The 288358-nt window shown below is 38.8% G+C and overlaps 3 protein-coding genes, 1 long non-coding RNA gene and 1 other non-coding gene across 9 annotated transcripts; 4 read left to right on the top strand and 1 right to left on the bottom strand.

Annotated features, from left to right (window-relative positions):
* The first annotated feature begins 49150 nt into the window (after positions 1-49150).
* Positions 49151-60346, top strand: uba5 (ubiquitin-like modifier activating enzyme 5). The gene is made up of 12 exons (XM_033999312.3): positions 49151-49483; positions 50213-50258; positions 50344-50433; positions 51038-51147; positions 52342-52428; positions 54249-54333; positions 54714-54818; positions 57732-57859; positions 57985-58120; positions 58713-58791; positions 58885-58991; positions 59229-60346. Exons 1-12 carry the CDS (start codon positions 49311-49313, stop codon positions 59310-59312), a joined length of 1230 nt encoding a protein of 409 aa, XP_033855203.1. The 5' UTR covers positions 49151-49310; the 3' UTR covers positions 59313-60346.
* Positions 60347-60353: 7 nt separating this feature from the next.
* Positions 60354-65313, bottom strand: LOC117399880 (uncharacterized). Its single transcript, XR_009328507.1, has 8 exons — positions 65267-65313; positions 63730-63805; positions 63087-63183; positions 61846-62789; positions 61567-61696; positions 61347-61462; positions 61068-61230; positions 60354-60557 (listed from the first exon to the last, which is right to left on the bottom strand). It is a non-coding gene; the product is annotated as an uncharacterized LOC117399880 (long non-coding RNA).
* A 5382-nt stretch (positions 65314-70695) lies between these two features.
* Positions 70696-70768, top strand: trnaf-gaa (transfer RNA phenylalanine (anticodon GAA)). Its single transcript has one exon. It is a non-coding gene; the product is annotated as a tRNA-Phe (tRNA).
* Positions 70769-75414: 4646 nt separating this feature from the next.
* LOC117399879 (uracil nucleotide/cysteinyl leukotriene receptor-like) lies at positions 75415-89009 on the top strand. Its single transcript, XM_033999315.3, has 2 exons — positions 75415-75478; positions 87013-89009. The coding sequence occupies exon 2, from the start codon at positions 87026-87028 to the stop codon at positions 88028-88030; it is 1005 nt and encodes a 334-aa protein (XP_033855206.2). The 5' UTR covers positions 75415-75478; positions 87013-87025; the 3' UTR covers positions 88031-89009.
* A 52916-nt stretch (positions 89010-141925) lies between these two features.
* LOC117399484 (transmembrane protein 108-like) lies at positions 141926-286954 on the top strand. 5 transcript variants are annotated; one of them, XM_033998705.3, is made up of 7 exons: positions 141927-142153; positions 143291-143402; positions 223179-223264; positions 276573-277685; positions 281213-281367; positions 282975-283024; positions 285692-285822. In XM_033998705.3, the coding sequence occupies exons 3-6, from the start codon at positions 223225-223227 to the stop codon at positions 283017-283019; spliced, it is 1353 nt and encodes a 450-aa protein (XP_033854596.1). In that variant the 5' UTR covers positions 141927-142153; positions 143291-143402; positions 223179-223224; the 3' UTR covers positions 283020-283024; positions 285692-285822. The 5 variants fall into 5 exon arrangements, with proteins under 5 accessions (XP_058878650.1, XP_033854596.1, XP_058878648.1 ...); XM_059022665.1 differs by lacking the exon at positions 282975-283024 and adding an exon at positions 210385-210539 and having other exon boundaries at positions 141933-142153; positions 285692-286954; XM_059022667.1 differs by lacking the exon at positions 282975-283024 and having other exon boundaries at positions 141926-142153; positions 281216-281367; positions 285692-286954.
* The last annotated feature ends 1404 nt before the right edge of the window (positions 286955-288358 follow it).

The raw sequence follows: 288358 nt of genomic DNA, 5'->3' as shown, positions 1-288358 counted from the left end.
TTTTAAGGTGCTTTATTTTAAACTTCACATTAATAATGGAAGGGAAACACAGAAACAAATCATTGTCTGGTTCTTAAATTAAACACAAACTGAAATCTTTTCTGCTCAGTAATTAATTATGTAGTGTATAGACAACTGAAATGTATTTACTTGCGTAACCTTGTACAGTTTTCTGTGATATTTTTTAATTCACATTTTTTAATGTCAAGTGTCTGTGCTTACAATGTCCCAGTGAATTTATTTTGTTAGTTATTTCTTTCCATGTTTCTTTTCTTAATGTTTTTTGGCCCTGAGAAGTGTTAAATAATCTTTCTTCATTTTTTCCATTTCACTAACTACCAGGTCAATTTTGTCTTTGTGAAAATTTGTTTTCTTTTTCTTTTTGGCCGGTGCCATATTTGCATCAAGGTTGAAGTTTGCAGAAGCCATAGCTCAGTCCTATTCTGTTTGCCTACAACTTCTTTCTGTTCACTATACCACTCATTTACTTTTGCCAGAAGGAAGTTCTAAATCTTCAGCATTGTGAATCTATTTATAATGAGATGCAAATTCTGATCTCTCCTGTATAATGAGCAGAAATTGATGCTGTTCGTAAACTTGCGGTGATATTATGATAGTTGTTCACGAAAAAGAGCTGTTTAGTACATTGCATTCAAAAATTCTATGAAGGACGGAGGCTATGAATTCACAGTATTTACGAACACGTAAGTAATATTATTACATAGCCCAAAGGCAGGGATTGTATCAGCATGCTTTTAAAGTGGTACTTTTAAGAACAAATACATAAATCTGTAAAACATAAATGCAAGCATAGGCATTAAATCTGGAATAATTTCCTTACTGCATTACAATGTTATTACTATGATTTATTTTTTTTTTTTAATTTAGTCGTAGCCAATTGTTTGTTGTTTTATTGTTTTCTCCCCAATTTAGTAATGTCCAATTATTTTTTTAGGCTCAGCCCACCGCTACCACCCCTGTGCTGACTCGGGAGTGGCGAAGACCAGCACACTGTAAGGAAAAATTGATGAAACCTGAAAAACAATATTAGTGAAGCCAAAAATATGTTTATTGGTGTAATACAAGAATAGAACTATTTGAAGAAAGCAAAGACAAATGCTCTGGGTCACAGCGGATGGAATCTGTGCAACAGACAATGGCTGCAATCACTTTTTAATTGTAAGGAAATTTGATAATATTAATAATTTGGATGTATGGTACTTTCAATGGAGACATTGAGCACAGAGATTAGGTGGTGTATTTTGGAATGCAGGGACAGCAAATATGACCATTTATGGGCATTTGTGGAAAGGGTCTCTGTTCTGCTGTGCTTGATTGCATGGGGGGATGGGAGAATCTCAAAGAATCTATAGATGCAAAGGAATGTGGGAGAGGCTTGGCGACTGGCCACGTATACAGGTTTAGGTGGGCAGGGTCGCAAATGATGTCATTATAGGGGAGTGTTCTGTCTTATTAAAAAGTGATTGCAGCCATTGTCTGTTGCACAGATTCCATCCGCTGTGACCCACAGCATTTGTCTCTGCTTTTTTCAAATACTTCTATTCTTGTATTACACCAATTTTCTTATATATACATATATATATATATATATATATATATATATATATATATATATATATATATGGCTTCACTAATATTGTTTTTCAGGTTTCATCAGTTTTTCCCTACAACACGTTTTCCTCCGAAGCATGTGCCGTCAGCCGACCACTTTTTTACACACTGCCGACTCACCATGCAGCCACCCAGAGCTACAGCGTCGGTGGACAACGCAGCCCTGGGCAGCTTACAGTCAAGCCCGCAGGCGCCCGGCCAGACTACAGGGGTCGCTGGTGCGCGGTGAGCCAAGGACACCCTGGCCGACCTAACACTCCCTCCCCTCGGGCGGCGCTCGGCCAATTGAGCGCAGCCCCCTGGAAGCTCCCATCCTCGGAGAGCGCCTTTACTGGATGCGCCACTCGGGAGCCCATGATTTTTTTTAAAATGTAACTTTTTTAAATTAAAAGTGAAATGGTTTTCAACTGAAATGGTTCAAACAAGATTATAGAAGAATTTCAAGATGTTTTTATTAAGAGCAGGAAAATATATATATTTTTTAAAAAAATCACTAATTTGTCTTTGTATTCAGTGGAAACAAGATAAACACACACAAAAGGTATTGGATAGAAAATGTTTTATTGTTATCAATTGCATGTCTCATGTTTATTAATGGTATGTTTTTATTTTGTTTAGTTTTTCTTGCAGCGATAATGACAGCATGTGGCCAAATTATTATCAACTGCAACTAAATTTTATTTTTAAGAAAGATACTGTACAATATACAAAAGAATGTATTAGGCAGAATCTATTATCACTCAAAAATATGTAAATACAAAAAAAAAATCTAATTAAATTAGTCATACCATTACAGTGGAAAATAGGGCCACATTACTTCAAAACCAGGCTATAACGAGAGTAAAAGTCGGTAACGTACAGATCTGGCATTGACATTAATTACATATATATTTACAGTATTACAATATGTTGGGAAACTCTGACGAGTTACAACAGAATGGATATGTGCTGTGTCAAAAACATTTCAAGTCAGTCCATTTAAGATGTATGTAATCCAACATCAAAGTAATGAAGATTTAGTTGAAACTCAAGAAATGTTCCCAAATCATTTTAGGTGAAAGATCAAGGTCAAGCTTACCCATGGAGTTTTTGTAACCCTACAATACGAACTCTAGCTTTTAAAGCTCCATCATGTTAGTCAAAATGTTACTTCTGAATCCATAGCTGTGGAAGGAAAGTGGATAACACAAAAGTAAGGGAAAACATAGACACAAAAGGTCAAGGTTGGTTATGTCTTTACTCATGAATTGATTTAAAACAAAAACATTATTCACAAAGAAGCATTGTGTTTTTGTTCATCCCACACATAATTAATCATTTATTTAATACAATAAAACTGGTGGTGGTGTTCTGGGCAATTAAAATTGAACCAATTCCAATAAATGAAATACATTACACAGGCCCCTTAGCTGGCTAATGATTGGGACTTGCCCATCCCAAACATGGTTTTGAATCGCAGGGTTTTAAAGCATGAAGTATAGTAGTCTCTAGCTAAGAGAACACCCCTCAGGAAGCAAGCAAAGTGTGTTCTTAGACAGAGTTGACCATCAGACATTATGAATCAAGAAACAAACAAATTGTCATGACGCATGTGCATCAGCATAGGAAATGAACAGAATAAGAGAAAAGCAATAGGCAAGTGTATGTTAATAAACTATAATAATAAAGTAACAAACAAACTAACATTAATAAAATACCTGTCAAAATAAATTAACACAGCACCCATACACACATTAAAAAATGCAGCAGCAGCTCTAGATTAATTATGAATACCTGTGCAGAAGCAATATTGAAGATATGCACAAAATTATTTAACAGAATGGTGAAGTGTGACAGGGAGCCCTGTTGTTGGTTCCTGCGCAAGTTTGTGCAGCTGAGATGCGTTGCTAGGCAACCGATTGGGCAGTGAGGCTCACCAGCACTGAGCGGATCAGGAGGTCCAGATTGGCTCGGGGGAGTGCCTGGGGATGCTGCGCGGACTTTAAAAAAGCATCTCCACCACAGTTCGAGGCTACTGCAAGGTCATTGCTACACAGAGAAGCGCTGAGCGGAAGCGTGTGTTTGTTTACATCAAGGAGAGGAGTGTCCACTCTGCAGGAACTACTACGGAGGCCTTTAACTGCAAGACAGTGCCTGTGAAGGCGATTGCCCAGCCAGGACCGTCGGAACGGCCTGGAGTCGCTGGGAGGGCAGGACTTCGGGAACAACAGTAGTAGGTCAGTTTAGGGCAGGGGTGCCCAATCCTGGTCCTGGAGGGCCGGTGTCCAATCAAGCACTTATTAGAAGCTTAATTGGTCCAATTAAGCAATTTAGTGTACAGTTGGAACAAAAACCAGGAGGAACACTGGCCCTCCAGGACCAGGATTGGGCACCCCTGGTTTAGGGGATGTTGATCCCTAAACAGTATAGAGAGGGTTACTGTAGAGTAGTAGGTTACTGGAGCAGGCGTTCCTTGTAGTAGGACTAGTGATCGCCATTTTGTGTGACAAACCTTTATTTTTAGCTTTGTTTTGTTTTCGTTTCTTAATTAAATGTGACACTAGGGCTACCATTGCTGGTACCGTAGTGTCAGTGCTCATGTGTTAATTCAGTCTGCGTGCCTGTGTGGCGTGTCAACACCAGTGCTCTGTGTCTGTCTCAGTATTATTCAGTAATGACCCACGCATGTAACACATCACCCTGTTACATGAAGCAATTCACCAGAATTGGAAACACCCAATTACTCCTGATTCAGGTTTTTTTCAAGAGCTCGAACAAATTCCAACTTTGTAGCAAGAGAAACAGTGCCACATTTTGACATTTGTTTACATGCAGTTTTGTAGCGAAAGTGATGAGGTGCACTCGTGGAAATCAGAATAATTTCTGGAAAGATTCAATAAACCAATCAGTGTGCCTCAAGACACTCTCGCGGTGACATGTCAGTTTTGAAAAGACTGATAAACTATTCAAATTTAAGTTTGATGATGATGAGTTATCAGGTGATAAAAAGGTGTTCTTTTAAGTGAAGTTCATGTTCCTTTAGGCAGAGCTCAGTGGAGAATCATTGTTAGAGAATCGTGGTTTCTCAATTTTTTGAGGACTTACTTAGCTATAAAAAAAAATCCAGTTTTTCTTCATTCTGTTTGCAGAACCACAGTAGGACAACACAAATCTCTTACAGTGAAATCTATAAAAGTTGCTTTTACCAGTTACTTGAATGCTATTATTGTTAGTTCATTGATAAATTGCCTTGTTTGTCGTAACATTGTTTACTGGTATGCTACAGTATATTATAAAAGCCATTAGACAGCAATGTTAACTTAAATGTATATATCTCCTTATCATGCCATGGTATCTCGAAGCACTTTACAAAAAGTAAAAAAATAAAACTAAAATAAATGTTAGTAGGGTATGTTGCATTATATGTAATTATGTAACAAATCTGAATAATGTATTTCAATTAATTGTATTTATTTAATTATTTGTTTTTTTATAGGGTAATTGTTTGCACATTTATTTTATTTCACTATTTACATTTTTTTTATGAGTGTTGCACTGTCACTTTAAAATGACACATTGAGTCCATCACATACCAAAGGAGTTTGACAATTACCAGCAGTGTAGTTCGGTGTGACAGGAGTGAAAGGAGTCCCTCTTGTAATTCGCCCTCCTGACTACTGGCAGGGCTGTGCAGGAAGGACCAAGACCGAGGAGAAAGGATGAGTCATTGCTGGGGCGGAAGCCGCAGTGGTAGTGGCCATCTTAACTTGGGGCAGGACCTCATGGTCGAGCCACATTATTGCAATCAGCTGTGCTGCGCTCGACGATTGGCTGAGGTGGGGCAGTGCACTGACTGCACTGATATTTAGGCTGTGGGGTTCTGCCATTTGGTCTCCCTATCCTGGACTGAGACGGTCGTGCTGTGTGAGCTCTGTGAGTTTGTTTGTTTGTTTGTTTGTTTATTTGTTTGTTGTACTTATTCCCAGACTGAGGATTCCCAGGCCGGCTGCCTTTGAGCCCGGACTTCTCCCTGTGATCCTTGGCATCTCCAGGAACTACTTATCCTGCTTGGGAGAGGGATCCCAAGTCACCTGCTGTGCTGTGTGGATTATTGAGATACCATGTGGCAGTGTTTCTGTTCTGTGTGGATTATTTGTTTTCAATGCAAGCATCTGCTTACCATAGCTGGTAACAGAAGCAGTTTTCTTTGTTCGCTGCAATTGTGTGGAAACTCACTGCTCGGGACTTTGTACTTTTGTGTGTGCTGTAAATAAAACCCAACCTGGCTATCATTGCCGATACTGTTTTTTTTTTGTCAACCCCAACTACATGCTTCCTGTCTCCATCGCTTCCGGGTCACGTCACTTCCTCCCATAACCCACCACATTTGGACAATGGGTTTCTAGTATTGTCCTCAGGAACAAGAAGTCAGGGAGCTGTTTGATGTATTTTCAGGAGTTTTGCTTTTCAGAATCACTTGGTTTGTGGAAACAGATGGTCTGCCAACTGCATGCCACTACAATTGTTTTGACACTTTGTTCTTAGCTAAATGAAATGCTTTGTCAAATAAATTAGCTCAGAATTCTCCTGAGGCTAAGCACTGTGTATGCTAAAGAAAACTATGACTAATCTCTTCCATAGCAGAAATGCTGCAGTCTTTACCATTTAGAGGTCCTTCTGCATAAATAAAGTGAATGTGAAAATTAATTAATTTAAATCAAATGGTATCTTTATTTCAAAAGTTTTACATCAGACTAAACTTGTACCAGTCCAGACCAATTTAATTCCTCAGACTCTGTACTGACTGATATTGCATTCCAATTAATTAATGTTTTGCTTAACTTGTGGTTTCTCACTGTTGCAGTTAGTGGGGATATCAATATCTGAAAACTATTCTTACACTTCTGGACATCCTGAAAGATCTGTACGTAGTGTTTTCTAGTTGTAGCTATGTGTGTGGCAATTGCTTTCCAAACTAATTGAATAACACTGTGTAACAATTTTTTTTTTTGGGGGGGGGTTCCTGGGTAGTAAGTGTTATTTCCTAATTGCTTATGCCTCAAAAGTATAGAAAATGGCTATTATTCCCCACAAACCTTGCTTTTGTGACCAGGACAGTGATATTTTGAAATTTACCTATTTCCAATGAGAAAATGGGCGAATTTGTGTCTTTTCGTTCACATAAAGTCAGAAAAAAACAACATATGAATCCAAATTAACATGTATTTATACTAAAGTAATACAAAAATGACTACAAAAGATTTAGAAGTGAGTAGTTTTTCGAGATTTACGATTATACTGTAAATCACTTTCACAAATCAGCTCCCAAATGTAGTCTCCCATCATGTTCTCGTTATACTGTCCTTGGTAGCGGCGTTCAAAGTCCAGTATATCCTGGTGGAAGCGCTCGCCTTGCTCCTCTGAGTACGCTCCCATGTTCTCCTTGAATTTATCAAGGTGAGCATCAAGGATATGGACTTTGAGGGACATCCTACAGCCCATTGTGCCGTAGTTCTTCACCAGAGTCTCAACCAGCTCCACATAGTTTTCGGCCTAGTGATTGCCCAGGAAGCCCCGAACCACTGCGACAAAGCTGTTCCAAGCAACTTTCTCCTTACTAGTGAGCTTCTTGGGGAATTCATTGCACTCCAGGATCTTCTTTATCTGTGGTCCGACGAAGACACCGGCTTTGACCTTTGCCTCAGACAGCTTAGGGAAGAAGTCTTGAAGGTACTTGAAGGCTGCCGACTCCTTATCTAGAGCTCTGACAAATTGTTTCATAAGGCCCAATTTGATGTGCAGTGGTGGCATCAGCACCTTCTGGGGGTTCCAGCCGTACTCATCATACTTCAAGGCGTCCAGCAAGGTCTTGATGCTGTTGTAATCCTCTTTGAGGTGCACCGAGTGAGCCAGGGGAAGAGACGGGTACTTGTTACCATTATGGAGCAGCACGGCTTTGAGGCTCCTGGATGAGCTGTCAATGAAGGACAGTATAACAAGAACATGATGGGAGACTACATTTGGGGGCTGATTCGTGAAAGTGTTTACAGTATAATCGTAAATCTCGAAAAACTACTCACTTCTAAATCTTTTGTAGTCATTTTTGTATTACTTTAGTATAAATACATGTTAATTTGGATTCATATGTTGTTTTTTTCTGACTTTATGTGAACGAAAAGACACAAATTCGCCCATTTTCTCATTGGAAATAGGTAAATTTCAAAATATCACTGTCCTGGTCACAAAAGCAAAGTTTGTGGGGAATAATAGCAATTTTCTATACTTTTGAGGCATAAGCAATTAGGAAATAACACTTACTACCCAGGAAAAAAAATTGTGTTACATAGTGTAATCTACGTAAGTTGCTTTTTTAATATTTATCAAATCATTATTTTATTTTATTCTTTTGATTTCCATAGCTGTATGTCAACTAGTCAAGTATTGGGTCCTATAACATAACATAACAATAACATATCTTGTAGGATGTGACACTGTTCATGACTTCAGCCAGAAGGCAAAATTAGATCATGGGACAACTTGTACTACAATGGGAGTTTTTGTGAACAAAAACAAAGGGGAATGTAACATCAAATCGAATGGTTTATAAACATGAATTAAAAGGCTTTGAGAAACAGATCTTATGTCCAGAAATTCAAATAATGTGTCAGTGAAATGGTTAATATCTACTAGGCTCAACTTGTAACAGAACTTTATCGAGAGAATTGTAGAATACAGCAATGAACCAACTACCGTTTCTACCATTTGTCCTTGTGTAAACATATGTTCCAACAATACAGATGGCCCTCAGTTTTAGAAATGGGAATAATCTGCAGATTTATAGGCAGATTTATAAACAGAAAATCGCCCAACAAGCTATTGCTAACACTGCAATGCTTTGTTGGACTAATCTGAAAATGTATATATACTGTATAAATATTTATACAAAACCATTTCCCCAAAAATAGGTTTTTATTGCTATTTGTAACTTTTTGATAGAGTAATAATTCTCAATAATACATTTCATGGAATGTTACTGTTTATTAAACATATTTTCTTTCCCCTAGTATAGTTGTATTTTTGGGGAGGTTGATTATTTCCAAAATCGGTGACAATTTTTTTATTATCAATGAATATTAATATCTGAAAATGTCATTAATCTACTACTATTTTGTTAATGAGAAAGGATTTAAAATGTGGTTGTAATCATGCCAATAATCTAAACAATTTTGAATGTTTAAAATGTGCAGAGCCTCAATGGCAGGAAATATATACTGGAAGTGTTAACATACTCTTCTAGTCATGGACATCAGACTTGAGTTGGCCTTTTTCCTTTATTTGTTTAACTGATGGTAAGGGTATTGCTCTGGGATCACAAAAAACTGCACTGCTTCCTCCTGGCCATACAGATGAGAAAAGTTAATATATCTGAATTGCTTGAATTGAAAACAAATTGATTGTAAAATAAGTACAGACCAGAATTGGAACATTTTGTGCTTCCTCCAAACAATTACAATCCTCTTATTACACAGCCATTAGTAGTTAGTGCTAAACTGCTAAAAAAAATAAAACACAAAATAATCTTACTGTTTAACTTATCTTTGTGTGCCTTGGCAAAGGTTTCAACTATACTCTGTTCTGTTAAATGAACATTATAGCTATTTACAACCAACAGCATCAAAACATTAAAATAATAATAAAGCATTTACATTTCAACTATGATATCACCAACAGTGCTTAACTTTTGTTTATGTTCCTATTCAGTTTAAAATGTGTTTTCATACCTTTAAAAAGGTTATATTGAAACCATCATCAAAATACTCAAATTAGTGGAAACAATTTAAATACCAGAAAAGATGATGGCCATGTTTTCTAAAGAGACGCAGACCTATTTTCTTTTGATTAAACAAAGCTATAACCATTATTTATGCAGTATAAGACATGTTGAGGTACACATTATAAAATGATCAGGGCTTTTGTCATGTGCACAAAGAAGGTTAAATATTCACTAAGAAATGAAAAAATAACAGAAGTTTTTTTTGTTCTAAACTAACCTGGCCCATTTAATCTGATGTTTAAATCATGTGGTTCATTGTTAAGTCTTCAATTACAGAAAACTGGAGTTTCCACCATAACACATGGCCTCATTTGAGAGCATTGTACTGCCAAGAATCCATTTACCAAGACAGGAGTCAACAGTGCATGTCTGTTGAATATATATATATATATATATATATATATATATATATATATATATATATATCTACTTCAGTTGGCTGTAAACAATGAGCAAGTCAGTGCAGGCCAAGCTTTGAATGGGTACAGGGGAGCTAGATGATTTTGTTAACTGTTGTATCCATTTGCCATATAAATACATGACATGCATTCCTTATGTAATCACCACTTTGTGCCAACCTTATAGTAGTAATAATAATAATAATAATAATAATAATAATAATAATAATAATAATAATAATAAATAAATGCTATTTTTTAAATGACTTCTGCTTTTTTAACAGAAGTCATTTCAATCTGAAACATGCATGTTAATTTACATTACTGGTAACATTTTATGTCAAAAGCATTTACCATCTACATGAAATCCAATAAATTACAAAACATCGCTTTTTCGCCTTTTCCTTTACCCCAAAAATTACCAATCTTCGTATCAGATTCTTCCATTTTAATAAAGTCATTGTGTAGCATTAATTTTTAAATCAGGAAAATGAAAATGACTTGTCCAACTGATGTGACTTGTCCAATGTGAATCCAGAGGGCAAAAGGTTTGTATCCTAGAAAAGCGCTGACGTTGGCTACCTAGCGTACTAGCACAAATATAAGCACATAACTACATCATCAATGTTTTAATGCAAACTGTTAATGGGAGAATTGATTCACCAAAATAAAATCAAAGCTCAGGAAATTTAAGGATAGATGATCAATAATCGATGCTTCAATTAATTGTTACAACTCTAGTGACACATTGAGTCCTTTTAAATGTCAGGTGAAAAGGTTATTCTCATACCTTTGATAGCAGGAAGGAAGGACACAGTAAGAGCATTTTTCACTGAACATAAACTCAAATATAATCTGACATGATTGTATAAAAGAATGGCACTGTTCCCAGAAATTCAACTTCTTGGAAATGTATACTGTTTTTACAGATTTCATCATACTTAAACAAACTATGTGGTCTGCAGGGCAGATGACTCATAATTAAACTTTGCATTGGTTCAGTGTTTCCACCACATAGCATCTAGTGGAAAACAGATGTCTTTGATGGCATAGTTTATTCGAGGCATTAACACTGCTTTCTGAAACTGCGTTCTGTTTCCATTCATATGTATAATATTGATATTGATAATGCTCAAGTGATATCATTCCTGATTTGCTGGCATTGAGTATCAGATGATGCAGGGAAAGTACATTGCATAAATATTGACCTATTCCTTTTAATGATCTGCTATACAATCAAAAAATATCTCTACAGTAAGGGAATGCCATGTTGTTAACTGAGTGATGGCATATGCCAGTTAAACATTAATTAAGAAGCAAATAGCATTGTATGATTGAAATCATTAAAAATGTATCTGGATTTTAACAAATTCTCAAATACGGTGCTTTTAATTTTTTTCATAACCCTGGTTCCCTGAAATAGAAATGTAACCATTACCGTACGGGTATTTACCTTTGAAAGACCTGAAACCTGAATAAGATATATCAAAGTTGCTCGCAGAGCCTGTGACGCATTCGTGGGCCACCCCTGAGAGCAGAAAAGCACTGCTGCCAACGTCATTTTTCCTTCAAGCCTGCTGTTATCATGGACGCAGCGTCCTTGAAGGTTAATGGTTACATTTCTATTTCAGGGAACTAGGGATATGATAATTACTTAACTTTCCCTTTCAAATACGAAATGTAACCATTACCGTATGGGTGTGTACCAAAGCCGTTGCAAGGGCAATATTACAGAACGACTGGAATCCTACAAAGCTAACCCGAGAGGCTGCCTTGTGCATTACCATGCAGAACCCCAGTAACAAGTAGCTAGGGCTAAAAAACTGAGGGAGAAACTCACCTCTGTGCCTGTGTTGTAAGGGTCAACTGAGAAGCCGCCCTTAACACTCGTTTTGAGGGTCCACGACATTAAGTCTGTAGAACCTAGTAAAGGTATGGGGAGTAGCCCACACTGCTGCATTGCAAATGTCCTTGACAGATGCACCCTGGAATAAAGCCCATGCAGTTGCCATGCCCCGGTGGAATGGGCAGTGAGTTTTTCTGGAGGGGGGCAAGTTAGCCAGCTCATGGGCAGTCCTGACTGTGTCTGCTATCCATTTGGACAGCCTCTGCTTAGACTTCGCCCCATAGCAGACACAAAAATAGTCCGGACTGACTCCAAATCTTCTTCCTGTCAACATAGTACAACAGGGCCCAAACTGGGCTGAGCGTATGGAGCTGTCGCTCTCTGTCAGACTGGAAACGAGACAGATGGAAAGTCTCCAATTTCAGACTGGTTGACATGGAATGCCGAGATCATCTTCAGCAAAAAGGCAGGATTGGTCTCTATAAAAATTAAGCAGGCTTTTGCAATTGAGAATGCCTGCATCTCACTCACCCACTTTGCGGCAGTGATAGCAAGCAAGAAAGCCGCTTTGAGCGATAAATATTTCAGCCCAGCAGAATGCATGGGCTCAAATGGAGGCTTCGTGAGTATACTAAGTACCACGTTTAACCTCCAGCAAGGAACAATGTCCTTCATAGGCAGCTGAAGCCACAGAGCCCCTTTTAAAAAATGGCCCCACCAGGAAGTGAGCTTCTTGTGAGACAGAGTCAGTTTTGACATGGCAAGCCGAAATGGCTACCAGATAGACCTTAAACATGGAAGGGGATTGGTAAAATATTTGTGCTTTTTTTTTACACTTGGTGCCCCAAAATATCAAAGTGCTATTTAAAATAAAACTTCAAACAAATGATTCTACAATAGTGATATATCAGTGCTTGTATTTCTTGTCAAACTGGATGTGTTCTTGCAAAGCTCTGCACGATACTCTGGTCAGACAACCATCAATGAACATTATGTATGGGATATGCCTGCCCATTGGGTAGGTATCGCTGAGCTCTCTATACCAGAGCTGCCGATAGGCCCCTTCCTGGGATGATGCACTCTGTCCTGCCCACCAAGGAAATAAAACTGTCATCCTGAGGAAGCCATTTCTCTTTTTCCTTCCTAAGACCTCTGTTTTGAGCTGAGCGTGTCGATAGAAAAGAGCTTCTCGAGTCGAATCGAGTCGATTGTATTTCCCTTTTTTGGTGCACCAGGAAACAGGGGTGTTTGGATGTAAGGGAGATATATAATGATTTTAATGTTCAACCAGCAAGTAAGAGACTAAACTACATCAGAGAAAAGGTGAAACACAACAAAACTCATCCCTATCATTATTCACTTTAAACTATTAACATCACTAATGTTAACACAGCTTGGCTTAGGAATAGTTTAACCTTTAGTATTTCTGTTTTACCTCATTTTAGAAAGACAATAATCCTAACCAGTCATGCAGAAGCAAGAGTGCATGTCTCCTCTAAGAAGAGACTCCAGTTACTGTCTCTTTTGCTCCTCTGTGCTGTGTAAGTGAAGCACCTAGAAATGAAGTAATATATATACAGTGTATATATATATATATATATATATATATATATATATATATATATATATTACTGCAGATTGAATATATATATATATATATATAGTAGCTGTAGAGTTCAAGAGTAATTTGTTGCACGTCACTAACATAATCTATTCAAGGGTTTTCAGAAGCACTATTAACACTAGAACAACAGCGTTTATAGGCATACCTAGAACAACCAAGAGCGGTCAATTTGACCAGCGTATTAAAAACAACATAAATATTGTAATGAAAGCACAAACAATTGAATATAAGTCGTAGTTTTATTCAGGAACGTCATATAAAGCATCTACATAACCGAAACATTGTAAATAAATGAACATTTGAACAGAAATGTGTTTATATACAGACATATTACACAAAGTGCAACCTCAAAAAACTAAATAAATTAAATAAACACATATTTGAAAATAAATGTGTGTATATACAAGTATATAATGTACATACAAAACTGTACAACTGAACCGATGTAAATAAGTATCAAAATATTTTTAAATAAATGGGTTTATATTGCCTACATAGCAAAACGCATATACGCAACCGAAGCTATGAGTTTATACACACTATACTCAAAATGACATGAATAAATAACATTTGAACAGAATGGGCTTCATTTACAATCATTTTCAGTCTAAGTGCTGGCAGAAATAACACAGATCCTGCACTTTTCAAAATATGCAGTGCACTTACCGCAGACTGTGTTTGGGCATTTGGCACAGCTATCAACAGAAACCCTGATTTATCTGGAGCCTGACAATTGAATACCTCTGCAGCAAAGAAGCATTTCCCTGTCTCCTCAGCAATGAAAGCATAATCTAGCTGGCTCAGACCACTGACTGCAGGCAAGAACAGGTTCCAGAGTCCGGAGGCTTTAGCTTTCTCCTGCCCGGTAAGGACCAAATATATCAAAATACTGTACCAATGCAGACATGTCCTATGCCTCACAAACATTTAAGGGCAAATCTGAAGCATAATAATCAGTGGTGCAACTATTTTCATTTTTTGTTTTATTATTTGTTCCACTGCCGTTTAGACCCTAATATTTGCTAAACTGAATACCAAACTTTGTTTGCCTTATAAAAGCAGTCTTTAAACCAGTCTTACCAGAAACTGAGCTTTGTTGACAGGTATAGTGTTTTTTTCATTATACAGCCATAGATTCTGTAGGTTTATAATTTAACTTTCTAATGTAAATAGAGTTTGTTTCCAGACTCTCACAATACAGTACACCAGGCTCCAGACAAACCTTTTGCCTTAGGAGCCAATGGCTCATAGGCCAAAAAGATAGTGGTCACCAAATCCAGTTGTTGGGTACCAATTTAGGAGTTGGTTGCTACCATGTTCAACTGTTTAAAATTAGGGCTGTCAATTAATCACAGTTAATTTCTGCGATTAATGCGTTCATTTTTTGGGAGATTAATTTTTTTAATGCATGGTAATCGTACTCCTCTGTCTTGTCCATCTTAGCATAGCGTAATTAATTTCCTGTGGCACCATTTTAATACACTCGAGTGCATGGCAGGATTGACTGTAGTCATCGTTTGAATATAAAATTAGTCACGAAACAGCATTATGTAGCAAAGCACTCAAACTGAAGGACTTGTGAATGGAAATTTATTTTTAAAAAAAAACTTTGATAGTTCTTTGAGTTCCAATCACAGAAGTGCATCTAGTCTGCTGTACCACCTGCATGCGAAACATGCTTTCTCTTCTCAAAATACACTTTCTAGTAGTTCTTCTGCTACAGACATCAACAATCAACAACAAATGAAACCCATCAGTTTCGACAGATTACTCTTTTAGAAATTCAGGATCTCTGCAAACCCATGAATCAAGCCAAGTATGATACTATAACCAGTGCTGTTAGATAGCTACCAACTGCAGACCTGTTAACACTGAAGCTTTGTTTTATTTCAGTAACCACATTTACTTAAAACAATATTATTTACAATTATGGAGGATATAACCGTCACTCTGTGAATGTTTTATTAGGCAATAAACTGGCTCCATTGTGATTTAGGGTTTGGGTTAAACAATTTAACAGCAAATGCTGGATTGTAAATATATATAAAACTATAAGAGAATCCAGAAATAGGAAAACAGGGTTTTTATGCTGGGTTGTTTTTTGGATAATAATAATAATAATAATAGCATTAGTAATAAAACAAACTTAAATGATATGCAGTAATTGTATTAATTAAATATGTGATTTAAACCAAGATTAACTGAGATTAATTGGATATTAAAACAGTTTGTACTCACTTGTTTTTTGTCCCGTTCTGCTGAATGGTTATTCTATGCAGCTGATGACTGCAATGAACTCAGCAAGTTTATTTTTCTGATATTGTACTTTAGTGTAATATGAAAATAGTATGCTGCAGCTCGTGTGCTCAGTGTAAGCACTGATTTTACAGCATATAACACACTTTGTTCTGTTATTTACGATATTAAATCCATCACTGCAAGCACATTGTCATATATTTTAGATCTTTCTAACCATTAGCACAATCTGAGAGCAAGATTTTGTGAATGGCAGTATTTTTAAGAATCCTTTTTGACTGCACCTGTTTCATCCTGTGTTGCAGAACGCTCATTCTCCAGCAGAAGAGTTAAGAACTATCTTCAGTCATCAGTGGTATTAGTACAGACCCCAACTCCAAGCGCTAATGGCACATTTTAGTTGCATTGGGGACCATTTTAGTCTCAGTCTGGAGCACTGGTACAAGCAAGTTATTGTTGAAATGCTATAAGGTTGCCAAAGCTGATTTTAAAGATGAAAGCAAATAAACGTTTTAAGTGCTTCCAACTTGTTTCATTAGAAAGGAAGTTACATTACTGTTGAAACCCAATGCTTCAGTGCACACATACCCGATTTGGGGATTACTGTTTAAGGCAATGATCCATGATGCGAATGTAAATGCGAACCTTATATTTATTTATTTATTATGATATAGGTACACTGATGTTTGATATACTGTATATACACAATAATTTCGATATATACAGACACATCAATATATATGCAGACAAAAGTATTTGGGCAGTTAAAAAAATGAGAAAAACCACAAAGAAAGTGATTTCTATCATTTCTAATTGTTCTATTGAAAAATATACATTAATGTAGAGATTCAGCTTTATAATAAAACAACAAATTATTACATAACATGCATAAAATGAAAAATAACATGCAAAAACTAATTTCATACATTGACAAAAGTATTTGGGCAATCAACATATTTTGTATGAAACACATTCGTTGCTAATTATTGACAGTTATCATGATTGAAAACCAACACCTGTTGATAATTATATAATAAATAAATACATACTCATCAAATGCTGAAAAATAAATTGGACATTTGTGATTCAAAAAAGCAACAAAATAACCCCACTAATTTCATACAGTATATCAAAAACGAAAGCCGAAAAAATAGGCACAGAAAAATACAATTAATAAAACTCGAAAAACAGAAGCCCGATCTATATATAATTTATGCTTCTGATGACCGGTGATGAGGTGATCTGGAATTCCGTAATGGAAGGCTGCTGAAGCTGCTCCTATTCGAAAAGAAAGACCTGAGTAGTTCTCTGCTGGAAGCCCCGATTTTAACAGGATCTGGCGGAAGTGAAAGTTAAACCAGTGGACGGTGACGATAGTTCCGTTTTCATTTACAAACAAGGGATCTGAACTGAAATGGCAGACTGAAGATTATTGCATATCATGGGGGAAGTAGGAATGGAGTGTAGCCCAGTTGAAAGCCTGTTAGATAAACCATGAATCAAATAAGATACAAACTGAGGATCAGGGTGAATATTGAATATTTACTGTAGTTGAGTGGAATTTTAGCCGTCATTTAGGAACATCTGCTTGGGAGGTTTGCATTTGAGTTGTGGCTGAAGTTTTGGGTCGACGGGGGCAAACTGCTTGGGAGTGAGCTCCTCCACAATGGCTGCAAATGTGAAGAAAATTGCAAAAAGAAAATGAACAAGCTCTGTTGTTAAAATTATTACAGATTTGCTGACCCCTTGAAAAAATAATGAGGCAACCATAGCTTTGGAACGGGAGGAAGCAAAAAAAATGGATGGAGTATTCATTTTACGGTTAGGTACGGACGTAACTGACGCGGAAGAAGAAAAAGCGGTCTGGGAGCATGTTATGGTAGAGTGAGCAGATAAACCACATATGGAACCGGAAATAGCACGTAAACCAGTGAAGAAATGGCAAAATAAATCCTGATCTGGAGCGTCCCAATACAAGCGCTGATTCCACTGTTGAAGACTGACTGCGGCTTTTCCTGAAAAGAAAGGTAAAGGATAATTAAGATGTAATCGTCTAAATCACGACACGTCAGGGTAAACCTCACAAATATTGTCTTTGTAATGAGTAACAAAATAATTCCATAAATCTTAGCCATTTTGCACTTCCATTAGCTACGTACGTCTCAAATGTGCAGTTAAAAAAAAACAACATATTGTAATGACTTCGGGAGAGCTGGTGGCCCCTTTAAGATGATGGTAAACCTAGCCCCCCAAAAAATGGGTATATAGTGTGCCAGCTTGGTTCCCCACAGTCCAGTGTACACGACATTGTCATTCTTATGTGGTCTTGATTAAAAGCGAGCGGGAGTCTTTCAGCAAGAACACTAACTGTGTCATCATGTTATTTGATTTTGCATTGTTGTCTTGTTTTTGTTTCATAATATAATTGCCTTAGTTTATTATCACTGTGACAGGGTGGACGTGTGGTGACGTCAGGCCAGAGTGCAGGAAGGAAAAACTGACACCAGGTACTTGGCACCCTCACTAGATGCTGAAACACCAGCAGCATCTCCCACGCCCCTTCATCTTTTTGTCCTCTGTCTGTTTCTTCTTGTAAAATCTTGTAACCCATCCAAACCCCTTTCCTTTCTCGCCAACCAGCTGTTGTTCTTTTACAGGCTGTACGGCACTGACATGAACCTCCTGGTCTCTTTCACAGGGGCTTTCCACCCCTTTGGGGTCCTCCAGAGTGTGCTGTCCCCCCTCCTGGTCTCTTCCCTCCACCTCCTGTTCCACAGTTTCCCCCCGCAGAACAGCGTTGCGATTCTCTTCCTCCGGGATGTTATCTGGGGAAGTCTCCAGGCTTTGAAGAAGCAGGGTCTCCTCATTGAGCACAGTGGTTCTTATTCTGCTCTTGTAATCCTCCTCTGCAGAAATCAACGCTGCCGCTGGCTGCTGGTTTGGATGGGGCTCTCTTCTGATGGATGGGGGTGCACCTTCCTGTGCTTCCTGTGCATGCAATGGCTGCTGTCTGCACTCCGAACGTGCTGAGGCACTTTCCATTCCTCATGCTTTAGTCCTTATCCCAGCTCTTTGTCAAGGCACTGTGAAGTCACGCCAGCTAACCCTGCGGGAGAAATCTCCTCTTTTCCATGTGTGGGGCTCAGGGATTTCTGGTCGGGATCACCTTTTGGATTATCCTCTGTCTGTTTTTTCTTGGAACAATTTTTCAACCATCCAAACTCCTTTCCCTTCTTGGTGGCCGGCTGTTCTTCTGTTAAAGTCTCCACAGCACTCACTTTCTCCTCCACTGCCAAACCCATCGTTGCTGCTGGCAGGCTGTGTCTGGTCTTGATGTGGGTCTGTTTTGATGGTCGGGGGTGCAGCACCCTCCTGCGTTTCCTTTGCATGAAGAGCCTGCCGTAGCACTGAGGCGCCCTGCGTGCCGCATTTAACTGAGGCAGATATGTCAGTCTCCCGTCCAGGTCTTTGTCAGGGTGCTGTGATGTCACACCAGCTAACCCTATGGGAGACATTGCCTCTTTTCCCAGACTGGGGCTCAGGGATTTCTGGTCAAGCTCGCCTTTCCATTGGTCCAGATCTTTGTCAGGGTGCAGTGATGTCATGTCAGCTAACCCTGCAGGAGAAATCTCTTCTTTTCCCAGGCTGGGGCTCGCCTTTCCATTGGTCCTTCTGAAGCTGTCTGGTGGCTTTTTGGATGATGTCATCAACAAATTTGACAGCCACAGCCCACAGCCGTGGTGAAACTTCATCAGCTCCGTTCATCATTTTTTAACTATTAAAAAATGGGAAAAAATAGCAAAACATTGACTTCAAAGAGAACATGATTCTTACTTTGTTAAACAAGTCATGGCAGTGACATACTATCATCAAATCTACATGGAAGTTTAATAGAACCGCCTACAGCTCTGGCCAAAAGTTTAGCATCACCAAAATTTAAAAATAAACCTACATGAACAGAATTTAGATCTTTTATTTAACATTCCAAACAGAAATAGAAATCGGAAATTATTTATTTTATTTATTTATTCATTCTTTAAAAACTCACTGAGACTGAAGCCTCTGTTACAAGAGTGTCCTGGCAAGATGACCAGAAACAGACAGCAGTGATTTCAGTATCCCTAAAAATAAAGACAAATTCATCATACATTCAATCTGGGATCAGAAGCATTTACATTTTGATCATTCTTGGAACCTCCTTATTAAAATACATTTAATCTTAGTCATTATTCTTCAATAATAATAATAATAATAATAATAATAATAATAATAATAATAATAATAATAATAATAGCTTTTAGGGAAAGCTTGGAAAGGAAACACCAGGACGCACCAATAAGGAATCATTTAGGATTAATAGGGCCACATTATTTTAAACAATATCCAAAATAGCTCTTTTCTGTTTTAAGAATAATCCCACTGCTTGCAATGTGACTTCTCATTGTTTTCTGTCAGTGTTTCCGTATAGTTCTAAAGTAATGACCTCATAAATGAAAAAGAATATCCTTCATCTCCAAGAGTGACACGCTGAATAGCTCAGCCAGTCAGACGTCAGTACAGCAGTGATGTCACTGTGCTGTGATGATGTCATTCTATTCTGACGATGTTACAGCACTGTGAGGATCTTATTTCAATTCAGTTCTAGCATTCCGGTATGGAGACATTTTAATAATCATCTATTTTAGTCTATTCACTTTCCTTTGACTTGTATCTGACGTTTTGCCCATCAAGAATAATCTTTTGAATTCGACTTTTTCAGAACATCCTGGTATAAAAGTATTTCGGAATTGATATGCAGAGAATCGATATACTTAAGAACCTAATTGTTTTCCAAATAATGCCACAGCGTCATTGGATTCCTTTGCAGCCTGTAGAATTCTGATGATGTCACTGCATTATGATGCCATTTAAACCAACCAGCTGCATCCATTTTGTTTGGTTTTTTTTGTTTGTTTTTTCAGATATGGAAATATTCCAAATATCTCAAATATAATTTTGAATAAAAAATAATTTACAGTTAATACAACTAAGGTTGAAAATCAGTGTTTATTTGAACAGGGGTTTAGATTGTTTGTGTGGACAGTCTTTTACTATTTAAGCTACATATTTTCGAAGAAAAAAGCTGGTTTGCTTTATGATTTACAGTCATCTTCACATTTAATTTTTGTATTTTTAAAACGTTTTCCATACAGTGCTGTGGTTTACAATGCAGCAAGATAAATGATTTTTGAAAAAAATCTAAAAATGAAATGCGAAATTTACACAAAACATAAAACAGAATATTTACGGCATGTTGTTGAATACAGTTTAAACTATTAAACATTTACAGCCTTAAATATAACGGCAACATTTTTACTTTCAAGTTTAAATTGGCATTATCCTGGACCTGGAGGAGGGTGTTTTGCGGACCAAATAGGAGGCCTTCACACTTTGGTTGCAACTGGAAGGGAGCCGTGGGGAAGGAGGAGAGAGTGCCCACCAGACGATCAGTCTACAAGCCAGCCCCACCACCCAACGTCTGCCAGTCAACACAGCCTCCATCAGACTGCAACGCTCGCCAGCCAACCCCCCACCCCAATCTACCACCTGTCCACCGACACACTCACCTGCAAGCTACCCTGCCCCTCCCCCCACCCCACAAGGCAGCTTGCCGCTCAGCCTCGCCGCTTGTCCGCCTGCAGACTAGACTGCCAGCTACTGTGCTGGCCTACAGAACAACTTCCCACTGCGACCTACTGCCTGTCCGCTGACAAACTCGACTGCCAGTTACCCTGCCCGCCCACAAGCCAGCCAGTCGCTCAGCCCCGCTGCTTGTCCACCCACAGACCAGACTGCCAGCTACCATGCCGGCCTTCAGGCCAACCCTTCGCCCCGAATAGCCACCCACCAGGTTGGGGAACTAACACAGAACCAGGAGGGCGCCGGAGTGGAATGGGGGAGAGTCCTGCTACGGGAGGGGGTCCTGCGGGACCTGTTCCAGTGCAGCGGGGAAGGGCTTAGCCTAGAACAACAGGAGCAACTGGAGGAGCTGGTCCATGACTATCAGGACTGCTTTGCAGGCCAAGGCCAGGGACTGCACCCGCACCAAACTGGTTCAACACCAGATCGACACAGGGGGCGCCAGGCCCAGCTGCGAGAGAGCCCGCAGTCTGCCTCTGGCCAAGCGAGACGAAACTTGAGTGCTCGGAGAGCCCCTGGTCATCTTGAGTGAGAAAAAGGGTGGCACTCTATGGCTCTGTGTGGACTACCGCTGATTCAGTGAGGTCACCTGCAAGAACGCTTACCTCCTCCTGAGGATCAATGAGGTGCTGGATGAGATCGCAGGTCTCAGCATAGCATCTCACAACAGAGAGCCATTGACCCACCTCAAGCCTAGGCTAGGAAATTGTTTCTATGCTTCATTCTTGGGTTATCTGCTTGCACATGTATGTCACAGAATGACAATTTAGCGTTTCTAGCCCAGTCTCTAATTTTGTATTGTTTGTATTTTAAATAACACTTGTTATTATTATTGGTTTATCACATATTTAACTTTTGTTTTTGTTGTGAGAACACTTTATTATTTACTTGTTATGAAGCACATTTATTCATTTTATGTAAGTTTAAGTTACTCACCTCTTTTTTTTGTTTGTATTGCACAGAGCACTGTGACTGAGGAGAAGCAGGAGTGTGACGTCATCAACCCGCGCCTTATGTAGACATTTCCTGTTAGATTTTGAGAAATGTAGTTTTTTGAGCCAGTGCTAGTGCCAATTAGATATTGGGGGTGTCTGATTGGTTTTGAGCAGGAATAGGAGTGGCCAGCTGGGTTTATAAGCAGCACAGCACGAACTGGGAGACAGACACACTAGGATACAGAAGGAGACGCACCAGGGTACAGAAGGAGACGCACCAGGATACAGAAGGAGACGCACCAGGATACAGAAGAAGACGCACCAGGATACAGAAGGAGACGCACCAGGATACAGAGGGAGACGCACCAGGATACAGAGGGAGACACACCAGGATACAGAGGGAGACGGATGTCGGGATACAGAGGATGAGAATTGGGAGAAGAATTATGGTGCACCTTGGGATTGCTAATTGAAATACTGGATTACTGGAGTACCGGAACTCAAACTGGAACTGGGATTATTGTTTGAGGCTGCATTGGATTGTGGCTGCTACCTAGATAACTGGGTGCATTAAGCAAATCGCTGGGTAATGGAAATTGCGGTATGATTTTATAATTGTCAGCAACCCTAGTTGTTACAGTAGACCCTCGTGCACCCTTTCTTCCTATTTTTTATTGATTCTGATTGGAAGTGCTTCTATTCTTTGTGGGATTTTAGATATGTTTTTAATTCACTTCCTTTATATTTCCATTGTTTTAGTCTATCTGGCAAGGTGTGTGATTGGGAAGAACTAAGTGCTGTTGGAACAGATTATTGCTGCTGTGTTTTCTTTCCTTCTCTTTTCTCCAGGAGAGGGCACATGTTAATGGGGGACTGTCCTGGTTGTGGTACGGAAGACAGGGATTTGGTGGAGCTGGGAAGACGCTGTTTAGCTGCCTCTGGGGACTCGAGTGGAGATTGAGCGAATTGAAACGATAGCTCTTTAGCTATTACCGGAGGGTTTCACTAATTATTTTGTTACTTTGCTCCCTAGTCACTGTAGTGGGGGTTTTTATTTTGTTACTTTACGCCCTAGCCACTGACGTGGGTGTTATGTTTTGGGTTTTTATTTTGTGATTTTTACTTATTGGTTTATTGTGTTGTTTTAATAAACTGTTTTAAATCGTGCAAATTTGTGTCTGCCTCTTGGTGTGGTTAGCGTCTGTGGTGGTTCTCAACTTGTCACATTTTAAAACAAACCTGTGTAAGCTTGTTTAAAATTCAGGTCCTGGTGCCTGACCATCACCAGGTGGCGTAGTTGGCTACTGGTAAACCAAGAGTTTACTATAAATAACATATTAGATTAAGCAGCCTCGTGATTTGACGACTGGTGACGTACTCCCTGGGTCATTTCACCTCTGCAGTGTGTAGAGTTCTGGACCACTTCTGGAGAGTTTTACCCATAGTAAGTCATGCTGGACCTTCAGGATTATCGAATCAGTGAAATAATGAGACACAATTTCAGCAATCAAGCTTATTCACTGGAATGAAGGCTATGCATGGCTCTTTTCTAGTGGCTGTCTTCTGAGTATTTATAATAGCAAGTATACACACAGGCAGAAGTAAAGTAGAACTAGCAACACATTTCAAACAGACTTAGTAATCTGTAATAAAGTAAAATAACAAGAGTGCACGTACTCCGTTACTAGTAGTTATCCGCCATATTCCCTTCTTTCGGGGTTTTTAAGGAATGTTTTTTTTTCATTCCTTTAGGTTAAACAGTACTTAAGACAAACCGTCTTAAAAGATTTGTGAACAAGGCACTGTTTGTTCCAATAAAGACTAAACTAAATATATTTATTCTATACTACATAGTAGCAACAAACTATCATAGACTTCATATATAAGTCAATGTTATATGCTTTTTCTTCTTTTAAACTACGTATAGTATGTTAATCAGTGTTGAAAAGAATAAGGTATACTTTTAAAATCCCCTACTGCACCAAAAAACTGTCTGTCAGCAAAGTCTGAGCTCAAAAGGGTGAGTGGTACTTCAATGAATACATTGTTTACCTGTATATGTAAGGTAGATCTAGTAATTTTTGAAATTGTGGCTGCTACTGTATTTCATTATTCCTAAGATTAAAACAGATTAACACAGTTAAAAACTATTACTTTTAATTATGAATTTACATCATGGCTGTGCCTTTCTTTAACAACATTTTTTTTAGCTTATCCAAACTTTTGTATGGGTGTGTGTGTCTGGGTGCTGTTACAAAATTTTTCCTTCAAATGAACTCGGAGGTCCTTCCTTTTTCCACTCATGTCAGCTGGAAAACATGTGGACAATAGCCAGATAGCAATCTGCAGTATAGGCTTACATAACACCAGCAAGGAGGAACTTTATTAATAATAGCAGAATGTGGAACAGTGTTTAAATGACAAGAACAAAAAACTGAACTGAGATTTGTAGATAACATCATATTAACTTTCAGTTATCCACCCTTCCTGCTTGTGCTGTCATATACTGGATCATCTAAGAACTGCTGAAGTTGTGCTTATTACTGTAAAAATAGGATGTATTATGGCAACCATAAACAGTTTGTTTAGTCTTTCTGCTTTTTGCTATTTTGTAAGAAAGATATATTGTAATAGAAGGAAAGCTGTTTTGATTATCATGGTTAGCAGTATCAGTGATATCATGGGGCAAGTACAGCATGGAAGAGGAGGCCTTGATCTCAATTCATCTCCTCCTAAATGGCACAAAGCAGCCCAACTCAACGGAGGAAGCTGGTAGTCAATGAGATGCAAAAGCAGGAGGGGAGGATGAGGTGCGTAAAGGCAGTTTGCCAGGCCAAGCAGGGAGGATGGACAAGGTGGGAGAGTGTGGAACAATGCAAGATCGGCTGGCTAGATCTATGGGCAATGGAACAAAGCAGGATCAGTTTCCTCATCAGGTCAACATAGTTCTCCCATCACCATCACCTTAATATATGGGTAGGAGAGGATCTGTGGTGTCCTTTGTGTTCATCACCAGCTACATTAAGACACATTTTGACAGGATGTTAGGTGGGTCTTAGCCAAGGATGGTTTACTTGGCATCATGCATGACCAACAGGTTGCCACCAAAGTGATTAATAGTCTGCAGGTGCAGGTGATTAAAGAACAGACAGACAATTGTAGTCCAGGTGCAAAAGTTTGTTTTATTTGTTTTTGTCCAGTGCCTGACGGCGAAACAAACAGTAAACAGTAATGAAGGTAAGTAATACAGCAGCGTGTATTACTTAATTCATAATCCCCGGGTTTGCCCTGCAAATAATAGTCCTGCTTTTATTATACACCCACACAAAATACAAAACACATACACAAGTCCGTTAGTGCGTGAATTAGTGCTAGTGGTGTAAAATATAGTTTATAGTGATACGAGTGTAGTGCTGTTCCGGGTTTGTGCTGACCTCTGGCAACAGCTCCAGAACGTGTTAGCTTTCTAGTGAATACAAACAAACAAATAGACAGAACAAGACAAACACTCACAATTTTCACCAAAAAAAACCACCAGTCCTTCCAGGTCACTTCTTAATAACCAAAAGGGAAGGAACTGATTACAAGTCTCTGTCCCCTTTTTAATGCTGTCATGTATGACCCCTTGGTAAACGAATGCTGCTGCATTTACAGTCAGCGGCTGCAACATTGTTTACCTTCCGGGTCAATATGTTCTTGCAACGGAGTCTCGCCTTCTTCCAGACTGGCCGACTTCCCGACCCGGGAAAGAACTCTGTCCTCGCTGCTTAGCGCCCTCACAGGTCGGGAGGGAGATTTACCACCAAGATTCATTACATTTCTGTCACAATGACACACGAAGAACAACATTCCTCCTTCCAGGGGAGCAACCACCAAGAAAAAGGTATTAAAACCAAAAGTCATCTCGGACAACTGGAAGCTGCTAGAGACTGGAAAATGCTGGCAGATGTTGGACAACAGCTTATTTTCCCACCTGAATACCACCATTAATCTTTGACCTGATATTGTCTTGTGGTCTGGATCAGCATGGGAGGATACTGTGGATGAGGCGTATGAGAGGAAGAAACTTTGGTATGCTCAACTGGCTGCTGAAGTGGAACAGTGAGGATTGAGAGTCCGGGTTTACCCAGTGGAGGTGGGTTGTCAAGGATGTGTGGCACACTCCACAACCCGGTTTCTCAGAGGCATCGGATTCAGTGGTCAAGAGTTGCGACGCATAGTGAAGGACTTATCTGAAGCAGCAGAGAGGAGCAGCAACTAGCACTGGTTGAGATGAAAAGATTCTGGTTGGGGGACCTTAAGCATCATAGAAAGAAAGCCACCTATTCTCATGTAATGGAAATCATTACTTTTAATTATGAATTTACATCATGGCTGTGCCTTTCCTAAACAATTTTTTTTTAGCTTGTCCAAACTTTTGTATGGGTGTGTGTATCTGGGTGGTGTTACTAAATTTTTCCTTGAAATGAACTCGCAGCTCCTTTTTTCCACTCCTGTCAGCTGAAAAACATTTGGATAATACCCAGATAGCAATCTGCAGTACAGGCTTACATAACACCAGCAAGGAGGAACTTCATTATTAATAATAGCAGAATGTGCAACAGTGTTTAAATGACAAGAACAAAAAACTGAACTGAGATTTGTAGATAACACCATATGAAGTGTTTTTATTCTTGAAATGTATTTGTTTATGACTGTAAGTCACCCTGGATAAGGGTGTCTGCTAAGAAATAAATAATAATATTAATAATATTAACCTCCAGTTATCCACCCTTCCTGCTTGTGATGTCATATACTGGATCATCTAAGAACTGCTGAAGTAGTGCTTACTACTGTAAAAAAAAAAAAAAAAAGGATGTATTATGGCAACCATAGACAGTTTGTTTAGTCTTTCTGCCTTTTGCTATTTTGTAAGAATGATACATTGTAATAGACAGTCTAGAACAGGGGTTCTCAAAAGGACTCTTGCTGGTGGCCGCACTCATATTTGTTTTTCCCTAAAAACCTTAATTACTAAATTAGGAACAACAAATACAGTAAATATACACATATACACATCCACTCATTGTAATGTATTAATAAACATAATGTAAAGTTGTCTCTATTCTTACACATAATGTAAAGTTGTCTATTCCCTACTGGACAACAGAAACAAATAAGGTGCTTTGCATGTTCTTGTGTTTTTTGCTGTTTATTTTGCTTTATAGGTACAAGATGGATGTCTGTACAACAATTCTGAACTAACTAAAAAAAACTTTTTCATAATAAAAGTCAAAATAATAATGCAAAAAACATATCTGCAAATGTGTCCAAAATGTGTTTCTCTTTAACAAAAAAAAAATCCAGTAATAATAATAATAGTAATGTATATATATTTTACTTTACAACTTATTTCCTAACTAACTTATTTTCCTTCAAATAATTTGGATCTGCTGGTCCAAATTTAGACTGAATCTTTTTTTCTATATTTGCAGCACAAACGCTCCTGTACACAAACGCTCCCTTTTAAGAACAAAAAATAACACATTATTGTTTAACTTGTTACTGCTAAAAAAATAAAATAAAATAAAAGTGTGGTGATGAAATTAAAGTTCTGGGTTTTAACACATCCATTGATCCATGGTGTTTATCAGACTACTTGCAAAAGTTCAGGAGCTCTCTGAATGGAAAGTCTGCAGGATCACGGGTCTCCTGTGAAACTAGAAGGGAAGCTTCCAAATTTGCATCAATGAGGCGTTTCTGTACTTGTTCTTCAGAAAATGCAGTACACTGAATGCCCTCTCACACAGCACAGTGATAGGAAACAGGGACAAGAAAAGCAAAGCAACTTCAGCTAGGGGCTTGTAGTTGTCCTCAAACAGATACACATTATTCCAGAACTCCTGTACTGTGACACCGGGCTGACTGAATTATGTTTTCATTTTTTAATCGTTGCGCATTTGCAGCATGAGGTACTTCAGATTGCTCAAATCCAAAGACTCAAAGGAAGCTAATCTGTCCTGCAAGGCCATTAGTTTGTTTGCAGCTGAACAACCTGAACCAAAATTGCTAAATGGGTCAGTCACAAAGGTGTACTGTCAGAAAAAGTTTCCCTCACTGAAACAATATTCAAGATCGTCCGAAAGGATACTCAGGTATTCTCATCTTGACAGTTGAGAAACTGACAGCTGAGAAACTGACTAAGCTCGTAAAAACTGAAAAGTCCTATTACCTTTGAAGGTGAGGGCCGATCTCAGTGATTGTCATTCTGAATGTATTGATCACTTCAATGCTGCAATATATTGTTAGCTGAGGTTTCTGAAGCACCAGGTTCAAGGAAGCAAGCTTTGGTAAAAACTATTTCAAAAAGAGCAAACAACCATGTACTTCTGGATCTTGTAGCTTTCGGGACAGTTCCGGAGAAACTGTGTTCAAAACCTCAACAAGCTCTTCCCAGAGCTCAAACAGCCTCTGTACGCTGTTATTAAAACTAAGCCAGTGGACCGGGTTGGAATTCAGCAGCACATTATATGTCTCGCTGCCTGTTTCGCACAGAGTTGCGAATCTCCCTTTATTGATAATGCTGGTGTTGACGGCATTGATGCTCTTTTTCACTACCGATTCAACCTCATCCAAACACTTCATTGAAGCAGCTTTCTTGGAAGCTGTTTAACACCCCAACTCGTGCACTTTGCATAGCCGCTGCCCCATATGCTGTCACGCCAGACAGATTGTCAAAGCTAATGCGGCGCTCCTCATCTCGCCTGAACACATTCAAAAATGTGTTTCCCAGTTGGCCTATCACTGAGGCTCACATGACACAAAACACCTTCAGAAAAACAATGACGATCACAGTCAAAAAAGCGAATGCATACGATTACTTTGGGTTTCTTTGTGATATCAAGGCTCTCATCCAAGCACAGGCTGAAGAAAGAGCTCGCTGCGACTTTTCCTGCTATTTCGTTTTGTAGAAAATTCACCATTAACGTGTCGTTGCTCAGTGGTATATCTCTGAAAAGTGTGTTTTCTGGTTGTATGGTCAGAACAATGTTCTTCACGAGTTCTCCATCGCTGAATGGTTTCCTTGCTTTCACCAAAAGTAGTGATCCGCTTTATTCACAAAATCTCTGAGCCGTCGCTGTTGACTTTCAAGCCCTGTTTTTGCATAATATATCAGCTTGCGCCTCTGAAACAAACTGTGGTATTTTTTTTTCAACTTCCCATGAGTGCTATAGTGACGTTGCATTGCGTGCATTTCTTTCTTGCAAACAGTGCACACTGCAACTTGCCCTGAAACTGAATCAGATGGCTTCAGAAATACAAGAAACTGCGTTTCCCACTTGTCTTGAAATGTTCGTTTTTCTTCCCTCCATGTTCTGCTTTTCTTAGCAGCAGGAGGCTCTTCCAGGACCGTGTGTGTATCACATTCAGGGTTATTTTCAACCACTGTTTTTTTTTTTTTTAAACTTTCTGATATCCATACTTTTAATTTGAACTCTTTCACATTCTGCCATGAAAAATCTCAACCTACCCGGTCCCGAACACCATGCAGTGATCTTGCTGACGATGACGCTGGCCAATAGCCACTTACAGAGCTACAGTTGTGCGAGATGTAAATACTAGTTAGCCAATGAATAATAAGCTGTGTGATTTGAAAGAAAACCATGCCTATGTAGTTAGCTCTGCCTGTACTGTACCGTAATATTTATAGAAGGGAATGAGTGCGCACTCTAGCGTTTATAAGGCAACTTTAATACTTAACATCTTAGCGTTTACACAGCAAATTTAATACTTAACATCTCAGCGATTGTCGTGGCCACAAAAAAATCCGCTGGTAGCCGCTTTTTTTCGCTCTGCAAGCCCGCCGTGCAGCCATATCAGAACTTACAACGTTGGAGGACCAAGCAGTTCTGAATTGCGTACATGCCGGCCTGCAGGCACCCAGCCAGCCACAGGGGTCGCTGGTGTGCAGTGAGCCAAGGACTCTCCAGTCGACTTAACCCCTACCTCGCCCGGGCAGCGCTTGGCCAATTGTCCCCCGCCCCCTGGGAACTCCCATCCACGGTCGCCAGTGGCAAAGCTTGGATTCGAACTGGCGCTCTCCTGCACTCCGGAGTTCCCCTGGCATTTGAAGTGTTCAGAATACTCACAGCAAACAGCATTGATTGGTACTGCAAAATAAGTAAAGGTCTCTGGGTATGGAATGTTGGAAGTTGATTTTTTAACATATGTAGCAGCATTCCGATATTAAAGAGCTGCTTAATATCTATATTAAACCGTGGCAATTCATTTTAGCTAATTTCACTATGTCCATTTAATCAATTACTAACAGCCTGTTTGGAACAAGGCCCTTGACAGAAAGAGTCACAAGTGAGTACTTCTCCTAACGTGGAAGGCCTGGCAGGAAAATGGCTTCTGCTGAGGTGCAAATTACAGCTGAGCAAAAATATTTTAGATTAATATCAAATAGGTTATTAACCGGTGAGTGAGTATTTGGACTGTTCAACATATTGTCAGCTATCTGCCTGTCTAGGAAATTATTATAAACATTTTGTCAAACAAAAAATAAAAAAGTAACTTTTTTTTTGGATGTAAATTCTACAAAGTAACGTATGTGCTGAAACACTTAATGTAATGCAATATTAAAACAACAATTAGTGCCCAATTTGAAGAGAAAATTATCATAATCTGTTCTCGTGTCTTTTCTTTTAGGCTCAACCTGGTACAATATCTATACAGTACACCCTCGCTATAATGAACCTATTGGGGTCCAAGCCTTTTGTTTGTTGTATCGAGGGGTTCGTTATTATGAAAGGACAAACAAAATGAATGATAAACAGTTTAAGTAAGTTAATGAGATGAGATTGTGGATAAAAGTAGAATTACATGTACGTGTTCGTCTCATGTCTGCAGTATTCTGCATTTGCTTTACACTATTCGTTAAAGAATTAAAATGCAAAAATCCCAAAATCAATCTGACATGAATCGTTTGAAAAGTTCATCAGATCCTCAAGTTTTTTGTTGTTGTTGTTGTTGTTGTTGTTGTTGTTGTTGTTGTTGTTTTTTCTTTAATCAATTTTGCTTTGCCGCATGGCTGCTTAACAAGCCAAAAAACAGAGTGCTTTTTGACAACCTATATTCACAACAGAGAAATGCCTGCGTTACTCGCTATTTCAAACGATCAATATAGTTTCCAGCTTTGTTGCAACATAAAATGATTTTCGTTTCGGAGGCATAGTTACACAGTGCGCGCTTCTTATTAAGACAAAAGAGTTGACTTCACTGCGGAGGTGGCATCCCGTGTGTACAGACCGGGATGTTGACAGTGTGTGTTATTATCTTTTTTTTATTTCTTATTTGGGGTCCAGGGTCCTGGTTCGTTATAATAAGGGGCATTATCCCGAGGGTGCACAATATATATATATATATATATATATATATATATATATATATATATATATATATATATACTGTATATATGTGGTTATACAATATACAGTATATACAATATAAAATAAATGTGGTTCTTTCTATTATTCTAATACTGGTTCTTTATTTATTACCGTTAAAGTCTTTGGTCTTTATACAGGATTATACAGTCCTTTATAGATCACATCAGACTGGCCATTGAAAATCCTGTTATAACCAGTTATAACACAACATGGTACAGTTTGAATAAACACATATCATAAATGGTCCATAGCAATAGCAGCCTGTTGCCAAGAATATTTCTATCAAATGGGAAAGGTGGAGTCTTTCAACCCATTGGCTGCTAACTACAAGTAAACTTACAATATTTATGTGTTTTGCTGACACTACTTTATAGTCCATACTTTTCCCCCAATTTGACGTAAACACATTTTTGCCTCATGGTGCTATACTGATTAGTTATGGTTTGATCCATTGTTAAAGTTCCACATCTGCCAATTTTATTTCCTGGTATTCTGTATTAGCAAATTCCAATAAATCTAGCTCCATGGAAATCTCTTATCATATTTCATTAGTTAAATATTACCTCTTAATCAGGGATTTTGACACTGCAAGGTACCATGATGATGTCTTTACTTTTCACAAGCTTCAATTTAGCCATTATTAGAGCTTCTAAATGCTGCCACCGCAATATGTTGAAAGTAAAATGCAAATCAGGGGTTTGTAGTAGTAAATTCTACCGACTAAGTTGAAACACAGTACTTTTCTGAACCCAAATTTTCTGATTTTCTGATTTCATGATTTTGACCCTGTTGCTTAAAATATTAAAATGTTAATGTCACTTTTTTTCTCTTTTTTTTAAAAGAAATACATTACAAACTGGAGCAAACACTTTAAAATATGCACCTTCACCATAATGGACAGTAAGCACCAACTGATCCATGAGGCATCGACAGAATGACAGGACTGAGCAACTCAATGGCACACTGAATTTTAAACAGCTGCTGTACTACTGTATATGCACTATTAGGTATTTGTCATTCCCTTTGATCATGGCTTAATGTCGACATGAGATCACTGTTTGAGGGCATATTATTATTATTAACATCAACCTATGTCAAATTTGTTATCACCTGAAATTTTAAAATGGCAATTCTGTTTCACCGTTCAGGTTACATTAAAATGTGAACCCAGTGAATTTAAACACACATTCACACCAAATACTTTAAGATTTTTGGAAAATGTGTTATCCATTTATATTGTACATTAGTAATCTGTATATTTAGGAAAGGTGAATGGTGTTTTCTTTTCTTTTTTTGACACTTCCACCTAGATCAAGTGAGACAAGGCCTTTCATTTTCTTCTAGTTTACTTTACCCTATGACTTCTTTAGCAAAGTCTTGGCTCCCTCTTGTGGGTGCTCTGCATTTGAACATTTTGTTAATATACAAATCTATTGAATTTCCAAGAAAATAAATGTAATCGTTGTTTATACGAACAACAACAATATAATACTAATGAGAAAACTAGTAGGGGAGTGACAAGTTTGATATATACAGTCAGGCCACTTTATTAGGACATTGGATTTGGCATCACCCTGAATCAGTCTACCAGAAACGGGGAGTGGCATAGACAAAAAATATATGACCGTGGATGCATGTTGAGCAGAGTGTATTGGGCATTGGTCATCAGAGTATACAAGCAATGGAAAAATGAATGAAAAATGATTGCTCTAAGAGACAGCTAGCTATGTCCACAAATTGTTAGTGGCCGGCAGATGGAAAAGAGGCTTGTCAAATCTGACCATGATCAAACGGTAGCTCTAATGACAGCAATGTTAAATGCAGGACAGCACACACCCATGTACACCCATACCATGCTAAAAACCTTGCAACGGATGAAAAAACAATTGCAAAAACAACTAACAAGAAAATGGTGTAAGGAGTGTAAAGATTGGATTATTGGTAACTGAATCAACATGAGTATGTAGGAATTAACTTGAACAACACATTTATCATCACGATCCCCAGCCTACCAGTTGTGTGAAATATTAACAACTCAATGGATTATCCCTTGAACACTATTCAGCACCTTGTGGAGTCTATACCACATTGTCAAGGCTGTAAGGGCAAATGGCGACCGAACCCAATATTAGGTAAATATTTAAAAAAAGTGGCTTGGCAGTATATGTCTCCCAAACATACATAGAGGTCGGCATATTTCTTCAGCTTTTAGGCATTAATGAGAATTTATGCCCACAAAACTGCTGTTTGAGAACAATGGTTTTGATTCCAAAAGGGATTAATATTTATTCATACAGTCAGTCAGTGAAAGCGAGCGTGAGATACCAGTTTAAATGCACGTCTGGTTCTCTAATGGTGTACTTCCTGCAATTTCCAGTTAACGAACAGTTTGGAACCTGAATATTGGCACCTTGGCAACCCCAACAGACCTCTATTGAATTTGCCAACAATATGGCAGGTTATTCATTCTACAGCCTAATCAATTCAATAACAATTAAAGGGGAAAAAAACTTGTTAGTATATCATACCTTCTATCCCCCTTATCTCTCCCATTGTGTCAATAAAGTTGAGACATTGGCCCAGGAGTAAGGCAATAGGAAGTAGGCTAAATCCACAATTGGAAGTCCAGTGGTGGAAAGTTTCCAGTCAAGCACTCTGTGAGATCGAATGATTCTTAGTGTTAGATCTCTATCCCGACCTAAGAGGGCGTTGTGTAAAGGGAACAGAGTACCCTGAACTGGATGGCCCAACAATTCAATCCCAGAGTTAGGTGGAAGTCAGCCATCTAGAAAGGGGGCAGAGCTACAGTACACTAACTCATCGACCCGGAAGGGAAATGATGTGGCATCCACGGATTGGAGGAGCCATTGCACTTGTTAACCAAGGGGTCATGGTTGATGGTATTTAAGGGGACGTAGTGATGTGATCTGTTCCTTTGTGAATGGTTAAATTACGTAACCAAAAGGAGAAACTGTACTGTGAAATCGTGAGTGTTTTGTTTGTTTTGTTTGTCCTTAATAATACTGTTTGTTGTTATTTAGAAGGCTAACATGATCCGGAGCTGTTGCCAAAGCCCAGCACTAAATCCGGATCAACACCACTGCACCAGAACTGTATTTTCACAACGAGCACTAGAGCACACACTATGGACTTGTGTTTGTGTTTGTGTCTGTGTTACGTGTGGGTGAAAAAGAACGAGGCTGTTGTTAAACAGAACCAACCCCAATACTTGAGCCTATGAAAAAGAAAAAAAAAACAATGTATTACTGTAAAAACATAGATGATACTGGAATTATCCGATCAGAAATCTCCATGGACCAAAGTTACTTCATAGTCATTGGAAGGCAGGTTGTTAATAAGCAAATCGGATAACGCATTCATGGTTGGTATATCAGTATGAGCTGCAGCTTTCTACTGTTTTGTCCAAGTTAACACCTTTAAAAAAACAGATGCCTTTAACCATGAATGCATGAAAAAATACCCTGCACTAAATATAAAACTGGATTTCTACAATAAAGAATTGTGTCATTTTTACAATTCCAAAATACATTTCCAGAACCTCTGGGGAAAATACAGAGCATTGCATTACTCAGACCTGTCGACTCTCCCATATTCACCAGGAGTCTGCCGTATTTTGGACCCTTCTCCTGGGAGAGATTTTCTCCTGTATTCTAATGTCAAACCCCATTATGTCAGCAAACCTTTAATGTCTACAACATTCATGGCCGGTGTATGGTTACTGCAATCCCCGTCTGCACATAGCAGGGTTTACGACCCAGGGGAGTCCTATGCCATGCATGCATTCAAGTTCACATACTTAGCCACGCACCTGTATTCCCCCCCCCCCCCCCCAGCTCTCGATTTTGTATTTTCAGAAGTTGACAGGTCTGAGATTTCAGTTTACAAAAGCTCCCGTATTTTGAAAACTCAATGTTGACAGGTATGTATACTATATACTTTTTCAACAAGCTATACGACAACATTAGAGATAAGTGTACTACATCTTATTTTTTGTTGTATCTGTTTTTAATAAATCATTTTTGCCTGGATTTTCCAATTAACTTTATTAGGTTGTGTTGAAAATGCCCCTTTATTTAAGTAAATATCCCATTTACAGAAAGTGTGATTATAGCCTATTTGTTTACCTTAAAGAATTATAAAAGTCATGCTTTACTATGACAGGGACCCTTGTCCCAATTGTCTTTGTTTTTATAATAGGCCAGCATTTACTTTAAGTGAACAGTTTCAGACCAAATAGGATGCACCAGAATTACAAGTCTGGCCTGTTATCACATTAACAGAATCATCTTTATTCAGATTAATTCAGATTTCTCACATAGTTTGACAATCAAAAAAATAATAGGTGTACTTCAGCATAATATTGTTGGATGCATCATTCTTAAAAAAATATACATTTTATACATAAAGTTTGTCACGGTGGGCAAATACTTAACATTTATAGTACTACAGATTTGACAATTTGCTTCTGCTAATGTAAAATGAACCTTTATTAAGGTTTACTCCCTAAGAAACAGCATCCAGCCTTGCAACAAGTAAATGTTGTACCTGTCTTTTACAGTAGCCAGCACCTTTACCATATTTTTGTAGACAGCTTTGTCTATTTGTCAGTAAACATGACTGATCTGTATTTCACCAGTTTTGAAAAAAAATAAAGTTTGTCAAATCAAAACAAATCCACAATGATGATTTTAATTGGTAAGGTGTAAAGAACTGGAAACGGCTTACTGTGCAGAATGTGTACTCCAGTCGTCTTTTATGATGATTCCCTTTAGACACAGGTGTTAGTCAAACTGAAGTTGCATGATTGAATCAGGCTGAATCATTGAAATAAGCAATCTTAATGATTTTACCTTTTAATTCGGAATCATTCAGATTCCATGGTGAACTACTTAATACACTGCCAATTTTCCGCGTATATAATTATTTAGTTCTCTATTCTTATACCAGTAATTGTGCCCACTCCTATAGCATGATAGGCCCCTAGTGGGTTGATCAGCTGCTTTAAATGCTGGAGTGTCGCACACACAATCAAGTTCAATTTTACACTGAAATGTAATTATTCAATGTCTGATTTCTCCATTTTTGTTGTGTAGCTTGCTGTTATAAAAGTTTACCACGATAAATGTGCACAGTATCTTTACAGTTTTTCCATGTGTAGCAAAGTGCCCCGCCCCTGTGTGCATTTGTGTGTTCTGTGTATGTGTGTATGCGTGCGTGTGTTAATGTTGGTGTATAGATTGGTACACGGGATATAAACGGGTCTGTGTTTCACGTATATTTAAAAAGTGTAGATTTGTATTTAGGCACGGGATTGCACATCACGCACGTGCATTTAAAATATAATATGCGAGCACGGGGTTGCACAGAATTAATTCACGTGCTGGGATTCAAGTGAATAATTAATTAGTAATTGAATCCCAGCACAACAGTATATATAGAGACACATTTTCACTCACTGGTGGTTGGGTGTTCGGAAGAGGAGAACGAGAGAGAGAGAGAGAGAGAGAGAGAGAGAGAGAGAGAGAGAGAGAGAGAGAGAGAGAGAGTTTTAGAGTGAGCAGTCACAGAAAATATGAGCTCCTGAAAATTTAAAAATGTATGTTTCTTGGTGAAATAAAATGCCAATTTAATAACATAAACATATGTATAGTAGTACTTAAAGTAGTATTTAACGTAATATGAAAAAATAAGAAAAAACATTTTGATTAAATATTATAAAAACACCAAAAGAAGATCAAGACCAAAAGAAAAAAGAACACAGAGGAAAGGGAAGGAAGGAAAGAAGAGAGAATTAAAGGAAGAGAAGAAAAATTAAAAGAAAAGGAAAGAAAGGGAAAAAAGAAAGAGAAAGAAAAGAAAGAAAGGAAGAATGAAATAAGAGGAAAATAAAGGAAGGAAGAAAATCACAGAGCAAAGGGAAGGAAGGAAAGAAGAGAGAATTAAAGGAAGAGAAGAAAAATATTTAAGAGAAAAGGAAAGAAAAGGATAAAGAAAGAGAAAGAAAGAAAAGATAGAAGTAAATAAAAGAGGAAAATAAAGGAAGAAAATTACAGAGGTAGAGGTAAGCGTTTTACACTACCATCATTTTATTTTATAATTTTATAGTAATAAATACAAAAAATACTACAAAAATTAAAAGTTCAGCAGTAGTTTGCTTTTAAAAAAAAATAAAATAAAAAAGTTCAGTTTACTTTCAAAAAAGCAGCCGTTGGCAGTGACAGTTGGAAATTGCAACAAAGTGTAGTAGATTCTCCCGGTTGCCATGGAGACGAGTCAGAGTGCAGAGAGCAGGGAGTTCCAGTACCCGGCTGAACTGCGCAGCGCACAGGCCAGGAAGCATCATAAACTGAGCGTGCTGAGAGAGAACCCGGAGTGTCTGTACACAGACTACTCTGGGACAGGAGACAAGAAGATGAGAAGCAACCTCATCTTCTACACTCAACACCTCAATGCCTGGCACACTGCTGTGTGTAAGACGTACAGCAACGTCACAAAAAGAGGGATCTGCCAAGGTAGACAGATCCTCTTAAGAGAAGACTCTGACCCGGACAGCACAGTCCTGAGTATTAATGTCTACCACAGCGGAACTGTGTTGATCCAGGGCAGTGAGGCTAGCCTGACCTCCTTTGAAAAAAAATATAAACAACTAAAAGAGGCAGCAGAGATTGAAAAAACAAACACTACAGCCAACGACCCCGAGAACACCGACCCTGAAGACCCTGAAGATCCTACCTCAGACAGCACAACACCCGACACCAACCTGCCCACCCCCACGACCCCCAGCGACACCCAGCACATGCGGGAGTGCCTGGCCCTGCTGGAGCTGGAGTTTGTGGAGTTCAGAGAACTTACACTGGCCAGGCTCAAGGAAACCAGCATCACCCAGCAGCTCAGAGATGAGGTGAGCCAGCTCAAGAGAGAGAACAGGGTGGCCATCACCGAGCTGACCAGCGAGATGAAGGACCTGCAGCAGGAGAATGCGAACCTAAGGACCCAGCTGACCAGCGTCAAGGAGGAGATGCAGCGCAGAGAGAAAACCACCAACAAGGAGCTGCAGGGATTGAGGGAGCAGCTCCACAGATACACAGCCCCCCCCAACCCTGCTCCCCGTGCTACCACCCCCGCTACACTCCCACCCCTGCTCCCCCCCCGCTCCCCCCCTATTCCCACCCCCGCTGCCCCCCGCACTCCCACACCGGTCCCATCCCCACCCCCGCTCCCCCCCCGCTCCCCCCCTATTCCCACCCCCGCTGCCCCCCGCACTCCCACACCGGTCCCATCCCCACCCCCGCTCCCCCCCCGGTCTCCCTCCCACCCCGCTCCCATCCCCACCCCCGCTTCCCCCCCGCTCCCCCTCCCACCCCGCTCCCCCCCCCACCCCGCTCCCACCCCCATCCCCACCCACACCCACAGCATGCTGGCCAAAAAGAAGACAAACGCAGAAGTGGTCCTCCTCATTGACAGCAACGGGAAATACCTGGACATGAGGAGACTGTTTCCCAGCCGGCGTGTCAACAACATCCGCTGCACAAACACGGAGCGAGCCCTGCAGCTGCTGAACCGGGACACACTGGGGAGCCCGAGCTGCATCGTCATCCACACCGGCACCAACGACCTGGGCTCCCTGCGCCACGACACTGCCAAGGCCGTGAGAAGGGTGGCTGAGAGAGCCACGCAGGAGTTCCCCGACTCCAGAGTGGTCATCTCCACGCTGCTGCCCCGAGCCGACACCCACCCACACACCATCAACGCTGTGAACGCAGAGATCACCAGAGGCTGCGCTGCGCTGCCTAACGTGCACCTGGCACACCACCCCACAGTGGGGCCCTGGCACCTCTACGACAAGGTGCACCTCAACCAGGAGGGGGTCAAAGTCTTTGCCAAGACCCTGAAGGATGCAGCCATGGGCCGTAGCCCAGCCAGCCCCCCTCGCAGCAGTGCCAGCAGAGGCCAGCGTAGCATGCAGCCCCCCCGCACTGCAGCGCACACATCCCGCCCCCGCAGCACCGTACAGCCGCCCGCCATCCGGCCCCCCACTCGTCCCACTACCGCCAGGCTCAGCGACCACCAGCAGCAACTCAGCTATGCTGCAACTCTGTCCCGGCCCACCCCCCCAGCCCCCACCGAACTGGGAGAGATCAAACAGCTCCTCAGCATCCTCTGCTCCAGGCTGCTGAACTGAGACCTGCAACACTCGGGTAGGGAAAAAAAAAAAAAAAAAAAAAAAAAAATTCTACATGTAAATAACTACAAATAAATAAATAAAGTATAAATAAATAAATAATTATTAATACTACTAAAATAATTACTATACTTGTACTTTACTGTTTAAAGGGAACTTAAAATGATAAAAGGTTGTGTTATTGTTAGACATTTTATTTCATTAAGAATAATATTGGTTGGATTACATGAGTTCATTTACTGTTAGCTGTTGGAACATTCAGGGCCTGTATTCCTCTGCTTTTGGGCTGAAGAGCACAGATCCTGAATTTATTAAAAATACAAAAGATGTCGATGTGATAGTTCTGTTGGAGACATGGTGCCGTGCAGACGCGCTCACACACTGCCCCTCAGGCTACAGGGAGGCGATAGTGCCCTCTATTAAACTGAGCACAGTCCGGCGCGGCAGGGACTCAGGGGGGATTATAGTGTGGTACAGAGAGGAGCTGGCCAGCTACATCAGCCCAGTCAAACAGGGCCAAACACACACATGGCTCAAAATTAACAAGGGAATAGCCCAATGTCAAAATGACATATACCTGTGTGCAGCATACACCCCCCCTTCTGAATCCCCCTATTACAACGAAGAGTATTTTAACACCCTCCACACAGAGATCGGCCATTTCCAGGCCCAGGGGAATGTGCTGCTCTGTGGGGATTTCAATGCCAGGACAGGCTCAGAGCCTGACTGTATTAACACCCAGGGAAACAGCCATGTATTTGGACAGACCCCTCTGTACCTCACACCCACCACAATCCAGAGAAACAACCCTGACCGTGCCGTGAACAAAAATGGGAGAGAATTAGTGCATCTCTGTCAAGCCCTAGGTCTGTACATCGTTAATGGCAGGATCAGAGGGGACTCTTTAGGGAGGTTCACGTATTGCTCAGCTCTTGGGACTAGTGTAGTCGACTATGCCATCACTGACATGGACCCCTCCTTTCTAAGTGCATTCACTGTCAGGCAACAAACCCCTCTATCGGACCACAATCAAATCACTGTGTTCCTGAAAAGAGGAAGTCAGGCAAGCAACACACAAACACAGCCCAGTAAGCTGTACAATCTGAATCAACCATACAGATGGGCTCCAAACAGCACTGAGGAATATATCAAAGCAATCAGTTCCACTGAAATAACTAACACCATTAACACTTTCCTCAACACTCTGTACCAACCTAATATGACAGGACTAAATCTGTCTGTTAATGACCTCAATCAGATATTTGAAAAAGCAGCCATAATGGCAAATATTAAAAAGACCAAAAAGAAGATCAATCGGAAACAAAAACACACACAGTCATGGTTTGATGATGAATGTAAATCAATACGAACAAATCTAAGAAAATTATCTAATCAAAAACACCATCAACCACAAGACACAGACTTACGTCTGAGGTACTGTGAGACTCTAAAACACTACAAACACACCCTCAAACAGAAAAAACAAAAACACACAAACAAAACCCTCACAGACATTGAAAAATCTGTTGACCAAAATCAGTTCTGGGAAATGTGGAACAATTTAAACCCAACAAAACAACAAGAATTGACGATACAAAATGGAACAGTTTGGAAAAATTATTTTGAAAACCTTTATAAAGATATTCAACAAAAAGATCTAACAGATAAACAAAATGAAACTAGAGAAAAACTGAAATTACTTGAACAATCAATTAAAGATAACCAAAACACAATTGATGTTCCAATCACCCTACAGGAATTAACTAAGAAGCTGCAGGCACTGAAAACCAGGAAAGCCTGTGGCCCTGACAGCATCAGCACTGAGATGCTCAAACACAGCAGCCCTAAATTACAGGAGGCAATGCTTAAATTGTTCAACATGGTACTAAGTACTGGTTACTTCCCTGACATCTGGAACCAAGGGCTTATATCCCCAATTCACAAGAGTGGAGACAAATTCGACCCCAACAACTACCGGGGCATCTGTGTGAGCAGTAATCTGGGGAAGGTGTTCTGCAGTATCATCAACGCCCGGATACTGGCCTTCCTTACCGAACACAATGTCCTGAGTAAGAGTCAAATTGGATTCCTACCAAATCACCGCACAACAGATCATATTTACACCCTACACACCCTAATAAACAAACACGTACACCAAAAAAATAAAGGCAACATTTTCGCCTGCTTCATTGACTTTAAAAAAGCATTTGATTCTATTTGGCATGAAGGTTTATATTACAGAATTCTTCAAAGTGGTGTAGGGGGTAAAATCTATGATATAATAAAATCAATGTACACAGAAAACAAATGTGCAGTCAAAATTGGCAACAAAAGAACTGATTTCTTCACTCAGGGGCGGGGGGTGAGGCAGGGCTGCAGTCTGAGTCCAACACTGTTCAATATTTATATTAACGAGTTGGCTACGATGTTGGAGCAGTCTGCAGACCCCGGCCTTACTCTACACAACACCGAAGTCAAGTTCCTGCTCTATGCAGATGACCTGGTCCTGCTGTCGCCCACAGAGCAGGGGCTGCAGCGGAGCCTGGCACTGCTGGAGCAGTACTGTCAGACCTGGGCCCTGGCAGTAAACTTTAAAAAGACCAAAATAATGATTTTTCAAAAAAAGGCCAGAACTCAGGGAAACAGATACCATTTCACCCTAAACAACACTACACTAGAACACACCTCAGACTACACGTACCTGGGCCTGACTATCAGTGCGTCAGGGAGCTTTAACCTAGCAGTGAATGCACTAAAGGAAAAAGCCAGAAGAGCTTTCTATGCCATCAGAAGAAGATTCTATAAAATCAATATTCCTATCAAAATATGGCTAAAATTAATTGACAGTGTCATCCAGCCCATTGCGCTGTATGGAAGTGAGGTATGGGGTCCACTCAGTCAACAAGACTACACTAAATGGGACAAACACCCAATCGAAACCCTGCATGCTGAACTCTACAAAAACATCCTACAGGTGCAAAGAAAAACACCAAATCATGCATGCAGGGCAGAATTAGGCCGTTACCCAACACTCATAAATATAAAGAAAAGAGCACTAAAGTTTTGGATGCACCTAAAGAAAAGTGAATCAGACTCCCTCCAGTATGAGGCCATGCAAACCCAAGAGCTCAGCCCTGAAAAGAGTCCTCTAAGCCAGCTGGCCCTGAAGCTCACTGCACTGAACCCAACTAATAATACTAAAACAAACCAGCTTCAGGGCAGCACTGCTTACCAGCCCCCAATCAGAGTCAACCAAATTATAAAACTAACCAAAAACTGCTATCTGAAACATTGGGACACAGAAACAAAATCTCAAAATAAACTGGATTGTTATCGGGCCCTAAAAAGAGATTACACTCTGGCAGAGTATCTCTCTACTGTCAGAGATACAAAGCAGAGGCAGATCCTGACCAAGTACAGGCTCAGTGACCACAGCCTGGCCATTGAAAAAGGCCGTCACCGGCAGACCTGGCTTCCTAAAGAAGAAAGGCTCTGTGGTCACTGTGAGACAGGAGAGGTTGAGACAGAGATGCACTTCCTTCTTCAATGTAAGAAATACTCGGAAAATAGACAAACTTATTTTAAAAAATTTGCAAATTCCCTCCCAAACTTCCCAAACATGACCAACCCTGAAAAAGTCCCAATCCTCCTGGGAGAGGAGAGAAGCACAGCCCAACTAGCAGCCCAGTATGTGTCTGCATGTCACAGATTGAGGGACACACAATGAGAGCTCTGCACAGAGACACACACACACTTATGTATATACAGTATGTATGTTGTTGTGTATGTAGGCATGTATGTATTAGGTAAATGCTTATTGTCCTGATACATGTTTATTGTTAGTAGTGATATGTGTTTTTTTTTTTTTGTTTGTTTTTTTGTTTTTTTTTTTTTTTTTTTTTTTTTTTTTGTTTTTGTTTTTTTTTTACTGTACTTTATAAATCAGTTTGTTTATATATATGTATTCATGATGCATTGTATATATACATGTCTGTATTGTATAATTGCTTTGGCAACACCTGCTATTGTAAGTCATGCCAATAAAGCACCATTGAATTGAATTGAATTGAGAGAGAGAGAGAGAGAGAGAGAGAGAGAGAGAGAGAGAGAGAGAGAGAGAGAGAGAGAGAGAGAGAGAGAGAGAGAGAGAAAAGATCGTAAATAAAGTGTTTGTACTCACCGTGTTTGTTTGTCTGTCCGTGCACCGTTTGTTTAGTGTTAGTCGTTTTGTATACCTGTTTATTTTGGCGTGAAGTGCCGTGTCCCGTGTTTTGTGCTGTTTTCAACCCTTTTATTTGTTAATAAACGCTGAGTGCAGCCATTGCACTCAGCTCATCATCAACCACTGTCTTTGTTTTGAATTCCTGTCTGGTCTGACGCCACCCACTCTGGCCGTCTTTGTGACACCATGCTTTAGCTTTTGCCATGTTTTTTTAATATACTTTACCATACCTCTCTAGTCTTTGCTTTGTCTCTAGTCTACATTGCTTACCTATGATTTACCATGCTTTCACTATACTTTATTACATTTTGCTATACTTTTTCTATAGAGAACTTTTGTAAAGGCTATACCTTTTACACCATTTTAACAAAAATAGAGATTAATAATTACCTTTGGGTTAATTGATTAGAACATTATTTGTGTGCAGTTATTTTATTATATATTGTGGAAGGGAATGCATATTCAATGATACGGGAGACAGAAGGTTGTACTTGAAACACTGCACAGGTGCCCAGTTTTGTTTATTACTTTATTTTTTTTTATTTTGTTTTGCAAGTGCTTGTTTAGCCCGCAGAGGGCGCTTTTGACCGTGGCCTGAATACCAGCGATGGTAGACAGGACCACGGAAATACCCACAGGTAAACAGTCCCGCTGATGCACTCGCAGGTGACAAATAACAATAGGCAAAATCAAAAAGAGAAAATAAAACACAGTAATCAAAAACTACAGAGAAAAGGTGCTGCACTCGGCAGCGTTACCCTGACCGTCGCTACCCGCACGGCCCGGGTCCCCGTCCTACACTTCACCGCTTCCTCAGCCTGTTTTCATGCATTTATGGGGTCTGCCCAAAGTTTCCCTGCTTCTTCTCTTTGGGTTTCTTTTCGTTTTTTTCTTTTACCAGCCATTCTCGGTCCTGGAGCAGAGCTCCCACTGGCTCTTTGTTTCGTCTTATAGGGGCAGAGCCTTGGGAACAACAGAACATTATTTTATAGGGCCAGCAAGCCCACCAATGCCTGCCTCTCAGCCACTCAGAGAGAGGGAAAACCCACACACCCTCTCTCCCACCTCTCTGTGTCACTGCCATGACTGACTGGCAGATATTGTAAGGCTGCTGCCCTCTTCCTGCAGCACTACTAGCAACGCACCAGAGGAGTCAGCACAGATCTCCCCCCTGTTACATATATATATATATATATATATATATATATATATATATATATATATATATATATATACAGACGTGCTCAAATTTGTTGGTACCCTTACAGCTCATTGAAATAATGCTTCATTCCTCCTGAAAAGTGATGAAATTAAAAGCTATTTTATCATGTATACTTGCATGCCTTTGGTATGTCATAGAATAAAGCAAAGAAGCTGTGAAAAGAGATGAATTATTGCTTATTCTACAAAGATATTCTAAAATGGCCTGGACACATTTGTTGGTACCCCTTAGAAAAGATAATAAATAATTGGATTATAGTGATATTTCAAACTAATTAGTTTCTTTAATTAGTATCACACATGTCTCCAATCTTGTAATCAGTCATTCAGCCTATTTAAATGGAGAAAAGTAGTCACTGTGCTGTTTGGTATCATTGTGTGCACCACACTGAACATGGACCAGAGAAAGCAAAGGAGAGAGTTGTCTGAGGAGATCAGAAAGAATATAATAGACAAGCATGGTAAAGGTAAAGGCTACAAGACCATCTCCAAGCAGCTTGATGTTCCTGTGACAACAGTTGCAAATATTATTAAGAAGTTTAAGGTCCATGGAACTGTAGCCAGCCTCCCTGGGCGCGGCCGCAAGAGGTAAATCGACCCCAGATTGAACAGAAGGATAGTGCGAATGGTAGAAAAAGAACCAAGGATAACTGCCAAAGAGATACAAGCTGAACTCCAAGGTGAAGGTACGTCAGTTTCTGATCGCACCATCCGTCGCTTTTTGAGCAAAAGTGGGCTCCATGGAAGAAGACCCAGGAGGACTCCACTTTTGAAAGAAAAACATAAAAAAGCCAGACTGGAATTTGCTAAAATGCATATTGACAAGCCACAATCCTTCTGGGAGAATGTCCTTTGGACAGATGAGTCAAAACTGGAGCTTTTTGGCAAGTCACATCAGCTCTATGTTCACAGATGAAAAAATGAAGCTTTCAAAGAAAAGAACACCATACCTACAGTGAAACATGGAGGAGGCTCGGTTATGTTTTGGGGCTGCTTTGCTGCACCTGGCACAGGGTGCCTTGAATCTATGCAGGGCACAATGAAATCAAGACTATCAAGGCATTCTGGAGCGAAACGTACTGCCCAGTGTCAGAAAGCTCTGTCTCAGTCGCAGGTCATGGGTCCTCCAACAGGATAATGACCCAAAACACACAGCTAAAAGCACCCAAGAATGGATAAGAACAAAACATTGGACTATTCGGAAGTGGCCTTCTATGAGTCCTGATCTGAATCCTATCAAACATCTATGGAAAGAACTGAAACTTGCAGTCTAGAGAAGGCACCCATCAAACCTGAGACAGGTGGAGCAGTTTGCTCAGGAAGAGTGGGCCAAACTACCTGTTAACAGGTGCAGAAGTCTCATTGAGAGCTACAGAAAATGTTTGATTGCAGTGATTGCCTCTAAAGGTTGTACAACAAAATATTAGGTTAGCGGTCCCATCATTTTTGTCCATGCCATTTTCATTTGTTTTATTATTTACAATATTATGTTGAATAAAAAATCAAAAGCAAAGTCTGATTTCTATTAAATATGGAATAAACAATGGTGGATGCTAATTACTTTTGTCAGTTTCAATATATATATATATATTTTTTTATTTCTTTCTTTCTTTATTATTATTATTATTATTGGTTCAGTGCAGTAAATTTCAAGAGAGTCTTATACACAACTGCACAAGCACCATCACATAGAACTCTGTTCCTGCTGAAAACAAAGCCTTCTGCATATGGTACTCTGTCCACCTTTCAAAATATGGAAGAATATTTTTGTGAGTTTTTGTGAAGCTGTCATTTAAAAGGAGTTCCTAGAATTACAAGGCCATCGAGTTCATGTTTCATTACACTCTTATTTATATGTATTTCAGTAAATTCAATTATCAACCGTATAAAAACCCAACTGAATTATTGTTTTATACAAACTTGCAGCAAAAGAGGCGTTTTAATGTGTGCCATGAAAAGTATTCATGATTTCACCATTTTTGGGTGGTGACAGAAGGGTGACAATGTCCCAAAATAACCATGAGAAATGTTAATTGATGGTCAATTTTATTTTTGTCAAGTTAGCTAATATCATTCATCAAAAAAAGATGTTTTTCAGTGGTGCTAGTTTCATTTTGTTACTAATCAATGACAATATCTTTTTTTTTTTTTCAATAATCAAAACATTTGATTATAGGCATGCAGTGCTGTGTGGACCAATTATCAAAGATACTGAATACTGTTTCCCTTATTCAAATATTCATAGAGCTCAGACATTGATACTGACATTGGCCTCCCAGCCCCTCAACGTATGAGAGGGCATATCTTGGAAAGTGGATTTTATAGGTATACTTTGTTTCAAGCGAATCCCATTATTGTCCTGATAATTCTACAGCTTGACATGGAATTACCCAATTATGAATTCAACATTTTATAGAAAATCTACTGAAATGTAATAATCTCCTTTAAGGTGAATGTGAGGATGTATATTTTTTATCTCTAAGTTGTTTTGCACTTTAGATTTTTTGGCTGATGTATGTTGTGGTCTGTCTTCTCCCTCTAGTGGCAAAGATATGTATCTCACAGTAAGAACATTCATGGGGTTTCCATGCGAGTTTTATTTTATTTATTTTTTAACTTGAGACATTTATACTGGATGCAGACCCTTATGAAAATAACCTACATGTTACCTATAGAATACTTCTATAAAATATCTATAGACTCTATAGAAGACCTATAAGCTATTGTATTTGAACCTATAGGTTTTTATAGAGAATTGGGACATTTGACCTATAAGCTATGGAAACCTATAGGTTATTTTCGTAAGGGGAAATCCTTACATTGCATAATCTCTTATGTGTTGTACACTACAGGTGAGCGCCTCCTGCTGCCCTCATCTGGTCGCTACATTAGAGCTCTCAGTTTACACGTACCGTACTGTAAGAAAATATATATCATACTATTTAGAAAAGTGGGTTAACCTCTTTTTAGTAGCCTACTTTCCAAATACGTTTTGTTTATTAACTTAAGGTAGTACGGTAGTACCAGTATGGAAGTATGACACACATTTCATAATAATTACCAGTGTATTTATCTTGCTCTTAATTGTATTATTACTTGTACTGTGATTCTTGAAATGTATTTGTTTACGACTGTAAGTCGCCCTGGATAATGGCGTCTGCTAAGAAATAAATAATAATAATAAAAGTACTGCTTGGCAATATACTGTTTCCTTTTTAGGAAACCCCGGTATCCTGCCGGACAAATACATTTGCAGAAGCTTCATGTTAAATTTGTTTTTGTGTTGGCTGAACACAGTACCTTATAGATTGGTGCAATATTTTGAGTTCCGTCTTTATTCCGATTTGTTTTTAAAACAATAATTTACCGTTCCAGTAAATTAGTATTGTATTAGTTTAGTAAAGAATATATGTGTATTGTATAGGTTGTGAGTAAAGTTGTCAAATCAGAATTAGTGCAGTATATTAGTAGGTTCATCCACATTATCTGGAACAACAAAAGGATATTTGAAGTTAAACATACACACGGAATAAAAACAAATATATACAATATCAACACATCAGTGTTAATAATATTGTAGAAATGCACAAAATAAAATAAAAAAAACGTTCATCTTTTGTCATGACCCAGTAAGTTCTAAAAGATAAAAATGGAAATAAAAAGGCAAAGTTAAATGTATAAAATAAATTGTTACATTTTTTTTCTTGTTCATCAATTGCTGGATAGTTATATTTAAAAACGTTCATCTTTTGTCATGACCCAGTAAGTTCTAAAAGATAAAAATGGAAATAAAAAGGCAAAGTTAAATGTATAAAATAAATTGTTACATTTTTTTTCTTGTTCATCAATTGCTGGATAGTTATATTTAAATTTAGGGTAGGAACTTTTTTTTTTCCAAAGCTTGAGGTTTTGTTGTTGAGAGGACTGTAGAGGCAGCGAGCCCATGCGGCCGGTTATTGTTAGTGCAGACGTGTCGATAGCTTACTGCTTAGGCTTTGTGGCAAGAGGGATACACATACAGTAGTAATAATAATAATTATAATAATAAACATGTCTACTGTGGAGGAGCTGAAGTTAAGAGTGAGGGAATTAGAAAACGAGCTGCTTAAGTGTAAACAGAGTCGCAGCGTGGAAGAAGATGTCGGCGCCGGTGACAACCAGACACCTCACAGACCCAAGATTGAGAAAATGAGTGCAGAGGTGGTGGACACCAATCCCTACAGGTAAGAAAGATAAAGCGTTAGACATTGTTAGTGCTCAGAGGGCCCAATTCACACACCTTAATGTGTGGACCGGTATCTTTACGCATTATTTCAATTACAGTTAATCATGACTCACTGCGTATTCGGAAGCAGTAGACCACAATAACACTTTACTGGTGTACTGTTTAAATATTTAGAATTAACTCTTAAACGTGGCCTAAATGCATTTTAAATCTGTATTTAAATCTGTTTCTTTATGTGCATTCCCAGCAGTATTCCTTGTAGTTGGTTACCTTCGATTACAGAATGTGTTTGAAAATGTAGGTTATTTATACATCCATATTCAATAACACAGTTTCAATTATACAAGAAAAAAAGATGAAAACCTCAGTTGTATACGATGACTCCATACAAACCCAGTGACAGCAGCCGTATGGTTGTGGTACGGCTCAGATGAGTCATCATGTCAGTAAATAATGATGCAGTGATGGCTGGTCACAGAAAAAAAGTAAAATTAACTCCCCCGCATCCCATCCTATGAATGTCTTTGGCCAGGGATCTCCAAAAAACAAACAAACAAACAAAAACTCCACAAGAATGGGTTTTTGTCAGATGCTACCACGGTTTTTGGAAGTTGTTCATGTAGGCTACAATACAAAACAAAGAATGAAACATACATGTAAACCTCTTTCACAGGTGTTTTATCTAGTAAAGAATACAAAAAATAATAAGATCCGTTTTGTTTTTTAGCCGGCTAATGGCGTTGAAACGAATGGGAATTGTACAGGATTATGAGGTAATGGCACGTTTTATGCATGCAAGCTACTGTATAAGAATTTATTTTTTGGATTTGTTAAATTCAGATGTATTTATTTTAACAGAAAATTCGTACATTTGCTGTGGCAGTCGTTGGTGTTGGAGGGGTTGGAAGTGTAACTGCAGAAATGCTGACAAGATGTGGCATTGGTAAGGTAATGAACCTTTCTGATTTTGTAATTTGTAAATTGTTTTAAATGAGAATAAATAGCTTGTAGCTTTTTCTCATGATTGGATTTCCAGTCTTTGCCTAGCAGTAAAAATATGTAAATAAGGTTGTCATTGCAGTGAATGATAGTTTACTTATAGCTTGCCAAATGTGAGAAAAATAAGACTTAGTTGACACAAAAGTATTGTTCATTACATGTGTGTAATTATTGTGATTTATATTTCTTAAAAATAAACATGTCTTTCCTCTGTTCTGCCTGTTACATTAAAACTTAAAATGCTAGCTGTGTCTCAAATAGGTATCTGCCTACAGTGATTGGAAATATTGGATTTAAACACTGGGTACACATGTAAATACGTGGTTAATAGTTAATACCACACCAGTTATTGCCAATTGATTAAATGTAGCTGCAGTGTCACAGATTTAACTTAAAGTAACATGCCAGAAATGTAGTTGTAGGTATGCAAGAGAAGATGACCACTTAGTTTAGGAGGATGTATGTCATTTAAGTTTTAATGATATCCTAGGTAGTAGGTAGAGAACAGGACATAGTGCCAGTGGTAATTAGATTTTGTGTTCCCCCATTTAAGCTGCTGCTGTTTGACTATGATAAGGTGGAGCTGGCAAACATGAACAGGCTTTTCTTCCAGCCACACCAGGCTGGGATGAGCAAAGTTGAGGCAGCAGAGCATACTCTCAGGTAAAGTGCTTTGGTAGTGGATCCTTTCCTGCATATATGGGTTTATATGGCCTACTATCATGTAGCATGCTAAACAGCAAGCCTATTAAACATTACAGTCAGCACTCAGATATCTGTTACCCAGATACATGTCAATCACATTTTACCGGCGTTGTATTAAGAATAAAATCAATCCCCATTATATATATGTAACAAATTAATGCACTTACCTGTCACACCTGATTTCTGACTCTGTCACCAGTTTTCTGATACAAAACCCATCTCTTCAATGTTACAGTGTACTTGTTTATCCGTTACAGCCCCCGGTTTTTTTTGTGTTTATTTTTGGGGCTTTTTCCTCGCATGCCAAATCAGTCTGTCTTCATTGTGGAGTTACACAGTGCTTCCTCCAATTTCACATGACGAAAATGCAGAAAAAATAAAGCGAACGAGGTAATGTCTTTAGTTGCTTTTGTGCATTTTCATTTGCAAGTGAACTGTGACATTAGGGCCTTTTTGAGCACTATATTCTGCAATTTTGAATACTGACTTTGGATACTGGTTATTTTTTTTAATCTTTTGCAAAATTGCATTGCCTTTTACATTTTATGCTGTTCTGTGCCCGTAACATTTTGATTTAATTTTGCTGTTGGATTGTTAATGGGGAATTTCACATACTGCTACAATACGTACTGGATTTAAAAGTATGTACTGTATTACAGTCCACGTGTGGTCTCTTTTGGCAAGTGATATTTTCAGAATCACATCGTTCTGAATTAAAATACTACTTCTGTTGAAAATATAGTACAGTACCAACAAAACCAACTACAGTACATCTAAATGGAGGCCTACTTATTTTAAAACGCAGTCCTTTCAACTATGTATTTCTGACATTGTATCTTTTTTTGTGTTCCCTGAAAAAACAGACAAGAGTTGGAACGGACCAAAATGAAATAATCAGATATGCACCACACACGTTTAACAGTTATTGAAGTCAACATTTTATAGGGTCGGATATGAGTGCTGACTGTAGTATAAAAATATGATGGCATGTAGCTCCACTTTGTTTCAGCAGTTATGTTTAAAACTCTTTAAACATTACAAATTTGACAGTGTGAGTATAATAGGAATTAAGAGGTTCTTGATCTATGACATATACAGTTCTGTATACTATTTAAGGCACTTGCCTATATTAATGACTTCACATTTTATTAGGAACATTAATCCTGATGTGAAGTTTGAAAGGCACAACTACAACATTACAACAGTGGACAATTTTACGCATTTCATGGATCGAATCAGGTGAGTTTTCTGATGTAATACTACTATGAATAATGATGTATAACATCAGGGGTGTGTAATTCATGTCGCCCGACACCCGGGACCTACACAAACATTTTAAAAACTCTTTACATCCCACCCCTATCACTTCTGATTGGCTAGCTGTGGAAAAAGCTGATCTTTCTGTTGGTTACAAAGAAACCCAGAAGTGTCTGCCAAGAGAGTCTCTGGCAAGGTATACTAATCTTATAAACTTAAGGTATTATTTACGCTTTTTGTAAATGTCTTTATACATTAACCTAATATTTAAATGCAGCAATCTAGTAAACTTTTGTATCTTGAAGAATTTAATGAACCCATCAAGCTACAAGGCTAGATCCGCCCTTGTTAATCAGTAATTGATTGATTGTGTTCACAGTTAAATAAAACCAAAAATCCTACAAGTTATATTCTGCTTTTTTGTGTGATGGGGAGGGGGCAAGTAGATTTTTAAGAAGGACAAGTAGATTTTTCTAGTATTTTGTCCCTTGGACAAGAAGTTTTTTTCAAAAATTGCACATCCCTGTAACATAGTGATACAGTATTAATGGTAAATCAGTGCATTTCAATACATTTGTGTACTCAAATGAAAAGGTTGTAGTCAGACTTTCCACCTTGCTCTCTCACAGGCAATATATCTATAAACTGTATTGGAGGGAGACCTAAAAACAATGTAATTGAATGGCCCATGTTGAACTAATATGTCATTGAATGGCCCATATTAAACTTCCTAATTTCTATACAGTAGAACTCCAAACAACCGCACAGCAGACAACCACATATCCAATCAACTGCAAGGTTCTCTCATGGTTTTCTTTCTCTATGGCAACCACTCGTTGCACGGTTTTACCATTCTCACAACAACATGAAAAGTGTACATAAAGCAATGGAGTCAAGTGCAAGAGAAAACTAATGGTTATTTCTGTTGATACAAAGCTAAATATAATACAAAATCTTAAAGGGAGAACAAGTAACAAAACTGTCCCATTAATACAATGTGAGCATCCTCACGATCTACAGCAACAAGAAATCGAAGAATAAGCTGTGTGCATTTTACAGGGACGCAGACAACGGTGGACCATCCAAAATCAAGATAATTTGGGGATACTTGTTTACATTCATTTACTTGCACAGAAAAGTCATTCTTTCTAATGACAAAGATACTGTGGTAAACTACTGTACAGTAAATTCTGTAAGATCTTTTTTTGTTATGAAGAGTGTTTGCATTGGTTTACATGCAAAGGACACAAAACACAATACTTTTGTCTAATGATTTTCTGTCATTGAACGTTATACTTTATTAAAACACTGCTCTTTCATTCGCTGCTCTTTGTTTTCTCACTCGTGATGAACTTAGTGGCGCAAGTCATGCCTGTGTTTTATAATGAACTATCCTTGCACGGCGATCATGATATATTTACTGCACAGGGTTCGGTCCCAATTACTGCGGTTATGCAGAGTTCTACTGTATTACATTTTTGAAATAATGTCTATAATCCCTCATGGTAAGATAATTTCTGGCCTATTCGTATATCTATTTCAGGGTCCTAATTAAAAAAATAAATAAATAAAAAAAAAAGTTTGTACCCTTATGTGCTGATCATGTGTCTGTGTGTGTGTGTCACACTACATGGTGAACACAATAATTGACTTGATCTTCACCAAACTTATCATACATTCCAGCCTCCTAAGATATTTTTAGGAGGCTATAATAAACTTGATTTCATCCAAATATATTTAACTTTTTCGATAATGTGCGATTGATATACTGTATTTTTATTATGTCATGTTTTTCTCTTTAGTAATGGGGGGCTGGAAGAAGGGAAACCTGTTGACCTTGTTTTGAGCTGTGTGGACAACTTTGAAGCTCGTATGGCAATCAACACTGTAAGTGCTGTATTGCATTGCATTTCCATAAACAAGGCTGAAATTAAGATAATTTAATAAAAAATCTAGACATGAATTAGAGCATTTTAAAATTACGTCATGCAAAGTATACTAAATGAACCACAATACAGGATGGATTTTCTCATGTACCATTATGTAAATCTCTGGTGACACTGCTTCTGACTGCTCGGAGCAGTTATTTTGCAGAATATTGCTTCACAATCTGTTTATTTTGGAGTGGGTGATCCTAATATAGTAAATGATCGGTGTATTGCAATTTCTAACCATTGAAATGGAGATATTTGAGAGCAAGATGTCTTGTACCATTTTCATGTCCTGGTGATGCAGAAATCATCAGTGGTCAATTTGATCCTTTTCAGGCATGTAATGAAATTGGTCAGATATGGATGGAATCTGGCGTCAGTGAAAATGCTGTTTCGGGACACATTCAACTCATCATTCCTGGGGAGACCGCCTGTTTTGCAGTATGTTATAAAACATTTTATTTGTACAACATTGTTTATTTGTTTGAATGGTTTTGCAAATGTGCTAATTTCAGGCAAACCGGTTTTGATAGATTTATTGAAATATCGTGTCCAACATCCACCATTTCAAGTAGTGCTTGTAGGTTGAAACAAAAAGCATTGCCTATATGAAAAAGGTATCCAGAAAGTGGTCCAGGTAAACTGCGTACCTGCTGTGTTTACGCATTAAAAAAATCAGAAATACACAATAAATTAAAATGTAATGCGTAAAAATACTCAGCAGTTTTGCTGCACAGCTTGTCTGCCTCCCCTCCAGACGCCCCTAAAACTTCCACTAACAACTACGTTTCCCAGAATACAATGTCTTCAGTTTCTAGGAAACTGTACACAAGAAAAAACAACCCAACAAACATTATCCAATCTCTGGCTGGCCTTGTTGTCTTTGCAGCCAATCACAGTAAGAATAAGAAAAATTTGAAGCTATACAGGTTGAAGCGTAAACACCCCAGTCCAGCTACAAATCCAACTGGAACCATCGTCAGAGATAACTGCTAAAAAAAGGTGCCTATAATATTAAGCAACACTGTTTTATAACTTATTAATGCATTTCCTTATTTTATTTATATGTGTGGCATTACATTGAAGTTTTAACATGTTCACTGAGTTTAAAATAGAAGTAACGTAATTATTTTGGAGTCAGTGTGATACCTTGCGCTGAGCTGATAAAGAACCTTGCAGAACACATGCGTGGTTGAACCGTAGTTCAAAGTAACATTGCAGTTAAAATGGAAGGCTACCCCATTACCATTACAGATTGTACAGTATTTATCGAGATTACTTCAAGGTAGTGTTGCATTTTACCCCCTGAAAATACATTTTACTCTGTTAAAATTAGAGGGTAAATTACTCCCAGACCCAAAACCTTATCTGGAGTGCTGACAGCAGGTGAACGGATAATTAATTTACAAAAGTATAAAAAGCTTTATGAGAATTAACTATTGGCAATTGAAACTACGATTGCTCTGATCATTCTGCTTACAGGTTAGCCTTGCATAGCTGTTTTTTCTGCACAACATGTATTTAAATGTGAACTGTTGGATATACAGTTGCAGACAAAAGTATTAGCACCCTATGCTTATTATACCATAATTCAAGGTAACAGATTAAGGACAAGCATTTAGTAAACTTGAACCACTTTTTAACAAAACAAAAAAGAAAAATACACAATTTGTCATAATTTAACAAATAAACAGAATTATTGACTTTGCCTTTTAGCCACACCAAAGTCTTTATCAAAGGTTTTTGTAACATGCATGTCTTCTTTACTGCCTTTGATACTAGTGATACAAATGACTTCTGTGCAAGCAACCAAAATGGGTAAATGAGGATGAAAACTGTATTAATTGAAGAATATATGTATAACTTAATTCAAAATCAAAGTTGGCATTTTATCTATCAGTCAAGGTAGTTCAGTGTATTGTTGAGGTGTCATTGGAAAGAGTTAAATGGCAAGGCACTTTGACCTCATATCTAAGGATGTATTTATTTAACTGTAAAGAATAAAAAAGGCTTATTTCACGGTCTAAAGAGGTATTCAAGATATTTCACGATTAAACGTATGTATTAAAGCAGACAAAATAGTTTCACATTCAAAATTGATAATTTTCTCTAGATTATTATATAACAAATGTTCCTAAATATTTAAATGCTTATCTGGAAAACACTAAATGCAAAATTGTTTAATATTTTGATTTATGTCCACCTTTTAAAGACATTCTATTTTCACCATCAGTGAATTATCAAACAAAATTAAAACACAAATAAATGTAAAAATAACAAGACACATGAAATGGCCCTTGTACTGGACAGAGTGATCTTTAGCAGAAATATTTCCAATCTTTGAGCAGCTTGTGTCTTTTTCGTTGAAGACATTTTAAAGAAATCGTGCAGCTCTATGCAATGTGTTCAGTCATTTCCCAGAAGAAAACTAAACTGGCTGTCAAGTTCCTAAATGCAGTGTAACAGGTAGAGTCAATAAGACAAACATTTGCTGTATTTATTTTTAAGTGATAAATACATGTATATTTACCTATTTTCAGAAGTGAGAATTTTTTATTTTTTTTTATAAATTTAGTCGTTGCCAATTATTTTTATTATTTTCTCCCAATTTGGAATGGCCAAGTATTTTATTATGCTCAGCTACCACCCCTGCGCTGACTCGGGAGGACGAAGACGAACACACGCTGTCCTCCGAAGCGTGTGCCGTCAGCCGACCGCTTTTTTTCACACTGCGGACTCGCCATGCAGCCACCCAAGAGCTACAGCGTCGGAGGACAACGCAGTTCTCGGGCAGCTTACAGGCAAGCCCGCAAGCGCCCGGCCAGACTACAGGGGTCGCTGGTGCGCGGTGAGCCGAGGACACTCTGGCCGACCTAACCCTCCCTCCCCCTGGGCAACGCTCGGCCAATTGAGGGCCGCCCCCTGGGAGCTCCCGTCCTCGGTCGGCAAAGAGAAGTGAGAATTTTCACAGTAAAGGGTGCATTTCACGGAAATCGTGAAATCTGTGGTAACTGTGAAAAAAATACAGGCTAAAGGCCTCTACACACTGGACGTGTAATGAATGTGAATGTGTAGTACGACAGATCGCACCACTACAAAAAAATAAAACACGAGTCTGGTGTAATACAGATTCATATTTAAAATTACACTTTAGCCGCAAACCCACTTAAGTGTTCTTTTTTACTGTATAGAAATAATTTAACTTTTTTTTTATTGAACTCATACTTGTACTAACAGTAAGAAAACTGCACTAATCTGACCCTATACCTTTATAATAGTCCTACTTTAAAGTGCTGTACATTGAATATTTTGGAAGTGTCTGTACAGTGAATTGGATTACCTAATTTCTTACAGTGTGCTCCTCCTCTTGTGGTGGCTTCCAACATAGATGAGAAGACCTTGAAACGAGACGGAGTTTGTGCTGCCAGCTTGCCTACCACCATGGGAGTAGTTGCAGGAATCCTAGTTCAAAATGTTCTCAAGTAAGTGAATTAATGTATTCTCCCCTCACTTACGCTGGCCTGGCCAGATAAGGTATTTAGGGGGAAACGTTACTTTATATTGTTGTCATTTCCATTGCAAATAATGATTTCATTGGCTTATACAGGTATCTTTTAGGTTTTGGTACAGTGAGTTATTATTTGGGTTACAATGCAATGCAGGATTTCTTCCCCACAATGGTCATGAAACCCAACACCCAGTGTGATGACAGGCACTGCAGAAAACAGCAAGAGGAATACAAAGTAAGCAGTCTGTATTTTTGGTTTCACCATTTGTATTTTTATTTTATGTAGGATATCATGGCTAAAGATTAATTTGTATGTTTACAGTACTAACTTCTATTCAGCTGGTTTCATTCCCCAGATTAGCACTAACCTTGAACTACATAAAATTACTTGAATAGATGGATGAATGCTAATCAGAGTATGTGAAACCAGATATCTATTTGGGATTTTTGTATTAAGGCTAATCATTTGATAAATGTATTGAAAGTAGATTGTTGTATACCTTGAACTTATACCTGATGTTAAAAGCAGGTAAATCTAATAACCTTGTATTGAAGCAATATAAACATTACTTGGACAGCATTGACTTAAGAACTTAATAAATGATTTTAATAAGGTATGGATGCATTAAAGCAACCTAGGGCACAACTTAAAGAACATTAGAGGATTAGGAGAAATGTGATTTCATTAACCATGTAAAAGTGTGTGTAGTAATTGCGAAAAGAAAAAAAATGGCATTACCCCCCCCCCGAATATATGACAATGAATCCTAGGCTCTTAGAAAATGTATTTTTAAAAAGGAATGCTACTCCATTGTATTCACTCATAGAATAAAGAGGCTGCACGACCAAAACAGGAGGTGGTGGTGGCAGAAGAGGAGCAAGTGGTTCATGAAGACAATGATTGGGGTAAAATATTTTGCAGAATAATTCAAATATCTGGTAAATGTATGCAATTTACAAAACAAAATGGTTAAATGTGAGACTCATTTTGTTGAACAGGCATTGAGCTGGTTTCGGAGGTCACAGATGAGGAATTAAAAGCTGCTTCAGGTCCTGTGCCGGACTTACCGGAAGGGATCACTGTGGCGTACACTATTCCAGAAAAGGTCTGTATATGTCAGTATTGGTTGACTTTTAGGTCAATATGCCTGAAGTTTAGCTACAGCTGTTATATAAAAACCTATTATATACTCTATGAAAAAGCCTGTCCACTCTAGAGAAAAGTTATGTACCGTATTAACTGTATCAAGCTAGTGATGCATTTGAGAGAATATTCAGAAACGTAAGTTTTAGTGCTGTGACTTCTAGAGTTTTAATGAATATCTATCTGCTCTTTATTGTAGGTGGAAGCAGCTTGTGGTGGTGAAACGGTTCCAGAGTCGGAGCAAAGTCTGGAAGAACTTATGGCACAGATGAGAAAAATGTAGACATTCAAATGAAGAAAATTAATTAGGTCTTAAAGCAGCTGCAGTTTTTATTCTTAACAAATACTGTATAAGTAACGCTTACTTAAAAGGCATTCTGTTTTTTTTCTATGTACAGTATAACCTCAGAGTTACGAACACCTTGGGAATGGAGGCTGTTTGTAAGTCTGAAATGTCTGTAACTCTGAAAATCAGTTTTCAATAGTTTTAATAAATGTGTATACCTGCTATCTACACCCTCAATCTGAAGAATAATACAAGGATACAGTACAGTAATGCAATACTCTTATTGCTATGGTTCTAAAGTTTTTATACATGGAAATAAATGTAAGTTAACATTTAAATTATAACTGTAGCAAAAACACCAATTTAAACGTCCAGGAAAACGTGGGTTAATATAGTGCTTTTTTTTTTAAACAAAAATGCAATACTTGCTTTGAAATCTGCCTCACCTTTGTCTGGATATATTTGTTGGTACAGTAATTTTGCCTTCATGACCAGCACGCCATTTAGGAGTGCCTATCTGGTAGCATTGCATGCATGGCTGAGTGATTTGCATATTTCTGGCTAAAAGTGGGGTGTTCGGTAAGTTTGTTCGTAACTGAGGTTTTACTGTATTTAAATGTGGTCATACATTGTAATGTATATACTATCAGAAGTTTGGCCAGGGAATAATTATACAGACAAAATTGGTAGTACATAGTATGGAAGTTGCTGAAGACACATGATTTATTTCCCCCTTGCCAGCAAGGTAGAAATAATAAAAAAATCTGACTTAAAATGTAAAGAAAACAGAGTTCAGTGCATACTGACTTTTAAAAGCTATTATGTAAATCAGTCACCTTTCTGCAAATTAATTATCTGTTACAAATGTTCCACAAAAAAAAAAAAACATTAAACATTTCAGCATTATGTATAGTATGTAAAGGGTTGGGTTGAGTAACTAAAATATTTAAATAAAACTAAATATGTTGTATTTGAGACAAAATATATCCCAGTGATTTATATTTAATAAATCCCCAAGAGCATTTAAAACATTTTAAAAGACCAGAGTCTTGTTTTCTTTGTTGTTTATCTGTGAAAATATACAATGAGTTCTCACACAATATACAAAATAAATACACTGAAGAGCAACCAGGTAGGTTATAACTGTTAACCGTGCTTTGATAGCACTTTGTGTGACGCAAGGTGCCAATCTTACCATCCTGTTTGCCGTGGTCTTCTGTGGCTACTTCCCACATGTCTAAGCTGAAAAAGACATGGAAGAATCGCTAATGAAACTGATTAATTTCTTACAAGGTTTAAAGGATACAATTCTGCAATATGTAGCATAGCACACAACTTGATTAATGTACCGTATTATGCAAATGTCATCTCTGATGTGTAAAGTTGCATCTCCCTGTCGTCAGTTTCAGTCACAATGGGCAAGTTATTTGATTAATCAAATAATAAAGTAAACTATAGGAGCCCTTTAGCTAGTTTTGAGAAAATAAGAAATAGTTTAGTAATGACGAATGCATTTATTGAAACAGAGGTCTTTGGTGAGTATCTTAGAGCCTTTGCTAAATGTGACATAGTTTTGTGTAAATCAACACTGTTCTTAACAAAACATTTACAAATTATTAAGATTGGTCATGTGCATCCAGTGAGCTACAGAATATTTTCAGCTCTGTAGTTTAAGAAAAACAGTCTTTCAGCGATAGTAGAAACACACTAAGGATTATATGGTGTATGGTGTGTTACTGTAATTCAGGTCACCTGTGTCCAATGTCTTTATGTGCATTGGGGTGAAGCGCATTTAGGCTGATGGTGTCTCCACTTGAGTGTCTAGAAGGAGCTTTTCCACAAACCAGCGACCACTCTTTAATTTCCATGGCTCTTTTATACAGTTCAGCAGCTTTTTTAAAATCGCCCTTCGTAACTAAAACAGACGGTTACATTATCAGGATTAATAAATATACAGTATACAGTATTCTGCAAAATGTTAACATTTTAATTTAAAATCTACAGTTTTAGATAATAAAGATGCAGAAATACCTGTATAGTGCTCCCCCTTCATAAGAACACCCTTTATACTACGTAACCAGTTATAAGATGGCATGGTTGTGGCTCCCATTTGCCACATAATGCCATTTCACCTAGCAGTTTCATTCCTGTAAGGTGGAACACAAATAGCACTATATTGTAACTGTGGCTCTCAACTACATTGTTATAAAAGGGGGATATGTGTATTTTGCACCTTCCCAGCACCACTCACCTCAACGCAGTTAGATTCTTGAGCGTAGATTCTTGAGCGTCTCTCCCACTCTGGGATGACTGCGACCCAGGCTGTCCTCATAGACCTTCAGAGCTCACTCATACAGGGGCAGAGCTTCTTGATGCTTTTTCTGAACAACATATTAAAAGCATAGGTAGATAAAATAGTAATTTTTAATTATTTTATTCATAGTTTAAATCCACTACTTTTAAAATGGTATGTTTTTAGACCACTTTTACCAAATACCAGATAATGTGGCAAAATGTAGCTACAACTTACCACCTGACAGTATAATACAGCCAGGTATACTAAAGCTGTGGCCACACTTGGGTGTTGAGGCCCAAAAGACTTCTGCTGAATTTCATCTGCCAGTTTATACAGAGGAACAGCCTTGTCCAGTTTCCCTGAAAGAAAATATTATAGTGAAAAATCACAACAATAATATTTACATAAATACATAAATTACAAATTATCATATCAGATAGAATGGTTTGTAAAAATTAATGGGAATGTGAAAAAGAGGTGTGTCATTGAAATGTTCAAAGGTTTAAAATAATGTGGCAATTCATAAATTTATTTTACTGTACATTACCACTGTACATTGCCCCTTTCACACTGGCATGCTCTACTCGGTGTCAAGCAGGTTGGCTACGCAATTTCACACTGAGAAACAGAAGCAAATACACAAGCGCATAGCAGTGCCTCATAAGAAGCTTGTACAGACATTCTTATGCGAAAACTATGAATCTTGGGAATCAAAGAATACCTATGTGTACTAAGTATGAAGCCAGTACACAAAGCATTAGGTCTAAATTACACAGGAATGGATGGACAGGCTAAAAGATTTATCAATATATCCCCAGATTCTGGGACCCTCATCAGTTTTCTAGATATATGTAAAAATATAAATGTAACGTACAGTATATTCCCTTGATTCTGTCCCCTGACATCCTTTATATGCCCTCACTCACAGCTGCCTCACCCTCCTCTTGTAGAGCACTGCAAGTTGTTTTATGGTGTACATTAGGGAGGAGTGATCAGACAAGAGCGCTCTTCTCCTGATGTCGAGGGCACTCTCGTACAGCTCCTCTGCCTTCTCATTCTCTTTCTTCTTGTTGTAAATAGCTGCCAGGTTATTCAGAGACTGAGCGCTGTCCGGGTGAACCGGCCTAAGCACTCACTGCCTCATCTCCAGGGACCGGGTCAGAAACATTTAGGCAGTTCTAGATAAACAGAGTGCTTTTTTGACAACTGGTACTGTAGACATTTTATTGAATGTAGCATTATGATTACATTTTCAGAAACCACTATTTACCTCTTTCAACACAGCACTACAAAATTATCCCTAGATATGATTTATTTTATGTAACTGAGGAATTAATTTGACCAATGATGAAAGGTAAAATTGCCACCCAAAAAATCAAGTTGTGGCTTATTCTGACATTTTATAAGTTGATAAAAACCAACCCCTTTTTTGCGAATGAGTTAAATAAACAAGCCCTGTAAATAAGCTCACTCACTCAGAGTTGTTCTGCAAGTAGTAGAGAACTCCAAGCTCATTTAGTGTTTTGGCGTTGTCAACAGTGTCATTGCCATTGTGAGTTGCAGGGCACGGTGCTGCAGGAGAGTGAAAATATACTGTGAGGAAAAGAGCCTGCAGTCACTTTAACAGTGTAACCAAGAACTGCTGTCTACATCCTGCAGCGGGTAAAAGTGACTTTTCACTTGTACTCTCTGAAACATTTCACTGAACATGTACAGTATATTAACCAGAGAGCAATCAAAAGGCTTTTGTAAGCAATGTTGAAATCGTTAAATTACTATTTCTACTTAGCGAAACCAGCACAATTCTTGTACTTATACATATCTTACGATATACTTCCACAGAAAAAGGAATTGCTGTAATCTATGTTTCTTATGGTGTTTGTGGATTTAAATTGAGGGATTATTTATTTTAATAATTTGTACCAGCAAGAAAATCAGGCAAGTTGCCATTTGAAATATTTGAGTCACAGATTTACCATTCGTTTGAACTTTGGAGAACGGGCAACATTTATACCCTATTCAAACTTTCAAATCATTACCGTGTGGGTGGTAACCAGTGGCATGCAGCTAAATGTCCCATATTAAAATTAAAAAATATTTTTAATCTCCTGATTTTACCATGTTTCTCTTCTGACATACAGACTTGTGTCTTATTTTTAAGGACCTTTTTCTCAATCTCTCAGCTTGTTTATACCTAGGAAAAAAAAAAGATATGTCTATAATATTTTGTGTAGTATACTGAGCATCAAAAGAAACTTATCACTTAAAAGAGACCTGCAGTAACAGATGCTGTGCGATTAGCAGTGCGAAAACGATCATTGAAGATGCTGCATAATGATCTGTTGTGACTCTTGGTCTCCCAGTTTGTGGCCTGTCATTCAGTGCGTTTACATGACAAAGCGTTTTCAGAAAACTGAATCAGAAAAACGATTTTCTTAAAACGTCACTTTTCTGTGTTTACATGATTAACGATAGAAAGTCTAATTAGAATTCAATTGTATACATGAATTGAAGTTTTCGGAAAACGCAGGATATTTTCGCATGCAAAGTACTGTAGTACCCTACGATTTGAACAGACCGGCCATTTTTTCTGCAATAGAACAGAGACCAATCCAATAACAAGTGCTTTATCGAAGTGTCAGGTCTTAAATTCAAAGATTACTATCCTATACCTCTTTTCAGATTGCCCACAATGTGCAGTCAGTCTTTCCAACAGCTCATCCTGTTCTGTATTACCAGTTTCTTTTGCAGACATTATTTTAAATGATCACGTAATTTTAAAGCTGGAAAACACGTGCTTCAGTATGGGCTATTTAAAAAAATACATACGGACAAATATTACTTGATCCCTAACATTATTATGTATTTATTTATTAACAGATGCCCTTATCCAGGGCGACTTACAGTCGTAAACAAAAATACATTTCAAGAATCACAGTACAAGTATTAATACAATTAAGAGCAATATAAAATACAATGACTTCGGTTCTAGGAAGTACAATATGACAAAATACGATTCAATAACGGAGCAAATGGATCCATGCAGACTGACTTCTTATTGGAACATAACTTTTGATATCGGAATTAATTAGTTCTGAAAAATATGGGAATTGTTATGCTCATGTAAACGCACTGATTGACAGAGTGTCTGGTATACCGTCTCGCCAGGTTGCACGCACGCACGCACGCACGCACGCACGGGCCAATCGCTCAGACCTTAGGTCCCGCCCAAGCAGCTGACTGGCAGAACCAAACACAAATCACTGCAGCCAACACAAACCCCTACAGCTGCACCGTGCATGTGACACCCCAGGCAGCGCGCCACCACTGCCTAGACACAAAATGTGCTTCCACTCACAGACTCATGCAGGGTGACACACAGACGGCGGGAAACACAGGACAGCACACACGTACTCAATACACGAAAACTAACACTCCCGCTACCCCCCTCTCCCCATCGTCCAGTCCCAAGCAGTCCCAATTTTCAGTCTCTTTTGACCCGGCCCAACAAAAGGAAGAACGTCTTGCCCCAACATAATGAGAATTGCATAATACAGTATAGACTAATATCTGTTAGAAAACAAATTGTAAAAGTTGGGGGCAGAGCGATTGACCACTACCCCCGTAAACGCTAGTTATATATATAGTAACGAACCTTGCTTTCCACAGGTAGGAGTTTCTCATAGGCAATGGTGGTGCCGGTGTCATGGCAAATTTTGCCCCCCTGCCAAATTTGTCCCCCCCTGAGTCATGTGACATGTCAGCGTTCTGTTGCTATGCGCGTCACTGCTTTTGCTCCACAGATCTTGACACTGACAGTTGGCGCCGTCATACAATTGTAATCAAATCATTTCTCTTTTTACAATACAAATTTGTAATACTGTGTTTTCCCCCCTCAGAAAACTACATTTATCAATCGATATGGATCACTTGAGAGCGGTATATCGCTACCTCAGCACAGGTGAGTATCCTGAAAAAGCCACCAAAGAAGAGAAGAGGGGTATCAGAAAGAAAGCCAGTACATTCGTTTTGAAAGGTAAAAATAAATAAATAAATATCGAAAATTAATATTAATACATTATAAGTTATTGAAGCCGTCCTGTATTTTTGAAGATGTGCATAGACATTTAAATAAATGATAAACGTGTGTGTGTGTGTGTGTGTGTAATATATATATATATATATATATATATAATATGAAAGAAAAGGTTTAAAAGATTAAAACATCTCTCTAACTAATAGCAGAAATGTGAGTACCAGAAAACAGAATTTGTATTAAAGAATATATATATATATATATATATATATATATATATATATATATATATATATATATATATATATATATACACAGACGTGCTCAAATTTGTTGGTACCCCTCCACAAAAAACGAAGAATGCACAATTTTCTCTGAAATAACTTGAAACTGACAAAAGTAATTGGCATCCACCATTGTTTATTCCATATTTAATAGAAATCAGACTTTGCTTTTGATTTTTTATTCAACATAATATTGTAAATAATAAAACAAATGAAAATGGCATGGACAAAAATGATGGGACCGCTAACCTAATATTTTGTTGCACAACCTTTAGAGGCAATCACTGCAATCAAACTATTTCTGTAGCTCTCAATGAGACTTCTGCACCTCTTAACAGGTAGTTTGGCCCACTCTTCCTGAGCAAACTGCTCCAGCTGTCTCAGGTTTGATGGGTGCCTTCTCCAGGCTGCAAGTTTCAGCTCTTTCCATAGATGTTCGATAGGATTCAGATCAGGACTCATAGAAGGCCACTTCAGAATAGTCCAATGTTTTGTTCTTATCCATTCTTGGGTGCTTTTAGCTGTGTGTTTTGGGTTATTATCCTGTTGGAGGACACATGACCTGCGACTGAGACAGAGCTTTCTGACACTGGGCAGTACGTTTCGCTCCAGAATGCCTTGATAGTCTTGAGATTTCATTGTGCCCTGCACAGATTCAAGGCACCCTGTGCCAGGCGCAGCAAAGCAGCCCCAAAACATAACCGAGCCTCCTCCATGTTTCACTGTAGGTATGGTGTTCTTTACTTTGAAAGCTTCATTTTTTCGTCTGTGAACATAGAGCTGATGTGACTTGCCAAAAAGCTCCAGTTTTGACTCATCTGTCCAGAAGGATTGTGGCTTGTCAATATGCATTTTAGCAAATTCCAGTCTGGCAAATTCCAGTCTAGGTACCTGTATGTCCCTGAGAAGAATGGAGAGTGTCTCCGTAGGGTTGTGACTGATGAAGAGGAGAAGACTGCCATTCTCAATGAAGTTCACGCAGGACACTTTGGGATCAAGAGAATGATGGGGAAAATCAATCAACGATTTTACTGGAAAGGGATTGTTTCTCCATGGTACATGATCGGTGAGTATTACATCATTAAACTTTTATAGTGAGGTCAGACAAAGAATGGAAGAACATACGTAATTTAAATGTAGTCTGTAGTATGTAGAAAACTAAGAGCTTAGTCTGGTAACAAACTTTCTTGATAGCCAGTTAAACAGATTGTAAGCACGTGCTCACAAAACATCATTTGAACCTTGGAAGCATCCAGAACATTGTGCTGGGACAAAACATGTGGCTGGATGATGAGGTGATGGACCACAGCCAGGCTCTGCTACGTAGACAGTACCCACAGGTTGGAGGTTTGTATGCTGTCACCAGCCTGACACAGCTGACTTCCTTCAGCTCACCGGCTCAGGGATTTGTACAGATTCTTAATGTGTCTGGCAATCACTGGGTCACGGTAAGTAACATAGGCTGTGAGGAAGGTACTTTAAATGTGTATGACTCTTTGGGAATTAATAATAACCATGATTTCCGTTCCCAGGTCATATCACTGCTGCAGTACAGTGGAAAGACAGTTCGGATCGTGTGGCCACATGTACAGCAGCAGCAGGGATGTAGTGACTGTGGACTGTTTACCATCGCAAACAGCCTCACACTCTGCATGGGTGGAGATCCAGGTAAGTTATGTTATGATCAAAAGCAAATGCGTGATCATCTTTTTTTTTTGTTTTGTAGCTGGATCTCTTACTCCTTTCCCGAGCTGTGAGAGAACTCCCCTCCCAGAGGTACATTTCTGTGATGTGGAGGTCTACTGCACATGCAGGAGACCATACAGGATTGGACTCGAGCTGATGGTGAAATGCAGGAGGTGTGGCGAATGGTTCCATGGCCAGTGTGAAGATCTACAGCCAGATGACCTCATAAGTATGGAGGAGTATATGTGCTCCATTTGCAGAGTTACACACACGGGTAAGTATGGTAAGTAAAGGTGAAACAGATTTATTATTTTGTTTTTTACTATATGTTTTTTTGAACATTTTATACTAAGCATTCCAGCTTAGTATATTATACTAACACTAAAATTTGGTAATGCCTGTCATAATTTATAGCTATTTACATATGTACAGTAGGGCATTGTTAATAAGGCTCATTGTCTTCAGTGTTTATTTTTCATGAGCACACAAACTACTTATTTTGAAGACTTTTTTTTTTTTCAGGAGACCTTGATTCTGTATTGAGACGTTTTTATTTGGAGAAATATTGCAGATGCTTTTGCACTTTCATTTTTAATTGGTATGGTAGTCTTAGTTTCTGAGCTACTGAATTATTGCCTGACTTGAGTATTTCCGGGGCAGAGATATCCAAAGTAAACTGGATGTCAGTTCTTACACCCACCTTGTTTAATGTAGTTATTGTGAACCAGCTGGGGGAGGGGTTGATTCACTGTATTCAAGTGAGATTGTGCCAAATAAGGTGGGTGTAACATGATATAAAAGTACAGTAAATGTAATTCTGAAGTAATAAACAACTTCACATTTTACATGTAATGCTTCAATTTCAACGTGGTGAGTGGGCTTTTTACCAAAGCTGACCTACAGTATAGCTTGTTTTTTTTTTTTTTTCACCACTGCTTACGCATTAAGTCCTGGATAGCACTTTTACAATGGAAATATGCAACCTGATCATGTACTGATCATGTTTTATTGTGAAGAATACAGAAAATAAAGTTTGTTACATTTTTCAACATGTTGTGCCTTTTTTTGTGAATGTCTTTCTGGTTCTGACTACTACAACTGATACACAACTCACTAAATTTTATTGAGTTCAGATTTCTGCTCGCCATGCAGTGCTCTGTTAAGGGTTCACCAGCACTAAGACTGGACAACTCGGATCTAGATTGACTTCTACTCTAGCATTTACACAAATCTGACATCCTCTATGCTTCATTAGTTAAGAGCCTGAATTATACACACTAAAGTCAGGGACAATATGTAGTGGTTAACAATCACATTGCTTCTAGTTCCAAATTTGTACTTTTGAGTGTTGGAAGTTATGGAAGAAACATTCTTATTTTATAGCATATGATAGAATTTGGCTTCATACATATTTAACAAATGCATATACAGTATTACTGATAACAAAGGAACAACAACCAATCTGCAGACCTGCTTTGAGAAATGACAGGCTCCATTCCAGGATGATGCCAATGATCTGACAAACACTGTAGGAAGTGGCAACACATACAATGAGGGTGTATTACTTCATTTTTTTATTACAAGTTATATGGTTAAACTAAGAGAAATTTTTTGCAGATTTAGTGCAAGACCATGCATGAATAATGCTAAAGATTAAACATTTTGACCTGTTAATTCCTTTAATTTTTGACATTCCCTAAATATTTCTCACAATATACACTGAAGCTACTGTATAACCTATATTAATCATACTGCCTTATTGGAGTAAATAACAATATTTGTTGATCACAAACTTATTGGCACATTTTCAATTAAAGTCTGTAAGTTAAGGTTAGTCTTAATTGAGTTAGTCACTATTAATCAATTAGAAACCACTACATATCAATTTAGCAATATTATAAAAAAAAAAAAAAAAAAAACATTAGCTGTAAAACACGCACAGAAACTGAAGCAAAATAGTTTGTGCACTTAACACAGCATGGTCAAAACAAAGGAGTTGGATCTAGATGTGAGAAAAGCACTTGTTACAGTAACTACTACAGCAGAAGGGGAATCGATAAAGAGCGTTGTGGATAAAAAAAAAATCGTAATACAAAAATCCACAATAATCAAGAAGTATTTGAAGACTACTTCAACTGAAACGATGGAAAGAAGTGGACGTCCCAGGAAAATTACGACTATAGCATAAAGAATTGTTCGAGCAGCTCGCAAAAATCCAAGGATTTAAAGAAACATCTGGTATAGCAGTGCATGAAATAACTATACAGTCATCTAAACACAAAAGTCTTATACGCGACCTTAATGGTAACCACATTTGACAACAATTCAAATAAAAAAATAAAAAGCGTCTTGAATGATCTTTAGTTAAGGGTGTCAATAATTTTGTCTGCAACTGTATGTAATCATGACAACTCCCTGATTGTGATCCATAAGTATAGCAAGACTAAACATCAACATGACTACCCACAAATATGTGTAGAAATTATTACCAGACTATACTTCTAACTTATTGTTTGTTATAAACATTTTGTTTATTTGAAAAGTTACAATTTTAATATAACGTTTGCGTTACAGTTGTGATCATTTAAGCTGTTCTACTTTATTATTATTTATTAGCATATATGTAATTAAACAATATTTAATGTATTTTATATTTACTGTAAAAGCTCTTATGTAATCACGTGAAAAGCAATCAAATAAAATACAACCATTTTTATGATACAAAAAACATTGATAAATATAAAAAAATAAATATAATACGACTAAATGCCAATAAAAAAGCAAACGTAACTTTCAGTAAGTAAAATGCCGAGATGTTTTACCCTATCCTCTTTTCGCATGGCGAAACTTAATCGTCACGTGACTCGTACGCTAATATGTCACATGACTCAGGGGGGGACAAATTTGGCAGGGGGGCCAAATTTGCCATGACACCGGCACCTCCCGCTCTGAAGCATAGCGCCGATACCGCTGTACAAGACCCAGTTCCCTTGCAAGGAGCATGTATCATGCACGCTACACATTTTTGTCATGTTGTGTCTGACAGACTAAATGCGTATTTCCGTTATGAAGGGTGTAGCCGAAATAGCTCAGTTGGGAGAGCGTTAGACTGAAGATCTAAAGGTCCCTGGTTCGATCCCGGGTTTCGGCAGATTTTTTTTTTTTTATTTTTTTTTTATATATATTATTATTTCATACGATAAAAAAATAATTTGGCTTTCACACAAAATGGTGTTAATTGTAATACTAGAGCTAAGTACGGGTTACCAAACATTGCAACATGCTGCAAAAACAGACACTGGTTTGCTACTGTTGATACAGATAAATCCGCTCCCCAAACAACGTTAGTCCATATGTACTGGTATTTGAAATATAGCGATTTCGTTTTGTTTATTAACTAATATATATATATATATATATATATATATATATATATATATATAATCTCCGATTGATAACTATTGCAGCAGCGTATTTTTCGACTGTAGAACAACTAATTATTTAACATATATTATACATGATGGCAATGATACTATATAAAAAAAATAAATAAATAATAATAATAAAAAAATAAAATAAAACATCCTTCAAAAGTGACATTGTTGTACCCCAGTAGGTGGGGCTGTGAGCCTGTGCTTACAAGGTACCACGAAATGTTCCTGTCAGGACAACTGAGGAAGTCAGCACCTCCGGTCACTTTTCTTTAATTAACAAAAACGCTTATTCACTGCGAAACATGAACTACTTTAGATGTGTAATGACTGCCGTATAGGACAATGACATTCAGGTTAGGGTTTCGGTGTAGGCAGAGAATTACACTATGTAACACAATTTTTGTTCCTGGGTAGTAAGTGTTATTTCCTAATTGCTTATGCCTCAAAAGTATAGAAAATGGCTATTATTCCCCACAAACTTTGCTTTTGTGACCAGGACAGTGATATTTTGAAATTTACCTATTTCCAATGAAAAAACGGGCGAATTTGTGGTCTTTTCGTTCACATAAAGTCAGAAAAAAACAACATATGAATCCAAATTAAAATGTATTTATACTAAAGTAATACAAAAATGACTACAAAAGATTTAGAAGTGAGTAGTTTTTCGAGATTTACGATTATACTGTAAATCACTTTCACGAATCAGCCTCCAAATGTAGTCTCCCAGCATGTTCTCGTTATACTGTCCTTGGTAGCGGCGTTCAAAGTCCAGTATATCCTGGTGGAAGCGCTCGCCTTGCTCCTCCGAGTACGCTCCCATGTTCTCCTTGAATTTATCAAGATGAGCATCAAGGACATGGACTTTGAGGGACATCCTACAGCCCATTGTGCCGTAGTTCTTCACCAGAGTCTCAACCAGCTCCACATAGTTTTCGGCCTTGTGATTGCCCAGGAAGCCCCGAACCACTGCGACAAAGCTGTTCCAAGCCGCTTTCTCCTTACTAGTGAGCTTCTTGGGGAATTCATTGCACTCCAGGATCTTCTTTATCTATGGTCCGACGAAGACACCGGCTTTGACCTTTGCCTCAGACAGCTTAGGGAAGAAGTCTTGAAGGTACTTGAAGGCTGCCGACTCCTTATCTAGAGCTCTGACAAATTGTTTCATAAGGCCCAATTTGATGTGCAGTGGTGGCATCAGCACCTTCCGGGGGTCCACCAGTGGCTCCCACTTGACGTTGTTCCTCCCCACAGAGAACTCGGTCCGTTGTGGCCAGTCCCTCCTGTGGTAGTGCGCCTTGGTGTCCCTGCTGTCCCAAAGGCAAAGATAGCAGGGAAACTTGGTAAAACCACCTTGGAGACCCCAGGAATGCCACCATTTTGAAGTCTCCTATGACCTTGATGCCATCTCAGAAAAATGCAGATATGTATCCACTTAGGCAGCTGGAACCAAACTGAACTGGTGGGCTTAAGGCCCCTGTATTTATACTACTATTTATATTACTGGAAAGTTCTAGAAAGTTCTAGAAGTTACTCCAAGTTTACTCAGCACTGAATCTATCTGGAATGTTCTGGAAAATAGGTAAATTTCAATGTCCTGGTCACAAAAGCAAAGTTTGTGGGGAATAATAGCCATTTTCTATACTTGTGAGGCATAAGCAACTAGGAAATAACACTTACTACCCAGGAACCAAAAAAAAAAATATTTGTTACACAGTGTTATCCATTGTTTTATTAACAATAATATGATAGCCAATCGCAGTGCAGTGTCCTGACAGGAAAATTTCGTGTTACCTTTGCAAGGACAGCTCGATTTCCACAGTTCATGAGCTGGAGTGCCTGCCATTTTACCAGAGCCGTGAAGCTGTATTTTTTTCCTGTGTACAACAGGTATCAGTTGTTTTGCTTTGGCTTTAGAAAAAAGAAAAAAAAAATGGTTACTTTGATTCTTTCAGTGGTTAAGCAGTGTTAGTAGTGGATGGTTATATAAAACAATTACGTTTTTGGAGTAAATGAAGATTAATCAGTGGACCAAGTACTGTACCAGTGAAATAAAAGAACTTCAAAGATACACACACAAGGGCAAAATTACCATTTTCTATAAAAGGAGGAGTAAATAAGGACCAAACAACAACAGTTTAAAACAAACAAACAAACAAACAAACAAAAACCTATATCCACTTTTACAACAAATATAAAAGAAAAGCCTAAATGAAGCAAGATAATTATATCACTAGAAGATTTGAGGTGCTCCCACAGGGAGGTCATGGATGGAAACTGACAAGGGAAATTCATAATTTTTTTTTAGTTTTTTTTTTACAAGCAATTGATTCTCAGACAGTATGGAGCAGTTTCACTCACCAAGCAAACAGAATTTCAAGCATTGTATGTCACATGTAAGCATCATAATACAGAAGATATGATCGCTTAGATGAATTGTAAACTTCAGACAAGCGCAATGCAAATTGGCAAAAGTAACAGAAATTCCACAGGTATCATTACATAATGTGTGCCAAATTGACATTTAGCCAATATTGGATTTTTAAGTTCTGTGAGATGCAACAATCTATAATACGCAAAGCAGTTTAATAGCAGTGTATGTACAACGCTGCTGCAACACAAAATGTAAGCCTCCTGTCCTGCATTTGATAAAACACATTATAGGCATACATTATCTTCTACATATATACAAAGATTAAATACATAAAGGCATTGCCCTTTAGTGTAACAACCAATTTCATCAAACTGAAGAATGGCCTGGCATCAGTCATCGTTGAAATAACATTGATCATAGCAGCTGTGTGTTTTTGTTTTGTTTTTTGTCAGACCCCCTTGGCAGAAATATCCAAGTAATGTAAACCATATATCTTCCCAGATACATTTACATGCCTGTTGACAGAGGTAGCATAAAAATCCCCCCCCCCCACCCATTCAGTGCTCACTGAATAGCCCACTGATGAATGTATAGTTATGATTATACTGTATATCACAAGGATTGACATTAAGAAGTACAGCATGAGGAATGGCAGGTTTTGTGGCTAGTGTTGAATTAGCCAGGGAAAGGTGCTTAATCACCTGTCACATATTAGCACATGTATAAAATCAAAATGCATACTTTATGCCACCAATTTAGTGGCATACTTTATGCCACCAATGTATGTAAAGGTTTATGCCTTTTCTGGGATAGTGGTGAAGTCTGCTTTGTTACTCCATTGTCCTCAGCCCCTACCCAAAGAGATTTTCTGTCACACTGAAAGAACTGACGAAAGAGGTCTTCAATTCTAAGTGAGTCAGTTACCATGGCTCTGGTGACAAACTATCACTGCCTCAAACCTACTGGCAGCCATTCCTCTCTTCCCAGCATTCTTTTAACAAGCCTCTGCTAACACCCTCCAAAAAAACTGAACAAAACATACATCATAGTGGGCTATAGCATGTAGAAGACCCAAATTTACTGGGTTTAGCACTATTAAAAAACGGTGTACCTCCTGGTTTGCTAGAACTGCCACAAAGCAAGCATAAGTCTGTGGGTATAAGTAAAAGCATTATTCTTTCTAGCCAGTGAGTTTTTCTTGCCCTAATCAACTATGAATAAGGCCGGAGATCAAAGTTTAGTGCCTGTTGGATCTCTTCCTGCAGCCGGGTATGCCTCATGTAATATCAGTGGCTGTTGGATCTCTGACTGCAGCCGGGTGTGCCTTGTGTAATATTAGTGCCTGTTGGATCTCTGCCTGCAGCCGGGTGTGCCTCGTAATATTAGTGGCTGTTGGATCTCTGCCTGCAACTGGGTGTGCCTCATGTAATATTAGTGGCTGTTGGATCTCTGCCTGCAGCCGGATGTGCCTCATGTAATAATGGTCTAGAACTAAAATGTAAGTATTTATGGAGCAGGATTCCAACCATGAATAAATAGAAGCAATTCAAATACATTTAAACAATTTAGCTAATTGGAAACAAATCTTCCATTGCCCCTTAAATGTAACTTGGGATTTCCAAATTGTAGTCTTAATATGTTAGAACATACAGCTGAAACATCAGCAAATACAGACTAATTAACAAAAAGATACATTCAATATTAGTAATTCAAAAAATATGGGTACTGAATACTATACATGTAAAAGAAAAACATGTGCTTTATCAACTGTTTGAACCTGACATTTCAGATAGGAGACGGTGAGGCAACCATTTTAGCTTTTGTGAGCAGTGTTTACAAAAAACACCTTTGACATACATTAAAGAAGTATTTTTAGTGTCGAACAAGGTATTTATACTCTTCCTACTGTGAAGCTACAGGAAATCACCCTCAAGGAAATCACACTCAAGAGCCTCGCCTTGCCTGTTTCATATCACTCAACATAGTTTACAGTTTAAAAGCCCACGTCCAATACGTAGTCTGACTTCTTGCAAAATTCAAGAATATACAGTATAAGGTAAGTGGAAACAGAGTGCAGTTTCATTTTACTAAAGCAAATTATGAAACATTGGTAGTTCCAGATTATGAATACCATCCATTATTTAATTAACCGGAACAGAATTGAAATAATAAGCAAGTTTTTTTGAAACATGAGTTAAACATAGCATTGCAGTGGTCTGTGTCTTGCTGTACTGTTTCTGTACGGACATGTAAAAGGTTATTTCTTGTTTTTGTAAAGACTTTGTTTTTGAAGTTATTTGTGTGTAATGCAATATTTGAATTACTCCGGGCTCAACATCCATTGGACTATGGTCTTAATTCACAAGGGCCATTAATATTAAGCTTAGTAAACACAGCAGAACACTGCAACCACGTTGCAGTATGTACAGCACAGATGTAATCAACTGTATTTACAGCAGTTAACGACAGTAAATTACAATGGCTGCTGTAAATTATGCAGTAAATAATAATAATCATAGTAATTTGTGTCAATTTGATAACCACCATTTAGTTACAGAACAGAACTTCAGTATGCTAAAGTAAACAGCATTATATTGTACAACAATTTTCTGCTGTAAACTGTAGTGTTTACTGTAGAATTATTATTATTATTATTTGTTTATTTAGCCGACGCCTTTATCCAAGGCGACTTACAGAGACTAGGGTGTGTGAACTATGCATCAGCTGCAGAGTCACTTACAATTACGTCTCACCCAAAAGACGGAGCACAAGGAGGTTAAGTGACTTGCTCAGGGTCACACAATGAGTCAGTGGCTGAGGTGGGGGACCTCCTGGTTACAAGCCCTTTTCTTTAACCACTGGACCACACAGCCTCCAGCAAAACATGGTTGTACTCATTTACAATAATACAAATTGCTTTAGTAGAGTTGGGGGCACTAACGAAAGCCAAGGTCAACTACCACACGACAGAGCTTTCATCGAGAGGGCACTATCACTATTAAAACCCAATTCTCATTATTTTCTATATAAAAAAAAACAACTTTAAAACCTACATTTACCTTGAACTAGTAATATTTTGTCGGGTACCCTTCTGCTCAGAAAACTTATAGTCCCAAAAATGTTCATAAAGGATCAAATACATAATTAGAGAAACTAACAAATAACCTTATTAAACAAATAACCTTTATACTTGTTAGAGCTGCTTATAGTTTATCTATACAGAGCCAGATATCTGAATAGAGCAATATTATTGAACTGTCTGTGTCTCGGTTTGTTGTTGTTGAAAGATGCTGTCTGAGCTAGTTGAGCTGACACGACAGTAGCACATACAGGACTTGTTGCTTTCATCGGTGCAAAGTATTGATTGGTTGGTTTTGGTGGATAATAAAATAAATTTGGACCAATTGTATCTTTGTTTAGTATTTGTTGTCCAAAAAGCTGGTACTTGATTGACAGCTGATGCAGCGACATTCCAGCGGACATCTACTATCTACTAGAGCCCGCTACAGCTGGAAGCTGATTGGCTGATGATACTGAATCATTTTCTAATCACATTAAGTACCATGTCAGTAGTTGCATCCACAACGATCCAAAAAGAAAAACATGTTTATTCACAAACTATGTTTCTCTAATTAAATCAAACATTTTTAGATATGCAATTTTCTTTGTGTTTGCTAACTAATTAACATATGGGTGCTTATTTAATGTGCATGCATTACCCACAATTTGAAAGGAACAAGCAGGTGCAAACCTACTTTGTCAAAACAGGAAAGTTTTGTGAAAATATCATTTTGTCTCTCCTACACCTACAAATAATCAGTTTTGGCTCTGAAGACTTTCTACTGCTATGGTTTTCATTTGTTACATTCATCATTAGGAATACTAAAATGAACTTAATACATTCATTAAGTTTCTTTTTGTAGTTTTAAATTCAGCACTATTGAGTGTTTAATAGTTATTGTTGATTTTGATAGTGCCTTGCATGTCCAGTGAGCTATGCCACAAATTCTGGGAAAACGTATTGATGGTAGGGAAGAAGCCACAAAGAAGCAGTGTTTCAGGGTTCAAGCACCAGTTGGGCAATTTAATTCAGGAAAAAAGAAACAAACTTTACAGTAGGATTCTGGCCCTCTAAGGTTAGAGAAATTACCTGAATTTATAAGCTGGTATGTCCTCCGTAAGTCTGTCCTACTCTAAACTTTGGGTAAGGTTAACTCCTTCTATCCCCACCAAGTATTCAGAACTGTATTGATCCTGTTCTGCTCACTGTACAAAGTTTCCTGTAGCTTGCATTTCTTGGGGTCTCCCAGGTGTTATCAACAGCTCTCTTTTATAGAACTCACTGAATCCATTTGTTGTGGACAGGCACAGACAATTGACAGAGCTAACAAGCATACCTGAAAGTTGACTCTAATTACCAAGATGGCCTTGAAGATAGAATTGCCCACAGTGCCTTCATGTCCCCAAGGGTCCAAAAGCCCTTCATTTTACTGTATGGCCAGAAAGCTCCATCATTTACAACAACTTTTGACACCCAGAATGGAATGTAATTTTTCTAGATATGTGGTGTAAACATACCATCATTGCACTATACTTTTCTAGATTTTTGAAAAGCGCATTCCAACTGTAATTTACGTGTATAAAATTTACATTACAAAGAGATTAACCTTCTTTGAAATTATTCAGAGAAGTCTGTTGTGAAATTACTAACAATGTAGTTTTGACAATCATGGGGAAGTACTGATATAGCTCTGTGCCCTTTCCCTGGTTGGTATTTGTTTTGTTTTGTTTTAAACCGTGCTTCAGGAAATAATGAATGGTTCATTTATATTTAAGATGGTTCATTCCTTATTTTGTGATGGTTGAGACTTTAAATGCCACTGTGAAGGACAGCCTTGAGTGGAAATGGTCTTCCAAAGCTGTGTTCAGACTAGGCTGAAAAAACAAACTGAGACTTCAGATTCCAGACTGATCTGACTGTTTTGACTAATAGCTGGTTCATTCTTCTACCTTATGGTTGGTTTTTTTTCCCCCAGTAAAAAGTGGCTGTACAACTGAAACCTTGTTTGCAGTACAGGCTGCCCAATTAGGCATTCTATGTATGAATAGAACTGGACATGTCTTGCTACGTACAGCTACGAGTCAGCATACGGCAGAAGTATGACAGGGCCCTCAATATTCATTGCTATCCTCAAGCACACCAGCACACATTGGAAACTGAGTACAGGTATTTAAAAAAAAATACCTGTGTAAAGGGATGTTCTTTTACAAGTGTGTGTATCCGCTGATAGACGAGAGAGACACAGAGGTTGGAGTTGAAATTTCGCTCAGGTGTCCAGGTTTTATTTCAATTGTTGCAGTGGTAGGTGGCCGCCACTTGGGTACCAGCAATAAGCCCTAGTGCGGGAGGACATACATAAAAATGATAAAATACAAAAGCAAAACACTTTTCAAAACACAGCTAATCAAACAAAAGTTGGCCTACAGGCGGCCGAGTGCTACCTCCCCTAAAATGAGTGTCCCGCCCCAGGAACCTGATACAGACTAAATACAGATTGAAAATCCCCTAAATTAATCCCTTTGGCTAGATCCCAAGGATCCCAGTTAAACACACGATGGTCCTCGGTTTTGGTGCCCTCACCCAGGATTTACACGGAGTCATGAGGCTTTCCACTGGTAAACAAAGCACAGAATAAAGGACTGTTTTTTGAGCTCCTTTTTAAAGTCATGTGGCCAGGGTTCATTGGTAATCAATTAGTCAATCAACACCTGGCCACATGCTGCATATGGATTTGAATAAGGCAGGGAGGGAATTCTAACCTCCTAGCCCTGCCACATTTAACACACATTTTATTTGCCCAAACTTTCAAATGAAACACCTTTTCTTTACAAATAAAGCATATCTTAAGATAAGGCATATCTTCTACATGTACAGGCCCTGCCACAAACTGCTACAAACATTTTTACAAAAAGAAAAACAAACCCTCAGAAACTGTTTGCAATCAAAAACAGAACTTCAGTAACCATTCATAATCTCAGGACCTCAAAGTTGATCTTAACAGTGCCATCTAAGGTCTCAGCCAGCACAAAAATAAGAAACAAACCATCTTGTTTAAAAATTAACTAAAACATTAATCTTAAATATTAATGAACCATGGTGTTTATTAACTAATCATCTTAAATATAAATGAAACATCTTAAATATAAAGTAACCATTGTGTTTATTAATTAACTGCCTTAAATAAAAAATGAACCATCTTAAATATAAATTAACAATTCATTATCTCCTCAATGGCACCTTACAAAGGAGATAAGGAAGTATATTTCTGTCTCACTAAGTTGATGATTCTTTAATGACTCAGGGGACGACACCTCTAAAAAGTATAGTATGATGACAATATGAGACATCAAAATGCTAGAAAAACAATGTTCCATTCTGGGTGCCAAAAGTCGTTGTAACAAAGGACACATTCATAATTAGTCAAGTTGACAAAACACTAGAAAAATGATAGTGCTAATTGTGGCCTGTAAAACCATCCGAGAGTATAACTGTGGCAAAGTGCCCCGCCCCTGTGTGCATTTCTGTGTTGTGTATATGCGTGCGTATGTAAATGTTGGTGTATAGTCATTGGTACACGGGATATAAACGGGTCTGTGTTTCACGTGTATTTAAATAGTGTATATTTGTATTTAGGCACGGGATTGCACATCACGCACGTGCATTTAAAATATAATATGTGAACACGGGGTTTCACGTAATGAATTCACGTGCTGGGATTCAAGTGAGTAATTAATTAGTAATTGAATCCCAGCACAACAGTATATATAGATGCACGTTTCTTGCACTAAGGGTTAGGTGTTCGGAAGAGGAGAACGGGAGAGAGAGAGAGGAGAGTTAAGTTAAAGATCGTAAAAGTGAAGATAAGTGTGTGTACTCACCGTGTTTGTTTGTCTCCGAGCACCGTTTGTGTTTAGTGCGTTTTGTTTGTCTTTTTACTTTGGCGTATAGTGCCGTGTCCCGTGTTTTGTGCTGTTTTCAACCCTTTTATTTGTTAATAAACGCTGAGTGCAGCCATTGCACTCAGCTCATCATCAACCACTGTCTTTGTTTTGAATTCCTGTCTGGTCTGACGCCACCCACTCTGGCCGTCTTTGTGACACGTGGTGTCATCGTGGGATAGCCGCGCCTCCAAGCGTCAGACCAGGAGGGGTTACAAATATTGTTTTTGGGGGGAAAAAAAAAAGAAAAAAAGAGAGTCAATGGCAGAAGACGCCATCAAACTGCGGGGCTGGTTCCTGGAGAATGCTGGGCTGGAGGCCCAGTCTCTGCCCATGGTCGTCCGGGCTCTGTGGATGATGGACTGTGAGAGATGGGAGGCATATCAGGAGGAACACACCCCAAACACCTTGGAGGAAGGTGTGGAGTTTGTCCTCAGCTACCTGGAGGCAACCATAAATGGAACAGCAGCCCAGGTAGCAGGACCACCAGCAGAGGAGTACCTGCTGTCCCCATCTCCACCAGCAGAGGGTGAGTACCTGCTGTCCCCATCTCCACCAGCAGAGGGTGAATGCCTGCTGGTTTTGCCTCCACAGCCCGAGCGAGAGGAGCCTGAGCGTCCACAGCCCGAGCGAGAGGAGCCTGAGCGTCCACAGCCCGAGCGGGAGGAGCCTGAGCGTCCACAGCCCAAATGGGAGGAGCCTGAGCGTCCACAGCCCAAATGGGAGGAGCCTGAGCGTCCACAGCCCAAATGGGAGGAGCCTGAGCGTCCACAGCCCAAGCGGAAGGAGCCCGAACGTCCTACGCCTGAGTGGGAGGAGCCCGAACGTCCTACGCCTGAGTGGGAGGAGCCCGAACGTCCTACGCCTGAGTGGGAGGAGCCCGAACGTCCTACGCCTGAGTGGGAGGAGCCCGAACGTCCTACGCCTGAGTGGGAGGAGCCCGAACGTCCTACGCCTGAGTGGGAGGAGCCCGAACGTCCTACGCCTGAGTGGGGGGAGCCCGAACGTCCACAGCCCAAGAGGGGGGAGTCGGTGCGTCCACAGCCCAAAAGGGAGGAGTCGGTGCGTCCACAGCCCAAAAGGGAGGAGTCGGTGCGTCCACAGCCCAAAAGGGAGGAGTCGGTGCGTCCACAGCCCAAAGGGAGGCAAGTCGGGGCTTCCACAGCTCTGGGACCCAAGCCACCAGCAGAGGGGAAATGCCTGCTGGTTCAGCCCCAAGAGCCGGAAGGGGAGGGGTTACAGGCTCAACCCCCTGAAAATTTTTGGGGGGGAGAAGGGCAGGATGCTGGTGTCCCCCAGCAGCCTCTCGCTATGCTGCTGAAGGCAGCACGGCGTGCACATGCCCAGCCGCCACAGCAGAGGGAGCCAGCACCGCCAGGAGCAGAGGAGCTGGAGCTGCCTCTGCCTCCACCACCGCCAGGAGCAGAGGAGCAGGAGCTGCCTCTGCCTCCGCCACCACCACCGCCAGGAGCAGAGGAGCTGGAGCTGCCTCTGCCTCCACCACCTCCAGGAGCAGAGGAGCAGGAGCTGCCTCTGCCTCCGCCACCACCACCGCAAGGAGCAGAGGAGCAGGAGCTGCCTCTGCCTCCGCCACCACCACCGCCAGGAGCAGAGGAGCTGGAGCTGCCTCTGCCTCCACCACCGCCAGGAGCAGAGGAGCAGGAGCTGCCTCTGCCTCCGCCACCACCACCGCCAGGAGCAGAGGAGCTGGAGCTGCCTCTGCCTCCACCACCTCCAGGAGCAGAGGAGCAGGAGCTGCCTCTGCCTCCGCCACCACCACCGCAAGGAGCAGAGGAGCAGGAGCTGCCTCTGCCTCCGCCACCACCACCGCAAGGAGCAGAGGAGCAGGAGCTGCCTCTGCCTCCGCCACCACCACCGCAAGGAGCAGAGGAGCAGGAGCTGCCTCTGCCTCCACCACCGCCCGGAGCAGAGGAGCAGGAGCTGCCTCTGCTGCCCGTACCTCCGCAGGGAGTACGGTGGCCGGAGCCCCAGAAAGGGGAGCTGCCGGCCACGAAGGGGGAGGAGGTCTGGAGACCACCAACCCCAGCAGCAGTTTCGCTGCCGGAGATCGTGGGGGAGGTCCGGAGACCTGCTCCCATTGCAGCTTTTTCGCTGCAGGAGTTCTTGTGGCCGGAGCCCCACAGGAGGGAGCTGCCGGCTACGAAGAAGGGGGAGGTCGGGGGACCACCTGCCCCCGCAGCTTTTTCGCTGCAGGACGGGACCAACAGGCTGTCAGCCGTGCCACTACCGGCAGGGGTGCTGACAGCATGGCCAGCCATGGGCCCACTGAAGCCTCCCTTCCCAGCCCGAGACTTTGTCCTGGACTGCTGGGTTTTTAAGGGGGGAGGTGGCCGTTGAGGCCATGTGTGCTGCGCACAAGGGGGGGTATATGTGGCAAAGTGCCCCGCCCCTGTGTGCATTTCTGTGTTGTGTATATGCGTGCGTATGTAAATGTTGGTGTATAGTCATTGGTACACGGGATATAAACGGGTCTGTGTTTCACGTGTATTTAAATAGTGTATATTTGTATTTAGGCACGGGATTGCACATCACGCACGTGCATTTAAAATATAATATGTGAACACGGGGTTTCACGTAATGAATTCACGTGCTGGGATTCAAGTGAGTAATTAATTAGTAATTGAATCCCAGCACAACAGTATATATAGATGCACGTTTCTTGCACTAAGGGTTAGGTGTTCGGAAGAGGAGAACGGGAGAGAGAGAGAGGAGAGTTAAGTTAAAGATCGTAAAAGTGAAGATAAGTGTGTGTACTCACCGTGTTTGTTTGTCTCCGAGCACCGTTTGTGTTTAGTGCGTTTTGTTTGTCTTTTTACTTTGGCGTATAGTGCCGTGTCCCGTGTTTTGTGCTGTTTTCAACCCTTTTATTTGTTAATAAACGCTGAGTGCAGCCATTGCACTCAGCTCATCATCAACCACTGTCTTTGTTTTGAATTCCTGTCTGGTCTGACGCCACCCACTCTGGCCGTCTTTGTGACAATAACAAAAAGGGTTAGTTTCTGTTTAGAAAATAATATTTGAATGAAAATTATATAGAATTTGTCAAAGCATTGAAAAAAAAATCTTACCTTTTTTAAAGTGGCTGTTCACAAAAGCCTGTGTACTCTAGTGGTTATGGTTGGGGCTATTTTTTTTTCACTGTAAAAAATTGCTTATTTCATGGCATTTCAGGGTCTAAAAATAGATATTTTAATATATTTCACAATTAAACATAATATTTATTAAAGCATAATTTTCTCTAGAGTTACCATACAACAAATGTTCCTAAATATTTAAATGCTTGCTTGAAAAACAGTCAATGCTAAATGGTAGAATATTTAATTTTTTAATGTCCACCTTTTAAATACATTCTATTTTCACTATCAGTGAATTATCAAACAAAATAAAAACATAAATAAATGTAAAAATAACAACAGACACGTGAAATGTCTCCTTCTTGTACTGGACACAGTGATCTTTTGCAGAAATATTTCCAATCTTTTATGCAGCTGGTGTCTTTTTCATTGAAGATATTTGAAAGAAATTGTGCAGCTCTATGAAAACTAAAATGGATGCCTATGGCAAGCCAAACTATAATTTAGAGAGCTTTCATATTAATTTAAAGATATCTCTAAATTATTTTAAAATATCTAAATTGCATTAAGAGATATCTGAAAATGATTGCCAGATATCTTTAAATGGAGCTCTTTGTGAGATATCTAAAATGCATTTCAGATATCTTTAAATCAGTTTTCAGATAATTTAAAATGTTTTTGAGCTATCTTTAAAAAAAATGTCAATTATACACAAATGTTATTTCAGCGCAATGATTTATACATTTAAAATAAACTGAACAGTATAAATATGTGTGTGTGTGTGTGTGTGTGCGTGCAATTTACTTGTACTTTTTTTAACCAGATGTCTTGTTATTTTGGACAACCTGTCTCCAGATGTAAACAGACGGTGTATGCCATTCATGGGGTTTCCGTGCGGGTCAATTTACACATGAAATGGCGACACGCGTGCACATTTAGGAGAATTATTCATGTAAATCAGGTTTGTGGCCGAAAAAAACCGCCAGAGAGGGATAGGGTAAATCTCATTTATTCGTGTAAATGATAAAACACAGGAAAATCCACGCACAGTTTCGCATGAAACCCGCATTTCACGTGTAAATGTTAATGAGCGTGTTTATCCTCAACTATAAATATTGCAAGGGAGCAGGTCAGTTGTTACTGTGGATTCCAAGATGGCAGAAAGTAGTGGCTGATGGGCAATTTTATGGTTAGCAGTGGTGTAGTTCACCTTAATGATAATTTGGGCGGCTTTTTTTATTATTGTTTTTTGCTGTGTCTGGTCTGTCATGTTGTATATCTCTTGTGGGTTTACAGTTCTGTATAAAACCACTTACCATAAACTGCGTTATGCCCTTGTTATAGTATTAAAGCAGCTGTTTGAGAATACCCTTGCTATAAAAACTACACTAAAGTTAAACACGAAGAGCAAGTGAGCTGCTTAAATGTCTAACTGAAACTCCAGAGTGACGCATCCAGTAAAGGCGCTCCGCGAAGAGTGCAGGACGTGCCCTATAGTCTGGACATCGCGAGTTTGAGTCCAGGCTATTCCTTTGCCAACCGAGGATGGGAGCTTCCAGGGGGCGGCGCTCAACTGGCCGAGAGCCGCCCGGGGGGAGGGAGGGTTAGGTCGGCCAGGGTGTCCTCGGTTCACTGCGCACCAGCGACCCCTGTAGTCTGGCCGGGCGCCTGTGGGCTGTAGCTCTTGGGTGGCTGCATGGTGACCCGGCAGTGTGAAAAAAGCGGTCGGCTGACAGCACATGCTTCGGAGGACAGCGTGTATTCGTCTTCGCCCTCCCAAGTCAGTGCAGGGGTGGTAGCGGCGATCTGAGCATAATAAAGTAATTGGCCATTCCAAATTGGGAGAAAATGATAAAAAATAATTGGCAACGACTAAATTTATAATAAATAAATAAATGAATGTCTAACTGAATTAATTCCCTTCCTTTTTTTGATCCCAGCTGTGTCCAAAGACAATGCATGTCTGCCGTCCACGTTAAATATAGTTGGTGAACTGGATGTCATGAGCCAGCTTGATCGCCCGAAACAGCGCAACAACATCCAACAAGTTGTTGATGCCCTCTCAGAACTGACCAAATAAAATTGCAAATGAACGTATTGTGTTTTATTTGTTTGCATCATTAATATTTAACACAACAGTAAATCCAACACAACTTAAAAGAAAGGAGAGAATCTCTGACAGCACGAGCCTCCTCAGATCGCTGCTGTCCAATTAAAACTGGTGGCTGAGGTAACCTTCACAGTTGCCAAGTCCACTTAGAATAATTGGGCTTGTTTTTTAGCTGGTTGGAAGTTGCATAAACACCCATACTCTAACATGGGTTCGCTTGTTTTGAAAGGCAGTGCCGTCTTTTTTTTCGTGAGACTTGGCAACTAGGGTTGCCACCCGTTCTGGTTTTGCCTGGATTGTTCTCTTTTTGAGGCAGCTGTCCTGGGAAATCTGTAAGACTTCCCGTGACATTAAATGTCAAAGTTGACTCAAGTAAAATAAACTGAGTGACTGGAAACCCAAAAAAGCATTTTACACAAGACATTTATCTCAAGCAAACGTCTCGATCAAACGTCTCGAGGTAAAAAAAAAAACACACATGGAAACCCCATGATTGATGTCTTAAGTAGGGGACACATTCATTTTCATGTTTTTAATTACTCTACCCACAAATGAGAATTGGTAAACAACAAGAAAAGTGTAGCTTGGTGTGACGGGTTACACCCCGCCCCTGTGTTTACTTGTATTTTTTTCTATTATTATTATTTAAATGCAATGCATGATTTGTGTTTGTTTTAAATAAAATAAGGTTTTGTTATTGTTGTTTTACAGCATGGATGGGGTTAAAATCCCCCGTCCAGCTAAGCTTGTGCGTAATCTGGCCAATTCCAAATTAATTAAGTAATTACCAATTGGGAGATAGCCACGTATATAAAAGTGAAGCAGCCACTCATAGAAGGTTGATGAGAGTGCAAAGTATGAACGAGAGAGTGGAGACAAAGAGAGAGACAAACTTCAAAAACAATTGCTACGCGTGCTGGGTTAAGACCAGCATGATACTTGTTTAAATTATTGTATATGTTTATTTTGGCCACTGTGGTTGGTGTTCAGTATTTTGTTTATGTTCAAATATTTTATTTTCGTTAATAGAGAAAGAGCGCATTTGCATCTCAACCCAGCAGTTCCTGTGCCTGTGTCTTCTTGTTCTGATGTCACCCACCAGCTATGCTGTTCACACTTAGTATTGCAATTTTCGTCACTCTGGATTCATCAACATTAATGGGGTAAAACTACTATGTAAAAAGCAAATCCTCCAGATATTTGTCAACAGAGAAACAACTGGTCTAATAATCTTTAAATTGTGCTACAAGTAGTTTTTTAAATTTAGTTCCTGAAATTAAATTACAACACAGTAAGTTCTGAGTGGCATTTCAAACCCATGGCTTTGTGGTTATTGTGTTGTTTGTTGTAAATTGCCATATTAATTTTCTTTTTCTTTAATCCTAGGTTAAAATCTTCAATGATGAGCAATAACAGTGACAATGAAGCAGAACATTTCACAAAAGAATCCCACCTTGAGAATATTCTATTTGCTTGTTATTACCTTGTGGTTTTTATTGTAGCCATCCCTGGCAACACCTTGGCATTGTGGGTCTTTATCTCCAAAGGTGAAAATAAAACTTTTACTGTCTTTCTGAGGAACCTGGCAATAGCTGACATCTCCTACGTGTTAATACTACCAGTGCGTATCATCTACCACCTGAACAGCAAACACTGGCCATTTGGTGAAATCCTGTGTCGTTTAATAGGGTTTCTTTTTTATCTCAACATGTACTGTAGTCTCTACTTCATGACCTGCATAAGCCTGGATCGCTTGCTTGCAATTGTGTTTCCAGTCAAGTCCATTAACGTGCGGAAGCTCAAGAATGCCCACATAATAAGTTGCATCCTCTGGGTTGCCCTTACTATTTCACTGTTCCCCTTGCTTGTTTCACCTCAAACAGTACACATGGATAACACTACAGTGTGCCTCCAGCTTTACCGGGAACAGACATCCAGGCGAGCCCTTGGGTCTCTCAGTGTTGCCTTTATTATTCCTCTCGTCACAACAGTGTTTTCTTATTTACTTATCATGCACAAGCTGTGGAAAAGAGATCAGGTCACAAAGTCAATTAAGGACAAAGCCATGAAGATGATCATATTGGTGATGATACATTTCTTTGTGTGTTTTGTGCCATATCACGTTAACCGTTTTGTTTATATCCATGCATTTAGTAGCAATAGTGTGTCCTCTGAAATGAAAAACACTCTCTCCCTCAGCAATCGCATCACTTCCGCTCTGACCAGCCTCAGTGGGGCTCTGAATCCGATTTTGTACTTCTTCCTTGCACAGAAATTCAGAAAAACATTACTAAATCTGTTCTGCATTGATGAACACAGAGATAGCAGCAATGGTGACGTCACTCATCAAGAGGTTCCGAGTACTAGACATGAATTCCGGAATACAAACAAAAATAATGTATAATAATTAAAATATTCTGACAAAGCAAAACAAAGTATCTTAAACTCCTGCGCTGTACAGTATATGCTAGAGACAATGGGTGTGAATTACCTGGCAATAATCACTGTTTACATGCAAAAATACAAGTCTCACCTTTTTGGCATGTTATTTTGGTAGGACCTTTTCATTTGGGTTTACATGTTACTTTCTTTTAGGGAGAGAAATTTTCCTTCTGAATGCAAATTACCCTGTTAACAAAAAAATACGGGAAGATATTTTTAATGTGTCTGTCAGCGTTCCAGTTTGGGTTTTACAAGAAGTTTTAGGTTGTGTTGAAGAATATTCTATTTTTTGGAATTTGATTAAATATATTATCTTTATTTAATGCAGGGCAGTACCAGTATCTGGTTGTGTGACAGAGCATTACAAGATGGCTATCAAGTCTTCTAAAAATAAACTCATTTTTTTCAGATGAGCATGACTGTAGGATGTTTGTCACCAATGGCATTATCTATAATTAGCCCACTGTATTAAAAGCGTGCATGCAAACACAACCAAAATGTATTGTTGCAGTTTAATCTAGTTCATGTTTTTTATGTAGTTTATTCTATCTAACATAATTCTAATCCATTCCAGTTCTGAATTTTGTAGAATGCATGAGCGATATCTGAAGGAACCATTCAGATAGCGAACGTGCAAGTGGAGACTAGCTCCATGTGATGTTTATTATTATTATTATTATTATTATTATTTATTTCTTAGCTGATGCCCTTATCCAATTGTGACTTACAACTGTTACAAGATATGTGTGATTGCAATCTTATAAGCCTTTGGCAGATTCTACCTGGGAGCTCTGTGAAGATTGTGAATTCCATTCCTTCTGGCTCCCTGTTGCCTCCACAGGCTGTGGAGGATACAGACAAGAGACCAGTTTATTTTGTTTTGCCTATCTGTACAACTCTTTTTTTATTATTTAATTTGTATACTGCACAACAGGCGCAATGTGTAAAAACATTCTCTGTAAGCCTTGCTTGCCACTCCTATAATAAATGTCCGCTTTTGCGGTGGAAGATACCTTCAGCCTGCTGTCTTCTCTTTGTGGCACATTAAGTGACTTGCTTTATTACATGTGGTAGCACAAGGGTGCCAAACACCTTTTCTTTTAGAGGCTCATGGAAAGGAAATATCTTGTTGGCAATGGTGCAGGAGCAGGAATATTAGGCTCAACAACAGCAGCAGCTCCACCAACAGCAAATGATTCTGGCAATACAGGAGCTGCTGGTGAAAGGACCCAGGGCCCATCATTACCTTGGGCTGTACTAAAGATGCCAATTATGGCCCCCAATGATGATCGAGAGGTTTTATTTCCATTGTCAAAAGGACTGTAGTCATCTATGAATGGCTGTGGCGGGTTGCCCCGCCCCTGTGCGTATTTTATGTTTATATGTATGTGTGTAGTGGGTTATGTAGCACGGGTGACTTAAAATGTATATTTGTATTTAGGGACAGGGATTGCACAATCACTTCACGTGCAGATTAAAAAAGTATGTTGGTATATGAGCACAGGGATGTGTGTGGGTGTGGAATAGTAGGTGACAGGGAGGCAGTTAATCCTCCCTGCAAAAACACGTGGGAATGTGGCTGGAGCCGTGAATTGAATAAGTGATTAAATAATTAATTACGGCTCCAGCCACACGTGTATAAATAGGGTGATCTCGGGCGATACAGGGTTGTGTGTTCTGAGGCGGAACGTGAGTAAAGAGAACTGAGAACTGTAAGCAATTGCTACGTGATTTTGTTTGTTTTGTCCTGTGTCTGTTTATTTTGGCCACTGTGCCATTTTGTTTGTACAAGCGTTTTGTTTATTTATTATTAAACCGCGCACTAGTGCATTCACTCACCACACTGTGCCCTGTCTCTTCCAGGCCTGACGTCACCACAGCGCTATCCGTGTCAACGGTCCAAGGAACAGTGGCCTTATTCTACTGTATTTGTGTTAAAAGGCAGTGTCAGTAAGTGTTAAATGTTGTAAAAGTCTGGCTGATTTCTCTAATGCAGTGTATGTGTGTTAAAACTACCTGGAGTACCTGTATATAAAATATATTATCATACAAAATACAGTAAATTCCCTTCTTGTGACAGTAGACACCATTCAGACCACTCTCTGTCAGACCCTTTCAATATGAAGGCAATCTGAAGATGTCCTTTTTATTAAGATAATTTAGATGACCATAATAGAGGGCTTATCGACCATCAAATCTTCAATAGGACCTCTGTTTTTGAATGCCAACTTTACACAAAACATTACTGAATAGACCTTACTAACAAAACACATTTCTTTGACAATAGACTGGAGGCCTGTCATTGACAAGTATGCACTTTAAAAGCATGGTCCTTAAATGCAGAGGAAGCCAGGGATGTTGAGTCACACAACCATAAGTCAGAGCAAGGCTTCAGCCTGCAAAATGAAGTTTTAGCTGCAGTATGAGTCACGTAACACTCAAACTAAGATTTTTTGTTATAGGGCTAGAACAAGCTTATTCTCAGGCCTCAATATTGGAGGATTTGATATATTTTACCCTTTCAAAATTATTACTATTTAATATATTTTTATTATACTAACACAGACATGAACCACACATTATGACAAGTAATCTGCTGTATGTGAATAACTGATTTGTAGCACATCATACACTGTTAATATGTATAATATTTTCCAGTTATTACAATATTCCTTGGAAAAACACAGTTGCTGAACTTATTTTATATTATAGTGTCCTCGAAAACCAGGAGTACAATATATTAGGTGAATTCTATAATACATGGACTTGAAACAGATATGAGTCTGTATTAAAACATAAGGATAACAGTGGCATTACGTTACTTTGGCAACAATGACATAAGAGCAGTGGGAGTTTCCTTTAGTTAATCTTATGTTATCACAGCATGTTCTACAGCAAAATCCTCAGTTTGCTTACCTTTGATGCCGAAAAAGGTTTCAGTAGTTCCGGACAAACACCAATCACAAAATGTTTTAGTACAGATATTTATTGTGGAGAATGCGGAGTATGCGATTTTACAGAGAAGTATGTTGTATATACACATTCATTTGGCATCAAACCTAACTTGGTTTGAGGGCTCGCTGCCTGGTCGACTGGACGAGGCTGAGACCCCCCATTGATAAAACATAGAAATTGTTATTAAGAAAGGTGGAGATGGGGAGGTGGTGGGTTACGATGAAATCGAAACGCAACTGAGAGGTAAGTGAAGAGGGTATTTATAGTGCCAACAATCTTAATTAGCTAATGTGTAAATTGAATGATTCAATTTGGTGACGCGGAGATTGGTGTCTGACCCTCCTCCCGAACTTTAATTATAAATTTCATTTAAACTATGGAATGATTAAAAACAAGTAAAGAAAACAGAAATGCAGTAGGGTTGGGACAGTGGGCCAGTCTATCGTGTACATACTGGGACCTCTACAATGCCAAGGATGGGAGCTTCATTTTATAAACAAATAAGAAAACAATTGCCTAGGCCCTTGCAGAATAAGTGTAGCTTGGTGATTAAAAATTCTCAGACCCTTTTTAATCTTAGATACAGAAGCACTTGTATTTGTAGTTTTTAAAATCATAGATGAATTAAAAAAGGATTATTCCACGTCAATCACGCCTGTGGAAAGTGAAGTACACTGGCCAAAATATGGTGAGAAGCCTAAACCCTAGGTTGAATTGTGAATTCATAGGAGGTCATTTATCTCATATGTGTGGTGTATTTAAAAGTACATCTTTACCAAGAACAAGCAGTGCAGTAAACTATTCAGTTCTTCTGATCTGTAAAATGTGGTCTTGAATGGCTTACATTGAGAACAAGCTGAAAATGTGAAGATTACGCCTTGCACATTCTGTCTTCTGTGTGTAGATATTTCTTACTAATCATTAGCATATGTCAAAAAGTAATTGCTACAAGATATATGAAGCAAAATGAGCTGTTACCTAAACCAGGGACCCAATTAGGGACCTTGATACCTTCAATCAAAAGCCTTCCCACATTCCTAAAGCTGCAAGATATTGCCAGGGTGTACATTGAAATAGACACCTTTCTTGCTAGAATAATTTCCTTTTTTATTACTAAATCACAAACAGGATTCATTCATCAATTGCAAGACTAGTGCAGAGAGTGGCGTTTGTTTTAGCGACCAAAAAGGTGCACAGCTTTTAGCTAAAGATTGATGGTAGATGGTGCTTCAGCACAGAAGACAAGATAATTGTGACATTTTTGATGATTAGGAATGTCTAAATTATATTAAAAACAATCCATTGTATGCAATACATTTCACCAATAGTATGAGGAGTCTTTTAGATATATCAATTATATATTACAACCGCCTAATTTGGATACTGATAATCAGGATTGCTGCTTAAATGGGATACAACTCTGGGAGAAGGTTCTTCCCAATGCTATTTATGTTGTTTATTTTCAAATGATGAACAGAGATCGCTTTTTAGAGCAAGACAGGTTTGCGTAGCACAGTGCAGTGAGTACGTGATTACGCTGTGACTTGCGTAAATCGCATAAGCCATGTTAAACTCTTGAAGGAGCTGGAGTCTCCTGTGTTCTCAGACTTCTCTGAAAGAAAGTTGACGTGTCAACATCGCAGGTGCCTTGCATTATGATAACTGTGATTTCATTCTTTTTCATTTCATGTAGAAATGAAAAACAGCGATTAATTTTGTTTAGGAATAAAAAAAACACAATTGACTTGCATTTTAAATGATGAATTTAACATTTAATCATAATGTGATGTAATTGTATTCTTTTCATTTAGAAACAAAAAAGTGTGACTAAGGTTGTCTCAAACGCCTCTCGTTTAATAGGTACAGCTGCTTATTCTGGATATTTTTACTATTCCCAAGGCGTCCCAATAAACTGGTGCCGACTGTACTAGCGTGTTTTCCATTGCACCCTGCAACAAATAGCTTTTATAAAGTGTAATGTAATTGGTGTGTTAAAACCTACTATCTATACTGTACAGGAAGAAAAGAAACATTTTGATGTTTCTAACGGTATTCAGAAACTCACAACATATACCATATCATGATAAGGTTTCGCGAATCTTGAATCACAAGGAATGTCAATAAACTGGACATACAACTTAAAGCAAAGTTAAAAGTGGAATTGTGACAGCGATGACAAGCGGTGACGTCAGACCAGAAGAAGGCACAACAAAAACAAAAGGTATGGTGCAGTGGCGCGGGCGCCGTTTTATTTAAATAATCCAAAAATAAATTAAATATTTAAACAAAAATAAACACTTGCTCGCAGAGCAAAAATAAAAGGTTTAACAAAAACAAATCACAAACACAAAAATACATAAACAAAGGTCAGGCTGGGCACATTGCCTTCACTGTTCCTATGTTTCTTTTATTAAGTTTCGTTTTTGTTTTTACTCACCGTCTCTCTGCTCTCTCGTTCCTCCTCTGAACTCCCACCCCGAGCTAGCGAGCTGCAGGCTTTTTATAGCAGGTGACCATCTTCCGATTAGCAACAAATTAAATCACTTAATTCGGGAGATGGCCACCTTCTGCACGAGTTAAATTATTCCTGGCAGAGGACGAGCACCAATCTCGCCTCTGCCAGAACACGTTTTAAAAATAAACAAAACACTCGGCAACGCCGTCCTAAATACATAAATAATCAAATATACGGCGCTCGCCGTCATGTATGCAATAAATCATAATAAACAAACACAAAACAATAATCTGCACAGGGGCGGAGGGGGAGACCCCGATCTAAAAATAAAATAAACAAAACAATGTACAGGGCTGCTCGCCCTGTTACATATCCCCCCCCCCCCCCCCCCCCCACCCCTTGTGCAACGCACACATAGCCCCAACGGCCACCTCCCCCCTCAGTCTCAAAGTCCCGGAAAAGGGGGAAGCAAGTTGCTTCTGGGGGGGTGGCCACGGTGGAATCTCTGGCACCCCCCAGTTCTTCGTGGCCGGCAGCTCCCTCTTCCGGGGCTCCCGCCACACACTATCCTGCCGCGAAAGTGCGGCTGGTCTCCTGACCTTCCCCCTCCTCTTCATGGCCAGCAGTTCCCCTCCGTGGGGCTCCGACCACACAATCTCCTGCCGCGAAAGTGCGGCCGGGGGAGCTGGTCTCCTGACCTCCCCCCACTTCTTCATGGCCGGCAGTTCCCCTCCGTGGGGCTCCGGCCATAGTGTAGTGACCCCAGGCGAAGCAGGATCCCTTGCGACCCCAGGCGAAGCAGGACCCTCGACGACCCCAGGCGAAGCAAGACCCCTGGCGACCCCAGGCGAAGCAGGACCCCTGGCGACCCCAGGCGAAGCAGGACCCCTGGCGACCCCAGGCGACGACAGCAGCAGCGGACCCTCGGGAGGCGACGGCAGCAGCAGCGGACCCTCGGGAGGCGACGGCAGGAGGGGAGCCCCTGGCCATGAAGGCGACAGCAGGAGCTCCACTTCTCCCAATGGTGGTGGTGGTGGAGATAGAGGTAGCTCCTGCTCCACTCCTCTTGACGGTAAAGGCGGCAGGGGCTCCTCCCCTTCTAGCAGCCAAGGCGACAGGGCCTCCTCCTCTTCAGGCGGCCAAGGCGGCAGGGCCTCCTCCCCTTCAGGCGGCCAAGGCGCAGGGCCTCCTCCCCTTCAGGCGGCCAAGGCGGCTCCTCCCCTTCTGGCAGCAAAGGCGGCTCCTCCCCTTCTGGCAGCAAAGGCGGCTCCTCCACTTCTGGCTGCAAAGGCGGCAGGGGCTCCTCCCCTTCTGGCTGCAAAGGCGGCAGGGGCTCCTCCCCTTCTGGCTGCAAAGGCGGCAGGGGCTCCTCCCCTTCTGGCTGCAAAGGCGGCAGGGGCTCCTCCCCTTCAGGCTGCAAAGGCGGCAGGGGCTCCTCCTCTTCAGGCTGCAGCGCGAAACCCAGCAGGCATGTTCCCTCTGCTGGTGGCGGCGATGGAGGTGGCACCAGCAGGAACTCTCCCTCTGCTGGCGGAGGTGGCAGTGACACCCAGTCCTTCCAGGGCGGTGGAGGTGTAACCAGCAGGAACTCTCCCTCTGCTGGCAGGTACCTGTGCTGTGGACCTTCGGCCTTCCCCCTCTTGGGCTGTGGACGCACCGACTCCCCCCTCTTGGGCTGTGGACGCACCGACTCCCCCCTCTTGGGCTGTGGATGCACCGACCCCCCTCTTGGGCTGTGGACGCACCGACTCCCCCCTCTTGGGCTGTGGACGTTTGGGCTCCTCCCACTCAGGCGCAGGATGTTCGGGCTCCTCCCACTCAGGCGCAGGACATTCGGGCTCCTCCCACTCAGGCGCAGGATGTTCGGGCTCCTCCCACTCAGGCGCAGGACGTTCGGGCTCCTCCCACTCAGGCGCAGGACGTTCGGGCTCCTCCCACTCAGGCGCAGGACGTTCGGCCTCCTCCCACTCAGGCGCAGGACGTTCGGGCTCCTCCCACTCAGGCGCAGGACGTTCGGGCTCCTCCCACTCCAGGTCCGTGTTCCCTCTCTGCCTCCTTCTCCTCACCTTCCGCTCTCTCCCCTCTCGCTCCTGGTAGACCCAGTCGACCATCTGGGTCATCCACTCCTCTCCCTGGTATTGGGTGGGGCAGATGGCCACGGTGTGCCCAAACTCCCCACAACCAGGGCACCACTCATCCACCACAACAACCCCTGGTGGCTGCTGTTGCAGCTGCTTTTGCTGCCTTCTGCAGCTCTTCCTCCTCTCTCCTCTCATCTTTCTTCCTCCTCTTCACTCCACAAACAATAAAAACGAAAAAAAAAATGAAAAAGCTGCAGTACCCTCTTCTGCCTGCGTCTAGGAGGCGCTGCGATCCCACACAGGACACCACGTGTGACAGCGATGACGAGCGGTGACGTCAGACCAGAAGAAGGCACAACAAAAACAAAAGGTACATTGCAGTGGCGCGGGCGCCGTTTTATTTAAATAATCCAAAAATAAATTAAATATTTAAACAAAAATAAACATTTGCTCGCAGAGCAAAAATAAAAGGTTTAACAAAAACAAATCACGAACACAAAAATACATAAACAAAGGTCAGGCTGGGCAGATTGCCTTCACTGTTCCTATGTTTCTTTTATTAAGTTTCGTTTTCGTTTTCGTTTTTACTCGCCGTCTCTCTGCTCTCTCGTTCCTCCTCTGAACTCCCACCCCGAGCTAGAGAGCTGCAGGCTTTTTATAACAGGTGACCATCTCCCGATTAGCAACAAATTAAATCACTTAATTAATTTGGGAGATGGCCACCTTCTGCACGAGTTTAATTATTCCTGGCAGAGGAAGAGCACCAATCTCGCCTCTGCCAGAACACGTTTTAAAAATAAACAAAACACTCAGCTACGCCGTCCTAAATACATAAATAACACTATGTAACACAATTTTTGTTCCTGGGTAGTAAGTGTTATTTCCTAATTGCTTATGCCTCAAAAGTATAGAAAATGGTTATTATTCCCCACAAACTTTGCTTTTGTGACCAGGACAGTGATATTTTGAAATTTACCTATTTCCAATGAGAAAACGGGCGAATTTGTGTCTTTTCGTTCACATAAAGTCAGAAAAAAACAACATATGAATCCAAATTAACATGTATTTATACTAAAGTAATACAAAAATTACTACAAAAGATTTAGAAGTGAGTAGTTTTTCGAGATTTACAATTATACTGTAAATCACTTTCACGAATCAGCCCCCAAATGTAGTCTCCCATCATGTTCTCATTATACTGTCCTTGGTAGCGGTGTTCAAAGTCCAGTATATCCTGGTGGAAGCGCTCGCCTTGCTCCTCCGAGTACGCTCCCATGTTCTCCTTGAATTTATAAAGATGAACATCAAGGATATGGACTTTGAGGGACATCCTACAGCCCATTGTGCCGTAGTTCTTCACCAGAGTCTCAACAAGCTCCACATAGTTTTCGGCCTTGTGATTGCCCAGGAAGCCCCGAACCACTGCGACAAAGCTGTTCCAAGCCGCTTTCTCCTTACTTGTGAGCTTCTTGGGGAATTCATTGCACTCCAGGATCTTCTTTATCTGTGGTCCGACGAAGACACCGGCTTTGACCTTTGCCTCAGACAGCTTAGGGAAGAAGTCTTGAAGGTACTTGAAGGCTGCCGACTCCTTATCTAGAGCTCTGACAAATTGTTTCATAAGGCCCAATTTGATGTGCAGTGGTGGCATCAGCACCAGTATAATCGTAAATCTCGAAATACTACTCACTTCTAAATCTTTTGTAGTCATTTTTGTATTACTTTAGTATAAATACATGTTAATTTGGATTCATATGTTGTTTTTTTCTGACTTTATGTGAACGAAAAGACACAAATTCGTTTTCTCATTGGAAATAGGTAAATTTCAAAATATCACTGTCCTGGTCACAAAAGCAAAGTTTGTGGGGAATAATAGCCATTTTCTATACTTTTGAGGCATAAGCAATTAGGAAATAACACTTACTACCCAGGAACAAAAAAAAAAAAATATTTGTTACACGGTGTAATCAAATATACGGCGCTCGCTGTCATGTATGCAATAAATCATAATAAACAAACACAAAACAATAATCTGCACAGGGGCGGAGGGGGAGACCCCGATCTAAAAATAAAATAAACAAAACAATGTACAGGGCTGCTCGCCCTGTTACAGGAATGTAAAGGGATTCAAAATGGATTGTTCTCTTACCCATGAGTCATTCATTTTTTTTGGCTTGAAATTTTTGTATTGTTTCTGTTTTTCATCACATCATTAAATCTTATTTTGTAAAAGTTTAAGTCCAGCAAGGTTCATAGCTTCAAGTTTAGTTGCTAAAGAGTATTTTAGCTAGCCTAACTTCACAAGGGCGTTTTGCATCATCAATTTGAGACTAAAGGTGATCTTTGCTTATACACCGGTGTGAGATTGCCTGCTGACAATTGTATGTGCTGTGCTAACCGAGTGTACTGCTGCTGTTAACAAGATGCATTGAGTCTGGGTGCACTTAGTTACAGCATTTCTGTTTTCACTTGATAAAAAAACTCAATGCATCTATTTGCAGTTATTTGGTTTGGTTTGGTTGATGAAAAAATAAACAAGGATACATTAGTGTTTGGAGTTTCCATCTATACTAGTAGTTGCTTTAAGTCACCCACACATGTAAGGCAGGGTTTTTTGCTATACCCAATTAAAATCGAAAGACAGCTGTTAATCAGTGCAGAGGTGACAGAGTTGTAAAATGAGTGCCAAAAAGTGTTCATTGTTCTTGTACATTACCCACAACCTAGACCATGTTAGGTCAAAGGTCAAAGTAAAAGGTACTGTTAGATTTGGCCTTTGAAAATATGAAGTTGACATCTCGAATGGTTTATGAGATATTAGCAGCAGAAATGTACAAGGCAATACTGTATTATTTTAACTCCCATCACAGAAATGCTTAATAAACCTAATTGTCATCACCTATATATACACACACCCCTCAACCCTGTGTCCCAGTACTGTTCTAATGAAGCAAACAATGTATATATTTTACTCTCTGAATTGCTAACATGATAAAATGTTCATGGATCATCTGTCCAATAGATTTTACTATACTCCTGATGATAGCAGCTGACTTTTAGATAAACATTCATTTAGCAAGTACATTATTGAGTTTCTGTGATACACTGTCCATTTATTGTCCTGTGCTTTGCCTTCTTAAAGTTCCATGTGTAGTCTAGATAATTAGACATGTAATCAATCAATTTTCTTTTCTCCTGGGTAAAGGTCATGTTGTCTATCTAGCCTGGTTCCTTTGAAGGAGACAGTGATGTATGTGACAATGGTTGCCAACTGCTTTGCAGCTTGCCTTCCTGCACATGACAAACTCTCAGTCAGTTTCACCACCATAAACAGTTTTCACCAATCTGTCCCTGTGGCAGGGTAGAACCTAGCCCTGCACATAAATAGGGGACAGGGCTAAGCACTGCTTATTAATGTGTTTGTAACAGGGCAAGGAACCCTGTACATGGATTTTGTTTATTTTTAGAACGGGGTCTCCCCCTCCGTCCCTGTGCAGTTTATTATTTTGTATTTCTTTTGTTATATTGTTGTTGTATTATGATTTATTTATTATTGAGTGTTGAAAAATAAAGCAAGCTTGAAAATGTGAAAAAAAGTATAAAGTTTGAAATTAAAATTAGTAAAAAGGGAAAACAAATGTATAAAGTGTTGAAAAAATAAAGAAAGTTGAAAATGGTAAAAAAAATGTATAAAGTGTTGAAAAATAAAATTGTAAAAAGGGAAAACAAAAATGTATAAAGTGTTGAAAAAATAAAGCAAGTAGAAAATGTTAAAAGTTTGTTAAAAAACAGTGAAACAGTAAAAATGAGAAAACAGAGGTGCATAAATAACCAACACTAAACAAAATGAAATAATAATAATGTGAGTCCCTGTATACATTGTTAAGTTAACATTTTAAAAAGCCTATTGCATTATTTATTTTACACAGCTAGATGTACAAGCATGTGTAAAACAACACGGTCTGCTTCTGAAATGTCTGTACCAAGTGTCTTGAGTTTAAAACATTAAATGTTAAAACCTTAACTATCGGCTGCCGCTATGTTAGACTTGTTACAATGTATTCACTTAAACTGAAGAAAATAAACAGTTTAAAATAAAACGCTACAAACCTTTTCAGTGTCAGTGCTTGTTTGTATCTGAAAAGACTGAGACAGAATTGCGAGTGTGGCTGGCAGTTCCCCCAGTGTGCTAATGGCGTTGTGGAAGTGTCACTACCTCTTCCTGTCACGTGTTTGTAGTTTTTACAGAAGTTTTACCTCGGTTAAGGGCCATGTGTGTAGTTTTAAAACAACAGTTTTAAAGATTGTAGTTTAAAGTCAATTTTGATATTAAGAAAACAAATTGTTACAGTAAAATGGTAAGTAAAACTATAGAGTTGTGGTTGTATGTTTTAATTTATACAAATAAAATAAGGCATATGTTGACCCAGCCGTGCAGAAAGACCAGTCTGGGTCTCTCTTGGCAATGCAGGAGCGACCTGCAAGCTTAAGAAGTAAACGAACACAAAAGTTTTCAAAAGTACAGACTGAAGGATTATCAACTGAACAAAACGCTCTTTAAGCATGTATTTAAACACTTTGAAATCAGACATTATGCAGAAATGCACGGATCATGAATGTCTATTTAAGTTTATTTAGTTGAAGCTTTAAAACAAAAAAAAAATGCTACAAACATTGACTATCAGCGGTCGTATTTTAGACAATTTCCAACTTTGTTACAATGTATTTACTTAAAACAAAAAAACTGTTTTAAAATAAAATGTGACAAACTTTTCTTGTTTATAGACTTTTCTGTCTATTCTTGTGTGAGCATGGCAAACTGAGAGCCAATTTTACAAGCGACAGACCCTGCCTTATGGGCAAGGGGCAGGGGGATTACACTGGCCTGTGGTGATAGGCTATAGATGAAAAGTAACTGTTTGTGTTCTATTTTAAGACGCTGTACAAGAGTTTGCTGTAATGCCTTTGGGTAGAATGAGCACAGTTTCAAAGAGGGGAATGGTAAACTGCATGAAAAACTATTCCAGGTAGCCTGTTAAGTGCTCAGAATGGCAGGGTGTCTGTATAAAGAAAAAAAGTATTAAATTGGTTAACAGAATTGGTTAACAGACCAGTACACTTACATGATGCATAAACCAAATAGGGGGAGCATTTTTTTTAAGGGAAACAGAACAGTGGTTGCTGACTGAGTCTCAATGGCAAAATGAACTAGAGATGTGCTGGTATTCAAACTTCAACGATGGTTTTAGGTTACATTATAGCGTGTATAGCTGTGCTGTCTAAGGATGCAGGGGCTAGCCCTTTGACAATCAAGACAGCTAAAGAAGTGAACAGCGCATTTCAAAGCCTCCAACCGCTGCATCCTGCGCTCATATCTCAGGGTTGTCCAGCCAGTTTCACAAGAGAATTGCCAATGCAATTGCGATAAACAATTGTTGGGGAGTTCTTAGCACAGGGCACGTAGAATCTTATTTATCTGTCACATAGAGCTGCTGGCTAAGACAGACTAAGTTTAGTCCTGACGGTTGACTGTAATATGGATGGCAGCGCACACAGGCATTTAGTAGTACTGAAATATGTATTCAAAAGCACTGAAAAGAGCTGTGTTGATTGACTTAAACAATTAGGCTAACAACCTCTGTTTTGCGGGCAGTGTTTTCGGGTTGTACAAGACAGTGGATGTCGTGACTGGGAATTGTTAGAGGGAACTAAGAAAATACATATAGATCAAGGCTTTTCTGAACTGAAAAAGATTCCGATGACAAAGCATTTGAAAACCATTTGAGTGTTACCATTAAAGTGCTTTATAGTGTGAGAATTTTGTGGCGAAATCTGTCTACAGGATTTTTTTTTTTGAGTACATTCACATGACTATCCTTTCAGAAACACTTTTGTGTCATTGTTCTACAATGAACTACTGGGCAGTACTGAAAAATGTGTCTCTAGTAATTCAGTTATGCTAACTGAAATTAAAAAAACAATAAACACATTTTATTCATCAAAAAACATTGTTTACAAAACATTTTCAAAATATTGACAACAGGTAGGCCTACTTGGGGCACACACTGTAAAACTATTCACTTTTGTTGCCCTTACACTTCACAGTTTTGTTCCTGAAAATGAAAGCCAAAGTTTGAAAGCCCTGAAATTAAGAACAAAAGTTTGCGCTGTGTGTGTGTGTGTGTGTGTGTGTGTGTGTGTGTGTGTTAGTTATATTCTTCCAAGCTACAGTGTTCAAGAGTTTGTTACAATTATTTTAGCCAAGATGAAAATAGCTAAACTTTAGAGATGCTAGTTGGGCCCCTCATTAGATGGGGTGGGTGTTCTTGAGAATGTCCAGTCTGTCATGGTCAGCTAAGAAAATATGGTGTTTTAAGATGCCAAGTGGCCAACCAACCTCGTGGTGTTCACATTATTGTCCTTTTAGAAACGCTTTTATGACAATGTTCTGCAACCAACTACTGTGTAGTATTGAGTAATTCAGTTATGCTAACTGAAATCTTTAAAAAACAATAAACATGTTAATTTTTAAAAATAATCCAATTTATTCATCAGAAAACATTGCTTACAAAACATTTAAAATATTTACAAACAGGTACTTAGCCACGTACTGTAAAACTGTTTGCTTGTATTGCGCTTACACGTTACAGGATGGATCCACTGCTTTTTGTTATTTATATGCAACACGAACATAGTTCAGGGTGTGTGAGCACATATTTTACATGTCGTATGCGTATGTTTTGCTACAAAATAAATTATATATATGTAAAGAGAGATGTGCCACACTGTCACAGTATTTTCTTAGTTCCCTCTGACAATTCCACAGTCTTGTACAACCTGAAAACACTCCCTGCAAAATAAAGATTGTTAGCCTAGTTGTTTAAGTCAATCAACACAGCTCTTTTCAGTGCTTTTGAATACATATTTCAGTACTACTAAATGCCTGTGTGCACCGCCATCCATATTACAGTCAACCGTCAGGACTAAACTTAGTCTGTCTTAGCCAGCAGCTCTGTGTGACAGATAAAATTTAGTTAAAGCTTAAAGTTTTTAAGCTTTAACTAAATAAACTTAAATAGACATTCATGATCCGTGCATTTCAACATAAACACCTGATTTCAAAGTGTTTAAATATCTGCCTAAAGACCGTTTTGTTCAGTTGATAAGCCTTCAGCCTGTAGTTTTGAAAACTTATGTGTTTGTTTACTTCTGCATAAGCTTACAGGCCGCTCCAGCATTGCCAAGAGAGATCCAAACTGCTGTTTCTGCACGGCTGGGTCAACATATGCTTTATTTTATTTGTATAAATTAAAAATTACAACAACTCTATACTTTAGTTTTATTTACCGTTTTACTGTAACAATTTGTTTTCTTAATATCAAAATTGACTTGAAACTACAATCTTTAAAACTCTTGCTTTAAAACTACACACATGGCCCTTAACCGAGATAAAACTTCTGTAAAAACTACAGACACGTGACAGGGAGAGGTAGTGGCACTTCCATAATGCCCTCAGCACACTGGGGGAACCGCCAGCCACACATGCAATTCTCTCTGTTTGTTCAGTCAGATTCAGAGAAGCGCTGACACTGAAAAGGTTTGTAGCGTTTTATTTTAAAGCTGTTTTTTTCTTCAGTTTAAGTAAATACATTGTAACAAGTCTAACGTAGCGGCAGCTGATAGTCAAGGTTTTTATTGGACATTTTAATGTTTTAAACTCAAGACACTTGGTACAGACATTTCAGAAGCCGGCCGTGCTGTTTTACACGTGCTTGTACATCCAACTGTGTAAAATAAATAATGCAATAAGGTTTTTAAAATGTTAACAATGTATAAAGGGTCTCACCTTATTTTATTTTCTATTTATTTATTTATTTATTTATTTATTTATTTATTTATGTGTTGGGTTACGTATGTACATTTCTTAAACAGGTTGTTCCTTATTTTAAACATTTTGTCTTTTTTAACAGACACACTTCTCTGTTTAAGACCAGCCTGTGTCACTTTACTTCTGTATAGGTCTAAACCGGACAGCTGGAAATACATAATCAAAAGGCATGGCAGAAATCATGGTGCACACAGGAAGGCTTCACCTTTCTTGAACATTGGATCGCATTCTACAACAAGGACTATCTATATAGGCAGGACGGATTGCATTTAAATAAAAAAGGAACCAATCTGAGAAAGGATCTTGAGGAGGTTCAGAAGTATTTAAACTAGAAAGGAAGACGGCAGAAATCAACAAAAAAATAGAAGGGCGACCACATCAAAACAAGGGCAACAACTCAGGTAAGACAACCATTAAATGTATTTATCTAAATGCTAGAAGTATCAGAAACAAAATGTTAGAACTTGAAGCTACTGCACTAACAAGTAACTACGATGTGATAGGTGTTACAGAAACTTGGTTGTCTGAGAGTGAAGGAGACGAATATAATATTAGTATACACTGTATAGGAAAGACAGGCAGAACAGAAGAGGCGGAGGGGTAGTGCTATACATCAAAAATAGACTTGAAGCCCAGGTGTTAAATCTAGACAAAGAAAACAACACAGAATCAATATGGGTCAGAATAATGGACCAAAATTCAAAGGGCATAATAATACCAGCATGCTATAGACTGCCAAATTCAGACGCTGAGCAAAATAATCTGTTATACAATGACATTATAAATGCGTGTAGCAAAGGAGAAGCCATACTAAGGGGGGATTTCAACTTCCCCCATATAAAATGGGAAAAACCGGTGGGGAGCACGACGGACGATTGAAATGGTGGAAATGACAAATGACTACTTCCTAACGCAAGAGGGGAGGCATGCCTTGATTTAGTCTTTTCAAATAACAAAGACAGAATAGCTAAGACAGAGGTCAGAGAACCACTGGCAAACTCAGACCACAACATGGTCTCATTTGAAGTGATTTTTAAACCCCAAAAACTAATGACTAAAGCTACGGTTTACAATTTTAGAAACAGAGACTAACAGAAGTAGATTGGAGTAAAATAGAGAAAACATCCACAGAAAAAGGATGGCTGTTTTTTAAAAAATGTAGTATTAGACACGTAAAACAATTGCATCCCAAAAGTAGACAAATCTAAATCTAAAACAAAATGTCCAAAATGGTTTAATAGATCAATTAAACAGAATATTCAGCGAAAAAAGGCTTATGTTCTATAATGCTGCATTCTCATTACTTAAAAATTAACATGGTGATATCTGGTATAGCTTATAACTACTTCCGGGTCTGATTTGGGTACGTCACCACTCAGCCGTCCTGTATCTATGGTCTATGTTTCAATAAATTGCAATCTATATTAAACAAGAAAAACATAGTGGGGCAGTGTGAAAAGCATCTAAAGGGGGTGAATATTTATGCAATCAATTATTTTCTGTTTTGTATTTGTAATTAATTTAGAACAATTTGTAGATTTTATTTTTCACTTTGACATTATGGACTTTTTTGTGTTGATCAGTGGCAAAAACTCCTAATTAAATCCATTTTGATTCCATGTTGTAACACAATAAAATGTGGAAAAGTCCAAGGGGGCCAAATTAAAAGTATTTCAGAGGCCAAATTGATCACAAAATGGGTACCGGTACAAAATTGTATTTTTTTTATCTACACTAGTGATTCTGCAGATTAGCTACTCTAACTTTATTGTAAATCAAATTTGAGATCACTATACTGCACATATATATGTATATTACTGCAAAGAGCTAGGGGCCCAGTGATTTGGTATGATTCAAATACTGTTCTTAAGGGGGCAAACATACTGGTATTTGTAGGTTTCTGCTGGCATGGTATGGTGTTTTGTTTTTTAATTTAAATTAATGCTATTAATGTAATTTGATGTATATATTTATACTTTCATCTGACTCATACATTTGTTTATTATATTAAAACTTCAGTACATATTATTATTATTTTAACTGTTGTCTTTTGTGTTGTTGTAACACATCAAATATCCCTTTAAATTAATCTATGATTATTATTCTTTCATCAATTGAACAATACCCCTTACATATTTATTAGTGTCTGCTAATGTATCATCTATTATCCCTTTAACTGCACTTACAATTAGAGATGTGGTAAGATTGAAACGTTTTTACTCTGCTTTAAATCAAAATGTATATTGAACTGCTGGTCAAAAAATACAATATAATTTGAACATTTTGCAACATTTTGCTCATTTTCCCTCATCTTTCTATTTTAATGAATTATCCAAGTATCACATCTTTCTACTCATCTACTTTAATAAAGTCTACCTGTACATGACATGTAAATATTATCCTCTTAAATTTGATTTTATTGCATGTTTTGAAAGTAACATCACTGTGACTCTCACAGCTACGAAGAAGAAGTAAACAAAGAACTTCATTTGATTATGATTGTATGGTTTTAAAGAAGATAAACCATCTTGATTAGTAACTAAAAACATAAATCAAATCTTTTGATAGCCTCACTTGACCCAAAATGTATCTGGTGGATAACCATGACAACCTGTACAATTGTCTACACTTACAGTAACATCCCTTTTCTGCCTCCACAGGGTGTTGATTGGGCTTACTAAATCAAGTTGAAGATGGCCCTGAAGAAACTCCTTTCTGACTCTCCTAAAGAAACTGCTTCAGCAGTCAGTAAGTTGAGGTGGGTGTTCTTGAGAACAGTTTGGTTAGTCCAGGCAAATTACTGTCTTTTGCAATGTGGAAATATAGACAAAATAGCTAGAGATGAGGGTGGAGTTAGAGAATGACCTTGGACTTTAAATAAGCATTATTATTTCAGACAAATTGAGATGCTGATTTTAATACATTCATGATATATTGCGGGGATTTTTAAAATTCTTTTAGCAGGCAATCAGATATATATCAATGAATCACTTTTGCAATATATTAGCTAAACATCTTAATTTTTTTCTTCCTCACAGATAAATCAATCAATCAATCAATCAATCAATCTTTATTTTATATATCACTTTCATAGTGGACCCCCATCACAAAGCGCTTTACAAGATTAGTAACAAGAAAATCCATAATACTTTAAATAGAGAAATGCATAATATATGATACAGTAAAAAATAATGCATAATACATGAAATACAGTAAAAAAAACAAAAAAGAAACAACGCATGATACATGAAATACAGTGAAAAGTGCATAATACATGATACTAAATGTCTTTAATGAGTTTAGGGTTACACCGACAGATTAATGCACTGGCGTCAACTCAAGCTGGCCATTAAACAGTGTAAAATGTGGTCAATTATAATATTAAAACAGATAGCCTTTGCAAATCAATACTAAAAATGTGTGACAAATATATTTCTAAAGTGTTCAGAGCTGTGATTGATTGAAGTGAATTTAAATAGCTTGTAAGCTGGACCAGCTCTAGACCTGCAGGACAGTATAAATTGGCAATCAGTGTCTTAGAACGCCAGCCTTTCTAAGCGCCAGCCGTCGAAGGGCCACAAATACAGATACAAATACAGATGAATGCAGGTCAAGTAGGAATTCTGATGAAAGCATTCCAGTACATAAAGCTCTTCCTTCGGACATTGTAAGCTCTGTGGAATTTCTCTGTGAAAATACAGAGCAGTGTGAAATGGTAGCGAAACCTAAGCTTGACACAAAGAAAAAAGTAGATAGGCATCTCTGCTTTTGCTTTCAGAGTTTATGATGTGACCCCTAGCTACAGATAGAACTTCAAAGCCCTTGTTTAGTTCTTCCTGAATATCTCACAAATTGCTTGAGGGAGTGGTGCCATCAGACATAATAGTTGTTAAGGCTGTCACAGTCTAGTCATGATTAAGGCTACGATTTTGTCATGAATAAAGTCTGTGAAATCTTGTAAATGGATGTAAAAACACATTTCATGGGGTTAATTTCATCCCTGCTAAATCCATGTGTGGAATGTGGCTGGGTCTTTCAATCAAGTCCCAGCCACATGGTATAAAAGGGAACGAAATCCTTTGTTTGAAGAGGAGAGTTCAGTGAAGGCAATGCCCAGCCTGAACAGGAGGAGTTTGGAGAAATGGTACTTATCGGTTCTGACTTGTGTTTTGTTTAACTTTTTTTGTTTTTTGGCCCCTGTGGCGTGTTTCATTTGTTCCCCTGTTCTGTTTTGGTTATTTTAGTTTTTTTGTAAGTAAACAAGCGCAGCAGTGCTTTTACTGCAGCTTTCCTTTCACAATGGAGTTTATTATATTTAACATGGAAGCTGCTTAAAAATGCCACAGAACTGAAAAACATCACAGGGTATTTAACTGGCGCTGTAATTCTTGCTTTTTCTTATTAAATGTACCCTTTGGTTTATTCTTCCTTTCCATTTCACAAAATACATTTTGTTAATTTTTATGCATTTTTATTTGCACATTTGTAATATTTGTAAAAATTATTATTATTTATTTCTTAGCAGACGCCCTTATCCAGGGCGATTTACAGTTGTAAACAAAAATACATTTCAAGATTCACAGTATAAGTAATAATACAATTAAGAGCAAGATAAAAATACTAGTAAGTACAAGTATATGACAATATACAATTCAATAATGGAGCAGATAACAGTGTCAGTGATCGTTACATCAGGATATAATTAAATACAAAATACTACAGATTAAATAAGACCTGTGACAGATTACAGTACTCTATACAGGATTAAATGCATTAAAATAGGGAGCAGATAAGAGCAAGTAAAGCGCATTTAAGGAAGAGTGATAAATGTCCAGAGGGAAAAGAGGAGTTCTACAGGTGCTGTCTGAAGAGGTGAGTCTTGAGGAGGCGCTGGAAGGTGGTCAGGGATTGGGCAGTCCTGACATCTGTAGGAAGGTCATTCCACCACTGCTGGGCGAGGGTGGAGAAGTGTTACTTATGCAAACATAAGTAACACTTATGGGCTTCTATGAACAACTTTTTTTAACATTATATTCAAAGAACAAAACAAAACCAATAAAAACAAAACAAAGAAAAAATAAATAAACACAGCTTACATATGTTACAGAATCTATCAAATGCCCAGATTCCAATAAATGGTTATAATATATATACTGTTCAGGGATCAGTGACAGAAACGGGAAATCCATTAAAAAAACAATATCTTCTTTTGACGAAATATATATTTATGCCCAGTGAGATTCAGATACCAAGAAAAAGTATTTCATTTTCTTTTATTAAATGATTTGCCTGAAAGTGTATTGGTAAATTAAAACCTATAAATAATGTATTTACACATGATTTCTCTGAAATAATATTGAAAAAAATCTTCCTTTTAAAATCCTGTTAAGATTCTGGGATCAATAAGCTACTGACAACCAAATGAGCAATATGGGCCAAATAGCCTCCTCTCGTTTGTAAACTTTCTTATGTACTTAATGCTTTTCCTGAATTCGTCACCGCAAAACATACAATGACAGCCTTGTGCATAACTTAAGGTAGTTAATTCAATTGAACCACCATGATTTAAAGTCCTTTTATAGCTTTATCCTTTTAAATATAAAGGAGCTACCTTCGTGTAGATTCTGATTCCAAAGCTTTCAAACTGTGTGTTTAAAATGAAATACATATGTAAACAGAAATAAAGGGTAGCTAGTTTTTGTTTTTACAGGACAAGTCTGCTTCTCATTCTCAATATAAAGAGGCTGCAATGCAGCGTATGTTTTCGAGGGCATTTGCACGATTTAAGTCATGCTTGGGAGGGGGGGCGATAAGGGGGCTGCGGTGGAGAGGTGTTAGTATATCATGCAGTAAACCCCACAAAGTAAAACAGATTCTTAGCGCAGGTAAGTGGGAAAATAATATTGTTTGAGAAATTATCTTGAATTAATAATGCATTACAATTGGCAATCTAAATTATTACAGCACATATTAGCATAGTATTTGGAGCTGTACAAAGGTGTCCATGAATCTTGCATCACCATGAATCATTCAGTCATTATTAATGCGTTATTATTATTATTTATTTCTTAGCAGACGCCCTTATCCAGGGCGACTTACAATTGTTACAAGATATCACATTATTTTTACATACTATTACATTATTTTTTTATATACAAATTACCATTTATACAGTTGGGTTTTTACTGGAGCAATCTAGGTAAAGTACCTTGCTCAAGGGTACAGCAGCAGTGTCCCCCAACTGGGACTGAACCCACGACCCTCCGGTCCAGAGTCCAGAGCCCTAACCACTACTCCACACTGCTGCATTATACCACAACATATCTACAGACATAAGCAAAAGTGACTTAAAATCCTAATTTAAGAGAAATTAACCACTGTCAAAAAATGGTACAAATTCAGATATTTCAAATAACGACAACATTGTTTTCTCACTTCATGGGATCAAACCAATATCAGAGCTGGCTGGAGATTCTTACTAGGGATTTCTGTAACAAAACATATTTAGTTGATTAAACTGTAAGATGCACTATTTATGACTAGCACTGTGGTTCCATACTTTCTGCTGCAGAAGGGGAAAAGAGTTATCTGCATAAATGCTTCTTCAGCAGAAAACATCAGCACTGTAATAAAGAATTACAGACACACAAGGACATTTAAATTAAAAAACAAGCCAGGAAAATCCAACGCTTAAACACTTAACCTATCTTTCCCATTGGAACAGTGGATGGAATTTCCTGTCTGTATGCTTTGGTGCTTTTTCCAAAACGTGGTCACCTTCTAATTCTGATGCAGGGATACATGCAAAGTGATTTGTGGATGCAAAACACCCATATTGCGGCCAAAATCAGCATTTTGCACACGCAAACCTTGTTTAGCATCCGTAAAGTGGAACTTTAGCAGACGCTAGTAATGTGGCATATGTAAAGAATGGTTTTCACCTGGCATTCTGCACCCGCTATCAAATTAGCACTTTGCCATCATGAATCCATTAAAATGATATTGAAATGTATTCAAATGAAGAAGGAGCATAGAATTGGGCGGGGATCTGGAATACAAAGCAGGTGCAAAATATAATGAGATGTAATGATTTTGCCTTGCACTCGGGCAATTGCTGATATAAGTGCAATTAGATGTTGTGTTGTCAAAATGAGCCAGATAACTTACACAGATTAGACTGCTGACAGTGTACATTGCAATGGACTGCTAAAACTTGCCCTGCTGAGCATGTTTTATATACATTGAGGTCCTTTTCACATCATAATGTATGTAACATTACATTTTCTGCAGGTGATGAGGTGTTGTATTTAAATTATATGGAATCTGGATGATTGTACAGTATTTTTTACATTTACAGTAAGACAGTTGTTTAGGTATCCTGCTAGTCCAGCCTATAACCACATAATTATTGTTATACCAACCTTAGCATGTATGCTGTTTTTATTCATGATGGATTAGCATAAACACACAATGGTATGCTTCCTGTGAATTTGCTTAGGAACACTGCAGTTAACTACCAGAGAAGGCAGATTTTTGTTTTTAAAATACAATGTTAATTGAGAAAACGATTAGCTTATTGCATGTGAGGACAAATACAGAGAAAAAAAACTTGATCTCAGAATGTGGTAACATTTGTCAAGAGTTGTCATTTTAATCCATCAGCTCCAAATTTAGCAGCACATTAAATAGGCAGCTTTAAAATGTGATTAAAGTTAAATACAAACTAAGCCATGTTGCCATGGGAAACATGCAAAAGCAGTCAATAGTGTTCAAAACTGATACACATACCATGGACCTACTTAGAAACAGGGGCAGGGCATAATTTATCCCAACTTCTGTTGTTCCGGGAGCGTTTGCACTCGTAATTCATTCTTGAATCATCTTTATTGAGACCTAAATGCAGGAAAAAATAAAAGAGCTGTATTGTTATCAACATTGTCAACAAAGAATGATGCTGATTTGATACAGTAACGGCCAGTCCAATATGAAAATCAATTCACCACCATTTCTATTTGGAGACCAACCATCACAACAAAGCCATCTCTCCATTAAGGCCATTGTTTTCAGTTCCTTGGATTAAAATAGTCAGCACCATAGAATCTTAATGAACTATTTAACAGAGCGGCATTTCTTAGCATTGCAACACTCACCCTACAAAATAAATAAACACATTGCTATTCCCATCAACACTTCTTTACCGCAGACTCACAAATTGAAATGAACTGCTTAAGGCAACCCATCTGCTGCTAGTATCTCAGGCATCTCCCCTTATCATCAGGAACTAGGCTAGACGGAGTTGTCTTCCCTGTTGTTTGTACTCCTGCTTGAACGGTTGCCCAGTACATTTGTAGACACCTCTGGCATTCAGGAAACTTTAGGTGTCGGCTTCACTCAGACTTTCATGACAGACCATGAATTAAGCTACACCATCACAAGCTGTTTAGTCTGTCCCTGGTTCAATGGGAATGAGACCAATGTCACAATATAGTATTACAATAAATGACCCTTGGAAGTGAATTTAATGTTACAAGTTTGTATTCGTTTTAAAACGTTCTGTTATTACAACTAGGTACTTTTGGTCTATCATTCTTCTATTAACATCTGATAGATAGATAGATAGATAGATAGATAGATAGATAGATAGATAGATAGATAGTGTAAGATAGCAGGGAGAGGGTCTGATTACTCCCTGCATAAAACATGTGTGTATGCACATTTTGTTTAATTGTTTAATTATTTTTGTTAATTGTTTTATTAGTAATGATCCCCTGTACCTGGTGCAGGGTATTTAAAGAAAGCAGCCAGTCTGTTTGGGGTGTATGAAAAGAAAAGGTAGTGTAAACCTTTTTGGAGCTGTATTAAACCTGTGTGGTTTGTTTTGTTTTGTGTTACAGGTAAACAGTTGAGCTGTCCTGTTTGATAGTTTAGGTTCCTGTGTTGTGTTTACTTAGTGCTCAAGAAAAGAGCTAGGTGTTTGTTTTGTTTTTGTTATTATTAAAATAGCGCAAAAGCGCTTTAAAACCTTCAAATCCTATGTCCTATTTTTAAAGGGGCAAAGAAGTTTTATTACAATAGATAGACAGATAGATCTGGTTTTCTGAGGGAGTCATAGGCTTATCACATTCTCATCAGAGGTAGACTGATTCAACCACTTTTTACACCCACATCTGATCTTGTATAAAAAGAGATGCCCTTAATTACGTTTATTCACTTCAATAGTCACATCCAAATTTAAGCAATGGGAAGCTTAAATAACCTATATTGATTTTGAAAGAAATTTGACTGAGGAAAAAAGTATTTTGAAGCCTGTGGGCAAATGCTGAACTATAACATTTATACTGCCAGATAGTTAAAATGTACCGTAACAAAGGCACTAGTTACCGTAAGGCATGGTACCTGCAAATCTACTAGCAGAGTCCATATAATCTACTGTACAAACATACTACCTTCTTGAATCCAGCAGGGATGGAGTTTCAGATGATAATTGTGTCACAGAACACAATGCATCATCAAGAATTCTGTGCCTCCAAGCATCTACCAAACTTTGTAAATTATCCATTTAGCTGCTTGCAGCTATGACATTACATTTTGTCTTTCTGATATAATTTCCAATGCTTTATATTTGTGCCCTGCCTGTTTACATGGTTTACAGCACGAATGTCAGTCCTGACCTTTGTGCTAAGTTGTGTGGAGGTATACTGACTGCTATAAAATGGCTTAGTTTGACAACCTATGGAATCAGAATGGTATGAACCAAAAAACACTGTACCATGGAACCGTATCAGTACCTGTACGCTACAGTATTCGAATGGTCCATACCATAATAAAATATATTAACAATACAATAGATTATTGTTTAATACTTGTTGCAGTTGTGTTGTACCACATTTCTAGTGATGATCTTTTCATAAACAACGTAACAACGAAATAATACACAATACTACTTTTGATTAGCAAACAGTATACTAGGCAACATCATTTTTTGTATAGTTTATGTTTATGAATAGGTTAAAACTTACTATTATTATTCAAGTAATGCAGCTCAAATGTGTTTAAATAAAAGTATATACAGTATGGCAGAGTTTAGTCATTTAGGAAAAGAGATTTAATTATATTAATTAGAAGAATATCCAAGGCTGGAGGTGGATACATGTCATTTGAAAAAGATAGTAAACACAGTAAATGTTCCTGTGCACTGAATAATGAATTAGAACTAAAGTTTGATGAAAAACAATCTACTATTTTAGTCACATTCTAAAACACTCTAGCTGGCCTGACTTCAGAGGTAATGGATTCTAATGTGCTGCATTTTAACAGACATGTATACAGAAGCTTTTCAGTGGCTATTATCTTTTCACAGTAGCCTACTAAAAAACGTTCAGAGCAGCATTGTAACACCTTCATTAAAGGGTGATTCATCTACAAACCTTGTGATTCTAATTAAGATTTAACAATGATGATCAATCATCTACACTTGAAAACATTAACACAATGTAGGCAAATTCAAATTGAGACCACAGACAGTACTGGAGCAAAACAAACTGTATTACTCACAGGTTGCTAAAGGGCCCTTGAAAAATGAGATGCAAGACCTCAGAAGCAATTAGAGTTGAGTAATTCCAAGCTCTTGATTGTGCACATACATATTGAGTATGCTGTATATCTTTAGTATGGTACGATGTTGAAATTAATTGTGTGTCTGTGACAAGACAGAAGCCCTGCACATGTTAAAGTGTATATTTGGCGTGGGATTTGTAAATAGTGTGTATAGTTTCACAGATATTGTATATTTGTGCAGACCTTATTAGGACAGACAGACAAGCCAGTCATGTGAGAATGTGTCTGGTGTAGTTAGTCTGACCAGATTGTATGGAAACTTAATAACATGTAAGAATGTTGTCAAGCTAAATTGGTTAATTATTTGTCAAGATTGCTTGACCACATATATAAATGAAGAGCTGGACGACAGCTCCTTTGCTTCGTTCAGCACAGCTTGCATGAGCAACAGGATGTACTTGTGGTCATTTTTTCAATTATATAGCACTACATAGGTCTTGTGTTCAATGTTTACTATTCCTGCCACTAGCCTGCCTTGACTATTGACTTCATTTTGAACAGGATGGCTTGTAGTGGTGAAATCAGACCAGTAAACACAGACTCAGCAAAAGGAATGGCGGGGCAAAACTGAAGCGCTACGGCATTCAGTTATTTTATTAAATAATAAAACAAAACATTCAAACAAACACAAAACAAAAAGGCATGTTGACCAAACAAACAAACAATAAACAATAACAAGTATCGTGCTGATTTTCAGCCAGCACGTTTAGCAATTGTTATTTCTCTGTTATTATTACCTCCTCTCCACACTTGTTCTCTACTCTGAAAATCCCAATGGGAGCTCACTCCTCAAGACAAAAAATATTTTACATTTTTTCCAAAGTATAAGCACTATGTACTGTAGGTTGTGGGTAATTTGCAGTTCAAATGTTGCCCAGAAAAATGAGAGTGGTTATTTTTAAAGCCATTAAAGTATTTGACCAATATTTTTATTATTATTTATTAACCCTGTACTGTATATTGGAATCATTGCTATTTTGTGTTTATATTTACATTTTCAAATGCACAACTAATTTAATAAGACCCTGTGGTAAAGATGGCTTTGAGTGGCGTGGGTGGTAACTTTAGCGTCCAGGAAGCGGTACACGGCAGCAGAGGTATGGGGCAAAAACATCCGCAGCCGTATATTTATTAAATAAATCAATACACTTTTACAAAATACACAAAAGAAATGGGCACATTGGCCAAAACAAAACAAACACGAACAATAATAATTGTTGGTAAAACGAGTACCTTTCAACATTGTAGTCGGGTAGCATTCGCTCTCTTTTTCTCTATATTTACTTCTTTCCCATAAACTCTCCCTCTAATGAGCCCGGAGTGGGTCTTTTTATGTTCTGTGGCTGGAGCCTTAATTACCTATTAATCAAATAATTAACTTATTAAGGCTCCAGCCACATTCCCACGAGATTTTTAGGGTTGGGGATTTAACCCCATCCACATTACAAGACCGTCTTTTTCGCCGGTCTCAAATAATAAATAACAATGACGGATGGTCTTCGTCCGCCCGCACATAAACACAATATAACAGTGATAATACAAATGACAATAATAATCATACATAAATAAATAAATAAATATACACAAGGGGTGGGCACCCCGTCACAGACCCTGAAATAATGTTTCAGTGATTTTAATATCGACAGCATTGTATTCTTTAAGTTCCCTTTACCACAGATATTTTCCCATACCGGTAGTTATATTATGCATACCTCTCTTGTCTGTGCTATACTATGTTTTTACTATGCTTCACTACACTTAGCTATGCTTTGAACAAAATATACTACAGTAACTCTTTATAAGGGCTGTGAAAACAATGTTTTAAAAAGTTAAAAATATTGCTTGATATGAATTATTTCAAAATAATTGTATGGATGGGGCACTGTCACTGTGCCTCTTCAGTAGACTGCTTTTTTGATGTGACTAATAAGAATCTATAATAATCTGACAGAGTTCATTTATCTCTGTTGTTCCAATGGTTGATCTTATTACAAATTCAATGTAATGAGAAATGTTATTGATGTTGTTATGGTTGTCTTTCTGACTCTGCTGCTTAAAGAATTCAGATACCTGGAATGATGCGTATTGATTTTGTAAGGGGTCGTGCAGCAGGTTGAATGGAGGTGGTGAGTTTCAAGAGAACCATACCTGCCAAGTCTCCCGATTTCTGGCATGATTCTCCTGTGTCCCGATGAGACTCAAGAAACTCCCAATATTGTAGATTAGCAATTGTAATATATTATTACCTTCAGTAAATGTTCTCTAACAAGCGCCCCACCGAATCTGACGTCATCCTTAAGCCATCCTGAGACATATGGTGTCCTGTTGGGATAAACCTCAGCCTCCAGAGTCAGACCAGGGAAGGACTGCGTTTTTTTTGTTTTTTTTTTGAAAAGTGTTTTTTTTGTAAATGGAGAACTGGGTGTGCTGGGACAAGCATGATGGCGGACTTTGGGACCTCCTCGAGGGCCTGGAGGAAGAAGGATGGTGCCCAGCAGCCAAGGGAGAGCCGCACCGGGTCCCACCTCCACCGTAAGAGGGAGACTACCTACAGCTCTCACCTCCACCACAAGAGGAAGGACCAAGATGTGATGCTTTCCTCAGCAGCCATTGCATAAGCTGCTGAGGGGAGCACGACGGGAAACAGTCCGGCCGCAGTGACCGCGAATAGTGCCAGCACCGCCTCAGCCAGAGTGGCCAATCCCAGGACCACGACTGGTCCTAACGCCATCACCAGTGTGAGAAATGGACCTACTGCTGTCGCCCTCTTGGCCGGGGGCTCTCCTCCCCGCTTAACCTCCCGATGGTCCGCCATCGCCTGGGGATGCCAGTTCGCCATTGCCTGGGGATGCCAGTTCGCCATCGCCTGGGGATACCTTCAAGTCACAGCCCGGGAATGCCTGCACAACACCACCCGGGGATGCCTCCAAGACACTACCCGGGGATGCCTCCATGACACCGCCCGGGGATGCCTGCAAGTCAGCCAGGACTGCCCCAGCTGAAGAAGTCAGCCTAGGAGCTATCCGCACATCTGCTGACAGCCATATCGTTGCCAGCATTTCCGCTGCCAACGATACAACGAACAGCATTTCTGCTGATTTACATGCCATAACGCTAACACTAAATTTAGTATGAGCGATAATTTAATGCGCACAATAATGTCTGAGACTACACGTGACCAGCTTCATATAAAAAGCCCCAGCAGTCCAGGCGTATCATTTGATCAACAGCTTATTGTGAAAGGTGGAGGTGGCTTACATTGACCGAAAATGAGCGATCAACAGACACAGCACTCAGCAGAGTACAGACAGAGGCAACGTAAAGTGAAACTGCACTGCTTACCTTTTAATTTTAACATGTATTCCTTGTCTGATGTAAAATAATAATAAAAAAAGTATTTTTCCTTTCTCTTTTAATGCATATACAATAAAAGTCATGTTTTTCAAGTCTTTTTGTTCTGCTTACTTGAGAAATATTGATTTACACAGCCTCAATTCTCTTTCTTGTCGGCATTGTCACCCTGCAGAGCAGGCTCCATGGATCGGGGTGACCATTGGAAATTAATTATGTCCTCCTGCGGTTACTTAGTAAAGCCCAGCTACGCTGCACAAAACATGACAATAAGCAGGTTTGTGAGATGATATTAAGAGAGGTAATTTCTTAAAGAACCTATGGTGCATGGCGAGTGATTTTTGAAAAATCATGATAATAAACAGGGTATGATATTAAGCAAGGTGATATAAAACGGGTTAATCTGTAGTTAGAAATGTATCGGAACCCTGGAAGTCTCACTAGCTCCCATGACAGACAGGAATAATTAAAAAACTTGTGCAGAGTGTGGCCGAGGGGTAATGAGATAATTGATAGTTAACCCCTCGGCCACAGTAAATAAAAGCCTGCAGCTCTCTGCACTCATGGTGGGTGTACAGAGGAGAGTACGGGAGTATGAGAGAGCGAGAGAAGAAAAGTAAAGTAAAATTAAATACAGGATCAGTGAAGGCTACTGCCCAGCCTGACCGGTATTGTTTAGTTTTGTGTTTGTGTTTATCTTATTTATTTTGCTCTGTGAGCACAGTGTTTTGTGTTAAACCTTTTATTTTATTTTTTTATTATTTAAAATAAACGGCGCACGGCGCGTCTTTTTGAACTGCAGTACTGCCTCTTTGTTTTTGTTCCTGGGGCTGGCCTGACATCACCACTCGTCCATCCCTGTCACACGGCCCAATGTAATTTTGCTCATCGGCCAAACATTGATCCAGTATCGTTGGGCCAATGTTGGTTTATGATGTTGGGCCAACTTTGTGTTAGTGTTTGCATGTTTCAGGCTAAATCATCACCTGACACTTATAAGCCCTCTTGTCATTCCCATTTAATGTTGTCTTCACAATGCTGTTGACATTTGAAAATATTCTACTATGAGAATATTTACAGATTCTATACATCTTCCCAGAACGCTTTGCCAAAATCTAGCAAGACTGGGTCCCCAGGTGGATTTGGTTGGTGGGCGAAGTGTAACTGCTAGAGAAGCCTTCTTCAGGGGACAGATCAGCAACGGCATTGGTGGCAAAAGGAATTCGCAAAATAACAATGTCAAAAAAAACACTTCATAATATATATAGGTTAACAGGTTTTATTCACACATTCAGGTTAGGAAAAAAAATGAAAAACATTTTTTTGAGGTTCTGAGTGAACAAATTAAACAATTAAGAAAAAATTGACCTGGATGATAGATAGAAACATTGTCTTTTTTATATTATTTTTTTTTTTGTGGGGCATAATGAGTATGCAAGTTTTTTTTCCCTCTACATTAAGCTTCAAAAGCATCCCTGTGGTTTTTGGCTGCCGCAGCTTCACAACGTCTTTGCCTTCCACCATTGTCTTTTCTGGCTGAGAAGGCCAGTGTAAACATGACCAGGCCAGAACACCAGTGGTTGGAGTGAGCGACCAAAATAGGCATGCACGGCTGAGGAAGACAACCAGCTTAGAGAAAGAAAATAATATATAAAATAAATTGTTATGTACCAGAGGGAACATGTATGAGTAGAAGGGGAACCTTGGCCACCACAGTGTATAGTGCATAACAGCGTAGGACAGACACCCAAGCTGACCGGCTTAGCGGCAGTGGGGTCACTGCGTAAGCAGCACCTTTATTTTGTAGTTTTATTACTGTTTTATTTTCCCTTTTCTTTCGCCTTTTGTTATATATTATTTCAGAGCATCTGTGAGTGCGCCAGCATTTAACTGTTTACCAGTATTGGTAATTCTGTGATCTTGTTTACCGTTGCCGGTATTCAGGCCACGGACAACAGCACCCTCTGTGGGCTAAAAGAAAATATATAAAATAATAAAACTGGGCACCAGTGTGGTGTTTTCAATTGAACCTTCTGTCTCTTGTGTGTGTCAGTGAATTGCCCACCACCCTTCCACACATGCCAACATCACTGCCAATTGTGACACAGTTGTTTAGATTGAGTTGTCCTTTACTTTCCTTCTTCGCCAGATAGTTCTTGCACAACTTTGATGTGTGTTTCGGGTCATTATCTTGCTGAAGAATGAAGGACTGCCCAACGAGCCGTAATCCTGATGGAATGGCATGCCTCTGAAGTATGCTATGATAGCCATGCTGATTGAGCTTGCCATGGACTTGGTAAAGATCACCAACTCTGTCACCAGCAAAGCAACCCCAGACCACGACACTGCCTCCTCCATGCTTGACAGTTGGAACCACACATGCAGAACTCATGCGCTCACCCTCTCTGCGTCTTACAAATACTCAGCGGTTGGACCCAGATATTTCAAATTTTGACTCATCGGTCCATAAGACCGACTTCCACTCCTCAAACGTCCAGTTTCTTTGTTTTTTGGCCCAGGCAAGTCTCTTCCTCTTATTCTGCACTCTTAACAATGGTTTCTTTGCAGCAATTTTTCCAGTTAGGCCAGCTTCACGAAATCTCCTCTGAACAGTTGATGTTGAAACATCTGTACTTCTAGTAGCATTTAGCTGAGCTTGTATTTCAGGGGCAGTTAATCGCTAGTTTTGCAGACTTGTGATTCAAATGAACTTGTTCTCTGATTCTGACGTCACCCTTCGCTTGCCTGACCTTGTTCGGTCCTCATGAGTGCCAGTTTCTTCAAATCGTTTGGTCTTGGCCACAGCAGTTACAGCCATTTTCTGCTCCCTTACATTCAGGAATGATAAACTTGTGCCTATGCTACCTATGTTTATAGTAATCATGGACCCTCACCTGTTAACAATATTGGTGACAAAAGGTTAATTAGATAACATGCTAGTTAACTCGGAGAACATCTAACAAAGACACTTTTATACTTAGGCCAGTGTTCTAACACCGTGTTATACACATTTCAGACTTTTAACTGACTTGGGCTTCAGACTGAAATCCCCTTGCTTTGGGTGACCATTTCATTGAAATTGACAAGATTTACATTTTCATTTAAAAATAAAATTTTTGAATGCAATTCACTTATGATTATCAGCTTATATAAGTACACGTATCATATAATGAAATATTAAGTGTTTATAGACAAGTTTATACAGTTAATCATGAAAAACCTGGTTTCAAGCAGGTGTATTCAAACTTTTGACTGGTACTGTATATAATAATTAAGCAATAACATATGGCTTGTCTTGTGCTGCACTGTGCTAACAACCGGTGGGTTGTGAGGCACGAAGAAAAGTATTGTAAGCAATAGTGTATGAGCAGATCTTCCATGCAGTTGAGGACTAGTAGGGAGACTGTTGTCTGCAAGTACACTGGATGTGCCCTGTAGTTAAAGGTATTTCATGACAAGTGTTTTAGTCTTTCCTTTTTAAAGTCTTGGGTTTTAAGAAGAAAAAATAATTAGAGGATTCATTCATGGAATACTGTAGTTATTTAAACATACATTTCAGAGAATTACTTAGATCAGGCTTAGATCTGCTTCTGTAAAGTGGTGTCATTTGTACTAGTCATTCTGTCTTTGGATTTGATAGATTCTAAAATGAGTTCCAGTTAAAAAATAATAACCATAAAAATTCAACGCTGTGATTTGCTGTTTCTGCTCTGAATCTGACTTGAACCGAATAAGTCAATTGGCTCGGCTGCAGGCAGTTTGTGCTATGGGTCCAATAGAACCCCTTACTGACCTGTACTATTAACACACACACACATACCTTCCTCTTTCAGCCATATATATACAGGTCATTTCAATGCTCCTGTCAAGCACCACCCATTACAGTACCACTGACCAGACCACTTCTCATTCTCTGTGCCTATAATCCCCATCTGGCACATGGTACAAGAGGGATCGGGAATTAGTTTCATTTGGAAATGTTTGTAAGCTGTTGTATAGCCAGTAAGCTGTTTGATAAGTTTAAAGTTAATTAGCTGTTGGGCAGGGTTGTTATAAGGGCAAGGAGCATATTGCCTTAGAAGATCTTCTGTTGTTTTCCATTTTCACATGCATCATCCCATTATTGTAAATCCTCTAGCCATCTGTTAAATAGACTGTAGGCTTGTGTGTTTTGCCTTCTGTGCTTTGCACACTATCATAAAGCATGCATACCTTGTTAACCAGTTTGTTCTGTTGGTTCATTACATTCCCCAAATGAAATTTTAGTTGTAGAGCTTATATATTCAACTATATAGAACACAGTCTCTTTAAATGCAGCGGCTGACAGCAAATTAGTGTGGTTTAACCTACTAACAAAAACACGTTCTTTGAAAATAAGCTTACCTAAATTCCCCCAAAATTACTTTCTTGTTATCTGGGGCCCTACCAAGAACTTGAGAATCAAATCTAATCCTGATATAGCTCTTCCAGATGGCTCTTTTCAAAACAGCAAGCAGACCATTTTTTTTTCAAAGTTTGTAGTCAGTCCAATGCAATTATATGCAAATTGAGGTATACAAACTCATATACTAAATACATGAATAATGATTTTAATATTTAATGTTTTACTAATTTGTAGTGTATGATTCTTTATTCGCATAGCAGTAAATGCTGCAGGCACTTCACTGAACCGTTATCAGACATCAGTGTTAAACAATGGTGACAATCACAGGTGATTTTGAAATTATACATTCAGTCTGGGTGTGTAGAAAAGGAGAATGTTTAAAATCAAGACATCATTATCCCTGTACAGATTTAACCCACAAGATAGTTCTAGGTACCCTAGCATTTTCCAGATTAAGGGGTAGATGTAAGGATACGCTTGATATGCGGGTGCAAAACCCCCATAATGCATAAAGTCTGATTTTAACGGTCGCTAAAAATGTGACGTATGTAAAGAATGGTGTTCACCTGGCGTTCTGCACTCGCTAGTATCAAATTTGCACTCTGCCATCATTAATCCATTAAAATGATACTGAATTGTGTTCAAATTAAGAAAAGAGCATGGAATTGGGCATGCTCTGGATACTAAGTGGGCATAAACATTACAAGGCATAAACATTTGTAAGGATTTTGCCTTGCACTTAGGCAATTGCTGACCCTCCAAAAAACTTTACACCCCTTCTTACAAGGTGCAAACCATTGTAAAAGCAAGTAATTAAAGAGCCGTATAAAAGCACACACCTGCAGAGACCCGTCATTGGCTTCAGGATGGCTGTTGTGGTACACTTCCTGATGTGGTGACACTTAGCTCTTGTTGAGGAGAGACAGGAACATGTTTGGAGAAGGGCAAGACGAAGAAGACCCTGCATATTCAATCCCATGTGAGTCACTTTGTTTGGGATGCCAGAGGATGCGGTGCTAAAGCGTTATCGTCTCACTCCGCAGCTCATCTTAGACCTAATAGCTGAATTGAGGGATGAGCTAGACTCTTGCGTCAATCTAGGTACCGCTATCCCTGCATATGTGAAATAAATAATTAAAATCATTATTAAAAAATAATAATAATCTTCCCCTTTATGTGCCCTTTACAACCCACCTGCAGGTTTTTTTAAATGTTATTTACAACAGAGGTTTAAAACTCCCTTTCTTTAAATGTACTGTATCTCTGCAAACTAAACTCAACCTTGCAACAGCTCAGTAGAATTGAAGGTCAGTGGGAGTTCTCCAATCTCCCCATGATATATCCAGCCAAATTGGCACAACCAGGATGCAAACCTGCACTCCTCTGACTGCATGACTCATCTTGCACATCACCACTTTACCCAGTGAGCCACTCTGGGACCCTGTGGTGTAGTGGCGTGCGCTCAAGGCTTGTCAACGGCAGGAATAGCAAACCCAGACTCATATACTTCAGTTTTAAACACTTAATCACAAAAAATAAACTCCGGAACAAAATAAAGGTTTAAACAAAAAGACCACAAAACTATTTACGGCTACCCTGGTGTTTTCTTTCTCCTTTTTACTTTCTCCTTTTTACTTTCTTTTCTCTCTCTCTCTCTCTCTCATGATCTCCACTCCACACACCCTCTCCTAAACAAACATTTCTCTCTTCCTTGTATACCATGTAACCAGGGGTTGATTGATTCAGCCACATTCCACACTTTTCCAATCACACAATTAATAAAACAAACAAACAATTAACTAAGTGGCTGTGCAAATGGTGACCATCTTGGTCCCAGGCACCCTTCACCAAGATGGCCGTCAGCCACCAAACTCATACCCACCCACACACACACACACACACACACACACACACACGTACACCCCCATGTGCAGAGTGTATACTCTGTCACAGACCTCATCTGTTAATATCTGAAGAACATATCTGCATCACATTTCTGATTCCCTTTGAGTTCTCAAATTTAATTATTATTATTGTTAGCATAATATCAGATCTCCAGATGAGAACTCATACCTTTGTGATGCTTGACATTTTAAGTTTAGACATAAAAGTATCGTTGATGCTTTAAATACAGATTAGCACATTAATCACTTTGCTGTAAACCTGACAAAATATGTTATGGACACTGGAGTGCTTTAATGCCTGAGGCATATTTAAGAGGAGTATTTCTAACCAGGGACGGAACTCCTTTTTTTATGGCATCCTTTCGATATCACATTTAAATTGCATCTCCATTAAGTAAAAGAGAAATCAAATCTTTTTATTAAAGAGAAGTATTAAACCCTCCTAAGAAGATGCTGGAAGGTAATTGTAGAATAGACAAGTATTTAAACCTGCATCCCCACAGAATACCTTGTGATTAACACCAATAATTCGTATTTATGCATCATCACGTAAACCTGTATAGCCCCACTTTAATAGCAGCTTGTGGTAAAATGTATGCACTGAACACAGTCCCTAAATGTAATATGTTCAGTACCTATTAACCTTGAGGATGACAGTCCTTGTAAACTGAGATTTTGGATTTCTCCAGGTCAATAAATCACTCTAAATGAGGGCTCCTTCTTCACTACAGAATTCCACTTAGCTTCCACCGACCAGCCTGGGCCGTCTGAGAGGATGAATCAGGTGTTAATTAGTGAAAGAGAGGGTTTCGGATATAGGTCTGGTTAATCTGCGAGAAATCAGCTGTGACCAGCTAAAATTAAATCTACACAGGCAGAACAAGCTTTTTGTCCTTGACTTGGCTGAACCTTTTTAAAGTATAAATACTATCCATTTTAATGCAGTGTGACCACTATGTTTAAGCATCTGCATTTTCCTTTGTCCATAAAAATGTCATTTATGTTATTTACTGTTTTCATATAATTAGATAATTTATTACATGTGAATTGCAAACTGCAGACATTTTCACATGTCACATATTTGCCTTGCTTCACCATACACTTTACAATGCCTTTGCATTGTGTATTCAGTACTTTTTGACTGGCAGGGAGGATCTTTGGCACAACGTTTGTAATATTGATCATCTATTTCCTGTACTGTCACTGGGCTTTCAAATGGTCAGTAACCAACTGGCAGCCAATTAGCCATTTGGTCTCTCAGAAGAAGACATGTCAAAAGGCCAACTACAGTAATTGCAAGAAACACAGTATTCCATTACAATATATGATTGGTTTACCATCATTATTTTGTATTAAAGTATCTTACAGTTCTGCTTTTGCAGCATTTTAATCTTAAAGGAAAAACAATTTGGCGATATTAACTTCATTTTTTTTTTCACTATTCAAGAGCTTTGTAAAAGGTTTTGCTTAATTTGTAGCATTACCAGTTTTTCACACTAGAAAACAATGGTGCAAATACTGTACTGGTGTAAATGATGATGCTTGACTTATATTAGCCCTCAAACTCCACAGCTATCATATTTTGCAGTATAGTACCTTAATGCAGTCTTGATGAGGACCATACATGTCTTAACTGCATGAATGTTTATTGAATCTTATTATCTGTTATTTTCATCGTACATATATTTTATTATTTTTGCCCATGTTACCCTAATATTTTACCTGAGTATAACTGTACAGTATCTGCTTGTCTAGATCGGTTTCTTTGCTCCTAGTTTCTTTCATCTTATCCCTGTAACACATAACATTCAATTGTTTAAATACACATTAATTACACATTTTCTAGCTGTGTTTCAGTCTCTTGTGAACCTTAACTACTAACCTAATTATTAAAAAGTAGTAGTGGCCTAGTTTAAAGTGCAGTACTGCACTTCTGAAAACTTAAAATCTCCAAAATCAATTGGTTGGGATAATGCATTTTAAGTACAAATTACTTTAAATGCCTTCTCATAGATATAGATGTTTTTTAGGTTAGAACAGCGAAAGCTGAGAATTCCAGAATGATCTGTTGAGTACTTGCGGGTCAAGAGGGAGAATGTAAGGAAGTTGACTGCTGCTGTGTAAATCAGTTGCTAGATTTATATAAAAACATCTGGGTAACCCAGCAAGACTCCTGAAAATAAGTGACTTTGTTCAAATGTTGCTAGTTACATCAAATCAACTGTACTGGACAACATCTGGTCTGGCTGTGAGGAGTTTAGGGACATGAGCTCAATCAATGGTAGAACAGTTATTGTTATACCATTAGAGAAACAGTTTTGGGAGTAAAATGAAGATCAAAAATCCCACCCAGTTATTCTGGATAACATTTGGAATACCAATATATTGATTGAACATGGAGTATGTTTTGATAGAAAAATAATACTTCACCCTCAGTCTGTCATCCCTACTAAACTGATACATTTTGAGGCACTCAGCTTGCTCATTAAAGTCATCAGCATGTATTTGAAGAGAATGATTATCTATTCTAGGATGCCAAGAAATTTTTGAAAAAAGTGGTGTAGACAAGGTTCCATGAACCAGCACCTAAAAACAGAATCTGTTTTTAATATTTTGGTTGGCCTACATGCTCTGATTGGTTTCCTGAAAACAGGTAACAACAAAATATTAGAGAGTCCTTCTGTATTACCATGTGATAGAAAGTGCAACTGAAGTGGCCACTCTTCTCTGTTGGTCATAACTCAGCCAATGCCCAACTCAGTGTTTGTGGAAAGTGTGCTATAGTTTTTGAATGCGACGTTATTCAAAATCCTGTCTACGCTGGACATAATGTGTTACAAGAAGAAACACATTTCTTTACCAGTATCCTGTGGTGTCTGGGTCACAGCAAAATCCTGATTGTTTTGATATTTCTATTCTCACGTGTCATAAGTCAGCTGGAGAATAAAGCAAATAACAGGAGCGTTCAGAGAAAGAGGATATGTATCCAGATCCTGTTCCCTCCTGAAACAATGCTGATGCTCCGATTAAAAATAAATGGCTACAATGGGAACAGAAATAATCAGCTTGCAGGAGGGAGCATGAGCATTTGGCAGACCTACCAGGTAGTACTAAAGCAAATGATGGAATATAGCACTGAAAATGTGCTGTCCTACCTCAATGGTCTCCAGCTCATGGAAATGAAGGCTAATGGAACTGTGATTCACAAGTTATTAGAGTATGGTAGTAGATCAGTGATTCATTAAAAGCCCATTTTATTCTTTTGGTGTCCACTTTTTCTTTCTCTCAATAATCTGTAGCTAATTTTATAAAACGTTTTCTAAATTGTATTTTCAAGTAGCCTGCGTGGTTGATTTAAAGAAGAAAAGAGCAATAAGTGTTCAAATATCAGGTGGCGCAGTTTTAAGAAAAGTTTGTCCGGCAGATATCCTTACGTGCAAATGCTATTATAAACGAGAAAATTAATCAAGTGCTTTTTATTCATTAAATGTTTATTTTAAAATGTTATACTGTATTACAGTATATTGAAACTGATAATCCTTTCTCCTAAGGTTGTTTACCTAAACAGATAAATAACTTTACACCCGATGCACACAACAGCTACAAATAATCAGGTATTCTCATTTTGGTGTTTATTTTTTAGTAATACCAAAAGAAAGGTACAAAATTATATGACAAACATTTATACTATCAGTCTTTCTTAGATATTTTCAGGCTTTGTGCAGATGGATGAACATCAGATAGAATTACGGTTACAGCTTTTATTTTTTTTATACCTTTTTAAAATTGCTGTCCAGAAACATGGAGGTATTCTCAGATTGAATGAAATTTAAAAAAAAAAAACATTGCAGATTGAAATCACAGTGTGTGCTGTACCTCTGTTGCAACAGAATACAATAAACTGCGCCATGAACAGGATAAGCGATCACCAAATAAGTAGTGGTCTCTGGTGTTTATGTGCTAATACGATAAACACTGGATTCATTTTTGCGTTTCGAGTGTTTTACCTGTGTTAATCAGTTAAAACCTTTTGTAAATTTTTTGAAAGGAAAGATGCCATGTTCATGTTCAAAATGATAAACAAACAACATGAGTGTGTGTTCAAGAGACCTTGGTTTATATGATTTAGTTCTTTGGTTCTAATTTGTAAAATTAACAGGTCCTTTTCTTTTAAAAAATAGTAAAAAAAACAGTTAACTAGTAAATAACTAGTTAAATAGTTAATTTAGGACTGGTGTAAATATTTTGAAAATATGCCCCTAAAATGCTGGATGCATTGTCTACATGAGTTTGTATTTCACAATATTTACCCAAAAATATTGACTGTAATTTACATTGCTAGCAGGAGAGATGAACAATTAGTTCATATACATACAACATTCAAAACTAATTGTATTAGTATAATGACAACTAAAAATACACTATAATCTGTATTGTATTCACCTACCGTAATTCTACACTTGCCAAGGGGACTAGACCTACCACATTCTAGAATCTGGACTCCCGATACAGGTCAACATTCAGGCCTGGCTTCACCCACCTTACACTGGTCAAATCTTTTGTGCACCTGGGTCTTGTGTATACAAGCTGAATTCAATTGTAACTAAGATAATATTCTAATGTGGCATTCTAATTTGAATACTAATGTGTTATTAGCTGTTTTGAGTTTACAGTTATAATAATATATGGTTTATGCCTCATTAACTTATTCTTTCCTAATGAAAATCAATAGGATCAAATGAAACACAAGATATTGTTCTGACAACACTGTCTTAAGAGTGAATTTGAAGCAGTGGTGAAATAACTTTAACTGTTACAGAATACATTGCCAGTCTTATTATTTAAATACAGCAATGGTTTATGATGAAATGGAAAGGGTCAGACAAATCAAATTGGGTTTCAAGACATCTGCTTTCCAGAATTTTCTGAATTTCCCAGTGTGTACTTTTAGAAGAAATTCTATGAGTGGTGAAAAACAGGAAATGAAAGATGAATATCATAGATCAATGTCTTGCTCTTTTGTCTGCATATGTTACAGTGAAAGTGTGAAATCAGTGATTGTATAGAGTCGCTAGTGAATGTATAGAACCACTAAAATTGTCCAGTGGATGTGTGAAATATTGAGAAAACTTAGACATTTTATACATTCACTAGGGATTGTACAGAACCACTGGAAGCTGTTAGTGAATGTGTTAAAAGAGAGTAAAATGTTTTATACATTCACTAAGGATTGTATAGAATCACTGGTAGCGCATGCGTAGATAGCTTTTTTTTTATTTATGTTTATAAATTCTATGAATATTTTACATGCATTTAAACTGCATACTCATTTTTGGAACTATATAATGTTTGCTTTTTCTTTGTGTTTCTATTCTATGGACATTTTACGTACATCTATTGTTTATTACATTATAATTTATTTGAAGATTAAGTTGTTTCCCATATTGTTCATTTTGTTTAATAAATAATTGAATATGACAGGCCTATATGTTTTGTGTATTTTCTGACTGTGCTAGCTTATAAGACTAATTTTAAAAACAGCATCATTGTTTTGGACTAAATTATGCGTTATAACGTTGTATAAATACAGTACAGCAGCTCCTTTATTAATATAAATCTATTTTCATTTTAATTGTGTTATTTTGTACAATTTTATACATTTCTCATACTTTCACTAACATCTGACAGTGAAGATGTACATAGGGATTTTATAGATTCACTAGTGACTGTATACAGCAGAGTTCAATTTCATACATTCACTAAACTGGGGCCTGTTTCCCCAGTAAAACATTTACAAACTTCAGTGTTTCCCGAACACCATCGCTCTTGAGTGCAGCATTTGAATTCACACGTAATCTTGACTTGTTCGTGGAAGTAGCAAAGCACTACGGGAATAGCAGGTGCTGCTATTCAGAGGATAGTTGCTTTGAATCATCAACATCACCACAGACACCCTGTTAGACCCTGTTCACACTACAGGGCCACCCCATATTTAAGTCTGCAACTCCGTTCACATTTGCGTTTTTAAGGCGTCTTTGCGCGTTCACATATGTGACTGAAAAGCAGGCCTAAACATGACAAACATCTATTTTTTTTATTTTTTGTGTAACGATAGCCTGCACTCAGAATGGAAGAGCTACCGAAAATCCTTTTGTAGCAGATGTTTCATTTCAGTGCAGCACAGTAGCAATTTTATGCTATATATTTTTAAAAAAGCATATTGACTATTTTGACTTAATGTTAAGGTGTGTAATGGGGTGACGGTCCGAGCTTACCCCCACCCACAACCACATTATTATCTCAAGAACACAGAGGTATTTAGAACGCAGGAAACAGCAACTTGCTAGTTTCACAGGTATAAATATTTATTTTCGTAATGGATACTTCACTCAGATTGCAAACGACTATCAGGTTGTACACAATGACTGACCTTAACAAGACAAGCTCACAACCTAGTACGACTGCTCCCTCCTAAGGAAAGACACAGCATTAAATAATGTTAAATACATTACACATGTTTCTTCTCATTTATATGTATTTGTTTAACCTGCATGAATACCATCTTTGTTTACAAACACGATCATTAAACTATTCTATCGTTTACTAATTATTATCATTGCTATTATTATTCTGTAGCAGGGGCATAGCTAGGAATGGACATTTGGGTGGGCCCCAACTTCGGGTGGACGGGCAAGTACCAAAGGTCTGACATCACAGGAAATAGTGTACATTACAAACATGATTTAAATCAATTAAAACTCGGAATACATCAAATATCTCCACGGGGTTTGAGCAGAGAAAAGTAGCCAATACTGAAAATGTATGGTGCCGAGTGAAGCAAGGCGAACATTTTTTGCAGTATATAACAGTAGCTGCATGTATATACTACAAATACAAAGCACATATGCATACAACCTACAGAAACAAACACTGTGCCCAATAACTGCAAAAAACGTTTCATTTGACAAAAAAAGTGCAAACAGAAACTAAAAAAATCCCCAAACAAAAAAGCTGTATTGTTTTTTTTCTTAGCTATATTGTAATCTCTTAGCTATATTGTAATAACTTGTTACCTCTGTAAGTCGACCTGCGTAAGGGCGTCTGTCAAGCTGTGTAAAAAAGTGCCTCCTATTTTCTGTTCTGAATGCTCCTTTATCTAATCTCCATTTGTGACCCCTGGTACTTGTTTCTTTTTTCAGGTCGAAAAAGTCCCCTGGGTCGACACTTTCAATACCTTTTAGAAATTTCAATGCTTGAATCGGATCACCGCGTAGTCTTCTTTGTTCAAGACTGAATAGATTAAATTCTTTTAGCCTGTCTGCATACAACATGCCTTTTAAAACCAGGATAATTCTGGTCGTTCTCCTTTGCACTCTTTCTAGAGCAGCAATATCCTTTTTCTAACAAGGTGACCAGAACTGAACTCAGTATTCTAGGTGAGGTCTTACTAATGCATTGTAAAGTTTTAACATTACATCCCTTGATTTAAATTCAACACTTTTCACAATATATCCGAGCATCTTGTTGGCCTTTTTTATAGCTTCCCCACATTGTCTAGATGAAGACATTTCCAAGTCAACATAAACTCCTAGGTCTTTTTCATAGATTCCTTCTTCAATTTCAGTATCTCCCATATGATATTTATAATGCACATTTTTATTGCCTGCGTGCAGTACCTTACACTTTTCTCTATCAAATGTAATTTTACCATGTGTCTGCCCAGTTCTGAATGCTGTCTAGATCATTTTGAATGACCTTTGCTGCTGCAACAGTGTTTGCCACTCCTCCTATTTTTTTTTTCTTTTTATAAATTTAGTCGTTGCCAATTATTTTTATTATTTTCTCCCAATTTGGAATGGCCAATTATTTTATTACGCTCAGCTCACCGCTACCACCCCTGTGCTGACTCGGGAGGGATGAAGACGAACACACACTGTCTTCTGAAGCGTGTGCCGTCAGCCGACCGCTTTTTTTCACACTGCGGACCCACCACGTAGCCACCCAAGAGCTACAGCGTCGGAGGACAACGCAGCTCTCCGGCAGCTTACAGGCAAGCCCGCAGGTGCCCGGCCAGACTACAGGGGTCGCTGGTGCACGGTGAGCCGAGGACCCCCTGGCCGATCTAGCCCTCCCTCCCCCCGGGCAACACTCGGCCAACTGAGCGCCGTCCCCTGGGAGCTCCCGTCCTCAGTCGGCAAAGGAATAGCCTGGACTCGAACTCGCGATGAATATAGGGCGCATCTGGCACTCTACGCAAGTGTTTTTGCTGGATGCGCCACTCAGGATCCCCCCACTCCTCCTATTTTTGTCTGCAAATTTAACAAGTTTGCTTACTATACCAGAATCTAAATCATTAATGTAGATTAGGAATAGAAGAGGACCTAATACTGATCCCTGTGGTACACCACTGGTTACCTCGCTCCATTTTGAGGTTTCTCTTCTAATCAGTACTTTCGGTTTTCTACATGTTAACCACTCCCTAATCCATGTACATGCATTTCCTTGAATACCTACTGCATTCAGTTTGAGAATTAATCTTTTATGCAAAAGCTTACTGGAAATCTAAATAAACCATGTTGTATGCTTTGTAATTATCCATTGTCAATGTTGCATCCTCAAAAAAATCAAGCAGGTTAGTTAGACACGATCTCCCTTTCCTAAAACCATGCTGGCTGTCTCCCAGGATACTGTTACCATATAGGTAATTTTCCATTTTGGATCTTATTATAGTTTCCATAAGTTTACACATAATAGAAGTCAGGCTTATTGGTCTGTAGTTACCTGGTTCGGTTTTGTCTCCCTTTTTGTGGATCGGTATTACGTTTGCAATTTTCCAGTCTTTCGGTACAACCCGTGTCAAAAGACTGTTGCATAATCTTGGTTAGCGGTTTGGAAATAATTTCTTTCATTTCTTTGAGTACTATTGGGAGGATCTCATCTGGCCCAGGGGATTTGTTTATTTTAAGAGCTCCTAGTCCCTTTAACACTTTAACACTGCCTCTGTTATGCTAAAGTTATTTAAAACTGGATAGGAACAGGTCAACATGTGGGGCATGTTGTCTGTGTCCTCCTTTGTAAAAACCTGTGAAATGTAATAATTTAATATATTTGCTATTTTTTTCTTCGTCTATGATTTTGCCATTTGTATCTTTTAGACATTTAACCTCCTCTTTGAATGTTCTCTTGCTGTTATAATATTGGAAAAACATTTTGGAATTGGTTTTAGCCCCCTTAGCAATGTTTATTTCTATCTCTCTCTTGGCCTTTCTAACTTCCTTTTTGACTTGCGTTTGCAGTTCCAAGTAATCTTTCTGTGTACTTTGTTTTTGGTCCTTTTTAAACGCTCTGTAAAGTGACCTTTTTCACTGAATATTTTTTTAATTGATCTATTAGACCATTTTGGCCATTTTGTTTTAGATTTAGATTTGTCTACTTTTGGGATGTAATTGTTTTGAGCCTCTAGTACTACATTTTTAAAAAACAGCCATCCTTTTTCTGTGGATGTTTTCTCTATTTTACTCCAATCTACTTCTGTTAGTCTCTGTTTCATGCCTTCATAGTTTGCTTTTCTAAAATTGTAAACCTTAGCTTTAGTCATTAGTTTTGGGGTTTTAAAAATCACTTCAAATTAGACCATGTTGTGGTCTGAGTTTGCCAATGGCTCTCTGACCTCTGTTTTAGTTATTCTATCTTCATTATCTGAAAAGACTAAATCAAGGCATGCCTCCCCTCTAGTCGGTGCCTTGACAAATTGCGTTAGGAAGCAGTCATTTGTCATTTCCACCATTTCAATTTCATCCGTCGTCCTCCCCACCGGGTTTTCCCATTTTATATGGGGGAAGTTGAAATCCCCCATTAGTATGACTTCTCCTTTGCTACACGCATTTCTATTGTCATTTTATAACAGATTATTTTGCTCGGCATCTGAATTTGGCGGTCTATAGCATGCTCCTATTATTATTCCCTTTGAATTTTTGTTCATTATTCTGACCCATATTGATTCGCCGTTGTTTTCTTCATTCCGATTTAACACCTGGGCTTCAAGACTATTTCTTATGTATAGCACTACCCCTCCGCCTCTTCTGTCCTGCCTGTCTTTCCTATATAGTGTGTACCCACTAATATTATATTCGTCTCCTTCACTCTCAGACAACCAAGTTTCTGTAACACCTATCACATCGTAGTTACTTGTTAGTGCAGTAGCTTCAAGTTCTAACATTTTGTTTCTGAGACTTCTAGCATTTAGATAAATACATTTAATGGCTGTCTTACCTGAGTTGTTGCCCTAGTTCTGATGTGGTCTCCCTTCTGTTTTTTTTTGTTTTCACCCCCCCTTTCTTTCTAGTTTAAATGCTTCTGAACCTCCTCAAGGATCTTTTCTCCAAGTAGATTGGTTCCCTTTTTGTTTAAGTGCAGTCCATCCCGCCTATATAGGTAGTCCTTGTTGTAGAATGTGCACCAGTGTTCAAGAAAGATGACGCCTTCCTGTGTGCACCAAGATTTCAGCCATGCATTTTGATTTTGTATTTCCAGCTGTCCATATGGTCCTTTGCAAGGTACTGGCAGTATCCCAGAAAATACCACAGTTTTGGTCTTTTTTAATTTCCTTCCTAGCTCTCTGAATTTGTTTTGCAGGGATCTTGGCCTGTCTCTTCCAATGTTGTTTGTACCGATGTGGACGACTACTACTGGGTCGTCTCCTGTTCATTCTAGGAGCCTGTCCACATTCTCAGTGATGTGCGTAACAGAGGCTCCTGGAAGGCAGCACACTGTTCTAGTAAGGGGGTCCAAACTGCAAACTGAACTTGCTGTGTTTCTCAATATGGGGTCTCCAAAAATCATGACCTCCTTTCTTTTCGCTGCCTGGCCAGCACTGTAAATAGGGTCCTGGATGTTGTTCCTTTCGTCCTCTTGATGTTGGTTTTGATCACCTAAATTTTGAAGTGGCTCAAATTTGTTGGATGTTTGGATTTCTGGTGGTTGTGTTTGATGAAGTTTCTTTTTTTCCCTGCCTATCTGAACCCAGCTGTTTTGACCCTCTTCTGTCTCCCTGGTGGCTTTCAGTCTGCTAGGGATGCAGCTCCATTTCTAGCATACTTACCAGTTTAAGCAAGTCCTGGATCGTGGGGCACTTTACACACACTTGGTTGAGCTCTGCTGGGTTTTCTCGGATTTCCCACATCATGCAGGTGTCACAGATTACTGACTTGAAGACCATGTTAATTTTTTTTTTTTTTTGGAAGTTTAGTTTAGCTTCTGCAGCTGTCAACCTGCTTTCAAACTGCTTCTAGCTGCTCTGTACTTTTCCACGACTGTACTCTCCCACGCTGTCGCTGGGAAGACTGGCTGGCTTTTGTTTATCTGTGTTGTGCTGCTGGCTCCGCCCCTCCCCCCGTGTCTCAGAACGGTGGCAAATTTGAATCAGCTGCTCTGAGCTTCAGCTTATTATCAGAAAAATACACGCAGCTGTTAGCCTTTAAGCTGCTGTGTTTTCTGATTAAAGCAATTAAAGATGTAGATGTAGATGTAGTATTAAAACGTCAAACAGGAGAACACAGTATTACATTTTAAGCAATTATTAAATTCAATGAAAGTCAGTCAATTACTTAATATTGCCTAGTTAGTATCCTCTTGTCTCCGCTCCACCTTACACAGGATAAAGCGTCGGAGCTTGCATATATTCATGACACTCCAGAAAATTGCATGTACCTCTTCAAAGGACAGCAATTTTAAGCTATTTGTCAGCATTCGGACAGTTGTCTTAATCCTGTTCACTCGGGCCCTTCTACTAAACTAAACTCTTAAAAGTGTGTGCATATTTGTTTTGCAATGTTGACCGCCGCACTACTGCTAACTTACTTTAAAAATGCACATTAAAATAAATGTCTGGGACTTTTCAACAGACTTTCAACAGATCTGCGCCAACTGCCTCGCAAGCTATCAATCAAACGTGGCTTGCACATGATTCGTTGTGTAAGAGGAAGGTCCGAACCAAATATTGCATCACAATTACTACTTTGATTTGATTGGCTAATGCCTGCGGCATTTAAAAAAACGCCTATTTGATCTAAACTTAAACACCCGCCTTCGGGGCGCACAGTTGGCGTTTATTATTATTTAGTTTTATAAATGTACTTAAACTTGACATTCACATAGGCGCAGATTTGTGTGCAGATTTGGATTTTGGCTACGCCACTGTTCTGTAGTCCCTAACTATTACCAATAAAGACTGAACATTAGCATTATCCCTTCTCTTGGAAGATTACCGAACATAAGGCTATATAACAAAACCCTATTCCCACATGTAAACGACAAATTCATTGAGGGAAGCGGGGTAAATACATAAATACACTTTGCTCAACAACATGCACGACACATAATAACCCACTGCTCTAGTGCCAGTAGAATAACATTAACAATAATAATCACAATAACAGGCATTTAAATATTACAGTGATGGTCTCACCCTATGGTGTATCAACGATCTTAATATTTGTGGATGAGAACAGTATTTAATTTATGTGTGTGCATGCAAGCAGCTAAAAGAAATGATCGGCATTTAAAGACTCACAATAACCCATACATACCAACAGTCCCTATATGGTCGCCACAGTCCCGATTTCCTAGCAAATGTCCTGCGTCCCGATGCTTCGGAAGAAAGTCCCGATATTTACCCATAGAAAAAAAAAATCATTTATTCTCCACAGTAGAGTTAGTGAAAACCACACGCTGTGCTCTTCGTGCGGCTGACACATCTGCTGATCACTAACTTATAAGGTAAGAACGCTTCATTATGTCTATTTTTACTGTCATGATGGTCGTGTCGTGTCGTGTCGTGTCGTGTTGAGTGGGGGGGGGGAGGGGGGTACGTCTATTATATGTTTGACTTCTCCCTTGTGTATGATCCCCCCAGAGACGAGCGGCAAGTCATACAGTGAGCAGGCCCTCTACAGAGATTGCAATAAACAGATTCCCACACACAACAAATTACTATAAAGTAACAAATGTACATATATGCTTTCAACTGACTATTCAATACTGAAAATAAAAAGCATACGCGCTTGTAAAACAATCTGACAAGGCGGCACTATGAAGGGGTTTCCAAACACCAGAAGCAACAAGACATTTTTAAATTATTATTATTATTATTATTATTATTATTATTATTATTATGCTTTGCTTTACTTTAATTTGATTAATGATTTCTCATAGATTTTTTTATTTAAGCGATAGTGCCCGTCGATGATGGCTCTACGTGTGATAGTTGACCGTGACGGGAGTATGCCTCCCGAGTCGAAAATCAAGGTCAACTATCACACGGTAGAGATATCATTAAGAGGGCACTATCTATATTAGAAAATTATTTTACCATTGCTTTCTTTACAAAAAAACAACCAAACCTTAAAACCTAAATTTACCTTGAACTTCTACTGATTCGTCAGGTACCTTTCCGCTGAGTAAAGACGTTCTAAGAAAATAGTCCAGAACATTATTTATTTTTAAATAAAAAACAAGGATGACATACATATAAAGAGAAAAACAATGCATTTTAAATTAGTAAATTGATTAAAATGTTTTATTAACTTGTTAGGGTTCTAACCCCTATTTAGAATCTGGACATTGCCTGAGATATGAATGGCGCAATTACTGGACAGTCTGTGTACGATGGAGTCTGAACTACCAATACAATCTCTCATTAAATACCACTCTAAAATGTCTCCTAACTCAACATGTTTCTACCTTCAAACCTCTCCTGAATCTCCTGAATCTACATATGAATGGAGCAATATTAAGTAACTGTCCACGGATCGCTTTGTTGTTGTTGAAAGATGCTGTGTCTGTGCTCCAGTCGAGCTGACAGTCTGTGATTGACTCTCGGCAGTTGCAGGTACAGGATTGGTTGCTTTCGTTGATGCAAAGTATTGATTGGCTGATTTTAGTGGATAATAAAATTAATTTGGACCAATTGTGTCTTTGTTTAGTATTTACTGTCCAATAGTGAACTGCGCTTAAAAATACAGCAAGTCAAAAAGAAAAAGCCACCACTTGCGCCGATTGATTTTAAATTTGATTCACAGTTGGTGCTGAGACATTCCAGCGGGCATCTACCGCTAGAACTGGAAGCTGACGGTACTGAATCAATTTAGAATCTGAAGCTGGGGGGGCACTGGACCTAAACTGGACGGGCCAGGCCCCCTAATGCCCACCCATAACGTCGGGCATGGTGGAATACTTCAGGCTTGATATTCAGACTATGCGTGTTTGGTAGTTGAGTTGGGGGTTTTGTCGAGTTCAGGCCTGTGCGGTTTGCAAGGAGCCTCGCAGCGGATCACATTAATAGAAGTAAAATACATATTCATGAGTATAGTCAGAACACAGCAAAACAGCCAATCAAATCAACTGGTTAGCCGAAAAGCTTGAGCTGCAACTCTCTGAGCTACACGTTGGTTATGATGTGCTGACAACTCACGCAGCTGAACTCTCACCAACCTGCTTAATAGCTATGAGATATTGCACCACCTCAGAAAAGGTGTTTTAATTGTCATGAGATTCTGCATCCTCTCAGAAAAGTTTTTTTGTATGCCCAACCCTTTGCTTCCTTTTCAGCTTGCAGTCTTTTTTTGTATTTTGAAAACAGTTCCTGGCATCTTCTTGGAGATATTTCTGCCCATTCTTCAACACATACAGCATTGAGTTCTGAATCGACTTTGGTTTACTTTTTGCAACAGCAGCCTTCAAGTCAATACACAACATCTTGATGGGATTCAAGTTTGAGGACAGGTGGCCAATCTTCCTTTTTTTCAGAAATGCCTTTGTAGACTTTGCAGAATGCTTAGGGTCATTATCCTGCTGGAAAACACACTTCCATCCAATAAGACTTCTAGCACTGGATAACAAATGAGAGTGCAAAATATCTTGATATTTTGCAGCATTCATTGATCCTTCTATATTACAAAGGTCGCCAGTGCCTGAGGATGAAAAACAAGCCCATACCATCACACAACCTCCACCATGTTTAACACTGGGCATTATTAACTTTTCTTTAAATTCTCTCTTCCTCCAAACATTTTGTTGCTTTCTTGGTGAAAAATTTGATGTTTTGGATTTGCCTGACCATAACATTTGGTTGAAGAAATCATCAGGCTTCTTCAAGTATTCAATGGAAAACTCCAACCGCTTTCTTTTGTGTATTGTTTTTAGCAAAGGTTTGCATCTTGGTTTTTGACTATGGACATTCATCTTGTTAAGGTATTGTTGAATTATTTGCTTGTTAATTTCCTGACCATCTTCTCTCAATTCCTGTGTCAGATTTCTTTGCAGTAATCCAAGCATTTTGCTGGGCTGCTCCACGATTCTTCTTTCAGATTTTGCAGAAATCTTTCTTGGTCTTCCACACATTGAGCTAGTTGCAGTCATTCCTGTTCTCCTGTGTTTGTCAATAATAGCCCACACTGCTTTTCGGTAAAATGAGTCTTTCTGCTATTTTTCTGGTAGTTTCTCCTTTTTCCTTTAGTTGTATCACTGCCATTTTGAGATTGTTGCTGTACTCTTTAGTTTTAACCATTTGTTACTTTTTGTAATCACAAAATGTATTTTTCAGCACTTGATGAGTATGTATTTATTCTATAATTATCATCAGGTGTTGGTTTTCAATCATGATAATTGTCAATAATTAGCAACGAATGGGTTTTGTATTTAACAAAAAATTGAATACCACTTTGTGTCAATTCAATTGATCTCAGCAGTGGTGGATCTAATTGCTGCCCCCCTTTGAGTAATAAGGTTATGGAAATTAAACATCTAACTGTGCATGTGAGTTTGTAGTGTATTTCTGTCTGTAGAAAATATTTTTTATGACAGTGCTATTTTGATCAATCACTGTTTACATTTATTGAACAGTCCCTTGTTTATTTATTCGTTAAACAAATTCAATTTCAAATAGTGTACTCGCAGGGTCTAAGATGGCAATATCCAAGACTATTATGACAAACTATTTGTAGCAAACTCGGTGAAGTCATTATTATATGGCATGGCCTGTGTGAATCAAGCCCTTTCTTTTGTCTTTAGATGTCTAGTTTGATCAATGAAAAGCCGTCCTCCCCTCTGCAGAAGAAGATAAAACCGGCCATCTCCCTTTTGTTTAGCAGCACTTTAAAAAGCCCTCATACAAACAGTTACAATGGCTAATACATTTTCTGATTGCACCAACCTCCCACATCCAAAACAGAGATTTTTTTGTATGTATTCCTTCCATGAATCTTCAACTTCAGTCACTGCTTCAATGTCCAATTGAAAGGATTTTTTAAATATATCATATTGATATGGGTATTGAAACTGATTAAATGGTAACTACTGTATCAGCTAGGCTGTCCAGATATCTTGTTCTTTCTCATAAAGAAAGTGTGTAACATAATATGACAACAACAGAAGAAAAGCCAGGACTTTTAAAATATGGCATGGATGAGCCTAGAATCAAATTAGATACCAAAATGTAACCTGAATTAAAGTGAACCTCTACAGTATCAGATGTGATTGAGTTATGAGTGAACATCAAGACATACCACATAAGTCCAAATGTTATCAAGCTGAAGTGCACCTCCAGTTTGCTGATCCATGTGTTACAGTATGTATTGTACTCAGTGTGCATGATAATGTCAGACACTGGAATTGTTTAGAGGATAGGATGCATGTGTGACCAGTCTAATGTATTGGCAAATAGGTCCTGCTCCCACAGACACAATGTTACAGCCCTGGTGTAACAAACCTTTTGTTCAGATAATCTTTGGATAATCGGGTGACAGCTGTATATTATTAAGGTGATAAAACATTTAGAAAAATATGTGAAGAATGGATGAAACATGCAAGGTAATGTAATATTCAGAAGCAAAAAAAAATAAAAATAATAATAATAGTACAACTATGTATATTAACATGCTGAAACCATTTAAATTCTTTATTATGTTAAATTCTAACATTTTCAGTGACTGCACAAACTGGCTTAATGTAATTAATGCTATATGACTCATATAGGGATAATACCTGTGTATAACAGTGACAGATGGTAAGGGGGATACTATATTGATTGATGTGGGTGGGTGTCATTAAATAATGATTTGAACATGGATTATAAAGTCATTTGCATGAATGTGAAAACTGTGTGGAATCAACAAACTAAAAGACCATGCAACACAAATGGTTTCTGTGAATAACAAAACTGTTTCTGTTATATTTGTCTATTGACCATCACAATTGGAATTTTATGAAGGATCTCCATGCCACACAATACAACTTCATTTAAACCTTCTATATTTTGTATTTGTTTTACATCTGCCAGATTGACATTTTTTGGTGAATCACAGTTCCCCCCTGTTCTATATATTTGAAAATGTTTTTTTTTTGAGTAAAAGCTTATTGTAGATGCATGTCAGCTGTCCAGTTACCATTTTTTACTTTAATTTTATTTAATGTAAAAAAAAAATCCAGATCCATTAAAATAAGTAACTGGAATTGAACAACGTTCAATTTGGTATCAAATGAATCTGCCCATTTCTGTGCAGTGGGCAGACAGACGTTGTTCTTGTGGCTAAACATTAAAAGGATGGGTTTTGGACAGTTTTGTTTCTTAAAAATATATTTTCAGTTGCACTTTACATAGGAAGTCCATTAACGTATCTGTTTGTTTGAAATGCACTCTGTGAACTTATCAGTGATATCCAACATTTTACTTAATTCTATTTACGCCAGATTTAACTAAACCGAGAAGTTATCTTCATGACATACAACACTTTGGTAAAATCCTTCTGAAAAGAATGCCTCAATTTTCACCAAATAGGAAAATATTGCATTTTAATTTATGTTCACTCAAACCCTACACTTATTTTAGTCATGTTCTGTTTTTTGGCCAATTGTTTATCTGAAGTTCCCTTTACAGCACTAAACAATTCATGGTAATCCATTGTAACTCCTGTAAATGTTGCCAATCTGTCCCTGCTGTTGCAGCAATATGCTCTCATTTATATTCTGTGGCCGTGCATTCTTATCAGCTATTCAGCAGTCCTATCTTGTGTGTGTCCCAGTGACACTGCAGGGTCTCCAGTATTCTATACACTGCTTAAGAATTCTGATTTACTCCACACAGGTAATTTAGACAGTTGACAGTGCCAAGTGTGCATTGTACTTATAGTTCAGCCAGAACAAACTCCCGAGCAGGGACCCCCGCTATCCTTTTTGTGTCTGACTAGAACAAGCTGAGGGCTATGTTAGACCTCCCTTACGGAGTACTGAAGTTGGAGCTGGAAATAGCAATTGTGGATTGGATACTGTGGTCATGTGACCGATGCGAGGCAACATGTGCAATTGGCCTGAATGGCTACTGAGAGTTCTGAAAGAACACTAGCACTCTGCACTGAATCCAGTGGAAGCACCTTAGCACCTCAAAACAGAGCGGAGGTAAGCATTTTTTCCCCGATAATTAGAATTCCGCAATGTAATACACATTTTATTGTAACTGCAACTAACGTGTTATAGATTAGCCTTTTTTTGAGTCGCGCTACTAACTCTGGCAATTGCACTACCTATACATGAAACATAAAGGTAAATTTCGCTGTAAAGGATACACGCTATATAAAAAAAGTAGTATTAATAGAAAAGGTCATAGAAAAGGAGCAATCATCTCAGTAGCTGCATGCCGTTGTTTTAAAATGTTTTTTTTCTAAAATTAGGAATGATGTCTTTACGTTTTATAAATCAGTAGGCAAATGCGGTGTGAACGGCTGATCATTGATGCGCAGCAGGGTTCCAAATGTATTCAGAAACCTATGGATCTGTTGTATCGAATCATCCTTGCAACCGGTTAGTCACAGTAATACCAGTGGGATTCTGGTAAAAGTCTGTGGTTAGTTCAATCATTTTACCTATGGAAGACACATTTTCCATCGCGTTATACACAAAACCGTTCTTCGAAATAGACACAAAAAGAATGCGAAGAGGCATTTGTCAATAGAATTGAAATAGCTTCTGTAATGCTTTCGTTCATCTGCGACATTGTCAACCTGCTGAAATGTCGCTTTGAATAAGGCTGTATAACTGTAATGTACTATAGCATAAGAAAAAAAAAAGGTTTGTCTGACATCCATCCATGTATCATTTATTTAAAGACATTGTATTTTATCAGTGGATTGCAGAACAACAGTACATGTGTGACCTTGCACAACAATAGCCTAAAAATAAATGCAAGGGACCGGTATGAATCAATGGACGTCCTGTTTTTTTTTTCTTTTCTTTAAGTATCACAGTCAGTTATTGAACTGCCATGTGTAAGTTCTATAGTTGTCTACCAAGCACTGGAGCAATTACAAACCTTACAGTACCGGTAGATGACCAGCAATACGGTCAAAATTAAGCTTTGCAAAGTTTACTAGGTACAGATTGCCACATTATCTTTTGTTATCTAAAAAGTCTATAGACTAAACATTGCTTTAAAGAACAAACCTGTGCAACCATACTTGTACAGTTCACAGTTATAGGTCAGGATTTGGCAAAAAATATTTTTTGCGTAACTGACCAGCTTTCTTAATGTTTTTTCAGTCCGAAGTAAACACCAGATTGGAGAAAAGAAAAAAGGATATTACACTAAATAAAGAAATCGTCGACTGCGACGATGTAGGTGCGATTGAAGACGTTTTCTCATCACTTGAAGGTAAGAAACCAATGAGGCTGCTTATGTTTAATTTGCACAGTTTTCTACTGCAGCAAGCAAAAACTGCAGATTATTGAGCATCGGTGAAGTATCTGTTTGCAAGAACCTCATCTGTGAAGATAATGGTTCCGTGAAACGTGGCACTAACATAGGATAACACAATATACAACATCAAACATGATTTGGGATGGTACAAGTAAAAAAACTGATAGTTTCCATAGCTACGTGGTTGTGCACGGCAGATCTCTCAGGGAAATATGCAACCTCTGGCAAACTTGGATTTTTTTGTGTGTAAACAGATCCCTAATTATTATTTTCCTGTGGAAATTGCATTGTTGATAAAAAACCACTTCTGTAATCAAAAGAGAGATTAAGCTTTCAAGCTCATGGGTGTGTCCACATTTTTAATAAGATTTCATGAACCCCTATTAATGTTAAAACGAATTATTTCATCTTTATACATGAATACATGGCATACTGTTTTGCGCATGGCCTCAGTATTGACAGTTGATCTACATGATCCATTGTGATTGTGTGAAATCTGAATTTAACATGCAAAGCTATATTAAACCGTAACTTTTGATCCAGATGTCTTTGGGTTAACAAATAAACAGATTTAAATGTTTGTATTTTCTATAAATTGCAAACGCTTATTTGGTATTATACATACAACACATTTAAATATACCTCCATTATTACTATCCTGAAGGTCCTTTTTCAATAACTTTTGTTTTAATAGAAAATTAAGCAGTCATTTTATGTATTTTGCTTGGAAATGTTAGCTCTCCTTAAGGAGCTGTATTCTCTCTTTTAATGGCTTGATGTATAGCCTAGAGACAACGAAGTATGGCCTTAGACAACCTTGCTAAATGGGACCTCTTTTAGAAAATAAGCCTGAACAAAGAATGATCCAGTGCTGTGGTGTTGATGTCTATCATCTTTTGTTACCCAAGAAAAGGGGAGTGGACGAAGGCGCTGGACAGTCTGCTTTGTCAAATGAGAATTTAGCGAGGGCTTTTTGGTATAAGGGGGAGTCTAATCCATTCTAAGTTTCTAAAAGTATCTTAATAAAAACATCAACATTCATTTTTCTGTTGAAACTCTATGAATTGTATATGGATTTGATATCTTTGGCAGTGTTTTATCTTTGATTTAGGACATGGATGATTCCAGAATATGCTTTGTATACAGGAAATTGGGTAATTTGTGATTAAAAAGAAGTAAGAAAATGTGTATAATTAGTTAAATCTTTAATTATAGTCACTGCAGTGCAGGCGGTTCTAGGTTAAAAACCTGGCTCAGGCCTTCACCAAAACCATGTATAAATGCAATCTTATAAAATGGCTTGGATAAATTAAGTACTGTGATTGGCTGAACAAGATCACATGACTGTGCAGTAATAATTCTTACCGCACGGCTATGACATCATAGACCAACTTACTTAGCTGATTGATCTATTAATATTACTACGCCTTAATAGTAACAATGATCTAATCAGTGTTTCTGTAGGTAAAAATGTCAACATACAACTGAAACAGCAGTTTTTTTCATCTCTGTCACTAAGAATTACAGAAGAATTGGCAAATATACTCTGTTTTTTTATTTATTTAGTCAGAGAACAGAACAAAGAACACTCAGAGGCAAGCAGTAGCAGTAACACTTTATTCAAAAGCCATCTGCAGCGGCATCTACTTATTAAACTAAATATCACTTTATAAAACTGACTAGCGATTATGCAATTTTTAAATTCGACACAACAGATACATCTCACCACTACCCGCCAATTTCAAAAACATATTTCTGCTCTGCTGACACAACTGTTGGGCTTTTAAACAAGGTCGGGTTCAGCATAGAATTCTATTGTGCTCGCGCGGGCGGGAAGGACTGCGGCACTGCGCAAACTGACACGGAATTTGTTTAGTTCAAATATCATCTAATGCTGGTTTACAATCTAGGGAAATTATGCCGGTTACCAGCATTGGTGTGAACAGCCTCAGAAATTATTGATCAGCTTCTCTTGAAGACCGCAAAGCCTGAGTAGGAGCATTTCCAACAAAAAAACACTCGGAAGCTTCTCTCTCGAGTGCCAGTGCAGTGCAGTGTTTGGCTGTTCCATGAATCCTCCCTCAGATGTGTGAAATCAGTCTGCTTTCTGATATATTTCTTATTTTTTCCTTAAAAAAAGCTTGTTTGTGTAATTATTAAAAAAAAAAAAAAGCCATTTTATAAGCAAAATAACCCACTCCAGGGTGTGCTGTAAGACAATTCTTACTGCACTTCCTGGGTGGTTGAAGGCATTCGGCAGTGGGCGCTGCTGAGCCGGCACTCCCAGGTAAGTATTTGTAAATCCAAGGATTAAAACAAGCAGCACAGCTCCCGTGCTGCCACTCCTGGATCTCAGCAGTAGTACAAGACCACTGGCTCCCTACTGCCCCTCCTGGGACTATGTGGAACCAGCTGCAACTTTGTACTTGCAGTAATTTTAAAACAGTGAACAGTCCCCAACTAACTCGGGGGAAAAATAAAAGTCTTTCACCAATTACTGGTTTCAGTGTTGCATCCTTCTTTCTCCACTAAAACCAGAGTGTTGGCTGTCTCAGCCTGTACCACGTTGCTGGAGAGTTGGTGCTGTAATCCAGCTCTGGGTATTCAGCTTTGTGCCCCAAGAGCCGTTTGTTGCAAAGTGTAATTCTTCAGTATAACGTATACACACAAGTGAAACAAACGGCCTGTTTGCAGCTTGTTACTACTATTAACAGTACCGTTTCTCTCAACAGTTCTGAGAATGTTTACCGAGGTGATTTAAAAGGCACAACACAAAGACAGTCCCGCACACAACTGTAGTTTCCTTCTAGTAATATCACCTATGGCAATTTGTTTCACTGCTGCCACTTCGTGGTGTTTCTAGTGTACACAATACTCTTGGAAACTTTGTATAATAAATCCACTTGCTGGTATTTTAAACACACACAATCTCTCTCTGTCATGTGATTGGTTCACATCACTGCCCCTTTTCAAAGGAACGCCCTTCATCTTCACTCCTCACAACAAGAGAAATGGCTGAATGTGAAGAAACTGCTGAATAAAGATTCTGTGACTTGACAGAAAATTAATTACAAAAGATGCTCCAAACACTAAAATGGTGATTAAAACGTCACTCTCGCTGTTTTCTGACTTTCTGAAATTTAAACATTCAACTCGACGATGTAAACAAATATGACTGCCGCAGGCAGCAACCCAGACGGAGTGCTGTACGACCAAAAAAACTTTAACTATGCGGTATGAACTTAAAAACATTTTCTACCGATACAAATTATGGTAACAACACATAATTTGCAGCAAGACTAGAGGTGGGGATTGTATTGCCCATTTTTACTCATGCACACCCTTTACTTACTAAATATTTTGGAATCCCTTGATACGTAATGGTTAAAAATATGTTAAATATTTTAATGAGCAAGACATCTCACAAGTAGAATGGTACCCTGAAATGTTCTCCTTTTCTAGGAAAGCAGTACAACTGGGGATGGGGAGTTTGTTGTAAATATATGGTCTACATCTTGCATCTTCGCTGTAACCCTGGCGAGGGTCTGTAAAGTGGATGCTGTGATTATACAGGGCTTTTCATGCATAGTCTTTGCTATTTTTTTATATTAATCGGTAAAGCTTGTTAAACGTCGAATTCCCCAAAACTGGGAGTTCGACTAAAATAAATTTACATAGGATAAACATCGGTATAACCACTTGCTATTTTTTTTTTTCATACCAAAAATAACAATTTAGAAATCATCTATAGTTTGTTTAGTTTTTATACTTACTGTCTGTCCCGTCTCCATTCCACTCTGAATGGCTAGGGGTCGCTGTCAATCATCTCAGTGATCTGTTAGTATAGTTTCACTGTCACTGTCATTTCACCCAGTTTGACAGATCTTGTTGACTGAAGCAGCGCCAGAACGCTCTCATTCGTTTAAATGACTGTCAATCATCAAGACCTGTACCGACTGTGCACTTTCATTGCCAGCTCAAAGCACTTACTTTTGAAATTAGCGGATTAAGGTGTAGGTAGGCTTTTGCTAGGTATTCGGTGACAGTTACTAGTTTGATTTGAAAATGGGGCGCAAGAGGAAAACACTTAATTAGTATTGTGCACAATCCTCTGACCGACGTCTCCGCGGCAGGACAAAACGGGCCCATCTGCCTTACTTCCAGTGACTCCAGCTGTGCTGAAGAATAAGTACAAGTTAGTTCTGTTCAACTATCTAATGTTTTCTTCTGTGCGTATTATTTGTACAAGTAAATTTATGCTATAAAAGTCTGTGTAATACACTTTTATATGCTGTGTTTTCTATGGTTTATTTGAGACCATTTTTTAATTTGTGTAGGATCTATATCTATCTATACAAGGTATAGCTCTGCTGTGACCAAACGTTATTTCAATTAGAATGTTGGTAACCATGGTTTTGTTGCATGTTGAATATGATAAAGGGGCTTTGCTAAATGAGACGTTTCTCAACGTTTTTTGGTTTTTTTTAAGCATAAAGGTCGATTTCACCCATTCTGTGCTTGAATTGAAAAATAAAGATAGAAAAAAATAAAATAAATGTTGATATTAATCGGTGATTTGGTTAAAAAAATTAAATCGAATAGTAGCAAGCCTAATAATCATAAACCTTTGAACCCTTGCTTGAGCGGGAAGGTAGGACAGGTGAACCAATCAAAATGCTGAACTTCGGTAGAGGAGTTGAGAACCAATATAAAGTTTCTGATTAAACAGGTTGGGTTTTAGCAGCTTATGTTATGAATTCAGAAGACATGACAGGAAGACTCGAAGCATAACCAAACTACCAAGAATGGCCAAAAGAAATTGTTTCTGTTGAAAAAACAAAAAAAAACTGTAATTTAAATTTATGTTTTGGTAAACAGCAGCTTAAAAGAAAGACAATTTTAGTTGGAAAAAATTATCTATATTTATTGTGTTGATGCAAAAGTGTGAAAAATGTTGGTACTGTTATACTTATTTTTGCAAATTTTGCTTGTGTTTTTTGTTCTTTTTTTTAGTGTGTGCCTACGTTTAACTTGGGCGCACATGTGCGCCTAAGAAAACAAGTTAGGAGTCCTGCCGTCATTCAATATTGGTTCACTAAAAAAAAAAATTATATATTTAAATGATTTTAATCTCAGTTCTTACTTTTTAATTTTCAAGATGCCATTTAAGATGACATGCACCAGTTTTGTATATGGCATTGATTATAGAAACAAAGACATGCTAAACAAATCCAGTGCTAGAAGCATTTACAGTGTCTCCAGTTCTGTAGTTGCATGATAGCGTGTTAAACAGTTGTAATGGATAACTACTCATTAAACTGATTAAAGCTCCTGATATGTTTATATGATAGCTATCTAACTCAATGAACCATTAAGAGGGAAGTATTTACAGAAAAAGAATTTCATACCTCTGTAGCATAACTGTTTCACAGATGTTATTACAATAGCAGGGCTGCGAGGAATGCCTCCAGTTTTCAGCAGTGACAGGATGAATATGTAAACATGGCACATCTGGGCCCACTGTCTATTTTTAAAGCTCACGTTTGTCATTTTAACAAGCTGTGTTTTGAATTTTGAAACTTTCTGGGAAATAAAACAACCTGCTCAGCATGATATTTACAGTGAACATAGGTTTTGGACTTAACATATTAGAAGATGTCCTTCAAAAAAACACTCCCATATCTCCAACAATTTCTTGGTTTTGTTCATGTATTTCATAATCATACAGCATTTTGGTCATATACTTAATACCCTTAGGCTACGTACACACACAGGCTAAATGCGGTTGTGACTTCACCTTTTGCTTTTAATATGGTTTGTATACACACAGTTCGGTTCAAAGGGCAGCGACAACCGCACTAGTTAATCCTTTTCAGAGCAAGTATCGAGTGCGGTTATTAATTCAGTTTGGTTTATTAATGCGTACTAACTGTGTGTGTGTTTTACAACCGCACTAACACAACTGCAGTTGGTGCTCAATGGATTTCTGCACAACTAATGATGTCATTGTTTATCAGACATTTCCGTGTGATAAACATGGCTAAAAAAAAAAAATATATATATATATATATATATATATATATATATATATAGGTGCCTGGTGAGCCAAGTTGATTTTGTAATATTGATTAATAGTAAATTCATAACAATGGTAAATAGTGCATACATATAATATACTTTTTTTATTTAAGCAAAGTACAGTATAATATTCAGTTGTAAGAAAAAAAAAGCATTTTTGGTTTTGCAACTTAAATAAAACAATATGGGACAATTCGTATCCCCAAATGTCACAGAGCGACTGCAACTCGTTTTTCCACTGATACCGAACGTCTGTGTTTTTGGTGCTCCAGGAAATGTCTTAGTAAGACTCCTTAGACTTGCGTACATTTTTTATCCAGTCATTTGGAAACCACTCAACTTGTTCCCACCAGTCTCCTGGTCGGAAGATCGCCCAAATGTTTCCATCTATCGTCATGGTACTGCAGATCATCACCACTATATTTAGCAGTGCAGAAAAAGCAAAATGGCGTCTCCGCTGGTTTTGCAGAAAAGAGCATAGCTGTGCTTGACGAGCTGTTGATCGATTACATACAGTACTTTCTTCCAAAAGCATAAACAAAAACACAGCCTCCACGTTGTCACACACAACCTCATGGTCCGCATGTAATGGTGGTCCGAGTTCAGTGGTTTGTTTAAACAGGGAGTCACTCACTTCAGTAATGAAGGGTGTGTGTGTACAACAAACAACCGCAGCGAGTGCCGTTTGTAAATACAGTTGTCTGCAGTGTGTGTGTATGTAGCCTTAGAGGCAGATGTTACATTATTTTTGCTCCAGTGCTAAACTTGCATTATGTTTCCTGCAAGCTGTTACATTACATTTTTGTATTTTATTTTGTTATACCCCTGTCCTAACTGATTTAGTTGAACCAAATAAACCTCCATCTTAAGTAGTTTACTCATGAAATATACAGTAAAACAACTAAAACTGACCCTCGAAAGTTGCTCATCCATGCTCTTTATGCTAAGGGACTCAGGATCAATTTCCATATGTAAAAAGGGTAATGTAAGGCAGGGGTCGGCAAGTGGCGGCCTGCGGGCCAATAGCAGCCCATTTCAGGTTTGGTGGCGGCCCCTCTGAGTTTCTTTATCAATGTATTACATTAAAAAAAAAAAACGTTAATTAGATCCGCCGCCTCGGCACTTGCGCAGCCAGCTTCTGTGTTGTTGTTGCTGGAGTAATTTTCTCACACTGCACGCAGTCTGTCAATGGTTGCTAGGCAACAGTTCCAAGGGCCACAGCCAATGTCACGTGGAAGTACGTAATCAATGCTTATGCAATAACCGTATGCGAAGTGCTGAGCCAGCGGAACGACAGAGGTGAAGTTGGCCAAATTTAAATAAATTGTTTGTTTTAATTTGTAAAGAGAATTTTTTTTTTCCCCTTGCTGGGAGCAAAATGTACAATTTAATAACCACATGTAATTTTAAATGGGAATAGATTAAACGTGCATTTGTGTGTTATGGCTGCTTTTGGTGGAAATCCACGTACCTTCAAAATACTATTTGCACCCTTATTTTTCATTGGAGGTTTTTTTTTCTTTAAGACAGAAGTAATAGGCAACTCGTAAATGTAAATGAAACCCATTTAAATAGTTATTTATCTTTGCTGTTGCACAGATTAGTGTCAAGCACTGTTTGAAGTCTGTGTGGTTTTACATTGTGAGTTCTGTGTGGTTTAATATTGTTGACTGAAAAGATGGTAACAGCGGTATAGTGGTAAGAAAGCACTTGAGTCAAGCATGGGCCATGAGTGCCCACACTACATTTTAGAAATGTTTTAAACTAGTCATAAGGTTCATTTCAGGAGTCAAAAGTACGGCTACGTTACCAGTTTTGGAACACTAACATTAACAAAAAATTATGTAGATTGCATTTTGGTGTCAGGCTGTGTGGTCCAGTGGTTAAAGAAATGGGCTTGTAACCAGAAGGTCCCCGGTTCAAATCCCACCTCAACCACTGACTCATTGTGTGACCCTGAGCAAGTCACTTAACCTCCTTGTGCTCCATCTTTCGGGTGAGACACCCTCAGTAAGTCGCCTTGGATAAAGGCGTCTGCTAAATAAACAACAAAGACCCTGATCTTGCCCAGTGTGGCACAATACAGAACTAATACGGTTAAACTGAGCCTGTAGGTTTACTGTAGGAGTTGTTCATGCAGCTATAGGGAAGGAACAATTTATTTAACAGGGACCTGATTGCTCAAACTTCTAACTCCTAATTATAAATAGTATACATGAGCTCTGAAACCCAGGGAGTTTGTAACTTTGTCTTGATGAATCAAGGCGACTGACTGTGTTATATTTGTGTTTTTATAGTCGTATTCCTAATTGTATAGATGAAGTGGTATGTACTTCAAGATGTGCAAATGCTATAACTAATGGGATTACTTTGCAGCTTTGTAGATGAAGAATGGTAGGGGGCTTTTTTATCCCCTGTGCAATGCACCGGCAGAAGCAGTTTGAATGCTTGCATGCCACATGATTCAAATAATTAAAAAAAAGTATTAGGGAAACAAAAATGGTAATTTCACTGCTTTATTAGAACTGTTAAAGCAACAAGCTAATCAATTTATTTTTCTGTAGGGCTGCTAGACAGAACTGCGAAATGTATACAGATATTAAGTTACGTTGCTACAAAAAGAGCAATGAAAAAGAAAACATTTAAAAAGCCAGTAAAACTAGTAGAAATTGTACAGATCTACAAAATATCTAGCTTGCCTTCTGGTTTCATCTGTTTCAGATACAGGCTACCGTAGCTTTTCTTATATGAAGTCACTAGAAAAATACAGCGCAACCCTGTTATAGTGTGGAATCGGTTATAACACCGTAAGGTCATGGCTTCCATTTTCCCCATAATGCAATTTGACTCGCAAACGTTGGGTGAACATTCCATATATACAACATGAAGAATAGAGACAACAAAAAACTGAAATCTTTCTCTGTTAAAATGAAACTCAAGTAGTAGTTTCAAAAGATATAAATGTTTCAGAATCTACATTGTGTGGATGGATAAAAGACAAACAAAAATTAAATGGTTTTCTTGATGAGATTGACTCCAAAGAGGGCTGCTCTAGGGAAAAAATGTGCTGCGCTAAAGAGTAAGACAAGCTGCTGTGTGAATGTGCTGCTGTGAGAGTGCAAGACTGTTGTTTGTTTTTGGTGCAGCCCAGGCCGACAGGGGCTGGGAATAATTGCCCCAATAAACTGTGGATTCGAGTACCTGCAAATTGTGTGTGTTTCCTTGATTCATTTTCCATCGTATAGATTTTGAATTAGGTCTTTGTGCACGAGACTATACTCTTATCAAATTCATAAGTGTAGTTGCTACTGATAGGTGCTAATTGGGACTTATAGTTAACACAATTCTCATATAAGGTGCAGTACATTATTATTATTATTATTATTATTATTATTATTATTATTATTATTATTATTATTATTTATTTCTTAGCAGACGCCCTTATCCAGGGGGACTTAGTCGTAAACAAAAAATAACTTTTTAAGAATCACAGCACAAGTATTAATACAATTAAGAGCAAGATAAAATACAATGACTTCAGTTCTAGTAATTACAAGTATATTACAAAATACGAATCAATATCAGAGCAGATAACAGTGTCAGTGATAGTTACATCAGGATATAATTAAATACAAAATACTACAGATTGAATAACACAAGTGGCAGATACTCTGTAAAGTACAGGATTAAATGCAGTAAAATAGGGAGCAGATAAGTGCAAGTAAAGTGCATTAAGGAAGAGTGATAAAGTGTCCAGAGGGAAAAGAGGAGTTCTACAGGTGCTGTCTGAAGAGGTGAGTCTTGAGGAGGCGTTGGAAGGTGGTCAGGGACTGGGCAGTCCTGACATCTGTAGGAAGGTCATTCCACCACTGTGGGGTGAGGGTGGAGAAGGAGCGGGCTCTGGAGGCAGGGGAGCGTAGAGGAGGTGCAGCCAGTCTTCTATTGCAGGTGGAGCGGAGAGGTTGAGTGGGGGTGTAGGGAGAGATGAGGGTCTGGAGGTAGCTGGGTGCAGTCTGGTCAAGGCATCTGTAGGCGAGTACAAGAGTCTTTAACTGGACGCGAGCGGCGATCGGGAGCCAGTGGAGTGAGCGGAGCAGTGGAGTTGCATGGGAGAAGCGAAGCAGAGAAAACACCAGGCGAGCAGCGAAGTTCTGGATGAGCTGGAGCGGACGGGTGGCGGACGGAGGGAGGCCAGCCAGGAGGGAGTTGCAGTAGTCTAGGTGGGATAGTACCAGGGCCTGGACAAGGAGCTGGGTGGCGTAGTTGGTGAGGAAGGGTCGGATTCTTCGTATGTTGCTCAGGAAGAATCGGCAAGTGCGTGCCAGAGTGGAGATGTGCTGGGAATACGAGAGGCAGGGGTCCAGGGTGACTCCGAGATTCTTAGCTGAGGAGGAGGGAGAGAGTGTGGTAGATTCCAGAGGAATGTAGATAGAGAGATCAGAGGAGGGGGTGGAGGAGGAGGGAAAGAAAAGGAGGTCAGATTTAGAGAGGTTGTGTTTGAGGTGATGCGAGTGCAGCCAGGAGGAGATAGCAGACAGACAGGTAGAGATACGGGAGGGGATGGTGGAGATAGAGGTGGGGAAGGAGAGGAAAATCTGAGCATCATCAGCATAGAAATGGTATGAGAACCCATAGGATGCGATGAGGGGGCCCAGGGAGCGGGTGTAGAGAGAGAACAGGAGAGGACCCAAGACTGACCCTTGGGGGACTCCTGTTGAGAGAGGGCGAGGTGTGGAGGTTGCTCCACGCCAGGTTACCTGGTAAGTGCAGTTGGAGAGGTAGGAGGAGAACCAGGCCAGAGCAGTGCCAGAGATTCCCAGGTCAGCGAGAAAGGATAGTAGAATAGAGTGATCAAAAGTGTCAAAGGCAGCAGAGAGGTCGAGGAGAATTAGGACAGAAGAGAGAGAGGCAGCTCGGGCAGAGTTTAGTGAATTAGTGACAGACAGGAGGGCGGTTTCAGTGGAGTGAGCAGAGCGGAAGCCAGGATGTGGCTGCATGGAATTGCTCTTACCAAGACCCACTTGTAAAAGAGTCCACCATTTCAAATGGTTCTTTCCCTGTTGAAGAAAGGAATACATCAACTAGTAACTGTCATTCTAAAAGTGACTTTTACTGGATGCGACACTGGTTGTTATCCTTTATGTCAGAGTTCTCTTCCCTCATAGTTTTGTTCTAACTCTTATGGATGAGGTGTTGCTTTAGTTTGACATTGTTGCAGTTAAAGCCTGTCCACAGTTTAGTTTAATGATGCGTGCTGGCTTTGGATTTTCTCAAGGTTCTGTAGTGGTGCACGTCACTTTGTGTCAGTTAACCGCGTTGTGTTTGTTAGCTTGTCGTTCTTCCTGTGCAAACCATCACACGTAGAGCCTGCTGCTATGATTAGGGTCACGGAAAGGAAACAACAGAAAAAATAAAAACACCTATATATGGTTTCTACATGAATTAAAATAACTTCTTAGGCTAGAAAGATCAAGATTTGATTTCCATTACACGAGAGTAGATGTTAAAACTTCATGCTGATTTGAACTCGGCTCTCGCCAAGATAAGCACCAACTAAGACGTAGCTTTACAGTAAACTAATGTGATCCATATGTGTCTCCATCCATTTACGTTTCCTTCCATATGATGATGTAGATAGCCTTCTGTCTGGTGTTAATGGCTGAAGTGTAATGCTGGCTCCAGGGATCAGCTTATTTTGCCTCCCTGGCGCATCAGCACACACAACGGCTGCGATGCTGGCTCCGGGGATCAACCACAGTGCGGCCTCCCCAGCGCATCAGCATGACAACCGTCTGGATTGAGCTAAGTAGGGTACATCTCTGGGGTCTTCAAGTGGGCACCTTCCATCCTCAGTGTTTCGTCGACTAGCCCACGACACCTCAAGACGCATCAGCCCCCTCCGTCCCCCACTCAACTCAGCCCAGCTTACTTACCTGTACATCAGCGTTTCTTTCTTTCTATTGTGCTTGAGATCCCCAGCCAGAATCTTTCCGTCTCAACCACAGCCAGTTGCTGCTCCTCTCTGCTGCTTCAGATAAGTTCTTCACTGTGCGACGCAACTCTTGGCCACTGAATCCGACGTCTCTGAGAAACCGGGTTGTAGAGTGCGCCACAAATCCTTCGACAACCCACCTCCACTGGGTAAACCCGGACTCTCCATCCACGCTGTTCCGCTTCAGTGGCTAGTTGAGCATACCACAGTTTCTTCCTCTCATACGCCTCATCTACAGCATCCTCCCATGGCACTGTTAACTCTACCAGGTGAACAAGGCGTGCTGATCCAGACCACAAGACAATATCTGGTCGAAGGTTAGTGGTGGCAATCTCAGGTGGAAAAATAAGCCGTTGACCAACATCTGCCAGCATTTTCCAGTCTCTAGCAGCTTCCAGTTGTCCTGGAAAAATGGCCTTTATACACCTCATACTCTCCTCCTGCTTTTGCACCTCGTTGACTACCAGCTTCCTCCATTGAGCTGGGGCTGCCTTGTACCATGTAGGAGGAGCTGAACTGAGACCAAGACCCCCTCTTCCATGCTGAACTTGCCCCATGATATCACCAATTCGAAGGGCAGCCTTTGCATCCTCCACAGCTTTCTTTGCCGCCCACTTTCTTCCAGTTTTCAACACAGGTGCTGCCTCCCTTACGCATTTGTCGCGTGACTCTACTAATGTCATTTCCAGTCTGACCTTGGCGCACTTAAACTCCTCGGTTAGAGCGGAGACTGGTAGCTGCAGTATTCCTTTACCATAAAGTCCCACTCTGCTGAGGCAGCGTGGAACTCCCAACCATTTCCTGATGTATGAACTGGTTAAAGCTTCCAGCTTCTCTACTGTTGTCAAAGAAACCTCGTACACAGTCAGTGGCCACAGCAACCTCGGCAGTAGACCAAACTGAAAGCACCAGAGTTTTAGTTTGCCTGGTAGAGCGCTGCTGTCTATGCTCTTCAACCCTTCCACTGCTTGTTGATTGCATTCATGCCCATTCAATGTTATTGGTTAATTTGCCCAATAACCGATTAGTGCAGGCTACTGTTGTAGTCATGGTTGTCATGTCATCCATGTATGCTCGAATTGGTGGTAGTCGCATTCCAGAAGCCAAGCGCTCTCCTCCTACTACCCATTTTGATGCCCTAATGATTACTTCCATTGCCATGGTAAAAGCCAGTGGAGAAATGGTGCATCCTGCCATTATTCCAACCTCTAGGCATTGCCATGTAGTGCTGAATTCTGAAGTTGAAAAACTAAATTGCAAATATCCAAAGTAGGCTTTCACTGAATTTGTTATTGTCATCGGTACACTGAAAAAATCAAATGCTGCCCAAAGAAGTTCATGTGGCACTGAACCATATGCATTAGCCAAATCCAGGAATGTCACATGGAGCTCCTTCCTCTCCTTTTTAGCTGATTGAATTTGTTGCCAGATCACATTGATGTGTTCTAAGCATCCTGGGAAACCTGGAATGCCCGCTTTTTGTATTGAAGTGTCAATGAAGCAGTTCTTTAATAGGTAAGTTGACAATCTCTGAGCAATAATGCTGAAGAAAATCTTGCCTTCTACGTTTAATAGGGAAATAGGACGAAACTGACTGATGCTTGTAGAATCTTTTTCTTTAGGTATAAAGCCTCCACCTGCTCGGCGCCATGCTCTTGGTACAACCTGTTTTTCCCATGCCACTCATCAATTTCCACAGAATTCGTAGAACTCCTGAAGCACTCTTGTACACTCTGTACTGAACTCCATTAGGCCCTGGAGATGATGAAGCCCTTGCTTTTTTCACAGCTTGCTCTACTTCTTTCCACTTAGGTGCACAGTCCTCCATTTGGTATTCTGGTGGATTGATAGGTGGGATGTCTGACGGAATTGACATAGGCTCCTGCCTTTTTTAATCTGTATGTGTTTCCTCCAAATATCTCTCCAGCTCAAACTTAGATGCTTTTAGTGTGCCATTCTTCTCACTGGTGAATAACTTATTTACAAATTTGAATGGGTCTTTATAAAAGTTAGCTCTCGCATGCTCCTTCTTTTTGTAGCGTTTCCGTAGGCGCTCAGCTCTGCGCAGTGTTGCAAGCTTATCTTTTATAACCCTTTGTAAGAGATTGAGTCCCTCCTTCTGACTTTGTTCTGCTCTTCTCCATTGCTTCCTCAGCTGTCTCCTTTCTCTAACTAAGCGTTCAATCTCCTGCTGCCGTCTAGACTTTCCAGGAATAGTTTGTACTTTTTCCTACCTTTTTTCAAATCTAAACCTCACACTTCCATATGCGTTGATGATGTCCCCAAATTTATCCAGCTTCTTTTCAACTGTTCCAGTTAATCTTTCCAATGCAAAGCAGAGATCTGTGTTTACTGTGTCCCATGCAGTTTTCTCACAAGCAAACATTTAAATGTTTAACATTTTTTATAAACATGTTTTATTTGCAGTTGTTTTGGTCTGCCTATGACTTTATTCTTTTTGTTTTTTTCAATGTAACTTTTGATGTTGACGAGAGTAAGTGAATGCCACAGTACAGCTCAGTATCTTAACCTTCCTGCTGTCTAGAGATTTTAATAATTGCTAATTAGCAATATTCCTAAGTATGTGTGATTTTTGGGGTACCTATTATGCACACAGTGTCACAGTGGTTGGCGTTTTGAAAATCGTCTCTTAGCCTGTTGTAGTTTATGTTGATGTTTCTATTTGGACAAACTTGTTGGATGCACTGTAGGGTACAGCCAAAAAGTTCTGAAAAATAATTCCAGGATAGTAATGTGAATAGAAAAGAGAGTTTAACTGTGCCTGGAGTTGAGCTGTAACATGACCAAAACTTATCCATATAAATCTGTCTTAAATACTGCCCCTGTTTAGATACTGTAATACAGGGTTCTTTGTGTACAAAGCTTATTAAAACCAGAAATCTAGGACAGCAGTGTGGAGTAGTGGTTAGGGCTCTCGACTCTTGACTGGAGGGTCGTGGGTTCAATCCCAGGTGGGGGACACTGCTGCTGTACCCTTGAGCAAGGTACTTTACCTAGATTGCTCCAGTAAAAACCCAACTATATAAATGGGTAATTGTATGTAAAAAAATAATGTGATATCTTGTAACAATTGTAAGTCGCCCTGGATAAGGGCGTCTGCTAAGAAATAAATAATAATAGATAAATAATTAACCAGGAAGGGTCCAGTTAAATGATTTAATCAACGGCAGAATTTTAAATCAGTTGAGAAGACACCCACATGTCTGAAGAAGCTAGACCAAAGTGGAAGGATGTTGGACAACTCCGTGTTACAAAAGGAATTTAGAAATACATTTGGTGTATATGTAATGATCCCAAACTGACTTACAGCATGAGCCCATCAGCTTTTATGTTGGATAACTGGCATTTTCCTGTTGCAATCGGGGCATTTGATGTAAATGGTGTCAAAACACAAACTGGGAAACTAATTTGTGGTACTACAACTGATAAAATATGTATTTCCTTGCATTTGAGCTTCAAAACGAATGGCAAAAAAATGGGGCTGATAATAAATATGGTAATTAAGACATTTTATGCACACTCATAAATAATCAAGTATAGTGCTCCCTTGCTGTAACGTGGATCTCGGGGGACACACAGTATGAGCGTTATAACCGAAGAGTGTTATAAATGGGGGAGGGGTGGGGGGCGCCGCGGGACACATAACAACACACATCTGACTAAAATACAAAATAAAATAACTCCCTCTCTATAATGCACATATAGTGAAGCAAAAATGTTTCCGTGGATTAACCATGCATAAAGCACCATGTAATCAACTATTTTTTACAAAAAAAAAAAAAAAAGGTAACATTCCGACTCGTGGATCATTTTAATTAGCAGTTTTTGAACTATAAATAGCTTGGCTAAACAGCGGTCGGGAGTTCAGTTCAAAGTGACAGACAAGCAAACCAAGTGCGAGAAGGAGAGCAGGTCGGGAGAGGGGAAGAGGGAATAGACCCGCCCCAGGTTCGGCTGCTGGAGTGAAGCTGAAGCGAAGCTGAAAGCCGCAGCTCCTCTCGCAGCAAAAAAAGTAAAAACATTAGGAAAGATAACCACGTAATAGGCCTAATATTTATATAGTTATAAAACGAATGCTGAATAAGATGTCTGTGTTACAAAGTGCCAGCGCAGCTTTTCTTCAGTTCAGATACTGTATCAAAAGGGACAGACAGAAACGGAAGTTAGACTGAGAAGTTGTTTACAGTTTGAATAACACCAGTACTGTATTTACTGTAGAAATATTACATGAATCACTAATATAGGGAATTGGGGGACATGCTGTAGGAGCGTTATATCCGAGGCGCGTTACAACTGAGAGCCTTATAGCGAGGGAGCACTGTATGTTACTTACACTCTCCAGTGCCACTGTTACCTATTATGTAAAGATTAGCTTAATGTTTAAGGGAGGTTTTAAAAAGGCACTAACACACAAACTAGAATACCAACACAGCTTAACATTGCTATTCATTCTGTTTTTTATTTTACACAATACTGTCGTTATTCCGTTAGTGTAATGTGTACCAACCCTTCTAAAAGTTTACCACATTTACTATTTTTGCTCTCCTTTTTTTCATGCTTTTCCCATGGTTATACTATGTATTTCCATAGTTTACCCTGGTTTGCCATGTTTATTAATATGTTTACATATGCTTTACTATGCTTTCACTATGCTTTATTATACTTTGCTATGCTTTTACTATGGTAAGCTTTTGTAAGGGAAAGATTTTTGTTTAGATAAAAGCAGGGAAATTGTAACTCAATGAACGCAAATATTGATATGGCAGAGAAACGATGTGTAATTAAGTAAATGTTATATTACAATGTCAGAGGCCCTTTAGTGTTACAGCTAAACAAAATACATGTAGGTATTCCTTGTAAAGTAGCCCCAGTAGGAGTATGAATCATATGTATCCTACAGATACCAATGACTTTCCGTGAATCATCTCTTTGTTGTCATCTCCATGCAAAACAAATATTTTCTGACAGTTTATACTTAACTGAACCTCAGTGGAGAACTAACGCTTCTGTCGCTTAGACTGTTCAAAACAAATATTCTAAATCTCATAGGCACTGTGGTGGGTGGGTTGTGGGACTGGGGCAACAATTATTTAAAAAAAAAAAAAAAAATTTATTAACACATGAATGCACAGAGGTGCATTCTCTGTAATCCAAGTCATGTGTACACCATGCACGTATGCACACTACACATGTTCATGTATGCACAGCTAAGAAATACGTGCTGTAACAGGGGTGTTCTGTTTCTGAGTGGGTATCTGCTGATTGACGAGAGAGACGCAGCTTGACGTTGAAACGCTGCTCAGGTTTTATTTACAGGTGCAGTGGTACGTGGCCATCACTAGGGTACCAATAATGGTAGTTCTAGTGTGGGAGGACATACATACAAGTGTACATAAAGATAAATACAAAAATTCAAAACAAAACACTTTTCCAAAAACAACTTGAAATAAAAGTTTGCCTATTAGGCGGCCAAATGATACCACTGCTAAAAGTGGGGTCCCGTTGACACATACAGTAATCCGTCACATATCTGGCTGCAGTGGGACCAGAGTACGGGCAGATATGTAAAAAGGCAGATAAATGAATCCTGTTTTAAATACCATTATACACAGCTGTAACAATTACTATATTCACACAATTATTGTTTTAAGATTCAGCTTTTATTAGGAAACTCCCCTAAATCCATTGTTTAGAAAGATATTATTGCTTGTGACAGAGTAGCCGTCTACCAAGTGAGTGCGTGCATTCACTGCTGAGTGACAGGCAGGCGATCGAGACGGAGGTTGAAGTTGATACGCCCCACAGGCGGACAGGATTTATTTGCATATCAACACACTGAACAGCTCACGTAACACTACCAGCAATGGTTGAGCACGGAGTACCTACAACACAGTGTACGGAAATGTTGGAAGGATCTACAATCTCTGAACTAATTTGCTCTGTTCAGTAATAAACTAACGTTGCTGAAGAGGTTGATCATGGCTGATAAACGGCTAGGGCGGATATGTGACAGATACTCGACTGTATATAAATTTATATAAACTTTTGTGGGATTAAAATCCCCTAAATTAAATCCCTTTTCTAAATACCAAGGATCCGGTTAAACACGAGGTGGTCCTTGGTTGCACTCATGACCCTGGTTAAACACATGTGGTCGCGTGTTTGGTTCACTCTGGAGCTACACACTCAGGCTTCCAACTGGTAGACAAAGCACAGAACAAAGGACTGGCTTTTCAGCTCCTTTTCAAAGGCATGTGGCCAGGGTTAATTCATGACCAATAAGCCAATCAGCACCTGCACATAGATTTGAATTAGACAGAGAGGGAATTCTAACCTCTCAGCCCTGCCATATTTAACACAAACTGTATTTGCGAAAACTTCCAAATTAAACACATTTTCTTTACAAACAAAACAAAAACACATCATTTACAAGTGCAGGGCCTCAGCCAGCCTCTATCAAACCCACATACCATCCCCCTCAAAACTGAACACCCCAGGGTCCATTCGCTCATTTTTAAAATATTTACTTTTTAACCCACGCTCTCCCCAAGAAACACACTGGTGGGTGGAGGGAACGTTGGGGCTCAGCTAGCCTCTATCAAACACCAGACGGACAGGGCTGCTCCTAACCACTCGCACACCCTGCTGTCTGCTGCCAACTGACTCCAACACTAGCTCCATGCTATTTTCTTGGCTTCTGTAAGGGGGGTGCCCATTCAACCTCCGGCCCACCCCCTAAACACAGTGTCCCCTTTGTCTCTTCTTGGGGATCCTCTCTGGAGGACGGACCCGGCAACAGTGCAAGCCCCAGGCTTACTGCTGGCATCGCTTGCAAGAAGCCAGACTGCCGTGGCTGCCCTAATAACGCTACATGGTCTCAGGCAGTGGCGCTGGCAGCAGCGCGGGGCACTCCGGCAGTGGCGCTGGCAGCTCCGGACACGTGGATGCTGGACCTTATGGATGCGTGAATGATAGTGGTGCTGGCGGTAGTATGCTTGGCTTCCTCTGCGCTCCTCTCAGCAGCACATGTAGCGGCTCCTCTCCCATCTGCACCGTCACCAAAGTCGCTCAAAGCAAACATGCTAATGAGGCCACACCCTGAAAGTCATGCCAACCACTGATACTAACGCAAATGATATGTCACCAAAATCGCATTATGGAGCAAAGGCAGTTTGCGCCGAGTTTTTTCATCAAAATCAAGGGCCTTAGCGTTAGAGGTTTGCTGCATCATCAAAATTGGGTCCTTTATTTAATAGATTCTAAAGTATACATTTTAAAGTATGCATTTATTAAGAAATCATTTTTACAGGGGCTCCCGAGTGGCGCATCCAGTAAAGGCGCTCCGCGCGGAGTGCAGGATGTGCCCTATAGCCTGGAGATCGCAGGTTCGAATCCAGGCTATGTCACAGCTGACCGTGACCGGGAGTTCCTAGGGGGCGGCACACAATTGGCTGAGCGCTGCCCGGGTAGGGAGGGCTTAGGTTGGCAGGGGAATCCACGGCTTACCGCGCATCAGCGACCCCTGTGGCCGATAGGGTGCCTGTGGCTCTGCAGCGGAGCCACCAGATCTGTGTTGTCCTCCGGCACTATAGGTCTGGTGGCATTGCTGTGGATCTGCAGTGCGAAAAATGACGGCTTGGAAGGAGCACGTTTCGGAGGACGCGTATTCCAGCCTCCGTTTCCCGAGTCGGCGGGGGGGGTTGCGAGCGGTGAGCCGGGGATACAGATAATAATTGGGCATGCTAAATTGGGGTGAAAATCGGGGTAAAATAATTGGCGACGACTAAATTAAAAAAAAAAAAAAAAAAGAAATCATTTTTACAACAGCTTTTGGCATCCAGAGTGGAACATTTATAGATTTGGATGTCATCATACTGTCATCATACAATACTTGTACTTATATACTGTCATAATACAATACAATACAAAACGAATTGTCAGATTGCACATACTCCTTTTATTGCTCTGAGCACACTCTTAAACTCAGGGGAGGTGTTTAAGGAGGACAGAGATGTTTTGGACTCCTGTAGTGGATTTTTTATGCACTGGGCTTGCAACGTATCCAGACAACTCTTAATAATCAAGAAAATCACACAGACTAATTTAATTTGAAGTTTTAACGAATCAGAGCAGTAGTGCTCCTTGTGTTTTAAATGCTTAAAAATGGATTGGGTGGTTGCAGACCACAGCAAATCCCAAGCAATAGGCAGTCTGGGCAGTTCCAGTGTCTTTACAGGTTTAACAACATTGATACTTCAACACAGTAATACAGGTATGGTTATCACATACCCAGCCTTCAGGCTAGACATGCAAACCGCTAAAGCGCCCACTGCTAAATCCTAAAACATCCACTATATCACTGTCCAAAACTACAATATAATTCCTATACCTTATAGCAATGCATAAATATAAATCAGATATCAATTCAAAATTGTTCTTACCTTCCACTATATGGAAGTGTAAATGTAGAATACAACATAAAAACAAGAGCTGTCTTTAAAGTCAGACTTCTGAATATGACCAAACTGCAACCAGCTTTTTCAGAGATCCTCAGACCATGGACCACACAACTTGTAAGATCAGTGACTGGGGTTTTACCTCAGCTTTTATGGAGTTTTTTTCTCCATTTGATACATCAGAAGACCCAATTAAATCTAATTATTTGCTCTGTTTTGACAGCTCTTATGTTTGTGTGAATAATGTAACTAAAAAATACCGGTGACTCCTTTTTCAAAATTAATTGAATGTGAACTCATGTTTCACTATCTTCCACCTCTCCTTCCTCTAAAAATTAGGTGAACTGGAGTTCACAGGTATGTGTGTGTGTGTGTGTATGTGTGTGTGTGTATATATATATATATATACAGTGCCTTGCAAAAGTATTCAGCCCCCTGACCAATTCTCTCATATTACTGAATTACAAATGGTACATTGAAATTTCGTTCTGTTTGATATTTTATTTTAAAACACTGAAACTCAAAATCAGTTATTGTAAGGTGACATTCGTTTTATGTTGGGAAATATTTTTAAGAAAAATAAAAAACTGAAATATCTTGCTTGCATAAGTATTCAACCCACACACATTAAGGCAATGTGTGTGTGTATATATATATATATATATATATATATATATATATATATATATATATATATATATATATATATATATATATATATATATATATAAAAATATATAAATTAACCAATCAAAAATCTGAATTGCGTGACAACCCTAATTTCAGTATATACTTTGTACGTTTTTTTTTTTTTTTTTTTTTTTTTTGTAGTTAAGTCTTTGCAATGTTAAAATGTTATTTGCTTAGTTAAGGTTTCTTTGCTTAGAAAATACTAACCAGGGCTGTCAGTATACATTATAATGTAATATAAAGAGTGTGTGTGTGTGTGTGTGTGGATATGGTTTAAACTTTTAAACACTGACACCTGCATAGCATTTAAACATTCGATCAATAAAGCCTTTGCTTGCGGTTATTAAGATTGTAGCATTGAGTCCCACTGTTAGAAAGTATTTTAATACAAAAGTACTTCCCTTATAAAAACTATAGGAGTTGTAGCCTTTTTTATTGAAGTGATTTGAAGTTAAGAATCGTACATTTTACCACACACATTTAGTTTTAAAATGAAGTTTTACATTGGAGATATTGATACTGATGGTTGCACTGCTGAGTGAGGAGGGGTAACCAAAAAACCAAACCCTAATCAGTAGTACGCAGTTAAAAAATAAACTTCAGTGTAATTAGTAGTAATGGGAGCCTGTTGGTACAACTGTAGCACAGCACATTAACACATCTGTTTTGTGCTATGAGGGAATCTTAAGGGAGACATTTAACAAATAATTACATCTTTAACCATCCTCAGAAAAAATGAAAGTAGAACTCCAGTTGCATCTGTTGTAAACACGGGTGGCCATGATTAGGTAAGTAAAATTGGAACATTTCAGCAATCTTATTCTAAAATCTTACGAAGTTGTTGCAAAGATCTTTTAATGCATTGCACATTTAGTTCATAGTGCGGGTCTTATGATGAGTGACATCTGAAATATGAGCATAGTGCCTCCTTAATTACCATAAAAATACACCCACCGATGCACAATTTAATGTAAGCCAATATAAAACAAAAAAAGGACAGGGTCAAGTGGATTTTACTCATGAGTAATAGCGCTACTGCTGTAGCCTGCTACCTCTATTTTTGTTGTAAACAAAGCCATTGATCTTATTTGAACTGTGGACATGTATTTCCTCTGTTAAATTGTCTCAACCTCTTGAGTTTTTGACTGAAACAATGAAAAGGTAACAATAGTTTGTATTTATTCCAATGCATTTAAACTGAATATTTTTATTTGAAGTAATTTTAACGGGAATTGCACACCTCTTGTCTATTTATGAGCGTTATGCCATGCAAATCCTTTTTTTTAATCTAGATGTAGCTTATTGTTGAGTGTTACTTGTTTGCTGGTTGGTTAAAACACCTATTTTTTGGTGTTTTTAGTACATTATACATTAATACATTAGGACTAAGTGCAGCCAGTAATACCGCTGTTGTAAATGGGAATGGAAAGGTATTTCCTTATAGATACTGAAATACCGAATAAAGTGTTTTTTTTTATAGAATTAGTTGAAGCAGTGGTAGATGAACCCACTACATTAGCTTAAAAAATCACCATGGAGACTGTTTAGGCGTTCTGTTTCAGCTCATGAATCATGCTGGAAAGAAGGTGGTTACCACTAGCAAAATAGACACATAGATTGCACAAACTACTGTTTACATCCATAGCCCCAAACAGCATGGTAATGGACAGAATTGGCAGAGGTCATTATTTTGGCAGGCTGTTTTACCCTAGAGAGTAATTGGTAAAGAATTCTGAGTAACACTTTTAGGGATCCGTTATAAGTGATTTATAAACCAGTGGTTCTCAACCTATGGTTTGGGACCGCTTCTTAGGGTCGCTGGGTTATTTCCATTTGGGTCACAGTCTTGCGAGATCTGAAACCTGAATGCAATACATAAAAGCATATGAAAGCAAGCGCAGCTCACGTTGAGACGAAGGTCCCTAACACTACAGTCCAACATAAGTGCACTGACCTTATTTAAGAGAATGTGCTTCACGCTTACAGCTACAACTTTCGGGAAGAGAGATGGCTTATATATATATGTTAATGTTTTTCCCTTTTGAGTTGACTGACTTCTGAGAGCAGCTGCTGTTTAAGTTTTTATGTTCTCATTTTGGTGTCTTGTCAGTGACACAGAGTGAAACTTGTGGTTCAAGTTAGGCTGTATTCCATTGGCACTGCCACGATTTGGAAACACAAGGCACTGGGGCTTACCTCCATTTTCTTTAGAAAAAAATCACACTCCCAACGTGCATGGAAGAGATGGTTTTCTCTATCCGTTGCAGGGGCAATACAGACCTGACACTTCACACATTTAATTTCAGTTTACTAAGTATTGTACAGCATACATGTTCCCAAACAAGCCAGCAAACCCGCCCTCCAGCCATCGGTCTTCCGCATTTTTTTATTTTTTATTTAGTTGTCGGCAATGGTTTTTACCACAGTTTTCTCCCCAATTTGGAATGCCCAATTATTGTTTTTATCGCGGTTCACCACTGCAACCCCTCGGCGACTCAGGAAATGGAGGCTGAAACACGCGTCCACCGAAATGTGTTCCTGCCAAATCGTCATTTTTCGCACTGCGGATCCACAGCGAAGCCACCAGACCTATAGTACCGGAGGACAACACAGATCTGAATGGCTCCACTGCAGACCCGCAGTCGCCCTATCAGCTAGTACGTGCTTAACCGTGGATTCCCCAGCCAACCTAATCCCTCCCTACCCGGGCGGCACTCGGCCAATTGTGCGCCACCCCCTAGGAACCCCTGGTCACGGGCGGCAATGACATAGCCTGGATTCGAACCTGCGATCTCCAGGCTATAGGGCACATCCTGCACTACACGTGGAGCGCCTTTACTGGATGCGCCACTCGGGAGCCAAAAAAGGTTGTTTATACTTGGAGCAAGCTTGTCATAGCAAATTTGATCATTTGTGGTTTGTGGCAAAATTCCTATTCAGGTTGCAGTTATTTATCTGCCTCCTAGACCTCTCTTTTGGTGAGTTTGGTGAGTTTTTGTCAACACTAGCTGTCAAGCATGATAAAATTGTGGTTAGTTGATTTTAATATAAATGTTGATGTACACAGAGATCCCCTTGGAAGAGATTTTATGATATTACTTGAGTAACTTGGTTTTTCTCAACGTGTTACTGGCCCGACTCATGGTCGTACACTAGATTTAGTTATTTCTCATGGTATAAGTATTCAGAACTTGTCCATCATTGACCTCATGGTTTCATAACACTCTGCTATTATTTTTGAAGTACTATTATCCGACTATGAAACTCCCGGCACGTTGTATTAAAACTCGAAGTCTGAATTCATCAACTATTGATAAGAACCTGGAAGCATTGTCTGCTGCAGATTTTACCAAGTCAGGATCGGTTGGAGAGTTGGTGGATAATTATAACACCACTCTAACAAACACCTTCGATACTATTGCACCTTATAAAATTAAGAAAGTGGTTATAAAAAGATTTTCACCATGGTTTAATAACACAGTGTGTCTGCACAAACTTACAGGTAACAAATTAGAACGTAGATGGAGAGCTTCTAAACTTCAGGTCCATCATGTCATTTGGAAAGATAATATTTCAAAATATAGAGCTGCACTATCTCTAGCAAAATCACTTTATTATTCAAATCTTATTGAAACAAACAAGAACAATCCTAAATTTCTCTTTCAGTCTATAGCAAAATTAACAAATCTACATTCAGAGTCTGTTCTGTTCTGTCAATGGTGTGATGACTTTATGAATCACTTTAACAAGAAAGTCACTGACATTAGAAATCAGATACCTAAGTGCGTACCAAATTTAGGTGTGTCATGTAACAATAATAATGATACTCTTACCCTTACAGCACCAAACAAACTTCAGAGCATTTTTCTTTCCTTTGTGAACTAGATCTGGTTACTATAGTTAAAAAGATGAAATCCACAACATGTGTGTTAGACCCTATTCCCATTTCACTTTTTAAAGAAGTGTCTCTAAAATAAACAATTTTTTGAACAGTGTTAACAGTTCTCTTATCAGGTACTGTTCCTAACTCATTCAAGACTGCTGTAGTAAAACCTCTGCTCAAGAAACCCACCTTAGATCCCAATGTTCTTAACTACAGGCCGATTTCCAATCTCCCACTTCTGTCTAAAGTCTAAAAGTAGTGGCTGAACAACTCAACAGATTTCTGGGAGTTCATAACAAATATGAGAAATTTCAGTCTGGGTTCAGGCCTTCTCATAACACTGGGACAGCACTTATTCGAGTGGTAAATGATGCGTATAACATTTGACATGGACTCTATTACTAGATTTAAGTGCTGCCTTCGACACTGTTGATCATTGTGTTTTAATTGATCGCCTTAAAATATGGTCAAAGGTTACATGTGGGGTCCCACAGGGCTCGATTCTTGACCCAGTTGTGTTTTCTTTGTATATGCTACTTTTGGGCAACATTATTCATAGACATGGAGTTCATTTTCATTGTTCCGCTGACGATACCCAATTATATCTATCTCTCAAGCAGGGTGACACTTCTGCTGCAAATATTTTGAATATGTGTCTTGCTGACATAAAAAATAAGGCTTTAAATGGCCTTGCCCCATTTTACTTAAATTATCTTTTCACCCCATATGTTCCTAGACACTCGCTCTGATCACAGGATGCTGAGTTACTTACTATTCCCAAAATTCATTTAAAAAGCAGAGGTGGTAGAGCATTCAGCTATAAAGCCCCTAAATTATGGAATGACCTGCCTAGTCCTGTAAAGAAAGCACCCACTGTTGCTACCTTTTAAAACAGGATGAAAAACACATTTTTATAATCTAGTTTATATACCTTAATGTTCTTACACTTTCTTGCTTGTTTTATTGTTATATTGTTTTGTTTTTATTCTGTTCATTTTTACTGCTTATTGTTAGTTTTTGTAATATTTATTTATGTTTGTATCCTTGTAAGAGTTTTGCGGTGATCTATCATGAAACGTGCTGTATAAAAATATAGATGGATTGATTTAAAGTATCTTTGATTTATAGCAAAGAAAACAATCTTAAACCCAGTCTTTAATTAGTAGTTTTCTTTATTAGGATGTAGAGACAGCTTAACAACAACTAATTAACATTTAAAGGGAGGTAGAGATTTGGAAAATAAAAAACGAATATATATATATATATATATATATATATATATATATATATATATATATATATATATATATATATATATTAGGGCGGTCAGGCGATTAAAAAAATTAATCGCGATTAATCTCACGATTAAAAAAATTTATCTTAGTTAATCTCGGTTTTAATCGCATATTAAATTGTTACAATTACTACATCCATTGAATTTAAATTTGTTTTATTACTGATGCTATTGTTTTTATTATCCTTAACTGTAAATAAAGTTGTTTAAAATGTATTTATTTATGTATTTATTTAGCCAGGAAATTTACCCATTGAGATCACCACCAAAATATACTCGGGACAATAATTTAGAAATTACAAATACAACCAACACAATAAAACATGAGGTTCAAGCTTGATCAGCAGCATACAGAGATCAGAAAACATAATACATAGGATATCTATTTTTAAATATGATTGTGAACTGAAATTAGTTTTTTTTTTAATAAAATTATAAATATGTAGCTATAGTAAGAACTTCTAGGAAATTAACTGTTAATTGTGAAGAGAACTACAAAAAAAACAAAAAAAAAAACAACTGTCATCATATCCAAAAACTTCAAACTAACAATTGTTAGGCTTTACGTACTACACGCAAAAAAAAAAGGAGCAAAGGAGCAACACAGCCTAACTCATTTATTATCATGGTCATACTCCGCTTGATATGGGCTTGCAGCGATCCTGCATTTCTGTCGAAACTGGTGGGTTTAATTTGTTGTTGTCATTGTCTGTAGCAGAAGAGCTGCTGGTGTATTTTGAGAGGTGAAGGCGTGTTCAGCACGCAGCACACTATATGTACTCGTGTTTGATACTGGAACTCACTTTGACAATAGACAAGTAAGCATCTTTCTGTCCAGTGAGCTGTCAAAAAAAAAAATCCCATTCATTTTTTGTGCTTTGCTCCATTAAGCAGTTCAGTGACTAACTTTCTATTTAAACAATAACTGCACGCAGACACTCAATCCAATGTTGCCGCGGCCGGGATTGAAGTACGGTGTGCCGAAAGGCTCAAGACACAGCAATGCGATTAATGTGCGTTAAAATAATTAATCTCTAAAAACATTAACTGCGATTAATTGACAGCCCTAATATATATATATATATATAGAGAGAGAGAGAGCATTGTGGAAGCATCCAAATTAGAATTAACATGTTTCTATAACAGTGATCCAAATAGATGTAAAAGGGTATTAAAGATGCACCATATCAGGCATGAAGTTAAGGTCATGAAGGGCCAGGCAATATTGCCTTCGCTGGGCGTGAAAATTCAGGGGCACCTCTTACTCATTAATAAAAACACCAAAAGATAAATACAAAAATAAAATATAGGTCACTTTTCCATTGTAAAAATAAAATGGTATAAAAAAATCCAATTTAAAAGCAATATACACTTTTATAATGAAAAAATACAAAGGGTAATTTGGCAAAAAAATAAATATTCAGGGAATTTTTACTAAATGGTCAGCCTGTTAACAAGAGATAAATATAGCACTTGTCTGTGTCCTGTTGTGACAGGGTGGCTGGGCGGTGAGTTCAGACAGAAGCAGGAAGGAAGAACTCTGACACCAGGCATTGCAGGTTAAAGTAAATGACGCGGCTGGACGCCGTTTTATTTACAAATAACAAAAATAAATAAAAGGTTTAAACAAAAAAAACACACTTTGCTCACAGAGCAAAAATAAATATTTTAGACAAAAACAAGTCACGAACAGCAAATAAATGAAACAACACAGGTCAGGCTGGGCAGATTGCCTTCACTGTTCCTATGTCTATTTATATTCAGTTTCATTTCGTTTCGTTTTGCTTTCTCTCTCTCCACTCTCTCCACTCCTCTCGTACACCCACCACAAGCTGGGGAGCTGCAGGCTTTTTATAAAGGTGACCATTTTGCACAAGCTTTCCTAATTATTCCTGACAGAGGACGAGTACCCACTCTCGCCTCTGCCAGAAAACATTTTAAATAAAACAATAACAAAACCTGCGGCGCCTCGCCGTCACAGAAGAACATAAATAAAATCAAACAAAACAAATACAAAATACACTGCCCAGGGGCGGAGGGGGAGACCCCGATGTAAAAATAAATAAATAAATACGTACAGGACTCTCTACAGCCCGGCTACACCTGTATTAAAGCATTTTTTAAAACCTATGCCATGCTTTTCATAATTTAGGGTAAGCAAGTTTAACTGGATTTCATATAACATGCTGTCAGCTGGTGAAGCGAACATTAAATCAATGAATTTTTAAATGCTAAAAATAGTATCCTTTCAGAAATTGAGATTTTTCTGAGAATTTGATATTTACTATTACACAGCACTGGTTCGAATTCATGGAAATCGTGAAATCCATGATCACTGTGAAAAAATACAGCCTTAATGATACAACGGCACAAATAAGCAATGTCAGTGAAGGGAAAGTTAAAGATAGATTTTCAGAAAAAACTGGCTGAAGATTTACCCATGGCTGGAGTTTGATAACGAAAGTGGTCAAATTAGTTGTTCGGTCTGCAGTGTGTGCGCAGCTGTAGTTTGTTAACCGCTGTAACTTGTACAACCTGTAAAAACAACACGGCTTTGAAAAAAAAAAATTGAAATAGAAACTTCATCAGGCAATGGAGAGTGCTCTGCATCACAATGATGAACAGCGGGATGTACATACTGTTAGAGGTTTACATTTGAGAGACTTTATATAGTTTCACAGTTCTTGAAATTTACAGTTGCAAAGGATTTACAGTTTTGTTATGGTGCATTGCTGGACGCTCGATTCAGGAAAAAAAGGTATGCTGTTTTAAAGACATTTCACGTGTATGTGAAATAGCGGACAGCAAAGCATCGAAAATAAATTAAATTGCAGCTGCTAAAGAAACGACCTGAAAACCCTCTGGTATTTGATATTTTTTTGTGAAATGCTGAAAGGACCCAAACACAGTGGAATGCAAACTGTGCAAGTGGCTCTTAAGGCACAAACAATTTCTGCAGTACTTGACAACTGTATGTTCACATTGTTATTATTATTGTCGGGGATGAATTGTTGTGCACCCATTTCTTACCTGAACATTAGATAAATCCTAGAACACTTCACTGCCGTTTTAGACAGCTCTTCTTCACGGAAACTGCCAGTGAACATGTGTGATTGAAAATTCCTGGAAGCGCAGACATATTGAGCTCAGTCTAACAGTGTCCCTCCCTCCCTCTGTTTACCCTTCATCAACCAGTGATACAGTACATCTTTCTCGTGGCTTAGTGCTGGGAGGTGCACAGTAAAAGGAATGGCAACAACAATACATTGATAATGAGTCAGTTTTTCGCAGGACGAGATTAGACAGAATTCAACTGACAGAACGTGCCAGCTGATGCCGAGCAAGTTTGTGAATGGGTTGTAGATCAGATGTGCGTGGCTGACAGACAACGGTGACGATGACGGGCAGGCATACAGGCAACTTTTGCCTTTAGTTTTTTATTTATTTATTTATTTTTAATTTGAGAGGCATTGCAGCAAGTGGCTTGGGTGCCCTCCCGTCCCTAATTGGGTGGGACAGTCCCGAAATGTAAAGCTCAAGTCCCAGTCCCGGCTTAATGCCACCGGGGCAGCATTTGTCCTGAATTCCTAGACACAGTGCAATCTTACAGCTTAGCGACACAGTCAAACCATAGCATATCTGTTTATAGCACATCACAGCACCCCCCCAGCCGCATTATTTTGCAATGCCTTACACTCGTTCGCGCACTAATTAAAACAATTTTTAAAAAAAATGTATCCAGGCACGCCCCCAGAAACTTTTCACATGGTAAGCACAACTGAACCACACCGTCATCTCATCTCATGCCGATAACGACTCTGCATCAACATGCTGTAAAGTGTTTCAGTCAGACTGCTATATATATATACACACTACCAGTCAAAAGTTTTAGAACACCCCCATTTTTCCAGTTTTTATTGAAATTTAAGCAGTTCAAGTCCAGTGAATAACCTGAAATGGTACAAAGGTAAGCGGTAAACTGCCAGAGGTTAAAAAAAAAAAGTTTAGGTTACCAAAAACTGAAAAATAATGTACATTTCAGAGTTATACAAAAAGGCCTTTTTCATGGAACAAGTAATGGGTTAACAACTTACAGCTGTTCTGCAGCAATGGAAGTAAATTAAGCCTTGAAAGTTGATGCTAACAATTCCTACAGGTGTCCCAACTTTTGTTGATTACTTACAAACCCTCTGTCTGTATAAAAGCAGTGTTGGAACAGACTGTGTTACTACACCCTCTTAAGCATTATTTGGACAGTATTGTACTGCAGGAAGTAGTATATTGCTCTCATAATGGAGAGAAAAAGGCAATTAACAAAGGAAGACAGACAGACCATTATAACCCTTAAAAGTGTAGGTCTTTCCTTTAGAGAAATTGCAAAGAAAGCCAAGATGTCAGTGAGTACAGTTTCCTACACCATCAAAAGGCACTTGGAAACTGGAGGAAACTCTGACAGGAAGAGGTCTGGCAGACCCAAAGCAACAATAGAATCAGAAGACAAGTTTGAGAGTCAACAGCTTGCGTGATAGGCGGTTCACAGGACAACAGCTTCAAGCACAGCTTCACTGGTCAAAGTAAGAAAGTCTCAGTTTCAACTGTGAAGAGAAGACTTCGAGCTGCAGGTTTGACAGGTCGAGTGGCAGTAAGAAAGCCATTGCTAAGATGGCAAAATAAGTAAAAGAGGCTTGCTTGGGCCATGAAGCACCGCCAGTGGACTACTGAAGACTGGAAGAAGGTCTTATGGACCGATGAATCAAAATTTGAAATCTTCGGTTCATCACGCAGGATTTTTGTACGCCGTTGAGTAGGCGAAAGGATAGTTCCTCGGTGTGTGACACCAACAGTCAAACATGGAGGAGGAAGCGTGATGGTCTGGGGCTCTTTTGCTGGATCCAGAGTCGGCGACTTGCACAGAGTGACTGGCACCCTGAACCAAAACTGCTACCACAGCATTTTGCAGCGCCATGCAATACCCTCTGGTATACGCCTAGATGGTCAGGGGTTCATCCTACAGCAAGGTAATGACCCAAAACATACCTCCAGGCTATGTCAGAACTATCTTAGAAGAAAAGAACAAGACGGTAGGCTTCAAATCATGGAATGGCCAGCACAGTTTCCAGACTTAAACCCCATCGAGCTGGTTTGGGATGAACTGGACAGAAGGGTAAAAGCAAAGCAACCTACAAGTGCAACACATTTGTGGGAACTTCTGCAACAGTGTTGGGAAGAACTTTCCGAACAATATTTGATTTCCATTGTAGAAAGAATGCCACGAGTGTGTTCGGCTGTTATATCTGCAAAAGGTGGCTACTTTGATGAGTCAAAAATTTAGATTAAATTTTGTTAAACAAAACGATTCCATGATTTCTTTTTTATCTCCAATTGTTTATTTGTTCTATGCTTTAATTTCAGAGTACATTGAGACATTAAACTGCGTAAATTTCAATAAAAACTGGAAAAATTGAGGTGTTGTAAAACTTTTGACCGGTAGTGTGTGTGTGTGTGTGTGTGTGTATATATGTATATATATATATATATATATATATATATATATATATATATATATATATATATATATATATATATACAGTGCCTTGCGAAAGTATTCGGCCCCCTTGAACTTTGCGACCTTTTGCCACATTTCAGGCTTCAAACATAAAGATATGAAACTGTAATTTTTTGTGAAGAATCAACAACAAGTGGGACACAATCATGAAGTGGAACGAAATTTATTGGATATTTCAAACTTTTTTAACAAATAAAAAACTGAAAAATTGGGCGTGCAAAATTATTCAGCCCTCTTAAGTTAATACTTTGTAGCCCCACCTTTTGCTGCGATTACAGCTGTAAGTCGCTTGGGGTATGTCTCTATCAGTTTTGCACATCGAGAGACTGAAATTTTTGCCCATTCCTCCTTGCAAAACAGCTCGAGCTCAGTGAGGTTGGATGGAGAGCATTTGTGAACAGCAGTTTTCAGTTCTTTCCACAGATTCTCGATTGGATTCAGGTCTGGACTTTGACTTGGCCATTCTAACACCTGGATATGTTTATTTGTGAACCATTCCATTGTAGATTTTGCTTTATGTTTTGGATCATTGTCTTGTTAGAAGACAAATCTCCGTCCCAGTCTCAGGTCTTTTGCAGACTCCATCAGGTTTTCTTCCAGAATGGTCCTGTATTTGGCTCCATCCATCTTCCCATCAATTTTAACCATCTTCCCTGTCCCTGCTGAAGAAAAGCAGGCCCAAACCATGATGCTGCCACCACCATGTTTGACAGTGGGGATGGTGTGTTCAGGGTGATGAGCTGTGTTGCTTTTACGCCAAACATAACGTTTTGCATTGTTGCCAAAAAGTTCGATTTTGGTTTCATCTGACCAGAGCACCTTCTTCCACATGTTTGGTGTGTCTCCCAGGTGGCTTGTGGCAAACTGTAAACGACACTTTTTATGGATATCTTTAAGAAATGGCTTTCTTCTTGCCACTCTTCCATAAAGGCCAGATTTGTGCAGTATACGACTGATTGTTGTCCTATGGACAGAGTCTCCCACCTCAGCTGTAGATCTCTGCAGTTCATCCAGAGTGATCATGGGCCTCTTGGCTGCATCTCTGATCAGTCTTCTCCTTGTATGAGCTGAAAGTTTAGAGGGACGGCCAGGTCTTGGTAGATTTGCAGTGGTCTGATACTCCTTCCATTTCAATATTATCGCTTGCACAGTGCTCCTTGGGATGGTTAAAGCTTGGGAAATCTTTTTGTATCCAAATCCGGCTTTAAACTTCTCCACAACAGTATCTCGGACCTGCCTGGTGTGTTCCTTGTTCTTCATGATGCTCTCTGCGCTTTAAACTGACCTCTGAGACTATCACAGTGCAGGTGCATTTATACGGAGACTTGATTACACACAGGTGGATTCTATTTATCATCATTAGTCATTTAGGTCAACATTGGATCATTCAGAGATCCTCACTGAACTTCTGGAGAGAGTTTGCTGCACTGAAAGTAAAGGGGCTGAATAATTTTGCACGCCCAATTTTTCAGTTTTTTATTTGTTAAAAAAGTTTGAAATATCCAATAAATTTCGTTCCACTTCATGATTGTGTCCCACTTGTTGTTGATTCTTCACAAAAAATTACAGTTTCATATCTTTATGTTTGAAGCCTGAAATGTGGCAAAAGGTCGCAAAGTTCAAGGGGGCCGAATACTTTCGCAAGGCACTGTATATATATATATATATATATATATATATATTATATAAATATACCCTAGCATAAGAAATGGCAGGTGTCCCGTTTTTGCATTTTGAAAAGGTGGTCACCCTAGCGGCAATTGCCGTCGGTTATTTCATGCCCTGCCATACGTTTAAAAAGAAACCTATAGCAAGGGTGCAGACAAAGTGCTGGGATGAATGTGGGATTTTCATGTTTGAATATTCGTTCGTAATTTAAATATTCGTTTGGATATTTGTTCGTTTTCCAAAAGTAATAAAAGCCATTATATTGCTCAGAACACAGGTAGAGGCAGCATAGCAGTAGGGGCAGGGGTGTGTGGCCCTTGTGTGTGTGCCTTTATTTTACAGCAAGACGTTACGCTATGTAACACGTTAAGTAAAAAAAAATTTCCAGGAGTAAATAATACATTGTGTAGGCTTTACTTTACCCCAGTGAATTAACTACAAAACAAAGCATGCCAAATAGCAGTTCAAGTTAAACGTTTTGTTTATTCTCGAAATAAATAGTACATAAAGTTGGCACCACATTTTATGTATTTTTTAATTTTTTTATTTTTCATTCCTTGCCATTACCATTTCTTCACAGTAAACAGTGGCCATAGACATGTTTTCATAAAGTAATAACATGAGGTGTACTTGTGCCTTTTTGTAGCTGAACAAGCAAACGAAAACTGAAATTTAACTTTAAACACTTCAAATAAAACAAACATGGAAATGGCATTGTAAAACAGGGGGAAAAAAACTCACCATTTGGTTCTATATAAAAATCACTTACTACATTTCCAGCAAGTTGGGCACTGTTTAAGCGAGGCATTTCAGTATTATATACTTGCCTTTTTTCTGTCGCTCTAAATCAGCACAACGCTTTTATGGATGGTTGAGCACAGTAATTCTGTCACTCTTCACCATTGCTTTACATATTCATAATCTCCTGGTTAATTTTATATATATATATAATATATATATATATATATATATATATATATATATATATATATTGTAAACGATTAGACCCACTCGGGTTCGTTGCCCCTTTAAGAATGCGACCCAGACACGAGAAATGTATTTTTTCCAGCGCTCACGCGCTATTTTTTTAATAAACACAACAGTAAAACAAAGTACACAAAATAAACACCTAGCTCTTCTGAGCATTAACTACACACGCAGGAACCTAACTATCACAGGACGGCTAAGCCGTTTCCCTGTTCCATCAAAACTTAACCACACGGGTTTGCACCGTACCTTTCTCACGGGACTGCCAGGAAGCAGAGCACTCCTTTCTGCCTCCTTCCATTCAGCAGCCCCGAGCAGACTGCTTGCTCTCTTTTTAAACCCCCGCACCTGGGCTTAATTTCCAATAACGCCCAGGTGCGGATGATAATTAACAATAAAACAATTAAACAAATTAAATGAAACAATAAAGCAAACAACCAAACAAAAGTACATTCTCTCGCAGGGAGGTTTTAACCCCCTCCCTGCTGTTTCTCATAACCCGCTATTTTACACATCCCCCCCCTTGTCTTTACAAGACACAGGCCACGAGACGGCCACCTCCTCCCCTAAAACATAACCACCCACCCTCAAGTCCATAAATGTCCTTTCTTGCCCTCTTCCACGGGCCGGCTTGAGGGTGGATCGGTCCACATCCCGGCTCAGCCAGGTAAGGACCGCGCACCGGCGACAAGGGGACCCAACGGATCGACAGGGGCGACCGGAGCGTAGACCGTGGCACTGGAGGATGCAGCAGTGGGCAGAGATCTTCCCCTGGGAACCGGCGCAGTGATGTCCGATCACCCAGGGGAAGCGAAGCAGCGAACAGGGGGAGCGACAGCGACGTCTGGCAGCAGCCCAGCGACGTCTGGGTGCTCGGGAAGAGCGAAGCAGGGAACCAGGGGAAAAGCTGTGGCCAGTGCTGGAGACTCCTGGGCTCTAGGTCCAGCGCAGGAAGGTCCGGGAAGACCGGCCGGGTGTCCTGGAGCAAGGGGTGAGGGACTGGACGCAGCTGTGCCGGACTGGACCGTAGGGGCGGTGGTCGGGGCTGTGGTGGAGGTATACTTTTCACCTCCCCCCTGGGCTCCGGAAGCGGCGGCTCCTCCCCTCTGGGCTCCGGAAGCGGCGGCTCCTCCCCCCTGGGCTCCGGAAGCGGCGGCTCCTCCCCTCTGGGCTCCGGAAGCGGCGGCTCCTCCCCTCTGGGCTCCGGAAGCGGCGGCTCCTCCCCTCTGGGCTCCGGAAGCGGCGGCTCCTCCCCTCTGGGCTCCGGCAGCGGCGGCTCCTCCCCCTCTGGCTCGGGAGGCTGCGGAGCTCCGCTAGCCTGCTCCCATTCTTGGAGCAGCAGCTCCAATTCTGTTGGCTCCCTGTTCTTCAATGGAGCCAACCCCATCTCTCTCTCCCATCTCTCCAGCTGCTCTATTTGCGCAGCAGTATTGCGGTTGATTCGCTCAATTAACTGTTCAATGCTCTCCATTTCTAGGGTCGTAGGGGCGCCCACACACTCTGCCACCATATGTAAACGATTAGACCCACTCGGGTTCGTTGCCCCTTTAAGAATGCGACCCAGACACGAGAAATGTATTTTTTCCAGCGCTCACGCGCTATTTTTTTAATAAACACAACAGTAAAACAAAGTACACAAAATAAACACCTAGCTCTTCTGAGCATTAACTACACACGCAGGAACCTAACTATCACAGGACGGCTAAGCCGTTTCCCTGTTCCATCAAAACTTAACCACACGGGTTTGCACCGTACCTTTCTCACGGGACTGCCAGGAAGCAGAGCACTCCTTTCTGCCTCCTTCCATTCAGCAGCCCCGAGCAGACTGCTTGCTCTCTTTTTAAACCCCCGCACCTGGGCTTAATTTCCAATAACGCCCAGGTGCGGATGATAATTAACAATAAAACAATTAAACAAATTAAATGAAACAATAAAGCAAACAACCAAACAAAAGTACATTCTCTCGCAGGGAGGTTTTAACCCCCTCCCTGCTGTTTCTCATAACCCGCTATTTTACAATATATATATATATATATATGTATGTATGTATGTATGTATGTATGTATGTATGTATGTATGTACAGGGTTCTCACCAGGCCTTTTCTGTCAGATGGGCCGTCCGGCAAAGTGGCTGTCGCCGCCCGACCTGAAAAAACCTGATCCGTCCGTCTTGCAGATGCTACTGTGTCTTTAACAATAAGGATTGATTGCACTTCTAGCAGACTAGATCACTTGCACGTTGCTGGGTGAAAAAAAAAAAAAGACAGCTGTGTTACATCTTGACACAACATTTAACCAATCAGAGAATTGAAGGGGCGGGTTTTCTGTGTTAAGCACTTTGAGAGGCTAAAACGTTAAAAATAATCAGTTATTTTCAAATAAAAAATAGTGACAATGAATGCAGGGGGTCAAAATAAGTGATCGGCGCAATCCATAGCCTAATGCTATATTTGCACCGGCTACTTTCTTAAAAAAAATATTAAGATTATTTTCGGGTGTTATCATTCAGTCCATTTTTTGTCATGTTGTTGTTATTATTATTATTAGTTTATTTAGCAGACGCCTTTATCCAAGGCGACTTACAGAGACTAGGGTGTGTGAACTATTCATTAGCTGCAGAGTCACTTACAATTACGTCTCACCCGTTAAGTGACTTGCTCAGGGTCACACAATGAGTCATTGGCTGAGGTGGGATTTGAACCGGGGACCTCCTGGTTACAAGCCCCTTTCTTTATAGAGGCTGTACGCCTTTAAGAAGAAAGGTGTGATGGGATATCAGCTGAACACTTGAACTGAAAACTTTACTTAAATTAGACTTTACATGTAGAATCTACACAAACTACTCCACATTGATAAAGTTAAAAAATGCATATAGAATATAAATAAGTAAGATTTACAGAGAAACCATTTTCATGCAGATTGCAAGTTACAGTCATTCTGCTGACGCGCAGGTTATTTCTTACAGGAATTTCTCATGCTGTAGCCACTGCAGTCTCAAAACGATTACGCAGATGGGTCAGTCCTTCCAGGACGTGGCCTGTCCCTCACAGAACCGGTTTCCTGGTTTCTCTGGACTAGTCTGCTGATTTGTTGAAGCAGAACATCTCATTCTCTGGGCAACTTCTCTCACAGACAGGCCGCCTTCAATCATGCCGATAGCAACCAGACGATCTTCATTACTCAAGCGGGGCATGGTCGTATCTTTCGCTGTTCTTGCGTTAATTAAAATCATGTCTTTTCGAATGGCTATTTAAACAGATTCTTAATCAACTCATTTTGGCAATTTTAACTCAAAGATACCAAACACTGAGCACCTGGTGTTTTTTATGAAATCACATGACATGCACTCAATATTTTGTTATCCCAAGGAACAGTACTACTCAAACAATCAACAAACCTATCTGCTCACTATTTAAAATGTAAATAACATTATGTATGTGCCCAATGAGCCACTGACGTAAAACTTAGACTTTTGTGTTTTCATTGTGCATCAGTGTATATTTCATTTGCAGTGAGTCTATCCAAAGCATTGTATTTGATCTTATGCTAAACTGGATATTGTGCCTTGATTAATATTAGAATGATATCAACCTTATGGGTCATGATTGCTTAATTAAACAGCCAAGGCAGCAGCTCCTGAAACGGTGTCAGCAATCCACTCTGCCAGCCCTCCCTTGGGATCTGTTTCCAATTTTTTTTTCCTGTTTTACTATTAATAGCTCCTGCTGCTATCAGTACTGCAGGACTCAGACAGTACTGAAGTCTACTTAAAGACATTCTATTGGGATGATTTGTGTCATACAACTGCCTGCATAAAAAAAAAAAAAAATCCATGGATTTTAAAGAAACATTTATTGAATAAATATAAATATAAAGTTACAGTACTTAATATTTTTAAACATGTAAAGGAGGGCATGAACGGTGTCTATTTAAACCAGCTTAATTCTGAATATGGATATTACTTTCACAGATAGGGTCTTTGTCAACCAGGGTGCTATTGAAATGTACCCTGGGTACATGTCTGTAAATCAAAGTGTACCCTGGTTTCCTGTTGCGAGTCGTTTATAACATCTCTTTGTTATGACATTTGTCAGACCAAATCTACCAGTGTACAGCTCCAATGGAATTGTGGGATATGTGGTTTTTTTTTACAGTGACTGAATAATGCTTGTTGATAAGATTAGATACTACAACACCCAGTTTCACTACAAAGAGAAGTGATGCATGCTGCGAGTTCTGTGTTCCATTTTCAAAATTAAGACCAAATTCACCCTGAGACACAGTAGTTTGATCAGCAGCAGCCATGTTGGGGGCTGTAATGCGCGTGTCATGCTGAGTGGAAATGAACGGTTTATGGCAATTGCTACAGTATTATTCACGAGATTTGAAAAGCAGGGTACATTAAATTGTGTAACATGCCGAGTTACCAAATTATAGCATTGTCTAAACCAGGGTACACTTCAATATACCGACATGTACCCAGGGCACACTTCGATAGTATACTTGTTGACAAATGCCCTATTTGCATTACTTTCCTTTTTTTTTTAAAAATAAATTGTGTGGATACAGTGAAATGGAGTTAAAAATATAAGCATCTGTTTAATAATATTATAATGTGTTAGCTACACAGAATCCTTAATAAATTAGAAAGTAATTAGAACAAAACTGAGTTATAGGTGGTGTCTGTTCTGGAAGACAGTAAAACAACAGCATAGTGTCGATTTGACAAAGCTAAATTCTTCGCAAAGCACACAGGTTTTACTCCTTGAGAAGTGTTTCCCATTATATATATATAAAAAAAACAGCACATATGAGAACACAGCATTGCAATCCAGGCAAATAATAAATAGGAATATTTTCTTGACACGCAAGTCATGCAACCAGTAAATTTAATTAGAGCTCCTGCATAAATGAGACTTTTATATATAAAAAAAAGAGTAAGATAATTACAAAATAAAGACAAAAAGAGATTGTTTGTGACAAAGGAAAGTGAAGCTGATATACATTTTGCTTCAATATGTTGCTTAAAATATATCTAGTTAAACACCAGGGTTGTTGTTATTATTTATAAATTGCAGGTAATTTGAATTAGGCTTCAGTCAGGCTTAATGTGCTTCTATTCCATTGCATACATAATAAGAGCAAGCCTAATTTAAGGTTTGTCTGACTGACTTCACGGTATTTAAAGGAAAGGTAAGACTAAAAAAGGGTTTAGCCTTGTTCTTTGTCTATGTATATATGTGTCACAATCCATTTTAAAGTGGCAGTATCCAGAATGTCCTTAAGGGAAGTCATTTCTTTTGTTTAGTGCTAAACCGGCATTTATCGGCAACAGGGATTTTAACTTCCTTTTTTCCACTGCCACTGTAATTTCATGGTTTGCTTTTACATGGGCTTCTTTTACATGGTTCTTTTATGACAATACATGTGTAAAATCCCCAAGAAAGCAGTCTCTCGCCAAAACAAATGATGCATACTTGGCACAGGAAATGTGTCAGAGTTTGAAAATGTTATATGATCAGCAAGGGTTTAAAAATAACCTTTAATCTATGTCCTGCCCTTATCAAACCAAGAACTGCATGACAACGACATGCATGAAAAAACCTTTTCTTTAACAGCAGATCAATGTTTTAAAATGCTGGGTTTTAAGCTCCAGACAGTACGGTGGAATTCAGCGGGATCAATTCAATAAAATATCATAATAATAGTCTACGATGTATATTTTTGGGGGTCAGTTTCTCTTCGAAAGAATGCATAAATAGATTTTTTTTAATGAATAGATGTATGTCTACTATCTGTATAGACCTACAGACTTCATACATAATGCTAAAAACAAGTAGACAAAAATGCCAGTTCTTTTAAGTGTTAAGGCATGGTAAAGCTAAGTTGGTAATGTAAAAATCACGAAGCACAGTAGAGGAAACGGGGAAAAGCTTAGTAAACTAGAATTAATGTAAAGTTTATTTTTCATATATATTCCTAGCATTTTTGGGGCATTGCCCTTGATGTGGCTTCATTTTTGCCTTCATAGCTTGTAGACTTTAAAGATTAGCTAGCAAAACAGTTCACATACTGCAGTGTGACTACAGCATATGCCTGGCATCTTTAGCTAGAAAGCATGTTGAATCATTATGTAACCAATGGACATACTATTTATAGTGACATTAAATACAAATGAGATTCAAACTTAACCATTAAAGCACCAATCTTAGACCAAAGAGAGTTGACTTTAGTAGTTTTGTTTTATTTTCTTGACCAAGTATTAAAATATCAAATGGAAACTAGAAAAAGAGATTTATTTTCTGAAACTAAAACAAGACAGAAGTTCTGTCGTGAACACATCTTCCCCAAGGCATAGCTACTAGAGTACGGTACCTTACAATTGTTGAATCTGCTTCATAAAAACATTCATTATGAACGCTCTGCAGAAAGATTTTTTTTTTATCTACCACTACCTTTTTTGTGTTATGTAACATCTGTTTTGAAATCATTTTTAAAGAGCTCTATGCTACAGAAGTTTATTATATCTTTTTAGTGAGCTTGCATGCCTTCTTGAAAGCTAGAATAAATAGAGTTTTTAAAAATAGATGTTTCAACATCTCTGTTGATAGTGAATTTAAGACTGGCAATAACATCTTCCTGTCTGAAAAGAAGTAAAGACAAGGCCAAACACCTTCCCATGCATTACTGACCTCAATTTGAAACGCCTACGGTAATTGGAAGCACTTTCACTTTAAGCTTGGATTAGCCAGTACAGGGCATATTTATTAACCCTTTGCGGTCCATTTATTCAGCGCCTGTCAGGCGCGTCAGGTCCAATTTCAATTTTCAAAGCAAAACAGGTTTAAAAGGCACTGCATATGAACATGACACTCAGTACTGCATCTCCAGCCCCGCCCCACCCCTTGTTTGTTGTATTTATCAGATACCTCTTCATAGACGTGCATACTGATAAATCATCTCCTGATCACTCGTTTTATCACCAAACTTCTCAATAATGCGATCTAAGTCATTATTTTATTACTATAACATCTCAAAAAGTTTGGTAAATGTCTGTGTGTATTCTCTGAGCGCTGGATGCGGAAGCAGCTATCTTGTTTGTTTATGGCCGTGTTATCTCTGTGGTGCCGGGGCTATGTGTATTGCTCAGATCTGCCCCTTTTTTCCGGCTTCTCTCGGCTCCTATCGGTCTCACTCGGCCATTGAAAGGTTTTCTCAGCTTGATGTCTTTTTGATGACTGGAAAGGGAAAATTGTAATGTCGGACCTGGTCCAACATAGGATCGCAAAGGGTTAAGTGAACACAAATACTTTTCACAAAAGGCTAACCCTTACTAAACTAAAGGGCACTTACTAAACTTCTTCTGGTGTCCCTAACTGACTGATTGTGTCTGGCTAAATCCAGAACAATCTAAAAAAAAAAAGTGTTGTAATCCAGACAGGTACAGTGTGGGCAGCAGTGTGGAGTAGTGGTTAGGGCTCTGGACTCTTGACCGGAGGGTTGTGGGTTCAATCCCAGGTGGGGACACTGCTGCTGTACCCTTGAGCAAGGTACTTTACCTAGATTGCTCCAGTAAAAACCCAACTGTATAAATGGGTAATTGTATGTAAAAATAATGTGCAAAAAAAATAATGTAATTGTATGTAAAAATAATGTGATATCTTGTAACAATTGTAAGTCGTCCTGGATAAGGGCGTCTGCTAAGAAATAAATATATATGTAGAGGTTTTTGGCGGCCCCTGCTGGGGAAGTCCAGTAACAACAAGTAACTCCCACAATGAGTCCTTTGTCCTTTTGGACTTAAAACTAAAACAGACCTTTTTTAATGTTTTATTGATTGTGGCTCTATTTCTTCTTGTGCACCACACACTCAGTTTCTGTTTTTTGACTTGTTCAGCAACCATGCGGCAAAGCAAAATTGATTAAAGAAAAAAAAAACATTAAACTTGAGGATCTGATGAACTTTTCATCTCAACTTTTCATGTCGGGTTGATCTGGAATAAAAGCTCAGTTTGGGATTCTTGCATGTTGCATTAAGATTTGGTGCACTTTGAAACGATTCATGTCAGATTGATTTTGAATAAAAGTTTAGCTTCAATTCAGGATTTGTGCTTTTTTTTGTATTGCGTTTTAATTCTTCAACGAATAGGATAAAGCAATAGCACAATATTGCAAACATGAGACGAACAGGTACTGGTACATGCAGTTCTACTTTTATTCACAATCTCATCTCGTTAACTTACTCCAACAGTGTATCGTTCATTTTGATTGTCCTTTCGCTATAAAAAAAACCCTCGATATAACGAACAAAAGGCTTGGGCCCTAACAGGTTCGTTATAGCGAGGGTGTTCTGTATATGTATGTGTGTGTTACACTCAGTAAGCATTCGGTCAATCACTGATAAAAATAACCATTTGAGTATTTACAAATTATCAAAGAAGAAATTAAAGGTTATTTCGTTTTTTGAGCAAATTATGTTGCTCAAATTGCAAAATGGAAAATACCAAGCAAGCAAAGAACGAAGATTCTTCGGTATTTGTGTAAAATGATATAGTCAAATTGCTAAGGTGCTGCGAATAGCAATTAATTGTGGGGTGTTAAAAATGGTCATCAAGTGAAATACAAACTTTTTTTAGTAATTTTTTTTTAATTTTTTTTATTGAAATCAGTAAATTATATTTATAAGGTACATGTCATTGATTCATTATTTATGTATTTATTATTTATGCAGTTAGTTAACCCATTGAGACTGTGGCCTCATTTGCAAGGGGGTCGTGGTAAGCAATTTAGGAGGATAGTGACCTCAAATATTAAACTTCAAGCGAGTGTCAAATAACATGGTAATGTTCTTGCGTTGTTATTTAGAAAATACAATTTTAGAGGAAAAAATGAACACAATTAAAATGGATTGTTTTAGTCATATTATAAGACTACTGTATACATAGTATTTAAACTGCAAAATCAAATGTCAATTCACGTTTGTCTAATCGCTGTTTTTTAAGCAAAAGAAAGAAAGAAAAGTATGCTTATTAAATGTTTAATATTCTCATAAATCATAGGAAGGGGTGAACTACCCCTTTTTAGAAAACAGGGTTTTTTTTTCAGACCCTGATCAGCACCCGACAATTTGATTATATCGCTTTACTCAAAGACTGAAGAAGCTGTCTCAGCTTTTGTGTTTCATTCTTTGCTTGTTTGATATTTTCCATTTTGCAATTTGATCAAAATAATTTGCTCAAAGACTGAAATAACGGTTAATTTTGTTCTTTGATAATTTGTAAATGCTCAAATCGTGATTGACCGAATCCTGACTGAGTATATTATTTATTTATTTATTTATTTATTTATTTATTTATTATTATTTATTTCTTAGCAGACGCCCTTATCCAGGGCGACTTACAGTCGTAAACAAATACATTTCAAGAATATGTATATATATATATATATATATATATATATATATATATATATATATACACACACACACATTTCTTATTAGTATTATATTAACTCTGCATTCTGGAGCCTGGTTTCAAGACAGACTTGTCACAAAGGAAATTAAAATTCTAAAAATCTGAATTAAAATGCAAATGAGCAGTTCATACAGTCTGCCTATTCATCCAAGGAGCCGAGAAGTAATTATTTCACTTTCATAACAACATTAGAAGCAAACATCTTGGTAATTAAATACTGTAAAAATGAGAAAGAGAATGAGGAAACCTTTGTGACAAAAATATGGAACAGTAGTGTATACATTTCCATATTTAATTATTCTGCAAATGGTAACTCTATTTGTTGTGGTTAAACAATATAATTATAAACAGAAAATAAAATGAATAGAGAATTAAAACCTGTACTTTTGATAATTAGAAAATGATTCAGTATCATCAGCTAATCAGCTTCCAGCTATAGCAGGCATTAATACACATTATTAAATGGGTAATAATAATAATAATAATAATAATAATAATAATAATAATAATAATATCTTTATTTTTATATAGCACCTTTCATAGTGGACCACCATCGCAAAGTGCTTTACAGAGGTAGGCTGTGAACTGTAGAAACAATTGGCTATAATACTAGATTTTGATTGGCCTTCTCCCTAGCCATTAGATATCTGGTGATAACACAACAGTGTGGAACTTCTTTCTCTGAAGTGGCCTCATCACAGTGAACAAAATCAATACGCCAACTGTAACAGTACGCCTGGGTAAAGAAAACCACTTGAGTCATGACAACAATGAGATTAACTACAAAAGTTCCGCAGCTGAAAACATTGAAAAAGAAAATAAAATGTCAACATCTCACCATACTGAGGCAAATGAAGCAGATTTAGACAACCTAGGAATGAATACAACTGAGGAAAACACCAAGCGCCAGCCAAAATGGGCAATGAAAGTTTTCTGTGATTTGCTAACTGAAAAGAACATTGGCATTGATTTAAAAACAAAATGTCAACAACACACTCATAAATCCATTTAATAATAGCAATAATACACTCCAGGGTCTGTGTGTTATCATGAGGTATCGCCACTTGGGTGGTTGAAAGCACTTGACTTCGTCTTGTGCCTCACAACGCACCCAAGGCATGGTGATATCTCATGATAACACACACTCTGTCATGTATTATTGCTTAATTATAAACCTGCTTGGAAAAAATCCTGTTCTCTGATTGGTTAGCTGTGTTCTATCAGCCATACATTAATCTCACACAACCTTTCAACAGACACATCACCTTAGATTCAAATTCCTCCGCCACTTACCTGTCCTAATTATATAACATTTAATATCTATAAGTAACCACGACTTGTGGTTGGAAAAGACAAAACAACGCACTCTCCCCTAATAACACCAGCAGAGCTTGAGAAGGTAAAAAACAAACAAAAAAAGCGAGCATTCTCACACAGACGTCGCTGCTTTCACCTGTATTGCCCCTTCTGGCAGTACAGCAGTCAGTACAGTTCATTCAAACTGCACAAATGAACAATTATTCCCAAATCACTGATCTATCATTAAAGTTAATTCAAGTTTTATCAGATTTATTTATGTAATTTAAAGTAGTTGGCCATGCCATCGCTGTCCTTTTTTTTCTCTAATTATGTGTGTTACTTTAAGATTTTCTAACTTCTCAGCAGGAGGGGACCTGACGAATCATTACAAGTTCAAAGTTTTAAAGTGTTTTTTTTTTTTTTTTAAAGAAAATAATGGTAAAAATCGTTTTCTAATAGCGATAGTGCCCTCTCGAAGGCCTTTGGCTTGGGACACATAATTCTAATCGTGGTCAACTACCACAAGGTAGAGCCTTAATCTACAGGCACTATCGCTTAAGTACATGTATATCATAGACTTTGACATACTACACTCAGACTTTGTATTATTATTATAATAAAGTAGATTTACTTCATAATTAGGTTATAGTAACCCTTACCAAGTTTTGAAAATAAATATTAAGTAAGTCTTGTTTATGGATTATGTAAACAGAATGACAATTACATTAAAGTCAGCCACCTAAACAAACAGTTATACAAAATGTATTTTCATGTAAAAATAGTGGTTCATCCCACTTTCTGAAAATAACCCCCTTGCTGTACAAACTGTCATACCTGTACAACAGTGGAATGGGTTTATAGAGCTGAACAGTAACTCAAAGTGCTTTACAACCACTGTACAGAGTTTCTCATGAGTCTCAGACCAGTTATCATGCGGTATGGACTGCGGGTGTCTGAATATTCGAAGAATCGAGTATTTAAAATAAAATTACTACATGAATACTTTGATAAAGTTTCGAATACTCGTTCATTTCTAAAACAAATGGAAAAAACCACTTGAAAGAACGGTATTTTATGGGGGAGGAAGTTAAGTGATCAGCCACTACAATTCTCACTTCACTGATAATTGACAGGGAGGCAGGCGCTCTTCTTTACCTAGCTCTGCTATTGGCTAAGGGAGTACATGAGCAGTGAAAATTGCATCTTAAAATGTGTGGAAGTATTTTGAAAAGTTAGACAAGACCACGTGCAATGTAATCTCTGCAGCACAAGTATTTTGTATGATAAATCAATGTGTTAAATGCTCAATCATCTAAAAGTCAAGCAGCCATCTGCTGTTTTGCAAAAAAACAAAGCATTGCATCTTTTACTGTGCGCAGTCCTGCCGTTATCAGTCTACCCACTGATATCGTCTTGATTCCGGAATCAGAATCAGTTTTTTTTTTTTAATTATTGTTATATTATAGCGATCTGTGTGTTTGTGTTTCCCTCACTGTATTCCCGCTGTTCCTAATGTGTTTACGCACTGTAATTGTGTTTCCCTGTCTGCATTTCCCGCAGCCGCTGTGTTTACCTCTGTGTGGGTGTAATTCTAGCCCTGCTTGTTTGTGTTCTGTGTCTCCTCTGTGATTGGTCCCGTCTGTGTGTGTTACCATTGGTCCAAAGTGTGCGGCCGAGGACCAATGGGATGTGGGTAAACTTCACACCCTGATTTTGATGCAGGGGCGGAGCTAAGTGTATAAAAATGGTGCTGTGCCCAGCCAGTCCTGATTAGTTGGCACCCAAACACTGTCAGTTCAGGGACACTAGAACCATTATTTATTGTGTTTTGCACTGAATTAGTAGAATAAAAAATCAGTCAAAAGGGGTAAAATGTTATTTATAAAATAATACAACATTATGTGTATACATTAACTTGTATGTATAGTATGGTCACCTATTGTATTCTGACATACTAGCAGCAGTGTGGAGTAGTGGTTAGGGCTCTGGACTCTTGACCGGAGGGTCGTGGGTTCAGTCCCAGGTGGGGGACGCTGCTGCTGTACTCTTGAGCAAGGTACTTTACCTAGATTGCTCCAGTAAAAACCCAACTGTATAAATGGGTAATTGTATGTAAAAATAATGTGATATCTTGTAAGTCACCCTGGGTAAGGGCATCTGCTAAGAAATAAATAATAATAATTGATGTAACTTAAAAAAGAGGATGGTGAGTAAGTAGATTCAAGAAAATGCACAGAGTCCTTTTCTTCACTCAGTTGTTAGGTTTATTGAAATATGCAGGGAGTCTGGTCCCAGGTACAGGACAAACAGAATACTCGTTCTTACAATTGTTGCATGACATTAAATACCCTTCTGCATAGGTGTCTCTCTCCTCCTCTTTCTCTGACACTTAACCAATAGAAAAGGTACAACTCATTATCCTGTTACCATATATTTCATTTTGTGTGAGTGTGTGTATGTGGGTGTGTGTGTGTGTGATCTAGTGTGAAGATCTCTGAACTCAGTGCATTCTTCAGACCCTGGTGCCACAAAGGTCCATACATCTGGTTTTTGTCATCTTCCTTGTTCCTATCTCTCCGATTTGCCTAAGACCCTTTGATCCCAGTGGCACTATCTCTTTGGATCTCTCTGAAGTCTTAGAGCCTGGTCTCTTCTGGTCCCCTTGAAGACTAGCTTTATGACCCCCTCATAAACCAGCTGTATTTTCTAAGCAAAAACCTGTTTAACTAGTTTTATACCCCAGTGGACTCCCCGAAGGGCAAGCTTCTTTCATGTCAGGGCTGGAGATCAAAGGACTTGTTTGTACAGCCGTGTGCTGCTGGCCAGCCATTTGCTTTGACACAAAAGACTCTTTTTCAGTTGTCATAACTTCTCTACCATATTGCAGCTTTCATCTATCACAGCAGTGCTTGCATTTTTGGAACTAACAGTTTTTTCTATCCAATGTTAAATCACTTTTCAGAAAAATAACATGAATACAGCCGTCATTCCTCATGCGTAGCAAACTGCTATTCAATACTTGTTCCATGTTTTCCAACAATAATAATAATACTGTCATGAGAGGGCCCTGTTAAGTAGTGCTTCTACAAATGGTTCTCTTTAAAAGCAAAGCACAGCAAATGTTCTCATTTAACTTAAGGAATATTTCAGAGAATGTTACAAAATAGTTAGTAACTCAGTAATGTGGCCAGTAAGAGGTTATTGATGCTGTCACCCTGTCACTAATTATTAGTAGCTATTGCACCAGCATTTTCTCTGTCATTTCATTCACCCAAACTCATTTTCAAACACAACCCTCTTTCCTTCAGAGCCATACAGTATGTATTTCATTGCTGACACAAATACCAGTTAGCAGTTTAATAGAACGTGTCACAAGGAATATGCAGCCTGCAAGGGATTTGTGTAGAGCATAGATATTTAATAGCAACCGAATTACATCAGACCTAAGCTGGTGGTAACAAAGAAGCACATGTAACAGAACTTGATGTCAAACCTTTTTTGTTTTATTTTTTCTCATAAAAAAAACCTGTAAGGTTTTGAAGTTCAAAATGCAGACCATGTGTAAAATGCAATTTCATATTTCTTCGTCACTGTACAAAAGACAAACCTGTTTGGTGGGTTTGATACCAGCATAAAGCCTCCAGTAACAATTCTCTATGGAGATATCCTATTTATTTCATATTGGAAGACCCATGGGGTATTCTTTTACCCTTGGTGGGTACTGGCCACTGGCTCTTTCAGTTGTCAGTTATCAAGGATTGTTTTATTTAAATAGTTTTTTTGAAGAATAATTCAGTGAAAGTAATTACAAAGTCTGGATCCAGCTCTTGTTAAGAAATAAATCGTTTGTTCTTTACACAGTTATAGAGGAGATATGTGAACAAGTTCTGTCAGCTATCTGTCAATTCGTACCATTTCCTCAAGTACAGGGACATTGGTTAAGGCTTTGAAGTTAGTCAGACAATGGTAAATTATCATTTTTCTACCAAGCTACTTCCAAATGTAATATGCCGTCCAGTAAGTTTTTTTTTTTCATACAGTGAGTGTAGTGAAAGTATGTATCTGCCTAATTGTAATAACCTTAACCCATTTCATCACAATTGGTTAAGTTATTGCCTTGATATAAATCTGTGACATGTTTATGGACGTGTGCCTCCCCAAGATATATGCTTGCATCCCCAGCAGCGGATAATAAGACGTAGCAGGATATTCTGTTGTTAGTTTAAAAGTAAACACCTTAAAAATGTACTGTACACTTGAAAAGTCATTCATTATACACATATACAGTATACTGCACATACTGTCATTCCTTTGTAAAACAATGGAATGGATTTATTGACCCTGTACAAGGTGCTTCATAGTACCAGTAGCAGAGCAGTGGTGGTTTTAAGGTATGGTTACACCCTATACATATGTGTAGTTCTGTCTTCATGCAAGTCAGATTAAGTCACGACTATGACTATAATTAGGCTTGCTACTTTTCGATATTAATCGGTAAAGGTTGTTAAACGTCGAGTTTGACTGAAGTAAATTTATATAGGATAAACGTTGGTACAACCACTCGCTATTTTTTTCTTACCAAAAATAATAATTTAGAAATCATCTCTAGTCTGTGTAGTTTTTATACTTTCTGTCTGTGCCTTCTCCGTTCCGCTCTGAATGGCTGGGGGTCGCTGTCAGTCAACTCAGTGGTCCCTTAATAGGTTAGTGTAGTTTCACCATCAGTCATTGCATCCTGTCCTGACAGATCTTGTTGCCTGAAGCAGCTCTAGAATGCTCTCATTCTTTTAAATGACTGTGCACTTTCAGCTACAGTGCCTGTCATTCAAAGTGTCTGCTTTGAAATTAACGGGTTGCGTGTTAAGGTGTCGGTAAGCTTTTGATATTATAGGTATATACAGTGACAGTTACTAGTTTGATTTGAAAATGGGGCACAAGAGGAAAACGCTTAATGAGTGTTGTGAACAATACCCTGATCAAGGGCTGAAGTCTCCGCGGCAGGACGAAGCAGGCCAGTCTGCCTTGCCTCCAGTGACTCTTGAGTCCAACTGTGCTTAAGCAGGAGAGGGATGGAGCTCAGAATAATGCGTTAGTTCTGTTCAACTATCTAATGTTTTGTTCTGTGCATTATTATTTTTACTTGTAAATGTATGCTATAAAGGTCTGTGTAATAAACTTTATATGCTGCGTTTTTACGGTTTATTTGAGACATTTTTTAAATTTGTGTAGTAGAAACTTTAGCTTTACAAGATATAGCTTTGCTGTGACCAAACATGTTGGTAACCATGGTTTTGTTGCATGTTGAATATGATAAAGGGGGTTTCTCTAAATGAAATGTTTCTTAATGGCATAAAAAGTATATATTTTTTTTTTTTTTTAAAGCATAAAGGTCGGTTTTCACCCATGGTCTGCTTGAATTGAAAAATAAAGATTGAAAAAAAAAAACATGAATTCTTTCAAAAATAAACGTTGATATTAATCGTCGATTTGTCAAAAAAAAAAAAAATCGAATAGTAGTAAGCCTGACTGATACAGGGCTGGTAGTATAATTGCCACTCTGTTAACCGTTGCTTTTGTATTGTACTGTACTGATGTTTTGCAAAAAGTACTGATGTTTTGCAAAAAAAGTAATGATTTTGCCAGCCATTCTAGAGAATGGATTGCACTGTGGATTTCCAAACTTCACTATCATGCCATTATACTGCCAGACTAATTTAATAATAGAAAACTTCAATTTAGGGATACAAGGGTTATGATTTTCCCAAACCGAAACCAAACCAAAACTGACATTTTCATTAAATTCCAAACCGAACATACCAACAAAAGATAAAAATGACAGTTTTGGACAATGAAAAGGCATTGACAGTCTCAGCACTAGGCTGATTTCTTTTTAGGTTTCTAAACTGGTTTGTTGATGAAAGGTGCTGGTGCTAGTACTAGCAAGCATATGCAAACACTCAGCTGACGTACTCTAACTTAAACCTTTGATAAAAAAAAAAAATGCATCCAAAGAAGTGAAAAGCTGACGCAGGTAGTTTAAAAAAGAAAAGTTGAGTCTGTTGCGCCTGTTAAATTACTATGCATAAACCTAATTTAGACTAAATAACAAATGAAATAATGATGCTAAACTGACAAACAGTCAATTACAGAATTAGTGAAAAAAATGTAATGTCTGTTGAAGTCTCAAACCACTGTGCAGCTAGAATATGCAGTAAACTGGGCAAAGCTGCAAAACAAGCAAAAGGGCTGCATGATACAGTAATCGTAGTGGTCGTAAGTAGTAGATGTTGATTTGCCAACCACCCACTGCAATAATGGAGTTACCAGCAAAAATTAGAAATAAGAAAGTCTCTTAATACATTATTTTATTCTGTATATATACATTGGGCCCTATTTAGCAACGTTCGTAAACCCTTAAGGCAATCGCAAAACACTTTTGTGAACAGTTAGCGCACCAGAATCAGGCACACGTGTGGGCAAACAGACTTTGCCCACCTATGATATAGCAACCGTGTTTTAGTGCCCAACCACGCAAGTCAGCGTTAGAGCTGGACATGGGCTGAACTTTAGAGGAGTGTCCTCATTTACATACAAAGGTTGCGATTTAGCAAACCATCAACAGTGTTTCAGTTGACTTGTGAAAACCAGGTCTAAACTGTGCGCAAATACACAGGCGGCAACTGCATTTCAGCGGGATGACAGTCTGAGAGGCTGGTTGATAGGGGACAAAATACCCACTGAAGCGGTGGCTAGTGACACCGCTGCTCAACCCCATGACCCCTGCTGAACAGAGGTATAACCGTACCTTTAAATGTGCTTGTACTGTAATTGAGCGAACATCTGGAATCCCCCTCCCCCCCATCACTCACTCGCTCAGTGAAACAGAAACAAAAATGTATGTAACTTTAATTTTGCTTATACATCACTTTTTAAAATTTCGGATTCACTCTCCTCCTCCTCCAGGCTGCTAAAAAAAGTAGCCTTGCTTGAGGGGTTTGGTCGTCCTCCTCACTTGGGCTGTTGGACATTAAAAAAGTTGTGCATTTTGTCTTCCTTCTTTTTGGTTTCAAAATACCCTCAGTTCGCTATCGCAGACGCACAGGTGCCCTTAAAGGGAATGTTGAATCCTTATTGGTTGTAACCTTACTCCCCCACTGTGCTTTGATTGGCTGGGCTCATGATTCACTATTTGATGTGCGTTAGTCCACGCATGAGACCCGACTTTTAAATGCACATATTTGCTAAATAGGGCCCATTGTATTGTATGAGTGATTCAATAACATTGTACTTCGCTTATTTGCCATAGTTAAAAACATGTGTGTAGTAATGCTGTTTCCCATTTTGCTGCGCAAATTCAGTCATCTTTTTGGTTTTAAACTTTCATTTAGATTTTACCGAAAACTGATAGGACATTAAAAACAGCTGAACGAGTTGATTAAAAACTGAACCGATCATAAGCGACTTGCATCCCTACTTAAATTGACTCATTACTATAGCTTTATGTAACATGATCAAAATGAGCAGACCAAAACAGTGTGGCTTGTTACGGTTGAACAACAATGCATAATCTAGTTAGTGTCAGAGCCGCGCTTGGTCACTAATGAGATGGAGGTGCATTCTAAAGAGAGAGGTAATTTATGATCACTAACTTTTACATGGTTGCACTAAACAATTCCGGCATTGTCATTATCTTCAGGGAGCACAGAATTGAAGTAGATGTGTTTGCCTTTGAAGCACTGTACTGTCACACCATGGAAAGCTAAGGCTGATTTCTGAAAGTTGCATTGTGGTATTCATGTGTCTGCTGTGTTTACACTTGTATTCAGCAATAATGCGGAAGATGACAAGCTGTCTTGTTGTGACAACATGTACTTCCAGGAGCGTTCACAGTAGCCTTTTGTAGTCTGGAATCAGGTTCTACAGGATGACAATTCTCACTACCTGACACTATTACTTGTACTACAGCTGCAATAACATAATCCACAGCCAATTCAAGTGACTTGTACAAGGTCAAAAACAGAAAGAATTCCATACATCCATGCTAAGGGATCATTTGTATGTTGTGGCTCTAAGGATCTCCTTAGTAGATAAGCTGAAATAGAGAGCGCTAGCCCCCATGACCGTAAGACAAGTAAAACAAATACAGTGCTCCCGCGCTATAAGGCTCTCAATTTATAATGCACCTCACATATAACGCTCCTACAGCATGTGCCCTAATTCCCTATACTAGTGATTCATGCAATATTTCTATAGTAAGTACAGTACTGGTGTTGTTCAAACTGTAAACAACTTCTCAGTCTAACTTCCGTTTCTGTCTCTCCCTTTTGATACAGTATCTGAACTGAAGAAAAGCTGCGCTGGCACTTTGTAACACAGACATCTTATTCAGCATTCGTTTTATAACTAAATAAATATTAGGCCTATTATGTAGTTATCTTTCCTAATGTATTTACTTTTTTGCTGTGAGAGTAGCTGCAGTTTTCTCCGGGAGACGAGACGCTTCAGCCCCGCTCCGGCAGCCGAACCTGGGGCGAGCCCATTCCCTCTTCCCCTCGCCTGACCCACTCTCCTTCTTGCACTTGGTTTGCTTGTCTGTCGCTTCAAACTGAACTCCCGACCACCATTTAGCCAGACTATTTACAGTTTAAAAACTGCTTATTAAAATGATCCACGAGTGGGAATGCTCATATTGTGTGTCCCCAGAGACCCGCGTTATAGCGAGGGAGCACCTTATACCAATTCCAACATATAAATAAATTATAATGCATTGTAGTGGATTGGGTTACATAAAATCCATATAAACATCACAAAGAGATTAAAACCCATACTGTAGGGCAGTGGTACTCAACTCTGGCCCTCGAGATCCATTCGAGTCCTGGTCTTTATTGCAACCTGGTCCTAAATTAGTTAATTGTCTCTTAACAGCTTCAATTAAGTACATTACAACCTGCTTGGAGTAAAAACCTGGACTGGATTGGATCGGATCTCGAGGGCCAGTGTTGAGTGCCAACGCTGTAGGGGATATTACCTAGGGGGATTGCTGACACAACACTATTCTGAACACAATTCTGATTTAAAAAAGACCCTGTAGGCTTGCCTTAGTAAAAACAGATGACATTGGAAAATTAAACAATAAAGAAAATCACAGCTTACTGGACCATCTGGGATAAAATGATTGGGTAATTAACTGTGGACTGACTGGCAACTGCAGAAGTATGCCGAGTGTAAAATGGGGTTATGTGCCTGTATGTTTTTACATGTAGTGCAGTCATTTTTTCCAAATCATTTTTTCCAGAAAGACAACTTTTTATCTGCTTGGGTGTTTCCTCAAGTTGCAGGATTTTGCAATTCTGACATAACTATACAATCGCAGTCACAAGCATGTACAAATAAACTCTTATACAGAGCTTTACTTTCTGTCACAGTTAGATCATAACTGACCCAATTTTCCTTCTCTGCCTGCTTATATACCCACCTGTGCATCACATGACCCATTTGGGCAGGTCAGAGGTCAAAAATAAAACAAAAATGTAATCATAAAATAATTAGTCAATATATTTATATAAATATGGATGCATACAAGTGAAATTGTACGTGTAATATTCTTTTAATCATGTAGTAATGCTGACTAACAACAGGAAACAGCAAGAAAATGTACTTACTTACAAAGAAATGTCATATATGGGAAGTGGTCATGTGACCTCAAACACAGACAGGGCTTCGGACAAAAACACAAGAACAGATGGGGGTAAGCAAGTTACTTTCCCTTATTTTCCTATTTACAGGGTTTATAACAGTGAAACAAAACAATATTGCTGGTTTTATGTATTTGATTATAATGTGTACACTTAAACGGATTTAGAATGAGAAATGGGTACTTAAGAAAAATTATATAACACATACATCTACATAATTACCCCTCTTCTGAGAGTCAAATGTGTCAAACCAAAATTGACTGTACTAACAGGGACAGTCACCCTCTCACAATATGTATGCATGTTTAAGAGAACCTCCATTTCGAGCAAGTTTCCTCTTTACGCTCATGTAATGCTTATCCTTTTGGTTGCCATTTGAACACTGAAATTATTATATGTTACTGCCCTCCAGCTCAGTAAAGTGAAATAGTGTGTTGTGGTACATACTGCACTTTCTACCTTTGGCGTAACATTTGGTTGACAAACCTCAACGTGAGTACAGCGCCGCACTCTATACAGAACTTCTAAAAATCCTAAACCTAGGAATTCATTTTGAAGGCATAACTTGCAGATACACTCATTGCTCTACTAAGCTGGAGACACTGTGCTAGTGGATAGTAACATATTTTCAATGTTAAAATGGCAACCAAAAGGATATTACATGAGTGTAAAGAGGAAACATGCTTCAAACTGAGGTAAACTGAGTGTTTGTTAATGTATACATATAAATATGCACTTAAAGAACCAATTACCCAATTGTGATGAAACCTGAATAGGACATTCTTCAGCATGCGTCATTAGGTGTATGGTAATCTTGGGTATATGGAGGCAGCTGTCCATCTTTCTCTATGTTAACATTATTACATATGGCAGGGGTTGAATGTCACTGACATGCTTGTTTATTATTTATCTTAAACTGTTTGTAAATAAAAAAAAGTAGCTCAATTTAATCTGCACATAGTAGTACCGATAATAAATAAGGTCATATTTGCTTTAAGGCTGTTGGACAACTTTAGATAGTAAATACAGAAGTTTCATCCTAATTAACTTGGTACTAGTCTTTTATTAACAATGCTGGCCGCAAATGTGGTCAATGGACATGTGATGTCATCTACTAGACCTAAGCTGTTTGAGAGTTATGTGCAACTAATCATCAACAATTTAAGCAGAAGGAGGACCTCAGGGACATGGCCATGGACAGTGTGAAAGGGTAGCGTCACTGGCAAGGCTAGTTACCTGCAGGAGGAAGACTTGGACACAGAGAGCTGCAGTCAAAGCGCATGTTTATTCAAAGAAACACAGTACATATACACCCAAACAAGGCACAGGGGCCAAAATAAACAGCTTAAACAAAAACACTACTGCGTAGGCTGGGCATTGGCCTTCACTAAAACAGTCCATAAACACATTCCATACACTCACAAAACTCCTCTCAACTCCCACCCCCAAACAAAGGATTTCTTCCCTTTTTATACCATGTAGCAGGGTCTTAATTCATGATCAATTATTCAATTAAGAACCAGCCACATTCCACACATTTATTCAGCAGGGATGGAATTAACCCAATCCATGCCAAACAAATAAAAACATACCAACCACACTATTTAGATTAGCAGGGCTCCTGTCTTGTCACACCATGCAAATGGCTCGTCCCTCAACACAGTTCATCATGCAGTTATTTAAATACTGGGGACTCGTCCTTCAACACAGTCACTGCATTGAGCGCTGCATTGCTCTATTTGTGAACATACAGTTTTGTAACATGCTGCTATTTATGCACTATATATATAAAAATTACTGGGCAGTGGAAACGATTTATTAAATGTTCTAAAATGTAATTGCAAGCCATTAACATTTAAACTGCAACTGTACTTCCATCCATTCGAAACCTCACGCTTCACAATTACTTCACAATCATGTGACGTGCGATTGATTGGCTATCGGTCTCTTTTTCATTTTTATATTCAACTAGTCGACTATTCAGTGCTACTCCTAGCAAAACACAACTGGAAAGCGAGACTCAGATCATGAGTGGGACATGACCACAGAGCACACAGACATGTGACACAATTACTACAGTGGTCCAACATGACACACCTTTTTCCACTCATAAAATGGAGGTACATTATTCAGTAAGCATATGACATAGATTGAAGAAGTCATAACTGTGGCTTAAAATTCTTCAATCTCAATCATATAAAAACATTCTCATAAATCAATAATAAAAAAAAAAGAATGAAAGCCTTTAAAAGGTGTGCTGTAATAATGAGAGCTCTGTTAGTTACTGTACTTGAGCCTGGTTTGGACTAGATTGAAAAGATTACAACCAATGAATACAGATGAGAGGAGCAAAATTAGAAAAGGGAATTTCAGTTAGGAATTACCATTATGAAAGTCAGTCCCCAGACAGAGCCAAGAATTTTAAAGATGGCTGGCTGCCAGTTTGAACAGGTAACAGATCATTTCTAAATGTTCTGTTTGACTTTGGGTTACTGCCTGGGTTACTACAGTAGCTTGTCTTCTTGCCACTATGCATGAAAGAGTAGCCACATTTTAGGATAAGACAGTGTTCATTTGTAAATAATCAGGGATGCGTGGAAAGCAATAGTGTAGCTTGTCAAAAAATATGAAACTACAATCTCTGTTCACTGTCACCATTGGTCTCTCTCCTCCTTCTGTTTTACAGCAGCATCTCCCTTCTAGCATTGATAGAGGACTTATAGTAGACACTCAGGCTCAAGGGGAAAAACTGGCCGTGAAAATCCATGTAATGTGTGTGTTCAGTACGGCCGCACTTGGTGTCAAAATAACGACTAATTAGGTGAAGCAGGCGATTCCGCAATCAAACAATTTAAAATCCCCTCACCGCAATTAGGGGTGGAGAATTACACACAAACTAACTGCGTCATCTGTCCCACTGTCCTGAACCAGTATTGTTAAATACCACAATGTCATATTACAAAACATAAATTCTGTAGGCATCACTAAAATAACGGTGGAAGATGAGCGCCTCGGAATATCATTCCATCTTTTCTTAATCTCCTCCACCGTTCTTGTAATAATGCCTACACTCTAGAAGTAAAGGCTCTCATTAGAACCTTGCTTTGCCACTGTGGGGAGACCTTTTTAGGTGCTTCTAAGAACCTTTTTTAGATGGATTCTGTATTCTCTATTTGCAGACTTTCTTTTTTGTCATGTAAGCTATGAAACATGTATTGAAAATTGGAGTTTGCAAAACAATACAGTATTATAAATCACAATTTACAAACTGACTTGATCAGAAGGGTTAAAAAGTTAGCTCTTTGCAAAATGTTATTAAATGTTTTTTTTTGTCCTTGAAAACGATGTCTCCTCCTTGCTGCAGACAACTCTCCCACATCACCTTGCCTTTTATATAGCCTACTGTCTGACTGCAGCAAATTAACGTCTGCTTTTCAGAGTTCTTAAAATAATCAAGCAAATACGAGGCCCGCAATTACCGGCAGATTTAATAAATTAGACTATTAATAAGAATATTTAATAGACCTCATTTGCAAAATCTCCTCCTCTGGTTTTGTTCAGAAATGCCCCAGAATTACAAATGCATATACATAATTACATATGCATCACGGGCTAAAGTGCACAGAGACATTGCCCCTGCAAATCACGTATTAATTGCGTGTTTATGTCACTGCGTGTGTTTTATAAATCCCATCCAAGAATTCAGAACCTTCAGCACCCGTTTTACGATTGTAAAACACGCACAATCTTTTCATAAATATGGGCCTCAGTTGGCAGTTTCCTCCATATTCACGAATGATGTTTCATGAGGAAAACAAGAAACACATTTCTTTGACACTTCTGCGTTCTATGTTTTCCCTTTCATAGCAATATGTTTTAAACATATAAGGTACCTTATTGTTTTATTATTTTTATTCACACATAAAATATATATGTATTAGAAATTACTTTTCAAGAATAACTATGGAACTGATGTGTATCTGTCACATTTTCACCACTGTTGAATATGAATGGAACCTTGATCCATGTTTCAATGTCAAGTCTTAGACCTTTATGACATCATACAGTATGTCTGCCTGCACAGCACGGCATTATTTCTCTGTGGTTAACTAAGGCCAATCATTGAAGGCTTTTTTTAAATAATTAGTGTTTTTACCTTTTCTTAAAATGCCAGGATTTATTGCCACCAATTAGAAAGCATTTTTTTATGTTATCAGCTCTAAACAAATAAGCAGAATTCAGAATCTAATGGTTAGACTTTTGCCAAATCACAATCACAAAAAAATGCTTGCTATAAACAATTTATAACAATTTAAAAACTGTATTCAGAAAATGGTCACATAAAATCAGTTGAAGGACTGCATACTGATGTTAAACAGCAAGTATAATGTTCTACTTTTATAATATGTTTAGGGCAATACACATAATAAATCAACAGTTAACACAGGTTTCAATACTAAACATGATTCAGTATTTAAACTTTTTGAACAGCAGGTGAACCATGGAAGTTACAGTATAACTTGTGCAATACTTTTAAGCAGTGAAACTGTTTTTCTCTTGGTCAGATCTGGGCATTCAATCAATTAATGAAATAACTTTCTGCTGGTATTCTCAACCATGGCATGATAGCTGCCCTATGGAGAGATTAAGCTCTGTCATTAGAGCTATTAGGACTGCCATCAATTGACATATGGTAGTTTAATGTAAGCAGGCAAGGGCCAGCTAGAGACTGCTGGCAGAGGTAGAAAGGAAAGAATAAGAAAAGTGAGGTTGAAGCTACAAAGTGGGTCATTTCAAGAGCAGGTACACTTCCTAGAACGTGTTAATTTGCTGGAATGCTGTATGATTTTCTCGGTACTGTTTGCAGGCCTTCTTGTATAAACTGCAACAGTTTTGAGTGTGTGTTTAGTTTAGCCATTAAAAATCTATTCTGGGGTGACCAGCATAGTGACCTGCAATGTGTGTCTTATTGTGGTATTATATAGTTGGTCTGTCTATTTTTATAAAGGTAGATAGCATGTAATTGGTAATGCACATTCCGTCCATATGTAACAACATAGATTTCTGTAAAGTACATGTTATAAAGTGTAAAAGAAAAGCCTCAAGGCCTGCTGGATTTTTTTTTCCCCCCACAAGTGACATTTCAAATTTACATGGTGTTGGACATTTGGAGAATACTCATGAAAGTCCATTGAGAGACAGCTTACTTTGTAATTACTGCAAGGGAAGATGCATTTCAGTACAGCAGTGCTGTATAACCCAAAATATTTCCTTGTTTTATGGTACTTTCCAATCAAACTTCCCGACACAAAAGGACATGCACTTAACACAATGTTTAGCAGGCCACTCTTGAAAGAGGTGGTTCATCTCAAAGTGGTACTTCTCATGAGAAATACTTAATACGTAATCACTGTAAACAAACAAACAAGCAAACCATTTTATCGAAAAAGACCTATCTATACACAGCTGTTTTGTTTACAGAATTTTACAGCTCTTATTGCATCAATGCCTATCTATGGTTTCAACCAGATTACCCCTCAATTATTTGGTTGTTTCAAAGTGCTGTAAAATGCTTAAAAATTGAATATGGTTTATTGTTTACAAACCCCAAGAAACATTCAGAAAGAAATTGAAAATGTTGATACATGTACATAATACATAAATATGGTATTGGAAATTGAGTCAAACATTTCTTAATACAAAAGTTATACAATTCAGCATTAAGAACTCTTTAAAAATGCATTTAACTAATTTCACAAAGGGTCTGACTGTATTTTGGTTGAGACCAGAAGTGCTATAGCTGGAGCTTCATGCAGGGAAACAATCATTGTATCTAATGAATACTGCTAATGTGAGGTCCAATTTCATACACCTCAACCACTATAACACAAAACTATTTTAGTGGTGGTAGCTAACACAATCATTCAATAAATAAAACCTGTCTTGCACTTTCATTCACTATATAGGTTAGAAATGGGCAGTTTTTTGAAAGACACGTGTTGCAGAATAAAACATGACCTGAATATTACACAGGAAACCTGCTACACTGCACCCCGTAGTTCACTTAAACTCAGCAATTCAAAGCTTTTTACTGGAAGAAAGCATGGCAGTCAAACAGGGAAACAGTTGGAACGCTATTCAGGAAAGAAGGCTCTGGCAATTACACTTTCACTCAAGACTATCTGAAAGCCTGCAAACAACATATCTAACCTTGTGTAATACCATATAGGCCTAATATATTATGTTTTAAAATGAAAAGGCTTGGTTGGTAAAGCATAGGTTTCTTTCAAAACTACATATTTGAAACCTGTATAGTGATTGGATGTGCATGGTGTGAACAAATACATGTTTTTTTTTTGTTTTTTTTTGTTGCTATAATCACTTTAAAAAGCTAATGATAGTAAACTATAATATTATTTGCACTGTTAACACCCACACCATCACACATGCAGTGCAGTTTTTTTATGTTGTGACTTTTTAAACCAGTCTACACTTTTATATTCTGTAAATCAGTATTGCCCAGAGGCACGGATCTAACAAATATGCCTGTGGTTAATGGGATGAGCCGAAGAAACAATACAGTAAATCTGTGCACCCCATAGCCTGTCTTTCAAAGATAATCCTGCCATTAAACAGCTGGCATGGGAGGATATACACCAGAGGACAATACTTGAAGCTGTCTGACTCATCCCTCTAACACAACAGGATTGTAATTATTCTTAGCAGTAAAAAAAAAAAAAACTGTAGGATGACTTGATTCAGTGGAACAAATAGCCCAAGAAGCCTTGGCATTCAGCTGTGTTTGAAAAGGTTGCCATTGAAACGAATACTGTGCACAATTATTAGACTTCATAATTGCACAAATTGCTGTAATTGTTGTTTTTTTCTATGTGTGAGTTATTAAGTAAAAAGATGTAACCTAAGTTAGCTGTAAAATTAGCTTACAATGCTGTAGAATTCAGTAAATGAATACAATAACATGGACTTTTGAACATTGTGGGGTCTTGTGACAGGCTGGCTCGCAGTGGTGAGGTGTGATGACGTCACAGACCAGGAAGTAACTGAAACCAAAACAGTGGATGGGCGGGTGAAGCTGAGTGCAACGGCACTCAGCTGGATTTATTAATAATTAAACAAAAGATTTAAACAAAACACAAAACAAAAAGGCACAAGGGCCAAACGAATAAACAGACAAACAAGTAAGTGACGTGCTGGCTAATCCAGCACGTTTTAGCAATAGTTATCGTCTGCTCGCTCTCTGCTCTCTCCGCTCTCCATACTCTCCTCTGTACACACACCACCCTGCAGAACGGACAGCTGCAGGTTCTTATACTCTGGCCGAGGGGTTTAACTAGCTGTTAATTATCTTATTACCCCTCGGCCAGAGTCTGCACGCGTTTGGTAAGGATGCATGACTGTCAGCTAGTTAAATAATTAGTAGCTGATCAGTCATGCATCCTCACGGGGTTTTTAAATATAAATAATAAAAGACGCGGCGCTTTTATCCGCGCCGCAAACAAAAATACAAATAATAATAAATAGGGGCGGGACACTCCGCCACACGTCTATTTAATGATCTTAACGGCGGCAGATCTAAATACTGTTGCTGTTTAACTCAAACGCTGGTGTTCCACCCTCATGTGGTCTGTTTCATAAGTATATTTACAGCATCTGAATACAATTTGGTGGACATTAAGACTGTAAATAAAGCTTTTTTGCCTTACCCAAGGTACTGTAGCACTATGATTATGCTTATGCCACCAAGGTGATGCAGTAGCACTTTCTTGTGCTGTTTATTATGCGCAAGGTTGTTTCAGCCAACTGGAGCACAGATTTATTATGCAGCAACAACGAATATGAATACATACAATGAACCATGCAGTTATGCTTCTAAATGTCTAATAATAGCTATGCAGTCTGGATTAAAAGCATCACAGTTGAATTAGACGCAATTTATGTGCCATGGTTCAGTTGAAATACAGCACATCTCGATTTTGTTTGTAGTTCCATACCCGGTGTGGTGGTGCCTCCCTCAGCTGGAGTAGCGACTCGACCAGCCGTTGCTGTGCACACAACATCTGTCCTTTCTAAAACTGCACAGATAAAAAGAACTCTGAATTTCAATATCTAAAGCACTGCATTTAAGAAATGGAACTTCCTTACAAGAGGAAGATTAACAAAAAATCTGTATTGATTGCTGCAATATGAAAAGTAATTAAGAATACTTACATACAGTATGCATTAGCCTCAGTATAAATGTATATTACTAGTTTTCAAACAACTGACATCTGTTCAATCAAATGAATGAATCTATATGTAGGTATTATAAATGATTAAACTATTCAAATCAATTCAAGATCTTTATAAAACATTTCATTTTTTTTCTTTCAGAAATGGGTTTTCAGTCCCAATTTTTGTTTTAAAAAATGACGAGTTTTACATGGTTCAGTTTAGTAATAAACAGTGGGGTTCAAAACAGCTTTTCTATAAGCCACTACCAATTTGTGGAAGCTACAAAAACTGCCTTTTTTCTTTTTTTATGTTAGATGTAATTTCAGCACTGCTTAGTGGCATGCACATGTCAACACCAATACAAATACTGTAGTTGAAAAAACAGCAATATCCAACTAAATTAGAGGTATGACTAATTTAATTGTAACCATTGTGTGTTGTTTGGGGGGCAGGTGGAGGGCTTCTCCTTAATTAACCAAGTAAGATATAAATTAACCTCACTATTTAAGCCCTGGGTCAAACACTCATTCTCTTGTGTGTTTTTCGTTTTCTACCTTCCTCCCTGCCACCTCTGCAACGGTCTCCCTCTGGGGGCAAGTGATGTCACATCCCAACCTTAGGACCAGCAGTGGTATCTCTCCTTGAGTCGGGGGGCAACCCTGCTCTTTTCTCAAATCTCCTTTTTCTAACAATTGTTCCCCCTGGGAGCTAGCTTACTCTCCGCGAGCCAAGGGGAAAGCACGTTATCTCCCTAAAGCCACAAGCACGTAGTTCCTATTTCCAAGTCCAAGGGCTTATTCCTTGCATCCCTTGCTCCTGTTCCATGAATGGTTGGATAAGGCGATTGACCATTCCTAATGGACAAATCTTACATTTTTTTAGTTTTAGTCTTTCTTTCTGTAAACCTGAAATTGATTGAAGATGAAAAGCCACTTTTTCAAATGCAGCATTGAAGAACAAAAATAAGAACTGACTTCTTGTAGATTTTCTAATGCTCATAGACCATACTTACTATTCTCATGAGGAATATGTTGTCTTCTGAATCTGAAGGAAGGCTCGCCTTTGACAAGGTCAGATCAACTGAGAATAAGAAAAACAGGAATTATAATTAGGGACTCATTTTGGAAATACTAGATGACATAGCTGATGATGAGAGAAGGCTCCTTAGGAAAAGACTGTCATTCAGTGGTAGAAATGTGCTAATATATTGGGACCAGTAGTCCTAAAAGCCTGCTTAAGCACAGATTGTTTTCAAAGTATTTGTGGACTGACACTAGGCAGAAAAATACAGACCCAATATTAATCAATATTCCATATTACCATGGTAATATAATTCTTTATTGCAAGGAATATATCCTTGCATTGTTCATGTCCATACGTATGTACATCTAAAATATATTCCTTTAATATATAGCTTCCTGTGACATAACTGTTTTTTTCCTGAAGCTATTATAAACAACCTGCAGTCATTTTTTTTCTCATGGAAAAATAAATATATAGAAATTCAGAGAAACAGTTTTTTAAAAGAGCAGTAAGATTAATATACAAGATAATAAAAACATTCGCTGACATAAACCTCACAAAGGTCATTTCTATTGAAAAAAATAAAATCTAATAATTTGATCATTTGGTTTAAATTTAACAGGCATTATTTCATACAATCAAATAAGTAGGTACTGCCTTTTTTAAAAAAGAAACAATATGCTTGAGACTGCTGTATTTATGGGCAGCTGCTCAGGCTTACGACACCATGAACCAGCTGAAGGCATTACATAAAGCTGATAACCCAAAGAGTGAATTATATTTTTGTGGGCTGATTAGCAAAATATAATTATGCTAACAGAATACGGCACATAAATTGGCTGCTTACTGTACTTCAGGTTGATTATATCTATCCTGCCTGAATGGCAAGTTCCTGTGCTAATCCAGGTATTGCAGTGCCAGTCTATGTAAAGCAATGACAGATACAGCTGTGCTGTAATACAGCTAAATTATTTAAATTCAGCCAATAGGAGGAAAGTGTTCCTTGGCTTGAGAGGGCCGCTTATATTTCCTGTCATGTTGAGCAAACCATTTCTTGCGTTCTCATGAAAACAGAAAGCTGTTTGTTCAAATCAACCTCTCGATGATGGATGACACTGACAGTGTTTGGTTTTATGATGGCTTTGTCTCGCAGATGGGCAAATGATAAGGGTAAATCCCAATTTCATCCTCTTCTTTACATATTTGAGCTCCTGCCTTCGATTTGAATTTCAATTGTTGACACAGTTGATGCCACTTTATATATCCAAACTAGCTGAAAAAATGTTCCTGTTTTTGTAGGTACCTTGATCAGTCTACTGTCGATCATATACTATAACTTTAAGACATGGTGTGGCAAAGTGGTTTGCAGTGCGCAGGTGTAGAAGTGACAGACAACAAATTATTTATTGGTACCATTTTTAATCCAGGTCATGGCGACCATAAATAATAATCCCAGGCAATACACAGCAATGTTTTTTGCACAGTTTTAAACCACAGGTTACAGTCCTGAAATAATAAACACACTATAGACACACACAAGGACACAAACACGATCACAAGTCCAGAGTGAGTGCTAACGTGCAAGTGGTGAAATACAGTTTATTAGTGCACAGTGGTGAAGTGTCGTCCGGGTTGGTGCTGGCCTTAAGCAACAGCTCCCGGTATGTGTTAGCTGTCTAATAGGAACAAACGAGTACAATTAGAAACAACAAAACAAACAAACACTAAACACTCTCGGTTACTTTATTTTCCTTCAGCGATTCTCTCTCAACCGTAACAAACAGATCGCTTAGCCACGTCCCCTTTTGTACCATCAGTCACGCCCCCTTGGTTAGCGAGTGCAACCGTTTTTCCTCCAGTCCGCGGTTGCCACATCGCTTCCCGTCTGGGGCGATGACTTGGTGTACCTTGGCTTCACCCCCTTTCTAGGCCGACTTCCACATTTCCCTGGAATGAATTGTCAGACCATCCAGTGCAGGGCACAGCGTCCTCACAAACCAGGAGGGAGATTTATAACCATTCTTTCTCTGTCACACATGGGAATATTAATGGCCAGCTACGCATTGCCAAAATGGGTTGTACAGTTCTGGCTCAAAGTAAAGTACTAAGAACCAAGAGATCCTGGGTTTGAATGCAAGTGAAGCTACTTATGTTCTTTTTGTGCAGTGAACAGTAAAAACTAACAAAAAACACTAACCACCAATGAGAATATGCTGTTTACCATGGTCTCCACACAGGGCTACCCAATCCTTTATTTATTCATGCACGATGCTCAAGAACAACATGATACTGAGTGTAACAGATAGCTGATAAAGGCAGCATACCATCCTTTACATAGCATCAAGAAGTTCAATTCTCTTTCATGTTTAGTGCCTTGCTTCCATTCCCGGGATGTAAAAATCATTGAATCAGCATATCTTCAAAATGAACCTCTTAAAACCACTCAGCTTTGAGCATAGGAATCCAATGCATAAATCAAAAGGATTAGAGTATCAGAGTCTGCTGAAATATACATTTAGATATGTTACTAGCATGAGCAGTATGCTTTCTGGTAACTCGATTCTGTTTGATTTTCATTAGACGCAGTACAATTCAGTGAGTCTCTACCTTTCACACTTCAGAATCTCCTGTCTGGAATTGCAATACAAAAGTGACTTTGATATGAGTGAAACACTTCCCTTTCATCTCCTGTTGGATCATGTTTCTGGAAGACTTTCATTGGCTGTTTTGAAAATGTGAGTAACTTTTTTATTTTATTTTAATACCTAGGAACAGCATAAAACTGTCATGGCAACTTATTTTTCCTAATAATAATAGATTTTTTTTTCATTTACAGCCACTGGTGACATGCATGTATTAGATCATGCACAGTGCCTGTCCTTTCTCTTCTTGTTGAATGCAGATGGCTTAGCATTTATCAGACAAGTCTGTACTATTAAGCATAGAGCAGTTTTACGAATATCCTTTGTATGACCCCCATCTGTGAAAGCGATATTGTTCTAAAATCTACATTATTTTTTCCATGCACTTGCCTCAAAACTTTCTATATTCTATACTGTACATAAATGCAATTGAATGCTATTTACCAGTCCTGCCGTGGAAGGGGCACATTTACTGAGCAATTGAAGCCCTCCTTTTAATTAGGAATCTGCTCTGTTGTATACGTTTGTTACAATATTAACAAACCTCTTCATCATTACAAGTTTATTGCAGATATTGGTTGATGACAATAGTTTTATATTGATGTTTTTTTTTTTTTTTTTTCAAATAACCTACATACCTACATACCTTCCTCATATGTATGCCATGTATTTATGTACTATAACATAAATATGTCTCTTTGAAAGTAATATTAATGGCATTATAACTTACTTGACATAATGCAGTCCTGTGACATTTTAGCAATGATTACTGGACTAAAATGATTTTATTAAATCTTAACACAAGCTGCAGGAAAACTATCTGACTGAAAACAAGAGAGGTGACTCGCTCCTTGCTCCCATTCAAATATTATTTAAATAGATTTTTTTTTTAATACATTTTTAAACAATACTTAGTTTAATTGTGTATAAGAAAAAAACAAATGGAGTTGTAAGTAATATAATAATTTTAAGATATTGAAAAATGAATGGGGGGAGGGTGCTTCTTAGCCTTTTGTTAATATGAATAAGGGAACCTTGGGAACCCAGTATTTGTTCTTTTCCACAATAATTATAAAAAGGGATGCTTCTCTCCATGTAAAGGGCATTCAGTAGTAGTTTTCTATGTCAATGTGTAATTATAAACCGCTGCAGGGCAGCTTTTGCTGTGTTAGCACTCACACTCACTGACCTTCACTAAAACAATGGGTTTATATTACATGGGTACGTTATTTCATACATATTATAGAAACATAAGCTAGATTGACTTAAGAGATTGATCACAGAATGAATACTCCCTACTGCCATCCCCTACCTCCTCCAGACATCCATACAGTAAATAAAGTCAAGTTACAAACGTGTGCAGTTGTAGCACTCCATGAAGGGGTGGAGGGCCCTTATGGAATCTGCTTGTGAGTTATATTTGTATTGAGGTTTCGTTTCATGTATTACAATGTAATAGGATGGATTGGTCAGTGTAGAAATTGACCTTCAACAGTAACTTTTGCCAATATGCTTTTTCAGAATGTGCACATTTATAAAAGAACATTATCATATTTTTTATTTACTCTAGATTTATTGTACATAACTGTCCCTGTGAATTAAATGATAAACAGTGTAAACTAGTTGACTTGTTTTGGTTTTACAGTACCTGTTTTCATGAAGAAAGAAAAATATTTGATGTACGATTTACTTAATTATGAACAATAAATCGCTCTGTAACGCAGAAGAGCTCAATGGATGGTTTGCAAGTAAAACACTTATTTGGCAATTTCAGGCCTAAATTGAATTCCTTGCCAATACCTTAATTCCAAATGATAATATATATTTGGAATGTTTGCAGTGTTTTAAAATGAGAAACATTTGCATTTCTCCACAGTGTAGGCAGTTAAGTCTCAGAAGAGTCTCAGCATAGGAGACAGCAAAAAAGACAATTGCTCCTAACTCTTTGGAAATAGTGAAGAAATACTTTTTTCGTGACTGGATCTTGTGATTCCACAGGTATATAAATATTGTAAAAGAAATAAGACAATGTTTCAACAAGAAATGATTGACTTATCAAAAAAATGAAAAACACAGTATTTCAGTGATGTATATAAAAGCAAGAATATGAAGCTACTTACCCTTTAATCAAACTTATTGGCAATATATGAGACTGTGTTGTTCTGGTTCTATCCAGGCAATTGAAACATTACTGTATTGGCAATAACTATTTCAAAGGATACAAACAAAGTACTTATAGTAAATAAAGTATAAATCACTTATCTGCTTTTTTTTAACTAATAAAGTTGTTAAATAAATCTCTCTGGTTGAGACGTGCAAAACAAGTCTGGAATATAATTTAGCTATAATGGTATCTTAATGATCTTCCAGAGCACTTGTGTTTCATTTAGTACTAATAGATTCAAAACAAATTGCTCACGACTGTTCTCATGTATGTGTTATATCACATCAGCACAGCAGTAACAAAGCTGCAGCCTTATCAGCTGCTTGAAAGGAATTTTAAATCTGAAAATCAACAGACACAGGCATTTATAAATTATCTGGCACTTGTTCTCAGTCCCTTTTTCTAAAAGTCTTTTTGAGCTGCCTTTTCAATAGGGATATGCACTGTGTAAAGGTCAGCAAAAAATCCCAAAACAAGAGGTAGCAGAGATAAAGAAAAAAAGGATGTTTCTCTCCAGGTAAAGGGCAGACAGAAGCATTCAGTAGTAGTTTTCTATGTCAATGTGTAGTAATGGGCAGCTAAGCAGGAAGCATCTGTCCATAATAGTGTACATGCAAAAACAAACAGAAAGTGTTCTGGTAAACTGTCACTACGTTCCTTTCCTTAGACACGACTTGACACAAGAAATACAATATTACATTTGAATCTAATGAAGGGTAAACATCCCTGAATACCAATGCAGCAGTTTAAAAGACTGCGTCTGTATTTAGACCTTTATTTGGGGTAACAACTATATCACTAAATATTATTCACACAAATACACACACAGCAGAACATGAGATTGACAATTCTGATTAATAAATCCCCTGTATTTTGTTTTTCTCATGGTCTGTCTCTCACTGAAACATACAGACATGCACATGGACCACCCCTAAAATGAATTACCTCATAGAAGACTGCATCTGTTTCATCAATCTACACTTTATACAGTCATAAATATAAGGATCAGCACTGTATAAATATACTTCCTGTTTTATGCTGCCGTTCTTTATCTTAAATCTTTCAATACCATATTAACTGTGCTTAATAGATCAACTAAATTAAAGGCAAACCAATCAGGTTCACATACTGGCTGTGCAAAGTCGACGGTCTTTGCTGGGGATTCTGAAGAAAACCGTTGGCTTGTTTCTCCTCATCGCGTTACAGCGTACTCTGCTGGCCAGACACCTAGTGAGCTCAGATGGACACCTGCAGGGCTGGCCTTTGTCCTCCAGAGGCCAGTAGCTTGCTGATCGTCACTCTCGAGTTCCTGGGTGCTAAAGAAGAAGCTGGCTTGGCCAGTTCTCCTAAGCTGTGTGGGGGAAAAAATTATTGGACATTCCAAATTGGGAATAAAATTGGGGGTAAAATAATTGGGCAGACGGAATAAAAAAAAAAGAAATAATATAAGAAGGCTCCTGCGTTGCCTGTAAGCACCACACAAGTGAGCGTGTGCTAATGCAGCTTTTGCCATTAGACACATTCAAAAGCATTGCTCTCATCAATGATGTATGTGAAGAATCGCACCTGAAGAATGTCCAAACTGAATTAGAATCCCTTCAATCAAACCATGCATCACATATGGACAGTCAATACATGACACAAGTCACATTTTTTTGATTTGTGCAATGAATTAATTTTATTGGCCTTTTTTTCAAGTTATTTCCAGAAATACTTCAGGAACCTCATTAGTTGATATACAGGAAGATGTACTGTATACTGTGTGCTATCAGGGGGATTTTATCATAAACAGTTTAGTCAGAGAATGTTGCATAAATTACTAAGGAGTAAACCGGTAATTTTGATGCCATCTCTGCACATATTTTGCTCTTGGAAATGCCTTAAACAACAACGCTCTGCTGTGCAAATACAATGTACAAATATGTTTCTTTATATCAAATCCCAGTATACTGTATTAGTCATTGTAATAACAAAATAATATAATTGTAAATTCTATTAAAAGAACTATCCTGTTTTCTTTTTAATCAGATATTGAACTAGCCCAGGGATGTTCTCTTTACATCCAAATTACAGACCTGTTTTTGAAAATAAACTTGTTAGCTTAAGTGCTTCGAGGCAATATAATAGCCAGATAATGTGAACAGTGTTTCGTAGGAACAGAGGCATGTATTCATTAGCTAATGTGAATTTCAATGTAAAGCACTAATCCACATCCCTAAGCATCTCTAAGAATAAATGTCAATATATTTGTATCCGATTTCCATACAATTCCTCCAGTTTAGTTACAAAACAACAATGTATTTGTTTAAATCTGTTGCATTCAATGTTTAAGAAAGCACATTTTAAAAAAGGTATAATGATTGTAAGTACAGAAGATAATCATGGAAGCCATTATGTGGGATGACACATCAGGCCTACAGAGAGTATGACTCAAATTATGGTTGATTTATAGAACGATGGGAGGTGAGGATTTTATTGGCCATATTTCCTCACTAACTAACTAAATATTTTGGTACACCTGAATAGATAATCATCTCCTTTTTAGAAATATGCAAAATATTTTAACAAGCAATCCATCTCACAAGTAGAACGGAGCAATATAACTGCGGATGGAGAGTTTGTTGCCTCGGACTACTTGCTCATTCAGTATCTTGGTATCTCTGAATAGATAATTGTGTCAGCTTGTGGCAATGTGCCCCGCCCCTGTGTGCATTTGTGTGTTATATGTTGTATGTTGCGTGTGTTAATGTTGGTGTATTGTAGTTGGTACATGGGATATAAATGGGTGTGTGCAGCACGAGTATTTAAATTGTATATTTGTATTTAGGCACGAGGATGGCACATCACATCACGTGCATTTAAAGTATTAGTATGTGAACACGGGAAAGTTCACTTTTTTTTTTTTTTTTTTTTTTTTTTTATATAAATTTAGTCGCCGCCAATTATTTTTACCCCGGTTTTCACCCCAATTTAGAATGCCCAATTATTATCTGTATCCCCGGCTCACCGCTCGCAACCCCCCTGCCGACTCGGGAAACGGAGGCTGGAACACGCGTCCTCCGAAACGTGCTCCTTCCAAGCCGTCATTTTCCGCACTGCAGATCCACAGCAATGCCACCAGACCTATAGTGCCGGAGGACAACACAGATCTGGCGGCTCCGCTGCAGAGCCACAGGCGCCCTATCGGCCACAGGGGTCGCTGATGCGCGGTGAGCCGTTGATTCCCCTGCCGACCTAAGCCCTCCCTACCCGGGCAGCACTCAGCCAATTGTGCGCCGCCCCCTAGGAACTCTCGGTCACGGTCAGCTGTGACATAGCCTGGATTCGAACCTGCGATCTCCAGGCTATAGGGCACATCCTGCGAGGAGCGCCTTTACTGGATGCGCCACTCGGGAGCCCCCGGGAAAGTTCACTTTAATTAATTCACGTGCAGCTGTACCGAGATTCCAATTGAATGATTGACTAGCAATCAAGTCTCGGTTCAGCTGCATAAAAGCAGCATGTTTTCACTCACTCGGGGTTGGGTGTTCAGGGCGAAAGAACAGGAGAGAGAGAGAAGGTAAAGAGAAGAATAAGAATAATAATAATAATACGTGTTTCTCACCGTGTTTGTTCATCCCTGTTTGTTAGTGTCTGTCCGTTTTGTTTGTCTCTTTTATTTTGGCGTGAAGTGCCGTGTCCTGTTTTGTGTTACAACCTTTTTATTTTCTGTTCTGTCTGTTAATTATTAAATGCTGAGCGCGATCACGCACTCAGCTTCATCAAAACCCCAAGTCTCTGTGTGTTCCTTCCTGTTTCTGGTCTGACGTCCCCCACTGCAGCCGTCTTTGTGACACGTGGTGTCATCGTGGGATTAACAGCGCCTCCTAGTCGCAGACCAGAGAAGGAGTACAGTGTGTTTTTTTTTTGGAAAGGGGAAAAAAATTTTTTTTTTGAAGAAATGGAGGGAGGAAAGAGCCTAGAGAGGAAGCAACAGCAGTACCCATCCTGCAGGCCAGTGACAGAGGAGGTGATCGACTGGCTGCTGGATCGGGAGAAGCAAGGGGGCCCCAGAGTAACATCAGTGCAGCAGTTGCAGGCAGTGTTGAAAAGGTGCCCCGCACCGCTACTAGCAAGGCTGTTGTCCTCTCTAGCGCCCAAAGGGGAGGAGCCCAAACGTCCTACGCCTGAGTGGGAGGAGCCCGAACGTCCTGCGCCTGAGTGGGAGGAGCCCGAACGTCCTACGCTTGAGTGGGGGGAGCCCGAACGTCCACAGCTCAAGAGGGAGGAGTCGGTGCGTCCACAGCCCAAAAGGGAGGAGTCGGTGCGTCCACAGCCAAAAGAGGGGGGAGTCGGTGCTTCCACAGCCCTAGGACCCAAGCTGCCAGCAGAGGGAGAATGCCTGCTGGTTCCATCTCCACCAGCAGAGGAACAATGCCTGCTGTCCCCATGTCCACCAGCAGAGGAAGAATGCCTGCTGTCCCCGTGTCCACCAGCAGAGGAAGAATGCCTGCTGTCCCCGTGTCACCCAGCAGAGGGTGAATGCCTGCTGGGTTCCCATCCACCAGCAGAGTGTGAATGTCTGCTGGTATCACTTCCCCCACCGTCACCACCCGGAGAAGAGGAGCAGGAGCTGCCTCTGCCTCCATCACCTACCCCTGCAAGGGAGGGAGACCCGTACCAGTCCCCTGCAAGTGAGGCAGAGCCGCACCAGTCCCCTGCAACAGTAGGAGACTACACGCTGCTCCCACCTCCATCGTCAGGAGACTACACGTTGCTCCCAACTCTACTGCTTCCACCACTAGGAGCAGAGCAGCAGGAGCTGCCTCTGCCTCCACCACCGCCCGGAGAGAGAGAGAAGGTAAAGAGAAGAAGAAGAAGAATAATAATACATGTTTCTCACTGTGTTTGTTCGTCCCTGTTTGTTAGTGTCTGTCTGTTTTGTTTGTCGCTTTTATTTTGACGTGAAGTGCCGTGTCCTGTTTTGTGTTACAACCTTTTTATTTTCTGTTCTGTCTGTTAATTATTAAATGCTGAGTGCGATCACGCGCTCAGCTTCATCAAAACCCCAAGTCTTTGTGTGTTACTTCCTGTTTCTGGTCTGACATCCCCCACTGCAGCCGTCTTTGTGACACAGCTTTAAAATATGTTAAACATAAGCTAAACGTAATGTGTTCCATTTACCAGCAATGCTCAATGACTGGTTGGAGCATTTGTTCTCTATTTCACCAAATAAACAATGTTCCCGAGTGGTGGCTGCCAATTATTCAATGTAGTTAACTTTGACAGTTCTTAGCCAGAAACCTGTTTTAAGAGGGTAGACTGAAGACAAATGCCATATCCAGTCATCCTGAAAGTGAAACATATTAGAGGTACCACTGCATTTGTGGGACAACTCTTCATACCTAGTTATATTGCTTTCCTTGAAAAGGGAACACACCAGAGAACCATTATACTTCTGAGATTGCTTGCTCATTAACATGTTTTGCATATTTTAAGTTGATTATCTTTTCAGATACCAACAGATTTAGTAACAACCATTCGTTCAGTAAATTATTTGTTGTTTCCGAAATGTGCACCTGTACTGTATAATGCCTCTGAAAAGAAGCACATATTATTTCAAACCTAGATTAATGACATTTCAACATTCCATAATAATCGAACATGAAGTTTTGAATATATATATATATATATATATATATATATATATATATATATATATATATATATATATATAAACAGTGGTTTGCATGTCATGTTTAAAAGGCATGTCGTATGCAGACAGGCTAAAATAACTGAATCTATTCAGTCTTGAACAAAGAAGACTACGCGGTGATCTGATTCAAAAATTCAAAATCCTAAAAGGTATTGACAATGTCGACCCAGGGGACTTTTTTGACCTGAAAAAAGAAACAAGGACCAGGGGTCACAAATGGAGATTAGATAAAGGGGCATTCAGAACAGAAAATAGGAGGCACTTTTTACACAGAGAATTGTGAGGGTCTGGAACCAACTCCCTAGTAATGTTGTTGAAGCTGACACCCTGGGATCCTTCAAGAAGCTGTTTGATGAGATTCTGGGATCAATAAGGATCAATAATCCATCTTGCTCGTTTGGTTGCTACTAACAACCAAACGAGCAAGATGGGCTGAATGGCCTACTCTCGTTTGTAAACTTTCTTATGTTCTTAAGTATTCACCCCCCTGCAAAGTTTTGTTGTATTACAAATAACAAATGCACAGTTTTTCAAACAAACTTGTTTTATTCAAAACTGTAGTGTTCTATGTTAAAACTTGCAAAGAAAATGTACAAAATTAAATTTACTGCTTGCATAAGTATTCAGTCCCTTAAGTCTTCAAGTCTCTCCATAAATTTTCGATTGGATTCAAGTCAGGACTTTGACTGGGCCACTCAAGAACATTAATTCTCTTCTTGTTCAACCACTCCATTGTGGCTTTGGCTTTGTGCTTCGGGTCATTGTCCTGCTGAAATGTGAATTTCCTCCCCAGTTTCAGATTCTAGGCTGACTCAAACAGGTTTTCCTCAAGGATTCGCCTGTACTTTGCGCCATCCATTCTCCCCTCTATCCTGACAAGCTTCCCAGTCCCTGTTGAAGAGAAGCATCCCCATAACATGATGCTGCTTTGTGCTTGACCTTTCAAACAAATATTTTGCACATGAGCTGATTTAACTGAGATTAATCTGTTTTTCTCTGTAAATCTTACTTATTTATATTCTATATGCATTTTTTCTAACTTTATCAATGTGGAGTAGTTTGTGTAGATTCTACATGTACAGTCTAATTTGAAAGCGTTGTGGAGTACGCTCAGGTGCCAACAAAATGTAAAAAACTGCAGGGGGGTGAATACTTCTGCAAACCACTGTATATACAGGAAAAAGTATTGGCACCCTGCACTTAATATAAGATAATTCAAGAAAACATGTTAATTACAAGCATTTGGTCAACATTAGATACTAATTGATATAACAAATACCAAAATACACAATTTATGGTCGTTTAACAAACAATCTTAATAAAAAAAAAAAAAACTCTGAAGCACTTTCAAATATTTGTTCATGACAAAAGTATTTGCACCTTTAAATTATAAGTTTGTAAAAATGTAATAGAACTAATTTAAAAATATATTCATTGATAGAAAATGAATTACACAGTAATTAAGCTGCATTATAAAGTCAATAGCCAGAAAAAGAGGTAATTATTTTCAACACCACAACAAAGGAAATATCTACAGAACATTTATCAAAGAAATATGGAATACCAAAATCCACAATCAGAGAAATAATCAAGAAGCACCACAGAACAAATTCAACTGAAACACTTCAAAGAAGTGGACGACCAAAAAAAGTACAGCAGGTAGAAAAAAAAAATCCAAGAGTAACAGCCAAGGACTTAAAACTTAATGGTGCACAAAAGAACTGAACAAAGGCACCTGAACACAGAAAAGTTGTATGCATGTAGACCTCACTGCAAAGCATTCTTCAACAAAATTATCTGGTCCAATGAGACGAATATATATTTTCCAAAAAATGAACCACAGTATAATTGGAGAGAAAAAAGGGAAAGCCTTTAATGAAGAAAACATTGTACCTATGGTTTAACATTGAGGTGATTTGATCATGGTATGGTGGTGTTTTAGCAGTTCAGGGGCTGGAGACATTTATGTGATTGAAGATCGAATTACTACAGCCATGTATCAAAATATTCTACAAAGTACAATGATACCATCTTGTTCATTGGCTGATTGGCAGACGGTTTATCTTCCAACACGACAACGATGGAATTCTTGAAGAAAATAAAGATAAAAGTTCTGGAATGGCCTTTGCAATCACCAGATCTCAATCCAATAGAAATGCTTTGGACTGATCCGAAAAAAGCTGTGGCCAAGCATTGCATATCCAATTTGTCTGAGCTGAAGGAAATATGCAAGACAGAATTGGCTCAGATTTCACCAACAAGATGTAACATACTGGTTAAGAAATATCATAAATGTGTGAAAGCCATAATAAAAGCAAATGGAGGACACAAAATACTTTAAATGCAATGTTTGTTTTTTGTGATACTGTTTGGAAGAAATACATTGAATAAAAAGAACAATCAACTTGTAGTTCTGCTGTGAAAGGAAAGCACCGATGAGCAAGCATTAAGTTGCAGTCTTTTTTTCTTCATTGTGAAATATTGAGTTTACTTTCCAGTAAGTATTCTCTGCCTTTTTTCAAGATTTGTTTTTTGTGCATCATTTTTTGGTACTGCACTCGGGTAGACAAGATTAATCGATCAATTATTTTTATAATCTGATTGTAGCATGGTTTTATAAGCAAAGAATTTTAAAATGATGGCTTCAATGCATGCTTCTTTCACAACCTTCATTATTCAATTCTATGTCAATTTATTTTTAGCTCTAAAGTTTCTCAACCTGAGGGTAAGATAAGAAACAGTACTAAGAAGTACATTGATCGCTGGCTTCCAGGGTTATGTTATGATCGATAACATGGATGTGGTTTATTAAAACTGTGACTGCTATTCATCTTGCTCTTATACAGTCACTTATCCTTAGATTTAATGATGTTTACAAGAGGTAATGAGAACTGTGAAATACTCTATACAGTGAGGTCTCGCCAGGATGTGCTTTTTAACTAATTTCTCAGGATATGATTTTACTGCCTTAAAGCTACAGAATTCAATATTAAGTTAATTTTTTATATTTAATGCAATGTATTAATACCCTCTACTGTACTGTAATTTTTCTAAAGAATAAGTAGTTCCAAATGAAATGTTCAAGTTACAGTTTACGGTCCATCATTCTGACTGTTTTTTTACTGCAATTTATCAAATATTGTGGAGAATTCTTGAATCCAGGTCAAAGCACCCTAAGTATATCAAAAACTGAAAAACGCATAGTATTTAAATAATTTTAAAAAAACCTCAAAGAATAATTGCAAACATAAAAAGTAAGAGTACAGAGGTTATGACAATGTAAAAAAAAAAAAAAAATTCTATGTACTGTGCCCTGCTTATTAGCATCATTATTTCATTGGGTTACTGTACACTGTGGTACATCATCATATATTGGTGACAGCCAAGGAAAAGTCTGCTGTTTAGATAGAAAGGGAACTGAAGCTCCAGAGAGAAAATCAGGAAGATTTATACCAAGTGAATGTTTAGCAGAGATATGCAGTGATGAGTGATGAATCTCCTGTATCCTTCAAATGGGGTCATATTTTGTTGGCTAAAAGAAAGAGATGGAGTGATGCGATGCTGTATTGTCCTGCGTGCAGTATAATGTCGTGGAAAGTTTTTTACAAGATTTGTTTTCTGATGAATTTCACATAAGGATTAAATGTGAATGAATACAGTAAACAAACAATTGAACATCATTGTGTAATAATGGCGTTGTGAAACTTTAAAACCAGGCAGTGAACACCAGAAATATTTTATTTTCTTGTGAAAAGTTGTAATAACCATGGTTAACTGTTTTTGAGGAGACTTGATCATAAACAGTATAAATTCGTGTTCTCTGTAGATGAAAACAAAAGGATGCTTGACCCTGCTTCGTTCTGTCACTTTGGCCCATTTTTCTCCCCATGCTCTGCCTCTCGTCGGGCTCCCTTTTCTTGCGTAATTGAAGTCTGAGTAACTGCTGCTCTTCAAAATCTATGCTCCTACAGTTGTTTGTGTTGTTGTGAGTAGAATAATTGATCTTATATTGTGCTACAATAATAGGAAAACATCAAATAAAATAGCACCAAAACCCTACCCTTCTTCAATCCTGGAGAGACCACTAAATTATCAAAAAGAACAACAACACTACTGTTTCCATAAACGGAAGTATTGTATTGTAGGTGTGAATAGGGGGAAGGAAGTTTATATATGTTCTTTAACATGAAATCAGACAGTGGGTGGGTTGACCTTTTTGTGGGGAGGATTGGCTTCTTCGATAATTACCACATAAACATCTAGCTGTGTTTTTCTGAACTACTTCACAAAGCTAACAGATGGTTGTTAAACTTAATAATCAGCCTTTGAGGTTTGGCTTTCTGAAAAACATGCTCTTCGAAGTGTGAAACATTATTTTGCTTTCAACTTGTATGATGATATGCTGACATGATGACTGGCCCTACATTTTATTTTCAGAAGACACCATGGGGTCCTATAAAGTATAGGCTTGGAATGGTCACTCATTTACAAAGAAAACATTTTCATCCATTGTGACAAAAAAAAGTTGATGACCATGATGAAAAAAGTAGAGAAAAATAATTTGCAAAATAATGTTTAATCACAATTTGATAAGCAATTCTTCATACTGTATATATGGAAAAATAGACATATAGATGGATGAATGGACAGACAAACACATCCATAAATCCCCAGAATCTGATACTCCTAATAACCTATACTTTATAATGTTAATACCAGGTTTAATGACAATTGGATAAACGTTTCTCCATTTCACAGCCACTCTTATGTTATATTTTCTGCTATATTTTTTGTTTGTTGTAATGTTTTGATACAAACTATTAACTGCTTGGCTGATGTCTTTATTTTGATTTTGTGTCCCCCCCCCCCCCAGAGAGAATCATGAGTAAAGTGGAGGACAAGCAGGTTCAGATGATACCATGAAGAAAAGGTCACAGGTCCTCTATCGCCAACTGCTTAGTAAGTTAAGCATGCATTTAGCCTCTTCACATCAGCTTCAAATACTGTTCCAAAGGTCTATGGAGCATAAGTATGGCAGCCAGCTAGTTCAATATTGGCTTTCTATGATGTTTTACAAGCAGTGCATAACATACATGCATACTGTCCTGGGATGGTTTACTATTCTTCGCCATTACAGTTATTATAGGATTATTAATTGATTTGTGGGTCATGTATACGCCATGATTTTGTAACATGACAGTAACAGGGTGGTCTTTATCTTGAACATGCAGCAAAGACCAGTTGGGCTATAGCTGCTTTCCTCTGTTTCTGGTGTTGGATGTGCCAGTGACCCTGCAAGATGAAGTGTATAGTGGAGCCAGAGTTAAATTGTAGCAATGAAGTAATAATATCAGACTAAGAAGTGCTCACTGTCTTGGGGAATTACAGGGGAAAAAAACACTTGAGAGTATACCTTTGTAACTTTTATTTTGTTTTATTGTTTGAATGTTTGTTAACAATCCAAACAAATATTCACATGTTGTTATACATCATTTTGTTCGTGTAACACAAAAAAGCTATTTTATTAAGCACTATAACAGCAATAGCAACCCTACTAAATTATCTTCCAGAACAAAGGAGTGATACCTGGTTCCAAGAAGATCTGTGTATTGTTTGTACAAACTTAAATGTTTAAAGCTGTCACTTCTGATATGACACAAAGGGTTATTTCTGCTATCAAAATTATTTATACTATTTGATACTCTAATGCATTGTTCAACTAATAAATACAGTTTCCTCTTCAAAATAAATGTGAATAATCAATCAAATGTGAAATGTCTTTGTCTTGGCCACTTCTGTTATTGAAACATAACTAGAAAAACATTTCAGAATAACAGAATCAAATATGAACCCTACCATGGCAATTGTGCCTTCCAGCACAGTTCTAAGCATGGATAAGCAGCCAATGAGAGTAGACCGTGAAGTAACCACATTATTATGGCCCAGGGAGATTGTAGATGCAGGACAGGAGGCATTCTAATCACACCCCAAGGCATGAGAATCAACAACATTTCTCTAATAAATAAATTAATCTGATGGTAGCCTACCCCTGTCCAGTGCTTAATTATATGAAACATATAGTAGACGCTGATATCTATGTGACACAGCCATCTGTCATTTCTCTGTATCAGATGGAAGTCAGGTCACATACAAGCGAGGTTGCCTCTAACAGAAGCCCTTAAACTGCAAACCCAATGACTTAAAAATGTGACTGTGGTTAAGGAATAGAAAAAGGAACATTCAAATGACTAATGAGAATGGAAAATGCATGCAATTTCTCCAAATTCAGCTGTTTGTATTTTGATTTTTAACATATTTGTTGACTCTTTCGGAAGAAGGAAAAAAAACTCCTTCTATATTTCATCAGCTGTGTCTCTTTGTTGCTGTTGCTGAAAAATATATAGTTCATTAGACTATCAGGCAAATACCATTTACAGTCAACATCATTTTATCATTACTGAAGATAAAATAAATAACATTTTCACAAAAGAATGTGCTGGAGCAAAAAGAATTAGAAATCAGATGCCCTAATAAAAACCGCCCATTGCTGCTCACAAGCAACAGAGAATATGTGTGAACACATGTGTGAACAAAGACAAAGACGTAAGCATTAATCAAATGGCCTCCTGAACACAATACAGTTGATAAATGAATGGTATGAAACCACAATCAATACGACTGTCTGGTGCGAAGCAGCCACTCTTATATAAAACAGTACCAAAACATGTAAACAAATAAAACATTAATTAAACCATTAAACCATTAAACTGACACATTATAAATAAAATTCACAGCGGGGGTCAGTGAAATATGCCATTTATCATTGCTTATAAGAGGATCCATGGAAGACAGCCTCCATTAGTTGTTATTCCTTACCTCTTAGGAGATATGTCATATATTATACACGATAGAAAGGAAGGATAGTCGTACAGTTGTCTAAACGTGTTATTGCATATTACAATAATAGAATTCCTAGATAATATTTATAACATATCTGTGAAAAATCTGTTTGTGACAAATATATGTGGAACCTTTAAAAATCCACCTATTCACATTTTACGGCTGGTTTCATTGATGCCTATGAGCACAAATCTTAGACTACCTATTTATTGTAGGTATCTATTTAGGAATGTAATGTTGCCAGCAAACTATCATCAACCTTGATGAAAGCATTAGTAACTCATTGAGGTACAGTAACATGCTTGTGATTTGTAATTCCATAAGTGGCTGCACTGAGACCAATAAAAACCCAGTTAATATCCACTGTTTTCTTAGAACCAGTTTATTGACAAGAACACCTTGGACTTCAGTACATTTTGTACAGTGTAAAGGCTGACTCCTTTCCTTGGCCCAAGGATAAATCAAGATGTACTACAGTGCTGTTCTTTCAGTTACCCAAATATCATTTAATTGCACCTTTTATCTGAATAGAAGGCCAATCCGTTTAGCTTTTTGTTTTGTTTTTATTTTTTACTTACTGAAAGAGAGTCATCAACAAGAGCAGTATATTCTTAGGTTTATTCTGGGTTAAAGAGGAAAGGCCTGTGTTGCAGCTGATGATTTTTTTGTGATCCATTTCTAACTATTATACCATTTCATGTTTTGTTTTGTAACAGCTAAAAACTTGAAACATAATTATAGACATTAAGACAGCCAGAATATAATAGACTAACAACATTTAAATGTAAAATTAATCTCACTGATTGGCAGCAACAGCCTCATGGGGGGTTATTTGCTGGAAGAGATTTTATCACGACAACAAGATATGTTTAAAGTAATGAATATTAATATAAACACTTCACAAAATGATTTAACAAATATATACACTATTTATTTTCACAAACTATAAGAACCCTTATTAATTAATCATGTCTGTCTGTCTTTTACTAGACATGCCTTGACAGTGAGCAACAAATGGCAAAAAACATCTGTAAGGATAGTGGCCCCATAATACAAGGTTAATCTCAGTGGTAGTTGAATGAAGTGTTTGTTTGGTTTCACTGTCCCTGATTAGCACTAATCTTGGACTACCTGATGTTACATTGGGTAATGTAATCCACAATTAGAGCTACTCAACATCTCTGAAACCAGTCGTTAGTGTACTGTTTAATGTAGGGAGGTCGCTTGACCCTGGTGATTGGGACATCCGCTTGGCGGGGGTTGTACGCACTTTCCGTGGGTCGGTTCGGGGGGCAACTGGCACGGCTTTGTGGCCTGTGATTCAAAACATAGCCGGGACTGCTGCTCTTATACAGGAGGTTTTTGATATTGCTTCCTGTATGAAACAGCTGGCTGTCAGGCAGAATGTCACTGGAGTGGAACTTTTTTCTGGATTACTATTTTTTGTACATTCACGGTATGGAAATGAAACGTGTTGGGACTGGGGGGTTGGGGAGGTGGAAGTAGAGAAGGGGAGGCTGGGATTAAGGGATTTAGATAGTAGATAGATAGGGAGTACATATGTTAACTGTGGTCCGAGATTGCTGATATGCAGTGTGCTCCCTCTGGCTTTTTTCTTCATCATTCAAAATGTTTGTAACAACGCTCCCTTCTCAGTTTAATTTACTATGGTTTTTACAATTGTGGTATTGGGGGGGGAGGCTAAGGAGGTGGAAGTAGGGAAGGGGAGGCTGCATTTGGGATTGGGGGTAGATAGGGAGCGGAATCTGCGAGCGAGAGGGAGTACAGATGTTAATTGTGGCTTGAGCTTTCTGATATGTAGTGTGCTCCCTCTGGCTCTCTTCTTTATCACCTTAAATTTTTGTAACCATGCTCCCATCTCTTTTTATTTTGCTGTGTTTTTGTCATTACTATGCTGCTGTCCTATAGGATATTGCTAATATGATGAGTGCCGAGTCGGGGATCTTTCTCCATGCCATATTTTCGAGTGCTATATCTTTTATTCATTCATTCTCCCTGATCTTTATCTCTATTTTTGACCATAGGTAGCAGCGTTCCCTCTAAGGCTAAAATGCACACATTTTTCGCAATAACTGCCAACAGCCTTCAGTTTACTAACTTTTGCAAGTTATTATCATAAATATGAACCTTAACCGAGACTCCAACATCTTGAGGTAAACCTATCACTTTGAGAGCATTATTACAAAGCATTAACATAAGCATATTTGCGTCTGTCTTGCAGCTGATTCTCTGATTTGCCTCTGTAAAAATGCACGTCACATTAGTGCAGAGCTTGCTCGGGCACCAGCGAATCTACTGATACAGGGCGGGCGAAGCAGACGTCTGGCGATTCTGCCTCTAGAGAGTGCTGCTCGGTGCTGCGTGGTTTGGTTTTGCGGTTTTGAACTTGTCATATAATTGAATACTAATCAGTGAAGCAACATCTTTCTGCATTGTTTAGAAGCATAAAAATCACAATGCTCATAATTTGGTTTCCATTTAAAAAAAAAAAATGACCAATTCAGAAATACCATCATCTCAGGCATTTTGAAACGCTGTAAAATGTTGTGGTAAAAATGTAATCAAAATATTAATTTAGAGTCGAAAATACACATTTAAATGTATCATATAGTAATTGAAGAAGACATATCATTTTTTGTTTTTGCAAGTTGAGTTTATTCATCATGTGACTTCACTCACGTGTCTCTGCTGAAACTCAACAGGGCAGCTGCACCAACCAAGAAAAAAATATGGTGTTTCAGTAAAAGACAGGGCTGAGTAGGAGTCAATACCATTAAAAGATCCTATTGCCAGCAGTGGTGTCGTCGACCCAGAAAAGCGCTGGTACTTTTTTCAATAGGCAGAACCTTGACTTAAGAGTTAACTTAAGAATCTTTAACGTTTGTTTTATGAGAACTGTACCGCGCTCAGGCGGGGCTTTCCCGAAGTAAGCCAAATTAATTGCTAGTTTAATTATTGTTTAGTTTATTACATGCTTCCTGCCTTTAATACGCTATAATTAGCAATATTAAACCATGGCCGTTTCTTAATTACATTATATTATCTGACGATTAAGAAACGAGGTGAAAGCAATTTTTCTAGCTATACGTTCAAAGGAAATGTATCGCTTTACTGTGTATGGTAGTCACTACACGACACGCCGTTTGTTTCATAAAGACATTCTGTCCGGAGACACACCTCTTGTTTATTTGCTAAATTTAACAAGGCAGAATCGGCAAAGAAACAATTGGGAGGATTAATTATGTGTTTACATTAAAGGGGCGCTATTTAAATTACAATCGAGTGATGCACAACACTGAACCTGTGTAGAGCAACAAGTCAGTTAACAGTATGCCTTTTTTTATCAGTGTTTCATATTTTATCCTGGTCATTGTAATACCAGTAAAACTTAATTTGTGGAGTACTGTACATAAGATTGCTCTCACATGATATTGCTGGACTGTTACTAAACTGTTTAATATTTTTTATTGTTATTGTAATGTCAGCAATAAGATAAACAGGTATTTTCAAAACACCTTCATTTGTAGACTGAACTGTGTTAGTGGAAGACTGTAAATATGATTCTCACAACAGTGCTGAACATTTGTTTTTCTGAACGGTTGTAATATAAGTCTTAGGTTTTCCTGCTTATTTTAATGCCAGCAATGAGCCAAGTGATGTCTATGAACATTATGACAGGTCTGAAGTGCCTTCAAGTGCTTTACTTACAGCAACAACAGTCTTATTGGAAATCTTGGCTTTAATAAGAATAAATAATTGTGGTAATATTTATTAATTTACTTATTTTAACTATCAACATTATATTTATGTTCAAGTGCCATGTTTAATTATTAATATGTTGATAAAAAGTGGGCGGAAAAACAACTGGCCATTTTTTTTAAAACAGAATTTGCTATTCCCAAACATGGAAAATGAGTAGCCCTAAAGATGGTTACAATTAAAGGCAGTGCAGACGCCAGTGTTTAGTTAAGCATACAGTCTATATCTATGATAACAACTGGCAGGGCTGCATTTTTGATAAGATCTCAGACAGGCTTCAATAAATGTCTTGTCTAAATTTAAAGCAAATTGTATAATTGTTGAGATACTGTGTTGGAATATTGTTTCCAAAAATATTATATTAAAAGGGTTAATGCGTGGCCGAAGGTTTCTCACTGATAATTTACCCTTTCTCCGACAAAACGGCAAGTTTCTCAGTATCTAAAAAGCTTAGCGGGAATGCTGATGGGTAGTGTTGTCATTAATTCCTGAAATTTACATCCTGTAAAAAGAGCACAGTGCTTATCTTTTAAAAAAAAAAGGTTGATATTGCATGTTTGCAGGAAGCTCTTTCATTCAATTAAGGTATATTCTTTCTTTGATATTTTAGTTTTAGTAGTTTATAGTATCTTGTTGTAATATTCTTGTTTTTGTCTTGTTATTATGTTGTATTTCTGTATTGTTGTGATTTTTTTTATCTGTATTGTCTCCCCCATTTCCCTCTTCCCAAGGGGTGGGGAAAAGAAAGGAAAATTCATAAAAAGAACAAAGTGAACTCTAAATTACAAAAACCTGCCATAACCTAGGAGTAGGGTGTAGGATTGGGAGGACTGAAACCAGAAGACCAAGATGACTTCTGAAAGATATTTAAACTGTTTTAGAGGGGTATGCACACTCTCCTCTGCTGTTTCCATTATGGAAGTTTAGGTTGAAATCTGTAGCAAAGAAAGGCCCAGTGTTATCACTCTTTTTGAAACAGTCAATCAGTCTTCTACAAATCTGCCACATCTGATGTCTTTCCCATCATGAAAGATGCAACTTTTATTTATTTCAGGATACATTTCAGGGATTCTATTTGTATACCAAAGAAAATTCCATGTGAAGGACAACCAATTTATACAGGTGTGTGTGTGTGTGTTTGTTGAAACCTTTTAAATAGATTTTTGTTGGAAAAAATCATTACTGGTTTGCTGGGTTCTTGAGAATACACACTTCATCATACATCATGATGTCACATATGCTGCCAGCTGCAGTACTTTATATGGACATGAAATGCTTATTTTCAAACAATGGCTGAAAACATAAACATTTGACTGGCAATGAACAAGTGTCAGTGTGGTGAAAACACTATATTTGTATTATTGCGGCAAAGTGGTTTGCAGTGCACTGGTGTAGAGGTGATGCAGAGCTCAGTAATAACAATCCAACAACAAATCAATGGTGAAAAACCAAGCTTTATTATTTGCTTAAATAATAATACTGGCTATGCGCAGCGATGCACATTGGTGAAGTGTAGTCCAGGTTTGTTTGCTGGCTGTTTAGCTACAGCTCCTGGAGTTTAGCCTTCTATAAATGACAAGCGCGACAGTTTAATAGAGACAAAACAAAACACAAAAACTCAAGGTTTCTTATTACAGCAGTACGTCCTTTACAGGTCTTTCCGTAACCATAACAAAGGAACAGATTGCTTGCCCACATCCCCTGATATACCTTAATTCGCTCTCTGTCACAATTATATAAATAACATGGAATGGCATGATTGTGGCGAGAATACAAATGCGATATTAATGAACAAGCCCCCCCACCTCTCACATACACACAAAAAGCAAATCTTCTCTGGAGCAAGACTCTTGGTGCATATGTTGTATTATTCACCATGAGGAGTATATCCTTAGACATCAGGTCTGTATTCTTGTTTTTTTTTTTTTTTCAAGACCTGGATTTACAGTAACAATGGTTGAAGAGGAAAAGACCTGTGCTGCAGCTGATGATTCTTTGTGATCCCTTTCTAACCATGTCATGTCCCTCTAAACTTCAGTCACCTCTATTGGCTTCCTTTAAAAGGTACGCTAACCAGGTTGCCCAAGCGGCTTCAGAAGAAGTAGAACAGTGACAACTGACCTCTGACTTATGACTGTCTGAGATTGATCTTCTTCGAGAGATCAACAGTCACATGATTGCAGACTGTTATCTTCCTCCAAGACAGCTCTATTCTAATAAAGTATTTTAGTTTCAGTAACTAAATGAATCTCTGGGAATAGTCGGGAAGTAACTAATGACAAGCCAAGCATGGTCCAATCAGCTCTTTCCAGCTGGAGCCTTCTCTGTTCTTGTTCCCATTAGGCCTTTGTTTCATCGACCGCAACTTATCTTCTTGCCTTTTAAGCCTGAACAGTGCTACTCTCAGAAAATTGGAGGATCTTCTGCTTGAGCTGAGTGTGGTGGCACTAAATAAGTGAGATTTGATTTAAAAATGTTGGGCAAGAAATGATACATAGAGACTGCAATCATGCCGCAAGCTAATAGAATTTTTTTTTTTTTGAAGATTTGCAGATTTGCATAACCTTTTCCAACCAAATACTTTTGACCAATTTTGGGTCCCCCTGAGAATCTACAAAATTACATTCATGGGTGGTACTCTTCCTGGTATATATAAAAGGACTTTGCTAATTCCTCTAAACTCAAAAGCCTGCAGTTTCTCAAGTACCATTCCTGGTCCCTTTATTGTTCTTATATAGCAACAAACTGGCGACATCATGTTGCCCATTCCTGTTGATGTTATCACTTTGTTTACAGTAATTACAATCTAACAGACATTATGGCATTAACCCGTTATCTCAGACCACATATCTGCAAAACTAAATGTTCATTCTGTGCCTCCAGCAGGAAGTCCCAGGTGCATAACTCCTGGGCTGTGTTCCAGCTGGAAGAGATCCTCAATATATAAACTGTCTTCTAAGCACACCAAACATGCCAGCTTTGCTTTGCTGTTAAAACAGAAGATTTTTGGAGGGGTGCCTAAGTATCTATGTCTTCCAGAAATTTCGGGATAATTTTACAATGAAAGATAGATATATTTAAATAATATGGAATGCAAGGGCATCTCTTTATCTGGGAACTGTTATGCAATTTCCCCCCCCCCCCCTCCACTCTTATTATAGCACACGTGTATTTTAATTTCAAAACCTGATTATCTGGTACAGTAGGGTAAAGAAAGCTCTATTTATAAGCCATGCTTTTAACATTGTAATTCATGGGTCATTTCACATGGAGAGATAAATTATCCCCTCCCCTTTCCCTCTATTTCCTGTCAATAACTAGCTGCTTCCTCTTTCGACAGTTTTTTTTTTAGCCTGTAACATTCTTTGACCCAGAAGACACTGCTGAGGCGAAATGACCCTGTATGTGCAAGTGCAAACAGATAACCGAAGAATAAGCATAACAACTTAGAGCTTTCTTTAACCTAAAGTAGTACCAGATATCATTTTTTAAAATGAAAATACATGTGTGGTATAACATGTGTTTCTTTCAAAACTGCACATTTAAGGCCCATGTAGCTAATGGATGTCCGGAAGTTCAAAATGTCTAATTTTGGAATTATTGTGTTTGCTAGAATTACTTCAAGCTCTGTTGACAATGCCCCTTCATTAGAGTAAAATATCCTAGTATAAGGGCCATACAGTATGAAGTCATACCTTATGGGCAGTTATGTTCAGCCAGTATACTCATGTTTGCAAGTTTAATTTACAAATACCGTTATGGAAAGTCAAAAGTATTCAGTATGACAAGAGGGACTATTGCTTTTGAGATGTGTTTTATTGTGGTGCCATGAGGTACAATAGGAGTTTAGAATTATCTGAATTTGACTCTGTTTATAGTGTTAATTAAATATTGTCATCCTCTGGATGATAACTGTTAAGATGACTGCTGGGAATTAATTGACTGTAATGTTTCTGTATAAATCAATGCTATGAAAATGACCTACTAGACTTGTACTATCCTTTCAGTAAGCTATGATTTTCTACTCCTAATGGGAGTACAAGTATGAAGTATCCAGTGTGGGGCCAGTTTGTAACCTGCAAAGAGGACTACTACTTCCTTAGGAAACAAAAATGCCATGGAGACCAGATTCAGCTACTCAATCTTAGTAACCCCCTGCTGGAGAGGAGATTGGTATTTTCAATAGGACACAAAAAAGAAAACCATTCGACCGAGTCTATTTCAATTGAATGGAATATATTGCATTGAGTAGGGGCCAAAAAAGACCTGTAACAACTTGTTCAGAAACATTAAACAGACATTCAGTGATTTAGCTGTGACTTAAAACCTGGTTCTTGTTACAGGTCTAAATACTGAGCAATGTTGCTTTCTTTTTAAAGATACAGACCATGCATTTCTGTCAACCCTTAATAATCAGAATCACACACAGTTTCATAACAGCTTTGCTTTGTAGAGGTCGAAGGTCATCATTTTATTGTTTATTGGCAGCCAAACTTCATTTGCCGTTTTTGTTCCATGACACTTCACTGGTTCCTAGTGAAAACAGTAACACTAAGCTTCATTTCAGAAAGCCCCACCTGATTGAGAAGTCTGATTGGCCACCATCAAATTCTATGAAAAGCATACAACACTGTCAATGCCTTGTGGATTGAAGCTAGTTATCTTCAAGTGGTGTCAAAAAGTAGTTAATATATGCAGTAGTAAAGAAATAAAGGTTTTTTTCTAATTATACCCATGATGTATGGTTAAAAGATATTTTGCAGCTGGGCCATTTTTTCTCTGTTAAATAGAAGAAGGAGCTTGTCAACACTGTCAGTGCAGCACAAAACCCTTTGAAAAAGATCTAAAATGTCAGTCAGTAAAAGGTTAGCTTTTAGTGTGTCTTTATAAGAGCATGACCAGTAGTTAGTTGAAAGCCTTCTTGCCATGTCTAATCCATTGATGTGGTTGTGTTGTGACTTCATATACACCCAGAGCAATACCCTATTATGCCTATCTAGGACCGGTTCCAGGCTTGTCTGCAGGCAATTTCAGGTACAGTAGCTTGTGTGACCCTTGTACTGCATAAAAGCACTGAGGTTAGAGGGTAGATGTAAGCTTTTATTTGGCTAAACTCTTATGGCACAAATATTTTCAGAACATAAACTGGAAATATGCTTGTTAGCTGCTGTAAGGGAGTCAGATGTTGCAGTGCTGTGGAGATTTATAGATACTTTACATCCTGTACCATTTAATAATGTTGCATAACTTACTTGTTTTGTATCCTATTGTGGGTGTTCATTCTCTATAGTGTTGTTTCTGCTTAGATGGTTACTCCTTTTTCCACCACTGGGTCTGCTTCTGAAAATACTACAGATTTCTAAAACTTCAGAAATCTAGCTTTTAACAGTTCAAAAGCAGATTTATTTTCCTGGCAACAGTTTTGAAGAGATGAATTGTCTCAGTCATTTGTTGTGGTAAGCAATCTGTCTGCTGCATTTGGTGTATGAGCCTTCTTATGTAATCATAACTACTGTAAGAGTTACTCTCGAATTATGTTGGATTAAAACACAAAACGAGAGAGGGGCTGTTGCTATGAGACATTTGTCTCTAGAGTTCATATGATTCTCACCAGGAAAAAGCATTTTAAATTTCTACACAGACATTTATGCCAGCTATTAAGCAAGTGAGTCCGGGGACTTTTGTTACACTTCTGTCAGGAACTCCAACCTGAAACAGGGAATCATAAAATGATGTATGAACTGAAAATAGGGTTCTCAGGGGAAAAGGCATTGTGCTGTGCAAAATTGTCAGAGTCGCATTTGGACTGAAGTTTGTTCTTCCACTAATATTTTCTAGTTAACTGAATCAGTGTCAGGGTGGTCTTCCCTGGCATTTGATTAATATAGTTCTATTTCCTGCCATTTTATGTATATTGTTTCCTGGCATTGTATGTATATACTTCACTCACCGGCATTTTATGCACACAGAAAATAGTTCCCTGGCATTTAATAAAAACAATGCATGCAAAAGCAACGTGTGTGTAACATATACACGTCTCCTCATATTGTCCCTGTTTGAAAATGTTGGCCACCATAAAAGTTCACTTGGCCACCAGGTTTTGAAAGCTAGTGGCTAAATGGCCACCAGCATACAAAGTGATTTGTCCCACCCTGCTCTGTGTGTATTGCAATAGGACTCAGTAAATACTGTTTTAGATTGTCATTTAGAGTGTTTTCCAGAGTGTCAGTCCCTAACATTTTGCATGCTACAGTGGTGGAGTTTCCTATTACGCCTCCCACTAGCACCACGTTATTAAGTGAAGGAAAGTGGTTGTGGCACTGTGTGGGTGGCATGCCTGACAAATTTCATTCCCCTGGTGTAGGATGTTTCTGAACTGAAAACCACCTCTGAGAAGACATATGCCATCATACTCTTTAAATAACAAATGGAACAGCATGCCTGCTTTATATTTTATCAGACAACTCACTCATTTTTATCATACTGAGCTTGCATGCCCCAGGGTAGATGATCTTGCTGTACAGGAACTTCTCACAAGCAGTTAAGGTTTATAGGCTTGTAATGTGTTGTTAAAGCACTTCCTATTTTTAGAGCTCTAAAACTCTTTTTAAGTGTTGCTTTCCAAATATATGGCAGAAGTAACTCTGTAGCAATAACCTGATAAGGCTTTGCTATAAATCAAATAATGTTTGTTTTTTAAACTAATAGACATTTATAACAGGAAGTGGAGTGTGTTTCCATGGAAAATTGACTGACTCATATATAAGGTGACCAGATTAAGTTCTTAAACTGGGACAGTATGGAAAAATTGTGAATAACTTCCAACTTCCAAGCTACGGGGAAGCTCTAGGGTTTTTATTTTCACTTTGGCAAAGTTTGATCTATTGAAAGTGAATGCAGAGACTCTTCAGAGTGGAATCTTTTACTTTCAAACCTTTTTTTGTGAATAAATGATCTAATTGTCTTTGTAATTTTATTTCATAACACAATATCAATTCAATAATATCAAATTCTGAGATTCTATTTTATTGCTGATTACTGCTGCAAATCCAGTCCCTTTTCTGCCTAAGAAACTGCATCGTCACTCTTTGATTTCCATTTTCCATCTCTATCTCTATCTCTATGCTATCCTCCAGTGTCCAATCTGCAAACCAGGCCCTTCCTGTATGAAAACATTAAATATCTCAATATTTCAATTTATTAAATGGTCACTTCATAGAATCTATTTTTTTCAATATATTTAATTTCTTACTATTTAATATGACATGGTATTTGTTCTGTATAATTTTTTCTAATGCAGTTTCTAGGATTTTTTTTAGCCACTTTCTACTATTCTCCCCAACTTCCACCTTAATGCAGGGTTAGGGTTAGGGTTAGGGTTAGGGTTAGGTGACGGGGCAGGGGGCATGGCTTCATCACGGTCCACCCTGCTGAGGGCGCTGGCTTATTCTTCTTCCCTTAACAGGTGGGACCAGCGGCCAAATAGTCCTTAATCACCTCTTACCATACCCATACAAGCAGTCATGATCCCGACATTGAATAAACTGTTACTATTAAAAGTGAGGAAATGTGTTAAATATCTTTTGACTGTTTACAATAAATTAAGCCCACTAATCATCTTTTCTGAGTTTTGTTTAGAAGCTGCCCTGATTGCAGAAACAGGAATTTCCTTCTGAAGTAGTTAAGTATGGTAAATAGTAATCCCCCTTTAACATGCTGTAAGCTGACGGGCATCACTTAAAATGGAAAGTAACCTGTTAAAAACATGTTAATTGCATGATGACATTTCCTGCCTATTCCATTTTTCGGTACCAATCAATGATCATGCGAAAGCATCTTCAGACAATCTATATTAGACCCCGTTCACACTACAGCTGGCCCAGGGCGCCTCAGGGGCCGCCTCAGGGCCGTCGCATATTTAGGTCTGCAACCCCGTTCACATTTGCGGTTTAAGGGGCCTTTGCGCTTTCACATATGAAAAGCAGGCCTAAAATGTGGCAAATTGGTTTATTTTTTGATAGCCTGCACTCAGAATGGAAGAGCTACCGGGTATACCAGTAATCCTTGATTTGTATGCAGCACAGTAGCAATTGTTTAGTATATTATTGACTGTTTTGTCTTAATGTTATGTTGCATCAACGATCTTAATATCTGTGGATGAGAACTGTATTTTATGTGTGTGTAAGTAAGCAACTAAAATAAATGATCTGCATTTTAACACACTTCTGTATCTATGTATATCGTTGAGTGCAAAATAAACAATGGTGGCTGAATATGTCAAATCGCTGCATTATTGATCATTATTGAGATCCACAATCCTGCAGTTTTTATATTTATCACTTAGTTACTAAATAACAGGAAGAAAAAAGGTAATTATGACAAATTAAGCTTAATTCATACATTATGTGAAAGGAACAACCTGAACCCACTAGATTTGTTTTAATTTAATATTTTTACAATTAAAGTTGTATGATGTACAAATAATTACCATTTAATGTTGATCCACTGTTGTCTTGTCGAGTATTCACCTTTCGCGAATATGGGAGTACTGAGCGACGTAACCAAATTGGTCATGTGATAAGAAAAGGCGGCCCTAAGTCTGCTTTGCGTTCATATATATATGCAAAGGCCGGCCCTGGTCCTGAATTGTCCTAGGCTGCCTTTTCTTTTTTGAAGCGTTCACATATGAGAAAAGGCGACCCTGGACCGCCTTAAATCGCAAGTGTGAATGGAGTCTTAGATAACTACGCATTTTATGAAGGCTACTTTCTTTGCTGATCTTAGCTGTTTATTTTTTGGAGTCAACAGTATAGGCTGAGACATGGATCAAGGTGTAATACGATTAAATCTTATTCCTTTTCTGATCAAATGAAATGTTGTCACTTCTTTACTTACGAAAGGAATACTATTTAATCTTCCTTAATATAAGCATAAGCAGTAGCCTGTGTAAAATGTGCAGAGAAACTTTCTGATTGTCAGGAGACGCTTTCTCATTATCATTGGTTGGTACTGAAAAACTGCACAGACAAAGCAGGAAATGACATCACACAATTAACACGTTTTAAACAGGTTCCTTAAGTGATACCAGTCAGCTTAAAACAAGTTAAAAATGAAATTAGAAAATAAAACTCTTCAGAGAAATTAAGGAACTGACCCCACCCCTAGTCCCCCAGTAATTTGAGGCCTGACATTTGCGTCTTTTGCTGAAGGAAAAACATATGTTTTTATCAATGTGTTGTTTTTCTTCTATTAAATTAATAGCTGTGATAAAGTGAAATACATATAAAATACCTTATATAGCTATCACACGTATGCAACAGATAATATTATTCTTAACTATGAATATTATACAAGAGATGGGCACCCCGTCTATTTGTTGTGAAGGGTTATTTTGATCCACAAGTGTGTTCAAACCAGGACAAGCTTCAGTGCACTGCGTTGTAAACATGGCACGGTGATGTGACATGACAGCGTTGATTTCCGCAATTGTCACCTATAGCTACACACGAAGCAAAGCCGTTTGTACGCAGATATACAAATATCATGGATGAAAAGAATAATTTCAACACAATAAAATGGTTCCTTAATGAGCCGTTATTGTTAGACTGCAGTAGTCTAAACTCATCAGGCAGCGAGAGTGATGATTCAGATGAGGATAGCTGCCAGTTAGTTTTAGCAGCAGTCAGTGGATAAACCCGCCCATAATTATCTGTGATTGGTTGCAAATATGAGCGTTGACTGTTTAGTAATTCTCCAGATTTGCACGGCACTGTACAGCCGCTTTTTAATGCTACTCGTTGTTAAACTGTCTTTAGTCACATCAAGTGTTGTACTGTAATAAGTTGGATATGGTAGTAACACAGCAGCATGCATGAAAATACAATATTCTGTTACCGGCACAACGATGCTCGGGGGAAAAAAACAGGACAAAATGAGCGTCCCAAGAAAGATTCTGGGGACACTGGGACCAGTGTTCTAAAAGTGGGACTGTCCCGTCCAAAATGGGACATCTGGGCACGTTACTCATAAAGGAGGAGCATTAGTATTGCACATTATCAAAAGAGGACTGCTGTGTAATACAAAGACAGTAGGTGACTAGAAATAAGCACCCTTTGTAAGTGATCTATTCAATAAATATTTAACTAATCCACATCCGAAATTATTAACCAGTATCTCAGCATTGTGACCATATTTCTTTTTAAATAAATCATGTCAGCAGACAGAGAAGGCAATAAAAAGGTTAAATTCAGGTTTGAACTGGAGAACCAAGAATGAATGCTGTGAATATTGCTAAAGAGAATGTGTTTTTGAGAACAGCAAAAATGGGTTATTGTTTGTCAATTTAGAAAAATGTTGTGAAGACAGAACATTCTTAAGGATTTAAAAGAGATCCCTCGGGGCTTGGATATGGGTTTCTCCATTTTCTTTCCTATCCCAGTCCTGAAGGATTATGCTGACGGAACAATTTCATTGTCTCAAAGATGAGCAAGAATGCTTATGAGCGCCAAGAGTCATTGCCCATATGTTAGTCTGTTGTGTTGAGCTACTGTATATATCTCTCATCTCTCATCAGCAATTTGGGATGTTATTGTCTAAAAAACAAAGAAATGTTATTACTGACATTATGGCTACCATTCTATATAAAATGTATACTGTTTGTGTATTTATCATGAATGGATTCGGGATGGCACTAGCAAAATACTTCAGTTTTCAGGATGCAGATTTCTTTTTACACTTCAGGTGGCCCACTTGGCTATTTAATCATACTATTTAGTGTTAAAAGACAATTTCTCAATGAAGAACAGTGGATAGGCTTTTGGGATGACTGAAGGACCATTGTATGGCAAATTGAAAATCTGTTATGGGCTAAATGTTTGAGGTTAAATTGAAAGACGTTTCTAATTGTGTACAGATTATCATGCTAAATCTGGGGGCTGGGGGGGGGGGGGTATTTCCTAATTTAGGGATCGCCTTTTAAAAGTAGATTAGTATATGAATGTCTGCATTGCACAGCACCTTCATCCTAGAGTGAGAAAAATAGCTCCAAAAAACTATCCATCATGGAAAGGTATTTCTGGTATTTCTGTTCTAATTGGGTTATGTCATGGGCTAAAGTAGTAGGCTGCAAGGTCAAACAAAGCCATGTGCACAAACACAAGAGCTACTTCAGACAAATCAATATCGATGAATTGCTCTAAGCAGTTTTCTTTATTCGAAGAACTCTGGGGGTAATGAGGTACATCTTTGTGGTGTCTTTCCATTACTCCATATTCAGTTCAGACCCAATTGCAGTTCTATTATAAATGACAAAAATATGTGGTACTGTAGTTATCATACTTGTGGTAAAAAATATATTGTTTTATAGTGGATGGTTAATAGGCCAGAGAACACTGTGCAAGGAAAGATGTTAGCCTTCTGGATAAAATGAAAAATATAGCTTCTCTTTATTAAGTACTGCATGAATGTCAAAGCATGATATACAGTGAGACCGACAATAAATTATTGTTTTTTTTCTGAATAAAGTTGGTCCTAAAAATGCTTTACTCTGCTTAGGATTCTGCTTTGCAATAAATGAAAATAGCCATTTACCATAGAAGAAAAACTTCCATATTTGTAATAGTTGCATAGCAACATGATTAACCACCTTGTTTATATCCCAGCTTGTCATATTAAAGTTCGATTTCCAAAGTTAAACATTTATGTTCCATGTTTTCTGGTATTTTAGCAGGACATTGTATTTTGTTTTAATTAATCATAAGAGGTGAATAACATACATCTTAGTTGTTTAAACATGAACAACTAAATGTCGTTTCTGGGTTCTTTCAATATGAAGATGCTTTGATTGAATGTCTGAAAATCAATGTCTGAAATAGGTTTTTAATAAAAATGTAGATCATTCAGGTTTTCTTTTATGTCATCCAGTTCTCAGCTGAGATATGAGAGGTCGTCGGAGCGCAGAGGGTAAATCAGTAACCACTAATTCTCTTTTTCTTTTAAAAGTTCTGTTGTCAATTATTATTTTAATTGGATGATAGTTCCAAGACAAAGTAAGGTGGTTTTGGAAATAACTTACATCTTAGCTATAAGCAACAAGGTGCCACCTACAGTAAGCTCCAACTCTGAGCCCCGCTTTACTTTATTGTTTGAGCCATTTTATTCAGCCATTGCCAATTAATTAAAATTAGAAGGCATTTTGCTGAAAGTACCTGTTGTCCAGGAAACATGAACTGTTTTTTTAGCCACATTGTTTTGACTACACTACATGGCCATATCAATGACACTTAAATGTAACTGCAGTGAAGATACCCTTGTAGAATATGTATTATTACATTTGTAAATTTTTATTTAAAGCTGGTTGTGCTTTCTGACATATGTGGTCACCACACTCTTTTAGTTTTACATCCCATGCTTCTATTAAAACTAACAAGCATCTGTTTTACCATGGGTGTCACGCTTATATAATCGTTCTGGACGATGCATGTTCCTCATGAGTAATGTGCACTTACGTTTTAAAAAGCATAAGCTATTAACCTTGAGGGGGTGAATCATTAATGAAACAGAAATTAAACACCGGCAGCAAAATTAATACAGAGTTATTGTAAAAAAAAGGTCAAATGACAAAACTATTTGAACGCTGAAAGCAAACTTTAAGGGGGCATATTTTTTTCCAGTATGTCTGGAACGGTTTGCCTTATGATTTTTGAGTTTTTCATTTAGCTCTTTTTTTGTTTTGGTAAACATTCAATTTTTTTGATAAGCGCAAATATTCTTTCAAGAGACAGCTCATTGTGTGGATGTTTAGACATGTATTTGCTATTACCATGGTGGACGATGTTTTTGCCATATTTTACTATCTAGGAATTACATTGTTTGTTTGGGTTTAACCATGGTATGCCACAGCCAATTCACAAAAAATATATTACTTATGTTTATTAATTTAGTATTATACAGTACTGTCTAAATGAATGAACATACACAATTATTTCTAGAAAAAGATAACATGAAAGACAGCCTTCTTAATTCTATTATAAAAAACTATTTACATGATAATTTGGTTTATTAAAAAGATTTCGAACACAGATTATCTAAATAATTGCAATTTTCCTGTGATAATGCATTGCGTTCTAAATGGCTGTCCCTGCATCAATGCTGTGTTCCCTTGTGGTGCTGTTACTATGCAACAAAGCAAGCCAGCAACACAACATTGCAGTCTGGCAAGGGTTATATTTACCTCAGTGACTGACAGGAGAGAAAATAAATCTTTAAACGTTGTAAAACCAATTGACTAATATGTTTGTTTTCCTTCATTCAATAGCCAGTTGAAGACGGTACTGGAGCTGGGTTTGTTCAGGATAGACTTTACCTTTGTAAAGGGGTGGGGGGGGGGGGGGTTTGCAACATTTTGTTTGAGGAACACTTTCTTGATGGTCATACATTGCACCTTAGGGGACTTTATCATTTTATTTGCATTTTATATATTTTTAGACTGTCGGTGTATGTTCTGTTTAAAGCTGCAGATTTAATTTTAAACACAGTCGCTATTGTTTTCATATTTGTATTCATATGCTGGACTCCTGGGTAATTAATCAGTTTAGCTGAAATTGAATTTGGAATGCTACCAATTCTTCTTCACATGTACTGTGTACATTGTAAGAAGCATGTGTCATTCTTCAACTTGGGTGAGAAATTCTGTCAATACAGCTTCTGATTTGTGCAATAGCCTTTACTGGAGTGGAGAGAGAAACACAGTAGAGGCTCTATAATGTAACTGTCAGGATTTTCATTTTTCTGACTGGGTGTTTTTCAGTTGAAATACTTTGAGTGTAATGTTAACATTTCTCTGACAAATTGGTAAATTCTTCAGGATTTCATACTCTTAAGAAATATAAATTGAACTGACACTGCAGTGAGTGGAATTATTATTGCTTATAATAATTCACTCCTTCTCCACCACTGAACAGCAGTTTCGTACCAAGTCTGGATTGTCAAACTGACTGATGAGCAGGACACTTCTGATTCCAGTTCAATTTGTATTAATGTGTGGTTATTTTTTAAAAGTGCTTTAGTGCAAGCCATTAGTGCATATGCTGACCACATCAGAGTGTTCAATAGGCAACCAAGTTGGGTAGACGTTAAACAGGCTAAAGGTGAGAACCGCAGCTAAATAAAAGCAATCCTGATAAAAATGAGTCTTTCAATTTTGAAGTTGGAGAGGTATGGTAAATTGACAGACATGTACAGTAACTGCGAGGTACTGTAAGAAGATACAGTAGCAAACCAGAGGTACTACAGAGCACATGCTAAGAGCCTTGAAAGTGAAAAGTAAAGTTATACAACAGTTCTTGACTTTACAGCAATCAGTTTAACATATGGAGTAAAGGACAGGTGGAGTCTGGGATCTTGACCTATTTTGAGTGATTAGCCTGTTGCAGAGTTAAGAACAAAGGACTCTGGAAGACTGATGTGGAGGTGTGACCTGGATGGCTTGTCGGTGACGTCAGACCAGGAAATAAACAGACTCAGTATTACAGGGTTTGAAGCTCTGACGCGCGGATTTATTTTAAAACAAAACACTTTTCAGATACAAAAAGTCACGATGGACAAACAGTCAAACAGACAAAACAAAACAAAACAAACACTAAACAAACAAGTATCATGCTGGTTTAAAGCCAGCACAAGTAGCAATTGTTATATTTTTCTTAATTTTTCGCTTTCTTGTTCCACCTCTGAACACCCAACCTCGTTCAGCCAAAGTTGCAGGTTTTGATATTGACGTGGCTGCTCTCAAACTGGCAATCAATTAGCCAGTGTGAAGACAGACACATTCTACACAAGTATTTCTGGCAGAGAAGGTTTTTAATTCCTTCCCTGCCAAACAAAACATCAATAAATAATACCTCGTTTTTAACACAAAATACATAATTACATAAGTAGATAATAAAAGTAATACAAAAATAACACAGAATACGCACAGGGAAATGCTGACAGTGACAATGCTGTCAGAGGAAAATGCTGACAGCACCAAGGCTGGCTCCTCCAGCAAAGGCAGCTCTGGCAGTGGAAATGCTGCCAGTGGCAACGCTGGCAGCTGCAATGCTACCAGCGGTGTGGTGCACTCTGGAAGTGGCAGTGGTGCTGGCAGCGGTAATGCTGCCTTCAGCACGGGACACTCCGGTAGTGGCGGTAGCGCTGCATACTCCGATTGTGATGGTGGTGCTGGCAGCAGTAATGCTGCCCTCAGCGTAGGACACTAACCCTAACCCTAACCCCCCTTCTTTGTAGTCGGCAACTCCCTTTTCCTGGGCTCCGGCCCCAGAATTTCCGGCAGAGCAACTGCTGCTGGTGGACACAACAAAGCCCCGGGCAATGACAAGCAGGCACCCCCAGGTGATGGTGAACCGACATCCCCAGGCAGTGCGGGACAGGCAACCCAGGGCCTTACCAGCGTGACCTCCCTGGAGCGTTGCAGGCTCAGCAGCCCTAGGCGTTGCAGGACGGCAGGTGCTGACCCTTGGGAGGCGACGGCAGGAGCTGACCCTCAGGAGGTAGCTTCAGCTCCTCTGGTGGTGGAGGCGAGAGCAACAAGTGGTCTCCCTCTCGCGGTGGAGGTGGGAGCAGCAGGTAGTCTCCCCCTGGCGACGGAGGCAGGAGCAGTGAGTAGTCTCCCCCTGACGGTGGAGGCGGGAGCAGCGGGTAGTTTCCCCCTGGCAGCGGAGGTGGGAGCAGCAGGCAGTCTCCCTTTATCACTGGGGACTGGAGCTGCTCTCCCTCAGTCGCTGGGGACTGGTGCGGCTCTCCCTCGGTTGCAAGGGACTGGTGCAGCTCTCCCTCGGTTGCTGGGGACTGGTGCGGCTCTCCTCAGTCGCTGGCGTGGACATGCCTACTGTCTGTGGATCTGGAGTAGGCGTGGCTCCTCCCGATGGGACTGGAGATGGTGGGCCCCTCCCATAGCTGCAGCCAGGTAGTTGCCCACCATGACTGCAATGTCTGGGATGGACGCCGGGCGATGTTGCCACTCCCAGGCCTCCCATCGCTCCCCATCTATAGCCCACAACAGGTCAACTGCCCTAAGGGTCCCATCAGCCAGTCCTATATTTTCCTTGATGCCCAGAGCCTCTCGTGGCGTGTAGTTGACAGGGGTGCGGGGTACTCCAGCTGTGGCAACTGTGGTGCTGGAGACAGCGGGGCTTCTCCCTGTGACGCTGGATGCTCAGGCTCCCCCCTCATGGGCACTGAAGCTTGTGTAACCCCCCTTCTCTGCTCTTGGAATTAAAGTAACTGTAAACTCACACGCTGGAGACCACCTAAAATTTTTCAGTTAGAAAGTCCAAGCAGTATTTATATCATACGTAATAACCTAAAACATTAATAATATTAATATGGGCCAAATACATATAAACAAGTCTTGCTATACAGTACAGACCATCGTAAACGGGCTACATTTATTGTAGTTCCCTTTCAATTTGAAGACGACCACCAACAACATTACTATGGGTGCCTATACCAGAGCTGCCGATAGGCCCCTTCCTGGGATGATGCCCTCGGTCCCGCCTACCGAGGGATTAAAACCATCATTCCACGGAAGCCATTTCTCTTTTTGCCGCTCAAGACGGCAAGGTAAGACCCGCAAGGTAAGACCCTCTGTGTTGAAAGCTGGCTTGCCTTTTTTCTCTTATGTTTCCTCAGCAACCTGCATATGCTCGCGTTGCAGGCTGCTGCTTTCTATCTGTGGTACGTCGACTGAGTTGACTGCCAGTGCAGTATTGATTTAAAGGAGTGAGTGTTGTTGTCTTTTCAAGCCTTCACTCGCATGGAAGCACACCAACCAAAAATTGAACAGCAGCAGTGTGTTCCCACTATTATTGTACTCCGTCCACAGATTCGCCCGCCACGGCTTCGACTTGTGTGTCCCCTGGTTATGCTATGCTTTGGTAAGGTGTGTGAGTACACACGGTTAGGGTAGGCACCGCTGCTTCAACTGCCTTGAGTCTCGGTGCGCTCGGTGCTTAGTGCGCTCGGTGCTTGGTGTGCATAGCGCCTCGGTGCTTGCATTACCCCAGTGCACACGGTGCTCGGTGCACTCGATGCACACCACGCTTAATGCACTCGGTGCGCTCTTTGCATAGCACCTCGGTGCATAACGCCTCAGTGCACATGGTGCTCGGTGCACCCGGTGAGCACGGTGCTAGGTGCATATCGCCTCGGTGCATTTGGTGCACACGGTGCTCGGTGCACTCAGTGAGCATAGCACTCCGGTGTACGCACTACTCGATGCAAGGCGGGACAATTAGTGCGCACAGTGCTTGGCGCACTCAGAGTTGCAGCCATGACGAGCATCCCATGGTTCCACGCCTACACATCTTGCAAGGCGAGCATGCCACTCAGTGACAGGCACTCGCTCGGCATGGGGTGCCTAGGGTTCCAACATGCCACAAAGGCCATGGGCCGAGATGACTTCTGCAACTTATACGTGGCTTTTGAGCCCACAGTACGTCGCAATAGGCTCAGAAGGGCCATGGGGATAGACGCTCAGACTCCCACGGCGGAGCCGTCAGCAGCCCTCGGGGCCCCATCCCCGCTTCTCCAGCTCTCACAGAGCCCCTCACAGGAGATTTCTTGCGCTCAGGCTCCTGTGCCAAAACCTCGCAGTCACTCCCCATCCCCCAGACGAGAAGGGTGAAACGCTCAAGGCAGGTCAGGGACATCATCTTCCTTAAGGAGCAGATGGCCCAGGTCCTTGAGCTGCTGTCAAGGCAGCAAGCTCCTGTGGCTCCGGTAGAGGTCCCGGCCCCGCTACCACCGGCACCAGCTTCGGCCGCTGGGTCAGCCTTTGATGGTGAAGGACGATACAATGTCTTTAGCGGCCTCCTGGGATAAGGACTCCTTCCCCACGGAGATGGAGGAAGAAGAGGAACCGACGCCTTCGACTGTGGCGGAACCTAGCTCCGAGGTTGCCTTGGAGACTAGTTTGCCACAGTTGCCCAGCTCTATGCCGGCATTGATGGGGCGCGCTGCAAAATTTTTGCAGATCCCGTGGGCAATACCGGCAGAGCCCCTCTGGTCCGTGTTTTGGACACAGACAGTGGCTCCCACAGTGCAGCCCTTCCCACCGTTCCCTGATTTTATGGAGGAGCTCCTCTTGGGATCGACCAGCGTCGGCACTGATTGTGCTGAAGCAAGCCATTTGGCTTGCTTCATTGGAAGGTGCAGAGAAACTGGGCCTGGCAGGATTTCCCCCGGTTGAATCCACCATCACAGCCTTTGTTAAGGCCCCACTGGTGGATGGATTGCCTAGGGACCCTATGTGCCTGAACCCTCAGTGTAGGGTTACGCTGACACACCTGAAGAGGGCTTACGCAGAGAAGGCATAGGCACAGGTTTAGATGGCATGGTCATGTGGCCATGGAGCTTCACCTCCTCTCAAGTACGCTGCTCCAGATCTCCGGTCTTCAAGAAAGCTATGACGCGGATAAGGCGGCGTTGCTAGATGCACTGATATCCCCGGGACATACATTCAGGACGGCTGTGGAGGATATTTTATAACACTCCCTTCGACAGCGCGAAGCATCTCGGCAGATGGCCTCGCTGCTCCCTCCCCGTGCTCTGGCGTGGGGTAGGTCGAACCATTGGCAGGCCCGCCAGGCGTGTATCTTCATAAGGATGGTCCCAGTGCCCACGGCTCCGCTGGGTGACCTGAGGCATCGCTTACAGGCCACAGCGGCGATGGGAAACTGAGCCCCTCCACAGAGCAAAGGAACGCAGGGCGTGGTGCGTCCACGCAACAGCGTTCCAGGAGGGAATTCCAGGGCCGTCGCCCTAGGCAGCCGCCTTGGAGTGCTCCGCCCCAACCTCAGCAGCCCCAGTAGGGGCCCTAAAGGCTTGCTGCCTCAGACCCATCCTTTCACCACACAACAGCTGCAATACTGGCACGCTTGCACCTCGGACACCTCGGTGCTCGCTACCATGCACAATGGTTAGCAGTGCAGCAGTTCCTTTTGGGACCTCCCCCCTTCCTCTTCAGGTCTTGGTACTCATAAAGGAAGTGGCCACCTTGTTGTGCAGGCGAGCCATTCATCTCATAGACCCCACCTCCTGCAGAGAAGGGTTCTACTCAAGATATTTTCTGGTACCCAAGAAGGACAGCAGTTTTTGCCCCATCTTAGACCAAAGATTTCTCAACACGTTCTTGAAGGAAAGGAGGTTCCAAATGCTTACTCACCATCACATTCTCCAGTCAGTCCGGCCGGGTGACTGGTTCACCACCGTGGACTTACGGGACGCATATTTTCACGTTCCCATTCGTCCAGAGCACAGGAAGTACCTCTGCTTCTCTTTTCAGGTAAGCGTTTACAAGTTCTCCGTGCTGCTGTTCGGCCTCTCCCTAGCTCCTCGTACATTTTCAAAGTGCGTGGACGCTATCCATAGATTGCAGGGGATCAGAGTACTCAACTATCTTGACGACTGATTTGCGCTCAGTCGCGAGAGGGAGCAGTGGCCTACACGCCGATTGTGACGCAGCATCTGGCGAGGCTGGGCCTCACCATCAACGACGCGAAGAGTCGGCTTATACCGGTGCAGTGCACGACGTACTTGAGGCTCCGGCTGGACTCCAGTACGATGCGCGCATACCTGTCGGACGACAGAGTAGCAGCTATTCAGGGTTGTCTCTCCCTGTTCCAACAGGGATCGAAGGTCCCCTCGCTGCGGTACCAAAAACTGTTGGGTCTGATGACCGCAGCTGTATCAGCCATCGAGCTGGGACTATTACGCATGCACCCGTTCCAAGTGTGGCTCAATGCGTTCCATTTACACCCCAAGCGCGACAGACACCATCGGCTGACAGTGTCTCACACGTGCTGCGCAGCCCTGCGATGGTGGAGGATGCCCTCTCACCTGCGCGAGGACGTGAGAATGGGAGTGGTGTTATCTCGCCAAGTGGTGACGACGGATGCCTCCAACTTGGGTTGAGGGGCGGTCTGGGAAGGCAGAGGAGTCCGTGGCACCTGGTCGGGCCGTTGGATAGCCCTGCACATAAATATGCTGGAACTGCAGGCTGTTTTCCTGGCTCTCCAGCACTTCCGCTGTTGCACGGAAAACATGTGCTAGTCCAAACAGACAGCACATCAGGTCCCTGGGGTTGCATCGCATTGTCTTGCAGCTCCTGACTTGGGCACAACGGAAACCTGCTCTCCCAACGGGTGACACATCTTCCCGGAGTGACGAACTGGGCAGCGGACCTCCTGTCGAGGGAGGGTGTATATCCGTCAGAGTGGCGACTCCACCCGCAGGTGGTGGAGTGCATTTAGGAACAGTTTGGGAAGGCACAGGTCGATTTCTTTGTGTCGGCGGAGATGACGCATTGCCCCCTGTGGTATTCCCTCCACTGCTTAGGTGGTCCACTCGGCGTCCACTGGGTCTGGCCCCTGAACGGGACTGCTGGACAGCCATAGGGCTATCAGACACAGTGGTGGGTACTCTGCAGAGCGCTAGGGCAGACTCCACTAGGTCGCTGTACGCCTATAAGTCTGACTAGAAGTCATGACCCTGTTTCTTGCCCCATGCCAGTTATCTTGCAGTTTCTACGAGAACTGCATGATGCTGGTAGGTCATCTTCCACACTGAAGGTATATTTAGCGGCTATCTCTGCATGCCATGGCCCCGTAGATTCGGTATCTCCGGGTGCGCATTTTCTGGTTACCCGGTTTCTCAAAGGCGCTCGGTGGTTACGCCCTCCCAGGAGGACCATTCACCCCGAATGGAGCCTTGATGTTGTACTGGAGGCTCTCACGAAGGCCCCGTTTGAGCCTATACACTCCACAGAGTTGAAGCATCTGTCTATGAATACAGCCTTCCTATTGGCTATCACCTCCGCTAAGCGGGTCAGTGAGTTGCAGGCGCTGTCGGTGCGCAGCTCCTGTATGCATATTTGGGACAATGGCAGCAAGGTGTCACTGCGTACAAACCCTGCTTTCCTCCCCAAGGTGATTACAGCCTTCCACATGAATCAGTCTGTGGAACTGGAGTCTTTCCATCCACCTCCGTTTGCTTCGGAGCAGGATAGGAAATTGAATTTCCTCTGCCCGGTGCAGGCATTGAGGTGTTACGTGGATAGGACAAGAGCTGAGCGTCATACTGACCAGGTATTTGTCTGTCACGGTATACAGACCTTAGGACAGCCCCTCTCGAAGCAGCGACTGTCGCATTGGATTGCGGACACAGTCTCTGTGGCGTATGACAGTGCTGGCTTTCTCCCCCACCTGGGAGAGTAGCTGCACAGTCTACTAAAGGGTTGGCTACATCTTGGGCCCTCTTCAGAGGGGCCTCACTTTCCAATATATGTCCGGCGGCTAACTGGGCTACACCACATACATGCTCCAGGTTCTAAGGCTTGAATGTGGTAGATCCTTCTTTGCCTTCAATAGGCACGAGGGTCCTTGAGGTTGCACACTCGTACCGCTAACCTAGGGTTAAGCGGTTCTGACGCGTCCCTAGTATGCTGCCGTTCCTTCTCCCTCGTGACGGCTACGGTATACATTTCCCATACGTAATGTTGTTGGTGGTCGTCTTTGAATTGAAAGGGAATGTTAGGTTACTTACCATAAACCTGGTTCCCTAAAAGAGAAGATGACCACTAACAGCGAGGTCGCATCAGTCGCCCTCACGGGTTTGATGCAAAAAGAGAAATGGCTTCCGTGGAATGACGGTTTTAATCCCTCGGTAGGCGGGACCAAGGGCGTCATCCCAGGAAGGGGCCTATTGGCAGCTCTAGTATAAAGAGCTCTGAAAATACCTACCAGTAGTCAGGCACATCCCATACGTAATGTTGTTGGTGGTCGTCTTCTCTTTCAGGGAAACAGGGTTACAGTAAGTAACGTAACGTTTCCCAGTATTGCAAGTACGGTTGTGATTTATCTAATAGAATACAGAGAATCAGCAGTACAGCTGTGGACAAAAGTTTTACATCATCCTAAAGAATTAACTAATTGAATAATGTTGCATTAACATATTGAATTACATACCACTTTGTAGTTTTCCCATATACTTAACGAAAAACTGACAGTTTCTGGTAGACTTTTGCAATATCATTTTGTAGTTTCTTTGATTACATGTTAAATAAACAATCTAAATGATGTTCAATTATGTTCATATATGTTCATATATTGAGAAAGTGATAGAATGGAATAATCTGGATACTTATTTTCAGGTTATAATTGCACCTTTTTTCATGGAGTATAATTGCTTCGATTTGGGACACATTCTAAAATACAACTTGCATTTCCCTTTAAAAAATGACCTACTTTACCACAGGCAAATGGAACTGGGATTCTAGTAACAGTCTCCTTGAAAATGTCTTACTTATACAGGTAGCTATATTGCTTATTATTTTTAATTATTTTTCTTGAACATGTTTTTTTTTTTTAATCCTACTGAACCTAACACCACTGATTTGATACTCGATGTCATGCTTGAGGGGTTTTCAGGGGTTTTGCTGGTAGCTAACGGTTTTCATATAGTTGTGTCAGACGTATAAAAAATAAAGTGATATGAAATAAACTGCAAATTTATTTGATGGCATTTCCCATGTATATTTTGTTACTTATTTGATAACAGTTGCAAAGTGTGGAGTAGTGGTTAGGGCTCTGGACTCTTGACCAGAGGGTTGGGGTTCAGTTCCCGGTGGGGACACTGCTGCTGTACTCTTGAGCAAGGTACTTTACCTAGATTGCTCCAGTAAAAAAAAACAACTGTATAAATGTGTAATTGTATGTAAAAATAATGTAATATCTTGTAACAATTGTAAGTCGCCCTGGATAAGGGCGTCTGCTAAGAAATTAATAATAATAATAATAATAATAATAATAATAATAATAAAGTACTTGGTTTAAAAACAAACTCGACTGTAGTATGCACCACAGCTTGGAGTAAATCTTGAACAGTTAACACAGAAGTTTATGGTACACTACAGTATGTTCTCTTCAGTCTGTACCAGGGTACCTACTGTTATACCAACAGCAGTGTGATGTACAGTGGGATGAATAGAAACATATTCTTTTTTGGTCGCATTGATGGTTCAAGTAGCCTAGTTTCTAAAAACATGAATTGGAGGCATTGTATATCATATCATTTAAAAACAGAACCAAGCTGATTAGTAATCCTAATTAGTAAAGTGCCTGATGTTACATATATACAAAAAAAAGAAATTCAGGCACCAGCCTGGCAAAAATGAACTGCACAGTTTATATGTAAATTCAGCTGAGCCCAGCAGTGGGTGTGCAGTTAGCAAAATGAAACTGCAGCATCAGAGTCAGACTGCAGTGCACTTACGCCACTGTCTCTCATCCTCCCGCTGAATGCCACCAGACAAAGTGACTAATTAAACAGGCAGCAGATGAAGATGAATTCCTCTGTTCTCTGGAATGATTGCAGACTGTTTGCGGAAGCTCTTTTTTCTCCAATCTGTCAATTCAGGCCAGACTGTTGGGGGAAGGGTGGGGGTGGTTAGAGTGAGGCTGATTAAACAGGAAATTCATTTAGGTGGCCCAGCAGCATTTTTTAAGCAGGCTTAGTAGTGCTGACTGGACTGTGAATCACAATTAACCTCCTCCAAGAGCTTTTTGTATTGTCATTTACTTGCATGCACAGAAAGTGACAATCAGTGGCCACCCCTAGCCTACAAGCACACACCATAGCATGTTATCCATGTTAATGTACCATTAGCACCCCAGAATAGGGTATATGGGGCGGCCCAGTGGCTATTTATACTAATATTACCTGGTGCAAAAAGAGCAATTGTGGTTAGTTTGAGCGAATGGAATTGAAATGGTAATGATATTCTGGAATTCATATTTTGAAATAATTGAGTTATAATAGGTTTGCATGTTACAGCATGAAGTGACTTGTGGACTACTGCACTTTGTTGCATTACATAAAGCATATTCTTGTTTTTCACAGTAATTTGTCATTTCCCTTTTCGGCAGCTGTCATGGCTGGTATGGTTCGTATTAATAGGTAGCCATATTTTTTAAATCTAGATTTCAAACTTAAAAGCATGATGCTTTTTATTTATCCAATATCAGTATGTTGGTATTTTGCTTTCAAGGTGTTTTGATGCATTTATCCTGGTGACTTTTTCTTTTTAAAACAGTCCCATTCAAGAGAGATATTCTATTTGTTGTCTAATAGTTTCTTTGTCATACATCTTTTTTTTCAGAAACAGAACTATACTGGTGAAAAAAGGAGAATGTGCTTGGTTCAATTCTGCAAAGTCAAGGGCAGACTAGCACAGATGCAGCACTAAGATTTAAATGCAGAAAACAATAGGCTAGATTACACAACTGGGCAAAGCACTGATTTTAATGTGGCGAGTTCAACCATTTTAAAGGTCAATAACATTCAAGTGGTTATGGCAGCACTGCAGAATTTCAATGCTAATCATACCTTTTTAAAGGAAAAAAAAAACAATAACTAATTTGTTATACAGATCTACTGGGACGTGCTAGCACTTTATTGCAAAGAACCACCATCTTGTATTTTAACGGCAAAAATGTATTTTAGCAAAGCAGTCCTGTTAGGTAATTTGTTCTTACTTCTTCCCTTTGTTAACATTTTTTAAAGTCTACTGAGAGTAGTTTTGTCACTCTAGATTCACTCTGGATTGCGTTTCAAGAAGCATTTATTTTTTATTTGAATGTTATTTGAATGTCTATATAAGGTTGTCACAAAGACGGCCGGAGTGGGTGGCGTCAGACCAGAAACAGGAAATAAACAGACAGAGATGTGTGGTTTGGTGAAGCTGAGCGAATGCTTTCGCTCAGCATTTAATAAACAGAACAGAAAATAAAAGGTTTGAAATAACAAAACACAGGACACGGCACTCGAGCCAAAACAAAAGGACAAACAAAACGTACTAACACACAAACGGTGGATGCACAGACAAACGAACAAACACGGTGAGTGAAAACACTATTTTTACTATTATTATTCTAACAATTACTACCTCCGTCTCCAATCCCGTTCTCCACTCACCGAACACCCAACCCCGAGTGAATGCTACGTGTCTCTATATATACTGTTGTGCTGGGATTCAATTACTAATTAATTATTCACTTGAATCCCAGCACGTGAATTAATTCTGTGCAACCCCGTGCTTACATATTACATTTAACCAGCACGTGAAGTGATTTGTGCTCTCCTCGTGCCTAAATACAAATCTACACTTTTTAAATCACACGTGAAACACAGACCCGTTTATATCCCGTGTACCAATCTATACACCAACATTTAACACACGCACGCAACATACAACACATAATAAGCACACAGGGGCGGGGCACATTGCCACAAAGGTTTATTATGTATGCCATAGACTCAGCTAAAGAGCTAAATTCCAGATTTGTAAAGCATACTGATATAGTGTGGAATATAGGATAGGTACATAACAAAACAAATTAGAATAGCATCATGATAGTGGATTTACTCTGATCTTTTCTTAAGTGGTGATACTGTATTGTATTCTATGTTTTTTTACGTCTTATGTCATGTACAGTTCAGGTTACAATGTTAAAGAACAGAGGCTCTGGCAATTTGGTCACATGTTAAGAGATTATATGGGCTACATGTGTAGGTACATGAATGCTTTTTTTTTTGATAAATGATGATAATTTCATTGACAGATTTGAGTTTTGATGACAAAATGTCTTGTAATAAAATGGCCAATTACACAAAACAGATGTGGACCAGGAAGTTTATATATCAAATCCTGATTCTTGAGTATCTTCTTTGTTGCATGAATTAAACGAATACAGTTATTCCTGTAGAAAAATATATCTGGTCACAGGCTGTAGGCAAGGGGCCTATATATGTAAATATATGTAAATATATGTCACACTTACATTACTTGCTGTATCTTGAGAAGCATTCATTTACAAGCTGGTACGAGCATTTGCACATGTCCACGAGAGTATGCTAATCTATGTCATGGTGCATGAAGGCTATATATTTAAAACAAATTTAAACCTGCTTATTTCCTACAGCTGCCTTTTTACCAAGACCCCGTTCAAAGTTTGAGGGCCTTACATTTTAGATGTCAGTATCAAAATTGAACCATCGTAACCAACTGTATATCCAATGTATATAAAATAAAAGTTGGCATAGAGACAGATGAACAGATGGACATCCTAGATCCCCAAATTCTTGTCCTCTCAATACAATGACTGGTTGTGCTAAAGTATTTCCAGACCAAGTTTCATCCTAATTATCTTTCTCTTAATCTTTCTCTAGATAGATGTAGTAAGAATAACTACAGTTAAAGGATTAGAGCTATCTAGCAATACAAATGTTGACAGAAGATGATGTTAAAAAGATTCTGATTGGCACAACGCTCCACAGACAACAGTACCTTGTAAATCTTGTAAAACTGCTTGCTGCAATATGCAGCCGCATAATTGATTTGGGCTGAATAATTCTTGGCACAATTAGTGCAAAGGTGAAAATATAACAGTGAAGGGAGCCAACAAGGCGCAAAGCACTCCACTCCCTTCGTCAGCATCATTAGTGGTTAAAAGCAAATAGATAAATGGCTGCAGCATATTTTAAGGAGCTGCATGCTTTTCTGTTGGAGTTCATCATATTCATGCAGTTCAGCTGATTTTTTCAACAGTAAAGTATATGTAGTCCATACATTTAAGACACTGCATATGTGAGAAGTATGAATACAAATGTCCTCAAAAGGGAGATACGTTCATAAGTAACTTTGTTTGATTTAAGCAAACGCAAGAAAGCTGTATTTTTATCTTACTTACATAGTTGGCTGTGGATGTACTGTACGGGGCAGCAGTGTGGAGTAGTGGTTAGGGCTCTGGACTCTTGCCCGGAGGGTTGTGGGTTCAATCCCCGGTGGGGGACACTGCTGCTGTACCCTTAAGCAAGGTACTTTACCTAGATTGCTGCAGTAAAAACCCAACTGTATAAATGGGTAATTGTATGTAAAAAACAATGTGATATCTTGTAATAATTGTAACTCGCCCTGGATAAGGGCGTCTGCTAAGAAATAAATAATAATAATAATAATATGTTACTTAATATGGAATGTAGTGGCTTTGGATAATTTTGTGTATTTGCAGTGTTGAAACCGTAAAAGATTTGACTTTTTTTTTGTGTTTTATACAGTACTTGCTGTAGTGTAATAATGCTGGAGTGGAAATATCGCGGGTAATGTATATAGAAAAAACTGCCTAGAAGTAGTTGCTGTGTGCATTAATGATTCAGACAATTGCTTGTGTCATCAATGGTGAAGGTTCAGATGATGAAGACATGGAGTTTGGTGGTTTCGGATCAGATGATACAGACTGCATTGTGATTGATTACGCTTTCCTGTTTTTACGCTACAATCCAAGAGCTGTAACTCAGGCCTTTTTTGTATTGAATATTTTAATGCTACTTCGGATGCTACGTTAATTTATTATTTTGTGTTGTGTTTTGACACTGGACCCTTCAATTTCTTACTTACAGATTATTTAAAGCCATTTATTTTACACATTTTTGCCTTAATGACAACGTTACGCCCCCCTGGGTGTTGACTCGGCAGAATCCGGTATTATGTTATTTTAGGTTTATAGGAAAATCTTCTTTAGAGAAATTACTTTTCCTTTTGTAACGTGGTATTTGCTGGTTCAGTCTGTTGGTCAGTGAGTCATACGTCATCATTAGGGCGGCATCTTAGGAGGACAGCGTGTGTTTGTCTTTGCCCCTCCCGAGTTAAGCGCAGGGGTGGTGGCGGTGAGCTGAGCCTAAAAATAATTGGACATTCTAAATTGGGAGAAACGTTGGGGATTTAAACTATTGACAACAATTTTGTTGTCAACACTGTGCTTAAGCATTTGTTTATTTATTTCTAAATAAAACTCGATTCTACCTGAATATCTATTCTTTCTTGATTATATAAAATTCACCTGATTTCACCCGACTTTTTCATTAAATAATTCTACCTGATTTTTAAAAAAAGCATTCACCCGAAAAAGCATTCATCCATGCTTGGCAAAAAAGAGACTGCCGTGATGGTTTTAACTGCTCCAGAAAAATGTATTGTTTTTTTGTGTGGTAAACTGACCTTTAGGTTGTTACAAACCCCATGTTACACAAGGTCTTTGCAAGGTGTGAAAGGGCTTTCCAATTGCATAGAGTTATAAATAACCTTCAAATGCAGCGATCTCATGGTATAAATCAATCGAAGCCCCATGAACAGACCAGACCAAGACCAACAGGAATAGAAGGTTTTGGGTGACTCTAATTTGCTAAGACAATATATGCAACATAAGAGAAAAATAAAAAGCTTTTATTATTTGGGAGGACTTTTTGTGTTATTGAAATATGTGAACAAACTGCATTTCTCTACTTGGGATCTCTTGTAGAAACATTTTAAGGACTTAAATGCTGAGTATTGATCTATCTCCAAGCGGAGGAAGTTAATTTAGCCAGTTAAATCAAGCAGTAACAAACAGGTAATTAAATATGTGTACTTCATTTCATATTCGTATTGTTGTTATTTACCGTATATGATAAGCTATGCAGCAGTGTGCCCACAGACATTGTCTGTAAGAGAGATAAATTAGATAGCTTTACTCTATAGATAATTAAAAAATGTGTTTTGTATTATTTCTTAGGATAATTGACAGCTCAAACACCTTATAACAAGAAAAGCTTCATTCTTGAAAATGCCAGCTCAAATTGCACACAAATGGTGTTGCATGTATGCTAATTAAACAACCCTGCATAAATTATATATATATATATGTTGTATCATAATTTGATTTGTTAATCAAGATACTACCCTAACACATCACTGTGAACGTTATGACTGTAATTGTAATAGTTGTCCCTTGGTACATTTTGACTTTATAAATTGGATTTGAAAAATGTTTTTATTAGCATGCTGAAAATGTCAATGCACTCAGATTCTGTGATATACTCACTTTTAAATGTCTAAAGATGACAAAGGACAGAGGCTCTGCACACTGGGAAAATTTGTGCAATTTAATTGTTTAATTGTGAAGTGTTGATTGTTTTATTCATGTAATTAGGCACACCTGCTAGTAATCAAGGCAGGTATATTATTTTTTTTCTCCTCAATTATTGTTTATTTCAACCCGGCCCACCGCTGTCACCCCCGCGCTGACTCGGGAGGGGCGAAGACGGACAAACGTGTGCCGTCAACCGTCCGCTTCTTTGCACTCGGCAGGCCCACCATGCAGTTACCTCAGAGCTACAGCGTCAGAGGACCACGCAGCTCTGGGCAACTACAAGCAGGCCCACAGGCGCCCAGCCAGTCTACAGGGGTCACTGGTGCATGGTGAGCTGAGGACACCCTGGCCGACCTAACCCTCCCTACTCCCGGGCGACGCTCGGCCAATTGTGCGCCGGCCCCTGGGAACTCCCGTCCACGGTCGGTAGTGGAATAGCCTGGACTCGAACCGGTGACCTCCAGGCTATAGGGCACATCCTGCAATCCATGAGGAGTGCCTTTACCGGATGCGCCACTCGGGAGCCCAAGCTAGGTGTTTTTAAGCAGGTCTGTAAGGTGTGTCAGTGTCTGTGTTAAGGCTAAGGCCTGAGAAGAGATCTGTGTGGTTCAGACCTGGAAAGGTATGTGTTTAATACTTGGAGGAGTTAGCCTTTGTTTGTTTATTTTGTTTTTCATGTAAATAAGTTATAGGCACCGTCCTATTTACCTTCTTTTACACCAGAAGAGATTGGAAAGGTCCCTGAAAGTGACAAGCTTAACCCGGTTTGCCACAGACACTAAAGACAAAAAGTCTCAATGATTTCAAAAACAAAATCTAATCTCTATGACAGCAACCTTGTTTTTGTAAAGTACAGTGAATACTGTATATAATGTCATGATGTGTCATCTGGGGTGACTTTATAAACGAGATGTTACACTCTATAGTTTATAAAATAAAATAAATAAATAAATAGATTTCCTGGGAGAGTCCAGATATCAAGTACATCATCATAATGGACCACACTGTATATAACAACATCAAAATTCATGAATAAGTTATAAAGGGTTAAAGGTACCCAGTCCAGGACACATCCAGTTCTCACATCATAAGTACAGTTTCTGGGCATCTCCGAAGCAGCAGTATGCTAGAATGTGAAAATAAAAGTACTTTTTTTTTTTTTTGCTATTGTTAAAAATTAAAATCAAAAAGATGAAGAGAGAAAGTGCCCTTTCTTTCCCAGAAGCCAGACCTATATGCAAGAGCCTGTTACAGCAGGTACTGTTGGAATACCCAGGCTTGTTTTCTGTTTTATTTAGTGTGTCTGCTGGAGGGAAAAGCCTTCTGAATAGTAGCCAGCACTGAACTGTGGGTCCTGCAAAACAATGATTTGTAATGAAGGTAAGGGGAGGGGAAATGTTAGGGTGCTATAGTCTTTAACAAGAGCGCACAAGGTCCAAGAAGGACAGATTGGTATAGTGGAGACACCCTGTACTTGTGTCACATTTGAAAGTTTATTCAGTATCTACTTCTGATGAAACCTTACAAAGGGCATATACAATCTATATACAGTTGTGTATCAAAAGTTATTGATTATCAGTTTATGAGGTTTGCTGTTTTATATGGCAAGTTTACAGCGATTTTAGTAATAATCTTGTTGTGCATCTCTGAATTTAATCTACTTTTCAAACATTAATAGTGCATCACCTTTCATTTTCAGAGTGCTTATGGGACTATATATTGAGGTATTTAGGGCTTCTGTTTCTGTTTTTATTCGTATTTTGTATACCAAGATTGCAAGAGAACATATATTGATAGATGAGATAAATATTTAACACTGTATTAAATATTAGTATAAGAACAGCTGAGACTGCCTCAGATTGTAATGATAATACTTTGTTGTTGAGCCAGTTGTCATTTATTATTCATGGACTGCCACGTACACCATGTCTTTGTCACTGTTCTTTGCCTTGTTGGTATTTTAAATCATTCCCCGCTGAGTCTAGCTGCTTTTCAGCATCCAGGATCTGTGAATCTTTCATGTGTCACTTTCAAATTCAAGGAGAAAAATATATACATAGTTTAGGAGCTTCTATTATTCATGAAGTAAGCAGTCAGCCAAGACAGAAAGGTTTCACTATTTGTTGGTGAGCTGTATAGTATACTGGAGTGGCTAAATACAGTGCATTACAAGATTATGATTGAATATTGATTTTCAAGTTCATTTGATACAATTATGTTTTTATGAATCAATACACTGCCATACTATCAAAATAGGCATTTAATTCAGTTTCACAATTTCTGAATTAAAACTCTGAATGTAATGTTCCCAGTGTGTGACTTTGGATGTTTACCATGTAGGTACATTTCCATGAGTCATGAAAAGTTAGTGACTAGATCTTTTTTTCATTTTTTTCAGTGTGCACATGCAATCTATTGCTACGCAATGTACTGCGTATCATTTAAAACCAACACTGTTTACAAAACGCTAGTAATCACAATATATAAAACATTTTAAGATGGAATCTCATTTTTTATTTACATGAGGATATTTTCATAGATGAATTTCATAAATACTTGACATAACACCGTCCTGAATCCCAGCCCGCAAGCAGCGGAAGGAATATCCGCTAGAAAGTGTCCTGAGGGCATCAGATTATTCTAGGGCATTTGCTAAGTACTCCCACCTTTCACTTCCCGAGCTCGGCACCTCTCTGACATCAACCCACCCTGACCCTAACCCTAAGCAACCCCAGCCCTAAAACCTAACCCTGGGGCTCCCAAGTGGCGGTCCACTAAAGGCGCTCCGTGTGGAGTGCAGGATGCGCCCTATAGCCTGGATGTCGCCGGTTCGAGTTCCACTGCCGACCGTGGACGGGATCTCCCAGGGGGTGGTGCACAATTGGCCGAGTGCCGCTCGGGGGTGGAGGGGCGGACTTAGGTCGGCCAGGGTGTCCTCGGCTCACCGCGCACCAGCGACCCCTATAGACTGGCCGGGGCGCCTGCGGGCTTGCCTATATTATTATTATTATTTATTTCTTAGCAGACGCCCTTGTCCAGGGCGACTTACAGTTGTAAACAAAAATACATTAAGAATCACAGTACAAGTAATAATACAATTAAGAGCAAGATAAATACAATGATTTTGGTTCTAGCAAGTACAAGTATGACAAAATACGATTCAGTAACAGAGCAGATAACAGTGTCAGTGATAGTTACATCAGGATATAATTAAATACAAAATACTACAGATTAAATAACACTTGACAGATTACAGTACTCTAAAGTACAGGATTAAATGCAGTAAAATAGGGGGCAGATAAGAGCAAGTAAAGCGCATTTAAGGAAGAGTGTCCATAGGGAAAAAAAAGAGGAGTTCTACAGGTGCTGTCTGAAGAGGTGAGTCTTGAGGAGGCGCCGGAAGGTGGTCAGGGACTGGGCAGTCCTGACATCTGAAGGAAGGTCATTCCGCCACTGCGGGGCGAGGGTGGAGAAGGAGCAGGCTCTGGAGGCAGGGGAGTGAAGAGGAGGTAGAGCCAGTCTTCTAGTGCAGGAGGAGCGGAGAGGTCGAGTGGGGGTGTAGGGAGAGATGAGGGTCTGGAGGTAGCTGGGTGCAGTCTGGTCAAGGCATCAGTAGGCTAGTACAAGAGTCTTGAACTGGATGCGAGCGGTGATCAGGAGCCAGTGGAGTGAGCGGAGCAGTGGAGTTGCGTGGGAGAAGCGAGGCAGAGAGAACACCAGGCGAGCAGTGGAGTTCTGGATGAGCTGAACGGGTGGCGGACGCTGGGAGGCCAGCCAGGAGGGAGTTGCAGTAGTCTAGGCGAGAGAGTACCAGGGCCTGGACCAGGAGCTGGGTGTCGCAGTTGGTGAGGAAGGGTCGGATTCTTCGTATGTTGCTCAGGAAGAATCGGCAAGTGCGTGCCAGAGTGGAGATGTGCTGAAGCATCCCAGAGCTGCGTTGTCCTCCAATGCTGTAGCTCTGGGCTGGCTGCATGGCAGGCTTGCAGAGTGAAAGAAGCGGTCGGCTGACGGCACACGCTTCGGAGGACAGCATGTGTTCGTCTTCGCCGCCCCAGAGTCAGCGCAGGGGTGGTAGCAGTGAGCTGAGCCTAAATACAATTGGACATTCCAAATTGGGTGAAAAACAGGGTAAAAATTAATTGGCAACTACTAAATTTTTAAAAACAAAACCCTAACCCTAACCCTAAACCTAACCCTTAAGAATCATCTGATGCCCTGAAGACCGTTTCTAGTGGATATTCCTTTGTGCTGCAGCCTGCAAGGGATGAGCTCTGTAATGCCAACTCTGTACTATTGCCTTTTAAAAAGTACCTTACAGTATCTTCAAAGCCATTCTGGGAGCTACAATACAAAATGTGAAAAAGATAACAGTGTGTCACGAAAAACCATGACAAACAGCATTAAAATAAATTAGAAAACTGATTGGAGATTTCCTTTAACCTGATTGGTCAATAGGAGGTCCCTAATCTCTTGTAAAGGCCCTTGGGTGTTATTGTTCAAACTATGTTTGATCTGTTCCAAATCAATCTGCTGGAAAAAAAACATAAATACAGTATTTGTTTATGTATTTTACTGTTGAAGTCTGCTTTCTCGCTGTCCTGTATGTTCAATCTATCTATTTCAATTTAGTACAGTACAATGTGACAAAGTCGGATTTGTGAACATCTATAGAAAAAGCATTTACACATCCATAAATAGGTTAGTGAACAAAAACAACACGCAAACTGCTTTAAACGTGGGGAAATATTTTGGTTTAAAAGTAAGCAAACGTAAGCAAGATTAATTAGGCTACAAATACACAGTGTTGTTATGCAGTTTGCTATAAGCCATCTCAATGCAAAGCATTTAAAACATTTTTTAAAAAAACGGTAAATGTACAGTAACCTGCAATTGAGTTTCTTAAGTCTAGAAGTCCCTGCCCACCTGGTTCTGCTTTCTTAATATCTCTGTCATGGTACTTTGCACTCTTTCTTGATATTGCCAACAGCCGATAAGCAGCTCGGTTTGAATATTGCTTCGGCTATTTTAAGCAAACAGCCGGTAAGCATTGCGTTTATGAAGCTTGCTTTGTTTAATTCAAATGCATTTAAAAGCTACAACAACACGCTGCCAGTATCGGCAAGCGTGCGCTTCATCATATAAATACATTGCACAAAAAAAAGCTTTCTCGACTGGTGTATTGAAACGTCACTGCTACACGCAGCTGACTGACACACGAACCCAGCCCGTCTCTCTTAAGAGGAACGCACCAAAAGGCTGATTGCTATAACGCTTTCTTTCTGTTTCCATCGTGGAAGCTGCATTTGCTGCCAATGCCATTACTCTTATAGCCTTCTTTTAATACTTATTTATTTATTGTCAGTGGCAATACAGTAACCACAACAGCAATAGCTAGTCTCCGGTTTGAATAACAAGTTGTAGAAATCAAACAACTGGAGGCAGACCTGATTACCTTAGCAACTTTTTCCATTATATCATAACCACAGGTACTGTGCTGTTTACTCTTACACCAGCAGGTTTTGAAAACACTTTATGAGCACACTGTGAACAACTTCCTGAACAAACAACAAGATCAGCATTAACACATGTAGGCTACCAGATACTTAAACTATATACTAAAACTTTTTTTTTTTTTTTATACAATAGAACTGGAAGCTGCTGCTACTGAATCCCGTAATTCATGTAGAACTATATTAATAATTTACCAAATAAGAGGACATGCTTTGATTGCTATGCAGCCTTGCGGTTTGAGTTAAGGAATTTGAGTTAGTGGGCTACCACGAAAATGATTGACCAAACTATTCCCTAAGAGCTTTTCTACACTTTCAAATCGCTTGTCAATTTCAAATTACCTCAAAGCTAACGTCAGGAGTTTGTAAAACCATGAATCACAAATACTGAGCTATGTTCTCCATTGCGAGTTAGGCAGCCTTATAAATGTGGTGTGTTGAGTAAATCACAGAGCTTTTCAGCAGGCTGAGTTATTGCAGGTTTGCGTGGTGATTGGAACTCTGTGTGGGGGACCAAAAGATCTACAATAATGCAAATGTAAACTGATTTACTGTCATTCTCACCCATCTACTTTTGAAATTCATTATCTATGTAATATATTTTCCCACGTAATATCACCATGAATCATGAACAGTGCAGACCCAGGATATTATGTTAAGCCTACTAGATGTAAAATGTAGACATTTTAAAATAGAATGGTCCGAAGCCTTTATACAACTAATTCATAGTACCATACAGTATTTTGCCTAATATGTACTAGTACTAAAATAAACTAGGTATAACTATTTCAATAAAACAGTTTTCTTCAATGTTATTTTGCATATAAATAAATGAGAGCATGCTGAGTATGGTTTAGATGTTTTTTTTTGTTTTTGTACAGCATTAGGAAATGCAAGCAGTGCAACTTTTTCAAATAACTTCATTCTAGTTGAGCTACTTTATAGAGCATGTTTGTGGCTCAGTGTGAAGCTTCTTACCACTTGCAGGTACACTACACAATAGCATCATTATTCAGTGCGTTTACATGAGCATAAGAATTCCGATATTTTTCTGGAAAACTAAGTTTTCGGAAAATTAATTTCCGATATCAAAAGTCATGTAAACACAGTTTTCGGAAAATGTATCGGAATATTCCGAAAGTCAGTTTTTGGAAAACAGCACCTAGAAATTTCAGATTAAATTCCGAAAACTAACAAAATGTATGTCATGCAAACACACTTTTCGGAAAACTTATTGAAATAGCATACTGCGCACATGCACACTTTGACCCTTTTCTCCTGCATGTGGTTTTAGAAAACAAATAAAATAATAATAATCTGTAGTCAGTCTGCATGCATCCATTTGTCTAGTTAGGGATAAAGTAATACATTTGTTAAAGTCTGTATGTATTTGTTAATAGACCATACTGAAGCAGCAAATATTTTCCAGCTTTAAAATGATGTGATCATTTAAAATAATGTCTGCAAAAGAAACTGGTAATATAGAACAGGGTGAGCTGTTGGAAAGGCTGATTGCACATTGTGGGGAATCTGAATAGACGTATAGGATAGTAATCTTTGAATTTAAGACCTGACACTTCGATAAAGCACGATATTGGATTGGTCTCCATTCTATTGCAGAAATGTCCGGTCTTCAAATCGTTCTTAGGCTACTACAGTACTTTGCATGCGAAATTTCCTGCGTTTTCCTAAAACTTCAATCCATGTGTACAGTTGAATTCTAATTAGATTTTCTATCGTTAATCATGTAAACACAGAAAAATGACGTTTTAAGAAAATCAGTTTTCTGATTCAGTTTTGTCATGTAAACGTACTGAGTGTGAGCATTCTTCAAGTTCATGGAATACCGTTTCAAGATAGTGATCCAACAGCATTTATTTTACTTAAAACCCCAGTGATCTTCTGGTAACAGATTAAATAATTATAGGCATACCGTATCAGAATAAGTGGAAAGTGGAAAGGTTTAGCATAGGTGTCAAGCTTCTGTGGGTCATTAGATAATTCATGAAGGAAGTCAGGCCTCTTCCAGACTGCAGATAGCTCTTTAAAAAAACTATAACACGAAAGATGTAATTTAAAAAAGTATGTGATGAATCGCTCCTGTTCGCTGAACATCTCATCTGCTCACTCATTTCCTTGCAAGTTGGATCTATGGGACTGAGCAGCCTATTATGGTCAAGTCATAATTGCAGGTTTATATATAATTTATAGTTAATTTATTATTTCGTGTTGTGTTTTGACACTGGACCGTTCAATGTGTTACTTACAGATTATTTAAAGCCATTTATTTTAAACATTTTTTGTTGCAAAGTGTTGTTAGATTGCTGGTTCGAAGTGTCAAAAGCCACTGATAAAGGAGAAAGATTTAAAAGAATCAGAGTGTCATAGTAAACATAGCATTTTCATTTTGTAGAACAAGGGTCAGGCTCTGCATGCATACAACTGGCATACAAGTGACTTTTAGAGTGTGTGGTTAATTCAAACCAAACAAACATTGGTAGTTTTTCTTTATTATTATTATTATTATTATTATTATTATTATTATTATTAATAAACATCACGATTCAGTAATAAAAATGGGCCCAGAATAAAATAAGAAAAAGGACGCAGTAACAACTGTATTTGACCTGCAATATCTTACTGTTTTAAAGTGGTCATTTATATACAAGGAGCCTATTTTCCTCCCCGAGTAGGAAAAAGAATAATGTTAGCAGACATCTAAGGCGATAGATAAGCATTTGCTTTTTTGTTAGTTTTATGCCACAGAAAATTACAACATTTTCAGAGCCAAAGAAGAGGTAATATAGCTGTGTTATTAAATCATCATCCTTCATAAAATCATAATCTAGCCCCTGCAACGTGTGGGTTGTATGAGCTCTGATGTAAGTCAGTGGGATATTATGTATTCATTACCACACCATACCCCGTCATGTATCCAGTACCATGGATATTCAGACTAGGGACACTATGAGAACAAATTTAGTCTGTAAGTAATTATTCAATACAATGGTCACCTAAACATGGGGTTTTGAGAACTAGAAAATAAAGATTGTTTCAAATCACAACAAGCTATTGTTGCTATTTGAATGCATTGCTCACACACCCTAGTCTTTTTAAGTTGGATAAAGGCGTCTGCTAAAATAAACAAATAATAATAATAATTTGTTCAAAAGAAAGCTGCACATTAATAATGTATTGGGAGGGAGGGGTCACAAGATTTTTTTTCTGCTTTTGTTGGAGTTCCGCTACCCAGTTAATTGGATACCCTGTAATATTAAACCCAACCTCAGCTCTCTTTTAACACTTTATAAATGACTACAGCCAACCTAATTGGAACAGAAATGTAGTGAAACCAGTATAGTTTGAATGTCAAATGCTATCATTTTTCTGTCTCACTTCTAAAAAAAAAATCTCACTTCAAAAATCTAATTTTTCTACTGTAAAAACAACAACTTCAATGGAAAATGAATGTGCGGTTTATTAAATTACTCTTGTAGTTATTCAAAAACATGCATTCATACAAGCTACAGTCTAAAAAGCGAAAATAACTATTTACAAAAGAGCATTTTGTGGCAGGGCGGAAGCCTTGCCGGTGTGAATAGTGTGTGGGAGAATGTAAGGTTGGGAGGGATGGGGTCCCTGCCAGCAATCACAGGTGTAGCCACTCTCCAGTTAGGTAATTAAGTGCTGATTGGAGAATGACCGCCTGTATTATAAGGAAGGAGAAATCCTTTGTGTGGTAAAGGAAGTTTGGTGAGTGTTTTGACCTGTATTGTGGGATGTATTTAGACTACTTGTAGTGAAGCTGATTGCCCAGCCTATGTAGTATTGTTTTTGTTTAAACAATTGTTCTGTTTATTTTGGCCCTTGTGCCCTGCTTATTTGCTGTTTTGTTTTAATAAATGTGCACGCTAGTGCTTGAACTGCAGCTTTCTTATCTCTGAGTCTCGTTCCTGCCAAATAACAGCTGGGCCCACAGCGCTATCCTGCCACAATTTTTATAAAAAATAAAGAATTCCAAGGACCAATATGTGTTAGTCACAATTTGATTAACAAAGATCCCTGGTTATGCGGGTGAATAGACTCAGCCATGCACCTTGGCGACACACATCTTCAGATGGGGGAGTACTCCTGTACTGTATTTAATTTTTTCTTAAAGGGGGGAGAAAGTGGGGGTGTGTAGGGGATGATGTCCAGGTAAAACAATGCAATAGCAAGGAAAGTTTTCAATCCAATCAGCTGTATCCACCTTGACAGCTTGAGGCTTCAGGTATTACCCCAGGTATTACCCCATGTTATTTTCAAGTAATTGTTTTAAGTAATATAGAGCATTTAATGAAAAAGCGTTACCTAGTGGACAATACTAACAAAATGACATTTAGCAAAATTACTTTTAACACCTGTACTGCCACACACTATATACAAAGTCCTATTTAGGTTTTAATTAACCACTTACAGGCGCAAGTGACAAATATCCCCAAATACTTTTTGTTATATATATATATATATATATATATATATATATATATATATATATATATATATATACTGTGCATTGTTTTAAATTCAAAACCTTTTGTTTAAACAGCCTACACACAACAATTTCAGATAAAAGAAAATATTAGGAAATTAGAAAATACCTTGCATTTGTTATTATGTTTTAATAAAAACAGTTATTTGTTATTCATGTTACGGTCAAAGTCAGAATCTGGTCAATCTTAAGTTTTACAGGTAAAAGTCCGAAATTATGAAGAAATAAATTGCTTTTCAGACATTTACTGGTTAATCTAATGATTTACCAAAGAGTATTGAGGCTTCTGATTTTCAGTGTTACCAACTTTTGTACTCTCCTTTAAAAAATTCAATTGATAACTGTATCTCAATCACAATTGAGAAACACATTAATAATAAAATTGATTTAATTTACTGTTTTTTTTCTGTGAAACAATTAAATGGGCTTTTAAATCGTAAGTCTAACTTTCATTTCCAAGCAGAAGCGACTCTTCTTTATTAACGTAAATACAGTCACACAGAACGATTGTAATAAAGTGTGTCCAGCGTAACTTTTCTTTTCATTATAGCTATAATAAAGATTAGTCTCTTATTAACATGTTGCGATCTTGTTTGTACGTTCTGCTTGTTAATCAAAAATGAAGGCTTGGCCAATTTAAAAAAACAATTTAGTTGTTTCACAGAAAAAAAAACTGTAAATTAAATCAATTTTACTATTAACACGTTTCTCAGTTGTGATTGAGAAACACGAATGGCTTAATAGGTATCAACTGAATTCTTAAAGGAGAGTGGAAAAGTCGGAGTAAAACACCGAAAATTAGAAGCCCTACTTATGATTTACATGCATTGGCAAATCACAAGTAGAATGTATTTATTCCTACATATAAACTGTCAATTAACAAAATAATCATTAATGTTGAATATATTTATTTCTACATGCAGATGTTCCATTAACAAAAAAACACTGTCAAACAATATATTTATTTCAGCATACACATTTTCCATTAATAAAATAATCATTAATGAGCTTACAGTAATGCACAATTAAGCAATTCAACATGATACTGGACAATATTGTGATCCACTTATGTAGAACAACCAACATTCTGGTAAATGTGCATATAAAACAATTCACAGTGGTGTTGAAGGATGTTGTACTCCAAATAAGTAGTAGTAAAAATAACATTCTGTTAAATGCAAATTAAATAATTTAGGATCACACTTTGGTTATGACACCAAACGTGACAAATACAGGCACTAAATGATATATTTACTGCAGCATGGTAGACTCTTGTGGCACTTGGAGTCACACAGGACTCCTGAAGCCTTACAATGTGCGAAAGTGAGACATTCGGTCATTAGCCAAAGCCATTTGGTTATTCTTGACATTTACCGGCTGGAACACGTTACGGAGGACGCGGTTTTCAGCCTCCATTCCTTGAGTCGCCGGGGGGTTGCAGTGGTGAACTGGGTTAAAAATAATAATTGGGCATTCCAAATTAGGGAGAAAACTGGGGTAAAAACCATTGGCAACGACTAAATGAAAAAAAAAAAAAGAACACCCTCTTAACCCTATCTTTATCTTATTCCTGTTCTTTAAAGGTAAACATATAAAACAGGCATATTGATAAAGGGAACCACAGCTCCTTTCTAAAACATGCGTCTGCGGTGACACATTTTTCAAAAGGTCACCCTTTGACGGCACAGCTTGCTGAAGGAAAGGTTGCACATCACAATAGTTGCCCACACATCAGCCTCCCTTAAGTGCATCTGCTGTTGCTATGTTTCCCATAGCAACAGCAGAGCTTCTCGTCAGCTGTAATAACAATGATTTGGCAGCGGGCCGAGAGGGCAAATAGAGCTACGAAAGACAAGCCCAGAGTACAAGGCCAGGCAGGCTATCGGAACATATTGTCCTTGGGATGTTGCTGTCAAATAATCCTAATTTACACTTGTTCAGTGTGGAACACTACATCACAGGGGGGCTTGGCTACATTAAAGCAAGGTCTTAGTTCGCTGATCTTTCAAACCTAGCACTTTAGATTCAGACCTACCCAAACCTAGATGAGGATGACACAAACTTCAGAAGTCTCTATCTGTGTGGATATTCAGTTATTTGCTTTATTTGAAGAACATTGTTGAATCTATAGCAGCTTCATAACGTTATTAAAAACTGGGATTAATTTGTAAAAAAAAGTTATTAGAGCTTAAGGTAAAGAGGATAGCATTTTGTTTTTTGATTTGTGTTCCATCTGCTTGGGGATCAGGGTTTTGTGCCTTATTGTTGGTGTCAGTAGCTGAAAAAATGTAAAATAGTGTGAAAGTATGGAAACGCAAGTCTATTTTAAATAATTTCATTAAATTTAATTAGTAAAATGCACTCATGCTACTTATCTTTTTTTTTTAATTTGGAATTGCCAATTATTTTTTACCCCATTTTCTCCCCAATTTGAAATGTTCAATTTTAAACCTGGTTCACCGCTGCAACCCCCACGCTGACTCGGGAGAGAGAAGACGAGCTCATGCATCATCGTATGCCGTCAGCCGTCCACTTCTTTTCACTCTGCAGGCCTGCCATAGAGCTACCTTCAGAGCTACAGCGTCAGACGACCAGCTCTGGGCCACTTACAGGCAGGTCCGCACTCACTCGGCCAGCTTACAAGTGTGCGGTGAGCCGAGGACACCCTGGCCAACCTAAGCCCTCCCCACACCAGGCAACGCCAAAAGTGCTATAAATGTATTTATTGTCCTTAGTTTCTAGATTAATGGTGCTGATTTTTCACAGTTTCTGTTGCCGTCATTTATGACTACTCCCACCTTGTGGACTCTCAGGCCATAATAAACATTCCCAGGTGCTACCTGGAGAGAGATGAAGGAAAAGGCCTACATCTAATTAAGGGAAAAGTGGAATTTGTTTTAATTAAAATTAGCAGGACTTTCACAAGTGGTTAGAACTGTATGACTATGAATTTCTGTAATAAACCTGTGTGTACTCTGTTCTTTTTCACTTCAAATCTTAATCATCACTAACGGGTCATACAGTACGCTAAACCATATAGAGGTGTGTCAATACTTCCTTTTAAGAAGTTTAAAGGTGGGGTGCAATTACATAAAAAAGTCATTGTTGAGTGCAGCTAAACTTTCTATACATATCCTGAAAGTTTAATTCATATTTGTTACTTGTAAAGTGGAAAAAAAAGGCAAATTTGTGGTTAGACCATTTTCAGAACCCTTTGAGACCTCTACCCGGAAGAGCGTGCGCGTGCGTGTGTGACGTCACATCAGGACATTCACTGTTGTAAACAAATGCAGTAGATGGAGGACAGAAGTGAAAGCAATTACTGGTTCGGATGTTTTAGCATCTTAAATCAAACAGATCAGAAATGTTGGTCTTGTACTTCATTTATATTGGCTTTACAATGTGAAAAAAGCTTGTTTACATTTACACTTCTCTCTCTTCCATGGTTTGTTGTAGTCTGTTGATGGTAGAGTAGCACATGACAGTTATTTTTTTTTGTGTGTGTGTGTCAGAATTTCAGGTTTTTTAATTTTAATTTGATTCTTGGCAATATTTTCGCGCCTGCTTTTAGTGAAAAGCTTGTGACAAGCATCCTTACTCATTATTTTGAAGAATATCACTTGATTGTTGCATCTATGCATCCTTGCTGTAGCGTGTTACTGGAATTTAGTTATTAACCAAACAAGGTTAAATTATATCAATTGTATGTTTTGACTACGCCACCCTCAATAAATAATCTCCCACACAGGTATTTAACTGGGCAGAACATCAGTGACTGATAGGAAGTATACAAAACAACAAGGAGGCAGATTGCAAAAAAAATTTGCGTTTATTGTTCAGGTTCACAGTAAAAGCAAGACATAGACCCTGAAGTGTATGTATATATATATATATATATATATATATATATATATATATATATATATATATATATATTTTTTAATCTAGTGGTCGCCAATTATATGTATTGTATTGTTTTTTCTCCCGAATTTAGTAATGTCCAATTATTTTTAGGCTCAGCCCACCGCTGCCACCCCTGTGCTGACTCGGGAGGGGCGAAGACGAACACACGCTGTCCTCCAAAGCGTGTGCCATCAGCCGACCACTTCTTTAGACACTGCAGACTCACCATGCAGCCACCCAGAGCTACAGCGTCAGAGGACAACGTAGCCCTGGGCAGCTTACAGGCAAGCCCGCAGGCGCCCGGCCAGACCACAGGGGTTGCTGGTGCACGGTGAGCCGAGGACACCCTGGCCGACCTAGACCTCCCTCCCCCCCGGGCGGCGCCCCCTGGGAGCTCCCGTCCTCAGTCGGCAAAGGAATAGCCTGGACTCGAACTCGCGACTTCCAGACTATATGGCGCATCCTGCACTCCACGCGGAGCGCCTTTACTGGATGCGCCACTCGGGAGCTTGACCCTGAAGTATTCTGAAAGTTTGATTTATTGTTACATTTTTTTTTATATTAAGATGTTCAATAGTGATAGGATTTACTTGAGGTAACACCAGACTTTACGTAATAGTACAGTCAATTACACTGTGTCACACACACACAACCCGATAACCTTCGCTGTCTATGTAGGCTATGCCTTGCTGCAAAGGTTCTTAGTCACTCAGTCGGCTGACACTCTTTAAACATAAAAAATAAACAAAAAAGAAATACAGACTCTACTGTCTTTGTTTTGAGACACAAAGAACAAAGGAACTCTGTACAAAATAGCCAGTCTCGTTTTTCACTGTAGGCTTTTTAAAAGCTGAGCAAGAGACACAGAGTGCGTCAGATCTTCATGGCAACAGATCAGCCACAGTTTAACATGCAAAACAAGTACAGTAATACCTGTCAACTTATGCGAACCAGAGGTCTCCTTTTTCAGACTTACTGCACAACTTTCTCCGAACAAATCAATATAATATTTCTTACATATACAGTAAATAATACTTTATTCTTAACTTGTAACCTATTAGAAACTGATATAGCCTACATCAACATCATAAAGTGGCCTAACACATTTTCGCAGGTCGGATGGGGAAAATAATAAAAATTAAATGAAGTTGAAGTTTATTTTAAGATTGGCGATCTAAATAATCCGGAGGCAGAAGATCTTATGTGGGAGTGTCCCGACGAAATCGAGAGACTTCACAGGAATACATACAAGAACGTGACACAACGTGATCATTTTCTCACATTATTTATTAATAATGTACATGGGAGGTTGGCTATATAACCGCATCACTTTATACATATTTTCATCAAACAGTAAGAGATAATTATAATGCAATGATAGGATCATGCCCTTACCCTCTGCACCTCTCTTTTCCTGGCAGCCACTCGAGTCCCGGTGATTTTACTTTTTTTTTTTTACTACAAGAAGATGCTGCTGTCCTGCAGGTACCATCCAGATAAATGGATGGTACTGCATCCGTATTTAATTTTATAACAGCACCCATCTTGAACTTCTTTAAATTAATAAAGCTGTCTTCGGTAAAGTGGGTGCTGCAGATGCAGCTGCTGTTGGGCTTAGAATCCCAATCCCTGGTCCTCCTCACAAACTTCACCCATTGCCAGCATCATACCAGCTCTTTAGGAAACTCGTGGAGAGATACCAATGGCCCTGCTGTATTGCAGCAACCATATATTACACACCTATTTACCATGGTACCTCCCCCTTGGGTGCGTTGTGTTTTGGTGAGCGGTAATGCAGGAAAGCAGTGGGCGGGATGGCAAGCTTGTCCTGGTGTGATGTCACGCATAAACTAGCTGCAGCTTCTCGTGAGCTGGACTTTTCACAGAGGTGTCAACTTCAGAGTTATTTTTTTAAACACTTAGCGTTAAAACCTATACATTAAAACTACACAGATAACTTTTATTGACCTACCAACAGTACTATACAAGTGAATTCTGAAAAAAATGAAAAATCATTGCACCCCACCTTTAAACGAAACCAAACATGCCTATTAATTAATGTGCTAATTGCACAACAATAAAATCTGCCTTTCCATTACTTTACATCTGAGTACCAATCAATGGCAATTAACTTTTGCATTGAATAATATAAAAGTCAATTGTCCTTTCACCCGGGGCGCTGACGTTTTTACTGCCATACTGGAGTACCGGGGCCATAAACTGGCAATGAAAATATGTTGCAAAACAAGCAAAGTAAAATCAGATTGGTTTTGTATCAAAAGGATAAAAGAACTGCGACGTTATTAATTGGTGCTTATTAATTGTGTAAACAAATGCAACCAAGGGAACACTTTGTTTTGTGTTTTATTCCAATACCTAACAACTTAAAACTTCATTAAGGGAATTATTTATGAGTATAGGCACACCTATACTAAACAACCCAAATAATTGCTTTGATTTTGATCAAAATTGATCCCTATGAAATTGCTTTTTTGTGAACAAACAGTAGAAATGTGAAGAAGAATTTCCCAACAATTTAAGCAGACCTGAATTTATTCATTTTCATGTAATAAATTGTGTCTCGTACAATAAATTATTTATGTGCAATAATGGCTGAGATAGCTGTGCGTTGGCACTGTGTTTATTTAGAAGTGTATTAGATTTTGTTTTGCTGTGGCAGCTTACCCTTAAATATGTTACACTATTGTCAGACTTGTTATGTAATTTTGTATAACACATTTCAGTCATACACTGTAACATACATATATTGTGTTTGGTCTCTAAAGAAAATGTATAGGAGAAGGTGGGGTGCAGTGAGCTGTAGTATCTACAGGGTTTACAGAAATACATTCTGCAATGGAAGATTCTGCACTCACTGACCCTTATGAAGGGCCCAGGCAGTTTTTTCAGCCATCACAGATTTTATCAACAGTTCCATTAGTGCTATGCCTGTGGTCACGGTTAGAGATTAGAGAGATACACTATTTTGGCTGAAGGATCAGAAGCAAGAATTAAATTCCCCCTATGTTCAAGTTTGAGGCCTGTTTGTGGTTTAGCATAATTAACTGACATTCCAAAACTTGTTCAAATTGTTATCATTTCTGAAAGGAAAAAACAACTCTTACAAGACACTAAATGAAAGTAGTAGTTTATTTCTGGGTTAGTAACTTTATTGGGGGTGTGTTTTTGTCTTCCTGAGGATCTGGAATGAGGCTCTTAACCCATGGTTTCCCAATCCTAGTCCTGGGGACCACCTGTGTCTTTTGGTTTTCATCCCAACCGAGCTCTCAATTACTTAACCAGATGCTTAATTGAACTGATAATTTGCTTAATTAGACCTTTTTAATTGTTTCAGCTCTTAAACAGTTACAGAGTTCAAATTACTTATAAAATGTTATAGCTAACTTGAACGCTACAGTTGTTTAAGAGCTGAAAGTAAAAAAGGTCTAATTTAGCAAATTATGTTCAATTAAGGGTTTAATTAAGTAATTGAGAACTCAGTTGGAATGAAAACCGGCAGACACAGTGGGTCCCCAGGACCAGGATTGGGAAACCCTGTAAAAATGAGCCCATTGTCTTTTCCCAGAATTTTGCCTGAAAACAAATAGCATTATAATAATAAGCATAAAAGTAAAAAGCGATTTAGTTAAAGGAAGGCAGAAATAACACTGCTCCAACAGGGAAGCCTTAATCACTAAATTGGGGCAAACAACATTCATCATGTTCTCCAACTTTCTGAAACAGTGATTGGTCAGCTGCAATCTAGGACAGCACATCCTGGAGCAGAGCTAGTGCAGGAAGCCAGTGAACTGTGTTTAGCTCTACAAAGATGTTCAGCTGCAATTTCAATATTGTGTGTGAACTGTCTGAATATATGAAAAAGTTAACCATCTAAAAAAATATAGATAAAGAGATACAAAACAATTAAAAGGTAATATATGTGTGGCGTTTTGCATCTTCCATATGAAAAAGACAACCTTTTAATTCAAGCTTTAGGCATGAATACTTTAAACATAATTTCCTCCTGAATGGGGTTAATAGGATGTCCCTCTGGAACCAATTAGATTTGCCTAGGCACTATGAAAAACTAAAGAGCATTATTTTGTACCTAAGTTTATATACTTTAAATAAAGGACAACCTAAATGATGTCTTAAGGGAATAGCTGGGACCTCAATAATTGCATTTGATTATGTAATCTGCAGACTCTCTCTTTCTTTACATATACTAACTCAATGCTTATTACTTGAGGAACACCCCTCTATTGTAGAATGTTGGATTCAATTTGCAACAGTATTGTTCTTTAGCTTCAGAATGGAACAGAATATTTATATAAAGTAAATGCAGATTACGATATTTCAGGGTTACAAATTAGATTTGCTAGGAAAATGAAGTTTAACTGAAAGCCCTGTAGGATATGATATGGGTTTTTATTATTGTGGCATTTTTTCTGTTCCTTTTACTTTAACACTGGTGTGATATACATGGTTGCTCTAAAATCAGCCAGTTTTTACTGATAAGCAATTCACATAACAGATTATTTAATGTTCAATTACACCAGAAAACCTATAGGAATGGTGGATTAGCTATTAGAAATAAACTCACTCTCCCATCTTTTACTCTTTAGGTGTTCTACTGATCCTGGCACTGACAGAGCTGATATCTGCTGTACAGGAAGTGACATCTCAGGGACCCATCAAAGACCCCTCTGTCACTACGGCAATGTTGAACAGGTCTAGAGCTCATTCCTCCAGCATACCAGGCAGTTCAGTCTGGCAACAAAACTCCAGCACAGAAGGAAACAACTTGCCAAATATTCAGGGATACCATGCCACTGAACTGTCAGACTCTGGCAACACTGAACCCACCCTAACTACCAACCTTGTGGGAAAAAAATTGACAACAGACCCTCCCCAGGGTATTTCTATCAGTCATCACAGCACAAGAGAGGATGTCCATGAGTCCCCCCACGCCAGTACTTCAGATGCAGAACATTTAAAAGAGAAGATGCCCAAGTTGGATATAGATGGACCCACTGGATCCCCACAGCCTTACACTACCACCGAACTGCAGCCTTCCTCTTCAGCAAGAATGCTCGTTGATCATTCTTTGGCTAGTCCAGACCTTTCTGGCATCCATGCCATTACTTCGCGGGAATTATCACAAATCATTAACGTTTCAATTGCCAATGGCCTTACAAGCGCAGGGCAAGATGGAAGCTCAGACGTCATCTCGCAAGGGTGGACAGAGACACCGGTCCTTTCTATCTCACCAACCATCCCATTGGTTCTGCCTGAGACAGCATCGGTGCCTTTAAACAGCTCTTTAACGGAGCAACTGTCAGGTAAATCCTTAATATTTGTAACTCCTACATGGAATGAAACCCCATCATCACAATGGCCTCACAGTCCCTCTAAAGAACAGGCTAATATTTCATTAACTACATTGGAGAGTGATACACAGGCAAACACAACTTTCAGTGGCAGTATAATGAGCACTAATTTGGATGACATGGTGTCATTGAATGGGACCTTTGCCTCCACTACGGAATCTGCTTCTACAGCAACAGGGAACTTCCTGAATAGACAGGTGCCTGCGGTGACCAAGGGGCCTGGACTTCCTGGTAACCTGTCCCATGTGACTGAAGTGGACAAGCCTCATCAGAGAGCCAGCATCTGTCTCAGCAAAGTGGACATTGTGTGGATTATTTTGGCCATCAGTGTCCCCATTTCATCCTGTTGTAAGTATTTCCCTTCATATCTCACTTTGAAACCTCACAAAGGAACCTGTTACACCTTCTGTTATGCCAGATTTTTTTTATTATTATTATCATTGGGAAATGGTGATACATTTACAATAACCAGGGTTTTTCAGAAGTTGCGGAAACTTTTATACAAAATGCAATTCTAAGTTAAACTCAAATATAGTCCAACTTTCAAAGATGTAGCTTTCCTCTATCACCCTGCAGTAGCTAATTTATTAAATGAATGCCTTTACAAGTACAGTTTGTGAATTGTCAATGGAAGAGAAAACCATGTTAAGCAGCCCAAACTATCAGTCAGGGTTCGGGTTCGACTACTGGAGCGGTTTACCTTAAAGTGTTAGTGTTTACTGTATAAATGATAATTTTTGGTGTTGCTGTATTATTTTAATACTGTAGCAATGTAAATACAAAGGAACTGCACCGTATTCCCTACTAGATTCCTTAATTGAATGTAATCATTCATGCTATCATATCAGCCCTTGTTCATGACAATGCTGTCCCTGTTCAGTGCATATAAGGTGTGGGGCTCAGTATGAAGAATAGTGAAATGCCTCATTTAATTCATGTTCAAATAATAATAATATTATTTTTAATACAGTAAGTTAATAGTTACTAGTTTTCTATGAACAACTTGTTCAAAAAAAATTGAGCGAGGGAAGCATTTGTTTTTACACTGATTCTAGCAGTGTTTTAGAACTTGCTTGTTGGGAACTCGGGCATAAGGAGCTAAAAGACTTGCCCTAAGGTTGCAGAGTGTAGCATTTAGCTGGAAAGTAACAGTGTTATGCAATGGACTACTGTTTTTCTCAATGGATATCTGGCTGATTGAGGCATTACATTACAACTCAGAATCACTCAGGTCTCGTGGAAAAGGTGCAAGCTGCTTTAGTCTAGTCCCTTGTGTGCAGGAAAGCACATTGCAAATTCATTGTGAGTGAGAAGTTGCTCATACATGTGGATGTGTGTGGAGAGAAAAAATATCACTGCCAACACTATCCTTACATTTTAGAGAAAGGCAGTGGTTAATACTGGGATAGAAATATTGTTAATCATTTAGAAAATGACTAATAGTATACTCTATCTTGTATTGCAACAAATATAAATGGTCTGAACAGACCCATTCACCATGCTAAGCCTGCCGCTGCAACCCAACATATTATTATAAATAAATATTAAATAAATAATTATTTCTTTTATGGCTCTAAATTATTCAAGCTCCTCACATAAAAAAAGGTGTTCTTAAAAGTGCAGGGTGATACCAATACTGTAGCTATGGGTAACGGAGGTGGTTGGAATGCACCATTACACACATTATTCAATTTAATTAATACCACAGACTACAAAATATAGGTATTTTACCAAGAAAAAAAAAGATATGTCATACAATGCGGTCATGGCATAATTATTTATACTTAAACCGCTGTGATTAAAATTAATAAGCAAGCCTATACAACAAGATTGCAGCCAATAAACTTTTCAAAAATTCCAGTCTCATTTAGAAAAAAATAATATTAACATTTTACCAAAGTAGACATGAAAACAGCTTTATATATTATGAAACAACTAAGTAATATAATGCAAGGTATTTTAAACACCCTGTTTGTTTTTAAACATTAGGATTATTTTCTCTTTTTAAAAGTAGGAGTTAATTAAAGAACAGAATAAAAATGTGTCCCTTTGTCATTCTCCTGCTTTAGTTAACCGTTCCCTGCTGTGAATGTAGCATAAGTGTACATCACAGCAATCTTCATAAGGGCCATGTATTTGTCTGTATATCCTATTATAGGTTACTTCCTAACATGTCTAAGGTTTGGCCTGAGGCTCCTAATCTAAATTTGAATTTAAAATTCCTTTACAACTATTACAGATAGAGTGATGGGATTTTGATTAGTATAGGGTTACCATATGGCTCCAGATTAACCGGACGCTTTGAGACAAACCGGGATTTCAAAATTCCCCCTAAACTGAAAGTAATTCACGTATAAATGAGCTCCACCTTTGCTGAGATTAATCCTGCTGTGGTGGAATTGCTTGGGCGCAGCAAACAATTCACACTGATCAGCTGCTTCTGATCAGATCTTAATGAACAAATAGCTAATTTATCGATAGAGCAACGAGATGATGATGCGATTGTATTTGCAGAATAATATGGCAGATTGAATTTTAACAAACAGATAAAAATAGCGACTGGCTGCAATTCATTCTTAGTTTAATACAAATATTTGACGTGCATGCGGGTATTTAAGCATCATTCTTAATTGTAGCTAAGGATGGTTCATTTACACCTTCATTTATTTCAATTTAGGGGCAAGTTTGAAATCCCGTTCTGTCTCACAGCGTCCGGTTAATCTGGAGCCACATGGTAACCCTAGATTAGTGACCTCTTCAAACATGCCCCAAAATGTGTTCAGTATTCCCCTTAACATGAATATCTCTATCAGCAGTTTAAGAATAATTTTATGAACCTGTAAATAATTCTTGATGAAGGTGTATGAACTGCTTTTTTGTTGTTGTTGTTTTTTTTTGTTATTTTATTATTATTTTAACGTATCATGCAAATGTTCTAAAACTAATTTCAGTTCCTATACAGGATATATCCCCTTTCCTCCAGAACACTATAAAACAAAAGGCTTTTTTAAATATGTCAGAGTCCGTAATCCAATTTTCTCTCAGCAATAACAACCGTCTATATGCATGCAATGGGGAGGGGGTGGTCAAATTGTTGCATGATTTGAATGAAATGAGGGAGGCACAAACTCAAAGCCAGGAAAATAGAGATTTAGAAAAAAAAAATTATAATAACTCAGTATTTAAGCAACAGAACCCACAAACACTATAAAATAATAAGGGGAATTATAAAAGAAGCTACTTACTTTTTAAGATGCACATTCTACCTTAAATTCCAATGGGATGTTTCATTACCACACAACTCGTTTAGTGCAATAAGATTAAATAGCAATTAGCTCCCTGCTGTTTTGAGAGGCAGTCATAATTGAACACAGACTTTGGCTTGTTGCTATGGTAACTCAGTTCATGGGTCAAAATATGTAAGATTCAGTCGATGTGTGTGAAGAAAAATAATTGACATATGGTTTGAAAAGGCTATGTAGACGTTTTGAAAAAAGTGGCAATGACCTTTGTTTTTATTTTATTTATTGTGATTCGCTTTGTTTTTCGAGAACTGGTTCTGGTGATTGTAACAGTATAACGATTTCAATAAGCAATCAAAGACTTGAAACAATGAGTGGTAGAAAGTTAAATTACATTAAACAAAAAAAAAGTTAATTAAATCCTTTGTCTCTTCTTGAGACTGCTGCCTTGTGTGAACTGTGTGCTGGTTTTGTGATGCAGACCACTAAGCACCAAGCTGAGACAACCAAATTAATTTCCTAACCCAGACCCAGGCCTCAGGAGGTAAAAGGCTAGTGAATTAACTTCTGATGTAATAAGGAGATCCCCAGTTGGCTTTCTGATGATGAAAATGTCCCTCACTTTTTTGACAGCAGTCTTATTAACAGTATGCTGCATGAGGAGGAAGAAGAAGACCTCAAATCCAGAAAACAACCTGAGCTACTGGAACAATGCTATCACGATGGATTACTTCAACAGACATGCCGTCGAGCTGCCCAGAGAAATCACATCTCTAGGAACTGCAGAGGTACACTTCTGGGTGCTCATTTTAGGGTGTTGAGATTGTGATTGAAAAGAACCAAAAAATGTTCGTAAAAGATGCTATGCTAATGGAGGTGATTTGCCTGTAAGTATGTGACATTAAGAAGCTCCATTGAAGGCGCTGTGGGAATTCAAAGCTTTAGTCGCTTACACTTATTCAAAACAATGGGGTTTCCCAGCTGAATATGACATTAGACTAAGAGGCTTTTGAGCAATTGCTAAGTTTGAAATTATTTAAAACTCCCAGATACTGCATTTCAATTTATCAGAAGGACTGGCCTGTACGGAAGCTCATTAGCATCAAAGCACAAAGATACAAATATTGACTGTGTTATTACGAGATAATATTGACTTATTTCGCAATAATTATTGCATTATTACAATATTGCATTCAATCGCAATAATGATTGCGTTATTTTGCAATAAATAGATAGTTTTGGTAATTCACACCACTCGCATCACTGTTCCCATTCAGTCTCTTCATTTTGCTTTAAAATGGGTTGTATGGTTGTATTTAATGATGTACACTTTGACCACTGTTGCAAGGAGGGGGGTCCCTGCTTCTATTTTTTTGTCTCTAGTGGTATATTACAAAAACTGTAATATACGCTGTAGAAAACGCTACCCTAACAGCAACATAATGCAAATCTACTGTGTATAGAACCTGTACCCTTTATAAGGGCAGTAATATACAAACAAAGGGACTGGAGCTAATGACCACCATCACTTTCAGTTTCACAAGATGACTCAGATTAACCCTTTCTCTATTACCATTACAAGAACTAGACTTTGAAAACAACATCTTTAAATTCTCAGTTATCCCAAACAGTTTTCATAGACTCCTGTCTGCACATCTGGTCAGCATGACTCAAGCCCTTTTCAGCTTCCTTTAGTTGGTATTACCTAATATAGTCAATTCTCATTAAAACAAACTTGAATTAAACACATTTCCTGGTATTACGAATTTTCTACATGGTCCTGGTCAAATTAGCAGTTGCTTATTTAAAATTACTCCTAATACAGATTCACTTAACACACATTTCCTGTATGTCAGTGCCTGTGATCAGAATGGGCCATGCAGATTTCAAGTGCAGTTCATTTTCAATGATTACTTTTTCAAAGTTCACTGCCAACCCTATTTTCAATAAAATGCACAGTACTTTTAAATGTATAATACTTCTCATTGTACTGTAATTAAAATTTGATTTCAGTGTTACTGTCATTTCAATAAAAACTGACAATATGCATTTGGCTTAGATCCTGATAATAAGAATTACTGATAAGATCATTTTGTTTTGCTGGTCCCTTGAAATTCGTATTAATGAGAGTTGACTATATTTATAACATGCTGTACCAGTATTCTATATTAGGTAAACAGTGCCCTCTTCTGTTTGGAGATACACAAGAAAGCCAAGAGCTGTACAGGGATCCTTATAGGAAGTGCTAAATAATGTAATCACTATTTCAGAAAGGACCAAACCACCTCACCTCACCTGTCTTATGTACTTTCATGTCTTTTATCAGTTTCCATGTTTTATTTATCAGTTCTGTTTTGTTTTGTTTTCCTATTTGTCCTTGCACTCAATTCCCAAGGAACCAGAGACAGAGGTAATGTCAGCAATGGGATACTACATTTGAAACAGGTTCACACCACTTTTTTATTATTGTTTTGTTTTTCATTCTCCTGTTTTGTCATGTCTATTACAAGTGAAACAAAATTTTAACCGTAAACAACAAATATATTAGAGCAAATAGCTTTAGATGCCATTATCAGCTGCTGCATAGACTTCAATGAGGACTAAGGTAGGAAGTCCAAAATGAGAAATGTGAAACTAGCCATTAGTGGGTTTTTTCAACATTCAACCCTCGGACTGCCATATAAGTATTTATATTATATCATTTCGACTGATTCAAAAAATGGTAAGGTATGCCACCAAAGAAAATAACCCTTTATTATAGCATATGTATCCACTGCACAAACATTTTTCATACCTTATATATACAGTTGTAGTCAAAAGTTTACATACCCAAATGGAAATTTCTAATTTCTAGAAATTTCTCAAACAAATAATTATAGGAACAATCTTTTGTAGCAAAAGTTTTGCTTTTGTGGATGAGGAAAAAAGTTACAAGACATTTTTGTCAGTAATTTTTTTGCAAAACTCCAAAAATGCTAATTCAAAAGTATTCATGCCCTAACAAGGGAAATTAAATTAATAGCTAGTTGAGGCAGCTTTAGCAATAACAACCTCTTTTAAACAATTAGGACATTTCTCAATGAGCTTTTGGCATGATTTTTGACCATTCTTCAACGCAAATTGTTCCAGTTCATTCAAATTCCGAGGACTTCTCTTGTGCACAGCCTTCTTCAACTCATACCAAAGATTCTCAATCAGATTTAGATCGGGACTTTGACTAGGCCATTCCAGAACCTTAACTTTATTTTATGCTTTGGTAGATTTCGATTTATGCTTTGGATCGTTGTTGTGTTGGAACGTCCAGTTGCGCTTTAAACCAAGTTTTGTAGCGGAGGGTTTCAGATGATTGGCCAATATCTTTTGGTATGCTATGGAATCCATTTTACCATGTATTGGAACTAAATTCCTTGTGCCATTAGAGGAAAAACAGCCCCATAAAAGGATATTACCACCTCCATGCTTGACAGTAGGTATGGTGTTCTTTTTTTTGTACGCCTCACCAGACTTTCTCCAAACATAACAACTATCAGCGTGACCAAATAGCTCGGTTTTTGTTTCATCACTCCACAAAACCTTTGACCAGAACTCATATCCATCATTCAAATGCCATTTTGCAAACTTTAAGCGATTGTCCTTGTGACTTTTTCCTAAAAGTGGCTTTTTCCTTGGCCTGCAATCATTGAGACCTTCACCATGCAATATTCGACCTATGGTTGAAATGGAAACCTCAGTCCCACTTGCAGCCAATTCACTGTGAATATCTTCGGCAGTCAACCTCGGATTATTATTCATCTTCCTCACAATTCTTCTACTTTTTCTTTCTTCCAGACCAAGGGAGTGTTGTGACAGTACCATGAGTCTTATACTTCTTGATAATAGAAACAGTAGTTGAAATTGGGATAATTTTCTGTCTAAGGTCTTCAAATAGCTCTTTACTTTTTCCCATATTGGCTTATTGGTAATGACAGCAATCATCCTATGCCTAACCCTTTTATACAAGCCAGCATTTTCTAGACTTTTCTAGAATTAGGTTCCGCATTATCATATTGAAATTTCTAGCACCTTGTAGACAATACTATCATAGAAACAAAGAATATGAATACTTTTGAATTAGCATTTTCTGGAGTTTTGCCAAATTTTATTTATTTTTTTTTATAAATTTAGTTGTTGCCAATTATTTTTTATTATTGTCTCCCAATTTGGAATGGCCAATTATTTTATTATGCTCAGCTCACCGCTACCACCCCTGCGCTGACTTGGGAGGGCGAAGACGAACACACGCTGTCCTCCGAAGCGTGTGCTGTCAGCCGACCGCTTTTTTTCACACTGCGGACTCACCATGCAGCCAACCAAGAGCTACAGCGTTGGAGGACAACGCAGCTCTCTGGCAGCTTACAGGCAAGCCCGCAGGCGCCTGGCCAGACTACAGGGGTCACTGGTGCGCGGTGAGCCGAGGACACCCTGGCCGACTTAACCCTCCCTCCCCCCGGGTGGCGCTCGGCCAATTGAGCACCGCCCCCTGGAAGCTCCCGTCCTCGGTCGGCAAAGGAATAGCCTGGACTCGAACTTGCGACGTCCAGACTATAGGGCGCATCCTGCACTCCACGCGGAGCGCCTTTACTAGATGCGCCACTTGGGAGCCTATTTCTTGTAACTTTTTTCCTCATCCACAAAAGCAAAACTTTTGCTACTAAAGATTTTTCCTAAAATTCTTTGTTTTTCAAGAAATTTCTAGAAATTATAAATTTCCATTGGGGTATGTAAACTTTTGACTACAACTGTATACATAGTGATTGTTCTTTATTTCATTCCAGTGGTTCTTATACTGACCAATGTAGAAAAGTGTGTGACAAGAATTAACTATTTCTAGCCTACTTTAAGGTGCTAGCACAATAGATTCTGCCTCTTACTCCAGTGTCAGCTGTGTCATTTATCCTGAAACAAGAAAATGTCTGTATATGTTACAAAACTAGAAACGAATCACCCAAGAATGTCATGATTTTAAATCCTGGGTTGTTTTTTTTTTCAAGTCTTGTGAATGGGTCTTTCAGAAAAATTGTGTTATTCCTCCTGTGGATGGATGGGTGGTGACTTTGTGTCTTTTTATTTCAGGACCAGGAGCCTTGCTCCCCTCCGAATGGTGACTACACAGAGAGTGGGATGGTCCTTGTCAACCCTTTCTGTCAGGATACCCTTTTTACCAACACTGAACACGTATCTGAACTATAGTCTGCTGCATTCAGAGATGCTTACTTTGATGTATTTAAACCGCATATTCTTTGTGAAACAATGAGAAATGTCCACAGTTTTTTTCCCTAAGGTTGTCTTTTTTAAATATGTGAGTACAACTTTTAAAGACTGTGCTTTATAAAAAAGAAAATAATAATAAAAAAATAGAAACTATTTAACTATGAAGTCTGCCAGTGTATTTTTCTGACTTAAATGTTTTCTACAATTGTGTAATTGTAATAATATGGTTTGTATCTGTTTTTTAAACTGCATTATTTTGTTAAAGTGGTGTGGTGAGTAAATGTAGCGACTCTTGCATTTGATTTTGTTATAGAAAAATTACGTAACCCAAAACAATTATACTTTACTAAAAGCCTGCTGAACTTGAATTGTACTTGGAAATACTTAAGGGGGTCTTAGCTATTAATTCCTGCTCTTAATTATTTGCAGGCTGGATGCTTAGTTTAGTATGTAGTGGAGGGGTAATAATATTTAGCTTGATGCCTTTGTACCATATAGGCAGGGATTCAAGAATAGGCCTCAGGATCTTGTGATGGTCAGGTATTCCTAAGAGAAGGTCATTTAAAGGAAACCAGAGGACCACTTTAATGTAACAGCCATTGTTTCACACTGAGATGTATTGTTCTTACTGTATATGTGATTTATTTAGCTTATTTGTTGTTACCATGTTTTAGTTGATTTTCTGCTACTGTCCTGAGGACCAAATTCAACTTAAAGGTCCTATGTAGAGCATTGAGTATTAATATGTGTTTGAACCCCTGCATATATAGCCCGTTCTGCTTTTAAGTGCCACTGAAAGATATCAGGTTTCTTGGAAAGAAATAATAAGATTAACATTACTTCTATTAAAAAGAAACAATCTGGTATGTGACAGCCTGTTAAATACTTTTATGTCGGTGTAACTTTGACACAAATTACCTGTTTGGGGGACATTGACTGCAGAATGGCTGGTAAAATCATGTACAAAATGTGATACTATTCTTCTACGAGAATTAATTTACACATTTTATGCAAAAAGAGGGTGGGGGAAGGGGATGAACTGTTGTACACAGCAGCAAGATCTTTTTGTATTGTAGTATATACACTGTAATTTTTACTACCAAGCAATAAAAAAAGTTTTAAAAACTTCGTCATTTTGTTTTATTTAACACACAACTTTAAACACATTGCTTAGCCAGTAGCTTTCAATTTCATTTACTTTTTTTTCCTTACTGTCCCGATACCCTTTAATGATGTTTGCAGTATTTCTGAGTGTTTCTAATTGCAATGACACACATTTTGGAGGTTATTTTCAAAGAAGATCCACTGGAGGATGGCATTATTTTGACCGTTTTTTTATCTAAGAATTCATGTCTATTTTGTAAAGACGAAAGTGATGGATAATGTAAACTTCCACCAGTTAGCTTTCCGCCTGCTTCAGCACGGTCAATACGACTATCCGGCAGTAAAAAACAGAGTGACAGCAAGTCAGAGCGAGTCTCCCTGGCATTCAACGTGGACCCTACGTGAGAAGCATGTGTGTGTGTGTGTGTGTGTGTGTGTATTACGATCCCAAGCTGAAATACAATCCCATTTCAATGCACACAATTCTCTTTACCTCAAGCCGATCTGAAGAAGATCCAGCCATCCTTTTGTGGCAAAGTGAGACTAATTTGAATTATTCTTCAGGATAGCCCAAATGTGTCAAACTATATAGGCTACTTTGGAAAATTACAACATTAAAAAAAAACATGCAAACAAACATAAAAAAAAAAAAATTTAAAAGTTATTCGCATCCAAGCTTTTTATATGCTAATATGCACAAATGTATCTAAAATTGAATAAGTAACTGGGGTATTTCAGGGGATAAATGGCCTCGGGCTGCTCCTTTCAAAGTTAATACAAACACAGGGGAACTCCTCATCCATATGTATTTATCCTGGCCCAAAACAGAATTTGGTACAAAAACATGGCACACATTATTATTTATTATTATTTATTTATTAGCAGATGCCCTTATCCAGGGCAGCTTAGAATTGTTACAAAATATCACAGTACAAAGTATCACATTACAAAATGTCACTTTGTAAAGTATCACATTTCAGAATATTACATTACATAATATCATATTACAGATAATAACAGTTGTAAAGTATAATAAAATCAGTAACACAAAGATCAAATTCAAATAAATTCAAAGAGCAATAAATAGAGTAAATAATTACATGTAAGAGCAGGTTCGACTAAGAGCTGTTAACTTATATTAAAAATCTTTGCTTATACGAGTAAAGTCAAATACAAGATACAGGAAGTAGTTATAATTAACAGTAGTACAATACAACAAGGTATGGAGCAGTTCAGTGCAAGTACAAGCTGATGCGGTAGTTTGTTTACCATACTATATTGCTGTGTCTTGATAATATTTTATGTTGTAATATTATGTATTTCTAAATAACCGGCGTTACCAGACTGTTACATGATTTAATTAATATGCTTCTTTACGAACGGGACAGTGTTCAGAAAATAGCAGTTTTCATAATAATTACGTAT

The sequence above is a fragment of the Acipenser ruthenus genome, chromosome 4 (genome assembly GCF_902713425.1).
Source record: "Acipenser ruthenus chromosome 4, fAciRut3.2 maternal haplotype, whole genome shotgun sequence".
Classification (NCBI taxonomy): Eukaryota; Metazoa; Chordata; class Actinopteri; order Acipenseriformes; family Acipenseridae; genus Acipenser; species Acipenser ruthenus.
This window is presented reverse-complemented; position numbering and strand designations above follow the sequence as displayed.

Coding starts and splice junctions, on each gene's coding strand:
- uba5 (XM_033999312.3), top strand. CDS start 49,311: ATGTCTACTGTGGAGGAGCTGAAGTTAAGAGTGAGGGAATTAGAAAAC. Junction 52,429..54,248: donor CATTTCATGGATCGAATCAG/GTGAGTTTTCTG, acceptor TTTTCTCTTTAG/TAATGGGGGGCTGGAAGAAG. Junction 54,819..57,731: donor GGGAGACCGCCTGTTTTGCA/GTATGTTATAAA, acceptor AATTTCTTACAG/TGTGCTCCTCCTCTTGTGGT.
- LOC117399879 (XM_033999315.3), top strand. CDS start 87,026: ATGATGAGCAATAACAGTGACAATGAAGCAGAACATTTCACAAAAGAA.
- LOC117399484 (XM_033998704.3), top strand. CDS start 223,225: ATGAAGAAAAGGTCACAGGTCCTCTATCGCCAACTGCTTA. Junction 223,265..276,572: donor CCTCTATCGCCAACTGCTTA/GTAAGTTAAGCA, acceptor TTTACTCTTTAG/GTGTTCTACTGATCCTGGCA. Junction 281,368..285,691: donor CATCTCTAGGAACTGCAGAG/GTACACTTCTGG, acceptor TTTTTATTTCAG/GACCAGGAGCCTTGCTCCCC.